The 286292-nt window shown below is 49.9% G+C and overlaps 4 protein-coding genes across 4 annotated transcripts; 1 reads left to right on the plus strand and 3 right to left on the minus strand.

Moving 5' to 3' along the window:
- The first annotated feature begins 29661 nt into the window (after positions 1-29661).
- Positions 29662-90564, plus strand: DRD2 (dopamine receptor D2). The gene is made up of 8 exons (XM_028105889.2): positions 29662-29786; positions 77358-77673; positions 82366-82475; positions 83496-83632; positions 84781-84971; positions 85868-85954; positions 87523-87850; positions 89358-90564. The coding sequence occupies exons 2-8, from the start codon at positions 77389-77391 to the stop codon at positions 89549-89551; spliced, it is 1332 nt and encodes a 443-aa protein (XP_027961690.1). The 5' UTR covers positions 29662-29786; positions 77358-77388; the 3' UTR covers positions 89552-90564.
- A 6747-nt stretch (positions 90565-97311) lies between these two features.
- On the minus strand, positions 97312-105717 carry ANKK1 (ankyrin repeat and kinase domain containing 1). The gene is given in 12 exon segments (XM_028105729.1): positions 97312-97448; positions 97451-98054; positions 98056-98618; positions 99568-99604; positions 100202-100320; positions 101007-101162; positions 101477-101526; positions 101766-101917; positions 103043-103077; positions 103080-103248; positions 103250-103337; positions 105698-105717. Coding segments are annotated over 12 exon segments (2130 nt in total).
- An 18969-nt stretch (positions 105718-124686) lies between these two features.
- TTC12 (tetratricopeptide repeat domain 12) lies at positions 124687-167206 on the minus strand. The gene is made up of 22 exons (XM_028106054.2): positions 167188-167206; positions 165615-165687; positions 158313-158473; positions 157716-157737; positions 157013-157090; positions 156063-156184; positions 151905-151964; positions 147580-147651; positions 143500-143560; positions 142667-142855; positions 141492-141561; positions 140579-140667; positions 138659-138827; positions 133944-134036; positions 132857-132917; positions 131932-132069; positions 131339-131437; positions 130807-130875; positions 128376-128477; positions 126982-127081; positions 125855-126080; positions 124687-124830 (listed from the first exon to the last, which is right to left on the minus strand). Exons 2-22 carry the CDS (start codon positions 165670-165672, stop codon positions 124758-124760), a joined length of 2112 nt encoding a protein of 703 aa, XP_027961855.1. The 5' UTR covers positions 165673-165687; positions 167188-167206; the 3' UTR covers positions 124687-124757.
- Positions 167207-187519: 20313 nt separating this feature from the next.
- Positions 187520-254216, minus strand: NCAM1 (neural cell adhesion molecule 1). The gene is made up of 23 exons (XM_088017521.1): positions 254177-254216; positions 251117-251191; positions 249236-249454; positions 248048-248191; positions 247559-247696; positions 245730-245847; positions 245083-245249; positions 238368-238510; positions 232238-232267; positions 227943-228093; positions 227390-227574; positions 226927-227023; positions 226440-226610; positions 224607-224738; positions 223478-223492; positions 219170-219217; positions 217482-217523; positions 205923-206047; positions 203023-203203; positions 192840-193047; positions 191799-191915; positions 190008-190802; positions 187520-188519 (listed from the first exon to the last, which is right to left on the minus strand). Exons 1-23 carry the CDS (start codon positions 254214-254216, stop codon positions 188399-188401), a joined length of 3462 nt encoding a protein of 1153 aa, XP_087873647.1. The 3' UTR covers positions 187520-188398.
- Positions 254217-286292: the final 32076 nt, after the last annotated feature.

Genomic DNA, 286292 nt, shown 5'->3' on the forward strand with positions numbered 1-286292 from the left:
TGTACCCTACCCAAGACCATGTGCTCACTGAAGGGTGGGATCAGGCCCTCAGTATCTGACAGAGTGCCTGACTCATGGGAGATGCTCAGAAGTGTTGAAAAAACACGGACAAAAATGTTGACAAAAGAGTAAAAATAGGAGAAGGAGATGAGAAACGTCTTTGCCTGGCCTTCCCATGGCCATTCCCCCCAGCCCTGGCGTCTCCACGAGCACAGAGTACCTTGCTTCTGATCAGATTTCATGCTGTTAATGGGGCGAGGCCATTGTAAGTTCTAGTTTGTGGCCGGACCAACTTGAGGGGCCGTGGTAGGCTTCTTTCTCTTTGGGACAGCGCTGAGACTGGTGTCCTTTGAATTCTGCCCTGGGTCAGTCCTGCCCATCTGCTCTGCCCTGAGCACCGCCTGATGAAGGATATTGGAGATAATTAGCTGGCTAGCGTGTACCCTGTCAGTGTGTCATCTGTAGGGCAGCTTTGTTGACCCCCCCACCCCAAGGCTAAGTGAGAATCCCCCATCCTCCCGAACCCATGCTTTCATAGAATTCTTTCACCCTAAGCCACAATATTGGAATTACCCAAAATACTTTTCTCTGTATGAGCTCCGTTGTCTCCCCATGACCTAACACAGTCCTTGGCATTCGAGGAATGTTTGTTGAATGACTAAAGGAAGGAATGATGAGGGAATGGATGAATGCAGGTCTTCTTACCCAAGATCGAGCGGCAGAATAACCCAGGAATGTTTTGCAAAACACAGGAACCCAGACCCAACACCCCCTCCATGTCCCTCTAACCCCAGCCTTCACTAACTCGGATTCAGTTCGCCTGTCTATCATTTGCCTTGGCACGCTTTGCAAAAACTCTCCAGGTGATTCCTAGGTGCAGCTCTGGTTCAGAAAAATGAGCAACTGAATGAATCAGTGAATGCATGCACGAGACATCTGAGCTAATAGGAAGAGTTTTAGTTGGGACCAAGAAACAGAAGCAGCAAAGACAGGAGCATTCTCTATGGTTCAGGAAATTGGTGGATATCGTCTTGGGCTAGGCTTGTCCCCTTTCACTTGAGTGGCAAAATAAACAGCACTTGCTGGGGGAGCAGGAGACAGCGTTTACCTCCTTCCCGTGCCTCCTCTCCTCTTTCAAGGAGAAGCCACCAGTTGCAGGGGAATAGGAGTCTGGACTTTTCAGGGTCTAATTTGCAGGTGGCCACAGCTGCTGCCTTATCATTAGCACATATATTCGATCAGAAATGGGGGTCATGGTAAGGAGGAGGAAATGAGGAACGGGGGGGGAGGAATGAGCCGATTGGGAATTTAACCATAAATCCCCCGTGCACAGCTCCAATCAGCAGGACCTTGGAGCCTGTGAGACCTTGAAAGTATTTAACCTGTGGTCCCCGGGGACTCCGGGGAGTGACAGAGAAAGTCAGGGATGACGGAGAGGAAAGAGACGCAGTGAGCCTGGGGAAGGCGGCGGGAAGTCACCTTTTTTATTTATTTATTTTTTTAATTTTATTTATTTATTTTGACAGAGAGAGACACAGGGAGAGAGGGAACACAAGCAGGGGGAGTGGGAGAGGGAGAAGCAGACTCCCCGCTGAACAGGGAGCCGATGCGGGGCTTGATCCCAGGACCCTGGGACCATGACCTGAGCCTAAGGCAGATGCTTCACCACTGAGCCACTCAGGCGCCCCAGGAAATCACCTCTTTTATCTCGTCAGCCGCTCCGAAAGGAGGCCCAGCACCTGCTGGGCAGGCACAGGCGGCCTCTCCTTGGCGTGCAGGGCCCTCCGCAGCCAGCTGGGGACATGGAGTGATGCTGACCCCACGTCCGGGGAACTGCAGCCCGCCAACAGCTGGGCTTACAGTGACTTAGAAGAATCAGCAGAAAGAGACAAGCATACAAACAACAACAAAACTTCAGAAGTGGACCCAAGGCCATCAGCACCCAGGGGTCCTCTCTGCAAGGATGGACATGTTCTACACTCGAGGTGCGAGCAGCCAAGGAACTGAAGTTTACATTTTGTTTCCTGTGAATGAACTGAAATGCAAACAGGCACAAGAGCGAGTGGCTGCCTTACGGGATGGCGCAGATTTGTGCAGTGGGGCCCCGGGCGGGGAGGGAGGAGCACGGTTGCCCTGCGGTGAGGTGGGAAACACGGTCACAGCTCCACACGACGTGGGCACGGATGTCAAGTCCCCGTTGGGTGGGGTGCAGCACTTTAAAAAACACTTTCCCTCGCAGTGAGAGCCAGGTTCTCGGAGCTTCTTGGGCTCATGGGCTGATACAGCCCTTGTTCTCGGGGCCCCTCCAGTACCGCGAGGGGAAGCTACCACTGAATCCTGCTGCACTCAGGGGAGAAATGGTTCTGTCCCTCCGTTGCCACAGTTCTCAAACCCCTTTCCAGACAGGAGATTCTAAAAGAACAGTCTATCCCGCCAGGCAGAGGGCAAAGCTGGGCTAGAACTCAGGGCTGCCCAGCCCTGGAGGCCCCTCCCCCCCGGACACTCAGCCCCGGGAAGCCACCTCTCACACTGGGAATTCAGACTTCCCTGGGTCAGATTCCCTTCCTCACTTGCTGAGTGGTGTTGAAAAAAAAAAATCCCTTAGTTTCTGAGCCTTATCTGCAAAACGAGGGGGTCAAATTCCCTGAGATGCCCAAGGTTTTGTTTGTTTGTTTTTTGTTTTTGTTTTGTTTTTGTTTTTTTCTGGCTCAGAAACACTTGTTCTAAGGCACTGAACATCCGGCCCACTTGACACCAGTTGAAGTCAAACGGGCCATGGAATGGCTTCTCTCTCAGCCCTATTTCCCCTCCACATTAGCTGTTTTATTTATTAGTATTACCATTACTATCAGAACAGCTTCTGTTCTCTGCTGCTCAGTCTGGATCACCTGCAGGAAAACAGAATCTCCCACAATCTGGCCCTGAAACCCGTGGGGTCCCCATAGCGAGAAGCGCTTGATTTCACCTCTCTGCCCTTCGCCACCACTTCCTTGCTTTATTATTCTTCCCTCTTCTTCCACCCCCACTGTCCTCACTTCCTCTCTCTTGACTTTGTCCTCTCTCCCCTCCCTGGTCCTGCCCGGGGCTCTACCCCGCCACCACCTCTGCCTTCCCTTACTCAAGTCCTGGGAGCCCGGGCTGAGCTGGCTTTGTGCTTTCTCCCAGCCCCAGGCTGAGCCACCCTCGGCGGGTGGGGGGAGCAGGGTCTGTCTGGAAAGGCCAGCAGCACCAGCTTCCTTCTCCACATGCAGCGAGAGTTCTGAAAGCAGCTCCTGTTGCTCACAAAAAAACAAAAAAGGAAGGGAAAAAACCTTCCAGCCGTGACGGATTGAGCATCTGTGTCCTCCCCAAATGTACCTGTTGAAACTCTGTCACCCAATGAGATGGTAGGAAGTGGGGCTTTGGGAGGTGATTAGATGAGATGTGGTCACGGGTGGGTGGGGCTCTCATGAGTGGGATCAGTGCCTTTACAAGAATCACAGAGAACTTGCTTCCCCTCCCTCTCTGCCCCGCGGGGACATGGGGAGAAGTCGGCCGTCTGCAACCCAGAAGGGAGCTGGCGCCAGAACCTGACCAGACTGACACCATGATCTTGGACCTGTGGCCTCCAGCACTGTGCAGAGGAAGTTTCTGTTGTTGACAAGCCACCCTCTAGGGTGGGAATCAAAGTGAGGGAGGTTATCCCCTGTCCTCCAGCTCAGAGAGGGGGCCTGCTCCCCAAACTCAGGGAGCCTCACCTTACAGACAGAGGCAGGCAAAGGAGGGGTACAGACTTGGGGCGCAGCCAGCAACCTCATCAGGGGAGCTCTGAAATTGTCCGCCTGTGATTCTAGGCTTCACAGTCTGGCCGCCTCTCTGTCCGGACGGCTGCCCCTTGGCCTGGAGACCTGTGAACCTGCATTTCCCCTGGGCCTCTATTCTCCTTCCCCTGCACTGGGACAGTGAGCGAAAAAGCCCTGGCTTACAGAGACTGTGCTCTCCCCGAGTTTGGGGATTGGCTGCTAGCTGGACTCAGTCACGCCTGCTTGCCGCCCCAGCCCCTGCCACCCTCCCTCTGCGAGGAAGAGGAACGAGGAATGCTGCTCCACAGAGATAAGACCTGGGACTCTGCTTGCCTTTGGGGCAAAGGCTCCCCTTTCAAGTCCTATTCCTCTCTGTCAGGGGGAGCTGAGAAGCAGGGGAGGGGAAGACGACCTTGAACATGTTTCTCTAAGTCTGCAGGGCCAGTCTCGGGGGTGAAACAAACCCTCAGTGTGGGTTCCTGGCTGGTGCCACCACTCACCAGCCTTGTATTCCCACCAAGCCTCATTGTTTTCATCTGTAAAATGGGAATGGAACACCTCCTTCACTGGGGGGGTTATGAGGGTTGAAGAGATACTGGATGGGCTTTTTTCTTAGACAGTGGGCAGGTGGTCTGGTCAGCCCGGAGGCTGCAGAAGGGCCTGATGACCTCTTGAAGTTACTGCCTTGCCTGGGAATCTCTAACTCTAGAAACACTGAAGTGAGTCTGGAGATGACCGTGCAATTGGCCGAGGTAGGTGAGGCTTAACAGCTCATTACCGGGCCCTCAAGCAATTCTGAGACAGCCGAGGGAAGGTGCCAGTAACGGCCATCTCTTCAGCATCTGGAGCGAGATGCTTCTCAGGCATCATGCATCAATTTTCTAGCAGGCGCCCGCTGATTTGGTTTTCATGGTGGTGTGGTGCGAAACGGCTGATGCTGATGTACTGGGGGGAGGAGAACAAAGGGAGCATTGTCACATTTGAGTAATGTCGACACTCAGCCAGGAACAAAGGCGCTTGTTATGCAATAGACATAATGGGAAGGGCCAACCCAGGGCAGCAGCCTTGAATTGCACAGCCACGGAGCAATGATCTTGCCAAGGGAGCTAAAGCCAGACTAAGTTCGGCTTCCAGTAATGGAAAGGGAAGTAATGGGAGGGAAGTGGCTATGCCAACAGAAGCTGGCCAACCTTCGAGAAGAGGATTGTGTCCAGTGACCACCCAGTGGGGCCACTGTGGCTATCACACAGGCCTGAAGGTGATAGGGGTTGGGACACAGGGCTGTCAAGGAAAGGTGGGGGACAGGCCAGCAATGGGGTGTTCAGGAAGCCAGGTGCGATCAAGACCAAGGCCAGTGGGGAAGCCAGGAGAGTCAGAGCTCCCAGCACCAGAGGCAGGAGGCAGCCCGCGGACTCCAATCCCGCAGCAGAAGTCGTCCGTCCCCTCCTCTGTCACATCTGCAGAGTTAGTCGGATTGTAGGGTGGTGGGGGACTGGGGGCAAGGCAGAAGCTGACTCATGTTAAGGGCAGAGTTGTTACAAATCCCCTGAGATGGGGACATTGTCATGGAGGACAGGAAAGACCATCCACCATCCTGTGAGGAGGGCTTTATGTGAAGAAGGGTGACTTCCCGTGTTCTGCTTCAATCAAGGAAAGAGTTGAGCAAAGCAGTAAAATTGCAACAGTGTGGCAAGCAGTCGGGGAGGGGTTTCCAGGTTCATGAGGCTAGCTTTCTGTCTGGGAAGCTTGGGAGTAGCTTGTCCTGTAGGTCAGGGGAGGCACAGAATATCTGTCTGAGCCTCGGGTTCTCCAGACTTCTGAGACACCAGTGCATCCGTCCCCTGCTGCCTCAGCCCTCCGACCAGACTCAGCCTGTATGGTAGAGGTGCACCACTTAGCAGCCTTGCAACTTCTCAGAGCAGAGCATGCTCATCTAAATACCCCCAGGACTGACCTGCGTGCACACGAGGCTTATCATCAATGACATTGTGACTATCATGATTTTGCCTCCTTTTTCACTCTGCTTTTGTCTGAAACAGCCAGCCTTCTTTCCCTCTTTCTGTCTCTGTCTGTCTGTCTGTCTCTCTCTCTCTCTCTCTCACACACACACACACACACACACACACTACAGTCGGAACCTAGCCCTGGACGACATACCTGACCTTGGTCCCCAAATCCTGATGTCTTCATTGGCAGAGTGCACACACGAGCCATTTGCATGAGTGGATCAAGACCAGTTATTACCAGGACTCTGTTATGGTGTGTTCTGCCCTTGGCTTCCTGCCATCTGAGCTGCCTAAGGGCTGCATGCCTCAGCTGCCTGCAGGCAGGATAAAAGAGGAGACAGAAGGAGGTTCTGGACTTGCGGAGCAGAGAGCAGGGTGGGCAGAAGCAGGTTTCTGCCTCCTTCCGTCTCCAGAAGAGACTAGGGGAATACTGCAGGCATGGTGACAATGGTCTCCACCACTGAGCACCTGCTATGAGTGGCTAGGTGCACAGGGTAATAAGGACATGGTCACGCCTGAGCGTCTGTAGCATGTGTTTTATAGATACCACTGCACTGACTTCTCTCATCAAACCCAGGACGTAAATATCGTTCTGACTTTACAAAAGACAAAATAGGACAAGGCATCTGCCCAGCCTCACAGGCAGCGGGACAGCTAGAATTTCCAGACTCAAGACTATTCTAGTTCTAGAATCTTCCTACCTGCTTACCCACCTACTGTTCCTTGTTCACAGCTCCCCTGAGACCTGGATTTTCAATGAACAAATCCCAGTTTCTTCACCAGACCTGAACCCCAGCTCAGTGTCCATTGCCAGTGTTGTCAGCTGGTGGGAGGAGCTGACGAGCCCATTTCGTCCCCTCAGCTTACCTTCCTGGGCTGGCTGTCGGGTGCTCCCTTGCTTTGACCACCTGACCTTGGGGGAAACAGTCTCGGCCTGGCCTGGGTGCCCACCCTGCCTCTCCTAATGGCTGGGGTTGCAGGAGGGTGTCTGGAGGGTAAGAGTCTCAGCAGAGGGGTGACTTCTTTCATTTAAAAAAAAAACATGTCTTTATTATAAAAGCAAAAATACTCTTTATAATACAGGTTTTGTTGAAACACAGTATAGGTCAGAGGCTAGGAGTAGGGGAAAGCAAGATAGCTTATAAGAGTCTCCAAGGTAGAACTTCCAAGCCAATGTATAGGGATGTGGGGTGTGTGTGTGCGTGTGCGTGCACGTGCATGTGTGTACGCACACGTATGTGCATGTCTGTGCGTGCGTGTATGTGTGTGCATGCATGTGCATGTGTATGTATGTGTGTGTCTGTGCATGTGTGCAAGTGTGTATGTGTGCATGCTTGTGCACATGTGTATGTATGCGTGCATGTGTGCATGTATGTGCGTGTGTGCATGTGCACGCACGCATGTGCGTGTGTTCATGTGTGTGCATGCGTGTGTGCATGCGTGTGGTCCACGTGCCACTGTGACTGTGGTGATCACTGTATCTGATGCTCTTTGATCTTCTCCGTGGGATTACCAAGTCATTGGACTTCTTGTAAGGGAATTGACTGTTCTTAGTTCTAAGAGAACATTTTTGTAATGTGCTGTTTTTCCTCCTCACGTAAAAAATTTCAACCATATGACCAAGTTGAAAGGATTTTACAGTGAACATCCACTAGCTTCACACCTGGAGTCTTCCTCTCATTAACATTTTACCATATTTGTTTTATTATCTTCCCACCTTCCCGCTTTCTTCCGTGTCCCTATATGACTACCGTGTTCTTTTAAAGTTTCTGTGCTCTGATAAATCTTGTTCCCCAATATTTTACATTTTTTGTCCCTTTTGGGAATGGGACTTTTATTTCCACTTCTCACTGATTTTGTTGAGTACAAAGAAAAGAAATGGATTTTTTTGTATTTGTCTTGTATCTAGTCTTCATATCAAGTTATCAATTATAGACGTTTTTTATTTTTTAAAAACTGAGTTCCTTGGGCCTTTTAGCTATAAAAGCACAGCAATTTCAAATAAGTTGTGTCTCTTCTAGTTTTTATGTGGGTTATTTAATTTGGGGGGCATTAGCTGATTCTCCCAAATAATATTTAATAATCTTGATGATAGCCCTGCCTTGTTCCTGAGTTTAATGGAAATAGCTTAGAATTTCACTGTTTAATGTGAAGTTCACTATTGTTTTAGATATTCTTATAATATAGAAGATAATACATAAAATGTGTGACATATATGTAAATAATAAAGCATAATAATACAATGAATACCTCTGAACCCATCACCTACTTAAGAACTACAACGTGACCAGTTTTGTTTGCCCCTCTAGCTAGCCTATCTCCTCCTAGCCCAGCTCCAAAAAGATAACTGCTAAGTTGCCATTGCTTTTAGGAAAATATTCATTTACCTTTAATGAATTTCTTTATTCCTATTTTACTTAGCATTTTAATTAGGAATAGATGTGAATATTTATCAAATGTTTTCTCAGAATCTGTTGTTATAACATCTTATTTTTTCTCTTCTGATTAGTTGAAGCTATACATTAATAGATTTCTTGATGCCAAACCAAATATATTAATATTTCTGGAATAGTCCCTACTTGGTTGTGAAGTACTGAGTCTTTTCATACCATTGAGAGGTTTTAGTTGCTATTATTGCATTTATAACATTTATATCTTTTTCATAAGTGAAATTAGTTAATATTTTAATGTCATATTTTGCTATTAAGTTCAAATAGGTTTATTAGTCTTAAAATAAGTTAGAAACTTTCCATTTTTTCAATGGTCTGGAATATTTAAAATAACATAAAATTGATCAATGTCTTAAAGGTTAGATAAAACTTGCCTGTTAGATAAACACATCTGAACCTAGAATTGTTTCTAATGTTACATCTTTAGTTGTCTTTTATTTGACTAGAAAAATCATCCATTTCCTTTAGAGTTTGTAATTTATCAAGCCTTGCTTTGTCCCAAATACATGATGAATTTTTGCAAATGTTCCGCTGTGGAAAAATAATATATATTTTCTGTATATGGAGGTATTAAATCAAGTCTGTTGCTTGTTTTATTCGTTATTTTATAGATATACTGTGTCACTTTAGGAAAGCATCCTCTCTGAGAGCCCTGAGCCGTCTCACGTCCACCTGACTAGCTGCCCTCACGGGGGGAGAAGGCTCAGGCCCAGGGACCAGGACCGCAACCCCCAGCAGGAGGGAGACCCCGGAGATCTGCCCCTGGAGCAGCAGCGGGGAGAGGGGTTCACCTCCTAGGGCCAGGAAAGGCATCACAGCAAGGTTTGGGGACAGTAAAAGAGCTCAGCGTAAGAAACGGATACGGTTTCATTAGCGGGAATGACAGCGAGGAAGATGTACTGGTCCGCGCGGCTGCCACAAGGCAGAACAGCCCCGAACGTGCCTTCCTGGTGCAGGAGCTGGAGGGCGCACGGCGTCTGATGCTGTTGAGGAGAAGAACGTGCAGAGCCAAAGCTCTCTGGCCCCGGTGGGCTCCAGGGCAAGGCGGTCTATACGCAGCAGACCCTAACCATTCTAGCAGCCACCCACAGGGTAGGATCCCGTACGGGATTACAGCAGGATTGCCGGAATTACCAGTGGGAGCAGGGACAGAAGGAGGGATAGGGAATGTTCCCGAGGTTGGGGCCCGCAGCGCCAGCCCCACCGCAGGCCCGGTTCCCACCTGCCCCAGGCGGAGACCCTGCGGGCGCCGACCACAGTGGTCCAGCCCGCCTGTGCAGGGAGAGGGGATAGAGGGGCTGACAGCCAGGGGCGGGGTAGACCCGTGACACAGCACTGACGTCAGAGGCCACCATTCCACAGGGCCCCCTGGCCAAGACAGAGAGGACAGCCGTGAAGAAGGTAAGGAAAACCGAGGAGAGCAGACCCAAGGTCAGCAGCCACGGCAGCATCCGCACCCCTGCAGAAAACTCTAAGCCACAGGACCGCAAGGAGACAAAAGCAGCTCATCTACCAGCTGAGAATCCATCCGCTCCCTTCCGAGGCTGAGCGGGGCAGGCTGAGTCATTGCCCACCTCCCATGGCTACCATACATCGAGTGTAGTCAAATAAGAAGAAACGAATATGAAATTTCAGCAGTAAGCAATGAACAAAAGATTGGCGGCGAAGACCTTAGGTGCTTTCCTTTTCCCCGTTGACGGATCACTAGAACTATTGGCAATATCTACGCAGCTTGGAGTTTTAATTATTCTTACCCGAAGGCCTCTCTTTTTGGTAATAGCATACGTATTTTATTTGTCGTTTTTCTTTTAAGCCTGGTTTTTCGCAATACATCTTTAAAGGTTTTAACATTGTTTTACATCTGGTTAAGGTTTTTAAAGAACACTTTTCATTTGTAATAAAAGTTTATAAGTTGATTTTTTTCCAAAAAGTCAACAAACCCCAAGCACCTGTTAATAAGGGTCTTAAATAATAATGTATTTTTATTTTATTTTTTCCACATATTACATGACAAGATTTGTTAAATACTGATTTTAAGAAATGACAGTTCTGTTGCTGAAGCAAAATAACTTTTCTTACCATGGATGCCCTTATAGAAATGCCATTACGTAGCAGGACCAAGTGGCGATCAGCAATACTTCTCCTAGGGGAATTAACTGGATCCCCACCTAGCTTTCTTGCCTGGAGGCAATCACCTTCAGACACCCACTTACATCCTCAGTTATCGTTTGAGAAACTATTTACTGACCATCTACGATGAGTCAGGGACTGGAGTAAGCATGGGACTACAACTCTCTGACTTCATAGAGCTTCTGACTAGAGAGGGAGACAAAAATTAGTCAGTCAGTCAATCCATCAATTAAAATAAACTGTGATACAGGCAGAAGCACCCAATCCTCTGGAGGAAATTATATATGAGCATAGACTTGAAAAGGGAGGTAGGATTAAACCAGGAAGCAGCTCAAAATTTCTTAGCCAGAGAAGAGAAGAAGCTGGTAGAGCACTTTGGGAGGCCTTAAATAATAATTTAAAAAGTAAGTATTCTCTCTATTTCTATTCAGTCAAGGGGTTCTTCCTTCAAATTATAAATGAGTATTGCATTTTATCAGAAGATTATTTCCATATCTGTTGTGATTGTCACGTGAGTTTTTTTCTTATTCTATTAATAAGGTAAATTATGTTGATTTTTTTGAAGGTTGAATCAGCCTTGTATTTTTGTATTAAACTCTACTTATTCATGATATATATCTTTCTGTCAATTGTTGAATTTTGTTTCTAAAATTTTGAAAATGTTTGCACTTATATTCAAGAGTGAGATTTGTTTACAATATTCCTTTCTTTTAATATTTCTGTCAGGTTTGGATATCAAGGTTATGTGTGAGTTGGGAAGTGTTCCATTTTTTTATTCCTCATGATTGTATAAAAATTCAAGTGTTTCTTCCATAAATTGTTGGTAAACCAACTGATAAACCATCTGGATGGGAAGTTTTACATGTAGAAATTTTCTTTTTTTAAGACTAATTCATTTTTTTTTCATTCTTACGTCGAACTATTCAGCTTTTCTTCATAATTTATTTAATTGAATTCTATTGATGGATAAGTTAATGGCTTTCAGTTTTCAATGTTACAAGGAATGCTGCAATGAACACATTTATACAAATATTTTGCAAATACATATAATATATTTTTATAAGATAAATTCTTACAAGAGGAATTGCTAGATCGCAAAACATGAACATTTTTAGCTATGTTTGTTTTGATATCAGATCCTCTCCTGAAGAGGCAGCATCGGGGAGAGAAATGCCCTCCATGTTAGTTATTTATTGTGGGTAACAAATTACCCTAAGACTTGATGGCTAAAAATAATAAACACTTATTACCCTCACAGTTTCTGTGAGTCAGAAATTTGGGAATGGCTTAGTTGGGTGGTCCTGACTTGGTATTTCTCATGAGACGGTCATCAACACGTCAGCCTAGGCTGTGTCATCTGAAGGCTTGTCTGAGTGTGGAAGGTCCGCTTCCATGATGGTGCATTCACGTGGCTGGCAAGTTGGTGCCAGTGCCTGATAGAGGGCCTCAGTTTCTCCCCCGATGTGGACTCTCCATAGGCTGTTTGAATATTGTCATAACATGGCAGTTGAGTTCCCCAGATGAGGCAAAGAGAGACAGACAGAGAAGGAAGCGGCACTGCATTTTGAACCAACTTTGGAAATCACACACCATCTGCCACAGTCTATTCTTTAGAAGCAAGTCACTGATTGATTCTCGCCCACATTGAAGGGAAAGGGAATTAGACTCCACCTTTTGGAGGAATGAGTGCCAAAGAAATTGTGAGCCTATTTTAAAACCATTAGAGCCTCTCTCCGTAAGCCTAGTTTCAGTGGATTGATCTCCTAGGCATGAGCCTTCAAAAAAAATGTTTCTAAGGCGAAGTTCTCAGCCTGTTGAAGTCATGGAGGCAAATGGAATCAGCAGGTGAGAGTGCAGAACTGGGGCTACAAGTTGTCAGGCACCTGCTGCCCTTAGTGTCCAGTGTCCTTAGTGTCCTGGCTACTATCCAGGCTCAAGATTTATGTCTTCATTATGTAAATGGAGCGATTATGCCATTAGGGGCTCTGGTAAGCTAATTACTGAACAAGAAATCAATGCTGAAGTCAAGATGAATGGATCCCAAGGCTCCCAACACTCTGACTGTAATTGCAATATTGAGGAGCTCATTTCCACAAAGCATGCCGGAGAGCTTGGAGGGAAGAGGGCCCTTCTCACAGTGATGGATTCATTGAAACCCTGCCCACACTTCCTTCTCTCATGGATGCTAGGGGCTGGAAACAATCCTTAGCCACCCCTTTCCCATCCCGTGGCCACCCTTTGCACTTACCCAATCAGCCTGTAATAGCTCAGCCTCCAGGAAGTGGCCATGTGGATTATTACGGCAGGAGGGGCTTCAGCCAGAGCATCAGCTCAGTTGGATGTGACATTTGCATTAGGAGGAATGAGGCAGGGCGAGAGGGTTTCACTGGGGCCCCTTGCTTCCCAACTCTCCTCTTCACATGAGATGTCTGATTGTCCCTGACAAGGAACGAGACTGGACAGAGAGGTCCCCTGACCCGAAAGGCCCCCGGAGGCACAAGAGCGCCTACTCTCCTCACTGTCCACCCTTGGCCCTCCCCCACTCCCACATCACAGGGCTCTGGACTCTGTCTTTCTTGTTTTATGTGGCTATTTTCCCCTTAATTCCAAATTGCCTCGTCTTGCCTTCAGCTTTTATCTAGTGCTGCTACAAGAAATAGCCATGTGTACTCTTGTTCTGCAATTATTATAAAAATACTGTTGAGGACCATGACTGGTACATCTGCAACAGGATGAGGGAGATTTGTGTGGTGTCCCAGAATTGTGGCTAAGGTCCAAACCAAAGCAGGGGATGAGAGGCACTAAGGAACTTGCATTCCAAAGACAGCTGAACAGGAGCAGAGCCAATGCATCCCAGCAATAGGACAAGTGGCTTGTGGCCACAGGTTTAGGAACAAGCCTGCCACCTTCAGCCCACCCCCCATCCTGACCCCTGTTCCTGCACTCTTGCTTATATAGGGAGAGGACCGCGCATGTGTGGGGGGTGGCATTAGAACCACCCACCTCACGTGGTCCATGGGGAAAGGCAATTCCCTTTTCTCGCCATTGGAAGACACGCTATCACAGAGACCCTCAGTTACTCCTGGGCTAGAAATTTTTATAAGAGGACTCTATGGAGGTGGCCCATGCCAGCAGAAGGAGAAGGGTCTCTAGATGCCTTTACGAGGAAGGACTTGAGCTACCCCCATCCCACCTCCCCTCGTCCCTTGGAGAATATAGAGGAAGTCCACAGCATTTCCTGTGGTTACACTAAAGGAATGTAAAATGAGGAGGGCCAGGAGCTGTGAGCTGCCCAGATAATTGTCATAACAAGTGAGGAGAGCCTTCATCCCGAAAGGGTTGAGGGCCATAGTCTCCGTTTAAGGAGGACTTTGGCACTTCCTCCCTGAGGGGGTCCTTGTGTGAGAGGAGACCCAGGTTGAGTTAAGCATTAATCCAAATCACCACCTGCCGTCCACACGGAGACGGCCACTTCAGAAGGGTCCGCTAGCCTCACATGGGACCAGCACCAGGCCGAGATGGGAGACGCCTTTAGGCCACCACTGGCCCTCCGCCATCCCCCCTGCCTGCCCCTAAGCAAAGAAAGCTAGACACAGAAGAGGGAGGAGGAGGGGCAGCAGTGTAGGAAGAGCCCATGCTTGCTCCTTCCACCTTGGGGTCCCGAGAGCCTCAGTCTGTCTGGGGCTTGGGGGGAATGGGGGAGGAAGAGCTTCGAACCAGATATGGATTTGGAGTCTTAAACTGACTCGACTGAGTTTTTAATGACTGAAAGTGACAGGAACATTCGCTTTCTGCCCAAAATATCATTAAGTGATGGGGAAAAGGGATTCGACAGAACACAGCAGAGAGCAGTGACTGGAAAAAATTAACTTTCTTGTTTATACCCTACTGAGTTGAGACTTTTCAATAACCCACTGCACATCATTCCAGTCAGCGCTCCCTAAATAAAGCCTTGTGCAGGGAAATTATTCTCAGAACTTTTGGTAAGGCTATCCAGGGCATAAGGAAATGAGTGCACACACACACACTCACACACACACACACACACACTATGGTGTAAAGGTAAACTAGGAAGGTCTTTGGAGGGAGCAATTTAGCAGTGTATCATAAACCTTGAAAAGTGCATACCTTTGACCCAGCTGTTTTATTCTTAGGGATATATTTATTTCTTGTTCAACGGATTTTTATGGAGTACCAGTTATGTGCTGGGCACTGTTCCGGGTACATTGATCAAGACAGACTGGATCCCAATCTTTATGGACATTACAAGTTGGTGAAAGGGGGAGAGAGGGAAACAGGTCTGATTCCTGCTCTAGCAGACTGAAGCCACGTGGTGGTGGCCAGTGCACAAGGGACACCCGACCCAGTCCATGGTGGCGATTGGACGAGCGTCCAAGAAAGCTCATCTAAAGCAGCAATGTCTGCAAGATGATTAGGGGTTAGCTAGGCGCAGCGTTGCAGGTGGAAGAAGAATGTTCTAGGCTGTAGGAAAGCACAAGAGGCAGAGAGAGCATGGTGTGCTGAAGGAACCCAAAGAAGTTCAGTTTGGCCAGAAAGAGAAGCAGGAATGAGGGGTTGATGAGCAGGGAGGCTGGAAAGGGAGGAGAGGGACCCTAGGGAAATAATAATACACAGACTCACCGAAGCATAAGCTACAGTTATGAGATCTGAAGCTCAGATGTCAGACTCCAATAGCACAGAACACTGCACAGCCAGAAAAGCATGCTGTGGAAGAATATTTATTGGCACAAACAGCTGTTCTTCAAACAAAAAAATCAGGATATAAATAGTATGTGTCGTATGCTCTTATTTTTATTTTAAAAATTATCCAAAGATTCTGGGAAAAGTATGTATCAACAGGTGCTGAGATTGTGGGTGAATTTCATTCTTCCCTTTTTGCTCAGTTCTAGTTCCTACAGCAGCTGATCTCTGTGCAGGAACTGCTTGCGTGGTAAAGAAGGTTATAAGATATAAAATCACTGAAAACATTTAGTGCCGGGAAAGTCCTAGCCTCCTTGTTAGGTATGAAGAGATTATTCAAAAATTGAGTTGGGGAAGTTGGAGTAAATGCACCTGAAATGGGGTATCAATTTTAACACTTAGGGGCTTCAACTAACTCTGCAGCCTCATTCAGACTGTCCACCCAGATGCACGAGGCCATTCCCAGCTCCAGGCAGCACTGGCCTCTCACCGGTGTCTCTAGTTCTTGCTCCACCTCCCTCTCGGTCTTTGTATCGTAGTTCTCTAGTTTCATTTCAGATACTTCTTTTTATTTTTTACAATAGCTTTATCGAGGTATCATCGATATAAGCAAACACTGCCCACATTTTATGTATGTAATTCAATGAGTTTGGACAGACGCATACACCCATGAAACCATCCATCACAGTCAAGGTAACAGACATACCCATCACCTCCAAAAGTTTCCTTGTGCCTCCTTGTGGTCTCTCTCTGTGTGTGTATGTAGTAATAATACTTAACAGAAGATCTACCCTCTTAGTAACATGTTTTTTCTCTTAATAAAATTTTAAGTGCACAATACAGAATTGTAAGCTTTAGACAGATATCATACAGCATATCTCTAGAGCTTACTCACCTTGTATAACCGAAACTTTATACCCATTGGAGGATTTGCAACCAGTTAAGCTCATAACTTTACACTAACGTTTATTCAAGGCCTTATGAATTTCAGTGAGTCACACAGCTTTGTCTAGGAAACAGGCATCTTCTGCTGGTCCTACGAAGGTAGCCCACTCTGGGACATGAACACAGACGTATCTAGCATTGTGAATATCTACCAGTGTCTTAAGGAGCCTTGTACAGTTGAGGGCAGAGAAGCTTGTGATGTCCTTTCTCCCCTTTGATAACAATCCATATGTTAGTTACGATGTTTCTTTTTTGCCCTAGATGCTTGTAATCTACAACCATTTCGTGCTCAATTATTAGAGCCAAAGAGTTACCATTCAGAGTCAGCTCTTGGAGTTCAACCTGACCCTTGGACAAGATGCTTCCCCAGCTATGGGGCCCCTCTGCCTAAAGCAGACCCTCTCCTTTCTGTCCCTTGAAAGCAGGATGCTGGATCTTCTCCATTCTTGTGTTCATGCTGGTCCATTCCCCAAGAATTTCTTCTCTGTACTGCTTTTGGTCTATATCCAAATGCTACTGATCTGTCACAGCCCAGCTCAGATGTCCTGTGTGAAGGCCTCCCCTGCGCCACACTTCACATGTAGACAGACTTTATGTGCTTCATGGAAAGAGCACGGATTCTGCCCGCCCCCCGCCCCCCGCCCTGAAGCCCTAAGATCCAATCGTGACTTCACTACCTACTGGTTGACTGATCTTGGGAAATTTACCTAACCTTTAAGAAATTCAGTGGTTTTTTTTCCAATGAGATGTTGTAAGGATTATAAAATATTATAATTTAAGTCCCTTAAATTACCAAACACTACATGTATTTAACAAGCAGTTATGAAGCACCAACCAGGCAAGTGATGTTAAATTAGACATTACCCGCATGCTAGTTTTGTGATAACACTCAATTATCAGTAACAGTCTTCCAGGAACTCAGCAAGTAACATTCTCCTTTGTGCTTCTTATGTTTCACTTGTGAATATCTTGTTAATTCTTTCATATTTTGTAAGTTAATTCTTTTGTATTACCAAACGTTTATCAAATTCCTGCCACAAGCCCGGGGGCGATGAAATGATGCACAGGAACCTGTCCTCCGGTTGGCTGTCATCGTCTGGTTTCTATGCCATATGCCCCGAGAGCCCACCCCCGCCTTTTCCTGCTTGTGTCCCCGATGTCCAGCTACAGAATGAGTAGCACTCAGTATTTGCTATTAAAAAATGGTGATCCTGGGACAACCACTTGTCCCAGGGGATCAGGGGAGTAGTGGGAGCAAGCCAGGCCACAATAAGAAGAAGCAAGAACAAGAGGTGGGTCCTGGGGACAGTGACAAGAGACCTTCTTTCGAGAATCTTGAGGAAAGTACAACTGAGAAGGGCAATCACTAGAAGAGGACACAGGGATTGGAGGGTTTGTGCTGTAGATGGGAGCGACTTAAGCATGTTTAAACATCAATGAACAGGTTTGGAAGGAAGGAAGCAGATTAAGATACAGGGGACTGGTTCAGTCCAGTATTGCTGCAATCAGCAAAAATAAACAACCCCAACCTTACGGTGAGAATAAACATTTATTTGACTCACTCACGTGTCTGTGGGTTGGCTCTGCACCATGCTGTAGCTCTGCATATTCGGGTCTGCTCCACGTGCCTCCCAGCGTCCTCGGGCCCGTGAGCTGGCCAAAGCATGTCCTTCTCATGCTGCTGACAGAGGCTGAAGAAGGAGGAAACACGCACGATCTCTTAACGCCTTGGCTCAGAGCAGGCACATTAGCACTTCTGCCCACAGTCGCGCGGCAATCAGTCTCACCATCGATGGGCAGGGCACGAATACTCCGCCCACAGTGCCCCATGGCAGAGAGGGCGCCAGAAAGAATTGTGAGCCAGTCATAGAGATCTGTGCATGCCTTGGAGAGTATGGACATAAGGGATAAGTGGGTAACCTGAGGACTAAGGATGGCAAGAGAATAAAATCTTGGCAATAGAGCAGTGCAGATGAGAAACGGTGGAGTCCAGGCTAGACCGAGAAGGGGGACAGGAGAGTGGAGGTTGACAGGGTGAGTGTGCCAGCAGCAAGAGGTGCCGGCAGGGCTGAGGCTGGGAAGGGGCAGCGCAGCTGAGGAACAGATACAGAGATGAGAAGGCCAAGTCCGAGTGGATGCTTGCGGTGGAGCTGTGCAAGCTGCTGACCAGACCCTGGCCGTGACCGTGAGGGCTAAGGTTGAGAGGAGGTGACTGACACCAACTGCAGCTGAGGCATCCAAGCCCCGGGAGGCAGATGATGAGAGTACCCAGCATCACCGCAGAAATGGGGACCGAGGGGGCTGCGAGGCAGGATGTCGCCTGGTCCTGGAGAAGACAGGGGGACGGCAGGGTAGGGGCACGGGCTCCCGGAGGACAGGCAGTGTCAGGGAGCACAGAGAATGCCATCCCCACCTCCCAACAGAGCCATTTCTGGGTTGTGGAAGAAATAGAAAAAAAAATTTTTAAAGATTTTATTTATTTATTTGACAGAGAAAGAGACAGCTAGAGAGGGAACACAAGCAGGGGGAGTGGGAGAGGGAGAAGCAGGCTTCCCGCCGAGCAGGGAGCCCGATGCGGGGCTCGATCCCAGGACCCTGGGACCATGACCTGAGCCGAAGGCAGTCGCTTAACCGACTGAGCCACCCAGGAGCCCCAGAAATAGCAATTCTTGATGGAGAAGACTGCAGGGAAAGCAGCATTTGGGGAAAGAGCCAAATTTCCATTAAGCTGGGGGAAAAAAAAGCCATTTAGACGGCAGGTCCAAGGGAACAGGAAAGTTTGTTTACCGACGTGGGTTCTACAGCAAACCACAGGGATCACTTTGCCACAGAGGAAGCCCAAGATAGGGGACAGGGGACACCTGTGCAAGGCAAAGGTAGCGTGGATGTGAGGCATGGCTGGCCTGCTGGGGACAGCAGGTGCCACGTGTTTCTGGAAAGAGGGCATCCAAAGCCAGTAGAATTTGTTCCTAGGACTCTCACCTGGGGGGAAAACAATAGATATCCCTGAAGGATGGGCAGCCCTACCTCATTATAAAAGCACAAGGCCCTTAAGAAATGCTTAATAAAATGAATAAATGTTAAGAAACCCCCAAAACAAACAAACAGCAACCCAGTACTGGATCCATGAGCCACCTTCTCCCCTATTAGAAAGGGCAGTGGATCTAATCTTCTGGTGCAAGCGAGGAAAAGGGTCCACAGCTTTGCTATACCACAGAGGCTGACCTCTATTGCTTTTAAAGCTTGGGAATTCTCTGCCCAGAAACTTCAAAACCTTTGGCTTATGGGTTTTGATTTCTATTAACCTTATAGGGCACACCTTGATTATTAATTAAATCACACATTTTTATTTACCAGGTCATCCTCTCCAATTAAGATGATAATTAGCTCCCATGTTCTACCAGGCATTTACCAGGTTCTCTACAAAAAGGAACTTAATGAAACAATCAGGACATGTAATCACAGCAACAAGGTGGGGGAGCCCCAGGGGAGGATTTGAGATGTCTGACAGCAGACTGGAAAGGAATGGGACTTCAGGGTAAACACAGACAGCTCTGACTGCCACAGATCCAATGGCACTTGAAGGAGAGTGTGGGCTAGCTGGGAGTTTTCTTTTTTTTTTAAATTTTTTATTGTTATGTTAATCACCATACATTACATCATCAGTTTTGGATGTAGTGTTCCATGATTCATTGTTTGTGCATAACACCCAGTGCTCCACGCAGAACGTGCCCTCTTTAATACCCGTCACCAGGCTAACCCATCCCCCCACCCCCCTCACCTCTAGATCCCTGTTTGTTTTTCAGAGTCCATCATCTCTCATGGTTTGTCTCCTCCTCCGACTTACTCCCCTTCATTCTTCCCCTCCTGCTCTCTTCTTTTTCATTTTTCTTAACATATGTTGCATTATTTGTTTCAGAAGTACAGATCTGTGATTCAACAGTCTTGCACAATGCACAGCACTCACCATAGCACATACCCTCCCCTATGTCTATCACCCAGCCACCCCATCCCTCCCACCCCCCACCACTCCAGCAACCCTCAGTTTGTTTCCTGAGATTAAGAATTCCTCATATCAGTGAGGTCATATGATACATGTCTTTCTCTGATTGACTTATTTCACTCTAGCTGGGAGTTTTCTAAGACTTGGAGCAAACTGGGCACTTTTTACCTTGGCAGGTCGTAGAAACAGGGAGCTGGTGCGTGCACCCGGGTGGGCACTCCTGCTTGAGGGCATGATGGCCAACAAGAGCAGCAACTCCCACGACTAGTCCTATTTGTCTGGTGCTTACTGTGTAGAAGGCGCTGTGCCAGGCACACCACACACATTATGCCAACTCATGCTTCCTGATGCCATGGAGGTAAGTAAGCATCCTGCTCAGCTAGACTTTACCGACAGTGCAGCTGGGGCCCAACGAGGTGTGGTGACTTGTCTAAGGTCACAGGGCCAGTCAGGAGCAGAGCTGAGACTTGAATCCCTGAGAAGAGGCGTGCTCCTCCACGGGGTTCTGGCTACAAAGACACGTGCCACAAAAATGGCCCGGATCAAGGGCCGCAGCTCCGTGGTACCTGTGCTGCCTGTCGCTCTCTCCAGTTCTCCCCACATCTCTAACTTCTCATGATACTCTCTCCCACTGAGCGCAGGTGTGGCTTCATCCTCCTCACTGTGCGTTCCAGGCAGCCACAAAGTCGATCCAAACTGGTACGTGAGGTGAGGCCTCTTTGCCTTCCCTGGTGTAGACGCTTGGTGAGGACATACTTGACCAAGTTCTGGGCCTGGGGTTTGAAGGAACCCGCTGTGGATTCTGGTTGTCTCTCTTCTGGCGCTTCCAGAGACCGTTTTGCCATCTGGGAGACCTGAGTGTCCTGAGGAGGAAATGAAATGCCAACGTGTGAACCACGCAGGTGGTTCAGGGCGGGTCCCCGGGAGGTGTTTGCTTCCTTCTTTCCCAAATGCTGACTGGCACATTTAGACTTGGATCGGGGGCAAGGGTGGGTTTTTCAAAGTCTTAGAAAACTCCCTGGTGGAGAAAGTCAATGACAGAGTAGCCTGGATCCCAAGGAATACCTGAGGAATCTCAGAGTCTAGCGGCAAGGGTCTCCAGCGACAAGAGTGACGGGTGTGTTGAAGAGCAGCCCGGTCAGGTTTGGAGAGGCCCCATGGAAGAGAGAGGCAAGGGAGCCAATCCTGGAAGCCACCGGGAGCCCAGGGCCAGGGAGACCCTGGAGACATATCCAAGCCTGTACCGGCCAAGGTGACCCGAGGTGAGCCTTCAATAACCCTGGGTTGAAGCCTGTGTGCTCGACAAACAGGATGTGTCTTGCTTGGCCTTTTCATTATTTTCCATTTGGTCTGTGTTTGGTTTTCTTCCAGTTTTTTAAAGTTGCAAAATACCAACTATTCTATGTTGATCTGAGGGGGGAGGGGGACTGTCCACACCAAAAAGGAAGGTAGTGTGTGGGGGGGGTGTTAGAGTGGCCTGGATGCCAAGAGTCCTGAGGGTGATGAGCATCTTGGGGGAGTTTGGCGGTGAGCCATGGAGCTGGAGAAGCCAGAGAGGGGATGTCTCAGGTGTGGAGGTGAGGTGATTGGGAAAGAGTCAGTGGTAGACTCCAAGGGTTTCTCCTGCCTTGGATTTCACACTTGGCTTGGGAGGTTAATGCAGCCAAAGAAAGGAAGCTGGGAGGAGTCCCCTGGCACGAGCCAGAAGGTACGATACCTTGGGCTGCAGATTATTGTAGGCTGGTGTGGGAACCTGAAGACCCCCCTTGAGGCCAACCTCATCTCAGCTCAGGGCATCCCATCTGAGACCTTTTAGGGAGGTCTAGGCCAGTCACATGTCAGGGTCCTTGCTGTGGTCAACAAAAACAGATCCTGGCGAGCTTAAGCAAGTTAGGAAGTTGAGTAGAGGAGCATGGTGGGCTCGCAGAACAAAGACCTCAGCATAGAAGATGGGCAGCCACCAAGGCAGCTGTGACGATGAAGGAGACATGGGGTCCTTTAGCAGGAACTGTCTGTCTAAGGCAACCAAACAGCCACTGCAGGGCACACCAGCCCCCCCACCAAGGACTCCTAGAGATCTTTCACTGTAGAGTCAGGGCTCCAGGGTCGAAGTGGAAATGAGAGCATCCAATTGGCTGAACCCAGGTCACATGTTCATGCCCTGCCTGCCAGGGGATGGGAAGAGGAGAGAACTCTCCTGTAGCCTATGGGTGAGACCCATGGCCGGTAATCCCGTGGGAGAGTCTCTCAAAGGGGGAGTGGGATTGGATGGTGGACAGTCAAAAATAGAGCCAAATTCTTCGACTGTCTTGAAGCTGCTATCCACTTAAATTAGTTTGAACTGTTCTTTCTTTTACTGAGCTTTCCGACACCTGCAGCATTATTTGGTCCCATGGGGGTCTGCCTTTGGTTCTCATTCCTGACTATGACTGGGTTCCCTGCCCTCAAGCCTGGGTTTTTACTCTGGGTGCTCTACCGGTCTGAGTCTAGGCAGGAGATGGATAACACACTCAAATGGGGTAATTTGAGAAGAGTTTAGTAAAGAAGACTGTTAGGAAAGTGGGGCTGGGGTATAGAGAAACCAGAAAGAATAATGCAGCCTCTCAGGACTAGTGATAATGGGACTCAATTACCACTGAGGGGCCTGGAGGGGCCAAGTGAGGGAGGAGTTAGCAGGAGGGAGACAGAGATGGAGGCAGAGACAGAGACAGAGAGAAGCCAGACCGGAGCACAGGTAGTTGAACAGGACCTGGAAAGACCAGCGAGTGGGGAGGGCAGGTCTGTGGATTGGGCATTTCAGATGTGGGCACGGCCCTGGACATGAACAGGAAACGTCTGTGTATCTAGAACACAACGGGCAATTCCAATGTGTGAGGAAGATGTTTCTGCCTGAAAAAGGCATTTCTTTAAGTCCATCCCTCAGTGTGTTCCTGCAGCAGAAGGACCCCAGGTCTATAATTGTTTCTCCTCCCTCTTCCCGTGATGCTTCCCTCACTGGAGGAAGGGGCCAGGTGCTGTTTTGTCTTTCTCTAGTCTTTAGAGGCTTGCCTTGAATCACTTCTCAGCAACCCAGTCCCCCCCGCCGGCTCCCCAAATCTGTGGGTAGACCCACCTTCCATCAGATCTGTCAGATCCCAGGTGACAGACCTGGGGACCCTCTATGAGACCTCACAGAAGCACCTCCATCTTTCCCAATGGCCCCTTTCCCTTCCTCCCAGGTGGACGCCCAAACACTTGGTTTCTATGACTGTAATAATAGTCCTCCCTCTGAATAACTTACCCACTATTTATGCCTAATTACTTTGTAGCACAATAATGATATATATAACACTAAATGTGTCAGGTTAACCTTGCTCCAAGTCTTGTTTCATTACAACAACAAACTGGCTTTCTATATCCTTAGTGTGTAATCTCTGGGTCTCGGCTCCCACGTATGTAAAAGGAGGGGTATGGATTAAATTAGTGCCTCCCCACTCAGCTGGTGCTCAGAACCTCTGGTTGGTGTTTTAGAAATACAGACCCCTAACCCCTGCCCCCTAAATTCTGACCTAGTATATCAAATCTGTGTTTTTATTCTCTTTGTTTCCCAGGTCTTTCTATGGCATCCAGTTTAAGGACTGACCTTCAGGAAACTCTGGAGCAGATCATCTCCGTGACCCTTTCCCAAACTCATATTCATTCATTGATCATTTACTTCAGGGGGGTTGCTAGCAGAGACGAGGCTGGGACAGAGGCAAGGGAAAGATATGGCAGACTTCGAATCCAACTTTAACAGAATTAGAATTCATCTCAAAGACAACAGAAAGACTTTGGGGGGTTTTAAGCAGGGGCGACACGATCAGATCTATGTGTTAGAAACAACACCTTTGTGCGATGTGGAAAATGGGCTGGAGGTGGGAGTCCGGGAGAAGACTTTGGTCATAATCTGCCTGAGAGGATGATGGTGACCTGGATTGGAGTGGGAGCAGCCTTGGTGGAGAGTGGACAGATCTGGGTGCCATTTGGAAAGGGGGACGGACACAGGACTCTGGTTTCTTTCTTCCTTTGGATCTGGGATGTAGGGATGATTGCTGCGTGGTTCCACAAGCCTTTGTCCTTTGCTAAGCTAGAGGATCCCTCACCATGTGGTTCTTGGTTGGCTCGATGACAGGCAGATGCCCCAGATTTAGACTCAAGAGCCAGTGACTCAGAGAGGCAGGGAGAGGGGAGCATCTTCTAGAGGCTGCCCCAGTAGCCACAACTTTCAGTTTCCAGAAGCAGCATAACAGAGTGCCAGGGGGACGCCGGTGTGTGCTGCCGGCCCCCGTGGCCCGGCCACCTGGTGCGCTGTGTTTTACCTGCAATAACTGAGCTCTTACTGGACTGCAGCGTGGGCTCGATTTCAGCTGAAGATCTAATAGCATCTAGCTCTTTTGTTCCTGTCTGTTTTACAAGCCTGGTTCTTTAATCTCCCCTGTGATTCTGTGAGCTATTACAATATTTTCACTGAATTCCTTTTTTGCTTAAACGGCCCGAATTATTTGTTTCTTCCGTCCATGTTCTCTCTGCCCGATACCCTGACTGCCTCAGAGGCTGGGAGGGCATGAGCAGCCGGGTTCGGTCCTCAGCCACAGCAAACACATGCAGGGGAGCAGCTTGTGAAGACGAGAATCCCAAACGCTGCCTGGTTGGCTTAGAGACTAAAAATACCTCGGCTCCTGATTGGCTCACCCTCAATGCAGAAAAAAAAAAATTGAGCTTTTCTTCACTATTGAGAGCTTTCCCTGAGCTGCACCACTCCATTCAAAACCTGAGCAGTGGAATGGTCCTTGCATTTGCAAACTAGTGGAAAAGTATCATCCGAATTCTATTGTCTGCTCCTGTCTTCTGGAAGGTGGGGAGCTTTAAGAACCTTCTCAGGGCTCTCTGAAATTGGTCTTCTTGACATCACAAAGCTACTAGGAGGTAAATGAGACCACTGATAAGAAAGCGCTTTAATAGCTACAGAAAAGGCAGATGAAATCCAAGGCTGTACCAATTGTGTTTCCCCAGACACAACTTCAGAAGTTCTATGTAGATGGATTGTTTTCTAAGTTCAATCACTTTCCCACCTATCTACCTGGTCATTTCCGAGATGTTTTGTTTGCTTTCACACATAGAGCAACTGCAGTAACCACTGAAACACAAGGTTTCTTTATTTTTTATTGCAGTAAAATACACACCACATGATTTACCATCTTAACCATTATTAAGCATGTAGTTCATTGGCATGATGTACATTCATGCTGTTGTGCACCCGTCCACCACCATCCGCCCACAGAACTTTTTCATCTCCCCAATCTGAAACTCCGTGCCTTTTTTTTTTTTAGATTTTTTATTTATTTATTTGACAGAGAGAGAGAGCACAAGCAAGGGGAGCAGCAGCTGGAGGGAGAGGGAGAAGCAGGCGCCCCGCTGAGCAGGGAGCCTGACTCATGACCTGAGCCGAAGGCAGATGCTTAACCATCTGAGCCACCCAGGCACCCCATAATTCTGTACCCTTTAAATACAAACTCCCTATTCACCTTTCCCTCCAGCCCCTGGCAACTGCCAGTCCACTCTGACTTCTTTAGGTACCTTACATAAGTGGAATCATACAGTATTTGTCCTTTTGTGACCAGACCGTTTTACTTAGCATTATGCCCTCAGGTTTCATGCATCTACATGTGACAGGATTGTGCTTACTCCTTTTGCCATGTGTCTGAGAATGATAAGGTGGCAGTCCTTCTGGGCCAGAGGAGGTGTGGGGCAAAAAGAAATAAACACACCCTTTTGATACTTTATGATTTCTCTCCAAGTGCTGAAAACCTGCACTTTGCAGCCAGGTTATTCCATTGTACGTACAGGTCACCTTTGGTTATCCACTCACCGTTCAATGGACACTTGGGTGGCTTCTACCTTTTGGCTCTTGTGAATAATGCTACTATGAATATGGGTGTGCAAATATGTGTATGTTTTTATGACCTCTTCCTGTCAGGCAATTAAATAAGTTTATAATATGGGTATTTACACTTTAATTTATCTGTTTTGTAATTCTGAAGAATTATAGACTTTCTTAAAGTGAGACCACCTGTATTCTTTACTGTTTCAAAATAGGAGGATGCAAAGAATATCTACAAATGTCCATTTCACATGGATGTAGACAAACCCAGTATAGTCTTCGAGTGAGGACATCATCCTCTAAGGGTGAATACATAGGCAGAGGTCAACACTATCAGGTAACTCCCTCTGCTCTCTTGCCTTGGTCAGAGACAGTACCCTGAACCTCTGTCCTTTTAAGAGGATCGTCTCCTCCCCACCCCTTCCTCGGGCGCCCTAACCTCCCTCACTGGATCACTCAGATGTGGGACTGTGGCTCTCTCAGCAGCATGGGTGACCAACACTCCTGTCCCTCTCTAACATTTTCGGCACTTGGAGAGAAATAATAAAGTATAAAAAGGGTGTGTTTATTTTCTTTTTGCCCAATACCTCCTCTGACCCAGAAGGACTGCCACCTTATTGTTCTCAGAGTTATTTGCAAATGGGTTAAAAATTAAATGACAAAAGAGGGGAGAAGGAGAGAAGAAGAAATTACCAGAGCTTGAAAAAAAAAAAAGAAAAAGAAAGAAAACAGGGGTTCAATTTTCATCTGCGAACTAGGCTAGGAAATCTAGAATTGGAACACCACACAGAGAGTGTCTGCATTTCTTTCAGTGCTTCTCTAGCTCAGTTTTCTGTAAGAGGGGAAAATGGGCAACATGGATCGAGCACCGGGATGTATTGGTTGTCATTTCTCCTTAATCTTCATGCTAACACTGCAATATGGATCTCCAACCCATTTTACAGCTGAGCAAACTGAGGCTCAGAGATATTCAGAGCTTTCCCAAGATATAGGAGTTTGGACATGAACAAAGTTCCATGTGACTCCAGTTCTGTTCTGCTTCTGACTCCCCCCCCTCCTCCATGATGACATTTCCCTTGCTTTCTGTGGAAAACTTCTCAGAAGGGGGGCTGCTGTGCCAGTCTGTGGGTGCATCAGAGTTTGACAGAGGCCAGCAAGGGACTCTCCTTCCAAGCTCTAGCCAGGCTTCATTTTCTATCTCAGGGATAGCTCTTAGAACACAGGGGAAAGTTCTAGATCTTCCTCATTCTCTGTTGGCTCAGTCCTTTGTTTTCTCATTACCGTGGGCCAGCAAAACCAGCCCCTGTCTCAACCCATCTTCTATCCCTAACACCCATTAGTAACCATGGGCTTAGCACTTTCAACAATAAAAAGGTACAAATAAAGAATTTAGGTAGCACATCAGGAAGAACTTCCTGACCGAGGTTCAGGAACATATATATGAGAACGTCAAAAAGGCTCCCGTGTCGCCTTTTCCAGGAAAGCTATACAGAAAAGGGCCATCCTGCCCCTGCCTGGCCTACTTGGACTGGTTACAGTTCTGCCTGGAGGCAGGGGAGGTGGCGAATGACCTCCAGAGGGCTCTGGCAGCCTGGGAAGCGGGAACCTACAGGAAACTGCCTGCCGCTTGGCCGCCGATGCTCCCTGTCATCAATCACTCAGTGCATCTGTTTGCTGTGCCACTTGTTTAAAGAGCGAGGCGTTTGCTAATTGAAAACTAAAAGATCCATCCGTCTCACTCACAGCCAGCGTGAAATCCACTCAGCCATGCAAGACTGGAGTAAAAAGTAGGAGCAGGGAGCTACGGTGCCCTTGGGTTGGTGCATCCCGTGGAGGTCATGTTGCTCCCCTTTTGCCTCCTGAGGGAACAAGGCTATCTCCCCCACCCACCACCCCAGACCAGCCAGAGTGTGCCCAGATTACAGTTCGTCTAACACTTCCTCATCTATCATCTGCAATGCTGTCCAAAAGAATGGTCTTCTTAGCCCCAATGTAAAGATGGAAAAAATGAGGCTCAGATAGTAAGCTACTTGTTAGCCAAGGTCACACAACTGCTATGTGACAGAGGCAGGACACCAATTCAGGTCCTCTGACTAGTCGGGAGAGGGGTGGTTGTCTACTGGGTGGCTGTCCCTGGATGGATAGAGAGGTGCTGAGCTAGAAGGCACCACATCCTTCCTTAAGTGGATTAAACCTGAAAAATAATGACCTAGGAGTAGCCGAGAGGAAACACTGAGATTTCAAGGATATCTGCAATGTTTCATTGCTTTAAAAGCAAATAGAGCAAAATGTTGGGATTTCTGATTGCTAGAATATCTCCCTAGCAAGCCTGCATGAATGGGAGCCAGGCCAGATCCACAAGATAGTGCCAAAGGCAGGGAGCAGGGGAAGAGGCACGAGGTGCCCACTTACAGCTTCTCCCCTTCCCCAGTTGCCTCCAGAGATGGCTGTATTTGGGAAAAATGCTGGTGTGCACCTCGCAGATGGAAGAGTGGCCCAGCTCTGGATCTCTGTGGAATCTGGAAGGGCACTCCAATTCTCTGGGCCTCAGTTCCCCCTTCTAGAGCGATGAGGGTGGGGGGTTAGAGGAGTGCTCAGGCCCTTCTGTGATTGTGTGGGTCACTGAAAGAAATACAAGCTTAATCTTTGTGGCTCAGAGTGGCTTGCCTCCAGCGGGGGATGGACTGACTCCCTGCTATGCACAGTCCGTTCTTTATCCATGCTGTTCCCTCTGCCTGGAATGCGGTGCTGCCTTCTCCCCCCTGGGAACGGGTATTGCTTCTTCAATGCCAGTCCCCATGAGGTCTCCCTTGCTTGTGCCCCCTGGCACCTGGTTAAGTCACGGGTGCTGTGGTGCTGTGCTATGTTTCCTGGAGGTCTCCACTGCATGAGAGCACGGACCTGGTTTTATTCCTCTCTGTGAACCTGGAATCTGAGACAGAGCTTGGCAAACTGGAGGACAGTCAAAAACTGATTGCTGAAGACTCCACCTCCCTTTGTAGTCAAGGGCGAGCTGGAACCCCAGAGGTTCCCTTTTGAATTTCCACTCCAGGTCAACTCCAAGCAGGCTTTCCCCTGAAAGAGTCAAGCAACAGAACTGACCCCAGGGGTTCCCAAGACCAGAGGTCTGTAAACGGACCCTGACCGCTCCTCCTTACACAACTCCCTGGATGGGCGGCGCCTCCCCCAATCATTATCCTCTGACTTCTCAGAGGGAAATGACAAGCAGATGATGAGGATGCTTGGTCACCCGCAGCCCTGAATATACAAGGTCTCACTTTGGGGGTATGGGGCGAGCGCAATGGGCAGTGGACCACTCAGTTCCCGCCTAGGCTCCCATCGGCATCAAAGCCGGGGCTGACTCCATCCCCTGCCCGCCCGCTGCTCCCCGCAGACCCAGGCGCACGGAGCCCGCACCCCCCGCCCCACCCCGCGCGCAGTGTGGCGGGGCGGGGCTTGTCCCAGGGGCGGGGCCCCAGGGCGCCCCCGTGGCCAGGCGGCCCCGCCCCCTCCCTCCGGCGCCCTGGTGTTCCGGCGCTGCCAAGCTGTCCAGCCTCAGTGCCGGAACCGGCCGCCTCCCGCGCGCACCGCGCCGCCTCCGCGCCTTGTCCCTGCACTGCACGCCGGCCCCGCGCCCGGCTCCGCCCCGCCCCGCCGCGGCCGGTCCACTGCTCCCCGCGGGCCGGAGCCGGCCAAGCGCCTGCCCGCCGGGGCTCTGAACCGCGCGGCGGGGCTGGGAGTCAGGGACCCGCTGAGGAGAGCGGCGGCCCGGACGGCTGCCAGAGGGGCGGCCGCGCGTGGATGCGGCGGGAGCCGGAAGCCTCGAGCAGCCGGCGCCGTCTCTGCCCCCGGGCGCCCTATGGCTTGAAGGTAAGCGCGCGCAGGATGGAGCGACAGGCGGCCGGGACCCAGGCAGGTCGCAGGGAGAGGAGGAGGGAGCTCGGAGGGCGGCGCGACTGGGACCAGAAGTTTGTCCGGCCGCTCTGGTGCCGTCTGCCTGGGACCGACCCGCTCGCGGTCAGGCTCTCCACAGACTCTCCGACGGGCCGCTTGCCCTGGGGCGACAGGAACACAGCGCTGTCATTCCCTCTCCCTCCCTCTCGGCATCCCTCGCGCTGCCGGGGCGGGATTCCTCGCTCCGGGCATGGACGGGCGGTGCCGGGGCAGCCTCCCCGTGGAGCGCGGAGAGCCAGCCCTGCCGAGCCGAGGCTTCGCAGGGCGACCGGTTCCCGACGATCTCCGGAGGGCACTTTCTGCCCGGCACCCAAGTCCGGGACCCCAGGGCGCGCGTCCAGAGTCTCCGATCTCCTCGGAGGGAGAAGGGTTGTTCTTGGCAAGTCTGCATTTGCGCGACCTGACTTTTCAGTTTCAGAAGCCAAGGATGGGGGAGAGGCCGATTCTGCCTCTACTCTCCCACTAGCTGATGTGCCGCTGTCCTTGGTTCTGAATTTACGTTCTCCTTCGCCATCTCTCCGTTTGCGATCCTGTAGAGGAGGGAGGCTGGGGTTTTGGACCCATCTCGACCTGGGAATGGGGGTGACGGTTGGGGCAGTAGCAGAGGGTGACTGTTCGACTCTGGAGTGGACCAAGAGCCTCGATAGGGTCGTGTGCGGAGAAAAGAGACAGCTCTAAGAGCCAGACGGAGCGCGTCCCCATCCCTGTCTGCACAGGCGGCCTGTGTGTGGTTCCTTTTGAAGAACAGAGGTAAGAGAGTGCGTGTGCGTCTACACAACAGGCTTCGCCATGGACACAAGTCACAGCACTGAAGCTCCATAGGGACAGGCCCTTGTTCTCAGCCACGGGGAAGCTATCTGAGCAAGTAACCCTGCCCCATCTGGCACCCCACTACTTTTTGTGCTGGGGGCTCCTGAGGTTGGCGAAGTGCAAGGCACTTTGAGGATCCCTCCCCAGTTCCTTCGGCAGATCCTATCATTTCTGGATTTTGACCAGGATGTTAATCTCTCAGGCTAATCCTGGCTCCTTCCCAGGAGCTAGGTGATCAGTGATTCTTCCCCTTGGGATGCAAATATTCAGCCTATCCCTGATTCATCCTGCAGCATTAGGACCACTTGAAAGGGAATTCATTCTTCTCATGTTTCCCCCTGTTGCTGCTATTTAATGAGGGAGGGCAGAGGGAGGCCTTGGTGAATGTGACCAGTTGCAAGAGAACTAGTGGGCTGGTTTGCTGGGTCCCTGCCTTTGACTTCTTTGCTTCATGTTCAAGATTCCTGGCATATCCAATAGGGACCGGGGGCTGGGGGAGGGGATTTGATGCTATCTCTGAAATTGGACATCTGGCAGGGAAGACATCAGAGAGGGTTAGACCTAGATCTGAGAGAGGGCCATGGTAACCCCAGCCTTGGTCTCTTGAAAAACATTCTGAGTTCCTTCTACCTTTTCTGCACAGCCTGGGGATGAAAGGTGCTAGGAAAATGGGAGATTCTGATTTGTTATATAGGTCCGGGGCAGCATTTCTTTAACCATTGTTTTCTGTTTTAATGAACTCCCTGCCTCTGAATCACCTGGGAAGCTGGTTAAAAATGGATATTTTTTTTGTTCTTCTCTGAAGGACTGCTGAATGAGAATCTCAAGCTGAGACCCAGGAATGTATATTTTAACAACATTTCTGGGTGATTCATATGTACGCAGGTTAAGAAATCATCTCTCATAAAAGTTCATACTTCTTTGACTAGAGGGAGCGTGATTCAGGTCTTTATAATCAACTCTTTTTCCTCCTGCTGTTTATCATGTTAAGTTCTTCAGGTGTGGAACTGTTGATGGAGGGTCGACCCCTGGATTCAATCCCTTTGCCGAAATAAAGTATGCAGCCCTATCTCCTCTCCCCCAAGATCCTCCTGGTGTTTTCTTATTTCTAAAACAGATTTTTGACCTCTAAGAATCATCAATATGGCTTTAGGTTGACCTGTGTAAATAGTAACTGCCCTCCTCTGGGGACCAACCTCTTACCCTCCCCTTCTGGGGGAATTATTGTCTTTCATTATGTATGTGCTGTGGTCTGCTAACCCAACTGCTCTTGAAATGCCAAGGAGTGATTAGTTCAGCTTAGTAGCACGTCATGTTCCCCAAGGCTGGTAGCTATTCGTGCTCTGCTGGCGGTGACATATTGACTGTATTGATTTGGTTCTTGTGTTCTATAAGCTAGCAAGCTTGTAGGGGTGACTAAGGCCAGTAACAATGCTTATGGGCTAGTCAGTTTTCTACCTTTACCCACAAGGTTGGATTATCTCTATCTAGAACGTGCAGTGATGTAGGAGAATTTGAACTTGAGAGAAACCCTCTGTTCCTACCAGGGGAAACAAAGGGAGCTCAGGGTCTCATAAAAAATGTGGCCTCATATTCACCTGAGATTGACGTGCTGAAGCTAGACTGGTCTGAGGTCACTGTTCTCTGGGTAAACATGTGTAAGGGGAAAGACGTGTGGACTTGGCCTGGAGAGAGCTGTCTTCATCGTCCCTGCAAATGAAAGTTGTATTTTGGTGTTGAGGAAGAAGCATGGCTGTGAAAATAACACGGAGTTTGTGAGGGGTTTGGTGGTGCTGTGGGGGGGAGAATAATGAGACTTCCTTGAGCCAACCCTGTCCCTTCTAGTGACTCATGTTTTCTGATCTGCCAACCCTCATTTCTCCCTCCCTTGTGGCTCCATACCTGTGATTCTCCAGCAGTGAAGGTGTTTCAGCCACTCAGAAAGGAGAGGAGAATCAACATTGAGGTTTTATAATTTCAGAACCCCAAACCTATATTTCCCAGAGCCAGGTTGCATATCATGGATCACAGTAACCTAAGATTTGAGGTCTTGAGAAGAACTTAGCATGGCTACCTAGTCAGTCCCATTTCCCCCAGGACATCATTACCAAGACATTAAATCCTTAGATTATTTGGTCTCCAGAGGTCATTCTGGATGCTCCACACCCCTAAACAGGGCAGCTTTTCTCTTAGTCCAGAAATATGGTGCTCTCTCTCTTGTTACCAAAGTGCTCCCCAAAAGGCGTGGTGTAAGCTTTCTAGTCCCAAGCCACTGGGAGTGGTCTTGGCAACCAAAGCTTCTCCATCCTGCTAGGAGATCTGCTTAGCAGGAGAGCATCCTGCATCTAGGAAATGCTTGGAAGCCACAGGCAACTTAAAGGGCACAGCTTGGTCAGCTCCTCGGTGGGTACCTTTACCTGTATTTGACCTCTCTCAGCTGAACCTAGCACCATATTTCCCCTCCCTTGCCCCCAGTAGGGCCTCTTATGGCCCTGGGACGACTCTAAGATTTGGCTTTGGGATTATGCATAAGCTCTCCAGCTCTCCAGGATACTAAATGGAGCCACCCAGAGTGTGCAAGTTGCTTATTTACCAGTTCTGGGTGGTCGGCTGATATTCTCTCCAACCTTTTAAATTACTCCAATAGTGTTAGAATCCAACGTTAATACACCCCTGCCTCTCAAGTGTCCCTATCACCATTGTAATTCAAGATTGCTTTCTTATTTTTTTAAACAATAGGATTGTATTATTTAAATGCATAGGTGTGGAAAATAGCTTGATTATAGTGTCAGTCCATGTGGGTGGAGGAGTAAAACTACAAGATTCAGCCACTTGGTTTGTTCTAGTTTGGGTCCAGAGAAAAGAGAGAAACTTGCCCTTCTGGACTGTACATTTCCCCTCTTCTTGTGCTTTTCACTTCAACCGATAAATGGGTTAAATCAACACCCTTGGCAGTTGGGATGTCCCCTGGGGTGGAGGGGTGGCAGCCTCCTCTCTCCCTAGGAGACATGGGAATGCTTCTCTGTGGAGGAGCAGAGCCTCCCACTGGCTCCAGTGTACAGGGGGGAGCCAGAGATGACAGCACTGAGGCCTGGGGACCCCCCTTCCCCTGGGTGGAAGAGGCTGTGTTGCTGCAATGCCCCAGACTCGGACCTGGAGGCCACCGGGGCCGGGGGCATCTGAGAGTGTGGGAGGCAGTGTATGGGGATGGGAGCTGAGAAGAAGTCATCTCTTTGGGGGCCCCCGGAAAAGGTAGATGTTAACACGTATGTCTAAGACATTAGCTTGGTGCAGTTTGGGCAATTTGCTGTAATCTGATGGCACCTGCAGGGATGTTCACGGTTTCCAAGAGGAGACAGGGGAATTCTTGGCTGTCTACAGTGATGGGTAGGGGAAGGAGGGAGGACCCTTGGCTCTCCCTGGAGCACTCTGAGTGATGTCAGCCTGCTCCCAGACAGAGGATGAGACGTGAAGTCAAGCAGACTCAGCCCCCAGGGGCCCATCAATAGGCCCATCCCCAGCTTGGGCAGCCGGTCATCCCAGGGTGCTTCGGCTCGGCACAGAGCAAGCCATGGCCCCAAGGACAGGTGCCATGGCCCCGAGGACACTCCCCTGCAGACGTCTGTGAGCCAAAGTGAGTTCCGGGGCCCATCCATCCGTCACTGGGCTCCTTCAGAACGTGCCTGCCCTGCTCATTTCCACCCCCGCCTTGTTGTCATTGTTTGAATTCTAAGTGGCTCAGCAGGGGAAAGGCATTAGAAATGAAATTATTTTCATTACACACTGTATAATTGCCTTCTCTCCTTCCTGTTACCCCAGGCAGCAACATCACTAGCAATTCCTGGGAACCCTTGGTCTGGGAAAGTGGCTTACTCTCAAGCTTCCTTAGAAGGGCTGCTTTCGACAAGTGGTCCTGCTCACCAGTCCCTCCACTGCTGGCCTGATCATCCTAACAGCTAACATTTATTGTGCACTTGCTGTGTGCAGGGTACTGTGCTGAGTGCTTGATGTGTGTTTTTTATATCGACTTTCAATCTTGCAACCGTGCAATGAAACAGGCACTGTTGTTATCCCTCTTTTCCCAGAGGAGGAAGTGTGGGTGTGGAGAGGTAAGTGGCTTGCACAAGGTCACAGGGCCAGTATGCAGGGCGGTGACTCCAAGCCAGACTGTTCGATGCTAAAGCAATCGCCCTCTCTGACCTAGGTAATAGAAGAATAAGAAAGGGAGGAGAATCGGGCTAACAAGGCACTTTCTTTGATAAACTGAAGTGACAGCGAGCTTTACACATGAGACCAGAAAAGGAGGAAATAGCAGAGGGAGAGGAATGAGTGGAATAACTTCTTGGGGTTCTTAAAGTTGAGGACCGTCTAAGAAGCTGTTCTGTGGGGCGCCTGGGTGGCTCAGTCAGTTGGGCATCTGCCTTCGGCTTGAGTTATGATCCTGGGGTCTTGGGATCAAGCCCTGCATTGGGATCCCTGCTCGGCAGGGAGCCTGCTTCTCCCTCTCCCTCTGCTTGCAGCTCCCCCTGCTTGTGCTCTCTCTCTATATCAAATAAATAAATAAAATCTTAAAAAAAAGAAGTTGTTCTGTGCCTGGGTCATACTCCTCCGGGTACAGTGCACTGGGAATGAACCTCAGCAAGCAAGGGGAACAGAGGAGAGGGGGCAGGAGCAGAAGGAGGCAGAGTCACCTGAGTCTTCTTGTTCGATTAAGGGAGGGCAGGAGAAGGTGTGGACTCTTGGAAGTGCTGGCTTCCCCATCTCTTTGCGGTGAACTGAACTGTTGCAAAGGAGGCAACTCAGACTTCTGCCTACCCGGTGGTCTTTGGTGTTGCTTTCTCACCGCCATGGGATGAAAACTTGTCACATCTCCAGGACTAAGCTTCTTGATTTCGGGGCGAGCAGGGAGGAGGGGGATGGCCTGGGATCTTGCATGGATATGGGAGTAACTCATGAGTGCTGCCATAAGGACTAGCTGCTTGGTGCTTTTCTGCTGGACAGAGGCAGTAAAGGTCTGGGTGTCCCTGGGCAGGGCACTTAACCTGCACATCGGTTTCTTTGGGTACAAAAAAACCCCCAACTTTTATCTGCTGCCTGCTATCTTGGAATTCCTAAGATTCAACAGCACTTAAGACTCTACTAAAATGACCAGATAACGGGGCTCACCTCCCAATAAGCTAAAAGACTTCTTGCCTCCGTCGGTGAACCTCACCATGAATTTTATGAATGCCAATTACCAGCATTTGGTACCTTCCTTAAGCCCTTAAAACACAACATAGTTAAGCCTGAGGGTTCAGGAGCGAGCCTGCTAGGATTTGAATCCCAACTGCGATACTTACTAGCTGTGTTACCTTAGGCAAGTTGGCTGACCTCTGTCGCCTGGGGTTCTCATCTGTAAGTGGGGATGTGAATACTGAGATCGTTGGGTTGCAGTGATTACTTGTGGGAATAGATACAAGACATTTTAGAGTCCTTGCAAAAATAAGCACTCCATAAATCTTAACTGTAATAATTGTTATTGTTATTATTAAGGAACTTGAGGGGAAGCATTTGTAGCTGCTTTCCTTTTGCATTCACTCAGCACCTGATTTTACATCTCTGAAATTAAGCACGTTTTTAAAGCTTTCACAGAATTCAAGCTTACATTTCTTTCTTATGCTCTCCACTTACCTGCGCCATAATCTTTGGCACTCCCCAGCCAGAAGCTCTTGCTCATCTTCAGCAAGAGGAGCTCGAGTTGCTGGTCCATACGTTATGCGGTGCTCACCACAAGCGTAGCCACCCTCTCGTCATCATGCAACTCTATGACAATATCATTGACCATAATCCTTATACTGTACCCTTTATCCCCATGACTTATTCATTCCATTACTGGAAGCCTGTAACTCCTACTCCCCTTCATCCATTCTGCCCATCCCTCTACCCCCCACTCCTCTGGCACCCATCAGTTTTTTCAGTTGGAGCCTTCTTGATTGGCATTGAAACACGGTATGGTGCATTTTGGCATAGGCCACTTTTTATTGAAAATCAAAAATAAGGAGAAAATAGCAGTTCATAAGGACAAGGAGACTTTCCTTTCTTCTGCCCTGGTTGAGAAGACCAAAGAATCTCACTTTAAGATCCTCAAAGCTGCTACAAATACATGCTGCCCATCTTTGGGGGTCATTAACGACAGAGGCAAGTGCCACCCATATTTTGGATGAAGGATGGTCTTGCCTGAGAAAGAGACGTAACATTATAGCATCTGGTCCTAGGACTCTCCAATCCTGAAAGCTACTCCTTCCTTTGGCTTTTTTCCTTTTCTTTGAATCCTTCACTTGAGAGCACTCTTTCCTAACTGATGCATCTATTTCTGGCCAATTCAGAAGGTTTACTCTTTAGGGAAGATAGAAGATTTCCAAGGCTATGGCAGATATTCCATTCCTTGGTCATCTTCCTCAGAAGAGGAGGTGGGGGGTAGAGGGATGGGCAGAATAGATGAAAGGGGAGTGGGACATACAGGCTTCCAGTCATTCCTTCCTTGGACTCTGATATGCTCTTATGTTCATTTATGGCAGGATCAACAAGAGAATTGTATTGACAAGCAGAAACTAGCATCTGGGGTCCCAAGCAGAGGATGTCAGGCCCCCCAGAGAAACAAAGATAGTTCCATACACATCTTTCCTTGGAGAGCGTATATCACCAAAGGCCTGGATTGCTCTGGATGATCAATGGCACAAAGTCTGCCTTTTGGCCAGTCTCCTCCAGTGAGCTGGAGGGAGGTGGTAGGAGGTGAGGACTGCTTTCCATAGATTGATGCTGCCCTCCATACATTCTGGATCCTTCCTTAGTTACATTCTGTGGCAGCCAACCTCCAAGATGGCCCTCAGTACTCCCTGCCTCCTGATATTCATGTTCTCATGTAATCTCTTCCTACAGTAAATAGGGAAGACCTGTGTACCACCTGGAAAATGCCTAAGTGACTTGAAGCCCAGCAAGAGTGTCTGGCAGGGTCAGCGGTCAGCAACATGCTTCCTACCTTCTCTCTTTCACCCTCAACCAGCATTCTTTGATTACCTGCAGCCACGAGTACATTACACTTTGCCTGGAAATTGTTCACAGTTGTTGCAGGGCCCGGAGGTCGGGGGTTATTGCATATTGGAAACTGCTTTGGTCAGACACTCACAGAGAGAAGAAGGTGCTAGATGAGCTGTCAAGGAAACATTTGCAGATGTGTTGGTCTGGGTCTGCCTGGGGACCTGAAGACAAGCAGGGTGCAATAGTCTTTGGGGTCTGTGTTTGGAGCTCTGGATGGTTTGCTTTGAAGCTGGGATTTAGGGTTTGGGGAATAGGGCTGATCCTTAACTTAAAAGGGACAGATAAGCATAATTTACCTGACACCCTTTGAAAGCAGTGACAATTTGAATCAACCTTTCCCAAAATCATTTCTTGAAAAATGAGATACCCACCCCTGCCCATCTAGCTATTCAGTATAACAAAGTGATTCAGAGGATGAACTAGGAAGCCAGACTGATCGAGGCTCAGACCTGTGTTCTGCCAGTAACCAGCTATGTGACCTCAATCAGGTTACTAGAACCCTTTGAGATTCAGGTTTTTCTTCCATGAAACAGGGGTGACCATGGCACTTACTTCATAGGGTTGGTGGGAAGTAAATAAATTGTGCATATAAAGTGCTTAGCCTGGTACCTGACACATGGTAAGCTCTCCATAAATATTCACTTCATTGTTCTCATTATAATTAGTAGGAGGCATTGAAATGTCCACAGGATCCTTCCTAGTCTATGTTCCAAATTTCATCTCTCTTCTGGAGGGAAGAAGGACATCATTGCAAGAAGAGGAAACCAGACAAGGTGGGACCTGACTCCTAGAGTGTTATTGTGGGAAGAACCCAATGTCCTACAGCAAGAGAGAATGGCAGAGCCCCAAGTCCCCTTGTGCCACACCCTATTGTCACCAACTTCAGTTCAGAGCATGCAGTAGTCAAGGAATCCAAAAAAATCCAAGGACTGAAGACTGGAGTTTGAGCTGGGGACAGTACAGGGTGAGGCCAGAGGCATAGCAAGGGCCAGACTGTGAGCTCTGAAGCCTTGTGAAAACTCTATCCTGAGGGCAAGAAGAAGCCATTATGAAAGGTTGGGTTTTAAGCTGGAGAATAACTCAATTGATTTCATCTGCATTAAAAAAAAAAAATCACAGAGGCTGCCCTGTGGGAGAGTTGGTGCTACAGAAGTAAGATTGAAAGAAGGGCAGGGCAGCTAGCAGCATTTTTGGTTGTCCAGGATAGTGATGCTGGAGGCCTGGACAGAGGTGGGGCAGGGGAGCTAGAAAGACAGGAGTGATTTGAAAAGTTATTTAAAATTCAACAGAACTTTGTGATTGATGGGCTATGGAGGATGAGGGGAAGGGAGAAGCCAAGGATGATTTAAGCACCATGAACAAGGCAATTAAGGATATTGGTATAAAGTGTCTGAATATTGGGCCAGAAATCTGAGCCCGGTAGAGAGCGCTGTGGATATTGGTGGGTGGACACGAGGGACTGGAAGCAGCGACCCATTGGTGTTGATGAGGTCAGAGACCTGGTATACTTGGAGGAATTGAGTGTACAAACTGGAATACAGAGGCAGTTGTGATCACAGAGAGGGGTAACTCGGTTTCTGATAAGAATAGGAGCAGAGCAGGTCCTGGTTGATGACTAGGTCCAGGGTGCAACCATGGGAACAGGTGACCAAAGGGGATGGTGTCCTTGGATATGAGGGCATCAAGGAGGTGAGAGGCCAAGGTTCCCGACGCGGGTTCCACCCAAGTCAATGGCAGGACTGGGGCTGGAGTGCAGGCTAGGGAGCTAGGTGCCAGAGTCGTCGTGAAGTTGGGAAGTGGCCAGGAATCTATGGATGGCCCTGACAGGGACAGATGGAGCGGTTATAGATGGGGGCACGTACCACGAAGGAACAGGGTCTTCATGGGAGGGCAGAGGGAGGCTCAGGAGACAGGGAAGGCTGCATGGGCGGTGCCGTCAGTGGAGGCGGACACAGGACACATCTTTCCAGTCTCCCCACACTGGTGTTCCCTTCGGCTCCCTCACTAGCTCCGAACTCACTAGATGACATTCCTCTCCTCTTCTATAGAGAATAGAAGAGAAGGAGGAGAAGAAAAGAGAACAGGGTGGTGAGTGGGTGTAAAGCTGTGGGTGAGAAATGGAAGAGGGGGCGGTTACAAAGAAGAGAAAAGCAAATGGATCTGTTGACATTTGTCAGTCCTCTGTGCTCACTGTACTGTATCCAACCTTTGAGGATGTTTTCTCTGCCTGACTGCTCCAGCCCTTGGCCTTAGAGGCTAACTTCCAGCCGTCAGCCTTTAAAACTGAGCACAGACATTACCTCTTCCAGGGAGCCTTCCCTGGTTTGCCCCCTCCAAGGTCCCACCAGCCTGGGCTAGGGACCCTTCCTCTATATTTCCATAACATGAAGTGTAAGATTTATCATGCCATATTGTAATGTTTATAATTGCTTGTTGACTACTCTGTTTGCCCACTCGATGGTAAATTCCTTGCAGGGGGAGAGGAATGAAGTCCTTACCCCTCCAGGCTTGGGCACCAGCCCATTGCACTGCGCATGGTGGGACTGTGATCAGGGGAATCCCTTGCCCCCCAGTACACAGTAATAACACAGGAGCTGTCTTCTGCTCATCCTGGAAATTCCCTGTATTATAAGTCAGGCTAGAAAGTTTCTCCAGCTCAGTTGGTTAAGCGTCTGCCTTTGGCTCAGGTCATGATCCTGGAGTCCTGGGATCGAGTCCCGTATTGGGCTCCCTGCTTGGAGGGGAGTCTGCTTCTCTCTCTGACCCTTCCGCCTCTTGTGCTTCTTCTCTCTCACTGTCTCTCTCTCAAGTAAATAAATAAAATCTTTAAAAAGAGAGAGAGAGAAGAAAGTTTCTCCAGTAATTGACGTAGACTGGAGAGATCCCAGCATGTCAAGGCTGTAAAGAACCTTAGGGACCCAGACTAACACTTGATGCATGGATGAGAAATCTGTGCGCAGAGAGGTAAGCGGTGCGTCCAGAGTCGCGTCCAGAGTCTCGTGGCTGTTTCGCAGCAGACCACGCACAGACCGAGGGCCTGACAATGACCTTGCCAGTGTCCCACCACACCGAGCCAGTGCCCCACACCGTACCCAACTGCTGGGCCTCTGGTAGCCTCATTGAAAGTTCCCTCAATTTCACCCTTTTTCTTTTCTTCCCATTTCTGGGTCCCAAAAGGCTGATTTGGTGATCCTTAGCACTCAGGTCTCCTCTTCCGCCTGAGAAAAAGAGGTAGGTGAAATGTAAAGCAGGTACTTATATATTTGGCACTTATATGTTTTGGTACTTAACATATTGTGAGGGGCTCGCAGCTTTGAGTGATGGAGCTGCAGAGCCATTAACGTCCTCCTTTATCACTGAGAAGCAGACTGTAGGCAGGTGGGAGCTCAGTGTATCAAATGACATGCAAAAGCCCTTAGAACACAATGTTATTGTCATTTATAATAACGGAATAGGGTGGACCAATGACCCCTTGGTCACTGAACAGCCAGGAGGGGCAGGAGAAGGGGTGGTTCCCATGCTCTGTACGGGGCACACGCTTGGCAGGTTGTAAACTCTCAATAGGTCATTGTTGCATGTGTGGATATATGCAGGAATGAACGAATGAATACTGTCCTCTTGCAGGCTGAGATGTGCTCAAAAACTGAAACATCACATTCTGAAGGAACTGGAGAAAAACAAGGCAGGCAGCTTGGAGAAACCAATGTCCACTGCCTTTCTTTGTAAGCACTTTTGCTTGGGTCCCAAATGCGATAAGAAAAGCGCACAGTGTAGGATGATTGCAAGCCTGCGTGGGTTCCTTGGGCCCTGGGCGGGGAGAAGGTCTCTAGAGGGAGGCAGAAGTGGGGCAGACCTCTGCAGCGTTCACAGCCACGTGCCTTGAACACTGTAGGGCTCAGGGGGCCTGGGGAATGTATTCATTTCCTCAGTAACAAAATACTACAAACGGGGCATCTCAAACAACAGAAACTTATTCTCTTGTAGTTCTGGAGGCTGGAAGTCTGAAATCAAGGTGCCCGCAAGGCCATGTTCCCTCTGCTGGCTCCAGGCTCTCCCTGGCCTCTTCCAGCTTCTCATGGCTCCTGATGTCCCCTGGCTCCAGTCTCCGCCTCTGTCTTCACATCATCCGTGTCACTCTGTGTCCTTGCCTCTTCGCATAAGGATACCAGCTATTGGATTTAGGGCCCCCTTAATCTGATAGAATCCCATTGATATGCTTAACTAGTTACCTTTGCTAAGACCCTGTTTCCAAATAAGGCCAGAATCTGAGGTGCTGGGTGGACATGAATTTGGGGGGACACTGTTAAGCCCACTGTAGGGAGCTTCCTCACTTGCTGGTTCCTGGTCCATGGAGACATTCTTTTGCCTCTTCCTTTTTTTTTTTTTAAGAATTTATTTATTTATTTGGGAGAGAGAGAGAGTGTGTGAGTGCGCACACGAGAGAGAGTACAAGCAGGGGGAGAGGGAGAAGCAGACGCCCCACCGAGCAGGGAGCCCAATGGGGGGCTCAATCCCAGGACCCTGGGACCATGACCTGAGCCGAAGGCAGAGCTTAACCGACTGAGCCACCCAGGTGCCCCATTTCCCTTCCAGTTACCCACTGTTGGGACAGCTGCCTGCTTACCTAACTGAAGCCTCATCTCCCGAGTTAGAAGGCAAGTAAGGACAAGAAAGAAAGCAATTAGTACGGCGGAGACTTTGGGATTAATTGGGATTCACCGGCCTCCTGGCACAGTGGGTAGTAAAGGGGGAGGTACGGGGAGTTTGGAGGAAGAGAAGGGAGGAAGAGGTTCCCTTCAGAGTTCCAGAAAGGGAGGCCCCTGCAGCCCTGGGCTCAGGACCAGGAGGGTGGTGGCTGGGTACAAATGCCAAGTGCCTTGTATAATCATAAGGAACTCAGGGATTTGGAGTTGTTCCCTCAACATTTGTCCTGCATTTACTAAATGCCTCCTATGTGCTAATGCTCTCATTTCACAAGTGAGAATAATGAGGATCTAGAAGGCCAAGCAAGTTCTTCAAGGTTTCTTGGGGGCAGAGCAGGACCAAAATCCAAGTCTTTTCACTCTCTGAGTATACTTCCCACAAAGTAATGTCCTTCTCTCATTATACCCCCATCTGCCATGGGAGTCCCTGATCTCCCCCAGCGAATGGAAATAAAGTCAGCAACCCCTGCATCTGGCCTGGGTTTGAATCCTGCCCAGAGTGTGTCCCCAGAAGCTGCCTGATGTAGTGGGGGTGGAAGCCCCTGAGTTCAGCTTTGCTGGGGGTGGAGGAAGGGAGCTGTGGGAGCTCCCTGCAGCGATGGAGAGCTGGGATCTCCCAGACAGAGGCTGGTGGAGACCCGCTCTGCAGTACCAGCCAGAGCTTCCCCGGGAATCCCATCATTAGGTTTGCCCAGCTGGTCAGTCCTTACAGACATGGAGATGATGATGGTGCCAGGGAGCTTTCTGGGCCCTTTGTTAAGGATTACATGTCTGCAAATATGGAAACTGAGGCCTTGCAGACTTACCTTCTTGCGATGAATTTACCTTCCTGGCTTCCTTAGAAGCCAGGGTGACAACATTTGGAACTGCTGTAGCTTCTCCCAGTGGGACTGGACCCCCATAGCCTGCTCTTCTGGGCCTCCTAATCTGGATATCGGTCGGGAATGATCTGGTTTGCTCTAGATGCTCAGTAACTATATAAGTCCTGAGAGAAAAGTGAATCCCCTCACTGTGACAGGTTGGGGTGGGGGTCAGGGAAGGAGGTATGGAGGATTTCGAAAGATCTGCTCTCAGCCCAGCTTTGGGACTTAGAGACTCAATGTGGGGTTTGGTTTGGGGCCTACACCAGCTCCTTGGGCACCCAGCATGTCAGGTCCTTCCAGCGTCTCTGGCTTCTGTCTGCCCTCTGTGGCATGGCCCCAGTCTGTCTCCATGGTAATGTCGTTGCCCCAGGAGGCCATGGTCCCGGTAAGGGAGAGGGGACAGGGGAAGGGCAGGGGCACATGGAGCCAGCAGTATCCACGTGCCTATTCTGAGCAGCAGGGCTCCAAAAGGCCGGGGAGAACGCCCCCACAAAGGCTGGCAGCAAGGAGGGGCTGGGGCTAGGGCCCCTAGACATTCTTTGGTCTGGAAAAGGAGCCAGGAACTCTGTCCCCAGAATCACTGTCCTCAGGGACTGCTGGACGCTGGGGATCTTCTTAGGTGGAAACCACAGACAGTCCAGCCTGGGGCAGTGCCCAGGTGCTCTGTGGCCCAGGGAAACCCACCCAGCTGGGGGTCCTCACGGTGCTCTCCTCTCTGCCCTGTGCATCCCTGTTTCACTGGACAGAGGACCTCTCTCCTCCTACTCAGGTGTCTGCCTGGGGCAGCTGACTCGGCTTTGTGGGGGTGGGGAGGCCCCAGTGCCAGCTGGGTGTGGAGGGTCCTCAGCCAACAGCACCAGTTGCTTCCGATGAGCTGGAATACCAGTCTGTCTTTGCACACTCAGAGTTGAGTGGCTCTCTCTCCCCATTGGGATAGTCTATCATAATAATAATCCTGAATGAAGACGGTTAATTTGAGCTGCCTCGAAGCCGGGTCTCTGAGTTTCAGTTCCCACCAGACACAGAGACCCAGGAAAACCAAATAGAACGGACACCAAAAGCCAAGAAATAAAAGGCTGAGCCAGAGTCCAGTGCATGTCTGCCAGAGCATGGCACTGCTCCTTGGAGCCCGCTGCCCAGTTTCCTGGAGATTTGGCCATCTGCCAATTTGCTGGGTTTTCTTTTTTTCTCAGTAAACTAGACCCACACAGGCCTTTACGTGGCCCCAGAGAGTCAGGAGTCTTGAGTTCTGGTCTCAGTTCCATCCCCTTGTTAAGGAAAAACATTATTCTGCCATTTGTTAGAATAGTAAGGAAGTAACCAATGAGCAGGATGAGGGGTAAGTGGATGGAAAATTATAAGAGGAGACATCAAGGGTGCGGGGGTTCTTGCTAAACCAAGTTAGTAGGATTCTTGTTGAGGGCAGGCCAGGGGGTCAGGTATCAGGGGCAGGGGATTTTCTCTGACTCTGCAGAATTCCTGCTCAAACTGGTCAAGGCAAGTCCAAGACAAACCCCAGGATGAGGTCTCGTGGAAAGAAGGACTCACAGGAGCCAGGCCACAGTTTTGTCAAGCCAGCGGGTGGCCCAGGGGTATGTAACCTCTCCCACCTTCCGGTTCCTATTTCTGTAATATGGGGTTGGGTTGGATGAAGCCCCTTCCGGTGTGGACAGACCGTGGCCACCACCCGCTTCTCTAATTCTACCTCCTTCACCCAGAACTGCTTTTGATAGCCACAAACATTGCCTTCAAACATATCTACTATTCATGTGTTCATTTTACAATCGGATGCTTTTGCCTACAGTGGTATTTGATTCACTCAAGTGTATAATATCGACCATTTTAAAATACTGACAACACCTAGTGGCTCATACGTATCATCTTTAATGCTCATGACAGATATAAAAGGTAGGAATTATTGTTCCCATTTTACAGATGAGAAAACCGAGGATCAGAGATGTTAGGAAAACATACGCAAGGCCACAGAGGTGGTAAGAGCGGAAGCTGGTATTTGAGCCCAGCTGTGTCTGGTACAACTACCCCTTCACTGCTGCTCAGCACCGTGAAGTTCTCCCACAGGCCAGGTTCATTGCCTTCCCTTTCATCACAGGTATTAATGAGACAAAATTCAACTGAGTACACTTTATGTGCCTTTAATTTTTTAAAGATTTTATTTATGTATTGAATGCGAGAGAGAGAGAGCATGTGCGCAAGTGGGAGGAGGGACAGAGACAGATGGAGAGAGAGAATCTCAAGCAGACTCCACGCTGAGTGTGGAGCCCGATGCGGGGCTTGATCTCACGACCCTGAGATCATGGCCTGAGGCGAAGTCAGCAGTCAGCCGCTTAACTGATGGAGCCACCCAGGTGCCCCTCAACTGAGTACATCTCAAAGATCTTACTGATTTTATTCAATGATTCATGCATGGGGCAGCATCCCATTGAGCAGATAGAAAGGGGCTCCAAGGAGTCATACAAGACAAAAGACTTTCATAAGCAGAAGGGAGTGGGACGAGGAGGTTTTACTATCGAAAAGTGGATTGGTCGTGGCAAGGTCACTTTCGTGTAGGGGATGGCAAGGGTCTATCAGGCAGATACCTCACTAGGGCTAGGGAGGTGATCCCTGATTGAGTGGTTTAGGATTCCATTTCTGAGAGAAGCCAAAACTGCAACTGAGTCTAGCTTTCATGACACGGGGCTTAGCATCAGTGATTCTTCTGGGGCCTACTGTCTTGCTTTTAACACAGTGCATGCCACCATTTGTTATAATGACTTCCTCTTTTTCTCCTCCCACCGCACCCCATCCCCCAATCCCCAGCTTGTTCCCATTTTACAGCTTGCGAAGTCAATTAGGGCATCTTCCTGTCCTTAGTGTTGAAGTACACAGGAGACCCCAAACATCTGTGGGGGAATATAAATGAAGAGTGAATGTAGGAATGTATATGCCCAAAATTTGGAACTTGGGAAAATCGGAGACTATATATATTGTCTACAGTGCTATGCACAATAATGGGCCTTCAGTAAATGCTAATTCATATGCACGTGGACATACACACAGATACACACACAGGAATAATCAGTGCTTATTTGTGGTGGTATACACACAGCACAGATTGTAATGGATCAGCACTTTTTTTTTTTTTTTTGCGGATCACACCTGATACATGCCCTTTCAAATAAGTTAGTGCATGAATTTTGGCTGACACATTTGGAGGATGCAGTAAATGTGCATGCCAGCGCAAGGGTGATCCCTTCAGCTTCCCCAGCAAAAACCATAAAGGGCCATGTTTCCATATTAGCAAACATCAAGGAGCAGTAAACAAAACCTTTTTCTCGTTTTTCCTGGTGATAGCTGTAGGTCCACACGTGGCCTTCAGTGTCACCCACATGGCCAGAGGTCACAGACGCAGGAAGGACAGCAAGACATGGAATGAGGGAGTCTGTGAGAGAGGCATGTATCAAAATCCAAGTGCTGGAAAATCATTTTGTAATTAAAAAAAAATAATGCTACTTGTGTGTTTTACAGGGATATGTGTGTTTATGCATAAAAATTGCTAAATACTTGGGTTAATCATCATTTAACCAGCTGAGCTGGGGCTCCGGGGCCCGTTGTTTTTCTAATTGCAGGTCTGGGCTGTATCCAGCTACCTGGGAGTCCCCCGGGGAGGCTAAGAAAGTCGTGTTCTGCCCTTTTAATCCCTTTCAGACAGTCTCAAGTTCCTCACTGTCAGGCCCTGCTGCCACTCCCGGGCCGAGGGGGCTTAGGGCTTCGGTGCCCCTCCTCTGCCGAGGCTGGTCCTGGCCCGCACACCCCGGCTCGGTGAGCAGCCCCGAACACGAGGTTGGGTTCAGCTTCCAGGACTGGGCCAGGAATTGGCCCTGGCTCTCCTGAGCGGGACCAAGGGGACAAAGCCCATTAGCCGCTTGGAACTGCTCGCTTCAGAGGCACCAGGAGCAGCCTCAAACCAGCAGCCACTGGGCCAGCAGGTAATTTCCAAATTAGGTGTTTGTGAGGCCTGGCTCTCAGGGTGCAGACAGAGCTCAGAGGCTGCGGGGTGCTGGCAGAAGCTGCAGAAAGCAGACAAATCTAAGTCTTACAGGGCAAGTGGTTTCATTCATAGTCAACACTCCAAGCATCCCTCCCCTTCCTTGTCATTACAATGCAAATGGAGCTTTTGTCCCATGGAAGTCCCCCTGTTGTTGTGGTCCTGGTGCTGGGGGTGGCGGTGGTGGTGGGGGGATTCCAGAGTGGCCTTGGGGACCCAGTTAGTGAGTCTGGAGGAGGGGCATGAGGCCTTGGAGCCTGGGAAGCCAGAGCCTGCTGAGATCTGGTTCTATTGCACCTTCAACTCGGTGGCAGTGGAAATACTTTCAATCCTGTAGATTAATCCTCAACGTTTCCTGCCTAGAAACGTACAGAAACACCCCGTCCACCGAGAAGCCTTACACAGGAGAACAAGCTCGTTGCTTTTATTGGTGAGATTGCCCCTTCTTTCTGTTGCCTGGTAGCCTTTTATGATCTAATGAATGTTCATGAAATAAAGCAACCCACTGTGTTAGGCGCAGGACCTTCCATCACCCAGACCCACTGAGGGAAGAGATCCCTTCACTTTGCTGACGGTGCCGCCGGGCCCCGCAGAGGTGGAGCAACTGGTCCCAGCACGTGGCATGGTCGGGATGCAAAAGCAGCTCCCTCTGGCCTTTCCCACAGCTCCCTGGTACTCTTTGCTGCTCCCACTCACATACCAGCTTTGGGGGAAGGAGCGTGTTAGCTTTAGATCACCCCACAGGGCATGCTTTGCACACAGTAGGCACAGATGCTTATTTGTTAGATAAAATGAGTGCGTTCATTTTTAGAATTTTTATAAAACTAGTTACCCCCATCCTACTTAGTTTTGGAGACTGGGGCAAGTTACTGACAGTCTCAGTTTCCTCATGGGGGGATCTTGGATGATGGTCCCCTCCAGAGCTGGTTGGATCACAGGAGGTCAGCCTCCCGGCCCAGTGGCTCCTATGGAGGCCGTTGCCTCTCAGGTGATGCCTGCGAAGGCCCACAGTGAGCCCCGTGTTTTGTCCATTCTTTTTTTGAGGAGGGGGAGGTGAATTCTATGTGGAGCCGGCATTAATTTCCTTTTTTTTTTATCATGGTAAGAAACACATAACAAAGAATTTACCATCTTAACCATTTTTTTTCCTTTTTCTAAAATTTAAATTCAATTGATTAACATATAATGAATGTATTACTGGTTTCAGAGGTAAAGGTCAGTGATTCATCGGTCTTATATAACATGCAGCGCTCATTACATCATGTGCCCCCCTTAATGCCCATCAGCCAGTTACCCCAGCCCCCCAACGCCCCTCCCCTCCAGTGACCCTCAGTTTGTTTCCTAGAATTAAGAGTCTCTTATGGTTTGTCTCCCTCTCTGGTTTCATCTTGTTTTATTTTTTCCTCTCTTCCCCTATGATCCTCTGTTTTGTTCCTTAAATTCCACATACCAGTGAGATCATATGATAATTATCTTTCTCTGATTTATTTTGTTTAGCATAATACCCTCTAGTTCCATCCATGTTGTTGCAAATGGCAAGATTTCATTTTTTGATGGCTGCGTAATATTCCATTGTGTATATATATATATATACCACATCTTCTTTATTCATTCATCTGTCGATGGACATCTGGTGTCTTTCCATAGTTTGGCTATTGTGGACATTGCTGCTATGAACACTGGGGTGCAGGTGCCCCTTAGGATCACTATATTTGTATCTTTGGGGTAAATACCCAGTAGTGCAATTTCTGGGTCATAGGATAGCTCTATTTTCAACTTTTTAAGGAACATCCATACTGTTTTCCAGAATGTCTGTACCAGCTTGCATTCCCACCAGCAGTGTAAGAGGGTTCCCCTTTCTCTGCATCCTCACCAACATCTATCATTTCCTGACTTGTTAATTTTAGTTGTTCTGACTGGTGTGAGGTAGTATCTCATTGTGGTTAACCATTTTTTTTTTAAGTAGGCTCCATGACCAGCATGGAGCCCAATGTGGGGTTTGAACTCACAACCCTGAGATTAAGACCTGAGCTGAGATCAAGAGTCAGTCGCTCAACCGAGCCACCCAGGCGCCCCCCTTAACCATTTTTTAAGTGTACAGTTCAGTAGTGTGAAGTATAGTCACAGTGTTGTGTGACACATTCCAGAAGTTTCTCCTTTTGCAACACTGAAACTGTATACTGATTAAACCCTAATTTTCCGCTTCCCCACCTGCACCCCAACCCCCAGCCCTGGCTGCCACTGTCCCACTTCCTGTTTCTGTGAGTCTGACCACTTGATACACCTCGTATGAGTGAATCATACAGTGCTTTTCTTTTGGGGACTGGCTTATTTCATTTCACATAGTGTCCTCAGGGTTCATCCATGTTGTAGCAGGTGTAGAATTTCCTGCCTTTTTTTTTTAAGGCTAAATTATATTCCACTGTGTGCATAGGTCACATATTAAAAAATCCATTCACCCATGTGATGGACACCTGAGGGGCTTCCACCTCTTAGCTATTGTGAATAATGTTGCTATTAACATGAGTGCGCAAATGCCTCCAAGATCTGCTTTTCATTCTTTTGGATATAGACCCAGAAGTTGGACTGATGGATCATATGGTGGTTCTATTCTTACGTTTTTGAGGAACCTCCATATTTTTCCATGGTGGGTCCATCCTTTCACATTCCCAACAGTAGTGCACAGGGTTCCAATTGCTCCAAGTCCTTGTCAACACTTGTTACTTTCTGTTTTTAAAATAGTGGCTGTCCTCATGGTGTGAGGTGATATCTCATTGTGGTTTTGATTTGTAATTCTTTTTTTTTTTAAAGATTTTTTATTTATTTATTTGAGAGAGAGAGAATGAGAGATAGAGAGCACGAGAGGGAAGAGGGTCAGAGGGAGAAGCAGACTCCCCGCCGAGCAGGGAGCCCGATGCGGGACTCGATCCCGGGACTCCAGGATCATGACCTGAGCCGAAGGCAGTCGCTTAACCAACTGAGCCACCCAGGCGCCCTGTAATTCTTTTTTTTAAAAGATTTTATTTATTTATTTGACACAGAGAGACAGAGAGAGAGCACAAGCGGTGGGGAGGGGGGGCAGAGGGAAAGGGAGAAGCAGGCTCCTCCCTGAGCAGGGAGCCCGATGTGGGGCTCAATCCCAGGACCCCGAGATCATGACCTGAGCCGAAGGCAGACGCTTAACCTACTGAACCACCTAGGCGCCCTTGATCTGCATTTCTAATGACTAGTGACCGTTGAGCCTCTTTCCATAGGTTCATTCATTCTTAGTGTTGCTGAACAAGGGGGCTACAAGCAGCTAATAAACAGGGCAGATATTGTGGGCTTCCTACAGAACTTGGCCTGGGTCCAAGGAGTCCTGATTTTTTTTTTCAAGGACATTGAGTAGACAGTGAAGCTCTTCTGCTCTCCATTCCAGCCAGGATGAGGTACAGAGGATGCGCTGATCTGCTCCTGATCAAGCCCACTAGGGTCTGATAGGAGAGAGGGCAGCCATAAGTAACAGAGGGAAATGCCAGGGCTTTGGAGTGAGACACATTCAAATCCCAAGTCTAGCTTCTAGGTGTGACTTGGAACAGATTGCTTAACCTTTCTGAACCCTCATTTCTTCATCAGTAAAATAGAGTATTGTGAGAAATCCATACGGTTGTGTGCTGGTAAATATGTTAACAACCCCAGGTCTCCAAGGAAAAAATAATGCTCTGTTTGGTAGCATTTGCCAATTTCATTATATAAATACTGCAACTGAGGCTGTTTTCTAGCTGCCAACCCGACGTTGAATGCAGTCAGGAGTAGAGGTCTCGGTTCCAGCAGATCACTGACCCATGTGTAGACGCCCTGCCCAGTGTTGGGGAAGTGTCAGCTTCTGTGGTAATGTTACTCCCCTTCCTCTCCTCGCCCCACCAAAGCGACTCTGGGTGACCTAGGTAATAAGGAAGGGTTACTCAATTCTCCATGTTTATTCAATAAATATATATGGAGCTTCTATTCTACACAAAACCCTGACTTGGGAACAGAGTATAAAGGCCTAGAAGAACAGGGAGGGGATTTTTTAAAGCATGTGACCTAGAGGCTTGCCTTTTGAGGCTTCAACTTGGTTAAGTGACCCTCTCCTGTGCTGTTAGCTCTATAGTGTGACATTTTAAGCACCTCTGTACCTGTCTCTCCCACTGAGCTCTAATCTCCAGAAAGATGATGACTATGTCCTATTTTGGTGTCCACATTTCAAGCCTTGGAAGGTATTTAGTAAATATTTGTAAAATGATGTCATGAGCTTGAAATCTACCTGTGGAGGCAAAAGTAACATATCTGAAATATTCAGAAAAGAATATAATAGTCGATTGTAATTATAAAACTCCTCATTTGATAAGAATCCTACAGCTTAAAGCATTTTCAGTTGAAAGCTAGCCTTTATTGAGTGCTTCTATTATGCCAGGCATCAAAATCATCACTCACCACAGTATCTCATTTAATCTTTGCAACAACCCAGTGGGGTAGGTGCTGTTATTAACATCATCCCCTTTCAAATAGGAATAGAATGAACAAGAGCAATTAAGTAGATTTCCCAGTATCTTTCCTTGTTGATATTCTATGTGCAGAGCCAGGACGCGAACCTACGACTTGATCCTTACGGTCCCATGAAGTAGAGAAAGCAGTTGTTATTCACACTTTATAGGTGAGAAAACTGGCTTTAGAGAGAGAATGAGAAGTTAAGTGATGCCCAAAGTCACACAGCTAACAGGACCCAGCACCAGAATTAAGACCCAGGCCTCCTAATTCCTAATATAGTAAGTAGCATCATCAGGTAAGGGGTGAGGTACTACACACAACAAAGGCTCGTTCAGAGAAGGGCAGCTACTGGAATGCTGCGTGGTCAGGGGAGCCTTCCAGAAGAAGCGTGGCTTGACTTGAACGCTGAGGAGCCAGGGTTGACCTGGATCAGCACATGTCATACCTTCTACCCCATCCTCCAACACACACACACACACACACACACACACACACACACACTCACACTCACACCAGTGGCCCTGCCCCCTGCTCCCCTTTGGACAATCTCACCTCATCTTATGGAGACCCCAGGAGAGGTGCTTGGCAGCTGCTGCCACTTCTCTTGTTGATTTGTGAAGTTATTTACCTAAAGGATCCACTGGCCCCTAGGCTGCCCAGGGGGCATTGGCAATTCCCATGGTCTGAGTCTCGGAGAGGTTGTCAGACTTCCCATTATTGGAAAGTGCCGCTCTCCCACATAGAGTCTGGAGTCAGCCGTCTAGCGCACCGAGGGCCGTGGTGCAGCCACGGCAGCCAAGCCTGAGCTGTGACTCACCATTAGAGGAGGAAGCGTGTAGGCTGTCCTCTGGGCGGGCTGGTCTGGCGGCGAGCCGGATGCAGGGAGAAGCCAGGAGCCAGCGGAGTTCCCTCAGCCTCTTGACCTGTCCCCCTATGGCTGACTTTTCCTGGGAGGGTTTATTTTTTGAGTCAGGTACACTGTGAAAGTAATAATTTTCGAAAGGTTAAAAAACATCTTTTTCAAACCCTATGTGTCAAAGATATTATTTAAGTCATTAGTGAGGGAACCAGAGAGTTGACAAAGTCAGGTTCAAAAGAGGATATGAGAAACAGATGTCAGTGGAAGGAAAAAGCAGCTAGAATAAGATGGCCAAACTTGAGACAAAGCTTATGAATGTCTTACAGGGCAAGGAAGTCAGAAAGTTTGGGATTATCTTCCCTACTGGGTGGACGTCATTGTATATTATCAATTTTTTCTCTGTAGCGTCTCTCACAGGGCTGGGTCCCTTATGGGTAGTAAACAGTAAATAAAGTACTCTCCCCTAGAGAGTCAGATGAGCCCTAGGTGGCTTTGTGCCTTATTTCCAGGGTTTGATATATTTTCTGAGCAGCTCAAACGAATCCAGCTGGTCCTGTGCTATGGGGGTTTTGCCATTTGCTGAGGATGCCTGGTCCAATTATGCATTCCAGAGCTGGGGAATTAACCATAGGAGGAGTTCAGGGACCCATTGGACCCATTGTGAGAACGTGAGCTCAAAACCCCATTGACCATGTGACATCCACAGGTCCCTGCCAGCCCTGTTGGGGGCTAGGGTGATGGAATCATGTCAGGTCAGGGCCGGTGTCCGCTAATCCCTGAAAAGTCTGATTGTTTCTCATTCTCCCGTGCATAGTCATCCTGGTAAAAGGCTGCCGATCCTTTTGGGGAAGGCTGGGAGAAAGATGAACCGTATAAAATTTTGGCAGTGTAGCAAGGTTCTTCCTCAAGGGGACCCAGCTTCCCCTTCCTTCAAGGCGTCTGGGTCTGTAAATTGGTTCACGTCTTGGAACTGAGAGTGGGGTTATGAATCTCCATTCTGGTGATTCAAGTTTGACTTCTATTCCCCTCCCTAGAACAACTCTGCCATTCGCACAGCTCAGGGAGCAATCTAGTTGATGCTTGTCTATTTCACTTCTAGGGACACCGTGACCAGCTAGCTGATGCTAAGGTCTCTGTGCAGCCCACTGTTCTGACTGCCGCTTTGACTCTGCTGTCCATTAGGGCCTGGAGATGGGGTGTGGGGAAAGAGCCATGAGAACGTGTTGAGACGTGAGTTCTGATCCTGCCTCAGCCGCTAACTGGATGATTGACCTTGGGAAAATGAACAAGCCTCTCTGGGCCTGGTTTTTCAACTCTTAAATAAGAGGGCGTAATAACCTCCCCCCCCCCCCCCGCCCCGTCCCACTTGGTCAGAGGGCTATTGTGGGATCTTTGAAAACCGCAACATGCCTTTATTTTTTTTTTTTAAGATTTTATTTATTTATTTGAGAGAGAGAGCATGAGAGAGGGGAGGGTCAGAGGGAGAAGCAGACACCCTGCCGAGCAGGGAGCCTGATGCGGGACTCGATCCCGGGACTCCAGGATCATGACCTGAGCCGAAGGCAGTTGATTAACCAACTGAGCCACCCAGGCGCCCCGCAACATGTCTTTAAACCGGTGGCCTTTTGTTTAGCTTTGGTGTCTTAGATGATGTGAGGGTAGGATGCAAGCTGGGTCTGAACCATCGGGGTGCTTTGGTTCAAACAGTGATGCATTAGTTGCCCACATTTTAAAATAAGGGGACTTCAAATAAAAGTTCAGATTTTAGTCTTGTTTTGAAACACTGGAAGTTATGGGACATTCTCTTATGGCCACTATAGACTGAGGGGCCTCCTTTAAGTGGGACATGTTCTCCCCAGTATACCAGCCCCGCCCAGCCCATCACCCACAAGCGCTGCATTAATTGAGGGTGCCCCCAGGGGCCAGGAGGGGTTAGAGGCTGGGGCATAGACTCACATGTGAAAATGCAAACAATTCACTAACCGTGGAGTGTGAAAAGTGCTACCAAGGGGACAGGTGCCAGTCTGTGAGGTAGCCAGGAGCACAGCTGGTTGTCCCTGCACTGGGATGTGCCTCTGCTCAAAAACATGGAGCCCAGATTCCTCCCTGGGCTCTCAGCCATCGCGCTCCGACTGTGGGGTGACTTTTCACTTCTCCCCTAGCCTCTCCGGCTTCAGTTTTTGGAAGACCCATCTGGCTTGTCTGAGTATATTCACTTGCCAGACATTATGGTTCGTTCTGCTTTTTCTTCAGCTACTGCTCCAGCTTCCGATCTCAACCTAGCCTCCCGGGATGTCCCCCCTGCAGACACCATCTGGGTGAGGACAGGTCCCTGTCACAGTGTCACTCTGCCAGAGCAGATTGATTCATTCGGCCAGTTTCCCTGAGCACTTACTACGGGCGTGCGCTCGGCGGGAGAAACATGACGCTTTTCTATCACTGTGCCCTGGGCCTCTTGGCGGGACACCTGCAGTTCACAGCTCATTTGCATAGCCCAGGTGCCCACACCCGGTGCATGTGGAACGCTTCCTGTCTCACCTGTCCACCTTCCCTGGGGATCGCCGACGCTCCTATAGTGAACACTAGCTAAGGACGTCGTCTTGTCCGGCTCTGTGGGAGCGCCGAGGGAAGAGGTCCCACGAGCTCCTGCAGTCAGGGAGGGCTTCTTCTAGGAGGTAGGCTTTGCCGCACGAAGGGTCAGTAGGATTTGGTTAGCTGGGAATGAGGGCAGTTGGGGAAATGGTGACATTCAAAGATGAGGGACTAGAGAGGATCAGGCAGAGTGAAAAGGCGGAGGAACGGCTGCAGGGCAGATCAGCTCCAGCTGGAGTACAGCCTCTCCACAGTAGAGGGGCGGGGGTCATTTAGGAAGGCCGGAGGGAAGGGGTAAAGGGTGTAGACTTCATCCTTCAGGGAAGTCACTGAAAAGAGTTCTGGGCAAGGCCACGACAGGAGCCTAGGCTTTGGGAGGTGGGCTTGGAAGGCAGGAGCAGACTGGTCAGGGAGGGGCAGAGGGGAGGGTGGGAGGAGAGAAGCCTGGATTCCAGGCCTGTGGGGCTGTCTCATGGCCCAGGCCAAGCTCGGCACACCTCCTCTGCATGGCCTGGGAGAGCTCCTCAGCCTCTGGTCAGCCCTCATCACGTCAGGAGAACCCGAATGAAGTCTGAGCCCGGGGCCTCTTTGGGAAGCGGGACTGGAGGAAGACACAGGGCAGGCGGCTTTGCCTTTGCCCTTGGGTGAGGACAGTTAGCAACACCAGCCCCCTCCGGCTCTGCCGGCACCCAGTTCCTTCTCTCTTGTCTGGGGCTGGGACTCGAGGTATGATTAATGTTGCTGCCTAGAGAGCATCACGTTGCAATTACAGAGACACCAGCTCCTTCCGAGGGGAAAATGTTGTGGCAGGGACTCCTGGGCTTATTAGAGTGGGGAGCAGCTCTGAGGGGGTGCCAGGAGTCCCTGTGTTTCCAAGAATAGCCAGGGAGTTCCCCCGGAGCGTGGGGCATGGTTTCCAGCCTCAGCTCTTCAGGGTTGGGGTGGGGGCTGGAAACTCAATCACGAGCCAGGTGCCTCCCCAGGCTGGGCTGCCCCAGATTGAAGCTAGACCTCTTCCCCATGGCTCTGGGCTTCCCTTGGGGGCTGGGTGCACAGCTGGCCTCATCAGGGTTTGGAAAGGGTGTCAGAAGGAGTCTCAGTCTTCCTATCTCAAAGCTCGTTAGCTCTGGTGACTCACCCACCAACCGTGCCTCCTGGCGCCGTCTCACAGAGTGACAATGACTTCCCATCCTGAAGGTCCTCTGAGCATGTACTCTGTTGCTAGGCCCCACCTCCAGAGACCCCTCGGGATCCCTCTGTGGGGTCTTACCTTCGTCATGGCCGTAGCCGACTGCTTTAACTTGCAGTAGCCCTAGCAGACAGTTGTCCCCAGCCTGACTGGGGAGGATTCTTGGAGCGGTACGAGCACCCTCCTTCCACCCCTGACCCCCTCAGCACCGGTAGGGCTGGAGATTGCATCATTGGCGCGGGGGGGGGGGGGCGGGGCAAAGCCTTGTGGGTCCCCTAGTGTAACCACACGTATTCATTAGACCCCCTGTTGGAGGTCACCCAGCCGTGAATGTGGGGCAGAGCTCTTTCCCTGCACTTCCCTGTGTCTGTGCATCTTGTCGTGGGTCACACTCAACCCCGGAGCTCCGCCTATGTCCCCGTTGCCCACGGAGCCCTCCTGCCCTTGCTCGGAAGCCAGGCGAGGGCGACGTTGCCGGCGGCCTGGCCCCGCGTGCTCGGAGTGCTGGGACGAGGCACGCCGTCGTTTCTCGGCCTTTTTCCTCGGAGGGTGGGAAGCGTGGAGGCATGGTGAGGTTTTCTTCCTCTTGTTCTCACAGCGACGTACCTCCCCCGACGCCAGGCATTCTATGCAACAGGGATGTGCCAGGAATCATGAATGCCATAGGCAAGCCGAGGGCGCAGGCCCCAGAAAGGCGCAGGGGTGGGAGGGGATTTTATGGTTTTAAAAAACAGCATCCCGGAGCCTGGGTGGCTGCCACGTGGCTGCAGTGAAGACGGCGGGGAGCAGAACGCGGCCGAGTGAGGCAGTGGGTCTCCCACCCTCTCAGCTCACGCCTCGGCCCAGGCCCCAGGTTTGTGGCGGCTGCTATCTTTGGAGGTTGGAACAGGCCTGGGACGGGTTTGGACGTCCAGGGGCTACGAAATGCTGCAGGCTCCCTTGGCATGTGCCCGAGGGCTCCTTGTGCAGAGCCGTATTTGCTCAGACTTTGAGCCTTGGTTTCTTGGGCCAGACCCAGCCCTGCTCCAGTCATAGCTACAGTGGAGAGCAGAGGTGGCCAGTTAGGGCTTCTGTAACACCAGCCCAATCCGCACGGAGCAGGCAGGGCAGCGGATGGGGACGTGTGCGTGGTTCCCTGCGAACTCCTTCCACTTTGGAAACAGAGAAAATGCCTGACCTCGGGTGGCAGAGTCATGGTCATTACCCCAGACCCCAGGTTCCTAAATGGTACCTGGGTAACTCCACCTCCCGGCAGGGCTCCTTCCAGACTGATGGGGCATTACCAGCGGGGGAGGCCAGGGGCACCTGCCTTGGAGATGGCAGGAAGGGCGAGGGCTGTGGAAAACCAGAGAGGGGTTTGCACCCCAGATCTGCCATCGACTAGCTGTGTGGTCTCGGAGCTTTTCAGCGGAACTACAGGTGGGAACCGGCGGTCCTTTCTTCGAGGACAAGCAGCACAATGTCTGCACATGTTAGCATGATAGGCGTGACAGGTTCTTCCTGTTTTCACAACTCCTTGCTTCGACCTGCATTGTACAATGGGGCCACTGTGCTGTCGCGAGGCTTGGCAGTGGTGTGGGTAAAAAGTCGAAGGGTGTCATGTGTGTGGGGGCCTCGCAGCCCCGTGGGAAGAAGGAGTGGCTCTGCGAGTGGACACACCCAGGTCTCGTGGTCCCCACGCCCATAGCCCCACTAAGACAGGAACTGCCCTCAGCCTCACCTGCTCCATCTGCAGGGAAAGCTCACTGTGTAACACTTACCTTCTACGGTTGTGTTCAGAATTAGCAAAAAGCTATGTGAAGTTTACAACAGTGTCCAGTATGCAGCGAATGGTCAGTAAGCAGTAGTTACTATTACTATTACTGTTTAGATTATTGTTGGGGCTGTAAATAAGAGCAGTTTTCGCTAACACCGGCAGACGCCCTGTGTCCGACCCTCCGTGCCAGGGCTGTAGGGACTGGTCTCCGCAGAAATGACTGCGAGAGCAACCTGGATGGCGAGGGTATCTGGGTCATAGGGGTGGGACCCGTGGACGGCAGGCTCAGGGAGCAGCTCTGGGCACTGCAGTCAGATCTGTCAGCAAGGACCCTTAGGGGTGAGTGGGTCATCACCCACTCAGGTGGGACCCCAGACCCTGCACTTGCTGCCCATGCAGGAAGCTGAGTCGGTGTGTCCCAGCAGGACTGATGCAGACCCCCACGCACTGCCAGGCAGCCGCAGGAGGAAGAGAGGAGATCACACAGAGAGGAAGACTTGCTGGCCCTGGACAGTGTGCGGATCCCTGGAACCCACAATGCACCAGAGCCGTGGCTGCAGGTGCTTCCCCGGCCAGCTCTTCCAGCACCTCTGTACCCAGCACTGGTTCTGGGGACTGGCGGTGCTTGGCTGGAGTCCTGCGTCCGCCACCTACGAGCTGGGCCCCTCTCTAGCCCTCAGAGAAATGGGGATGCTGTGAGAATTAAGGAGGACACCCACGTAAGGAGTGTCGCTATGCCCGGGACGTGGTGGGTGACTAAAATGACCAGCAGATATTAATCTGCCTTTCCTTCTACACCTCCGGCCCCTTACTCCAGAAGCTTCACACGTACCCGATGCTCTGCCTGTGCTCCGTACCTGGATGAATGGCCAGGGGAGCCTCCCCTTTGCCTGGGAGGAGGAGTTCCAGCATCCTCACCTGCAGAGGGAAGCCGTGGCCCAGCCCCTTCTCTTAGACACCTGCGTACCGGAGGTGCCTCCCACCTGACCACTCCGGATGCCTATGTTCACTGGAGATAATTTTAGACTTACAGAAGATGTGCCGAAGTAGTTGAGAGAGTCCTGTCTGCCCTTCCCCTAGCTTCCCCTGGTGCTAACTTCTTAGCTAACCAGAGTACAACTATCAAAACTTAGAAAGTAGTGTTGCTTCGGTACTGTTAACAAATAAACAGGATTGAGTTGCGTTTTGCCAGTTCTTCTGCGAATGTCCGTTTTTGGTCCAGGATCTAGGATCCTGTGTTGCATTTAGTTGTCCTGTGTCCTTGGTCTCCTCCGATCTGGGACACTTCCTTAGTCTTTCCTTGTCTTTCACGACCTGGAGACTTTGGAAGACTACTGGTCTTTGTATTTGTAGAATGTGTGGCATCTGTTCTCAACATGGGAGGTGGAGGGCAGTACAGGGTAGTACAGCCTTGCTTTCAAACGTTTCCACTTTCTTATGTTTCTCTAGATGGCCAGAGCCTTTGCCTCTGCCCAAAATTCTGCCCAATGGGGTGAAAGATCCCATTCAGCTACAAAAGTGGTGGGTGGCTCACGTGTTTAGTGGGTCACATTAGCTACGTCACCTCCACTTTGCACAATGTGTCCTCTTTCTGACTCACTGTCCAGCTTGTGCTCACATCTGAGCCTCAGCTGTGAAGCCAGTTGCTCCATCTAGCTGGTAGACTGCCCAAGAGCGAGGGGGTGCCCCCTCGCTCAATGCCGTATCCCCAGTTCCTGACCGGCACCGTATCTGCAAGGGGCTTGGCGAGCGTGCTGAATGACAGAGCAATCCCCATCAGCCTCCGTTTACAGATGTCCCGTGGAGTTCGAAGGGCAGCCATGCAGGTTATGGAAGTCCAAGGCATATCATTTTCTCAGGGGCCATGTAGGGAGACTAAAAAGAGACACACAAAGCTAACATACTGGCCAGACCATACAGCGGAGACTTTCTTGTCCAGCATGGTTGAGTGACCAGTTGAACTAACTCATTAAAGAGAGGACTCATTTTAAAAATAATACTTCAGGCATTTAATTTCCTTAGAACATTTGTGTGCATCCATTTACTGAACCTTTTGTGTGTATCTTGGGTCTTTTCTTTGAGTAGAGTCCACCGATGGGAGTCTGGCCCCAGTTATTTGCAGAAGTCTTGCCATAACGTTTTATCTACAACCTCCAGGTTTTTCACTTTTACTTTTTAAAGCAGAGCAGAGATGAAAACTTGTTTCATAAGCTTACAGATTTTCAGAATTTTTAGAGTTCTAATTTACATAGAACTAAGCAGGATTTTTTTTCTAGTGATTTTTCTTTATCAAAAAATTTCCCCAATGCATTCCACTCAGGCATTATGCAATCACTATTTTGATTTTTTTTAAAGATTTTATTTATTTGTTTGAGAGAGAGAGGGTGAGAGAGAGAGAGAGAGAGAGAGAAAGAGAAAGAGAGCACAAGCAGGGGGAGCAGGAGAGGGAGCAGACTCCCCGCTGAGCAGGGAGCAGGACATGGGGCTCCATCCTAGGAAGTCAGGATCATGACCTGAGCTGAAGGCAGCCTCCCAGTCGACTGAGCCACCCAGGCGCCCCATTGATTTTGTATTCATATTTCGTTGTTTATGAAACGGTGGACGAGATGAATGGCAATTAGAAGAACAGCTAGCAGGAGCCGGTCTGGCAGCAGATCTAACTCCCTGGTGGGCACACGGCTCTGCAGGTGTGCCGGGAGAGGTGGTGGAGCCTGGCTCCCTGGGGAGAGCGTGCCGCGTGCTGTGGCCATCGGCGACGGCCCTTCCTGAGAAGAGGGTTGGAGAGTGATGGTTCATGCTTCATGCCAGCGGAGTGGAGGACACCGGAGAGCTTTTCAAGTGCCTGATCTTTCACCGCCCCCTAGTTGTTATTTGTTAAGCTCCCACACAACGGCCTGGCAAGTATTAGCGGCTGGAGGAGCAAACAAGGAGTAAGACGCAGACCTTTGCCATGAAAGAGCACAGAGCAGGGGAAGAGACAGACATACCAGAAGCACCAAGAGGAGCAGACTGTGTGCCCTGAGACTGAAGGGGAATAAACAAGTTAGGAGGACATCATGGAAGACTTCTTGGAGGAGGTGGCCCCAGAGATGCTAAGTGAGAAAGGGATTTGGAAGAAGCAGAGACCACTGAGCATCATGCTCTCAAAGGGCTCAAGATGCTGTTCTCTGAAATGGAAGCTGAGGGGACCAGAGGCGGCGGGGTCCACCTGTTTATTGTCACCACCATTCTTTCTGGAGGGGACAGGATCCTTGGGCCTCCCCTCCATCAAGTCAACCCTGGAATATTTGTTAGAATAATAGATAAGGAAGGAGGGTGGGGAGCTGGTGTTCCCGCAGGGAGTCCGGCATCTCGCCGAGTAAGAAAGGCAGCCAAGACCAGCAGGCCACCTGTCCCCAGCAGCTCTGCCTCTCAGGCTGGTACATGCAAAAAATTGCAGACTTCGATTTATCTCATGCCAGGAGGATGGGATGTTTTGTTTCAACCTGTGGTGAGCACTCCGGTTGTTGAAGAGATTAGAACTTCCTGGGCCACAAATATAATTAGAGGATCAATCAAAGAAAGGCTAGAGCGAAGGCAAACTTTGGGGAGAGAGGTTTGTTTTTACTGTGTCACTTTGAACATCAGCTGACAGAAAGGCCGCCAAGGGAGGCTGCGCTTCAGCAACAGTAGGACAGGGGCCTCCAGAGAGAGGGCCGAAGTCTCCAGGCACGGCTGGGGAGGGTTAGAAAAAAACTCTGCTTTGCTCAAAAGTTACCTGTGTTTCCAGAGGCCTCCCCAACCTCCGAGTGCCCATCTTCCTGCCACCACCAGCCTTGATGGTGAGCATCAAGTAAGAAGATACTAGAGCACTGTTCAGACAGCCTTTGTAGTTCAGCAGTATGATAGCAGCTTTGCTACCCTGGGTACTGTTATAAAACAGGGCACTCAAACTTAAAGATATTCTGGGCCCCGGCAGTAAATATAAATTGAGAGAAACCAGCTGAGCGCAGGGCTGTAAGGATTAGTGGAGACTGTGGCAAACTTGAGGACACTGTGTCCCAGCCAGCTGAGGCTGGACGTAGCAACAGGAGGAAGGGGCCTCTGCCAAAGGCTTGGAGCTTTGCCCCTTGCGTGCTGGGGCACCTAGGGAGAACATAGGGCGTGGGAAGCCCAGGGTGGAGGTGTAGCTCCTTCTTCCTTTTCTTGCATTCTTGGAGTACAAACACAGCCCCTTCTCCATAAGCTGGACCCTCCTCTGATTGGGGAGGGCCTCTGCCTGTTTCACTCAGTGTGTACCCGTGTAAAGGGGGCTGCCTCTACTTGACCCCAGGCTGCTATTGCCTTGCAAGAATGCTAACCCAGTATTTCCAAAATCTTGTGATTCTTTTTATAAGAGAAGCTAGAGGTCTATTTTAATATAAAATCTCCAAATTTTCAATATTGGCCGTAAACTTGGATTTTCCAACAATGTCCTCTATATGAGCCCAACGAAACGAATCTGCAAGCTCCCTGTGGCCCATAGGCGGCCAGTTTGCAACTTCTGGTAGAAAAGCAATTAGCTCACTAGTGCTGCGTCTCTGTGGCCAGGCCGGTGGGGACTTCAGTGGCAGGCAGCCTTGCCAGCAAGGATTTTACCAGCCTGCCCTTGTCAGCCTCCGTTTTCCCCATGCGACAAGATGCATCACTTCCATGTTCTGACCCGCCCCACGTTGTTCCTGGCTTGGGGCTTCTGGCGTGTCACTCATTGTAGGAAGGTAGCCAAGTCTGTTTCTCAGACACACACCGGCTTGTACTTCTCGGAGGGTGACTGTGTGTGAGAGAGCTCGGGATTGGGGAGTGGGGGCGCCGAGGTGCCTTGGCATCGGGCGGGTTATCTGCACGAACCTGGCAGCTGGAGCTGATCCTCGCGAGGAGCTCCCCCGCCCTCCTGCCTCAGTCATCACAGCTCCCCGTCAGCCTGTGCCTCGGGGAGCTGTCACAGCCTCGTTACTCCTAATTCATCTTCACTTAGTGCATCAAAAGGCTGATGTATCAAATTGGGTGGGCGCACAGGAAGTCTGATTAGCGACATTATGTTGTTTGCCACGACGGGCTCTGAAAACTTAGCTCATTTGTGTCCCAGGAGTCTCAGGCTAAGACTGAAGAGTTTATGTTCTGCCTCTGAAATTCTCAGGATTGGCAGGCAGGGGGGCAGCTCCCGCCAGAGGTGTTTCCTTAGTGACACTCCCAACAGCCACCTTCTCCGGTGGTTCTCTCCTCCCGTCCGCCCCCCATAGGTGGGTCTCTGGGTCCGAGTTATCCAGAGACGGCCTGGGATGAGTGGGTCCCTGGGCCCAGCCATCCTCCTCCGCCGAGCAGCAATCCTGCTGGAGCCGAGCAGTCCTGACTGCTCTTGGCGCCCTCACTGCCCCCGTCAGGCTGCGGAGCCACACACCCGGGGGCTCAGCCCTTTCCCCAGGTTCCGGGAGAAGAAGGAGACAGGACACCTCCCACGAACACTGTTTCAGGAAGCAGCAGCTCATAAAGAAACCTAGCAGGTGCTGGGCTGCTCCCTGCACGTGGTGACCATCCACGAGCTCGTAACCCTCGGTGCGCATGGCCTCACCCATGTCCCGAGGAATGCGTGTGTCAGGCTTGGCAGGCAGCCCTTGTAAGGACCGATCGCATGTGTACATCTCTGTGGAGGTTAGGGGTGGGACAGATGTGCGTACGCAACTAGTTGGATGATGTCACGGGGGACTTAGAGATACCCGGGGGCCCCCAGAATCGCCCTCCTTGAGCTGACTTCATGTCTGCTGATGACATGATAGTGACCACGGGGGAAGCTGATACCTGCCCTCCTTGAGTCGGGTCCATGAGCCAGGCAGAGAGCCTGGAGAGCCCTGTAAAGCTAGGGGAGGGGCCCGTCTAGAGACCTTGACCACCATCTTGATAATGAAAGCAACTGGCCCTGGGAACTTGGGTGGGTCCCTTTCACGTTTCCGCATCTTAGTTTTTTATTCTGTAAAGTGAAGAGATTAGATTGAAGATTTCTTCCAGGTGTGAAATTCAATTCTCTACATTTTCTCAGGCCAGCTGTCAAGAGAATAGGAACAATAGCGTCGTCTCTGAGCCAGAGATGATGCTAAGGGCTTGATGTACCTCATTTAACCTTCAAAGTAACCCCACAAGGAAACTAGTCTCACCCTATTTAGAGATGTTCACAGCAGCATGGCCGTATCAATGCCCACCCGCACACAGATGCTCATTAACACCAATTAAGCTGGTTGCATTCCCAGGAGGTGCTAAGGACATACACAGGATTAAAACACCTTCTGCCTGTCAGGTCTCACGGACACATGAGAGAGATGGGGCGGACACAGAGCAAGGTAGGTACCAAAGAACACATGCAAACAGCAATTGGGCGGTAGCAAGCACCAAGGCTTTTTAATGAGAATGTAGGTATGATCAATTTCCAGATGGCCAGAGAAAGAGGTCTCCATGGAAGTGACCATAACTAACTAACTATTTTTATGGGACGTTAGAGTTTGCAAGACACTTTGAAACATACCATTTTATTTGGTTCTTCTACCTCTCGCTGAAATTAGGGACGTCTGTTCTTGTTATTAAATTATTGTTAATTATTAAATTGAGGATCAGAGAAGTGGCTCAGTAGAGGGAACTAGATTATCCTTCTGCAGGTCAGACATCTGCACAGTTAGACGAGATGATCCAGGGTTGATGGTTGCTTGATACCTCAGAGAGTCTGCCAGGTCTCACTGCGTGCCTGGCCCACCCCCACCTTCAGGAACAGAGGCATCTTGTAGCTGGGGTAGCCTTAGAGTTGACCAGGAAGGCCACAGGCCAAGTCGGGCTTCTCTTTCTCAAAGATTCAGAGGGAAGGGTCGAGGTTGCGGTAAAACCACATGGCGCAGGCTGAGAAGACTTTACACAAAGTCACCTGCCAGGCACCCACAACATCTCAGGGCTGGTTGGTGGGAACTTCATGTGGTATAGCTGTAGTCTCTCTGAATTGTTCAGAGGGTTAGGGGCCACAGAGAAATTGGGGTCTCTTTCCCCCAGCAACCCTCATCACAGCTCCCGTGTGTTGCCTGGACCCTGTCACAGAGCTCAGCCCCAGCTCTTTGGTGGCCACAGCATCCATTTTCATTCTATTAGCTGCCATTTGTTGGGCATGTACCCCTTACTGGCCCCTTCATATCCATTTTCTAAGCTAATTTCCCAGCCACTCCAGTGAGGAGGGAGATTTGTCTCCGTTTTACAGATGAGAAGACCGAGGCTCAGAGTAATTGCACTGTCAAGGCCATACTGCTAGCAAGCATTGGGGGTAAGATTGAAAGCCAGATCTGTCTGTCTGTCTAATTAAAAATAAAAAACTAACAGGCTGCATTGACTCCTCTTCTTCAATTCCTGGGATGGAAGGAAGCTATTCCTCTTTGTATTCTGGTCATTGCTACTTGGAGAAGCTTCAAATGCTGGAGACAGGGATGGGATGGGGGAAGGGTGTGCAGTGCTGGTGGGCACAGAGCAGGCTATCAGGACTCTCTGCCCATCGCTGTGGCTGCCCTTCCTACCTGCTTCTGTCGTGTGGGAGAGGGAGTCAGGGGCTCTGTCCATGACCGCAGCCTGTCCTGGACTGGCCTGAAGGGGTGAGCCCAGAGGCAGCCCCTGGGCAGACCCCTGTTCTCAGCCACACTCTCTGCTGCTCTTACCTGGGATCCAGCACATCCCATCCTCCTCGGAGCTCACTTGGGCTGAGCAGCCTGATGCCCTGGAGACTCCCAAAGTTTCATTTTCTGGAAAACATCAGTAGTCTGAGGGCACTCAGGACTCTGAGGAAAGTTGCGTGCAGCCTGGACTGCCACTTCCCTCTTGATAAGGCTGTGAGCCCTTCCTCTGGGGCCCTGCAGACACCAGTCAGAGACCTAACGGCTTGCTGGGGTGAGAGCCTAGACATGCCCTTGAAGGAACCCTGTCTGCAGGTTCTGCGAGCAGATGGATCTGTGTCCCTAAGCCGCTTGGGTGAACTCCGGCCAGATCCCCCCCTCTGTTCCTCTTTCTTCATCTGAGATGCGGAAATCATGTCTCATCTCATAGGGCTGTGGTGCGGACGAAGGGAAATGATCTAGGCTCAGTGCTTCACACGGTGACAAGCACGGAGTAGGAGCTCGGGAGCTGTTCCATTTGTCCCTTACTATGTCCTGTCCTGCCAACTGAGCCACCATCCTCTGGGAAAGGGAGGACCCAAGGCTGGTATGTCCCCCAGCTTCCACCACGACCAGCAGATGGCCGATCTTGAGTCATCCGTAACCCCCTTACACTCATTTCAAAGAGATCCCAGACATCATCTAGTTTCATCTGTAACTATTTCACTGTGTATCCCGACGTGATCAGGATGCTACAAAAATGAACCGGAAAACTGCTGCCGTGCCTAAAAATCGTTCCCAGGGAATCCTTAATAGTGTCCAAATCCACTCTTCAGATTTTCAATGGTCTCGTGAAATGTCAGGGATCTTTAAAAAGTTGGTTTCTTTGAATCAGGACTCAAGTAAGTTTCCACATTATAATCGGCCGATTTGGCTTTCTTGTTTCTTTTATTATATTTTTCCACAATCTGGATCTTGCTGATTGCATCCAGGCCGTGAAGTTTTACCTTCAGTTGGTCTTTGCGGTATAGACACCAGATAGGTATTTGGGCAGGAGTCATCAAGTTAGATCTTGCTGCCCCTGCTCCCCCACCCCGCATTTAGGAAAGGGTTCCTTTCTCCTTCCTGGAAAAGAAATGTCCCCATAGTCCGCAGTGCCAGCCTGCTGGAGTGGAAGGATTGGGGGTGTCGTGGGACCCCAGTGTTCCCAGCAGCAGTTTGGTGGATGCCGGCTGCTATTTGGACTCACCCACTCTTTGTTTTCATGAACGGGGTGTCTTTTCATAAAGCGAAGCAATTTTCTGCCAAATAGCAAGGACTGTTTTTCCTCCTTTCAGAGCAATAAGGTTCAGGATTTGTCTCCCTCTTGGCTTTCAAGAGCATGTTTTCTCAATTCTTTCCTGAAATTAAAGTAAAGGTCAAGGAGACTGGTCTGAGACCCGCCCTCCCTCCTCTCCTGGCTCCTGCTGGTGAGTCTGGCTAAGTGGACCTGCCTCCTGGGCTCCGTGCCCCGGGCCCTCAGGGCAAACCCAGCTCAACTTCCCAATTCTTGTCATCCTTGGGGGGGGGGGGCGTGATTGCAAAGGGAGGGAAAGAGAAAGAAAGGGGGAAAAAACAGTGTCAGCCTGTGGGCTCCTTTCTGAATTTAGATCTGAGCAATTTCTAGAGGCTTCCTTCTCCCCACTGTGTTCCCTTCCTCGGGGAGGGGGCCCCAGGCCCCACGCCCTCCACCCTGCTTCCCACCTGCCAATTTCCTGCTCGGCACGTGAGCTGCCCCAGTGATCTGCCCCTTCCCTCGCAGGGCGCAGGGCGTTGAGCTGCGAGGATTTTTAATCAAAAGGCAGCTCACACACGCAGAGAACAGTACCTTCACCACCCTGCTTAGCATTCCCGGAGCCTTCTCTCCCCACCCCCTCCCCACACTGAGTCACTCCCAGCTAACAGTTAATTAATTTGTGACACTTTGACAGTTTGTGAGGAGACATTTTTACGGAGCCTTCAAAATGCACAGGGACGGGGCTGTCAGGCAGATGCCCTTCTTGCTTTCCTTGGGTCTCCAGACCCTGCCTCACCATATCGTAGACCTCGGGAGGAGGGCAGGCGGGGGTGCCCAGGCCCAGGCCTGAGCCAACCTGGGAGAGGTCTCAAGGCCCCACAGCCCTCCTCTGTGCCAGTCTCTCGGGGCACTCCACACTCCCAAGGACCCCTGGACAGACCCCAGGTACCTGGCCATCTTGGGAAGAGGGAGAAACACAGAGGGTGTCCAGGATGACAGCATGAGGGGTGGGGAGGCCCCAGTCAAGCTCCACTCTGGTCTCTTTCTGCTCCTGGAGAAATTCCCACGCAGGGCCCGCCTTCACAACAGGAGAGCCGTGAGTGCTTCAGCCTCTCCCTGGGACCCACCCTGTCCCAGCGACACTCGGGGGCTCCCCGTGGATGCTTTATGGCTGCTGGCTGGTGCCGCGTGAGAAATGGCTCCAGCCGCGCTGGCCTGCTGGGACATCACTCCCGCCGTGGGGTGCTCATCTAGACACTGCGAACCCCTGGGCCCCCCAGGCCTTCTGAGAGCCCAGAAGCCATCCCCACCGGCTCTCGGCATCCCTTCCCACAGAATTCATCTTGTCTTTCCACCTCCCCCCACACCTACACTCACTCACCACACACGTGTGTTCTCTCTTTCAACGGCTTGTAACCCCGCGTGCCCACTGGAAAATTGCCTGAGTGGACCCCAACCAGCTGGGTATCCAACCCCATGACCCAGACCCAGGGGGCCAGAGAGAGATCTCGGGGCAGGCGACTGGTACCCCTCGAGAAGGATCCAGGCTCGGAGAAACAACAACCAGGGCAGAAAAAGACCCTGGGCCTGGCTCCTCCCCACTTGAGTGGTGTACCGGCTCCCATGGATGCCTCCCACACATTTACTTACCATGGCCACCACCATGCTGGAAAGTGAGAAGACCAAAAAGAAAAAACAAGATAAGTGTCATCCTTACACCGGTGTAGCTCCCAGGTTGGCCAGAAGAACAGACACTAAACAAATCATTAGACAAGTGACTTAATTACACCTGTGATGAGGGCCACCAAGGAGCCCAGGTGCCGTGAGCCTAGTACGGCAGAGGATGGCTCTGGACTGGAGCCTCGGGGAGGCTTCCCTGGAGAAGGGCTTGTCCTGGAGCGTGACAAGGAGGACGAGGTCAGCCGGGACGACGGGATCTTGAACCTACCTGGAAGGGCTGGGCCTGGTTAGGAGTTGGGACACGGGAACCCAGGAGGGGGGAGCAGGTGGCACCTATGCTGGTAGCTTTTCGGAAGGAAGGACAGGAAGTTGAGCGAGCACCCGAGGGCAGCTTCTCTCTGCCGTGAGGTAGGAGGCAAGGGGCTGCCTGGCCAGGTTTAGCTCCAGGCTCAGAGCAGGTGCCTGGGATACCGCCCTCAGGGTGGGCCACTGATGGTTCTTAGGACCGCACCCACTCTCCTGGCTCCTGTTGGGTGGTACCAGACACAGCCAGCGAACAAGAATGGAAGAGAGTCATCCAGGCGGTTTCACACTTTCTAAGGAAACCTGGATCATTCTCCCCACAGATAATAGCGCCAGACCCCGCAGCGGGCTGGTTGCTTGGCCCGTGCTTTGCTCCCTCTCTGTCCCTGCAGGATTCCGGGTTGGACTAAGGAGGTTTGCCAGATCTGGAAAGGGCACAGAGTGGGCGGTGTCGGTATGTGGCCTCCCCTCCTTCCCAGGCCTCTGGAGGGCTGGTTTCCCCACTAGCCTAGGTCTCTTTAAATAGTACACACCTGATTCCCCACAGCTGCCCTGAGGCTCTGGGTGGAGAAAAGCAGGAGCAAGGGCAGGAATCCAGGAGGGAAGAGGTACCCCACCCCATGGCCAAACCCTAGAACCTGTAGGTACAGGACGGTACCTGGGCCCTCCCCCACCCCCGGGCAAAAGCATCAGTGTTTCTTCCCTTAAGAATGACTGCTGGCACCGGAGCCAGACCCAGGGCCTCACTGCCCAGCTCCCCCTTCGTGTCTGGGCCTGGGAGGCCAGGGAAGATTCAGGGGCGAGGAGAGGGTGAGCCCGGAGGTGGCAGCATCCACCCCTCCTTCCCCTTGCCTGGCCATCATCCACCACACTGGCCTTCCCAAGGTCTGAGCCAGGAAGACCCTCCTTGCCGGGCTGAGGGCTCTGGGAACCCGAGGCCCCAGTTCCCTTGCTCTCCTGCCCACACTGACCTCCTGGGCCCAGGAAGCAAGGTCATTAGTTAAAGACTTCTGGTTTCCCCTTGTTGTAGGAAGGACTGGGGGCTCCATCCTCTCCCTCTTCGATCCAGATCCCACTCTTCCTGGGGCCACAGGAGGCACAGGGGAGGTGCCCACCCCTGAGTCTGGACCCCATGAGAGGAGCCCGGGGGCTTGGATACCTGGGTCTTGGGGAGAGCCCCTTACCCACTCCCTCCCTACTCCCCTCCAATCCCCCCCCCCCCAGGCTTCCTACAAGCTGCTTTTGAGATGCAAATACCAAGTACTCTCCTCCCCACCCCTCCTTTTCCATGGAAATGCTTCAAATTTCAGAAAAGAGGGAAAATGATGTGTTTAAGACAGCGGTGTCTCACCAGCCATAGAGCCTGATAAGAGATTGTTAAATTTTAATTAGACAATTTGATTCCTTCAACTGCCAAACTTTCCGGGGAGGCAGCACAGCGGGAAGCAGGCTGCTGGAGTTTATAGTGCGCCAAGGGTTCCTCCTGCCCTACCTCTGGGCCCTGAGCCCCCAGGTTTTGCAGGTGGACGGAATCAAACTAGAGAGAGGACAGAACCCTTCCCTCCGTCCCGCCCCCCCCCCCCCCCCCAATCAGCCAGCTTTCCTCCAGGGTCCCAGGCTGTCCTAATGGATTGACCCTTCTGGCCCCACCCCACCAGGCTGGGGACCAAGGGCAAATGTAGCCTTCACGTTTGGGGTGTCAGCCTCAAACTGTGGAATTTTAAAGGAGTTTTTTTTTTCTTCCAACATACTCGTGAGAGGCTGTTTGTGTCTGCAGCTGTGGGGGGAGGTGGGAGAGTTGCCTGCCTCCTTTCAACAGCCTCCACCTTCCCCTCCTCCCCTCCCCTGCCCCAACGCAGGCTGGCCAACTGTGTGAGTTGGCCAGGGCAGCCTCCGTGGGCCAGCTCAGCCCCAGCTCCCTGTCTGGGCTCTCACTGCCTTCCTCAACTGGACAGCTAGCTCCTTGTCAACTGAGGGCACAAACAGGAAATGTTCGCATGCGGAAAGCCCAAAGGATAAGTGGTGGAGGCCCGGAGGCTGGAAAAGCCAGCTCCACCATCCATGCCCACTGACAAGCCCGCACACCTCATTCACCCCAGACACCGCGCTGGGAAGCTCTGCGGTATGGGCTCTGAGGAATGCAACCATCAGAGTGGAGCGGAGCTAGGCTGGATGTTCAGGAGAACTCGATGCAAGGGGAACAGACTGCCGGAGTGGATGATTCTGGAAGGTCTTTCAGTCGATGGTTGCCCTTCTGAGCTGAGTACTGGAGACAGGTGAGGGTCAGGGGATCTCTGGCGCTTAGATGGCTTGAGGCTTGTGGGGACCCCACACCCCGGAGCTCCCCAAGCTCCTAGCTCCCTCCTCTTTCCCATGCACCAGGGCAGCTGAGAAAGAAAACCCTAGGAGGCCCCAGAGCATAGCGGGACCTCCTCTGCCAGCAGTCTGCTGGGGAGGGTGGCGTGGGGAGCAGCAATGCCCCACTTCCCTGCACAGGGAAAAGGAGGGTGATACTTTGGGGGACTGGCAGCCGCTCCTCCTGCTGGTGTCTCTGTCAGCTCCGGCTGCCTTAACAAAGTACCCTAGATGGGGGAGCTTCGACCCCAGAAATTAATTTCCTCACAGTCCTGGAGGCTGGCAGTCTGAGATCAAGGGGCCAGCATGGTTGGGTTCTGGTGAGAGCTCGCTTCCAGGCTTGTAGATGGCTGCCTTCTCACGGTGTGTTCGCACGGCGCGAGGAGGGGGAGACTCCGGTGTCTCTTCCTCTAAGGGTGCTCATCTCGTCCCGAGGACCCTATCCTCCTGTCATCTAGACCTCAGATCCGAATACCATCACCTTGGGGGTTATGACTTCCCCAAGGCCCACACTGAGAGGCACACATTTCATTCCTTACCAACAGGGTTAGATTGTCCATCCCTGTTCCAGGAGACAGGACTAAGTAGCTAAGCAATGGCAGTGACCATGTATGTATTTGGCGCTCACTAAATGCTCCTTGATGGGGACTGATTTGGAGCTTTTACACGTGAGATGGTAGCCACCTGGAGGAGAATGGAGGTGGCATCTGGAGGCTGGTGAGCAAGGTGACCATATTTTTATAACCCCAAATCAAGATTCTTGTTCTGATGACAGAAAGTTTTAAAAATAATATGAGATTTATTTATCTGAAATTTCCTGTAGGAATAATTCGCCTTGGGTCATACATGTAGCCATCTCTTTTTTAAAAAGGAACACGAAATTTGGACCATCCTGGCAAATCCACGGTGCCGATTGCTATCGAGCTTGGCTTTTGCTAGCTCCGGGAGGCACACAGTGGGCCCTGACCTCACCTGGCTTCTCTGGGGCCAGGACCAGGCCAGAATACCTGGAGCTCCCCCCTCCCCACAATGAGCAGAAGCTCTGACAGGGACAGAGAGGCTCAAGGGTTAGGGCAAGAGCCCCTGGGGTGAGAAAGACCACAGCCTGGCTCTTCCTTTGTGCCTTCTTCTGGGACATCCCCTGGAGCCCTGGGCAGAAGGAAAAGAAGGGCTGCGGCTGGGCCTGGGGCAGGTCCCGAGTGGGGACTGATGGGTTTTCTCAGGTGTCCCGAGAAAGCGCCAAAAGAGGAGTGGCCGGGAGGACACGGTATTTTAACCATTCTAAGATGCACACCTCCCCCACCTCCACATACACACATTTCAATGACTCTGAAATCAGAATGCATTTTACAGTGGACCCCATCTTAGAGCTGTATTGCAGTTGGATAGCATTTTTTTCTTTCCTACTGGTGCATTAAACAATGGTTCATCTTACATTCAACTCTATTTTGGAGCCTAGGAAATATGGCAATTGGTATTACATGGCTCAGGCATAAACTTTGCCTTTATTGTCCTTTACTCCCTCCCAGGGGTTGTCTGCTGCGTCTCGGATCCCTTCTCCCCTCACCTAGACCCCCACTTTCCAAGGACGAGCCGTAGGAGGTGGCATGGTATAACAGCGGGACCCCAGGGCAACCCCTGACCCCAATGGACTGCATTTGGACAGTCCAGTCACTTCACCTCCAGGAGCCTCAGCCTCGTGGTCTGAGTGACTGTTTCTTTTAATTGTTTTGCTTGGTTTGATTTGTAAAGTTCACAATCCTTGAGAGTTTACCTGGGCCGGCCACACATGCATCATTTTACTTTATCCTCACGACAGTAATTGCTATCCCCATTTTGCAGGTGGGAAAACCGAGGCTCAAGGAAGCCAAATAGTCTGGCCCGGACGCCGGAGCTAGTAACGGTGGAGTTGGGATTGGAACCTGGGTTGTTTGGTTCTCAGCCCTATCTTACACTAGTATCTCTCATGCTAGAGTACCTCCTCGGTGGGGCAAGATTTGCTGATGTCTAAATTTCCCGCTCTGCTTGGTGTTGCATGGGAGCTAGCCAGACGGCCCCCGCTTGTGAGTGATGTCGGCCCCAGGTAGGAAGGGTGCTGAGGACACGGTAGGGACTGGGGCTAGCTCTGGGGGTTGGAAGACAATCCTGCACCGAGATATTAATAGGGTCTACAGGCATTTAGGTTTTCCCATTCTTTCTGTAACATTAATCTATTACATTTGTATCAGAACAAAAAAAGGAACTATCTAGAATAAATACTGAATTAGAAAATTAAATGCATGAGGCCTTTCCAGCCTTGGATGAAGGGACTCACTCTTGTCCTGCAGAGAAGCCAGCACGCTGAGGGATGAGTGCTCACCCCCTAACCTGCCCTGACCAGCAACGCTCACATTTGCTATCTTACTTGTACCCATGATTTTAAGTCCTGGCGGAAGCTCTTCCCCCTACAGGAAGCCCTCCATGAGCACCCCAGCCGTGCCCCTGTGCACACCGTCTCTGATTTCTGAGCACGCACTCTAGCGGCCCAGTGGTGGAGTGGGCACCGGACCCCTGCAGGACCAACACACTCCCTCGCCAACTGTTGGGCCTGCCGACAGCTGACAGTTTGAGATGCGCCTACCCTCTTGGCAGGTGCCCACTTGAAGAGAGACGCCTCTCTCAAGGTCACACCCTTTCCCTGGGCTAGCCCACGCCCTGTGACATTATGAGAGGGGACACTGCTGTAGGTTCCCTGAGGGGGTCACCTGAGGCCTTTGAGGGGACTGCAAAGTAGCCCAGCTTGTCCTCGGCCCAGCCCTGCTTCCTGCCCTTCTCTGCAAGCCTCCATCCTGAGGACATTCCCCAGTAAATTCCCTGCGTGCTAACTTCCTCCTCAGTCTTATTTTTGGGGATCCAACATGCAACACCGCGGTTCTCTTGGGCTGTCTTTCTCTTTTGTCTCTTGTCCATCTGGTGGCCTATCTTTGTAGCTCTTCCAGGGCAGAGGGCTTTCCTTCCCAGCTGGACTCACAGAGCCTCTGACTCAGTTCAGCAAACAACTTACTATCTGCAGATCCCAGAGAACAAGGCATGAGCAAGATGTGGTGTAACCTTAAGATGCTTAAATCCAGTGGGTGGGGGGGGGGTGGAACAGGTACACAGAGGAGGTGTGTTCCAGAACAGAACTCAGGAACAATGCTGTGGGACCCCACCACGGAGGGAGGGAGGTGGTCCAGCCTAGAGTACTTGAGATCGGGTTCCGGGGAAGGAGGCTTCTGCGCAAGCCTTGCTTTGAAGGACAGGTAGGGGCTAGGCAAGCAAGGGGAGGGGAAGGGATGTTTTCCAAAGACTTTTCTCATTCGTAGAATTGCAATAATATTTACAAGCCTTGGAGGTGGTTTTGAGGATAAATGAGATAATATATATACCATCCAATATGTATGTATCGGAGCAAACTCTCAAATCCTCTGCGGGTGTATGAAGTGACATCATAGGCAGGCTCGGGATTGTGAGTCTGGTTGGGTGTCGAGAAGGGGTGGAGTGGGCCAGACAGGGAGCCGCAGAGTCTCCATCAGAGGCCACTGGCCCCGTGGAGAGGAAGTGCAGGGGGAGGCAGAGAGAACGTTCAGGAGCCTCCATGTCTCCAGGCCCCCGACAGTGCTTGGCACATGGCTTTATGGCTCCAGGCTTGATAGATGCTGACTGAGAACATGAAGGACCAGGAGCAGCCCCTGTTGCGTGATCCATACGTGCATGTAGCTCTTCCGCTGTGTGTGTTCGCAGAGGGCAGCATCGCTGTGACGCCGAGCTTCACCACCTTAGAGCTGGAAGATTTGTTGCATGGGGGTCATTTCATGCCACCTCACGTGGAGTTAGGTGTTTTGCCCTCCCCAGAGACTCCAGACTGGTGGTGCTGGGCAAGACATCATCCATGTTCCTGCTGAGAGCCGGCAGAGCAGGTGTGTCAGACGAGGATAGGGGTGGAAGGTGGGCAGACCCTTCTCCAGAGTCCCCTCTGACCTGTTGTGGCTGGTGCGCTCGCCTCCCTGATTTGGACATGGTACCACGTTCATCCCACATGGCATAAACTAGTGGATTTCCAATCCCTTTGGGTAGCAAAGCCCCCAGAAATCATGGTGCTTTCTGTGGAATGCCTTGAAATACTGATAAGCTGCATTCCATCATGTAAACTGGGAACACTTTTGTTAGTAGAAAAGCCAGCTATATTATATGTGCATTATGTTCCAATCACAACCAAAACACAGGCTGTCAAGCCCATCAATGCCCGATGCAGCTCAAGTCTGCCGCTCAGGCTCTCTGCTTCCCATTCTCGGTGAGCCGCACCTCCTGCCTTCCAGAGCCCAAGGCAGAAACGCAGTCTTCCTCTACACCTTCTCCCTGCCATGTGCCCCGGCCCCTCTCCCATCCCACATCTACGCAATGAGCAAATTCCATGAAATTGACTTGCAAGTTAGCTACTGATTCTGAACACCTCCCTGTTCTCATTGCTGCCACCTTCGTTTAGACAACCACCCTCTCTTCCCTGAATTACTGCCACAGCCTGGCTCCCTCCAAAGTCCCCCTACACTGCAGCAGCCACTTTTCTAAAACACCAGCCCAATGGTCTTTCCTCTGCACCCATCCTCTCAGGAGCTCCGAAGCTTATGAGATCCAATCTGGCCCATGAATGGCCCTCCAGTTTCATTCCCAAACCCCCATGCCCTACGTTTTTAGCCAAACAGAATTGTTTGTTGTCTGGTGCTGTGTTGTATTCTCTCTAGCTGCAAGGTCTCCCAAATTCTGTTGCCTGGCTAATTCCTCCTTTTACTGCATCTCACATGACACCTCCTTCAGGAAGTCCTCAGGGTTCTCTGGCAGAAGCTCATCGTCTCTTCCTTGGGTTCTTACAGCCTCCCAGCTGCTGTCTTGCCACCCGCTTGGCCACACCCTTCCATCCTCTATACAGCGGTTAGAACCTTCTCTCTGGGAGCCATATCCGATCATGTGATCCCCACTGCCCTCAGAGTCAAATCTAGCATCACTTGTAAAGCTGTCTAGGATCTTGCTGTGGCAGGCTCCCCAGTTCAGCTCATGCCGAGTCCGTCTGGGCTTCAGCTATCCCGAATGAATCTCCTCTAGCCTTCCACTGGGCACCTGCTCTCTCGCTCTGTCATTGGCTTATGCTGCTGCTTGTGTCGAGACCTTTCCCTGGGCTCCCAGCTCTTCCCGTGGCTAATTCCTATGCACCTTTGGGTGTCTGTCGAACGTCACTTTCTCTGGAAAGTCTTCTTTCCATCCTTAATCTAGGTTATGTGTCTCTCCTGCATTCCATTTCCTAGTGCCCACTGCTTAGAGAATAAACTGCTTGATTCATCGGCTGTTGTGCTGGAGAACCATGCATATTTTGTTCCTGCCCATGTTTTTAGCACTACATACAACAATGCTCACTACATATTTATAGACTCAAGAATGAATGAATGCATATTCCTGTTCCTGCCTGTAGAAGCTGGAACTCCTCGCTACATTATCTCAAGTGTGTGGTGCATGGGATGTGCTTACTAAGTGTTTGTTGAATAAATAAATCAATGAATGATAGGCTCTTTTCAAGCTCATTTATTTTATTATCCTTTAAAAAACCCATACTTGCTCATTTGTTTTGCCATCTGCAAGGACTTGCCAGCAGAAGAGTGGCACGGGCTCCAACATTTTAAGAAAATTGTTAGATACAGAACTGAAAATCCCGAGGCTGGAAAGTGCTACAAACTGCCAGGGTGGTTGGCTTTAGCTCCAGAGCTTTCTGTGGGAGGCAGCATGCTTGGGGAGGTCCTCCTGCTCACTCCCTGTGTCTATTTTTCCTGGCCAGAGCCTGGCCGCCCAGTGGCCCCACTGCCCCGATGGATCCACTGAACCTGTCCTGGTACGATGACGATCTGGAGAGCCGGAACTGGAGCCGGCCCTTCAACGGGTCCGAAGGCAAGCCCGGCAAGCCCCACAACAACTACTACGCCATGCTGCTCACCCTGCTCATCTTTGTCATTGTCTTCGGCAACGTGCTGGTGTGCATGGCCGTGTCCCGCGAGAAGGCGCTGCAGACCACCACCAACTACCTGATCGTCAGCCTGGCAGTGGCCGACCTCCTGGTGGCCACGCTCGTCATGCCGTGGGTCGTCTACCTGGAGGTAGGTCTGCACCCTGGCCTTGAAGGCGTGGCTCCTCCCTGGTTCCCACCAACAATTTGCCCGGTGCCTTCTCCACGGGTCTGGCCTCTTCCTCCACTCGGGGCTCAGTTTTTCTCCTGATAAAATGGGCTGCTTTTTCCTTGACAATCCCAACTCCCAGTTGGAGAGTGCTTACTAAGGGCCACACCTCGTGCCCCATCCTCTGTACTCGGCGTTTCCCCATGTGGCCCTCAGAGCAGCCCTGCGAAGTCACCGCAACACAAACACCCTTTCACAGGTGGTGAGCCAGGTGGTCGGAGAAATCACGCAGCTGGTGGGTCCCAGCTGGAACTCTGGCCCCAGGTTGGCTCATTAGATCATGCTGGAAATGGGAGTCCATTGAGGAGAATCCTCAAGGAAGGGGGATGTTCATGCTTTCAGGCCGGAAGCTTCCTGTTCTCTCTTCCCCCTTCAAAAGCAGGGGCAGCTGCTCGGTGTGCTCTTTATCCCTCCCCTCTCCCCCAGTTTGGTCTAGTGCCTGTGTCTGGGACCCCCAGGCAGGGGTGTCTGTGGGCTGTGCCGCAGGCCCTTTGCTCAGGAATGTCCCCGAGGGCTCGTCCGAATAGAGAGCAGGCAGCCCCCGCTGTGGTCCAGGCACTGCGCCAGGCATTTTGCAGACATGGACTCCACACCCATGCTAATCCTGGAGTTGATACTATTCTCGGTTTACAGAAGAGGAAACAGAAGCTTTAAGAAGTTGCCTGTCTTGACAGGTTGCACAGCAAGGGAAGAACGACTAACGGAGGAGTCCCTAAGGGTGGAGGCCCCTCCCGGTGGACACTTTCCAGAGCTAACAGGCAGACGTGGGAGGGTCTGAGGGGTTGGGTCCTGGATCCTGCCCCTTTCTCGGCCAAGGACTCTGGGGTCTGGGAACGGACCAGCCCTTCAGGGAAGAGCCAAGGCTAAGGTCACTCAGATCGCTGGGCAGGTACCTTCCTGCCTGGGCAAGCGAGGGCCTTACCCGTACCACGGAGGCAAGTCCCTGGCTGGGAGGGAAGTTTCTTCCGTTTTTAAAGGAAAACATGAAATTTTGTAGGCTTGAGCAGAGGAGACATCTAGAAGAAGCTGAAGTGGGGAGGGGAGGCTGGTCCAGAGTGGCCCCTCTCCCTGTCTCCCCACCTGGGGGGGGGGGGCGGTCCCTGTGCCTCCTCCCCCTGGTGCTCAGGATTATCACTCCCCTGGGTTCCTTTAGCACAGCCCAAACGGGCTGAAACGTTCAAAATGGATGTTAAGGAAGAACCCAAAGGAAACAGACATAAAATCTACAGATGTCACAGGCCAGGGGTCTGCTTCCTCCATGACTCACACATCTGTGAGGGCCACCAGACTCTGTCCATCCATGTCCTGTCTGACGGCCTCTCCCTGAGGAACCCTTCTTAATCCTAATGCCGGTTCCCTTCCTGCTCGCTCTCAAAGGAGGGTCCCAGGCCTCAGACCATCAGGGAAACATGAGGAGTGAGCAGCAGAGCGAACAACCTCTCTGTGCCTCACTTTCCTTATCCATATAAAGGAGATCATCGTAGTATCTGCCTCGTGGCATTGCTGGAGAGGCTAATGAGTTGATATGTGTAAAGTGCTTACAGTGGCAGGGCTCACATAATGAACAGTACGTAAAACCGTGATGATGGTGATGAAGATGAAGATGATGGTAGTACACATGCAGCACTTACCCTCGTAGAGAGGGCCCTCCCTGCGCCCAGGCAGCCAGGCCCCCTCTATCCAAAGGGAGGCGAGCTCGGCCTGCAGCTCTGCGTGTGGCTTCTGGGCTTCCTCCCCAAACACTCTAGTTTGGGGCCAGATCTGTACACGGGCTGTCCTGGGGCTCTGGGGCATTTGTTAGTCCTTTGGACAGGTATTTCCAACATAGCTGTTCACCATTATTTTGGAGGGGAGGCTCAGCGTTTTGGGGGACAGGGTGGAGAACGGTGTCTCAGAGGGAGTGCTCTAACTTTCCTATTGTGTCCCTTCAAAACAAGAGCTGGACCATGAGCCCTACTACAGGACGTCGTCTCAGCCATTTATTTTCCCTAGAGACTGTCCTGACTCCTCTCTAACAGACACTCTTGTTGTCCAGAGTTTTCCACCCTGTCCCCTTTCCAGCGATATGAGTGCCTCTGATGGCAGAGCATGTCTAGTGTGGGACTGGATGTGCATTATTAGTTCCTCGGCTCAGCATATGGAAAGCATGCTGGTTTGCAGTTGAGAGGACCAGGTTCAATTCCCAACTCCACCACTTTCCATGTGGAGACGGGCCTGAGAGAGGAGAGCCAGGGTCACTTGTCTGCATTTCGGCCTCACTGCCCTGTGAGGTGAGGGTTTGCTGTGTGCATTTTCCAGGTGGGCAGATGAGATTGAGAAGGGGACAGGCCAAGGTCACCTTTATTCACTCATTCGGCAGGTACCGAGCCCGGCCTTGTCCTACGGCATCCTCGGGGCTTGCCTGCCATCAGCGAAGACCTGATAGGACCGTTGTCGTGCAGTCTGATGGTGGTGACAACGGAGCAGTCCCCACGGGGGATGTGGAGCATGATGGGGGGCATGTGGGGACAAGGAAGTCTTGCAGGAAGCAGTGATGCTTCCGGAAGGATTATCCAGGGGACGGAGCAAGGCACTTGCACTCCAGGCCAAGAAAAAAGTAGGCAAAGCGGCAGAGCAGGAGGGCGTGTCACTGGCTGCAGGTCTGGAGGGGTAGTAGCTGTATCACTGGACTCAGAGGTTTGCTGCCCCCATGGGTAGAGATGACACATCTCAGTGCCTGACACAGCACCTGCTTAACGCGGGCCAGTTATGATTAGGGTTTTGCTGAGCCAGCTCATGGCTCAGCTTCATATGAGCAATGAGGTCAAGAAGTGGTGTCCAAAGGTGCCGACACACGGCCTTGGAGTTGCACTAGCAAACCTGGGGGCCAGTCCTTCCTCTGCCACTCAATCCCTGGGTCATCTCGGGCAGGTCCACGTTCCTCTCTGACTCCAAGCGTGTCCCCCTCTTGCAACGATAATCTCTCCTTTCACGCTTTATGTGCATTTAGTCGTTTTTACGTAAGTATCCCCTCTTTCAACAAGCTAGATGGCCCTTCCTAAGACAGGTCACGAAGAGCATAGGTTGTGCTACCCGAAGAACTCGCGTCAACCCCAGCCCTGCTGCACACTTGCTGAGTGTGAGCTGCAGTTCCCTCACCCGTGAGCGGGTATAGCAACCCTGTCTTGTGCGAGCGTGAGATGCCCACATGCCCACAGTAGGTGGAGGTGGCTGCTGACAATTTCTCTTGAGTCTTTGAGTCAGCTGCCCCCAGGACTGTGGAGGAAAGTCCTCCCTTCTGTGCTCCTAGAAAGCCCTTTGGGGTGTAGGGACGGAGAGCTCCCTAAAGGCAGGGACTATGCCAGTACTGTTCACCACTGTACCCCAGAGTCTAGGACAGAGCCTGGCATGTAGTATATTGCTCGTAAGTGTCTATGGGAATGAGAGAAGGAGGGAAGAGGGCCCTGGTATCTCAGACCTAGATCCCCAGGGACATAGAAGCAGCTCTGAAGTACTAGTCTAGGGGGGCTTCAAGGCGGAGAGGGTGGACCAGGTGTGCCTGGGGCCCTCCCAGCAGTGCCCTAAAGGTCGATTCTATTTACACCTGGAAGTTCCCCACCCCCATCCAGACCTGCCATCTTGGGGAGCCCTGTACTACCATGTGTGTGTGTGGGGGTGCCCTGGTGTGGGCCGCATGACCCCAGAGAAGGCGTCTCCCTATCTTCTGGGACAAGCTGTTGTGTCTTCACGTCCGACAACAGTGGCCACCGCTCCTGTCACCGAGCTTAAGCGCCAACATTTGGTTTCATGCTTGGGAGCAGAAAAGAAAGGGCAGCGCAGAGAATGAGCACGTCATCATCAGCCCTGTGGCCGAGCTGTGTGGGCACAGTGGGTACTGCCCTGCCCCAGGCCCCTGGGGGTGGCTTTCCGGCTCCTTTTGCTCCTGTTGGTACAAACTGCCAAAGTTGCCCGGGCCAGCCTGCTGTGTGAGTGTGCATGCCTGTGTGTGTAAACAGGAGGTATGGGAGTGTGTGTGTGTAGGGGGATATGAGTGTGTGCGGGGGGAGAGGGACGCAGGGTGCTCTTGCCAGGAGCGGGCCTCCTCATTCCCATCACATAAGGATATGTGGGTACAGCACCCGTCCTTGCCCGCGCCTGGTGTTCCCACGGCTCGAGCCCTGGTTTTCCATTCTTCATTCTCCAGGTCTGACAAAGAGCAGCACTGTCCTTTCTTCCGGAGCCATCGTCCTCACCAGCCTTGGGCAAGTCACTGCCCATTTCTGAGGTTCAGTTTCCCCATTGGTGGAATGGGATTGCAAGCTGATCGCAGATCATCTGTTTTACAGATGAAGGCTCAAAGTTGAGGCACTCGGTAGAAAGTTGCTCATCTTTCATCTAGCCCGGTTCTTGGCACAAAGGGGACTTATGTGTCTAAGAGGAGAGGGGACCAGGGGCAAGGGCCTCAGACTCCCCCTTGCTGCCCCGCTTCTCCCCCCAGACCCCAGCCAGAGACTCACAAGACCCCTGCAGCTGCCCTCTGAGTCTGCAGTCCAATCTGCCCCAGGAGAGTCAAGCTATGGGGCCTAAGCTCATCTCCCCCTCTGCTGCCCACCCATTCTGGTGCTTTGTCCCCAGGTGGTGGGCGAGTGGAAATTCAGCAGGATTCACTGTGACATCTTCGTCACTCTGGACGTCATGATGTGCACGGCAAGCATCCTGAACCTGTGTGCCATCAGCATCGACAGGTGAGCCCAGCCAGGGCGGAAGAGAGGACCCAGGCCAGTCACACATTGGGCTTCCCCAGTTCTCCCGCAGGGGCAGGCTCTGTCTATGAGGCTGTATGGCTGGCCGTGTGCCCGTGGGTCCATGTGTTTGTGTGTGTGTGCCTGCGTGTGTGTGTGCACATGCAAATGCAGATGTGCAGGTGCATGTGTGTCTGGCTGGGGGGTACAGGCCGCCATCCTACAGATGGTGATGCTCCCAAGGATGCCCAGACAGTGACTGGTAAAGAGGAGAAAGCTCTCAGTTCTGACTGCAGCCCTAGGTCTATCATTTCCCACTCTACTTGGGCAGAGTGTGCAAGTCCTCACGACCCTGCTTTGTCCAGAAATCAAGGATGATGACACCCGTCCAGGCGGGGCTGCAGCGTCTGGCTGTGCATTTCATGTCCAGCACAGGCACGAGCCCGAGGGGGCCCAGGCTGTGCTCACCTTGCCAAGCTGTACCCTTGGAGCCTTTCACTGATTTGCACACGCAGACCATGTGGGGTCCCAGAGGCCCTGTCCCTACTCCTCTCAAGGGGTTCTCCAAGATGAGATGAGCTACTCTGTGAGAAGCAGAGTACAAGTGATTGTAAACAATTACTACTGTGCTTATTTTCTGCCAAATGGGGCTTAACTCTTGCTCTGAGGGGCCTGGCTCCCAGTCCATCAGCAGACACTTCCACCTTCTGTGAGCCCAGCACAGGTGCAATTTCAAAGGTGCGAAGACCCAGACCCTGGCCCCTCAAACCCCCGAAATCCAAGCAGGGAGACTGGAGTAATAGATAAGAAGGCCCAGGAGAAAATGGTAGCCAGTCAGCCCCGAAGCTCTTGATTGGGCCTCACCAACGCTGGAGGAGTGACTTAAAGTAGACAGGCGGGCTTCGTGGAGGTGACAACCGTCATTCCCCAGGGTGCAGGGTGTCTCTGGTGTGTACCTGCTGTGGAATGAGGGGGCCCTGGGCCTGCACGCAGACTCAGGGACCCCGCCCCGCGGCCTCGCAGGTACACAGCGGTGGCCATGCCCATGCTATACAACACCCGCTACAGCTCCAAGCGCCGTGTCACCGTCATGATCGCCGTCGTCTGGGTCCTGTCCTTCACCATCTCTTGCCCGCTGCTCTTCGGGCTCAACAACACAGGTGAGGCCTGCCTCGGTCTGCCTGGGGCCCCAGTGCCCCCCCCCCCCCGCCCCCGGCGCGGGACCCCGAGGGAGCAGAGCCCCTGGCGCAGACCCAGAGACTGAGGCCGGGCTGGGTCTCTGAATTGTACGTGGATGGGCCAGAGAGGGATGGTAGCTCGGGCACGACGTGGTTGGGGGAGGGGTGGGGGTAGCGAGTCAAGAGGCTGTCTGGCCATTTTCAACTTTGTTTATTAAATTGAAGCAAGCCAGACGGCCGCCCAAACCGCATGTGTATGCGTGCATGTGTGTGTGTGTGTGCACACGTCAGGGGTGATTACTGGGCCCCTTCCCCCGCCCCGCCCCCCCCCACCCCCCGAGATGGTATCTGTGTAAGGAGGCTGCCGCCCAAGGGCTGGCCAAGCCCAGCACCGACCTGAGTCACCTGGAGCAGGGAAGGTAGGGGCGTGGAGGAGCTAGGGCGGCGGGCCCGTCCCGTGCATCTGAGGGGGTCGAGGTATTGGGCCTGCCTGCCAGCGCAGGCCTAGTGCTTTCTCTCACCGGGGAGGCCCCAGGGATGCAGGTGCACGTCTGCAGGCCATTACGGGGCAGGACACAGTGAAGCCTGGCCATCCAACTCTTGTGAGAATTCCAAGAAGCGGGAATAGGGCTTGATAGGCTCAGCCCTTCCGGAAAGGCCCTGAGATAGAGGACAGACATCGGCTAGACCAGGAAGGGAACTCGGAAGCACACTGGAGCCCAGCTGAGTTCAGCATACAGGACCGGGTTACCCCGTTCCTAAAACTGAAAGGTGGCCGACTTCCCCCAAGTAGACAGGAAGGGCTAAAAGAAGGGTTTACTCTTTTAAAAAGAGTTCCCTTCTGTTATGTTTTTCCAAACACTCAGGCTCCACTTGGGTGTTCATGGATGGCAAAACTATAAAGAAATAAGGAGGGAATATTAATGGAAAAGCTTGGAAGCAGCTTAGCGTTTTGCTCGAGGTTGTATTTTTCAATCTCTGCCTACGCCGCGTGTTGGTGTCCGTCTAGCTCTTCCAGGCGACCTCAGACACCCAGGCATACTCTCTGTCCCATTGCTGCACTCAGTCCCGCAGGGAGAGAAAGGCCCCCGGGCCGCTGACGCCGGGTCCTCCGGCTTTCCTTCCCCCAGACCAGAACGAGTGCATAATCGCCAACCCCGCCTTCGTGGTGTACTCCTCCATCGTGTCCTTCTACGTGCCCTTCATCGTCACCCTGCTGGTCTACATCAAGATCTACATCGTCCTCCGGAGGCGCCGCAAGCGGGTCAACACGAAGAGGAGCAGCCGGGCTTTCAGGGCCAACCTGAAGACCCCGCTCAAGGTCCCCAGATCCTCCCTCCCCTCCAGTGCCCCCCTCCACTGTTACCCAGGGGGCTGGCCCGTGCTCAGCTGGGGGCGGGGGACGCGGGGCCGGAGGGGCTCCCGGCACCTGGGCAGGGCCGAGTCCGAAGGCTGGGACCTCCGTGGAGCGACAGAGTCTCCAGGAGCCGGAGGCCGGGCAGAGCCGCCTGGGAGGAGAAGTCTTTGCTTGGAGATCTCTGTCTGAATGCACCTTCTGCCTCGGCTCCCCTCCTTTTCCCATCACTTGTCCTTTCCTCACTGTGGCCCCTCCCTCCTTGCCATTGCTCTGTGCTTCCCTCCCTCTCCTGTACCTTCCGCGCTCCCTGTCCTCCCCTCCGTGCACACCTCCTCCCTCCTCCCCGGCTCTTTCCTTCATTCCACCTCCTCCCTTCCACCTTTCTTTCATTCCCTCCCCACTCCTTATGTCTTGTGAATTCTCCCCTCTGCTCAGCCCTCCCTGAGGAAGACAGTGTGGGGGCATGGAAGGAGCCAGAGTTTGGGGGTTTGACGTATCAGGTTCAAGGCCTGGCATGCCCTCCTTTTTGCTGAATGACCTTGGGCAAGTTGCTTAACTTCTCTGAGCCTCAGTCTTCTCATCTGTTAAATGGGTATCATAGTGCCAGCCTCTCAGCGTGGTCTTGAGGATTCAGTGTGAGAGAGATACGAGTAAGCCTAGCATGTGCCCATAAAATCAGGGCCTGTTTGTCCCTCGTCCTGCCCGCCATTTCTCCTTGTAGTACCACCCTTCGCTCTTGCCTTCTCAGGCCGTCCTACTCTGCCCTTCTGGGAGCCCCTGTGCCCGGCCTGACTACCCCACATTGGGTGTCTGTTCACAGCCCCTGCCCACCATGACCAGTGTACTGGCTCACTCCACAGGGCAACTGCACTCACCCCGAGGACATGAAACTCTGCACCGTTATCATGAAGTCCAATGGGAGTTTCCCAGTGAACAGGCGGAGAGCGGTAAGTGCTCAGGTCAGGGACCCAGAGCCAGGTCTTTCCGCCCCGAGGAAAACCCACCTGCCATGACTCTCAGAGACCTCAGCGGCCGGTCAAAGGGAGGAGCACCTCCCAGGCTCCCCCACGTCGCTTCCGCAGAGGCCAGACTCACCACGCACACCTCACAGGCAGGCATGCAGCGAGACGGCTCGGCTCTTGCAGGCACCGATAGGCACCCTCAGCACAAGCAGGTGGTTGGGAGAGAGGACTTGGCCATAACATAATAAAAATAGGAAGCTATTACCATTCACTCAACACCCACCGTCTTCCTAGTATCTCGTCAAATCCTCACAGCGACCCTGAGAGGTAGGTCTTATTAGGCTTATTGATTTTAATTTGACAGAGGAGGAACCAGAGGCTCACAGAGGGGAGGTAACTCACCCAAGGCCAAGCACTTAGTTAGTGAGATAGTGCATATTTGAGCCCAAACCTGTGTGACTCCGACATCCCCACACACCTCCGCTGTTCTTCTCACTTGCCTGTGCTACCTTCCTACGGGCAGGTTCTGGGCTGGAGGCCGGGCCTGGGGGGCGGGTGGTGGAGGGGGACAGCGCAGAGCAGCCTTGGGGCTGGTGGAGAAGTGCAGCCTGTGCGTGGAGCCCAGAGATGCAGAAGCACAGCAGACCCCAGGCTCTGCGCAGTGATGATGGTGGCACCAGGGTCCAAGCAGCAGGTGTCCCATCCCCAGTGGGGCCAGGGAGCCCACACAGGGCCACACACGAAGTCCAGGTCAGGTGTCCTCAGGAAGCAGGGCCCCCACCGTTCACCTGCAGGGCAAGGGCAGGATGCCAGGAAGTCATTTTATGAGATGGGTGCCCAGCAGGGACTCAGGATTGGGGCTGGGACAGCAGCACCGATAAACCACCCAGGTGCAGGGCGAGGCGACACTTCAGAAGTTCAGACTGAGGCCCCAAGGCAGGGAAGAACCTGGAAGATGAGTGGACCCCCAGCAGGGCCTCCAAGTCAGCCCAGCAGGGAGGATGGGGGTCCCAGAGGTTAGCCCTTTGGCCCCCGCATCCGTCTACGGGGAACACGTGGAGCCCACGTGTGAGTGCTGGGGCAGGTGTCTTGGGCCAGCCTGGCAGGAGGAACAGGGCTGCCCTCTGTGCGCTTAGAACATGAACTCCCAGAGGCGGTCACTGAGCATCAACCGGGACCCTATTCCCCGCAGCCAGCTCGGGTGCCTGGCACTTGGCTGGTACTCAGTACGTGCTGCTCAGTCAATAAGAGAGAAGTGTTGGGGTAGTAAGCTCCCACAAATGGTTGTGGGGTTATTGAGGCTCCATAAGGATTGCTCTGGGACAGGGGCTGGGGAGGACTCTGCAGGCAGGGACTGCTGTAGGTCCTGGGTCCTATACCAAAACCCTTCCTGCCTCACAGTGATTATCCTCATTGCCTCTCCGGCAGAGTGACCCTGGGGTGTTTGTAGAAGGATAGGAGGATAGGGAAGGGTCGGGGGGGCCAGGTAAGGCTGGGTGGCAAATGCCTGAGAACGTGCCTGGCTTCACCTGGAGTTCTCTGCCTCTGTGCAGGAGGCTGCCCGCCGAGCCCAGGAACTGGAGATGGAGATGCTGTCCAGCACCAGCCCCCCCGAGAGGACCCGGTACAGTCCCATACCACCCAGCCACCACCAGCTGACCCTCCCCGACCCGTCCCACCATGCCCTCCACAGCACTGCCGACAGCCCCGCCAAACCAGAGAAGAATGGGCATGCCAAAGACCACCCCAAGATTGCCAAGATCTTTGAGATCCAGTCCATGCCCAACGGCAAAACCCGGACCTCTCTCAAGACCATGAGCCGCAGGAAGCTCTCCCAGCAGAAGGAGAAGAAAGCCACCCAGATGCTCGCCATTGTTCTCGGTGAGTCAGGCCAGCCCAGCTCTGTCCAGCCATTCCTGAGGAAAGGACCCATCATTGTGGGTCTCATTACCTGCCGTCCCCTTCCTAACCATGGCTGGCAGGCCATGGGACCGGCCCTTGCTCAGGTGCAGGCCACAGCCAATGACGTACCCCATTAAGTAGATTCTATAATTATGCTCATTTTACAGACGGGAAAACTGAGGTTTGGAGTGGGTATATGACGTGACCAAGGAAGACCTATGATTTAAACTCAGGGAGTCTGACTTCAGAGTCTGTGAGCTTGACCAGTCTACCGTAGTGACCCCCAGAACCTCAAGATCCTAGGCAAGTCACTTTCTCTCTCTGGAGTCCCCTCAGCAAGAGATTACCTCTCAGGGTTGTGGTGGTAGCCTGACGATCTGACCCAGACTGTCAGCCAGGCAAGGCTCTTGAATAAAAGTCTCCTAGAAAACCAGATGATGAGTCAAAACACAAGGCCAGACTGATGTGGGTGGTGGGGAACAGGAGGGGCTGGTCTGACTCTGCCCCCCCCCCCCCGTCGCACCCAGGGTAGCACAGGACACCCTTTCACACTCACCTTCCCCTTGGACATCCAGACAATCCTGTGACACAAGGGGTACGGGTATTATGGCCCTGCTTTTGTGAACGCGTGCACAGGGTCCCAGCAGGTTAAGGGACTGACCCTTGATCGTGTGCCTGGGGGTGACAGAGGATGGTTGGAGTCCATGGGGTCTCACTGCAGTGCTGGGGACTCTCAGGGAGCCTGAGGGGCATGGTGTGCTCACGATGCCTCCACACCGAGGCTCCCACCGGAGCAGCAGGCCTTGGGTCAATCAGACAAAGCCGGTGGGCAGGACGTCAGTCTGGGTCAGAGCATCCCAAAAGCAGGAATTAGCAAGAGGTGTCCCCAAGGGCTGGGGGATGGCATAGCAAGAGCCGGGCCATTGGGGGACCTTGCTAGACTGGAGTTTGTCACTCATGAGCAGGGTGGCCTTGCGTACATCACAGAGCCTCTGGGACCCTCAGTGCCCTGTCTACCCCACAGGGATGCCGGAGCCTAAGCGAGAGGGTATCTAACTCTCCCTTTTGTCCCTCGGGCTCAAACCGGGCATCCCCCACTGCAATGACCAAATGCTCCACTTCCAGCTGCTGAGGAAGACTTGTTCTCAAAAATGGCCAGAAAGTAGAGTAAATATTTCCATTTTGACTGACTTGTGTCTGAATGTTAACCTCATGGTTTGTTTTCAAGCCCATTATCCTTCCCTGTGGGCTAGGTGTTATTATACCCATTTGACAGATGAGGAAGGTAAGGCCGAGGGAAGTAAAGTGACCTTCACCGCAAACGGTGTCAGTGACAGCTCTAGAATCTGAGACCGGGACTCCTCCTGCAGTGCTCCTGGGCCAGGGCCTGCGGCACCCGATCTGGGCACCCACTGAGTGGGGGCCTTCCCCGCCCAGCCTCCCCCGGGGCCCCAGGGGCCAGCCTGACTGCTGCCCTCTCCCCCAGGCGTGTTCATCATCTGCTGGCTGCCCTTCTTCATCACCCACATCCTGAACATACACTGTGACTGCAACATCCCGCCCGTCTTGTACAGCGCCTTCACGTGGCTGGGCTATGTCAACAGCGCCGTGAACCCCATCATCTACACCACCTTCAACATTGAGTTCCGCAAGGCCTTCATGAAGATCCTGCACTGCTGACCTGTGGCCCACCTGCACGGCAGCCCGCTTCCCACCTCCCTGCCCAGGGAGCCGTGGGCAGGGGGCGACCGGGAGGACTAGGCCTTCTCTCTGCCCCGGCAGGCCCTGCAGTGTTAGCTTGGCTCCATGCCCCTCCGTGCTCGCACACCCTCACTCTGCCAGGGTAGTGCTCGGGAGCCAGGCACCGTGCCAGCCCTCGGGCTGGACCCCTGGCTCAGGGGCAGCTCAGAGAGCCCCCCTCCCACCTCGAGGCCCTTTCGCCTTGGCACCAAAGACGCGGCCGCCTTCTCTGACCTTTCTCTGGGGTCCTGGGGTCACCAGGGCCGGAGGCAGGGCTCAGAGACCGTGCTTTCTGTTGGGTTCGGCTTGGTCCTCACAGGCCGATGCCGGGGTGGGCAGTGGGGAGGGATGGACAGGTCACACCCCACAAGGCCATGCCCGGGAAGCCAGAGCTCCTGCCAAGGCCCCAGGCAACTGCAGTCCTGGGAGACCCATGTAAATACCAGACCACAGGGTGAACCCCAGAGGAGCCCAAGCCAAAAATCTTCACTCGCTCCCTGTCCTGCCCGACAGGAACCTCCATTTCCACAGGAGTGGCTCCTGCCTGGCCCCGCTCCAGCACCCACATGGTTTCCATACTTGCTGAGGGCAGGAACCCGGGTCTTGAAGGACCCCAGGAACATCTGTGGGGAGAGGAACCTCCCCCAAGCCCACTCTGCTGCCTCCTGACAGACTCGGCACATCCATTCTCGTAGCAACTGTTGGGCCAGGCTGGGAGCAGGCAGGGAAGGCGGGCTTGTGACATCTGGGGCCTGGGTTGGGGTGCTGGAGTTTCTCTGGGGGGCTGCCTCCTGCCACACTCTGCCACAAACCCTCTCTCCTTTCCCTTTTGCCTCTTCTCTCTCCTGTTCCCTTTCCCTTCCACTGTCTCCGCCTTAGAGGAACCCGTGGCGAGGGGGCTGCCGAATACCCCTTGGCCTGGGCTGGCCCTGCCCTGAGGGAGGAGGGGAGGCTGCAGCTTGGGGGAGCCGCTGGGCCCCAGACTCTGTAACATCACTACACATGCTCCAAACTAATAAAACTCTGATAAGAGTCACATGCGAGGCCCCTCGCCCGCCTCCGTACTCCACGGCAGGTGTAGCCGAAGCCCCCGTGTGTGTGCCGGGATCAGAATCGGGGAGGCCTTCTGCAGCCCCCTCCAGAAAAGGGTGACACTGACCACGGCCACTAGGCTGGACACTGGGGGGAAGGAGGAAAGGAGCTGCCCCAAGGAGGACCAAGGAGGAGCTGTGTGTGCCGGTGTTTCCCCCTCGTCCCGGCCCTCGCCTGCTGAGTAGAAAAGAACGCTCTCAGCCCTGCTCCTGGGTGGGCCGGAGCCTCAACTGCCAACCAAGAAGGGAGCGGAGAAAGTTCCCAGTGGGAATCCTGCAGCACACCCAGGGCTCCCCTGATCCCTCTGTTGGGAAAACAGGTGGTCCCCACTTCCCACCTCCGCCTCTCCTCTGAGGATCCTGAGCCCGAGTGGCCCGTCAGGGCAGAGAAGGCTCCACAGAAAAGGTGGCCTTCCAGGTGCCGGCTGTGTCTGGGTCTGCCTCTTGCCCTGACTTCTGTCTCACAGCAGGATCCCCTTCCTCTGGAGCAGGCTGCGGAGGCACGGAGGCCCCGAGCGACATGGCCCAGGGGGTCCTCCCTTCTCTCTCGGCCTCCATCACCGTCATAGCTCCAAGCTTTCTGGGGCCACAAATTGGCACTGCCCTGAAAACAGAAATTTGGCTTTCCAAAAAATGAAATATAAATCATCCCGGTGAAGGAGGAATATTCTTACTACCTTGAGAATAACAGCGATGATGACAAACAAGGTGCTAGCACCCACGGGCTCAGGCTCTGGGGAGCTGTCAGGGCATAATTTGCATGCTAAATACAATATTTTTAGCACCAAAGTTTGGAGCACTTAACTTGCCCTGAACACTTAATTATGGACTTTGATCTTCTCCCTGAACCTGCACGTAGTGCTAAGCCCCAGGAGAGGCTCCTGTCCCCAGGAGCACCCAGATCCTACAGGCTGGGCAAGACAGGCCCCTGGTCCATCTCAGGGGGCATCCGTATAACTCAGTGACCACTTCCTGGGGAAGGTGGCGGACCCTCATGGGGAGCGAGAAAACCCCAAGGACTTCTCGGCTGCTGATGCCCACCCCACAGCCAATGCACACACAGGCACGCACACAGACACACGCCACACACGCAGCCGACGGAAGATTTTGCCTTGGATGGAAGCTTAAAAGCTCATCTCATTGTTAGAAATCTTATGAGGTCACACAGGTTTCTCAGCTGTGGGAATTGGAAGAGATGACAGAGAGGAGAGAAAAAGAGAGGATGGAAGGAGGAAAGAAGGAAGGAAGGAAGGAAGGAAGGGAGGGAGGGAGGGAGGGAGGGAGGGAGGAAGGGAGGAAGGAAGGACGGCAGGCAGGCAGAGAGGGAGGGGAGAGGGGAGGCAGGCCCGGTGCAGCTGGTGAAGGGCGCTGCCTTGGGAAGGGCGCTGCCTTGGGAAGGGCGCTGAGGGCAGGGGAGAGGAAGGGGGCAGGCAGGGGCGGGAGGCGGGACGGGGAAAGTTGCCCACAGCTGTCATGAAGCTTCAATGCCAGACAGCAGAGTGACAGCTAGAGTGGGCAGGGGGAGGGCCGGCTCCACCCCCTCCCCCCCAGCTCTTCAGGGGCCCGGGAACTCTGCGGTGGGAGGGGGCGGCCCAGGCTCCGCTCTCTCCCACGAGGCCCTGACGGTGGCTACCGTGCTCTGGTTTCGCTCCCCTGCCTTCCCGTGCTTTCTGCCTCGTGCCCATCCTTCTCCCAAGAATGACTTTTAATTGACAAATGATCTGCCTTCACAGCCGGTGGCGTCTAACAGCTGTCTCCACCTCCCCCCTCCCCCGCCCCGGCCCTGCACCGCCCCCCAGCCCCGAGTCAGGCACAGCGGGGCGCTTCGTGTATGTCCGCTCAGATGGCCCCTGGACTGCAAGTCTTCAAACTTCAGGCCCTTCCTCGTCCTCTAGCGGCTTCTGGAGGAGTCCCAGCGGGCCGTGGCTGGGGAGACGTCCTGGACACGGGCAGGCGAGCGGTGCAGGAGACACTGCGTTTCCCCCACCCATCCACCCCTGGGGTCCTCAGTGGCTATTTCTTGAGCGACCATTGTGCTCCAGGCCCTGAGCAAAGCGCTAGGAGTTAAAACAGGGACAGGGTGGACCTGACCCCCTGTATTTGCAGAGTTCCCGGCCCAGTGGGTGACAGGCGTTAATCCAACAATCACACAGCCGCTCCGTAAGTCTCACATTCCCTGCGGCAGGGCCTGGCTGGGTGTGGGGATGCCAGCCGCGCAGGTGACGACAACGCCGTGGCACGCCTTGGCCAGGAATTGGTGAGGGCGGGCAGGCTGGTGGCACAGAGGACGGCCTCAGTGGCCAGGCAGGAGGCCCCCAAAGGAAGTGACCGCCTGTCTTACTCCCCCGGGGGTCTCAGAACAGGGGTGGTCAGTCAGCTGCAAGCAGGGACACTGAGGACTGGCCTGCTTTGGGGAGGCAGTGGGTCCACCATCTGGGGTCCCTTCCCACGCCATCCCTGTCCCAGCGCCTGCGTGGCCCAGCCTCACTGGCCTCCTGGGCCCCAGGACCTAGGCGACATCTGTGGCCATTTGTTCCCATCCTATGCCTCACCCCACGGGATCCTGTCTCCCGTGTGACCCCAGCATCCGTCCACAAGGTCCCCTGTTAGAGAGGAAGCCTGTCTCACGGGGAGGCCGGTTGCCTGGATGGCGGGCGGGCCTCTGAACCCAGGGTTCCAAACCTACATCTTGCATTGCCCACTCTGCCCGTTTCCTGACCAGCCCCAAGCACAGCTGGAGGAGGCGAGTGTGGAGAGAAGGTTTTTACCAAGGGGGGCAGAGAGAGAAAGAAAAAAGCGTTTGGGACCGGTCCTGGGGTCCCTTGAGTGCCTGCGAATAGCCTGATAGCTGTTCGGGCTGCAGAGCAAGTGGGTGGGGGAGGGGGATGTGCAGAGAGCGGAGTAGTTTTTAGAGAGGCTTTAGTAGCTGCAGATCAGAGTCTGGTCATCCTCCTGGCAGCCAGATGCCCCTGCCTCTGCTTCTGGGGAGTCCGGGGGGGGGGGGCAGGAAGCTGCCAGAGAGCACAGAGCATCTCCAGGTCCATGCTTGCGGCTTCCTCCCACCTCCGCCCCCGGCTCCTTCCTGAGACCTGGGGATGTGCGAGAGGCCAGAGAGAGGGAGGTAGCCTCCCTGGTGCCTTGGGGGCGTGGGAGCCAGATGCTGCAGCTGAGGTGAAGGATGGGGGTCAGGCCAAGGGAGGGGGCAGTCCCGCTTGGGGCAGGGGAGGGGCAGGGGACTTTGGCGCACAAAGCTAAGACAGCACACCTGGATTTTTCTGAGCGGGCCCAACAACACTGTCCCCCCGGCTGTGTGAGAGTAGAGTCTTCCCCCACCAGAGTATCTCTTTTTTTTCACCCTACACACAGCCGAAGGGTCTTTGGGGCGCACAGCTCATTCTGATTTTATCCCTACTCTGCTGAGACAGTGACAGTAGCTCCCCACTGCCCCTTCCATTGGCATGTCCAAGGTCCAAGCTCCGGAACCAGGATGGGCATCAGGGTCCCCCTACCCCATCTGTTCTTGGGCTGCCTGCACCCGAGCCTGCTTGCTCATCCACATTCCCCGGCCTCTGGTGCCCCTGGCTCCCTCCACCTAGTCCAGGCGCTGCCCCCTCTCTGCTGTGTCCTTGTCCTCCTTCCACACGCACATCTTCCAGAAAGCCCTTCCTGATGGACCCGCTGCGCCTGGTAACTGACGGGATGAGGGACAGGGCAGGGAGCTTAGAGAGCTTAGAGCCTGTGCGGTCTACCAGGTGCATGCGGAGGCTACTTCAGCTTATCGAAGCAAATATTTTGTGCCTCGGCTGCACTGGCCACATGTCAAGCGCTCAGTAACACATGGGGCCAGTGGCATCCTACTGAACAGCTGCAGGTAGAGTGGGTTTCCACCCTCCCAGGACGCGCTGTTGGACAGCACTGGTCTAGAATGACTACCGGGTGAGGAGTTCAGGCGCCTTCAACTAAAATGAGGGAGAGAGGGTGATGAACAGACTCGTGGAGGGGGAGGGAATGTTCAGTTTGGGACACTTTGAGTTTAAGGGGGTCTTTAAATAGGACCTCCAAGTAGAGATGCCCAGTAGGAAATTAGGGAGTTCTTATCTTCGACCACCCCAAACTCCCCGAAACAGGGTTTGAAATTCAACTGGAGACCCTCTCCTTGGGAATTTCAAGGGCCTCACTGAAATCCAATTTTGAATATCCCTCAGAAATCTCTAGAAGGCAGCTGTGATATAATGGGACTCAGGGTAGACGCTGGGGCTGGCTCGGGTCAGCTTGAAAGGGAGAAGAAGGTGCTGGTAGGCAATGTGAGGGTTGTTGGCCAGAGCTGGCCTGAAACCATTACCTCCGTTACCTATTGGAGGAAGGGGGTAGAGAAAGCAGGGGTCCGGGCATCTCAGCCTGGACCCTGGGATCATCAGGTTGGTGAGTTGAAATGATTCCCAGGGACAGCCCTGACCCCATTCCGTGGGATCCTTGCCCCTTACAGGACAACAGGTGCAAAAGCATCATTTATCTTTTCTAGCTCCTTTCTGCAAGGTCTTTCCTCAAATTCTTTCCAAGAGGAGACCCCAGACACTATTGTCCCCAGGTACCTCACTCCTGGCCATTCCCATGGATTGATCAGAGCTCACTCGGCTTTGAACTTGTAGCCCCACACTCCCTCTCTGGCTCGTGCGGAAGAATCCTAGACTGGGAGCCAGTGTGCAAGGACTGCAAACGGCGCGGAGCCCTCTCCCCTCCCCCCTTCCTGCTCTAGCACGTTCTGGGGAAGGCAGAACTTCCAGGGGTATCTTCAACTACAAGTCTTGCCTGAGGCCCAGTCTCAGGAAGAACAAGGAGAATGGACTGTGCAGGGAGTACGCGGGATGGAAAATCTGCTGGTGTCGCCTGCGGTGGTCTTCAGGAGTCCGCACTCATCAGAGGAAAAGCCAGCCACCCCGGGCTGCCGGACAGTGACTTCTATCTTGGGGGTGCTAAGGAAGGGCAACAGGGAGAAACTACGGGACACCCCCTTGTGGGTGTTCTCAGCCCTGGCTGCTCTCCAGCTCAACCTGGGCGAATCTGGTTTAACTGGTCAAGGGTAGGGGCCGCGTTTAAAAAGCCCTTCCACCCCCGCACACCTCACCCCGGAGGTTCTGATGGGTGGGCTTCACTTACGGCCACTGTGCTAGGGCACAGCCCAGCTCAGTGCTGCCCCAGGGCTCTCTGTGGTGGCCACAGGCTGTGGTGTGACAGGGAGAAGCATCCAGGGCTCGGGAGCCCAGAGACCACAGGATGGGAGACACAACACTGCCAGCATGTAGGTGGGATAAGACGTTCCCTCGGCTCTGCCTCACCCCTCCGGACAGGAGGCCCCGCTCCCAGCCCAGCAGGGCCACACGCAGAGGTGAGCCTGCCAAGTGGCTGGGGGTGGGAGCTGGCCAGTAGTTGGGGCAGAAGGTTCCTTTGCTCTGACAGTTAAAGAGTCGGAGGGGCTGCTCCAGCAGAGCAGAGATGGAGAAGAGCAGGCTAGGACTCTAGGGCACCCATTCTGCCCCCGCTCAGACCCCCACCTCCCACAGACCCGAGGTCGGCCATTCCCGGCAGAGCCAGGGAGGAAGCAGAAGCTGGTTGGTGTGAGCAACCCCAGCCCTGCCCCAACCTGCCCCACAGCCTGTAGGATGGGCCAGGCCGGCAGATGGGTGGCCAGGGTGTGGCCCCAGGGGAGAGCGCTCTGAGCTGCAGCGGCTGGGAGGGAAGGCCTTGTCCTGTGAAGCTCCACACTGAGCCCGGATAAGCCATCCCTCAGCATCACCAGCCCCCCTCACTCCCCACATCTGCCCCTGCCTTCTCCTGCTGCACAAACTCACACACACACACACACACACACACACACACACACACACACACACACCACGTCCCACAGGAACACCACTGGCCCCACAGGTCAGCCCATCTCCAAAGGGGAGGCTCAGATTCACCCTTTTATTGATTTCAGGGTTTGAAACCTGGCCATATAACTAGACACAGTGAAGAGGCGGCAGAGGAGGTGAGAGACGGAGGATCACTCGTGGGCACCTGGAGCACCCCCTTCCTACCCCCCAGACCATGTGGGAGACCCAGGCACTAGAGCCAGGGCCACCAGGAAGGTGTGAGACCACACCTTCTGTGTGGCCACGCAGGGCTGGCTGGGCTTTCCACCGCAGGCAGAAATTTCCTCTCAACTTTTAGCTCCTGCCCCTTTTGAAAAGCGCGTGCCTGGCTGTCCTGGCCTTGCTTGTGATCAGGGCCAAGCCATGCAGGGACCAGCTGGGAGGGAGCAGCTCCCTCTGCCTTCAGAGAGGGCTCCCAGGATGCAAGGGTCCCCGCGGGCTCAGGGGCAAGTGGCAGAAGGTGGCAGGGGTCTTGGGAAGGAAGAAGGAATTCACTTTGGGGGCTTGAGTCGTGGTGCAGGAGGAGGAAGATGCAGCACCCCACCCCCCACCCCCAGCTACCACCTCAGTGCCCCTTCCCCCTTCCCTCCAGGGGGGGAACCACATTCGGTTTCCTCTCGAGGTCCAAGGGGCAGGGGGCAAGGCCCTGCCAGGAGCCCAACCTCACTTCCTGCCAGGGAAGGAGGCCCCAGGTTGTTTATATTTCAGTCTGGGCTCCAGGCTCGGCATCCCCCGGCAGGGCCAGCGAGGAGGGCTCCTTGCCCTCTAGGAAGGCGATCATGTTCTGCTTTTGGCTCCGGAGGGCCAGCTGCAGGGGTGTGCAGCCCACCCCTCCTGGAGGGCCAGCTGGGCACCAGGTTTGACCAGCACTTGGAGGATGGCCATGCTGCCCTTGAGGGCGGCCATGTAGGTGGGCATCCAGCCCACCCTGTTGCAGGCATGGACATCTGCGTGGTGCTCCAGGAGGTTGATGACGCTCAGGAAGGCGCCCCTCTGGACGGCCAGGTGGAGGGGCGTCCAGCCCGCCTGCTCGGCAGCACTGGGGTCAGCACTACACTGCAGCGGCGCTAACTCCACGGCCTCCTCCCCATGGCAGGTGGCGAGGTGCAGGGGGGTCCACTTCATGCCTCCAGGAGCCCCGAAGTCTGCATGGCTCTCTGCCAGCAGGTGGATGACCTCCAAGTGGCCCTTGAAGGCTGCAAGATGTAGGGGGGTCCAGCCCTACTGGGTCGGCAGCTCGAGGCTGACCCCGTACCTGAGCAGCATCTTGCAGATCAGGTACTTTCCCCTGGCGGCTGCCATGTGCAGTGGGCTGTAGCCACTCTGGTCAAGGGCATCAGGAGCCGCCCCGCTCCTCAGTAGGTGTTGGATGGCCCTCACTTTGCCTTGCTCCACCTCCAGGTGCAGAGGCCTCCTCAGGTTTCTCTGCTGAGCATCCAAACTCAGGCCCCTGGCCTGTCAGCAGCTTGACCAGGCTGACGTGGCCAAAGTAGGCGGCCACATGCAGAGGGGTCTTGCCGTCAGCCTCATGCAGGTTGGGGTCAGCTTGGCGGGAGACCAGAAGCTGTGCCACATTCTCAAAGTTGTTCTTTGTGGCCAGGTGGAGCGGGGTCCACCCCTTGTGCTCCCGGACATCCATGTGGGCCCCGTGGTCCAGGAGCAGGTGGGCGGTGCGGTCATCCCCGTTCTGGGCTGCGAAGTGCAGCAGGGCCCAGCCATCCTTGTCTGTGAGGTTGGCGTCTGCCCCGTGCCCCAGGAGCAGGGTGCAGAGGTCGGGGTGCTGGTCCTGGGCGGCGATGAGGAGAGGCGTGTAGCCGCAGGCGGTCTGGCAGTCCACATTGACCTCGTGGGCCAGCAGCAGCCTCACAGGCTCCACGAGGCTCTGTACCACCAGGAAGTGGAGGGGAGTGACTTTGTTCTCATAGACGTGCAGCTCCTCGTCGCTCAGGACTGGGGTCTTGCTGTCCTAGAGCTGCAGGACCCCCTTCAAGCAGTCCCCTGAGTCTGCTGGGAGGGAGATGCGGTTGGAAAAAGGACCTCTGACCTGTCCACAGGTCATCTCGTCCGGCCCCCTGCCTCCTGGAAGTGCCATCCAGGAGCAGAGACTCTGGGAGGGAGGGCAGTCTTTCCTGCTATCAGAGATCTCTGCACAGCCACCCTCCTCCCGGAGAAAGGACTCTCTGGCAGCCCCTCCTGTGAGGATGGGGCGGAAAGAGGCCTGGGAGCAAACCCTGACTGCACCCTTCACACTGCCGGACCTTCGCCAATTCCCTGCCCTCCCTGAGCCTCCAGATCCTGATCCATAAAGGGGCCACAAACAATGCCCACTTCATCTACTGTTGCGAGGACAGCTTAGGTAGACAAGCGCATTCAGGGGAATGTTTGGCACAAAGGAAGTCAATGCCAGCCAAAAATAGGCTCCATGATCTGAACTTTGGCCACTAAGGCTTCCTCCTGCTCTACCCAGAGTATATCCCGATTAAAAACAACAATTTCCAAAACAAACTACAACAACAAAAATCCCTGCCCAGGCCAACCCTCCCTGCCTCCCCACCTCCCCCTCGGCCGCCCCCCCAGATTCTGATTTAATCGTCTAGGTGGCCCAGGCATCAGGGCAGCTTTCATCCCCCAGGTCAAAACACAGCCAGGCTTGCAAGCCAAAGCTCCAAGACCCCCCCCCCCCGCCCCCCGAGCCAGAGAAGGAGGAGTCTGGCCTACTATGAACACAAGCCTAAAGGGGGAAGCAGAGCCTGACCTCCGAGGGCATGTGCATTTCTGGAACCTGGGGCCGGTGTCAGGAAAGCGACCCACTAACTCCTGATTTGGGACAAGCTGGGCAGAGGGTTGGGGTGGGGGGGTGAGTGGGCAGGGATGAGGGGGAAAGGGTGTGGTTGGATTCCACTTTCTCCTTCCTGTGAATTCTCTGGTTCTAGCTGTGGCTCTGTGGACTCACCGTGGTCTGTTAGCTCTTGACTGACCTTGTCGCTGACCTGGGCAGAGGGAATCAGAAGACAGGGGGGCAGATTAGACCAGCGGGGCATTCTGGCCTGTACTGTCCTCCACTCCTTCCCCTCTCTCCAGCACCTGGAGGGAAGCCCCTCCCATGCCATTCAGACCACCCGCTGTGTCTGCAGGCAAGTCCTGAGCAGGGAAGACCCTGCCCGAAAGAGGTGGTCTGGGACCTTGACTGCCCCTCGGACCACAGGAGGGAGTGCAGGGTGGCTGGCCCTGTGGTTCAGCCAGGGGCCCCTGGCTAGCCCACGGCTGGTTCCCATGTTAGGGGGTGAGGACACTGAGGACACTGATGCCCCCAGGCAGGACTCTGATTAATCCCCCACACTCGAGAGAGATGGCGTGTCCTTCTCAGGGGCTCTGAGCCACGGCCACGACTGTGCAAATTAGGAACGGCTGTCCCCAAGTAGGCTGCTGGTGTGGCCAGCAGTGTGCGCTGGGCTGGCTCTCAGTCCCCATCTGCTCCCTCAGCCAGGGGGGCCTTGTGAAGGACACGCCCATGCATCATGCATGCATTCCCCCCCCCCCCCGCCCCCGCGGACTTATCGGAGGCACCCCCCCTCCCCAGCACTCACCTCCCCAGGCCGGTGCAGAGACAGCTTGCAGGACACCTTCCTGGCCAGAGCCTCACTCTCTGGGTCGGCCACAGGACTCTGGAGCAGGGATAGCAGCATGTCTGTCTCAACTGTGATGTCTGCTCCATGAAGGAGAGAGACAAAAAGAGAAGCAACAGGCTGGCCAGCAGTCCGTTCCCCATTTTAGATATGTGAACATTCCCTGTGTCCCCCACACCCCAAAATCCATTCCCGGACTCAGATACATCCATACATGTGCATCGGGAGGGAGGAAAGCTGGATCCCGGCCGGCTGTGGCTCAGTGGGCCCACATTTAGCAGGTCCCTGGCCCTCTGAGGGTCAGTCCTTTTCCATAAATGCGGGGGCAGGACTAGACGGGTGATCTCTGAGTGCTCACAGTTACACATGTGTGCGTTTCCACAGTCGCTAAAGGGGGTCCATTCATGCCTGTGATCTCACAGTCTGCGAACATGTTACAAATGAAGATGCTGTGGCCCCGGATGGAGCCGGCATAACCGGAGAACTCAGAAGCAGGAGAGCCAGGCCCCGACCCTTCAGTATGGGTTTTCGGCTCGGCCTCCCACGGGGGTGCAGAGAGGAGCCTCCGTCCTCAGTGCCCCCTCTCCCACTGCCCTCCTCCAGCACTCTGACGCAGACCCTGCTCCAGCACCACACGGAGCGCTCAGGAGTGGCCCAGGCCCCAGCCACCCCCTCCCCTGCCCCCTGGAACCTCGGCCCAGGCTCCCACGCGCTCCAGCCCCGCCCAGCTCCCCAGGCCCTTGAGCAGGGCAGGCCTGACGAGAACCTGGAAAGCAGGGCCTCTTCTTGGGGACCTGATCCCAACAGCACCTCATCAGGTTCACCATCTGCTGGGCCTTGCCTGGCCACTCGTCCGAGACAGGCTGCGGGGAGGGCCGCATGCGTGCAGCCACTCAGGCGACAATAGTCACCATGCTGAAGCCTGTGAGGGGAGGTCCAGGCTGTGTGCATGCTGGGAGGCAGGGCCAGAGCAGCAGGCTGGGCAGGGTGGTGGGCGGCCCTGAGGATCCCCACAGGGGTGCACACAGCAGGGGCCACATGAATGCATGGTGAATAAACAGCTAGGTTACAGGCTGAGATTCCAGCAGGGGAGGGAGTAAGGAAGGTAGGGACGGGAATCCTTAAAGCGTATGCTGCTCCCCAACCCAAAGCTGCCACTTAATCCTGTCGCTGCAAGCCTCAGCCTCTCACAGGCCTTCCAGGACCCCACCCGAGGCTGCCACCACCATCTGCTACCTGATTACAGTTTCTTCTGAGTGAGGAGCTCCCAGATGATGATGCTGAAGCTGCAGACAGGACAAAGTGCTCCCTGAGTCACTTTCTCGGATACCCATTGTCACCCCACCCGGGAGGCCCCATGGACCACACCCTCCCAGGCAAAGCCTCTCCAGCCAGAGTGCCCCTCCATGCTCCCTCCTCCCCGTCCTGGCGTGCCCTTGGGCCTTGGGGGGGGTCAGGCAAGGTGGTGATAAGCAGCACCTCCGCCAACCCCGGGAACGTGGCACGGAGCCCAGCCACTTCTCACTTGTACACGTCATACTTGGGCCCCAGGGCCTTGTTACTTTCCAAGAACATCTCAGGGGGAATGTAGCTGAAGGTGCCCCGCAGAGCTGACCTCTCGATGTACTGCATCTGGGTCGACTGTTCCATCCACTTGGACAGGCCAAAGTCTGAAATCTGGGAGGACGCCACAGGCCAGAATAAGGGAGCAATAGTCTTGTCTCCAGAAAACTGCCTTGATCCCTCACAGTCCTGCAGCCTCACCTTTCTGGGACAGTGTAGTGGTTAAGAGCCCGGGCCTCTCCCATGCGACCTGCATGACCTCAGACACATTACTGATCTCCTCAGAACCTCAACTTCCTCATCTATAAACTGGAAATAATATGAACACTTAGCTCATAGTGCTTTTATGAACACGAAATGGGCAAATATGCAAAAAGCATCTAGAACTGCTCCTGGCACATAGTAAGTACTTAGGAGGTGTTGCCATTATCCAGAGGGGCTGTGGATAAAGTCGCTATCTTTGATGAGCTTCTGTTCGTCCACTTCCAAGGGCCCTGAAGTGTATACACTATGTACATTTATCTCCCACTTCGCTTCTATCCACGGATTCATTCATATGCCAACTGAGTTGGGTGCTGAGGATCAGGCAGCAGATAAGAAAGATGAGACGCCCCCCCCATACCCACTACTCTCCCAAGAGCTTACTCAAATAGGGGGTAGAGTCATTAATGAAATAGTTTCATAAAGGACTCTAGACTTACGATTGGGGTTAGCAATATGAAGAGACAGAGACACCATGAGGGTATACAACAGGGGCCTGTTGGGATAGCCAGGGAAAACCTCCCCGAGGAGGTAATGTTTAAGCAGAGAGCTGAAACATGAGCATGACTTGCTAGATAAAGAAGGCAGTAGGGGAACACTGTTCCTGGCATTCGGGCCAGAATGTGCAAAGGTCCTGGAGCAAAAGAGGGTGGCACATTTCAGGAACTGAAGGCCACCATCTCATTTACACTCATCCCCACCCAAAGCAAACAAGGGAAAGGCTAGGGAATATTCTACCCACAGGAGAAACAGAAGACTGAGGTCCTAAGAGAGTTATTGCAGGCATCCTGATACCCAGATTCATGCACCGAACCCCACTGCTCCTCTGTCTTTGTTTAGATGTAAACCCTGCCTTCAGTATTTGTCCAATTCCCAGGAGCTGAGCTACTTAAAACTCTGAGCAGGCCAGGCAGACAGGCTCACCTGCAGGAGAGTCTGGAGTGGAAAGGGGGCCGAGAGGTCGACTGGGGCCTTTACCTTGACATGCATGTTGCTGTCTAGGAGAATGTTGCTGGCTTGAGGTCCAGGTGGAGCAGGGGTGGCTTAATGCTGTGGAGAAAGTTCATGGCCAGGATGGTCTCATGGATGATGCACAACTTGAGCTGCCAGGAGAGGGTGGGTGTGGGCAGCATCTTCTCCAGGGAGCCATTGGCCATGAACTCCATCACAATGCCCAGGGGCTGCCTTGCACACCCTGTAGATGGACACGATGTGCAGAAATTTTATCTTCTCCATTTTAGCTGCTTCTTCAATGAGGCAATCCACATCGTAGCTGCAGAGATGTGGGGCATTGAGGGATGGAAGGAGATGACCCATTAATTCCAAGAGCAACTAGCAGAACAACAAACGAGGCTTAGTGCCAGGCTCTGGAGACCCAGAAAAGCCTCAGGGCCTTGCAAGGTAGTGCAGGAGGAAGGAGAGTCCTAGAAGGAGGCCCAGCAAGATGCCGGGATGGCCGGCAGTGACAGGGACAGGAAGGGAAGGAATTTGCAAGCTCAGGAGCAAGTCCATTCTACAGAGGCGGCCACGAAAAGCCTCCCATTTGTTCTGCCACTTGCCCATATGTTTGTCTCTCCCAGTAGATCACAAACCCCTGGAGGACCAACATCACGCCTCACGCTTCTGTTTTAAAGGCTCGTCTATGGCCATTTGGGTTATGAAAGTAATACAGATCCTTGTAGGAAGTCAAGGGAATACGGGGAGCTATAAAGAAGAAAATTAAATCATCAGCAATCCAACCTTCCAGAGCTGGCCTCTGTTCATGTTTTAGTATGTTCTTTTACACATACACGTGCAAGGGATCTCTCTCCTTTGCTCTCTCGGTTTCGCTCCTTCCTCCCCCTCCCCCCTCTGCCTTCTGATCACACGGTGTGGGCTGCTTTGCGATCTGCTTTTCCAGTTAAGGGTGGCACGGGGCATCCTCACACGCTATTCTCCCGAAGCAAGGTCTGCAATGGCTGCGCCGTACTCCGTTTTATGGATGGACTGCAATTACTCCTCTGGCTTCCCCCCCAGCGCATTGCCAGGCACGGCACAATACATCTTTGTTGAAGGGAACAGACGTCAAGACTTAAGGGAGGGCCTTACAGAATAGGCATTTGCTGACTCTCTCCCGCTCATTTCACCGTTTGTGCCCACAGAACGGTCGATATGCAAATTGTCGAAATTGTTTGGGGTTGGCGGGGATGAGGATTAAGGAGCAACGACATTTTTAAAAGCTCAGCATTTACAAAGCTGCGTGGGCACTGCAGTGGGAGGCTGCCGGAATGTGTGCGCAGGGCGGCCCCGGGAAGTCGGCCGGGGACTGCTGACCTCCAGAAAAAAAGCACCTGATCTCCCTCACATCCCGACAGGGTGGCTCCCAGGCTCCCCCTGCTCTCGCCTCTACCTCTACACTGTTCCAGAGACCTCCCCTCCACCTCGGCCGTACCTCTTAATCTGTCTCCTCTTGTGCTTTCCAATCCCCAGGAGCTGGGATCCCTGTGGTGGAGGGGCAAAGCCAGGGATCGGCCCTGATTTCAAATCCCAGTTTTACCACTCATGTTCTGCATGACCCTGGGCAAGTAAACTCACGGGGCCTCAGTTTCTTCACTGTAAAATGGGAACGCCAGTAGCTTGCCCGGGACAGCCAGACTTCTTGCCCCCATGCGCTGTGCCTGCGGCTCATCCACCCACCAGCCCCCGTCATTGGGTGTCTGGTCGCGGTCCTGGACGTGGCGTGTCTGAAGCAGAACTCTGGGTTCTCCCCCCACCACACCCGCTCCTCCCTCTGCCTTCCTCTCAGCGAACGGGCCTCCCTCCTCCCTGTGCTCGAAGATCTGATGTCCTCCTTGGTTCTTCCTCTCCTTCCCATGACCAGTCCTTCGGCGCATTCTGTCAGCTCTACCCTCGAAGTAGAGCAACAGTCTGACCACTTCTCACCACCTCTACCGAGGGCCATCTTGACCCAAGCCTCCTAATCGGTTTCCCTGCTTCTCTCTTCCCCTCCGCCATCCATTCTCAACCCAGCAGCCAGAGTGATACTCGTAAAATGTCCGTCAGAGGTATGTCATTGCTCTGCTCAACACCCTCCACTGGCTTTCTTCTCATTCACAGTAAAAGCCAAAGTTCTCACAGTGGTCTACAAAGCTCGCCATGATCTTGCCCTGGGCATGGCTTGTGACCCTCCCCAACTCTGCTCCTGCCGTAAGGGCCTGTCGCTGGTCCTCCACCATGTCAAGCACATTCCCACCTCGAGACCTTTGCACTTGCTGTTCCCTCTGCTCTAAGAGAGCCACCTGGCTTGCTACTTGTTTGTTTCAAATCTCTATTCAAATGGTGGTTAGTGATTTCAAGTCTTTATTAAATAGCAGCCCTACCCCAACTCTGGCAGCCCTGTCTCCCCGCTCCCCATACACAGAGAGCGGACGAGCTAATATTTCTAGATCAACTGTTTTCTTGGAAGATCAGAGGATTCAACTCTCTTTAGGTATTTTCATCAAGAAAATGTCAGGTGGTTTAAGTGCGACAGATAAAAACGATTTATTTATATATTATTTACTGACTTATTTTCTGTCTTCCTCTAGATTTCTTCCTTCCTTAGACTCTAAACTCCATGAGGTAGGGACTTTGTTTTGCTTACTTAGTGCTTACGATGAACGAATGTCATCCATGCCCTAGCTGCAATTACGACCTATAATAAATGACTCACAAATTTTCATATTGTTAGCTCAGACCTTCACCTGAAATCTATTTGACAATTCTTTTTGGCTGTTTAAAAGGGACCTTACACTCAACCTGCACAAAACTGAGCTCTTCTTCTCCCAACCTGTGCGTCCTTTCATGTTCCCTTTATTAATTGTCAACAACATCATTCAACAGACACCAACTACGTGCCGGGCTCCGGAGAGAGCCGTGAATGGGCACAGACTCAGCTCTCGTGGAATAGACATTCTAGTGAGCCTTTGTTCCTCTGGGCAAGCCAGCCATCATGTTAACCTTGATACTCCTCTTCCTCATCACCCCCCGCCCCCACAGACAACCCAGCACCAAGTCAAGGGGATGTTTACTTCCTAAATACTGTATAATTCATTCCTCTCTCTCTATCACTACATGCCAGGCTGGACTGCGATCATCTCTTGCCTGAACAATGACAACCCCTAACTGGACCAGAAGTCACTCTACCCTTCCAATCCATCCTCCACCCTGCAGATTCGATCAACTCCTTTTTGTTACACACCCCCAAGCTGGCTGCAAACTCTTCAGTGGCTTTCCGTGGCTCCCTCTCCCTCAGCTCCAGGTCCAACAGCCTTCCCCCACCCCATTCACTTACGATGCCCCTCCTGCCACAGGCCCTTTGCACTTTCTGAAGCCTCTGACGAGAGGCTCTGCCCCCCCAGGCTGTAAGCTCCAGGAGAACAGGGCTCTATCTGTTGCACTCATCATCATATCTCAGGGTCCAGCACAGAGCCCAATGCCTGGCATTCATCAAGTGAAGAAATGAGTGAAGACGTGTAAAGAGTATCCAGTGAAAACACATAAAGCTCCTAGTGTAGTTACTCCACACTATGGACTTTGCCTACTGTCCGTACTTTACAGATACAATCTTGTTTAAACCCACAACAACCATTATGAGAGCAGTCTCTTCCTGTTTACAGATGAGGGGACTATACTTGAAGACAGTAAGTAGTCAACGGCCACATAGCTAGTAAGTGGTGGGTGAGATTCAGAGCCAGGTCTGTTAGGTTCCGATGGAAAATTGTTGGGCACAGGAGGAGTACGGGGGTGGCCCTTTAAGACTATGGGGGGAAATAGGGGAATAGAATCGCCCTTCCTGGAAGAGTATAGATGGGCTGGAACCTGCACCCTGAGTAGGATATGGACCCCAAAGTCATTGTCACAGGGAGACCCATAGCTTGCTTTGGCTGGAGCAGGGCAGGGCATGACAGAACTGATGGTCCCTTGGGCAGCTCTGCTTACCCCCTGACAAGTCTCAGACTCTTCCACCGGGAAGCTTGGAGGATGATGGAGGACATGATTGTCAGGGAGGTCGAGAGCTCCACTGGGTGGGTGAAAATGGAGGTTGGAAGGTGAACAGCCCACTGGCCTTGAGACTGTTTGCTTCAGGCCCAGATTTCTGCCCTTCAGCACCAACTTCTGAGGCCACTGGAGGAAGCACCAGGGTCAAATGGCCTGAATCCATTGAAGAAATTCCCCTCGGCCCAATGAGAACAAGAAACCAGAAGCCGCCTGGCATCTGCAGAGACCATCAAAGGAATGCTGAAGCATCACCCTTGTAGGAGGAGACACCCAGGGCTCAAGGCAGGCTGCCAGGATCCCAAATAGAACTCCTCTGTGAGTTTCATTCAGGGGTGGAAGTCGAGGGACATGCAGGAGCCGGTGTGTTATGGCTGACCAACTGTTGAAACAGCCAAGCAGTGGGTTCAAGCACTCTTGAGACTTCTGAAGAATCTGGCAAAATAAATATGTGTACATATTCACAGCAACCGGAGTCATTAGACTGGCTTGGGCTGCTCCCTTTACCTCACTCCTGGGGGCCAGGACGAAAGCCTAGCCATGGGTGGATAAGCCCTGAGAGTAAGGTCAGAGAAGCAAAGAACTCCTAGGTCCCTCATCAAGTGGGTTGAGGCTTAGGGATTTGGGAAGGAACAAAGTAGACCTGGGAGCTACTGATTTCTTTCTGGGGGTCTGAGTGCAGAAGTTCCTGGGGCGGGCCTGGCTGCCAAGTCTGCAGCCAGTGGGTGGAGAGGACACAGCTGGAGAGGAAGACTTCACCTTCAGCTAACTGTTTCTTCCCGTGAAGGGGAATGAATGAGGTGGGTACAGTCTGACCACGACACAAACCCACCGGAAGGAGCAAGAAGTATGTTCTAGCCATAGGAATTTTGCCTCCAGATGCTGAGTCCCTCCTGTTGACTTCTATCACTGTATTTTATTTTGGCAGATGGGGGATGGAAATTTTCTGGACTTGGATTTCTGCACATTGATTTAATATCCTGGACTTGGAATTATTATATGAAGTGTGTGTGTGTGTGTGTGTGTGTGTAGACTAAAATTTTCAGGCTGCCACCCCCAGACCAGGGAGCCGATAGAGCAGTTCTGCAACACTCTGGACGATGCTGAAATCCAACAAGAGCCTCTCCCCAAACTGGAATGGCAAGCTCTCTGCATAGAGGGAAGTTCCCCAGCCTGTCCCCATTCTCCACCCTGCAAACACGTCACGGGACAGCTGGACAAGCTCCAGCAGGCTCCAAACTCCACTACCCTGTGTACCGAGGTGAGGGCCAGGTAGATCAAGATGAAGGAATGTGTACAGGGAATCAGAACATCTGCCCCGGGAGCAGAGAGGAAGGGTTGGGATGCAGCAGGAGGAGCAGGGCTTAAATGCAAGAGCCTATGAGTCAGTGAGACCTGCCTTCAAACCCGGGCTTTTCCCCCACCACTTACTGGGCCTTGGTCAACACTACCAAATCTCTGTTTCTCCATCTGTAAAATGGGATGGTAATATAATACCCACTTCAAAAGACTGCTGTAAGGATTAACTTTTAAAAATACACTTAAATGCACACCTTTAGGCAAAAACAGAACAAAACAAATAAAAACAAACAAAAACAAAAGAACCAACCCAAACTTTACACATTATCCAAAAATTAATACAAAATGAATTGTGGACTTACTTACATATGAAATGTAACAGTATAACATCTTCAGAAAAAAAAAAATAGATGAAAATCTTCTGGACCTAGGGCTAGGCAGAAAGTTCTTAGGCTGAACACCAAAAGTGCCATCCATGAAGGAAATGTGGATAAATTGGATTTTTTTTAAAAGATTTTATTTATTTATTTGACAGAGAGAAAGACAGCGAGAGAGGGAACACAAGCAGGGAGAGTGGGAGAGGGAGAAGCAGGCTTCCCTCCCGCCTAGCAGGGAACCCAATGCGGGGCTCGATCCCAGGACCCTGGGATCATGACCTGAGCCGAAGGCAGACGCTTAACGAACTGAGCCACCCAGGCGCCCCAGTTGGAGTTTTTTCAACATTAAAAACTTTCCCTATGAAAGATGCCGTGAAGAGGAGGAAAAGTCGGGGTATGGATGGAGAGAATATTTACAAACCAGACATGACCAGTAGTCATTTTCTAGAATATGTAAAGAACTCTCCAAGCTCAACAGTAATAAAATAACAAGCTATAGAATTAAAAAATGGAAGAAAGACATGAACAAACATTTCACTGAAGAGGATACAAAGGTGGCAAATTAGTGCATGAAAATATGTGAGCATTAAGGAAATGCCAATTGAAACCACAATGAGATATCACTGCACACCTATGAGATTGGCTAAAAAAAAATTTTTAAGTGACACCATCAAAAAAAAAAAAAAAAAAGGGATGCCACCAAATGCTGGTGAGGATGCAGAGAAACTGGATCATTCATATTTTGGAGATGGGAATGTAAAATGGTATAGCTACTTTAGAAAACATTTTGGCATTTTCTTATAAAACTAAACATACAATTAGCCTACAACCTAGCAATTGCACTCTTGGGCATCGATCCCAGAGAAATGAAAACGTGTTCACACAAAAACCTTAACATGAGTATTCATAGCAACTTCATTTGCATAGCTAGAACCTGGAAACAGCCTGGATGTCCTTCTGCAGGTGAATGGTAAGCTGTGGTATATGTATTGCTCAAGTGGAGGGGGGAGGCTAGAAGGGGCGCTGGACCACTCTACGTCAATTACAGGAAGAATCACCAACTACAGACCCCAACAGAAGGAGCATCAACAGGAAAGAATCATCCATTACAGGCCCCACCAGGGAAAAGATGGACACTGCATCTCCTAAAAGAAATCGACCATCCCTGCAGCTTAGCGGTTGAGAGATCTTCATCACCCTGCCTTGCTTTTCTCCAGTGGATTTTCATTCAAAACAACCCCTCCCAACTTCGTCATAAAATAATGTTTCTCTCCTTTGTTTTTTGGACTTGCCTGTAGTTTGGCCATAGTTTGCATGTCTTGAGTTGTGATTCTCTGCTATTCTCAAATAAACCCATTTTTTGCTGTTTGTAAAATAACTGACTTTTATGTTTAAGGCGAACAGTGAACTATGGAACACTACTCAGCAATCAAAAGCATGCAATTATCGATGCACATAACAACTTGGATGAAGCTCCAAGAAATTCTATGGAGTGAACAAAGCCAGTCTCCAAAGGTCACATATTGTATGAGTCCACTTATACTGCATTCTTTTTTTTTTAATTAAGATTTTATTTATTTATTTGACAGAGAGAGAGAGAGAGAGAGAGCACACAAGCAGCGGGATTGGCAGGCAGAGGGACAAGCAGAGTCCCCACTGAGCAGGGAGTCTGATGTAGGGCTCCATCCCAGGACCCTGAAATCATGACCTGAGCCTAAGGCAGCCACTTACCAACTGAGCCCCCCAGGCGCCCCACTTATATTGCATTCTTAGCAGGACAAGTTTATAGAGCTCAAGAACGAATTAGCCATTGTCAGGGGTGGAGGGGGTTGGTTATAGCTGCCCCGGGCAGGTGTGACGAGGGAATGTGATGTGACGAGGAATCCGGTGATGAACCTGTACCATAGCTTGCCAGTGGTGGTGGTCACATGAATTTATTTACACATGTGATGTCGCTGCCTAGAACGAAACACACACACATGCTAGTGTGAGCACGTAAAACTGAGGAAGTGGGAGTCCAGTTGGCAGATGGTATCACTGTCCATTTCCCAGTTGTGATGTTATGCTGTAGTTACATAACGTGTTACCACTGGGGAAACGGCGTGAAGGGTATAGGGGATCTTGACGTTATGTGTTACACTATTGTCTGCTTATCTATAATTGTTTCAAAATAAAACGTTTTTTTTTTTTTAAAATACATGTAAAGCTCTCTTACTCCTTCTCTAATTTCCTTCTCCTCTTCCTCCTAATTTTCCTGCTCCTTCTTCCCCAACCCCCCCTTCCCCTCTGTTTCTTCTCCTCCCCCACCCTCCCTCCTTCTCCTTGTTCTTAATCCCAGGCAGTGTTGCATTCTCAGAAGCAAAATCTTCCCGTAACAGGAGAAAGGGAGTAATCCAACATTTACCACTGAAAGCCTAGACAATACCTGCCCCCCTCCGACAAGTGGTCATGTAGAAACCCTAACTAAGGAGGGAGAGAAAAGGCCCTTTAAATGTCTGTGGTTTTTTTGTGTGTTTAAATGTCTGTGGCAGGAGAGGATCACGGGAGGAGGCAGACCAGTTCTCTCGAAGACTTGTGGACCAAGAAGAAGAAGATGCTGAAAAGGGAGATGTGAAGAACTGACGCGCTATTCCCTTTAACAAAGCCTGGAGGGGAAAATACACCTCCAGATGTCAAGCTTGGGAATGGTCAGGGCTGTGTTGTTTATCTGAGGATAGCCAGCCTCCTCCTCTCTCTTGGTCCTCCCAGGGTGGGCCTGAGCCAGGAGCCTGGGGGCAGGGGGGGCCCGAAGCACTGAGTCAGCTTTCTCAGTGCACGCGCCAGGAAACCAGACGCTCATTAGCTGTGTAGGAAAACAAGAGGCTGTCTAAGACGGGGCTGATTTCATGCTCCTTGCTGTTTCTTTCTTTCTTTCTTCTATTTTCCTTACTGTTTAGTAAAGTTCTTCCTTTCTTTTATTTTTTTTTTTAGGAGTGGAGAACTGTCACACTGCTTTGGGCACACTGAGAGGAACCAAGAAAAGGGTTTGTTTGTTCCCCATCTGCTTTAGGTGGTTTGTGAAGAATACAATTTTTTTTTTAATTGTTTGGTTTTTTTGTTTTTAAATGTTTTATTTAAAATCAATTTAATTAACATATAGTGCATTGTTAGTTTCAGGGGTAGAGTTAAGTGATTCATCTGTTGCATATAACACCCAGTGCTCATTACATCACGTGCCCTCCTTCATGCTCATCACCCACTGACCCCAGCCCCCCACTCCTTTCCCCACCAGGAACCCTCAGTTTGTTCCCTAGAGTTAAGAGTCTCTCATGGTTTGTCTCCCTCTCTGGTTTTGTCTTATTTTATTTTTCCTTCCCTTCCCCTGTGTTCCTCTGTTTTGTTTCTGAAATTCCACGTATGAGTGAAATCATATGATAATTGCCTTTCTCTGACTAATTCCACTTAACATAATACCCTCTAGTTCCATCCATGTCATTGCAAATGGCAAGATTTCATTCTTTTTGATGGCTGAGTAATATTCCACCTTATGTATGTGCATATATATAATACTATATCTATATACACCACATCTTCTTTATCCATTCATCTGTCGATGGACATCTAGGCTCTTTCTATAGTTTGGCTACTGTTGATAGTGCTTCTATAAACATTGGGGTGTGTGTGTCCCTTCGGATCACTGTGTTTGTATCCTTTGGATAAATACCTATTAGCGCAATTGCTGGGTCATAAGCTAGCTCTATTTTTAACTTTTTGAGGAAACTCCATACTGTTTTCCAGAGCGGCTGCACCAGTTTGCATTCCCACCAACACTGTAAGAGGAAGAACACAATTTTTAAAAGTAAAAATAAGCCCACCCCAATTCAAATAGACTAGCAGAACATGAGCTCCTGGACAGGAATCATGGTGTATTTTGTTCACTGTTGTCTCCTTAGCACTGGTCATGTAGTCAGGACCTGGGGGGGATGGATGGATGGATGGATGGATGGGTGGTTGGGTGGATGGATGGATGGATGGATGGATGGATGGATGGATGGATGGTTGGTTGGGTGGGTGGATGGATGGATGGATGGATGGATGGATGGATGGATGGATGGTTGGGTGGGTGGATGGATGGATGGATGGATGGATGGATGGATGGATGGATGGTTGGGTGGATGGATGGATGGATGGATGGATGGATGGATGGATGGATGGATGGATGGTTGGGTGGGTGGATGGATGGATGGATGGATGGATGGATGGATGGATGGATGGTTGGGTGGGTGGATGGATGGATGGATGGATGGATGGATGGATGGATGGATGGTTGGGTGGATGGATGGATGGATGGATGGATGGATGGATGGATGGATGGTTGGTTGGGTGGGTGGATGGATGGATGGATGGATGGATGGATGGTTGGGTGGGTGGATGGATGGATGGATGGATGGATGGATGGATGGATGGATGGTTGGGTGGATGGATGGATGGATGGATGGATGGATGGATGGATGGATGGATGGATGGTTGGGTGGGTGGATGGATGGATGGATGGATGGATGGATGGATGGATGGATGGTTGGGTGGGTGGATGGATGGATGGATGGATGGATGGATGGATGGATGGTTGGGTGGATGGATGGATGGATGGATGGATGGATGGATGGATGGATGGATGGTTGGATGGGTGGTTGGGTGGATGGGTGGATGTATGGTAGGATGGGTGGGTGGATGGATGGATGGTTGGATGGGTGGGTGGGTGGGTGGTTGGAAAGGCTGACTTGTGGCAGTTCCTCCTACCTCTCTTTACGGGCTTCTCTAGTCCCAGTGAGTTCCTCCGTCCCTTACCGTTTCCATGTCTGCCCACAGCCTACGGCCAGGCTGCTGAGAGTTGCAGGCAGTTGAACTTCTGGAATCAAGTGTTGTGACTGCCCAAGGACTCCTTTTCCCTGGCAGGAACCCCTCAGACATTCCCATCACTGTTGCCATCTTCTTATCAGATTCCTTATGATCATTTATTGTGCTTTGTGCATGTTTTTATAAATACGGTGTTTTTCTAGCAAAAGGGCTTTTCTGATGAAAGAGAAGAAATTGATGGTGAGGCTTGAGGGACCAAAGCAATAATCAGACTTGTCATTTACTGAGTCTTCACTTTGTGCCCACTCCATCCACAGTGATTAGCCCATATTATCTCCTTTAATCAATCCCCTGAGCTAAGAACTATTATTATTCCCGTTTTTACAGGCTTAGAGGAGCTAAGTAACTTGCCTATGGTCACGCAGTTGGTAATTAGATGCCCCAGGACTTGAATGTGCCTTGCCCCTGTGCAAGGCAAATGCTCTTAACACCACTAAGATGGCCTTAAGAGCTTTGATAAGATCAAACAAGGGCCCTCAGATTTGAGGCTCACCCAGGTGTGGTGTTGGGATCATGGGCCTGGAAGCCAGGTTTGAGCAATGGGGACCCCCTGCAGTGGAAATCAGCAGAGGGTGCTCTGTGACACTCCCATCCTCTATCAACGCCTCAGGCCAGTGTGAGGGTGGGTGGGCCCTCACTGAAGACAGAGCTTTGACTAACATCATAGCATCAGGACGTTGCCTGAAGCTAAAAGATATCTTTGGAAGCTGTGCTGGTAGAAAGGTCGGCATTAACTCAATTTCTGCTTCTGGAGAAACTTACAGGTTATTTAGTCGCAGTGGAAATGAATCTTCGCCTCTGCTTTTTTTGGCTAGAAAGAAGGCAATGTGTCCCTAGGACTGTTGAAAGACTTTTGCACCAGTAAGAGTGGACTACATATGTGCTGGAAAATTTGCATCTGAGTATGGGAACTTGGCACTTTGGGTGTCACAGATGGGATCTCAGGCCAAGAAAGGGGAGCCCTTTGGCTTTCATCCAACCCTGAGCTATCCTCTCTCTCCTGGAAGAGTTATCCAGGAATGTCCCAGAAGAAAAGGAGTGATGGGTGCTCCTGGGAGCACCCAGTCAGGAGCAATTTGGAATGGAGGCCACCCCCTTTCCAGGCCTCCAGTGGTGGTGGTGGTGGTGTGGAGTGTCGGGGCTGGCTTTTCATAGAAACAAAGACTGGTTTGGACAACAGCCTATGGATATTTCCAGATGGTGACACTGAATGATGATGATGTGGGAGCAGGTGGCTGAAGGAGGTTGAATCTTTTATGCCTTGAAACACAAGGGTAAAAGATGCCCAACTACTTGGCCTTGTGAGGGAGAAAGTGGTCTGGAAGCAGAGACTATAGATAAGGGACTAACGGAGCTGTCTGCAGGGCAGCCCGGACAAGGAAAGGAGGGAATCAGTGCACATTTTCCTGCTCCAGCCTTCGGTGTAGTCTGAGTGTCCTTCATTTCTCCCCGTCTCCTCTCCCTGCTCAAGCCCATGCCCATCCCCGCCATGTCCTCCTTCCAGCTTAGGAAGCAGGCATCTCAGATAGCACCCCTTCTAGGGGGAGTCTCTGACCCCTGTGGCCCTTGCTGGACGAAAAGCCCTAGCTCTGTACTGCAAACATCGCAGTAGCCCCAATGGTATGTGATTTTGTGTGTCCACCCCCTTTCTCTTGAGCAGACCCCCCTTGAGAGAAGAAACTGTGTGTGTCTGTCGTCTGTGTGTGCCCAGCACTTATCCCGGTGCCTGGCACGCGGTGGGCACTTTCCAATAGAAGCTGCTATTCATGTAGTATTTTAGCCTAAACCATTGCCACCAGTGGGAGGTGGGCGGGGGGCGGGGGGAGTATGGGGGAGTTTAAAACCAGACTTCACCCCAAGCTGGCCCTGGTGCTAGTCCCCGAATGCCTTCCCCTGCTAAACGTTAGCATTCAAACAAGTATTTTTTGAGCACCTGTCACGCACCCTGGCACTTTTCTAGACACTTGGTCACATCAGTGTTCGGAACTAACAAAAACCTGGAGTTCACATTTTGGTGGGAAGAGAGGTGGAGTGCAGGCAGTGAACAGTGTGTCCTTATGAGCAAATGCTAGAGCATGTTAGAATGATATGTGTCTGTTAAACTGTGGAAAGAAAGGAAGTAGGAGAAAGGGCAGAACCACTCAACCTTTAAAGTGATGTTTTCAGGGTTAGTAGAACTTAAGCAGGATGAAAGGGACCAGGGGACAGACAAAGGCTCCTTCGGTAACAGTGACAAACTGGCTGAAGTAAAAGGGGGATTTACTATCTCACTTAACTGAGAAGTCCGTGTTAGCCTTGGACACAGCAGGATCTGGGGGCTCAAACAATGATGTCAGGGCTCTCAACTCTTGGTTCTGCTTTCTTCTGTTGACTCCGTTATCTGAGAAGCCCATGTCAAGGATGATAAAATCACCAACACAGCTCCAAACTCACCTCCTATTCCCCTGAGCAGGATTGGCGAAAGAAGAGCTTCTTTCCTTTGCTCTGGCACAGGTCCGGGCTGAGCTCTGACTGACCCTCCTCGGGTCCCATGACCACCTCTGGACCAATTAGTATGATGAAAGGGATGGACAGTGCTGTGATTGGCAGGTCCTGGATTCTATGTTCCCCGGACCCAGGGTTAGAATCAAGCTCCACCTGAATCAGGTGGTTAAGCATGGCAGGGAGTGGTTCCCCAGGAAAAATCGAGGAGTCATTACCAGAACAGACGGAATGGGTACTGGGCAAGCGAATACCAATTGTCCAGTCTTCAGAGCAATGGCAATTCAGAGGCTGGGACCCAGAGAGGTCAGCTGATGAATCCAAGGTCATAAACCTGGCTTGGTTTCAGAGTGCTGATTTCAGAGTGCCTTCAGAAAGAAGCCAATGGGGGTCACTTTTCTTAGCTTCTTACTGCTGAACCAGTGACATCTCCCAGCCACCCCTGAAGATAGTGGTTTTCTTTTCTCAATAACTTTGGTTATAGCAGCACATAGTCCAGCTATTTAGAAAGTCCCTATTTCAAAAATGCTATTTCTACTTCAATTCCTGACCTGAATTTTATATGCTTCTACTAGTTCTGAGAAGCTGGGGGGGAAAAAAAAAGGCACACATTCCTTTATTGCTTTTTTTAATGATCCAGAGCCTCAGCTGTGTGGCCCAAGCAGGACCCGAGACTGATAGCACTTTAAGGGAGGAGGGTATCCCCAGCAAACATCCAGGGGAAAGAAGAGAACAGGTCTAGCTGTAGCTGTCAGACGTTATTCAGTGGTGCTCAGGGAGCAGGGCCAGGGTGGCGGGAGGAGGTCATCCCCTTCTGCTGATTGGGTCAACAGGGCACACCAAATTTCTCCAGATCTATTTCCAAACTGACCTTGGGGGTAAAAGTCACGGCTGAGTCAGGAGTCAGGTAGAAAGAGACCTAGAAATACAGACCACGTGGGAGAAGGTCTGCTTCATCAGATATGATCCCTCCCTTTATAAACTGCTCTAGGACTGATCCCAGAGCAACGGACGTCTGCAGACTTCTAAACGCTTCCCTTTGCTTGAAGGACACAAGGCACCCCCCCCCCCAATACCTCGACTTTAGAGTGATAATCCCTGTAATCCAAGGGCTGGGGTTTGGAGAACCTCTGCCCTCAGCGGATGTTTCTCTAATTCCTGATGCCAGGGGCCAAGACCATATTAGGGCCAGGAGGAGCGTTCTGCTGTGTCTGATTTTTTTTTTTCACCCTGATGATGCTCTGCTATAATTATAATAGGAATGTTGAAGAGATTTATCTAGTTCACTCAAAGGCATTTTATACTATCTAGCACAGTGCTTGGCACATAATAGGTGCTGATAAATATTTATTGAATGAATGAGGAGATTTTCAGGATCAAGATGCCATTTAAATGACCTTGGCTGAGGAGCAGCTTAAGGGAAGGCCAGGCTCTGGGCTCCCCACCATCTGAGGGTGGACAGCAGTAGGGGCCCTGGCCTGTGCCCGCCACCGTCCCACGCCTCCGGTAATGTGTGGCGCCAGATCGGCTGTGAAGGTAATCCTTTGCAGTGGGGAGACTTAAGCTGTTATCTAACTGACCGATGATGGATTAGAGGGGCTTTCAGATAAAACCTTAAAGGGGTTAGGGTTTTGCTTTCCCTTTCACGCTCAGGGAGTGAGTGAGGACTGGCCACCTCCCTGCGCTGCAGCCTGGCCAGAAAGTTAACAAGAGGAGAGACAGGGCTGGCCAGTGGGCAGCAAGGTTCAAGGCAAAGGCCAGATTTGGGGCCTGGTTCAGCCGTGACTTCCTTGGGAAATTCTGGACAAGACATGGGGTCTCTGAGCTTCTCTTGCGTGGCCTCAGACGAGAAAAAATGGCTGCCTGAAAGGGGCGTCATAGGCATGAAGTGAGAGCAGGGGCCTGAAAGCCCTTGTCCTTCCCTGTGGGAGGGGGCAGAAGGGACAGACCACAGGCCAAAGGTGTTGCTGGAAACCTCAGGACTATGCAGGTGGGACCTTGAACGAGGCCTTTCGTCCAGATTTGCTCAGAGAAAGCGTAGCGGGGACTGTCATGTTCCACATCCTAGGGATGCCATGAGGGACAATTGTGGTCACTGCACATTCTTCTCTGAGGAGCAGGGGACCCAGGGGCTTGCCGTGACCGAAGGGAAGCCACCGTCACTGTGATGACTCATCCACGTGCTCCCGAGGACAGGGCCAAGCACCAACTCCAGGGCGTGCCCTCCTTAGAGTGAGGTTAATAAACACCTTCTGTATACACCTCCTTCTCTTTGGCTTGTCCACAAAACTTCTCACAGCAATCTTCCGGGTCTTCCAACTAGAATTTAAATTCTAGTGGTAGAGGCAAAAAACATGAAGACACAGAAAACAATTCCGCCGGAATGAAGTATTTAAAAGTGCAGCACAGCCACGCAAGACTGAGAGAAAGGCAGGCGGCGTGGGCTGCGCCCAGTAGGGCGCGGTCCCGTGCCCGGAGGGACCCCGTGCAATCCTGGGCCAGCCGCTCGGTCCCTAAACGTTCTCATCAGTAAAGGGAGAATCATACGAACACTCACATTGTTCGGCAGGATCTGAAACCTAGGGAGTACTTAATAAAAAGCACCTGCCATTTTTATGATGTCGGGGCTTCGAGAATGGGTAGGATTTGAAGAGAGGGAAGGAGGTGTTTTCAGTGAGGAGGGGGCAGAAGCAAGACAATGGGAATGAGCAGAATGTACGCAAATACTGGGGAGCTGGCCCAAGGGAACAGAGTACGTGGTGGGGAGCCACTGTCAACAGCGCGCCTCAGGCTGCGTGAGGTGCTGAGCCCCACTGCGAACCACAGGATCAGCTAGCTGAGGTGGGGCCAGAATATGACCCTAAACCCTGGCCGGCTTTAAGGCTCAGCGAGATCACACCGAATGGACCATGTGTGATTTTACCAATATTATTTTTTTTAAAGATTTTATTTATTTGTCAGAGAGAGAGACAGCACAAGTGGGGGGAGCTGCAGGCAGAGGGAGAAGCAGGCTCCCTGCTGAACAGGGAGCCCCATGCGGGGCTTGATCCCAGGACCCTGGGATCATGACCTGAGCCCACGCAGGCGCTTAACCCACTGAGCCACCCAGGCGCCCCTATCAATATTATTTGTAGGGAAAAATACTTTGGGGGTATTAATAGGTATACGTGTTTTAAATTATACTGAAAACCTATGAATCATAGCTCTTACATGCAGTGTAAGGAGTGCTTATAAATCTTAACAGTAGTTCATGTAAAATCATAGGAGTGCTTTATCAGCAAAACTTCAGAAAAGTAAAAAAGTGCTATGTTCTTACCATTCCCCCACCTATATGCACACCCCCTGTTACACACCCCCCCCACACGAACACACACACCAGCAGGGGGGGTTGCCGTTGATCCTGTGGGCAGTTGTGTGAAGGTGGCTGAAATAGGGTTTAAGAGGATTATTTGGGCTGCAGTGTGCAGGGGGCTCAGAAGACAGAGCGGGGACAAGGGACTCAGCAAGGAGGCTATTCCAGCGGGCCTGTCTTTTTCTGTCTCCCTTCCCCCAGAAACTGAGGATGCAGGGCAGAGTTCCCATCGAATGCTCATCTCCATCCCCCGGGCTCTCCCGTGCCTGCCTCCACCCTCACCTCGATTCCCGCCGGCCATCCTCACCGGCGCTTCTGCAGGCCAGTCTACACCCCGGGTCACACTTCTCTATCCTCCACTTTTGGGCAGAGTCACATACCAACTCTCTGACCCTGACAAGAATCCGCATATTTAAGAACTCTGGAAAAGAGCACATAAGGACGGCCAGGCAGGGGGTGCCTGTGGAAGCAGCCGACTCAGTATAGTGACTGCAACCGTAGCTACCGTTTCCCGTGGGCTTGCTGTGTGCCCAGCCCAATGCTGAGAGCCTTCCAGAAATCATCTCCTTCAATCCTGACCTCAAACCTACCCCCACCTTCTATGGATAAGGCGATGGAGGGTCTCGGCAACACACTCACGGTGTGAAGTTAGAACAGGTGGAGCTGGGCCCTGAGCCCAGGCTTCCAGACCCGGAACGGGCACTCCGGCTTCCGTGCCTTCTGCTTCCAAGAGCCTCCTGTGAGCACCCGCCCTTCTCTGCACCCGTGGCTCAGAGGTTCTCACGCAGCGGGGACAACTCGGCCTTTGGGAGTCTTGATTTCCTTATTTGTAAATGATGCGGCGTGGGCTAGACACGTGAATTGTATTTAGCTAGTGAACTCAGATGGGTTCCAATAAAGCAGATGTTGGACTCGATGGTCCCTGAGTTATTTTCCGCTTGAACATTCTAGAAATCTTTGGCCTCATTAACCCATTTCAGTATTTCTCACTATTTTGTGGGCCTAAGTCCTCACTGCATGTGAGCCAATGCATTTTAAGTGGAGACTCCTTTGTCTGCGGCAGAGCAAGCCGACCACGGGTGCGTGCACGTGGGTGGAGCTGCGGCTCAAGCGGGGGGAGGGCCCTCCACGAGCAGCTGCAGCGGCGGAAGATTAAGAGTGCAAACGGGGGGCGCCTGGGTGGCTCAGTCGTTGGGCGTCTGCCTCTGACTCAGGTCATGATCCCAGGGTCCTGGGATCGGGCCCTGCATCTGGCTCCCTGCTCCACGGGAAGCCTGCCTCTCCCTCCCCACTCCCCCTGCTTGTGTTCCCTCTCTCTTGCTGTGTCTCTCTCTGTCAAATAAATAAATAAATAAATCTTAAAAAAAAAAAAAAAAGCACGCGAACGGGAAGTTGGAGATAGCCCTGTGACAGGCAGCGACGCTCAGGCTGAGCTGAACTGGCACATCTGGCAGGCAGCCATGCTCACACCGAGCAGCGCCTCTCAACCCACCGGCGACCGGGCTCAGCCCGGAACTGGGCAGACCCGAGGCTGGGGTGGCCGGGAGTAGATGGGCAGTCCCTGCTGTTGCTGCTAGCATCCAAGGGCCCCTCTCTACCCCTGCCTGAGAAATCCGATCCTGGCCCCAGGCAAAATCTCCCCCTGGGAGAACCCATTCATGTTGCTGTTTTGAATCTGAGATCAAATTAGACGTCTTCGTTTAAAAAAAAAAAAAGTCATCGAGCTGGTTTCAGATCCCAGAAGCCCAGTCAGGGCAAGGCAGCCACAGGAACACCGGGAGCTGGCTGTCGGGGGCGGGGGGTGACAGTCAGCTCTTGCTCACTCTCCTTTTCCAGGGCACTCAGGGCGGGGGCGCTGAAGCCCCTGCCGGTATCTTGATGAATGAGCACAGTCCTTGGAATCAATGGGTTTTCCTGATTCTAAACTGAGGACAAACAGCCAGTGACAGGGAGCATCTGCATGGCAAGGGGGCTTGGAGGCCCTTCCTGTGTCAGGGCTCCCAGCCCGCTGCATGCCGGGCCCTGCTCATGTAAGTGCCGCCGGGCCCTGGGCTCACGCAGGGCCTGGTCACACGTTCCTGGCAATCAGCACTGTCACACCACCAGTGAGCGCTGCTCAGAACCCCACTGGGCCCAGGCCATCAGACTTTGATGCCTGGGTAGTAGATGGGCAGGTCTCAGGGGACCCTCGTGTTTGCCACCAGGCACGGGAGAGAGGGAAAGGCAAACGTAACAGCCGGATAACTGCTTGCCTTCACTGAGATGGGGGTACGTATGAGATGAGTGGATTTTGGGGAGGGTGGGAGGAGGCAGATGGTGAGTTCATGGTCATTTCTAACCTAGAAATAATAGTCACCATGAAGTAAATGCCTTCTGTTTTCCAGTCACTGATGCCAAGCTCTTCATGTATGTTATATTCAAATCCAAGAATTCTGCAAGTAGGAACTGTGGCTCCCACTTTATAGAGAGGAAACTGAGGCTCAGAGAAACTAGACTTTCCTCCAAGCCATGCCCCCTAGTGGAGGAACGTTTACAGGAGTGAAATTCTGGCTCCCCTACTTGCCAGCTCTGTGATCCTGGGAAGGAAGTACTTACCGTCATTTATATCTTAGTTCTTTACCCATCACAGGGTCTTTGTGAGGCTTCTGTGGGGCAGGGTCCTGAGGCACCTGTTACAGTGCCTGTCATAGAGTGAATGCTCCGTGCCCGGGCAACATTCACTCTCTCTCTGTGGCCTCCAGGTCACTGGCTTATGAGGACCAAGAGCCTCTCGAATGGGGAAAGGAGTTGTAAATGTTTTTGAATTGTAAATGTTTTCTTCACCTCCAGTGACTCTCTCCTCTTACAGGGCCCTCTGAAGAGCCCCTATTTTGAAGGAGTTTCGAGAACAGGATGAACGTCATCTGGCTCTCCGAGCCAAGAAGTTCTTGGTAACAGATCCTCAGCAAAGTGCTTACAAAGCCATGTCTTGCCCCTTCCTCTTATTTCCTCCCAGCATTTAACCTCAGTCCTGCCTCGCTGACCCCTGGAACCATGGCCAGCACACTGTCCAGGATGGCTGTTTCCCATTGCCCCCTGAAACCTCTGTGGTGGTGTCAGGGTGCTCATTAGTTCCATATTGGTCCCATTCTCTTTAGGATAGACAACCCCAACCCCTTTGCCCGTGGCTTTCCCAGAATAAGCTGTGGCACAGGGAGTGGGAAGGATGGTGCTAGCAGCTCCTGGTACAAGATGAACCCCTTCTCCGACACCGAATTCATGTTTCCAGGCCACCTGGGAGCCCGAGACGAGAGCACGCGTCAGCTGTGACAAGACCAGGGAGGGTTGGCTGGCGCTGGGGATGGACGCCAGTGTGTAAACCGTCCCTCTCCAGCCCGAGGGGAGAGGCGGGGGCTCCTCAGGTGCAGCCGGACCCTCCTCTAAAGCCGGGAAGATTACTGCTCTCGGCAGGCACTCGGAAGCAGAGATAAGAATATAATTTGACGTTCCCCACTCTTTGGGGAAGAGATTACACGTTTCATAGCCATTTTCAAGAGCCAGGGAGGAGGAGTGCAGCCAAAGAGTGGGAGGAGGAGGGACCCGAACCTCAAATCAGAGGAGCTGAGCCTGCTGGTTTTGTACACAGGCGGCCTTTTACATTTTTGAAGCTCCACTGAATTCTCTCTGGAAACAGCACATTCTGTGGCCTCTCATTTTCTTCTCTGCGCTCTGTTTAGCATCAAGCCAACTCCTTTTGCCATTTAGTAGCCTCTCGAAGTGGGTCTGTTGGCCTCCTGGGCCGAGTGGGAAGGTCCTGACCTCTCTGATGTGGCCTGTCACTTGCCAGCCGCCCAGGGACTGTGCTAGGCACCATCATGAAGTGCTCCAGTGAGCTCCCTCCAGCCCCACACGGCGCACCGGTCCCAGCACAAGGGTCTCAGGGCTACTGATTTCCTTTCGGCCCCTCAAAGTGCCCATTATTTGTCTTAGTTTCAGGAGCCAAGATCTTAAATCACGCCGAGGGCTACCGCACTTGTGAGGAACCATTTCTTTGGGCGTACTGAATAAAAACTCTGAGGAGGGGGAGAATTTCCTTTTGTACATGGTCCAGAAAATGTCCAGCTCTGATTCCTTAAGGGACATGGGCTTTACCCTTGCTCAGGCCCCTCAAATTTAACCCAACCGATGTCACCCTCAACCCCTTCGACCTCAAGATGGTGCCTGGTGATGTTTGTGTGGCACTTTATAATTCCTTGGGTGCTGGGAAGTTCATAGAGGCCTCACAGCAATATAGGTGACTGGTTGGACAGGTATGCTTCTAGCTTTTCCCAGAAGGAGGAATCAAAGCTCAGAGAGGTTAAGCGACTTGCCTGGAGTCACGCAGCTGCCGGGTAGCGGGGCAGGACCGGAAGTCTTTGGAACTCTGGTCTGACACTCTTGGCATTCACTATAGCATGAGGGTCCTGCCACCCACCCTAAAAAGGTCATGTGACTGTGCTGAGCCATGGGAGAAGAGTGTCACTTGTTGGACTTGTCACTTAGGGACCTGGGGTCCAGAAGTGCCAGTGGCAAGGGAGCTGTGTGTTTGGGGGATGGGGGGAGCGCAGGGTGGGTTGGGAAATAAATACGTCGATGTTTATGTGAGGTCAGGGTGGAGACAGGTGCCCCTGCTTTGGCACTTCAAGCAGAAAACCATCTAACACGTGGAATAGATGTTTATAAATCCCTCGATGGGCTGGACGAGGGCACCAGGTAGCGCTTCCCTGGATCGTCGAGAACTCCCTGTCAGGGGAGCCACCACCTAATGACCACTCAACCACTCAACCACCTACCACTGAGCACATGCACAGTGGCAGGCCAGGCCCAAGAAGCTGCCAACACTGTGCCTGGGCCGGAACTTGGACACAGATCCTGCTGTCGAAAAACTTGATGTTTCCAGCTTTTGCCAGCAGAAAACAGCCACAGGGGCAGGAAGGGCATTCAGCTGGCAGAATCTAGTTCCTGTCTAGAACCACTGCTTACAAGGGAATCTGGGAAATGTGGCTTTCTGTTTGCTGGCGTCCAGTCCCTGCAGGGCAGGAAGGGACGGTACAAGAAAGAGCGGTGGATGCCGAGCGGTTTCCAACACAGTGGCCAGCCTGACGCCCACTCTCCCATTACCGGTGAAAACCAGAGGCAAGCATCTGAAAACAACATTCATCTCTGGAGTGGACATTCGAAAGTCTTTATTAGCACAGGGACCCCCCATAGCACACAGTCCTGTGTTTGTGAAAATGCACAGACGCTACGTGTCTTAATCAGCGACATACTTCATCGTCGAGTTGAGAATCTCTAGCCCGTGCAGCTCCCGCAGCTGAGCAGCAAATCTGCCAGAGTCAGAACACAAAGGTGAGCACATCAGTGCCATGGGGCCCGGAGCCACCCCCTCTCAGGGAGAAGCTGGCTGGCAAGACGGAAAGGGAGTAGCTGCTGCCCTCGGAGCCCTAGCGATCAAAGCAGGGAAGGTGCTCAGGGAGGTCCACAAAGCACGGGAAATGCTGTGAGTGGCTGATCTGATGGGATCCTGCACTCAGGGACTCCCAGTAAACTGCTACTCTGAGCTCATCCTAGCTAATGTGCCTTGCTTTCTGGAGAAGAAAGATTTTATCCAGGCCTTCCATTTGGACAATCAGACAGAACGTGAAAGGGCCTCAGATGTCATCCAAGCCAACCCTCTCATTCTCCAGAGGAGGAATCGGAGGGGTTAGTCCTTACAAGGAGGAGCCAGGCAGGCCAGTGCTGCTCCCTGTCCATGGAAGGCACCCCCTTCTATGCTGGAGCCCTGTCCCTCAGACACAGGGGGGCGGCTTCTGGGAGCTTGAACGACTAGGTGTTTCAGCAGATCAGAAGCCAGCCAGAGCAGAACAGAAGCTAAAAAAGAAGCGATGTACACAGCTAAAGCCCAGATCTCTCGCCCTGGCTTGCCAGGTGGTCTGGAACACGCCATTCTATCCCTGGCTTCAGTTTTCTCCAGCACAAGAACGTTACCCTCCCTGGACATTCTCCCATATGCTCAGGCCCCAGGTGAAAAAGTAAAGCAGGGGGGATGTGTGGGAAGAGGGGTGAGGAGCTGGAGGGATGGCAGCGACAGTGAGCACACGGAACGGATCCCCGTCAGAGGGGCATCTCCCTACTCCGGCTGGAGCTGGACCTCCCCAGTGCCCTCAGGGAAGCGGCTACTGGGCCCAACACCTGTCTGCGCACAAAGCACCAGGGCTCATGGGGCTCTCCCTGGAGTGCTGGGTGGCACGGAGGCCCAGCTGCCGCACGGTGCCTTCTGGAGTGTGACTGACACAGGCCCAGCCCACCCCGCCCCACCCACCCCCACCCCAGCCAGGAGCCGTTGCGTACCTGGGCTCAGCCGTGCACAGCTTCCCCAGAGCGATCCCCGCGTTCAGCTGCACGGCTGTCTTCTGCGCATCACCCCCCGCATGCCTCAACAGCACCTGCACGATGTCTGTCTTTAACAGGGAGGGTGCAGCGTGGGGCACCTCCATGCAGTTCCCCAGGCAGAGGGCGGCATTGCCCACCACGATCTCATCCTCGGAGCCCAGCAGCTTCATCAGAATGCCGAACTCTAGGAGGAGGGGAGAGAACAAGCATCTGTCCCTCCGAATCCCAAACAGGAGGCTAGCCACGGACGCGAGGGGCACAGGGAGTGTCCGTGGACACTGAGCGTCCCCAGAAGCTCTGGGGATCGTCACTCAGCAAGTATCTGCTGAGCACTGTGAACCTCCTCAGGCCTCCTGTGTCTCTGAGGTCTCAGGAGCCCAGAGCAGTGCCCAGGGTGACACGGCTGTCGTGTGAATGAATGCTATGTGTCGGACAGGTCTGTCTTCCCTAAAGTCCCCGGTCTTTACCCCTACACTCCAGAGAGAGTGCCCCAAGGAGGAGCCACAGGCCGGCTCCCTATAGTTGCAGGGCAAGGAGCAGGACCCAGAAGAAGGGCCCGCTCAGTCTACTTCCCATGCATTCCAGAGCAGGTGTGAGGGCAAACGTTAGCAAGCTGTCTCGCTGGGAACCCCCGCCACAGATGCCGGCAGCCACTTTTAGATACTAGACTGACACTGGCTCCGACGCTGCTGTCTTCCCAGTTTACTACAGGTTGAAGGCGTCCCCCCACACACCCCTTGAAGGGCGAGAACCCGTGTTAGACCAGCCTAAGCAGAATACTTCAGAAACAATTTCCATTTACTTGGGGGGGGGGGGCTGGCTCCCCGCATCAACCCTGTTATCTCTGAGCCATATTACAGCAGTTTCCAGCATGGGCAATGCTATGCATGTGCAGCCGAAGGCTCATTAAACGTTTCTAGAACAGGGTGAAACAGCAGTCTCACTCGGTAAATACAGCGGAAGTCTAGGGAGAGGTCAAGAGCACGATGTCAGTCTCTCCCTGCTCCCCATCCCAGTTCCTTTGCAGCTTCCGGGATGGCTGAACCTCTGGGATGTAGGCTCCCCTTAAGGAAACGAGCACTTACTTTTATCCAGTCTTATCACTTCTTCTCGCGCTTCATGAAAGCTATTCGTGCAGACAGCTAGTGTCTTTATGGCATATCGTGATGCAGTCTGGCCCCCTGTCTGGGTTTCAGAATGAAATCAGAAAAAGAAAGTCAGTCCTAGGATTGTTCTGGGCCAGAAACCAGCGAGCAGCTGTGCCCCTGCCTGTGTGGCTTCTGGACCTTCTGAAACACTGCTCCCCTGAGAATGGCCCGCACTTCCCGGGGAGCAGGCCAGGTCCCTGTCAGGGTGGTGTCATTCACGTCCCCAGTAACACAGCCCACAGCCTGGTAGGAATTCTGACAGGGCTACGGGCCTGTCATGCACACCTGGGTAATTGCCTGTAGAAGGCTTTAGGAGTGAGTGGCTGAGGAGGGAAGGATGCTGTCGGCTGGCAGATCTACCAAAAACGACGGGAAGAGTACCCCACTCGCGACCCCCTGTCATTTCACCATTGGAGAATGGGGGCTGACTTGCTACGGCTGTCAGGCTGACAGGCCTGCATGGAGAACATCACAAATCTAGATCATTTTAAGAGGTGATAACTGTCAAATCATAACCCACAAAATCACCCAGTGCAGGGGCTTGCAGATGCGCATGTGCATCTTCCATGCATAATGCACATGTGTGTGCATGCGATCAGCAGGCTCCAGTGGGTGTGCGAGAGCCACATGAAGTCTGAAGTCTGACCCACCATCTCACCCCCTCAGTGTTGCCCTGCCCCAGCAGCAGTGCCCTGATGGAGCACGCTTCCTGGCCCTGCTTAGCCTGGGGTTTGATGAGAAGGTCTGCCATGGGGTCATCACACCAACATGGGGGGGTGAAGCGCGCTGGGCATGGGCAGCTCGGGCACGGGCCACAGATGGCAGCCTGATTCCTCACCTGGTCCTCTCAGGGAGGCTACTCAACTGTTGCACTGACTTGCTCAGACCACGGGAGCATCCTTGTGTCCCATGGTAAGGCTGCACCCTCCGGGTCCCATAAAGGGACAGTCAGCACTCTCTAGGCAGCTGGGGAAAGCACGGCGAGCAGAAGGTGAGCAAAGTAAGGGGCCCGTGGGACCCTGTGGAAAGCCACTCCGACTGTCTTTTTCAGGGAAAGAAGCCGTTCACTTTGAAGTGAGGCTTGCCTGGCGAGTCAGTTTTATGGCTGCTTCTCGTGAACAACTCACTTATTTGTGCAACAATCTTACGATGATGTTCAGAGCGCCGTCTGGGGTGAGAGGTGGAAGGAATCTTCAGTCAAGAAGTGTTAACATTGGGCAGGGGTGCGATGGTGGCCCCTAACTGAACACAGCCCTCCTTAATTCTGTCCCCTGGATGATCTATGACGCTCCTGGGAGTTCAAGTGCGTGCACCCGAGCAGCTCACTCTACCTTCAGGAACTTAATCATCTCCTTCACCACTCCAGCTCTCAGGGCCTCCTCCACAATCTTCCGGGAGGAAGCAAGGGTGCGGCTGAGGACACCAGCAGCTCTCTGAGTGAAGGGGAAAGGAAAGATGATGAACCGTTCTCTTCAGAAACGCTGATGACCTTGAAAAGTCAGCAAGTAGCTTGGGGAGGCAAAAACAATCATTAGCATGGGGAGCAACACCTGCACCTTCATTTTACAAATGTGGAGTGGCCCTGGGACCAGCCGGGAAGCAGCGTTCATTTTATAGCTGCAGGGCAGGTGACTCCAAGGGCTGGAAACATGGCCCCTTGGCACACAGAGGCCCGGCTCACATCAGTTCGACACATAATCGACCAGTTCAGCTCTGGCAAAGAAAGTCCTGGACACCCCACAGAGCTCCCCAGGCCCTTTACCAGGTGGTAGACTTCTTGGATTGACCTCGGGGTCTCATAGCTTTTCCTCCCTCCTTCCCTCCCTCCCTCCCTCCTTTCTTTCTTTTTTAAATAGCTAACTGTTACTGTCTTATGGATAGAACACTATCTTGAACCTTTCCGAGGACACAAATGATAGTTACTAATTTTTTCTTCTGTTTCCTGTATCATTTCTATTTCTTTTGAGTTGATTTTTCTGTTAATCTTGGTTTTTCTGTTTCTGTGTGTGGCTTTCCTGAAATGTCTGGTGACCCTGGCTGCCCATTTCTGGGCACATTTATGAAAAAGCAGGACAAATGTATTTGGGCATGCTGTGTTCATAGGGAGTTAGTTGACTGACAGGTGGAAAGGAGGCACTTCCAAATCCTAGAAGGCAAGACATTTTTCTCTGGCCTTTCAATTCCACGAGAGAAAGCAAACTGAAACTTCCCACCTGAGGATAGCTGCCTGGCTGCCAAAGCATGAGGCCCCGTCTCTCATTCGTGCCCCGAGTGGTCCCGGTGTTCTGGAGTCTCCAACTTCTCCACGGCCTACCGGGCAGACCCACATCCCCTACATCTGTAGACTGCACTGTTTCTTCGGCCCTGCCTCAGGAGTTATGCCTTTGCAGCTATTCTCCATCTTCCAGAAAAGGGTTAAAATGATTAAAAAACCAACTGGTGACTCCTGCCTGTCTGTTTTGTCAATGTGTGTTTGAAACTTTGTTGTTGCTGTTCCCTAATGCTTTCGGTCTGATTTTAATGAGGTTCTCCCTAGGGAGAAGGGATAAATGTGTATATTACCATATTATCAGTCTGGTTTCCCTCAGCTGCTCCCTGCAGGTGCTAGAATGTTGCTGGAGTTGACACTACAGATCTCTTTTGAGGCCCAGGAGAGTGGAAGAGCACGGATTTCTTTTGAGGCCCAGGAGAGTGGGAAGAGCACCCTACCGAAGGACCAGCGTCCCCTGGTGAAGTGCTGCTGTGCCCCACGGGCAGGTCAGCATTGGACTCAGGCAGAGGCAGAGCCCCGGGAAGATCTGGCCAGGAGAGTACTTGAACACTTAGCTTGGCACTACCCTCAGCTTCGCTCTGGTCAAAACCATTCAGAAAAACCCAAGTACCTGAGAATAGTGGTGCTCACCACTTTTGGGGCCAGGGATCTTTGTTTTGAGGATCTGATGAGAGCCATGATGCCTTTCCCATGAAAATGCACACACATTCAAAATTGTCTATACAATTTTAGGGGCTTCTGGGGAACCTAGAGGCCTACCACACATTCCTGGAGTTCACATTAAAAACCTCCATCCTCTCATGTCTGAATTGACTTCAAGGAATTTATAGGCATACTAGCCCCAAACAGGATTCATCAGATCTGCTCAGAACCTTTATTATGATCCTGAACCCAGTCCCCAGTCTGTGCTCCTTGAAGGGAGGGTTTCCCAGACCTGCTGGATGTCCCCTAGTTGTTTCTCTAAGCACTAGGGCCCTAACCTAATAGGTGGAAAAGTTGGGGTGATTACTTATGTGAGTAAAGAACACATCCTAGAACGGCAGCAAATAGTCTGATGAATCATACTGATGTTCTCCCGATGCTCTGTGTTAACCATAGGTCTTTCTTGGCTTTCTTATCCAAATGTTAGAAACAGAAATGAGAAAGCCATCCCGGCATATATCTCTAAGGGGACAAAAACCATTATGCATAAACAACCTCAAGGATCATGGGCTTCAAAATACACGCCTGGCTTTCTTGACTACAGAAAAAAAGAGATTCTAAATAAAATCTTGTGGCCTGTCCAATTTGCACCAGGATATCTTGGAATAGGGCAAATCAGATAAGTTACACTGTATAAGTTGGTAAGTTGCAAACTATACAGAAAAGGGATTCTTAACTTGGGCCCATGGACTCTAGGGGGTCCACAGATGGGCACTGGGTGGGGGCGTCACTGAATCCCCAGGAACAACAAAGGAAGTGGTTTCTGGATTTTCCTGGGAGACACTTACTGTCAGGATCCCTCCATCTTGGCTGTTCAGTAGAAACATGCACCTCCTGCTCACCTCCAAGGCCCAAACCTGCCATGACAGGGAGAGAGGAGGAGGTCTGAATGGCCTGTCAATGTGGATCCACTATGGAGATTCTTCTGAGCAAACAAAACTGACCTCTGGCTCCTCAGCAGGGCCACACTCTGTCCATATTTCCCTCACAACCCCTTCTTCTATTCACTCTTACAAACTCCCATGGCTGTCTCCCTAACTACAGGGCAATACCTTGAGATCAGAGACCACATTTTTTTGACTTTGTAAATGCAGAACCTGGCACCATGCTCAACACAGTCATTTTTCTGGATGAACACCTGAGTGACTCATCTATTTCTCAGAGGAACAAAGTGACAGAGCATCTGTCCAGCACTCCCCATTCCTGCCGCCAGGGTTTGAGTCCCTGTGCTCTTCTCTTTGTGAGAATGAGAGCAGTTCTAGCAATGGCACAGGCTTGGGGTGTCCCAGGGCTCCCGGCAGGGAGGAGAGAACACCGCACCTCATAGGCGATGGGGGACTGAAGACACAAGTTCATCACAAGTCCCAGGAGTGTGTACAAGACCTCTCTGAACAGGTCCACATCCTCCGCACATCTGGCCTTTGGAAACAAAGCAAAGTAATCAATGACCTTTCTGCCCTGCAGCTTTTCATGGCCATCTCTTCCCCTTGCCAATGGCCCCAGCATTACTTACACTCCCTAAATTTTCAATGTCATGAACCTAGCGGATGTTGGAAGATCAGAGACCAGTTCCATGGATTGGTGTTAGTGTAGGAGACTGGCAAAGAGTCTCCGGTGCTGTGCCATGGAACTCTGGTTCAGCCTGGTCCTGTGTTTAGACTGGAGAGTGAGCTGCTAACGTGGGTAGTCAAGCCAACTCCACCAGAAAATCCTTCAAACCTCTCCAGGGGGGCTGAGGCTTCACCTGGAGGGCGCTGTAAGGCTGGCCACCCATAAAATCCATATTATAGAAGGGATAAGCCACTGGCGCCAGTACCCTCAAACAGAAGTTTTGGAAGAGCCAGATAATCAACAAGAAGCCAATGCTCCCAAAGCAGGGAAAAGACTAATTCCGACTAGAAAAGTTACAATACCATGAGGCCCAAACAGGCCTCCCGGAACTCTTCAGAAGCAGACATCTGTCTTCGGACGGCAGCCTCAGCACTGAGGTTTCCCATGAGGGCAATGCACTGGCAGAAAGCTGTGGGGTTGGTTACCATGGGGTCTCTCTTCTAAAAGCGAGTCAAGAGAAAAAAAGTCTGCAGAGAGCAGGCAAACGATGCTGGGGCAATCTCTAGGGGCGTCCCTCACTCTCGAAAATGCCTGGGAACCAGAGAGTATAATGTCACCCAGGGGCGTCAACAGGCTCACGCTGACACCAGGATGGAGGCACACAGAGGGGGAGACCCAAAAGCACCTTAGCCTGGAATAGGGGGACCTAGGGCTTCATCCTGGGGACGCCACCAAGCAGCTGGGAGAATGTGGGCAAGTCTCTCTTCTCAAAGCTCCCATTTCCACATGTGTGGAATACGGGAGTGTGGATATGCTCTCAGATCCCGAGACTTCTCTGGCCCCTTTGGGATAGGTCCCCATCATAGCATGCTCTCCTAGAAGAACCCCACCCTGCTAAGTCCTGTGTCACAGGCTCAAGTTACCACTTGCCCTCCTGGCGGGGCTGACTGCCATTGAGAGAACAGGGCAGCCCCGCAGTCCTTATGACGGGTATTAGGGTCAGAAGGGGACAGACAGGGACAGACCCCCTCTCTCCACCTTCGCCTAAGACGCACAGTCCACATCCACCTTTGTCTCCCCCATACCGGCCCCATCCATACGCCACCTCCACCTGTCCCGACTGCAGTTGTTTTAATAACCGAGAATTGTGTAAATTCCAGCTGTGAGTAAATGATTAATCAACCTGAGAGACGACAGGAGCACTGGAGTGTAAACTGTGTTTAAATGGCTCTGCTCACGTGCCTGAGAATACCTGTCACGGGTGATAAAAGTGAGGGGCTTGCTCACCAGAACACCTGTGAGCGCCAGGAGCACACCTGGAAGGTTGGCCTGGAACCAGACTTGGAATCTGTTGAGAAAATATTCCCACGATTTATTTCTGCAATGCACAAACTAGAACATAAACACAGTGTCTTGGACAATGGACCAGACTGTCACAAACTCTGGGCCCATGTCATCTGCAGCATGCACAGATGATTTATTCTGAACCACCCCCTCCCCCGACCCCCAAATGTCACTGGGTATGTAACGTGGCTTTAATTTCTCTAAGTCAGGAGAATTGCCTTTGATGCTAAACAACAGATCTCAGATGGCAGCTTTCTCAAAGCAGAAGTTGCTGGAAGCCCTAGATTTCTGCCAAGCTGACTTACCGCCACCCCTGCCCTCCCCTTGCTCTGAGCCTGTGTGCCCTGCAAACAGGAAACACGGTGCAAGCATGTTTCTGGAACACAGTTGTGGGGAAGGCCCAGAGGCACACACGTCTGCACCTACGAGGGAGGCTCCTACCTGTTCCCAGCCCATGCCAACGGCCTATGAGCACAAACAGCTCTGTCTTATTATATGGCCATTTCTAAGCAAGACACCCTAAAGTTTGTGAGGAAATTTAAAAAACAGACAGAAGATGTACTTAAAAAAACCCTCAAGAATTACGAAAATCTAAGACGCTTGCTGTTTTCCCCAGCAGCTAAGTGGAGATGGGGGGGGGGTTACCCACAATGCCACTGGTAACCCAAGGGGAGGCTACCTTCCACTGTGCCATCTCTCAGTCATTCAACACACACTTGCTGGGCAGTTCCTATTAGGCACTGATGAAGGGAAAGAAGCTTCTCCACTAGATAGTAGGCTTGTTTACTGTGAGAGGTACTGTTTGAAGTATGCCACTGCTTCCAAACCCATCGAGGACTGGGTCCCCCTGCACGCAGAGGGACAGGAGTGGCCAACTCCAGCCCCCTGCTTGGAAGGCATCAGCCCTCCTACTCAGTGAATCTTGTGATGCTCAGTTGGCCAAGCCTCCTTGCATACTGCACATTTTTAAAGATCAGACAGTTTAACAAAGGTTGAAGAACAAATGTCAATTTCTGGAAATAAAAATTACCTTTCTTCCAGAGCCAAGTCTGTGAGCAGTCCCATAGCTGAGTTGGCCTCCTTATCTGAGAAATCAAGAAATGACACCAAGGCTTCCAACAATCTGCAAAAATCCATAAGAACCTCAGAGCAGGCTGTCCTCCAGCTGAGAGCATCCCCAACAAGGAGACCTTGCAAAGAGACCAGGAAGGAGTCTGCGTGGGGGTCAAAGAAGCCGAAAGGGTGGCCTCGCTATGTCCTCCTAGGAAGCCCAGATCCCTGCCCTCCCCAAAGACAGAGACAATCTCCTACGGGAATGGCTCTGCCACTTAACGTCAACTCCCAGAGGGTTGAACAGTTTTAACCAAAGTTCATTGACTATCAGATGTCAACTGGGGAGGAATCTTGAGTGCCTCTGCCATGTGACTCTGGCTCAGCCAAGTTCAATCACATAAGTGACATTTAAGTGGCATGCTTACTAACCTGCTGATGACTAAAGTGGGAGGGAGGGCCCCCTAATCAGGTGGGGGATGGAATAAGGATTCAAAAAGATTTTGACAGGCTGCTGAATATGTCAGATGAAATTTAATAGGGTTAAATTCAAAGTCCTCCGCTTAGAGCTGGAAATTCTATATAAGTGATAAAATTGGGAGACCTGGTTTATGCCCGGTTCATACAGAAAAGATGTAAGGGCTCTCAGACAACTGCAAACCGAGTCTGAGCAAACGGTCCGCCGCAGCTGCCCGAAGGAGCTAATGCAATCTTAGGCTGCCCTAACAGACTGACTAGCACCACTGGGAGTCCTCGGTCTGTCCAACCAGGCCTAAGCACCTACAGTGTGCTGAGTGCTATGCTTAGTACAGGAGAGCAGTGCTGGGCTCCTGGTGGCCTACAGTGACCCACGTGTGTTCACTCGAGCGGGTGGTACTGGAGGTGGGGAATCCGACTGGGGAAGAACTGGAATGGGCCAGACAGTAAAGAGGGAGGGATTCGCTGGGGCAGGGGCAGAGGGAGACACCCCGCTGGGAAGACAGAGGCCCTCACGAAGGCCTAGAAGGGCAGGTCACAGATGTCCGAGGAGAGCCAGAAGGAAGGGAGTCCAGATGCTGAGGAGGGAGAAGTGACAATACACCATCTTCCTACAGGATTCTGGCTTATGCAACTGGGTGGATGAAGTGCCGCCTATGAAGGCAGGAAGTTCAGGCAGAGGGTCTGGTTGGAAGAACTACTGGCAGTTTCAGGTAGTAATGCTTGTGATGTTGAGATGGACATGTCCAGCGGCAGAGGGAAGGCTCCGCGCACTCAGAGGACTTACACATGATAATTAAGGCCATGAATGAAAAGAGTGCCAGGAGTAAGACCCCTGACTTGGAAGGGCGACAGCATGAGGGGAGCTTGTGCAGGAAGCCGAGAAGGATGCGCCTGGGTGTAGGAGGAGGCCCAAGAGGGGCAGTGGTCTGACAGCCACACTGCGGGGTTTCACGAACCATGCTAGTGAGCCACAGGACCCAAAGCCATTGGGCAGTTAACAATAGAGGCAGGAAAGGGACTATCAGATTGGGGTTTTAGGAATGGACTCCAGTCACCCACATCGATGCTACTGGATTTATTCGGCAGCTTGTTCTAGGAGGGATGTGAAAGTCAAATCATCTGAAGAATGGTCAAGGAAACCAGGATGCTTAACCTGGAAAAGATCAGTGTCTTCAGATGCCACAGGCACCGGAAAGTGGGGGATTTGATGCATTCTGTAGGCCTTCAACAGACTGAACCAAGGCCTCCGCGTAGGGAGCATGGGATGGGGCAGGCAGTTTGTGCCTGGTGCAAGGAGATAGCTTTCTATCAGTCAGAGCTTTCCTGGAACAGGAGGAGCTGCCCTGGGAGGTGAGATCTGCATCTCTTCATCGGCTGGGAAAAGACTCCCAGTCTATTAGCTGTTACAGCGCCCATCCTAATCAAATGGAGAAAAGTATAATGGGCAATGCCGGAATCTCCCCTGGAGGGCATCATGCACAGGCCATAGTGGGTTACCCCACAGGGGACACGGGCATTGGGTGGGGCAGGACGGGACTGTTTCTGTGGTACTGGGTAACCCCAAGCTGCTGCAAATCCCCAGTTCCTCAGAGGTGTGCTCTAGCGTTCCTGCTGTCAGAAATCATGTATTTTGCTGTTGGTTCAGATTCTTCCTTCGCCAATTAAATCTGTTTTCTTCAGTCTTGAGGATGAATGCTAATGAACCTGAAATGTACAGAAGAGGAGGTGGCAGTCTTAGATCATCTTGGTTTTTGTCAGGGCGCCTGGGTGGCTCAGTCGTTAAGCGTCTGCCTTCAGCTCACGTCATGGTCCCAGGGTCCTGGGATCGAGCCCCGTATCGGGCTCCCTGCTCGGCGGGAAGCCTGCTTCTCCCTCTCCCACTCCCCCTGCTTGTGTTCCCTCTCTCGCTGTGTCTCTCTCTGTCAAATAAATAATAAAATCTTTAAAAAAAAAAAAGATCATCTTGGTTTTTGTCTTCGGAGACATGAACAACTAGGCTTCCTCTCCAGGTGAAGAAACATACATCCTAACTGTTTCATTACTGTGGCAGGCGCTGTTTGCTGACTAATCCCACAGATATCCCGCTATCCCCCTTCTGTCCTGCCTGACTCTACTAGAGAAGCTGGAACCACTTTTCCCACCGGGGTGGCATGTGACACAATCCTGAGCAAACAGAAATAAGCAGTAGCTTCTCTTGATAAAAGGGATAGATCTAGCTGCTGGTAACCTGTCTTAATGAGGGACGTGATACTTGGAGCTGCAGCAGCCTCGTGAGACCATGAGGGAGAGATCAAGGGAAGGACAGAGGCCTTGACCCTGATATCTTTAAGCCACTGAACTGGCTGTGGCCATCTGTAGTCTTTTCTGTTATGTGAGATAAACAAGACCAGCTTCTCCTGATCAGGTATCCTATAAAATGCAGCAGGAAACATGTGACTGGCATGCATGTATCACTTCTGTTAAGCTTCATCATGAGTCTGTGATACAGATGAGACACCGGAGCTTGTCAAAGTTAAGCAGCTTTCCTGGGCCACGTACATAGAAGGAGGCAAGCAGAGGATTTGAGCTCATGACTGCTTGCATTGAAAAATCCAGCACTTTCCACAAAGTGACACTGGCCCTCACTCAGTTCCTGTCAGTACTCGTTTGCCCCTTCGACTTCTCACAGGGGGGGAAAGCATTTTAAGAGAAAAGTGATGTGTGTGCCTCTCCGGGAGGTCGTGGGACGTGTGTGCAGCCTCATCCTGTGCCGAACCATCTCTCTTCACTTCAGAGAACACATGCTCCCTCTTTTTGGTTTAATCTGAGATGGACACTAATGAGAAGAGTGGGCACGAAGGTAATCAGCGGAGGTGTCTCTGACAGGCTGGAGACAAGGCAGGACTGCGGGAGGTGCTCAGAAATGCCACTCTCCAAAACAATGGACATTTTCAAATGAAAACTCAAGCAAGTCAAAGACAGCTGGGGGGCAGGGGGACAAGGAAGAGGCTTGGGACAACCACACTGCTTTTACTCAGAGAGGCCAAAACCAAATGAAAAACCATGAGGGAGGCATCGAGGAAGTGACTGCAGTCATCTGAAATGTGAAATGTGCTTTTGAGGATTTAACTCTAACAATCCATCTGCTGGTGTAGGCTGAGCTTTGGGGAGATGCCAAGCCCCTGCTTGGGAGCCACGGGGGCCGCGGCAGGGCTGACAGCGGGAGGGCCACAGCGAGGCTCAGCAAGCCCCTGTCCTGAGCACGACGGACCTCCCCCGGATAGGCCCCGGAGGTCTCCGCTCGGTCCAGGAAAGACCTACCAGGATTCCGGATTTGGCTGCTTCTCTTACTGGGAACAGAAGCAGAAGCAGGCCTTCAGGGCCTGGGAGACAGTGGGGTGAGATTCCCTGGTGATGTGCTGCAGATTCTCCAGCCCCATCTGTGAAATGGGCTCATAACACTTACCTTGCCTCCTTCCCAGGCTGAGAGGAGATATAGTGAGAAGAATCGGAAGCCAACTTCTGTTTTTAGATTGTGTATGAAACACGTATAAAGCCCGCTGTGATCCTTGCTTGACTTCTACCGGGTGGAGCTACACGGAATTGCCAACACGCAACTCTTTTGATATAAAAAATGGTAATGTCACACGTAGAAACTAGTACTATTTCAACTGAAAAGCACTGGAAGGCATCATTGGGGTTCAGTAAATTTTTTATCAAGTCTACTTAGGGGAGAGGCACATTCTGTTTCCACGGCTGTAAGCCTTGGAAAGACCGACGTGCAAGAGTGTTCCAGATGCGTTTATTTACTTATGCTCTACCTTGCTCCAGAAGGGCTTGAAGAACATGCCAACTCAGACAGTGTCACCGCGAACAGGAATGAAAGAAGAAAAGTGCTGGCAGAAAGAGGGCAGAACGGGACAGAAGCTAAAGGGGCAGACCTAGTTCAGAGCTGGATTCCCAATCTGGGTTTGAAGGGCTGCCATTTACACCACCTGCAGTATCTGTGAAAGGGAAACTGGTCAGAGAAGTGAAAGTGCCTGGGGGTACTAAGTTCAGACAGGAGCTTGTCCTGGAGGTCCTCCCGAGGGAGTGCTCCTTCCTTTCTGGTTTGACCCTTAACGAAGTCTGATGGTCCCTCTCCTGCTGGAGGTGTGGGAAGGGGACAGGCAAGTGTTAACCTGGCAGGTGACAGTCTGAGAAGCCCCAGGGAAGCTCCCGCCAGCAGAGTCCTACCGGGTCCCGTCAAGGTGGCTGATGATCAGGCCCCGTCCGTGGTCTGCCTGGGCGAGCTGCAGTAGCAGGGCCAGGCTCTGCTGGCGGACGGTCAGAACCCTGGCGGCCAGCAAGGAGGGCAGCAGCCGGCCCATGTCGGGGTGCTGGAGTAGCAGGCGCTGGTTTTCCTCTGCAAGACAGGGGACGAGCACCTCGTGCACATAACAGTGGTTACACCACTCGCCTCTCCCACCATGCCACTGGGAAATCCAGGTCTCCCCCTCGTTTGAGAGGCAGGGTAATAAAGTGTCAGAGCATGAGCTCTAGAACCAGGCTGCTGGGTCCCGGTGACCAGGGGCATGATCGTGGCTGAGTCATGGACTCCCGTGCCCCTCAGCTTCCTCCTGGGTGAAATGAGGAAGGTGGCTGATGTGGCCGAGGGGTTAGCAGGGCTCAGGGAGTGAATACGAGCCAGTGCTTAGAACAGGGCTGGCTCACATGTGGGCGCCACGTAGTGTTATTCTTATGCTGCAAAAAGGAGCTCACTGGAAACAATCCAAATAGCACAGGAGTATAAAGCTGACCGTGAAAGTCCCCTCCTCTTGTGGCCCCTCCAGGTAAGCTCATTCCTTAAAGCAGCCCCCCCCGCCCCCGACCTCTCTTGTGAATACTGTTAAAAATATGATCCACCCTACCCTGTCTCAGCTTCTCTCTCCCACTCAACAGCGTACAGGGACATAGTTCCGTGTCTGTAACTTTATAAGCATCCCTGTGTCCTTTTAAAAATCTTCTTTATATTCATTGAGTTGGATATACCTGGATTTCATGGATCTGACAAAGCGTGCGCATCAGAGGCTCTGTGTGACCATGTTTGTTCTGATGTTAAAGAAAAACGTGACCCCAAGGTTCACTGAAACCGAAGTCGGCGCAGGCTGAGGAGATCAGGGCTGCGGGGAGAGGGCTATGTCTGGTTCACCCGAGTAAAAGCTCGGTCACCAAGCCCTCCCTCCCTCCCCCTCGTGTGTGTGGGGGGTACGAGATCACCACCCGGGGCCAGTGCAGAATCCCACAGGGCAGTGGGGCGCCCTGATAACGGCACTCGTCTGAGCCTGATTCCCTTCAGGAAGGGGTCCCCCTCATTCTCTAGTCCTCTGCAACTTAAGATGATTCCCTCACTCTACTAAACCAAGGGAAAAAGTCGTACCATCTCATATTCAGCCTGTTATAGTTTACGAATTGCCTCCACAAGCTCTATGGCCGGCTTCCCACAACAGCCCTGTGACAAGGAGACCCAGATACCACTATCCCCATTTTCGGTGTTTTCCGTCCATGGTTGGGTCTTTCCCTATGAAAACTTGACTTTTTTAAAATGAGGGAAATACTTAGAATTTATATTTACATTTACTACTTTACAAAAGGGGTAAGAGAGATTGTGCAAAAACTTAACGAACCCCAGAAAATGCTAATATGTAGAAAGGTAAATAAATGTGAACAAGGCCGATAAGCGTCGTGTAGCATTTACTGTCCCAGTATTACACTGATTGGTGTCATAAATAAGACGTCAGCAGGGACCATCATAAGTCTCCTGACACTGAAACGGGTACTGCGGTCAGCAAAAAGGAAGGATACGTTTAGGTGGACAGGACAGGAACAGCTCTGTCCACTGCACTGCCATCTCGGGCGCAGACGTCATGCGTCTGCAAAGTGCCCAGGTGATGAGATGGCTCGTTCGGCCGACAGTGACTTTGTCCACCATCAGGGCAGCTGTGAGGGCGGTACAGATGTGGCCGCAGCGCAGGCCTCGCTTCTGACCCCCATGCTCTCTGGGGGAAGGTCCGGACATCACCTCCCTCGGGCCTGGCCCATTGGGGAGACAATCCTGCCCGTGCACACATACCCACAGACCATGAACGAGGTTTACCGGCGATGACCCACACTTACCGTTCCCCGTGCACACTGCTTGCCAGAGCCTGAGGACAGACACGCACACTATCTCTTCCACTGCATCTTTTCCTGCCGTGGAAAAGCACCTAGAATGGATGAAGGACAGCAACATTAAAACTGGAAAGTAGTCCCGATCTTTTTGGCTGGCTTTAGCCCACCTCCAGACTCCTCCAGGGCAGGTTGAAGCAAGCAATGTTTTAATGCAGAGCCGCAGGTCACCAGGACCCGTGGGCTGGTCAGCACTGAACCAAGAGCTCCAGGACAGGGGTGCAGGCCGAGGAGTCGGGGCTGCATGGAGGGAGGCTGCTGAGCCAGGGCCACGGGCGACGGCCACACAGTGACCAATAAACTGTGGTGGGCCAGCAGCCTACTGAGGGCTCATGGGCCCCCATACACACCCAAACATGTGCTGGTGACCCCAACCCACGTCAGTGTCCTCCTAGGCCTGAGGAGCTGCACCCAAACCATTGAAATACGAAACAAAATAAAAATTAATTTAGCAAACCACCTCCTTCCATATGGGTCTTTCTTCAGATAAAATTACAAATGAGATCAGCCAGGATCCAGCGGATCTCATTTCTTGATGTGATCAGCAAATTCCAAGAGAGGAAAAGAACAAATGCAATCTTGCCCAAACTGGTGGGAAACCAGAAAAAAGGGTCACTTCTCTGACTCTACAGTGTCTGGAGGGACCCCAGGAAGCGTGGCTGACCTCTTCCCTCTCTGTGGTTAACTGTGGCCGATCTCAAACTAGCGGAGGCGCAAAGCCCCGCCCCTTGCCAGGGCCACCACTGCAGACTGAGGGACAGGCCCAGCCAGTGAAGCCGCTGCCTGTGTGACCAGGGATCTTTCAGGGGGATTGGTTGTTCTTCCTTGCTCTACTGCTGGCTGTCTTTACAAACACCCCTACCTTCTTAGGACCTTATTCTCGCTGATGAGACTGAATCCATTGTGTGTTCTGAATAAAGTTCGTTCTGTGCCTGGAATGAATTCATAAAAAACTGCATCAGATGCCTGAATGGTCTGGGGCTGATGTCTGGCCATAACAGAGCCAGCTGATGATGAGAAACCCACTACGGAATGTCAAGGTCACCAAATTAACAGATTGGGCAGAAACAAATACCTTTACGTTCTGAAACCTACAGCTGTCATCGGCCACTTGTAGACCCAGGGAGAGGGACATCCTGTTCTGAGAAGGGGAGCTGGGCCCGGGGGCCCTGTCGGTTATCTGACAACGCATCACTCTGTCATCTTTAGAGAGTCTCCAGGAGCTGTTCAACCTCCGGGAAGAACGAGCATATCCATCTGTTCTTAAATATTTATTTTGAAGCTGGTTCTAGGCTCTAGAGAGGAACCTATACTCTCCAAGAACTAGTGAAGGGGTATTTGAGCGACCCCCCTCCTACACTAGAGGGAGGTCAGAGATCCCATCTCTGCACACACAGCATCCTGTCACTGAGTACAGAGTGGTTGAAGCTCTGAGATCAACGTTTACAAGAACTGGTAAAAAGAGAATGGTCTCACCAGCAGGAGAGCTGATGTTTGCTCTGGAACGACTTAACATGTCCTAAGAAGCCGTTACATGTAACTGGGGTGAACCCTGCTGTTTATCTTACATAATTCTGTCTTCCGTTCCTCCGTGGTTGGGGGGAGCTGTGTCAGGGTGGGATATGGTGTTGGGGGCATCCAGGGGGTATGCAGGGAAACCCAGAAGGTGTGCAGGTATGTGGACGATGTGTGGAGCATGCGTGAGGAGTGATTATGTGTGGTGTGTGCATATGTGAGGTATATACATGTGGTGTGAGTATGTGCCATGGGTGTATGGTGTGTGTATGTGTGTTTTGTGTTGTATTGTGTTTGGGGCGTCTACTGCATATGTGCTGAGTGCACGCACGCTCTGAGGGGAGGATGGAGCCTGGGCGGGGGTATATTTCTTATGTGGCCTCTTCAGTCCTGACATTATAGCAGATCTTCAGTATGTGTGGAAGGAAGGGACACAGGGATTCTCTGCCTCCTCGGGACTGACCTCTACACTGTCCCTTTACACTGACTATATTCATGAGATCATACGCATCTCGGGCTTACAATCCTGCATCATTTCAGTCAGGATTTCAATCCCCCCTGCATAGAACAAGGGGGTCTGATCGGGCTTGCAAAGCGTCTCCAGGAGATTCTTGACTGTCACAGCTGTGTTCTTTCCCGAGTCCAGTGATCTGTGGGCTTCCTTCTCTTGAAGGTCTGCTTTCTCCCGGAGATTTACTTGATTCAGGTAATCTAAAAAACAAGAAGGAAGGGGCGCCTGGGTGGCTCAGTTGGTCAAGCGACTGCCTTCGGCTCAGGTCATGATCCCAGGGTCCTGGGATCGAGCCCCGCATCGGGCTCCCTGCTCGGCGGGAAGCCTGCTTCTGCCTCTCCCACTCCCCCTGCTTGTGTTCCCTCTCTCGCTGTCTCTCTCTCTGTCAAATAAATAAATAAAATCTTTAAAAAAAAAACAAAAACAAGAAGGAAAAGAAAAGAGAAACAAAACCCTAACGGTCAACATCATGACACAAAGAGTCACCTTTGTTGAGGATGGGAGGCTGAGAGGCGTGAAGCATTACAATCATTCAAACTTGCCTTCAGCAGGGAAAATTTTAGTCTATGCCCAGGATTTTAAACCATCTTCGGGATTCAAGGACAATATTATGCCCTGCCCAGAAGGCTCTAAGGGACGACGGTGTAGAAAGGAGGAAGGCAGAGGTCTGAGTGGGAGAACAGAGAGGAAAGAGGAGCGGGCAGCCTGCTAACAGAGAGAGTTTGATGTGGCTTTGAGGCCAAGTGCAGAGAAGGTATGGGAGGCCAAGTGCAGAGAAGGTATGTCCCGGAGCACAAAGCGAAAGTGGAATTCAAACGAAGGACACCAGCAGGAACATCCTCACCTTTCACCTGGGTCTGAAGCTGGGGGTTTATTTCTAAGATCTTCTGATAACACTCTCTAGCCTGGAAAAAAGAAACAAGACCTTGAAGAGTGGTCAGGTGGTGAAGGTGATTATAGGAAAGACACCAGGCACCACAGGGCTGGGCTTCATTATTTCCTCCCAGCCTCCTCCCGATCCCAGCGTAGGAGGCAGGCAGGGGGAATGCAGCATGCATTTGACATTTTGTTCAGGCTTCTCTGGTTCTGTGGGGCAAGAGGCATTATTTCAGAACTTATTTTTAAAAAATAGTGTTGTCAGATCCAGCCTGTGATGGAAAAATATCCAGTCCTAAATTCTCGTGGATCATGCCTGGCTGATATAGGAATAATCAGAAGGTGATTGCAAAATTTAGATATGATATTTGCACTGAGAGAGAACAGGAGGCTACTTGTCAGATATGCCCACAAGGAGTCGGGAAATAAATGAAGCTGGAGACACTGTTGACAGAGACTTTTGGGAACAGGAAAAGCGAAGTGCCTATGTAAATACACAGGGCTGCAAAGAGAGCCTATAAGGGGTCCATTCACTGGCCTTGTAAGAAAACTTGAGAGCGAGGGCCTCTCCATGAGGAAAGTGCTGGAAAGATTCTGAAAAAAAGAAAGATTCTAGCTTGTGGGGCATGTTACTGGGTTTTGAGCAGTACTGTCCTCAGGGGTATCAAGAACTCTGCCCAGTCACTGAGAAAAAAAAGCGCAGAAAAAAATGGCTCTCAGCTGTCCTGAAAGCTCAAGGCTCATCCAAAAGATTAGGATTAAAAAATGAATGGAAGAAAAAAACATCACATAAAAGAGACTAGTGTTGCGGGACAGAGGTATACACATCAAACATGGTAACTGCTATAGACTGTTTGTGTCCCCCCCCTCCCCCAAATTCCTATGGTGGAACCTAACCCCCAATGTGATATACTTGGAAGTGGGGCTTTTGGGAGGTGATTAGGTCATCAGGGTGGAGCGCTCATGAGTGAGATTTGTGTCCTTATCAAAGAGACCCCAGGGACCTCTCTTAACCCTTCTGGCTATCTATGACCCAGGAGGCAGTTCTCACCACACACCAATCTGCTTGGACTTTTCAGCCTCCAGAACTGTGAGAACTAAATGTTTGCTGTTTAAGCCACCTGGTCTCTGGTAGCTCTTAGAGCAGCTCAAAAAGATGAGGGCAGTGAACCTTTTGAACCCTAGATCTAGTCTATCGGCAATTCCTATTGGCTTCACGGTCAGTATATATCCAGAATCCCATCATTTCTCACCACCTCCCTCAACACCAACTTGGTTCAAGTCATCATTACACCTCACTTGGAAAGTCTGTTGCAATAGCCTTCTAACTAGTTCTCTGTTCTTTGTCTACTATGTCAAGATATATTCTCAATGTAGCAGTGATCCTTTAAAATATGAGTCACATCATTTTACTCCTTCACTCAAAACCCTCCAATGGCTCCCAGTTCATTCAAAGTAAAAGCCGAAGAACTTCCAAAAGCCTGTAAGGCTGTAGGGAATCAGTCCCTTACCATACCGCCATTGTCTGCCTGACCTCATCACCTACCATTCTTCTCTAGCTGACCCTCTGACTGGATGGCTCCTCCATTATACAGCCACATGGCTTGCTCATTTCACTCCCTCCCTTCCTGCAGAGAGGCCTTCCCTGACCACTCCTTATAAAACTAATCTTACCTTCGCTGCTTCCTGATTTCGTTTTCTCAATAACACTTATCACTAACCAACATACTACACATCTACTTATATGGTTCATCTCCCGGCCACTGCTATTCCAAGAACGTAACTTGCATTAAGTCAAGGATTTTGTCTTGTTTGCTACTGTATTCTTATTGTCTAGGGTAGTGCCAGAAACATAGAAAGTATGCATACATATTCGCTGAGTGAATTAACTACCTGAATGAATGAATGAGTGAATAGAATTTGGTGGTGAGGGGAGGGTTAACATTTTCTTTTTTCACTTTTCTATTATTTGACCTTAGTACAATAGGCCTGTATTACTTTTAGAATTAAAATCCAATGAAGAAAATAATTTTTTAATGTATAATAGGAGGCAATTTCTTTTTTAAAATATAGTATCTTATAAGTGGAAAGACATCCTATGTTCATGGATTCGAAAGCTTAATATTATTAAGATGGCAATACTCCCCAAACTGACCTACAGATTTAGTGTAATCCCCATCAAAATTCCATCTGGTTTCTTTGCAGAAATTGACAAGCTGATCCTAAAATTTGTATGGTAATTCAAGGGACCTAGAATAAGTAAAACAATCTTGAAACGGTAGGGCAAAGTTAGAAGACTCACACTTCCCAATTTCAAAATTTACTACAAAGCTACAGGAATCAGGACAATGTGGTATAGGCATAAGAATAGCATATATATCAATGGAATAAAACTGAGAGTCTAGGAATAAACCCATGCATTTATGATCAATTGATTTTTGACAAAGGTGCCAAAATTATTCAATGGGAGACAGAATAGTCATTTTAACAAACGGTGCTGGGAACACTGGATATCTACATACAAAAGAATGAAATTACATCCCTTCCTCACACCATATGCAAAAACTAACTCAAAGAGGTTCAGAGATCTAAATATAAGAGCTAAAGCCATAAAGCAGAACAAAATACAGAAGTAAATCTTGGATTAGGCAATGGTTTCTTGATATGACACCAAAAGTATAAGCAATCAAAGGAAAAAATAAATAATTTAGGCTTCATCAAAATTAAAAATTTTTTGTGCTACAAAGAACACAGTCAAAGAAGTGAAAGGGCAACACAGATAGTGAAAAAAAAATATTTGAAAATCACTTGTCTGATAAGGGACTTGCATCCAGAACATATAAAGTGCTGTTTACTTAATATAAAAATGCAAATAACCTAATAAAAAATAGGCAAAGGATCTGAGGAGACGTTTCTCCAAAGAAGATATACAAACAGCCAACAAGCCACAAGAAAACAGACTCAACATCATTAGCCATCAAGGAAATGCAAATCAAAACAATGAGTTATGCTTCACAGCCACGAGGATGGTTGTAATCAAGAGGAGATAAGAAGCATTGCCCAGGATGTGGAGAAACTGAAACCATATACGGTGGGTGGGCATGTAAAAATGGTTCAGCCACTGGGGAAAACACTTTGGCAGTTCCTCCAAAGTTAAACATACAGTTACCATAGGACTCAGCAGTTCCACTCCTGGGTATATACTCAAGAGGACTGTACACATATGTCCACACAAGAACTTGTACGTGGATGTTCGTAATAGCCCTAATGTTCGTCAACTGAGGAAGGGATAAATAAAATGTAGAATATCGATACAATGAAATATTATTCAGCAATAAAAGGAATGAAGTACTGATAGATGCTACAACATGGATGAGCCCTAAAAACATTATGCTAAGTGAAAGGGACCAGCCATGAAAGACTATATCTTGTATAATACTATTTATAGGACGAGTCTAGAATACACAAATGCATAGAGACAGAAGTAGATCAGCGGGTGCCTCGGGTTGAGGTGGGGATGGAGGGAAGCAGTGTACTACCAATGGGTATAGGGCTTTCGGGGAGGTGACAAAAACGTTCTAAAGCTGTGTGTGATGATGGTTGCACGTCTCTGTGAATACAGGAAAACCCACTGAACTGTACACTTTCCACAGATGAACTGTTTGGTATGTGAAAGGTATCTCTTAACAAAGCTGCTGTTAACAATATATAATATCTCAGTGTGTAAATGTATCTGCATGGTTCCTTTTGGGTGGTGAGATTATAAGTGAATTTTGTGTTCATCTCTCTGCAGATGCTCCTCCTGGGGCCAACAGAACACTGCTGGAAGATACTGCAGAAGGGATTCCCAGAGCAGGTGGGACTGTCCCGGACGATACTCAACGCTCTCAACGTCCTTCCCAACTCAAAGATCTGAAGAGTTACCTTGGAAAATCCTAAAAGGTGGATTAGTTCCTAATCACCTTTGGAGGAACATGGTCCTTCTCCGAGGCGATCTGAAGCATCGTTCTGTGATCACACATTCCCTTCCATTCCTCTCAGAACTTACCACACTGTAGTTCTTCAGGGCCAGGTGAGCTTTTCCCATGTGGAAATATGCTTTTGTGCATTTTTCATCACACTGCATAAAAGAGAATGACTGATCAGATGTTTCAGAAGGTTTGAAGTCATTAGCCACTCCCCTAACTGCCCAGCTAATAGAGGGAAGGCAGAACTCGTGTTCTCAGGACAGCTACCAGGGTTGACAGTTAAAACTTTTCTGTGCATCTGTAGCCAAACTAACTGAAGCCTGCAAGGGGCTCTCTATCAAATTAATTAATGATACTTGCCAGTTTTCATTTCCATTTAATGAGACTCAATCAGGAGACAAACCAGAAACCCTTAGTTGAGAAGAGCTCTTGACCTCACCCAAACATTAGAATCACCGGGGATGCTTACCAAAACCTAGAAGGCCACGCTGAACCCCATACCAATTAAAACTTATACTCTGGGGTAGGGCCCAGGCATGAATAATTTTGTAAGATCCCCAGGAGACATGAGCACTCAGCCAAGCTTAAGGACCATTGGTTTATTAGAAGAGAGGAACATCTACTCTGGGTAAAGAGCTGAGGTCAATGTGACATCTTAGTGGGCCTCGCAAGTTCCTTCCCCGCAATAAACCGCACCATATATCCCGGGAACTTACATTCCTGTCACTGAAGATCAGGAGGGATGCCCCCATCAGAAGGCAGGATCAAAACTTATGTGAGGCTACAGCCTTTGCACAGGGGGCCCTGCATGTGCCTGCCGCTAATTATTACCACTCCAGAGAGACCGGCTGACTTCGCACAGTGATGCCAACTACAACTTCTAACATCCAGTTAATTAATCGAACCCTTTTATGTGTGAGGCATTGTGCCAGGGATGCCCTCCAAGGGTCTAGAGTGCAAGCTTAAGAGTCTAAAAAGTCCTGGGTGAATTCCTGGCTTGCTTCTCACCAGAAGTGGGACGTTGGCCAGAACAGCGGCAATCCAGAGTAAAGGGGAAGACTGAAAGAAAAGACAGACGGTGATAGAAGAGGCAGCGATGACTGTCCTACATGGAGAGGACTTACAGGTGCATCTTCGTGAGCATCATTTCCCGACATGCTGCTAAGTGAATGACGGGAATGACAATGGTACCTTATCCTTGCCATGCGGTTCGTACAAATGATCTCATATAAGCCTTAGAACAACTCCATGAAGTCGATGCCATTATTATCCCCACTGCACAGATGAGGAAACTAGGGGCTGGAGTGGCAGAGCTGGGATCTAAAATCTGGCCATCTGACTCCAGGCCCCAAAGGCTACAAACTATACAAATTCTCCTTCAGAAAAGTGCTATTGCAGTCGAGGAGAGGAAAATCCACTGTGAAGCAGCATGGTTTAACAAAGGGCGTGCAGACTACAGGTTTGGGCTGGGTCTCCAAGGATATGGAGAGGTGAAGAGAGAAGGAAGGAGGGAGAATGGGCTGAGCAAGGTCCGGGGATGGGAGAGGACAGGGGGCTTCTGGCCAGGCCAAGGGGCAGGAGCGGGGCAGGGGAGGGTCAGCCTGGAAGGGGCAAGCAAGACAGTGGTTCCATGAGGAGGTCTTGGATTCCAGGCTGGGGGAGGTGAATGAACAGCATGGGGTGCAAGGAAGTTGCTCTGGAGGCAGTACGCAGAACCGACTAGAGGCGGGAAAGGCAGGGACAAGTGAGGGAAGTGAAGCAGTCCTGGAGAATGAGGGGCTAGCCTCTGTCCAGTGGTGGACCCAGGAGAGGAGACAGGAGCCCTGAGGGAGAAGCGGCAGAGAGAAGAAAGGCAGGGAGCCGGGGAGTGAGCCCTGGAGAATCCACAAACAATGAGGTCGAGGGGGCAGGAAAGGAATGGTCCAAAGGAAAGAAAATGCCAGTGCAGTGGCCCATGAAAGCCAAATGTCCCCTGGCCCTTCGCTGGCAGAGCATCAGGGTTACACCGGGGGGCAGAACAAGCGGGGGGCCTCAGAGTCCCCTGTGCACTGGGACTCCGCCCGCCTTGGATGCTGACACAGAGGGCCAGATGGATGTCTCACTGCCCAGCCCGTCTCCTTTGATCATGTGTCAGTGCTCACCAGGATTTTCTCAGGTGAACCCCAGATCCCCCTAAAAGGAGTCCTGTTTTCAGAGAAAGATGGATTTTGTCGTGCAGAAAGAGTTCTGCCAGGAAAGAAAGACTCTGATCCTAATTGAAAGCAGCTTCACTGCCTTATCTTCCCTGACAAGGAACATCAGTCTCGAACTATCATTACATGAGCTTGTCTCTACCCATTCAAAAGTGTCAAAAATATTAAATTGGCATGAAAGTACCAAGACTATTAATAACGGAATACCACTGACATGCATTATTGATATGTTACTTTTAAAGAGAGTGAAACTTTTACGGTTCTGACACAGAGCCAGCCATTGTTAGTTTTGAGAGCTCCTTATACATTTTCCCCTATCCCTCCAAGTGGTTACCCAAGCTTCTTCAATGGGGAGCCTCGCGGGGCATTCCTCAAGACTGGCTGCTGAGGGTCAGAGTTTTTTAATGTCAGCTTTGTTGGGCCTGCTCTGCTTTGGTCTCCCTGCTAATTATTACATTGTGCTTCATTTAATATCCGGCAGTAGGCCAGCATGTCATCCTGAGTCAGCATGAAGACGGTGTGACTGGTCCTTTTCAGATCAGAACAGATACTCCTGGAAGCCCCACAGAAGGGAACCAGATCCACACCCAGGGATTGTGGGGTTTCAGGTTCTGGTGGAGAAGCTGTACAGAGGAGAGGATTCAGAGTACTGGCTTAGGTTGGACCAATGTCAGCTATGTGATCCTGCACAGGTTACTTAATTAATCTCTGAGGCTTGGTTTCCTTATCCAGAAAAATAAGGATAACAGTGGTATTGAGGAGAACAGACCAGAAAGTTGTAATGCTCACGGCCAGCACGCAGCAAACCGTGGCTTGTGCTGTTATTGTTGGAAAACGTCCTTGCCTCTCCTCTTACGGAATAGTAGAGAAAATAGCATGATCACATAAAGCGACAAAGCAGGTTGAGGGACCTATGCTGGGGCTGTGAAGAACCTGATGTCATCAGCTGTGGGCAGTTCTTGTAACTTTAAGACTGTAACGATGTGATGGGACAGGATTTGTGGACATTCTGTTATCTTCTAAGGGATAAAGAAATCACGCACCCCCCCACATCCGTTTTGGAGGATCCCTAGTGTTTTATAAACCATTATTAGCAAAGGTGAGTTCCTAATTCACCCCAGTTTCCCTTGCTTACCCTCTCAGTAAGAAATAAGGGAGGAAGTGTAGCCAATATGCTGCTGTCAAAGCGTGCTCTTACTCTGGGCCATGTTCATTATGCTGGGGTGGGGTGCTATGCTGGAGGGATCTGGGCCATAGGATAAATGCGGCATGTTCTCCTGGCACTTCAGTTTTACTTGATCATAAGTTATTGAAAATAACATGGTGATATTAAGAGATCAATTCCATGGAGTGCAATACAAAACTTGCAAGGATTTTTCAGATAAAACACATTTCTAACAAGAAATGTCATGCTCTCTGCTTCTAGACCCTGCAGGGGCTCACATTTGCTCCATCAGCAGCCCTTCGGTGAGGAAGTCTGAGAAACACTGCCTTGGTTCTCTTCAGTGAGAGCCCCTGTGACAGAGCGCCTTCGCAGAAAGGGAGAGGAAGACTTATTTAAATATTTAATCATCCGAAATAATGTCTCTAAGAAGCGATCATGACATTTCTCTTTTAAAAACTCTGTACTATTTTTCCACCAACGGCCCTTACTTCTCCTCACTTTAAGTGATCTCTCTCGGCAGATTTCAGAGGAAACGCCGTGCACAGCATTAGGAGATCTGCCCGAGACCTGACTGGTCGTCTCCGGGCTGAACGACAGGAATTCTGATTATTCCTCCACGAATATGCCAAATTACTAGGGTTGGAAGAAAAGCACAAACTGATGGGGAAAGACCGCACCACTGCAGAAACCTGGTCCTGTGGCTGGTTCTAGAAACAGAGGGAGGCACTGCCACTGCCACAGGAAGCAGAGTGGCTGGTGACCACAACAGTAAAGGATGAGCCTTGCAATATAAACCTTGAAAACGCAACATGAAAGGCCACTTCTCTGGAGTACGGACTACGAGCTTGGTGCTTCACACGCATCACCGTGACCCCTAAAACAATCTATGGATCCCACGTTATAGATAAGGAAGGTCAGGGCCTGACTGCAGAGCTCAGAGCCTGGCCCACCACGAAACACCGTCTGCTCTCCTGCGTTCACTTCAGGACCCAGACGCCCAGCCTGGCGAGCCCAACTCCAACACGTGGAAAAGGCTCTCTCTTCTTACCTTCAGAGCCCACTCACAATCCACGACTGCCTTCTGGTAGTCCCTGAGTTTCAGATAAGCCTGCAATGACATAAAGGGCTGTATTCATATGTAATTCTGCGGCACGCAGTCCTCAGGTAACAGTGTAACCAACAGGAATGTTACAGAACCCCAGGGCTAGCAACCATGGACAGCCAGTACCACTGCTAGGACAGAAGGGGCAGGACGAGCCACTGACAAAAGGGAGAGGACAGCTTTGAGAAGGCACTGCCAAGCTGGGGCTGAGGCCTTCAGGAGAGCTGCAGGTGGGAGAATAAATACCCCCACTCTCACTTTCCTCCTTCCTTCTGATCTCACCGGCTGAGCCCAAATGCAATCTAGGAAGCCGGGAAGTCAGGGGACCGGTCCACAGAGGTCAGTCCCCAGAAGGCAGGGCAGAGAAGGATCTGGAAAGGCAAAAGAAAATACCTAGCACACTAAACCCATCCACAAAGGAAGAGGCGGCTTCTAGAGTCTACCCCACTGCGGATGTTCCAGAAGGAAATCAAATGATAAAGGAAATAAAAAAAGATAACAGTAAACGTTGGAGAGAGTAGGAAAATGAGAGCTCGCAGACACGGCTGGTGGGAATGTACAATGGTGCAGCCACTTTGGTAGACAGTCTGGCAGTTCTTCAAAGGGTTAAACAGAGTTGCCATATGATCCAGCCACTCCTCGGTGCACACATATGTGCACATAAACACTTGCGTACAAATGCTCATAGCCGCATTATTCATAATAGCCAAAAAGCAGAAATAGCTCAAATGTCCATCAACTGATAAATGGATAAATAAAATGTGGTCCATCCGTACAATGGTGTATTATTTGGCCATAAAAAAGAATGAAGCACTGATACATCCTACAACACGGATGAGCCTTGAAAGAATTTACAAGAAAGAAGCCAGACACAAAAGGAAAAATATTGCACGACTTCATTTATATGAAATGTCCAGGACAGGCAAACATATGGAGACAGAAAGTTGATTCGTGGTGGCCTAAGGCTGAGGGAAGGGGTGGACGGGAGACTGGGGCAGGGGGACCACTTAAAGGGTATGGGGTTTCTCTTTGGGATTATGAAAATGTTCTAGAACTGGTTATGGCGATGGTTGCACAGCTTTGTGAATATACTAAAAACCAATGAATTGTTTACTTTAAATGGGCAAAATGCATGTTATGTCAATTATATCTCAATAAAGCTTTTACTCAAAAAAGATAAAGTTCTGCTTCTTTCCTCGTAAGCGCAGCAAGAAAGAAGTGATGTAGGTGATGGGCTGACATTTAAGGGTCAGACCATCCCTATGATCCATCGGTGCCAAAAGCCCTGGGGGCCTCTTTTGGGATTCCCCTAGAATGGGGGAAAATCTTGACAATCAAGAATTGATTCAGAATGCTGGGATCCACTCAATGTACACTGAAGAACTCGTGGCACAGAGAGTAATGGAGGGCTGTCTACCAGCAAGCAGAGTGGCTACTCCACCTCTAAGTGAATTACTGATCACAACAGGTGGTCAATACATCCCTTATCAAGTTGAACTAAATAGACTTTAAGCACTCTTCTCTTGGAAAGTTCCCGGGAAGCAGCAATGATCACTCTGGTGTGAAAAAGGAAAACCAGGCACCTGGAGGATAAGAGGTTTTCCCAGAGTCCCCATCAGTCACCCCAACTAGAGCCGATACATGCGTAGGTTTGCCCCTGATCAAAACTGTCTCGGGGCACTGTGACATTCTTAGCCAAAATTCTGCTGAGATATTTACATGGTCAAGCCAATCATGGGGTCAGTGTTGTAACTCCTGGGGGAATCTAAGCATTCATCCCAACGGAGGAGCAAGTGGGCACTAGCCGGCTAACCAAGTCCAAGTCCTTCCAAGAAAGGAAGCTGCCCTGTGGTGCTTTCATTAACTCAGGTTTTGTACTAATTAAAGAGGATGACGCTTTGAACTGTCTGTTCCATAAAGCCCCATCCTTTCCCCCCAGGGTTTGGGGTTTCATTCAAAAGTCAGAGGATGTGAGGAGGAGACTAGCATCCTTTCAGACAAACAAATGAAGCCACAATTCCATCACATTGTTACTCAGGAGACATACAGACTCTGAAAATGCATACGTGGGCTTCAACAATTTGTCTACACAGCCTTTTACTTTACTTTTTCTTTTCTTTCTTCCTTTTGGTTTTTCTTTTTCTTTTTTTTTTTTTTTAAGCTTGGATTCAACACCCTATAAATTCCCTGTTCTCTTTTGCTTTTCCACATTTTAAAAAGAACTACTTTTCCAAATGGCAATTAAACTCCTGATTTATCTCAATTACACCAGCAATCTATTGATCATAACATTAACTCCAGGAGAAAAACAGAGTGATGAAAGGGTAGGTTTTTTTCTCTAGCAAGCAGCAACACTCAATTCACAGGGTCCTTATTAAGTGTTTTCTAACACTGCACGCAAACAGGGGAAGCATTTTAAAAATAGTCAAGGGTGATTTGGTGGTTCATAACACCAGGCAGCACATTTTGTATTTATTTGTCTCTGAATAAGCTTTCTCTTCAGGAAGGCTGGGAAGAATTACTTCCTCAAAGCTTTTCATTACATTTGCTTATTTTTATCCACACCCATTCTTAATGTGATTCTCCAGAACCTAATCAAAGTGCTGCTGAAACTTGCCGCTTACAGTAAGTATGTAACTAATTTAGATGGATCGGGGTACAAACCATCTGAATTAGATGGAAGTCTGAATTACATAACATTTTAAAAGCAATTCAATTTTACTACTTTCAAATAACTTCAAAGTAACAAGACTGAAAAAGCATCAGTAGGTAAATGTTTTGGAGACCAAATCTGGTGAAAAGTAAAAAGGAATTATAATTATTATATTAATTGCTTGCATTTGAATGTTCCTTTCAAAGTGTCAACAGAAACTTAATTCCCTTAAATGGACTGACTGTTCCTCCAGTGTTATGTAACTTAAGAGGATTTATTAAACATCTATTATAAATAAAGCATTGGTGGGGGGGAGTATATGGAAAAGTTTATAATCTCGTTAGGGTGATGAAATGCACACCGTTAGGCCAACCTCTGGCCATTTTATTTATCAAATTCACTCCCTTATATCAATTTTCCTCCAGAAATGGGGCTAAGTGGTACCTCAACTCTAGTCTGATTTACCCAAACTGCTGAACCACTGAGGTTACACTGTGCTTGGACTTATTTATCATTAAATCGCCATCACTCCCCAGACTTTGTGGCCTCCAAACGTCCTGTTTCTTGCTTTCGACGTTCTTCCTCAACCTCTCACGGCAAGACATTCTTGATCCTGAGTTACAGAAATTGGAGCTGATGAGAGTTCCTCCTGTCAATGACACAGTGTCAAGTGCAGCCCACACAGGTCCTGCTGATGTCTCCTGACCATTGGATAATCATGCCCACGGATCCGCCACTTCCTCAGGTCTAAGCTACAGGGAGCTCTGCCACACACAGGCTCAAGTGCTTTTAAAGACAAGGCCACACGTGATGTTTTTGTTTCAACTGAGAACTACCAACCTTGTCCCTTCATTAATAGATGATAAACATCTGAGTGATGGTTTTTACCTGGTGTCCCACGAAACGGAGCTCATCTGTGATATAAAACGGAGGCATAAGGGAGTTCAGAAACTCAACATTTCTGAGAAATCGGGTCCAGGCCCATCAGCTATCCAGCCGACTCAGGTCACAGAATCTTACTCCAACCGGGACCGATCCAATGAGTAAGAAGTAACCCTGAGGAGTTCAGGCTACCGGCAAAAGGGGGCTGGCCAAACCCAGCGATGGCAGGATCGGTTCTCATAGGTTGTTTCACTCAGTCGCTTTACCCTCAGTGGTATGTGGGAGCTGACTTACACTGCGCAGGGGACTGGTTATGTGTAGCTCTTCCCAAGTCCTCCTCCTGTCATCGAAAGTTGGTGGCTTGAAATTGGACCATGGTGAGAGCATTGACACCATGGAAAGTGGCAAATGGCCCCTAGACATCAGCTTCCCCCACCCCCCCGCCAGAGTCGGCTGCTAAACACCAACGGGCACACCACTGCTACCATCTGGTCTCATCTTTGGTTTCACAAGTTCCATGGCTGCTGTCCCCTATGAAAACGCCATGGACACAGTGTTGGCCCACTGACCTGGGCCCGGTTGGTGTAGAGCACCTTCATGTCCTTCAGCTTGTCCAGACCCTCACTGTAGCACACGATGGCCGCTTCGTAGTCCCCTCTGGCAAAGGCTTCATTCCCCTTTTCTTTCAGGGCTGGGAGAACAGAAGTCACACAGGTGAGCTCTCCCCACACACTGGAAAATTCTCTCACTTTATTCCCCTGACTTTGCAGTTCCACTTTGGAGGTCATAGCCTCCATCAGTCCAAAGGAAACCTGTCACTTACTTCTCTGCAGACATTTCACGATCAGCCTCCTTAAGGGCTTTTTCTCCAAACCCATCCCAAGTCGCCCAAATAGCTTCTCAGAAAAAGTAAATGTTTCTGGAGCAAAACTCAGAACCTCTCCAAGCGTGCCACAAAGACCAAGTCTACATACTGAACGTCTCAGAGGGCCAAACGGGTCACTTTCTAGCACACGTTGGGAGCGGTCAGACCTGCAGCACGCCCACCACTGGGGGCGCGCAAGTGCCGGACGCATCCTGCGCATGCGCCGCACCCGCCACGCGCACAAGCCCGTGTCTCTCCCTTCGTCTCTCCTCTCCCTTCTCTCGTTTGTTCTCTCGTTTCGTTTTTCGTTTTCACTTTTTCGTCTGTGCCTCAGGCCTGCCCACGGTACCTCCCCCTTCCGTCCCTCCCTCCTGTCCGAGCATCGCTCAGGACGCTCAGTCGGATTGCTCAGTCCATCCATACGCTTTAGAAAGCGGCCTGGCGGCGGCGGCTCACCGAGCGCTCCGTCTTGCTCCCAGGCCGCGACAGCGGGGACACGGACAGACACCACTGCTTGGCCAGGTTCCGCTGCCTCGAGCCCGTTACGAACCCCCTGACTGGGAATCTCGCTGTCCTCAAGTATCAGCAGGCACACTCACGATCTTTCTAGCACAAATCATCCCAGCTCTTGGAAAAGTGAAGACTGACAATTACCATCTGCTAAGACTTTGTTTTCCTTTCTTCTCCTGGCACGTTCTTTTGCATCCAACTCCATAGATGCCAAGAAGGCTTCTGACAGCAGAGTAATTTCAAGTATTTAGGAGAAAAATCCAAATACTATAATCAGCTCTTTAGTTCAAATTCAGAAGAAAGCTTCTTTAGAGCTTTAGAGCCACACATCTCATGCATACATATGTAGGCGCGCGCGCGCGCACACACACACACACACACACACACACACACATTCTGAAGCAACTAAATGACATTTTCTTAATTTGACATGAAACGGTAATCTGTGTGATGTATTATTATACATGATGGCTACGTCTGTGCTTCAAATTTGAATTATGTCTTTTAAAAGAGTTTTTCTTTAAAGGCACACTTTTTTGTTCCGTTTAGCATAATGAGCTTCTGAGCTGGGCAACAGAGAAGCCACCTAGATCCCTTGAGCAGCTAAGAGTAAAGTGGATACAGAATTACTGAATTCAGTTTACAAACAACTGGCCAGGAGAAAATAGAGGAAAGCCTTTGAGTGCTGTCCCCTCTGACTAGTAAGAGAATTGGCTGATCTATAGGTTTCTGTTCATGGTGGTTTGTCAGCCCAGAGGCTATAATCTAAGGGTCTGGAAGCTACAATCAATAAACACAGATCCTAAATAAATAATACACATTAGGGGAAGAGAGATGCTGTCCTTACCTGAGTTTATCTCATCTGCATTCTGCAGGGCACAGGTTATCATGAAAGCAAAAAAAAAAAAAAAACAAAAAAACAAAAAAACAAAAAACAAATTTCAAAAAACACTCTCTGATTTATAAGTGTACGAACCAAGAAGGAAGATCCATTACAAGTGGGGAGTATGGTCATTTCCTCTGACCATCAATACTGAAGGACCCAAAATTCACAGGGCTTGCTTTAAATCAGGAGATATGATTATAGGTACAGTTGTTATGGGGTGAGCAGGTCAAGGGACCCCAACTATGGCTGTATGAGTTGGAAATCTGAGGCAGAACATATTACCTTTACAGTACAGCTTAAATATTGGTCACAAACTCAGGGGTTGGGGAGGCCAAATTTTCATTAAAATAAACCCATTGTTTACAGATGACACAGAAAGACAAAGAAAAAAAAATCAGAGTTTATACTTCTTTTTGGAAAATAAATCTAGTGAATCTAAAAAACAAAAGACTATTTCAGCCTCCCCAGACAGTGTGAGATTAAACTACCACTTCCTCTGCTTCAAGGCAGCCCTCTCCTCTGGATCTACTTATAGAACTCTGTAATAGAAAAAGAAACCTCCGTAGGAGCTCGTGGAGGACTGATCATGGTCTTGTTCAGGGTGGTCCGGCATCTGTCCTCTTGGACTTCCTCTGTAAGCAGTAGTCTCTCCTCTGTCTCCAGGATAGCTCTCTGTTGGACAAGCGGGTCATCAGAATTCATCTCCTGGATTAAGCTGGCTGGAGGAGAAATCAAATGTGAATCATCAAACGAGGTTTTCAAAAGGAAAGACTCCACTTACTAGAAAGAACGGTGTAGAACATTCATGGAGAAGAACTTTTGTTTCTCTGGCTTTGTTGAGATATGATTGACATACAACATTGTGTAAGTTAAAGGCACACAAGTGTGATGATTTGATTCACATGTCTATTGTGAAGTGAACCCACAATGAAGTGAGTTAGCTCATCCATCTCCTCATGTAATCACAATATTTGTGTATGTGGTGAGAATATTTAAGATCTCTTATTAACTTTCAAGTATAAAATACAATATTTTGTAAAGATTTATTTATTTATTTTAGAGAGCGAGCGATTATGGGGGGGGGGAGAGAGAGAATCTTAAGCAGACTGAGCGCGGACTGTGAAGCCTGACACAGGTCTCGATCTCATGACCCTGAGATCACAACCTGACCCCAGATCAAGAGCTGGATGCTTAAGTGAATGCACCACCCAGGTGCCCCAGTATAAAATACAGTATTGACTATAGTCACCATGTTGTACATTAGATCCCCTGAACTTACTTATTTTATAACTGAAGTTCATATGCTTTGACCAACATCTCCCCATTTCTTTGTTTTCCCTCCAGTTTCATTGAGAGGTAACTGACACATCACTGTCTTAAGTTTTAGGCATACTGCGTGATCGTTTGAGTTACATGTGTTGTGAAATGATTACAATAGGTTCAGCTAACATCCACCTTTTCTTAGAGATAGGATTAAAAGAAAAAAAGGGGAAAAAGTCCTCCCCTTGTGATGAGAACTCTCAGGGTTTACTTTTTTGACAACTTTCCTGTCTATCCTACAGCAGAATCAGCTGTGGTCACTGGGTTCTGCATCACGTCCCCGGGACTTACTTATCTTGTGGCGACCTTGGTGCCTTTTGGCCGCCCCCCTCCCATTGCCCCTGCCCCACCTTCAGCCTCTGGGAACCACCCAAGTCTGATGTCTTTATGAGTTTTTTTAGATTCTACATATAAATGAGATCATATAAGTATTTGTCTCCTCTGACTTATTTCACTTAGCACAATGCTTTCGAGGTCCATCCATGTTGTCACAAATGGTAGGATTTCCCCATTGTTTATGAATGAATGATATTCCATTGTTTATATGCACCACAATTTCATTACGTGTTCATTCACAGATGGACACTTCAGTGTTTCCACGTCTCGGCTACTGTAAATAATACTGCTATGACCCTGGGGGTGCAGATATCCTTTTCCAGATAGTGTTTCCATTTCCTTTGGATATACTCCCAGAAGTGGAATTACTGGATTGTAGGGTAGCTCTATTTTTAATTTTTGGAGGAACCTCCATACGGTTTTCCACATGGCTACACCCATTTGCATTCCCCCCCACCATGCACAGGGCTCCCTCTTCCCTACACCCTCTCCAGCATCTTTTGTCTCTTCTCTTTCTGATGATGGCCAGGCTGAAAGGCACACGGTGATGTCTCAGTGTGGTTTTAACTTGCATTTCCCTAATGACTAATGATGTTGAACATCTTTTCATGTACTGTGGGCTTTTCATATTATTTTCTTTGGAGAACTGTCTATTTGGGTCCTTCATCCATTTTTTACTCAGGTAACCTGGTGTTTTTTGTTTTGTTTTGTTTCTTTGTATTGAGTTGTATGAGTTCTTCATATATTTTGGATATTAACCCTTTATCAGATACATGGTTTGCAAAGAGTTTTTCCCATTCCTTAGATTATCTCTTCCCTTTTTAAAGATTTTATTTATTTATTTGAGAGAGAAAGAGAGTGCGAGTGAGAGAGAGAGAGCACGAGAGTGGGGTGAGGGACAGAGGGAGAAGCAGACTCCCCGCTGAGCAGGGAGCCTGACGTGGGATTCGATCCTGGGACTTTGAGATCATGACCTGAGCTGAAGGCCGATGGTCAACCGACTGAACCACCCAGGCACCCCCCCTTCCCTATTCTTAAAGAAGGTTCTGAATGGAAAGCAAAAGCTAAAGCTATTAGAACCAATGAGAAAAAAAAAATTAAAAACAGGATTTGTTTTGCCTGGCAGAAGCTGCAGGAGAATTTTACTGTGGCCTTCAAATCACAGTTTCAAGCTACTTATTTAATCCAACAACAATTTATGGAGAGCTTATTACGAGTTAGATATTATGCAGAATGCTATAGATAACAAGGATGAATAAAAGAGACACTGATTTTTGAAGAGCTTCCAATCCTGTGTAGGAGAGAAACAGGTACACTTAGGCCGCCCAGAGGTCACCGAACAGCCCTTCAAGCGATCCTGCCCTCAGTTCACTGCCCGCTCAGCTGAGATCCCATGATCCATCCTGTCTACGCGCTGAACCCTCTTGCCCTCCCACCCCACCTGCCACACAGAACTCCAACTCCAAACCCAACTCCCCACTTCTCCAGGCCTTTAGGACAGATGTGGAGGACTGATAAAGACAGATGGACACCAGGGAGAACTGGTCCTAACTCAACTGGCTGGTCGATGGTACCCAGCAATCCTGTTAGCCTCGTATGCTTCAGACACCAAATCTAATGCGTGTTTTTCCCCCACACCACCCTGCAATTCTGAGACCCCCTGGGTGTCCCACAATTCAACGCAATTCTGACACCATTGCCCTGAGATAGTGTCAGATCCCACAAGTTAAGGGCTGAGTCCTGTGAGACTGCCCACTCCCCACCCCCCAACTCACATGCTAGTCCAGGCTGTCTGTGCTTCTGACCTCATGGCTAAATCAGAGGGTCCTACAACCTCCTCCTCCTCTGGTTTGATTAATTTGCTAGAGTGGCTCACAGAACTCAGAGAAACATTTTACTTAGGAGATCATCAGTGTATTATAAGAGGATATAACTCAGGAAGAGCCAAATGGAAGGGATGTATAGGGCGTGGTATGTGGGAAGGGGGCACGGAGATTCCAGGCTCTCTGAGCGCACCCCTCTGCCAAAATCTACAACTTGGAAGCTCTCTGATCCTGGTCCTTTTGCGGTTTTAGGGAAGCATCATTACATAGGTCTGATTTAAAAAAATTATTGGCCATTGGCGATCAATTCAACTTCCGGCCCCTCTCCCTTTCCCAGGGGGTTGAAACTTTATCACAGGGTTGGTTCCCTGGCAACCAGGCCCAATCTTCAGGTTCCAAAAGTCACTCATCAACATAAGCGCAGGTGTGATTGAAAGGGGTATGTTATGAATATAAAGATGCCTTTATCTGTCTGATCACTTAGAAGTTCCAAGGGTTTGGGGAGCTCTTTGCCAGGCACAGGGACAAAGAACAAGTATTTATTTCTTACTATAAATCACAGCATTACACCCAAACAAGTCATCCTATCCTTCTCCCACGGACTTTAAAAAACTGCCTCCAACCAAAGGAGCCCTTGTGCACTGTCAGTGGGAATGCAAATTGGTACAGCTACTGTGGAAAACAGTTTAGAGGTTCTTCAAAAAATTAAAACCAGAATTACCATATGATCCAGTAATTCTACTACTGGGTATTTCCCCAAAGAAAACAAGAACTAATTTGAAAAGATATATGCAGCCTTGTGTTTCTTGCAGCCTTATCTACAATAGCCAGATATGGACTATCACTCAGCCACAAAAAAAGAATGAGATCTCGCCATCTGCAACAGCGTGATGGAGCTGGAGTGTACAACGCTAAGCGAAACCTGTCAGAGAAAGACAAATACCATATGACTTGGTTCATGTGGAATTCAAGAAACAAACGGAACAAAGAAAAAAGGAGACAAACAAAAAACCAGACTCTCAAGGACACACGACGAACTGGTGGTCGCCCTCCTACTTCCCTGGCCATTGCTTTTGGTCTCCTTCGCTTGTTCCTGCTCTCCCTGTCCTGCCTACCTTCTCGACTGTGTGAGTCCCAAGGTTGTGCCTGAGCCGTCTGTTCTTTTTCGGGACCATTCCCCAGGTAGTCCTGTTCTCTCCCATGGTTCTAAATGCCATTTATATGCCAGGGCCTCCTAAATGGACATCCCCAGCCCTATTCTCTCCTAGGCTCGGACTCGCAAAGCCAACTGCCCTCTGAACGTCTTCACTGCGATGTCTTGCTCGCCAATCCTGCCCTGCCCGTCTTCTTTCCCCTGAGACTGTTCCTCCCCCAAACGTCCCCTCTCGCAGCAGATGGTCCAACCACTGCCAAGTTTGGGCATTCGACCCCAAACTTTCAGGACTCATTCTTGAGTCTTCGTTCTCCCTCTGTCCTCGCAGCCATCAAACTCTCAAGCTTGCCAAGTAAATCCTAAATATATCTCAAGTCCGTTTACTCGTGCCCATTTCTGCTGCTACAGCAGCAGACCCAGCCTGTCTCTTTTCCCTGGAGCGCCGGAACCGCCTGCTGACGGGGCTGCCAGCATCTGTTCTCCTATCCCCTCCATGTCCTCGTCCCGACATCCATGCCGTGGTCAGAGCGACTTTTCTAAGGTAGAAATCTGATCACGTCCCTGCGCTGAGTCAACCCTCCAACTGCTCGCAGGGTAGACATGAATTCCCCACTGTGGCTTCCAAGGTCCTCCCTGATCCAGCCTTTCTTGACTCACATGGGACCCTTCTCTCCGTGATCTCTTCTCTGCAGCCGTACAGAGCTTTCTATGCTTCCAGGTTCTTAAAAGCACCATGTTCTCGAACTCCTGGCTTTCCTACCTACTTTCTCCCCACTTAGAATCTTCCCTTGCCCTCCCCCCAGTGCCCAACTCTTACTCACACTTCAGATTTTTTGCTTAAATCTCCTATTTCAGGGAAGCCTTAAACAACTCCTGTAAAGGACTGTAGTGTGGTCCCCACCCCATTCACACGCTGATGCCCCCCGCAGTGTGACTGTCCTGGCAGAGAGCCTTTAAAGGCATAATTAAGGTTAAATGAGGTCATCAGGATGGGGCCCTAAACCAACTGGACCGTCCGTGGTCCTTGTAAGAAGAGCAAGAGACCCCAGGGATGTGTACACGCAGAGCAAAGACCCCGTGGGGACACAGTGGGAAGGCAGCAGGCCTCCAAGCCAAGAGGAAAGGCCTCGGGAGAAATCAAACCTGCCCACGCCCGGATCCTGCACTTCCAGAACCGTGGAAAGGAAATTTCTGCTGCTTAGTGGTATGTTGTTACAGCAACCCAACCAGACCAACACAACTTGTAACCTGAGTGAGTGTCTCCTGCACTTTGCAAATCTCTCTTCGTATCACATGTCACACTGGAGGCTGGTTGTTCTGTATCTGTCCTCTGCACTGGGCTGTAGACACCAGGAGGAAACCTAAGTCTTGGTTATTGTTACTGCAGTCTCCAGAGCCTAGCACAACTAGATACACGGCAAGAGCCCAGGAAATGAGTACCTAGAACCTATACACGGGGCTACACAAATTTAAACTAATTATAAATGAAATGCCATGAGAAACTCAGTTCCTGGGTAGCACCAGCCACCTTTCAAAGGCTCACGGCTGCGTGCAGTTACCGGTGGTCACAGCGGCCAGTGTAGCCTGTAGGGCATTTCCAGCACCACAGAGAGTTCTATGGGCCAGTACTGGTATAAATGGCACCCAAAGGAACTCTGAGCCTGAATGAAAGTGAGCCAGGTAAAGAAAGATGGGGAGGCAGAGGGAACAACAAAGGCAGCGTGCAGAGCGTGAACCATCGGGAGACGTGTGGGCAACGAGAAGCAGTCTGCTGCGGTTTGCTGAGTGTGAGGTAGGGAGAGGCGAGGGGTAAGGACAAGGTCAGGGGAGGACTTAAGTCCTGAGGAGAGCTTGAAGTTTATTGTGGCTGCAGAGAGGATCCAAGCAGAGAAATGTCTGGGTCAGATTTGCATTTTAGATACATTACTCTGTGGGGAGCGTAAGCCTGGAGGCAGGAACAACAATCAGGGGGTTGTTGAAATTGTCTGGGTCGGAGAACCAGAACAAAGGGAGGGGCGGGGAGGACAGAGCCCGAGAAAGAGCTAAACTTGACGGCTGATTGAATGTAGGCTGAGAGCTGGCAGGAGTCCAGGGTGACTTGGAAACTTCCAGCCCGTGGTACCACCCCCAAGACTAGCCTGAAGGGGAAGGCAGGAGAAGCAGGCTTTACTGGGGAGGAAGACAGGGTGGAGCAATGATCAACTGGCTTTTGGACCCACGGAGTCTGCGGTGTCCGTGGGGTACAACGGAGAGTACAGCGGCCAGAGTCTGGGGCTCTGCAGAGAAGGCTGGGCGGCCAACAGGGATGTGGGGGTGGTGAGTAAACAGGCTGTAGGAAACATCACGTGCCTGGACTACACCCCCTGAAGAGGAAGGTGAGCGGCAGGCTGGCCAAGGCCGGAAGTCCGCAGAACAACATTCAGGGATGGGCGGGGGTCGGGGGGGTGGGGCTGTGGATGGACACAGGGAACAGGTTGTGGATGTGTCTTGTATCAAGTGACCCCAACTATTTTTAAAACGATTTTAATTCTTTGGACCCATACAGCCTGCTGCAAGGAGCAATTTCAACATATTTCTATTTGATGTGTAAGGTTGGTTTGATTGTTGGTTTGTTTGTTTCCATCACCACACAAGCTCCCTGAAGTCTGAATAGGAAAGCAGCTGCTTTGGAATCTCTTGAATGCGATTTGTGTGATCAGAGGATGTCCTCTGAGATCCCACCTGTCTGAGCTGGGGAAGGAGGGGTCTTCCTGCCTAGAAGCGGAGAGACAGGATCATGACAACCATGAACCGTCCATGTAATTAGACCCTGAGGGAAAGCCATTTGATTTTGCCTTTGCAGCTCCAAATCAGAAATGGCTCTGCCCTAAGACGAGGGATTCCACGCTGATCAGCGAGGTTCCTAAATGATCTCGAAGGGAACAGCTAGGCTCTTTTGACCTGAATTCTACATGGAAGGGGATAAAATATGGAGGAGAGCTGTCAGCCTCAATTCCAACCACAATGTTAACAGCTTCCCCGATACCAATTAGCAGCCACAAAATACCACCCCAGGCTCTAATATTACTTGCTTCTCAATACCCTTTCTGCTTAATTTCAATTACATTTTCTCTTAGAGTCATAAACCTATCAGGCAGCCCAGGAACTAACTTAGAGTGATCATTTCTCTCCAGTCACTCCACCTCGCAAGCGTAGAATTTAATTTGTTTATGATTTACTGGTACTTACTGATTTCATCCACATTTTTAAGAAATTTCTGCAAATCTTTCTCGTGATCGTCAGCCATTGTCAACCAGAATACCTGGGGGAGGCAGCATAAGTGATGAAAATTAGTAATAATAAAACACTAAGCAGAATGTGTCAGGCTCATTAGCCTTCTAAAACTAAGAGCCAAGTGATTATTTTTAAGATGGATTTGTGTTCGTAAATGTCACGAATAACAGCAGGGTGATCTATTTCACTCTGACTGCTATTAAGGCCAAGGGATACTCATTATTTGTGGTGATGCTTCTGGCAGGCTGTCAGCCCTCCCTCCACTGGGAGAACTGCTCTGCAAAATGTTCCTCCAAAGCCAACATCCACCGCTGTGATTCAGGGACCTGGAGTAAAGGAGGCCAGGAGGACAGAAGCTGACAGGCTGGCAGGAATGGAGGAGGGCACCAACGCTTGACTTTGATCATGATAGGCCCGCCCAGCCAGAAGCCTGGATCTGGCTGTGTGACTGGTCACCAGGAGCCGGAGAATTTGCATTTAACTGTTCAAACTTGTTTAAAATATAAGCCTCTGGCTTGTTTCTGAGGAGTGAAGAGGAGCTAAACATTGACTGAAGGGATCAGAACTTGATGAAACTGTGCACCGGCCTCTCTTCTCCTCTCCAGGCACTTTAGGTTTATTACTTCTCAGTGGTTTGTGAGTAATCAGGCCTCACGGTATACCCAGGGGTTCCCGAAGTTCACCCACAGGCCATAAAAAACCATGCGAAAACTCATTAAATATACAGACTCCTCAGCTTTAGCGCCAAAGCTTCTCGGTCAACCTGCCAGGGGGCCCGGGAAGGGACAGTTTTAAAACTCTCTTGGGGGTTATTCTGATTGACGGCTAGGTTTAGTCGTAGTGCAGTCGTGTAAGCACCTCTAACTGGAAATTTGAACTCTGCCACAAACAAGGTGGGAGTTATTGGACTCTGAGACTCTACCAGTTACAACAAGCTGTGTGACCTCAGCTAAAGTCACCAACCTCTCTGCGCCTAACTCATTCTATGGAAATGGTAATACGAACCGAACCGAGAGGGCTCCCTGGGGGTTAACTGAAAGCACCAGGCACGCAGTGTGGTAAATGCGAGGCACCCTTATCTACAAAACGGGGGTGGGAACGTGTGGCTTAACTAAATGAGCGATAGGGTACCTTCCAGCTCTAACATATTAAGGCTCCCGCGGAACTGAGGCCCAGTGAAGCGAGCTGACTTGCCCAAGTTTGCCGGCGCAGAAGGAAGGCTCAGCACTGGCCCGGGCAGGCGCAGGGGTATAAGGAGGCGCGCCCCGCGCCGAACCCACCGCGAGACAAGGGACCAGCTCGCCTGGACTCCCCGCCCCGCCCGGCGCAGAGGGGCGGGGCCGACGGCACCGTTGCCCGGCAACCACTCCGCAGCGTCCACCGGTTCCCGTGCCCAAAGCGGAGGACCCAGCCCGCGGCCGATACCGTCCCATCTGGTGGGGCGCACACCAGCGTCCTCTCCTCCGCGCTAACGGCCAGATCAGGACCACATCCCAGGGCAGACCCCGGGCCTCCCCGCCACACTGACCTGACACGCCCAGGGCCGGACAGGAAATGGCGGCTGTGGGCGGGCAGTGACTGACCGGGGACGTGACCAATGGTGGGGCGTGGCCAAGGATCGGGGCGGGGCTAGGGCTGGGAGTGGGCGGGGCCCCGGCCCCGAAGCTCAGGTTCTGGAGCTGGCGCGCCGCCGCTAGTTCTTGGCGGAGCTGGGGCCCGGGCCAAGGATGGGGAGCAGAAGCTCAGAGTGACCCGCGCTGGTCCCTGAGTCAGCACCAGGTTTTCGCCTCTTTCTAATAAGGAGGGGGTATCACTCCCATTAGGTTACTATCCCTGTCCCAAAAAGGGGACAACCTTCAGTGTCCTTGGGAGAGACAGGCTTGGGTATGAATCCGGTTTTGCTTATTGGTAAATGTGAGATCTTCGGAGAGTTATGTAACCCTCTGATCTTCAGTTTCCTCATTTATAAACTGAAGTAATGGCACATAAGGTTTATGGTTAAAGTGCCAGGCATCTAGTCAGTAGGAACACGTGGTGGTTTTTATCCAGGGAATCATAAGATTTGGAGCAGAATGAGACGGTGGACACGTGCACACTTTGAATACAGGCACACAGTTTTAAAGAGATTACAGTCTGTTTTTTTAAAACATAAGTTCAGCGTTGTGTGCTGGGTTAAAAGGGGAGAAAAGCAGGTTTGGGGGAAAGTTCCGACTTGAGCTTAAGCTGATGTTCAGAAACACTTGGGACTTCTTGGCAAATTAGTGAGTGTGTTTCAGAAGCCTGTTTGGTTGGGGCTGAGGAGCCCCTGGGGTTAAAACTTACCAGGAGGGGAGAGGGGTCCAGGCATGGCTGGCTAGATCCAACATTGGTTGAGTACAGTCTGTGGACTCTGTCCTATGGGCTAGAGCTAGAGAAGAGGGGGCTGCTTGACTGAGATCTCCAGAATGGTACACATCACTCCTGCCTGGGGACACCCCGACTGGAGTAGAGCACGAAGGGGCCACGTCGTTCTCTTGGCAGCTGAGCAGGGGCAGCTGCAGTCGGGTCCTTCAGCATATATGTCAGCTGCAGCAGGAGGCAGTGGGACCTGGGGGACCCAGGAGTATAGGCACAGCAGCTGTCCCCAGGGACTGAGATCGCTCCTGAGAAGTAGAGTGGAGGTGTCTGGCAGAGCAGGGTGGCTTGCACCAGCCACACCCTGGAAATTCTCCGAAAGACCCGGGTTATTTACAGTGACCACAGTGACCTGTGGGAACGGATGGAGACAAGAACCAGTGACAGGTTACCGCTATTAGTATCACCCTGTTTTCCCCTCAGGCTGAGAGCTCTTGAGCACACACAGGCATAGTCTCCAACCTCAGGCTCCTTTTGTCACTTTGCGGCTGACATTCTTAATTCCAAGTCACTTCTATTCCACTGCTCTTCATCACACTCCTGTCCTGGACTCCAGAGGGGGCCTGCCCACCACATTCATGTGTCAGTTGTGGGCGGTCTACTGTGTGCCAGCTGCTGTGGAAAGCCCCCCGGGTGCACTTGACAAATGACAAATATTTATCACGTGTTGAATGATCAGGGGCTCTAGAACCAGTCTGCATGTGCTCAAATCTCAGCTCTTCACTTCTTAGCATCTGTTAAAATACTGTTAAGCACCTCCCATGCACATTTACTGAGCTAGGTGCTGGAGAGCTTTCTCTCTTCCCTACTTCTATGACTAGCTGTGTGACCTTGGCAAGGTACTTAATCTCTCCATGTCATAGTTTCCTCACCTGAAAAAAATGAGGATGTTAAGTAGTATCAATCTTCCAGGACTGCTGTGAGAGGCACATGAGTTAATACAGGAGGAGTGTCTAGACAATGCATGCAGCATCAGGAAATGTTATTAACTGTTATTACTACTGCTATGATTTATATGCATTAGACCAGAGGTTCAGAACCTGGACCATGCATAAGAATTACCTGGGGATCTTGTTAAGTTGCAGATTTGGATTCAGCGGGACTGGGTTCTGAGATTTTGCAGTGATGCCTCTCTGTGGACTGTGGGCCACACGGATTAGCACATGAATAATCTTTTCTTTATGTTAGAAGTTATTTTTATAGTTGGGAGTTATTTTTTTTTTCTCCTTGGAGTCCTATTTCCATTTGACAACCCCCCCCCACATACTCAGAATACTACCCTAATACAGGATATTTTTATGTTTGAATGTCTTTTACTGATCACCCCATCCTAATTCTCTGCCACAGAAATATCAACAAGCATTGTTGGAGTGTTTGCTTTACCCACAAGTCAGGGACACAGCCCCTGTCCTCAGTGAATTCACAGTCCAGTGAGGAAGGTAGATGCATAAACACATTATTACAGAGCGGGGTGATAGGCACAGTGAAGGTCTAGTGCTTACGGAGGAAGGACGAGGAGGAAAGGGAAATGAAAGCCCCGTAGGCATAGGAATTTACATGGTCCATGTGGAAGCTGAGCATGTGTGCAATGCTCTAGGCAGAGCAAACATTTAGAAGCAGGAAGCATTGTGCCATGGGTGAGAAAACAAAAGTTTAAGGCAAGAGTGGTGAGGGATGAGCCAGAGAAATGGGTATGGCACAGGATCTCAAGGAGGGAAGCCATAGGAAGAGTGGGAGGCAAGGAGGAGCCCAGGCAAGAGCCGGGCAAAGTACCCGGGCAGGAGAGATGTCAAGGAGAGGGTGAGTGCCTACATGGATCTCTATGGAGCCAAGACCTTGCTCCAAGCCCCAGCCCTCTGATCCAACTGGGTAACTGGACTGTGGATCTCTTGGGAGTAGGAATTTTGTTTTATTTTGTCTTAATGTTCCCAGCATCCTGGCACTTAGTTGGAGCTAAATTTAGATTTGCCGAATAAGTGAGTTAATTTCTTGCTCTGTGTGGAGGAAGATTGGGGAAAGGCTCCAATCTAAGTTATTCCGGATTGGGGAAGGGATGAGTACTTAGTTTCTCTGCATCAGCCTTCCCAGAGAGGTCCATTTTGGAGGACAAACATTGTTACAGTAACAAAATATGTTTTAGGGTAAATCTACTTGACAGATTGATCACTTTAAAATGTCAGAGGTCTTATTAAGTCCTGGGTACTCACTGGGCTGTCTGCAAAGATTCCGGTATTCCTTCTCCCAGGCACATGGTAGGATCTCACTTCCCTGTGACCAGGTGATTTGCCTTGTTCAGTGCTGTGTGGGAAGAAATGAAGGGGGCAGAAGCCTTTAAGAGCCAGTGTGTGACTCACAATATATAGGCAACCCTTTCCCTGCCCCAGCAACCAGGTAGTGGAGGCTGTATCTGCTTGAGTCTGAGTGAGGAGACGTGGACCAGAGATGTCTATCTACCTCTGATGGACATGTAGCATGAGTGAGCAATATACCTTTTTTGTTTTAATCCACACAAATTGTGGACTTGTTTGTTAGGCAGCATGAGACAGACTTTCATGTCTAATACAACCACTCAGACTCTTGCAGTTCACTTGCTACAGTGACAAAATCTAGGGACCGTGGACATGAGCGTGCATAGATTATAATCGTTGTGACTTATGTTTTAAGCGTCAGTATCTGCATTTTCATACACGTCCAAACATGCAGAGGAGAAGAGATGTTTAAATTATGTGTGAGTCACATTTCAAATTTATTCCTCCTAGAGAACCTTCATGAATCACACTTTCCCAATGGCTACTTCCACCCACCCTAAGTCCCTTGTGTGGTACACAAGTTTTACTTTTTCTTTATGTCCTCATAAAAATTGGAGAACATTTGGCCACCTTCCACCATATAGTGTATCAGAGACTTGGAGATTATTATAAGTTGTCTCTTTTCTCTGCTTTTCCTTTTGTGTAAATGATTCTAGCTTTTTGCTTTTTTTCATCAATCATACTTTGTAAGCTCAGGAGAGATAAGAAAAAAATTCCCCCTCCCCCCAAGGACAGCCTCATGTGGAATAAAGGGATCATGCGTTTGCCTGCTGGAAGTATAGGGTGCAGACAAGGTCAGCCCGGAGCCAGGAGCTGCACTGTGAAGGTGTCCTGTTGGACAGAACCCCTCATGTAGATGCTGGGACCACAGTTCCTTTGGTAGCTTTGGCCTCAGGTTTTAGCAGGGGAGGAAGCTGATGGAATTCGGCACTGTTTCTTCCCTCCCTGAAGGGAATTCAGAAATCACATTTGATATTTCCCCCCCTCCACATATGTCCTTTCATTAAAAAGAAAAGACTAGCTAACGTGTTTGCTCCTTGGTCTTACCCTTTTCTCTTTCAGTGCCTACCTGAATATGGATGAAGAAATGACTTCAAGATCTAGTCACAGATTTCGTCTGTGTGTCCACAGAGGGCGAGAGTCTTGCCTGGGGTGTCTGTGTGTAATTAACGATGCCACAGTTATTAACAACAACAGCAATGGCAACCGCGTGACCGTGACCGGCCTCACTCAGTGGCTGTGCGCCAGGCGTCGCGTTCAATCCTTTCCTTGCATCGGCGAACTTCAGTCTCTCAACAGCCTGGCAAGGTCTTACTTACTCCCATTTCACAGATAAGGAAATGCAGCCAGGGAGGTGGGACTCACCAGAACGCAAGTCAAGATGTGAACCCTGGTCTGAGTGGCCCCCAGCTCCCTCTCCCCATCTCACCACACTGCCCCAAGGATCACCCTTTCCGGAGAGCTCTGTCTTCAACTGCTGAGGTCCGCGGCCCTCCTGGGAGCCTCAGGCCCTAGCTCTGCCTCCTGGATGTTCCTTCACACCTCCCTACAGGAGGCTCTGTCTGCTCCACAGGCTGGTCCAACCATCCAGACGTGAGGGGGGCATCTCACCTACAGCCAGAGGGCCGTGTCGCCTACTCCAGCAAAAACAGGGTGAGTCCTCTGCCTGGAAAGGGAAGGGGCGTCAGGCACTTAGCACCGGGTGGAACCCGGGGCCTCCCCGCTCCGCCTAGTGTGAAACAGCACTGCCACCGTGTGGGCAGACTGGCTATGCTGGGGCAACCACGGAGGCTGAGAAAGTCAGGGACCCGGCCACTTAACCCAGCGGCCAGGCATTTAGTTAATGTTTGCCGAGCACCTCCTATGTGTCATGGACTTGGCTAGGTCCTTCTATTAATGCTGCCGCTGCTGAGTTTCCTTCTCTGGATGGCGAATTAAATGATGGCGACCATCAAGGCTCTAGTGAATGTTTGCGTTTATTCCTCATTTACGCGGGGCGCTTCCGTCTGGGTGTGATTCGTGCCCCTCGGAAATTATAAAGAGACGTCAGCTTTGGGCAGTGGGATTTCCTTTGCCTCCAAGGTTTTGGGGACAAGAGGGCACACGGAGAAATGTAGGACTTAGGGTCACTTACTGTCCTAATACAGGCTCCATCTCAATTGTTAGGAAAGAGCGGAGATAGGTATTTCTACCACGTGCCTTTGCTTCTCTTCGTATTAACAGGTAGATAGTGTACTAAAACTCTATCCTAGAAACTTAGAAAATAGAGAAAAACAGAAAATTATGCCTGCCCTCTTTATGCTGACGTTATCACTACTAGTATTTTGATGTATTTCCTCTCTGCCTTTTTTTCTGCATTTTTTTGCAATGACGTAACCACGCTTATATTTGATTTTTTGTTTTACTTTATTGTACAGCATGGCATCATCGTAATGATAATAGTTGATCCATTTCGAGCACCATGATGTCCCAGGCTCTTTACTAGAGTCTTTGAATGTCATCTTATGAAGCCATATAGCAATCTTAGGAGACGGTATTATTATCCCTCTTTTAATAGACAAGACAACTGAGGCTCGGAGGGGGTCCCTACATCTCTTGCTTCTCATAAGTCTGTGCCAGACCGCTGCATTGTTTGAGTAATGCTCATTTAATACCTGCATTGCCTTCCATGTGTCCATGCGCTGTGCTGCACCTGACTCCTTGCCCTCCTTTTAGATCTTTAGTTGCTGCTAATCTTTTTTTTTTTTTTTTTGCTGATGTAAATATTCTTCCACAAGCCTCTCTAAAAAGAACTTTTTATATATCTAGGATTAATTTCTTAGGGTGGCTTTTCAGAAGTGGGTTTCTCAATCAAAAGTTTGAACTTTTTATGGCTGTGGATATTTTTGAATTGCCTTTCAGTGGGGTTGCACACATTTGTACACATTAGCCCTGTAACCAGAAGTGTATAGAAATGCGAATCGCACAGCATTCTCACCAGCACTCTGAGTGTTGCTTTTTTTTTTTTTTCACTCTAAAAGATGATGGGGGCATCTGGCTGGCTCAGGGAGTAGAGTGTAGGACTCTTGATCTCAGGTCAGAAGTTTGAGCCCCACGTTGGAGTAAAAGTTCACTGGGAAGAAAGAAAAGATGATAAATGGTCTGATAAAGAAATCTGTGAAACGTGGATTGTTTTGAATGTCTTTCATCATTTTACTTCTCACCACTGTGCTGGCACTTCCTGTTTCCTTTGCATTCTGAGAACATCTCTACTATCTTGGATCCTTATAGATCAGAGGTTCTTAACCTGGGGTCCAGGGACTCTCCCAGGGGGTGTGTGGATAACATTGAGAGAGTCTGTGAACTTGTTTGGGAAAAAAAAGTCTTTATTTTTATAAACTTGTCACTGAGGTAGCGCTCCTTCCATCCCATCATGAATGCAGGCAACAAACCGTAGTAGTGTCAACGGGAGCTGCGATATTGTTTATACTCAGCAACACTTGGAAATTACAGTGGTTACTAGACATGCGACTTAGAACGTGTGTTTGGATGTGTTGATAAACAAACACATTTATTACCACATCACACATTTGTTTATAAAATATTTTGATAATTACATTTCAATATCATTGTTTTCCTTTGTAATCCTATGGGTTTTTTTTTTAAATAAATACATTAAATTGTAAAATGCTATTCTGAGAAGAGATCCAGAGGCTTCACTTGACTACTGGTGGGGTCATAGCAAAAATAAAGTTGAAAATTCCTGTCCTACAAATTTTCATTATAGAAGAATTCCAAATAATTACATACTACAGCTCCAGGGAGAAGTCAGTTTCTCTCCCCTGCGTGTTCATTGGACTCAGTGATTCACTTCTCAAGAACAGCATATAGAAAGGGAAATAGTCACTTCACAGTTGAGAAACCGTCAGACACCTCCTTATCCAAGTGACCAAGTTCAACCTAACCAGTGACAAGTCATGTTGATATCTGCATCCATGATATGATACAATGACAAGGGCAAGGGCACTTCGTCTCCGTGACATTCTCTCCTCTCAGTCCATAACCCAGATCTAGCCATGAGCAAACACCAGACAACCCAGATTCAGGGATATTCTCCCGAATACCCAATCAGTATTCTTCAAAAGGGTCAAGGTCATGGAAACCAAGGAAAGACTGACTAGAGGAGCCTCAGGAGACAGACTAAATGCAACATGCCCTTCTCAGCCACTTGCACTGCTGAGGCGGACAAGGTGTGAGATGGTCGTGGTACATCTCATGCCAACAAGCAACGAGGTACTAAAAAACCATGGGGTCGGGTGCGAAAGATACAGAAGCCAGCTTGAATGGGTTCTCACTGAGTGTCCAGACAAAGGACAATTTGAGCATCAAGATAAATAATGAGAGTAACAACCCACTGAATGAAATAGAAAACGATTAGTTTACACAGTTACAAATAAAGGATAACTCAATAAAGAGTTTGCTAGGCATGGGATATTTACAAATTTAAAAACCTCCCCGTATACAAAGCCCTCAATTAATGATGTTTACTACAACAATGGACAAATGCTTATTAACTACAAAGGGGAAAAGAGGAACTTTACAGTGGAGAGGCTTGGCAGACATCACCTTAATTAAGTGATCAGAGTGGACGTCCTCAGATACAGTGGAATGGAAATTGTATGCCACCTTACGGGATGTGGTGAGAAAAACCCATTACCACCTCTGTGATATCCCTAATCAAAGAGGCATTGCCTGACTTGAGTTGTAAGAAAATTTCAAACAAACCAAAATCAAGGGATATCTTACAAAAGAAATGGTCTGTACCCTTCAAAAAGATCAAGGTCATGGGGCATAATAAAGGATAAATCTTCTGGATTGAAAAAGACAAGGGTCATCATGAAGCTAAATGAAATGTGGATTCCTGGAGTAAATGGTGGGCACACAAAAATGATTTTCCTTTTGCTTTAAAGATCATTAGTGAAACAACTGGAGAAATTTGAATAAGGACCACAGATTGAATAATAGTGTTGTATCAGTGTTACTTTCTTGATTTTGACTTTGATTGTGGTTAGGTAGGGGAGGGAAGGTCCTTGATTGTATGAAATAGTAAAATACTTGCAGATGATGGGACATCGGGCCAGAAACAAATGGTTCAGTAAAAAGAATGTTCTTTGTACTGTACTCAGTGCTTTTGAGTAAGTTTATGATTATGACCGGGAGGAGCTGTGGCTATTTTTTGGCCATTTTTTTTTTCGATCCAATAGAATATGGCTATTTTTTTCCAGTCTACCCCCAATGCCCAACATAGAACCCTTGTTTCCAACCCTCGATATGCTTCTTCGTCTCTCAGAAAATGGCCCCAGACATCTGCCCTCTTGCTTAAGGCAAAAACCCCTTTGTGTCAAACGCTCCCTCTTACCCACCAGCAAGTCCTACCAAGTCTAGCTCCAAAGCAGATCTTGAACCTGTTCCCTTTCCTTTGCTGGTACTCCCTCCCACCCTGAGCCACCACCTTCGTGGGGCTGCGAAGGAGCTGTCTGTGGGAGGCTGCTACATCTGTGTATCTGCCGGTGGCAGGGGCCTGAGGCTGTGGCTGATCGGAAGAATGCTGATGGGCAGCTACCCTTGAGTGGAGTTGGGAGGAGATGTACCGGAACTCACTGAGGCCCTGGGCATTTGTCCATCAGTGCACGGACCGCACAAGGTCCGTGAGAAAGTAATGCACACGGCATTACTCTTCTTTTGGCCAACTCTGGTTGGAACCGTCCAAGGAAGGGAGTTCTGGGAAATGCTGTCCCCGGTGTAACCACGTCGACAAGGCACATCTCCATCCCTGACCACCCAACCTAAAGTGGCCATTTCATTCGATGCGCGGCGCTCATTGCTAGTTGCTCTTGTCTAATCTGTTCACTGTGGCATTCTCCGCTCCCAAGCTATCTCAGGACAGCATGGCTCTTGTCTGTCCTCAGCACGGACAATGGGGAGTGGCACGTGGTGCGGAATAAATGTCCCCCACCTTAGACTTATACAATTCCTATTTTTGGATCTGTTGCTTATAACACCCTGCTTTCCACATGCTAATTTATTTTATGAAATAAGAATTAATAAAATTCCTTTGAGTTTGAGTAAAAAACAAACAAACAAACCCTCCCACCCAAATAGACTTAAGTAAAGGGAAATACATTGGTTTGTGGAGTAGAAAAGTCCAGAGACTCTGTCAGGCATAGCTGAATCCAGGGGTCTCAAGTGCCGCTGAGATTTGTTCTGCTTCTCGTGTGTTGGTTTCAATCTTAGGCAGTCTTGCCCCCCAGGGTGGCACCTGAAGACTTCCCTTCTCCTTCTCATGGGTTCAGTGAGAATAGAGCTGCTTTTTGCCAGTAGTTTCGATAAAAGTCCTGGGAGTAGAAGGGGAATTCCCCTCCCAAAGATGGACGTGCCGTTGAGAACAGAAAGGAAGATGGATACTTGCTGGGCAGATACGTTTGTTCACTACAGCTTTATTGTAAGGATTAAGGGTTGAGATTTGGAAGTTTCTGGCACATAGTAAGCCCTCGATTAATGATAGTTGCTACAATAATATTGTCATGTAACTATCATTACTGCGTGAAAGCATTTTGTACACCGCAGGGTACCAAACGAATGTTAGATATCATTATCTCCTTTGGAGCTCGGAGCAGATTAGACAACCCAATTCAGGAACAGAGAAGGGGAGAAGCTCTCCTTTCCCAGGTTCTGGTTGGAGGTCCCCGGCTTTCGGTCGGAGGGAAGGCGTGGTCCTCCTGTAGTTCTCAGGGTGGCCACTTGGTGGCAGCCTTAACCCGTTTTGTGCCCTTCCTTCCAGGTCGCCTACCGCTCGCCGGAGCTTTCCCAGGAGCCTCAGGGTCTGCGCGCCTCCTCAAACCTTCTGCCTGAGCCGCTCCCTCGCGCGGGGAGACGGGCGGCGGGTCACCCGTGGACAGAAGCATACCGAGGACCTCACTGGTGTGTCAGGGCTGCACGGTGGAGGCAGGGAGGTTTGCACAAGTCTGGGGCACCTCCACCAGAAATTTGCAGGACTGGTAAGAGGCTGGGTGTGTATTTAGGGAACAGCCTGGGCACGGGATTCCCGCGGACATTTGTCACATTCCGGCCGCCCAGCACTTGTGGAACATCCTGGCTCCTATTGGAGGACGTTCCAGCCTTAGTCCCACCTCCTCATGCTGACACCTGAGAACTGCCCTCCCCAGGTGTCTTTGCAGCTGCCCACCGGGCACAGGTGAGAACCAGGCCCCTCCAACCCGACTCACGGGTGTGAGACTTCACTCTGCAGATGAGAGCACCCCGAGGAGAGAGGTTCTGCCTGGAACCCATTTTTTGTCTGACAAGGATAGTGGCAGAAGTACTGGCTTTCTTTTGGAGGTGGGGGTGAGGTGGGTAGGTGGTAACAGGTGGGAAGGTCAAGCGCCTGACCCAGACGTGGCATTGCTGGGGGAGAGTGGGCAGCAGTGGCTTGCTCAGCAGACCAGCTCTGCAATGCTCTTATAGGCATTGCTTTTGGAAGCCTGGTCTACAGCCTGGTTCTCCACACTTCCCAGGATGGTGTGAACTACCCAATATCTTTTTGGCAAAATCCTGTTTGGGTTTTAATCCATCAGAATCAGAATCTTTGGTGGCTTGCAGCAAAGAACCTTGACTAATGCAAGTACTCACCCTGTTTTAATCACATGCCCAGCACTAGGGCTCTTTTCAATTTCAAACAATTCTAAGAGGTAGGAATTCTCACTTTATAGATGAGGCAAAGATACTCAGAGAGGTTCAGTACTTTGCCCGTGGTCCCACAGCTTGCATGTACCAGTGCCTCTGGAGTTCGCGACCTTTCCAATGTGCTGGACACTGTGCCATCAGCGTAGGGACATTATCTGTACCCCACCACCCAACTCAGTGCCAGACCATTATTCGGTGCTCAATAAATAATTGACCGTTAATAAATCCTGAATAAGTGAGTCAGTTAAATGCCACAATCTTTCGTTCTCAGAGTGGGGTTGAGCTTGATGCGTCTCTGGTGAAGGTGCGGGGGCAAGCTCTGGTCAAATGTAGGGGAAATTCGTCTTTTACAGTCTCACCTCTCTCTTTAGAGCCCTGTCCCCTCCTCAGTGTCCCATGTCCTGCTTGCTGCCCCGGCCCCAGCCCCTTGGCTCTGTCTGTGACATACTTATGTGTCTGTCTGTCCCCGGAAGATGAATTCAAACGATGGCCTTGATCATGTTGACAGTTTGCTTCCTCTGCAGTCCTTGCTCCAGACCTGGGTGGGTGCTCAGAGTCATTGCTCTCAAAGTGTCAAGAATCTGAACAAAATCACCAAGGCATACGCTGCATTTGTCTCCTCTCTCCATGCCTGTGGGTGGCCGCCCACCTGGCCCTCTTGGATGTGACACGGGATCGGAAATCTAATCCCCCCAGGGCAGGGCAGGCTCACACGTTCCCCACTCTGGATCCCTTATGACTGGGTTCAAATTCTGGTTCTGCTTCTTAATAGCTGTGTGACACTAAGACCTATTTTAAGTTTAATATTTTACCTTTGCAAAAACTTTAATTAAAGGTGTTATTTAAAAAAATAGCTGTGTGACTTAGGGCATGTTAAGAAACTTCTCTGTGCTTCAGTTTTTCCATCTGTAAAACAGGGTTAATACTAATAGCTCTTTTCATAGAATTATTACAAGCACCAACAGAGTAAATATTTGTTAGGTGCTTAGAATGGGATCTGTCATGGTGTTATAGAATTGTTTTTAAAATAAATAAAACTATCAATGTCAACGTCACAAGTATTTTTGAATGTCTACACTGATACCAAGTTTATAGCCAATTTAAAACCTGTAGCCTTTTTCCTTTTTCTTCTTTCTCTCTCCCTCCCTCTCTTCCTTCCTTCCTTTCTTTTCTTTTCTTTCTTTTTCTTCCTTTCTTTCTTTTTCTTTCTCTCTCTCTCTCTCTCTCTCTTAAATGCTCTCCTCTGAGCCCGCCCCCGTCAGCATCTACTTCAGCAGTTGGATTTGCGGAGAGCACAGTTTACATCGGTCCCTCTGGCGGGACATCATCTGGGCTGCTCATCTCCTCCAACGGCTGGGCTCATTTGGGATGCTCATCTGGCTTGGGGGTGTGTGGTGAAGTGTGCCGGGCCTTGGGAAGTGCCTTGCTGACATGCAGACACTCCACTGCGTCTGCAGCTCTTCCTGTCTGCGTGGTCCTGCAGAGCCTCCCGGAGGGGGAAGCAGCGCGGCCTCAGCCCTTAGCTGGGCCGGCTGGGCCCGCCAGCCTGCATGTCAGCAGGTGCTGTCTGAGGACCACCTATGGTGGAACCCCACGCCCCAGACCTGTGTCCTCGGGATGCAGGGGCTGGGATCCAGAACATGCGGTCCATACTGTGTCCCCGGAGACGTGGAGGCCTGCGGAAGGGGGTGATGGAGGGGCTTGGCTAAGCGTGGCCTAGGTGCAGAGCTGCCGCTGACTTCCCAGCCTGGGCCGCAGGGTGGGCTGGTGGCTGCCGGGAGTGACCGTCTCCTCCTCGGCTACAGACCTGCTCTCTTTCCTCCTTCAGCAGGAGCATGACAGGACTTGCAGGCGGGATCCTGGGCTCCAAATCGCGGGTCCCTGGGGAAGTTTCATCCCATGCCCCTGAGAGATCTTTGCACTTTTGTTCCTCAGGCTCGCCACCACTTTCCAACAGGCTACTGACAGCCATCGTGGTGGGAAGTGCTCTAAACAGACAGTCCCTTGTGGGTCATCTTGTTCTGAGCTGGAGTTCATAGCCAAGTGCCTGGGCTTACCTGCTCAGGAAGAGGACACAGCACAGCACTGTTCCCTGGAAAGCCAGACCCCTAGACTTGGGGACCCGCAGACCCTTCGCAGATCATACCGCGCTGTTCTCCTGCCTCTTGCCTGCTCTTCCCAGCCTCCCAGCCCATAGATTTGCCCTCTTAGAGAAAACGTCAAGGAAGGAGTTTCCCTGCTTTTTTGCTGGGTCAGCCTTGTCCATCAGGTAACTGTGGTTTTGAGTAGCAGGCATGGGGTATCATGTTTCTGCCTTTCAGGGTCCCTAATCTGAGTCGTCCCAGGCTGCCTCCATCACAGAGCTGCCACTCACTGGCCGGACACCGTCACAGCCTAGAGGAAGGAAAGGGGTGCGGTGGTGCCCGATCAGGGGCTAGGGCAGGCAGCAGCTGAGGGTCCCCAGCAGGCAGACCCTCTCTGGCCACATGCAAACCCTGCAACTGAGCTACATGTATGAAACTCTGTTAAAGCCACCAGAAGCTGTGCATTCACTTTAAAAAAATAGGTAAAAAGTGTTTCACAATTCCAGGCACTGCAGGGAAAGGAAATATGGTTTGTGTGAGTTCTGGGACGTGGGAGAGAAGACAGACGACTTTGGGCGGTAGAACAGCAGGGGCTGGAGCAGAGTCTGACTTGGAGGAGTGCCAAGACTGAGCTGGAACTATAAGCAAGGAGTGGGACAGTGGCCAAGATGGCGTTGGTGAACCTCGCTAAGGACTCTGCGTTTGGTCCTGAGGGTAGTTAGGAGCTCCTGAAGATCTTCTTCGGGAAGATCGGGGAAAGAGGGGGTTGGCATGATGAAAGTCACCTCTGGTCCAACTCATTCTGTGTGGAGTGAGGCCAATGGATTAGAGGCCACCAGATCACCAGATAAAAGCCAGCGAGACCTCCTGCCTTATCCAGCTGTGGCCACCTGATCTCGGCCTGCGTGAGACCAGAGTTGCTGGGGTAGAGGTTAATGTGTGAGATTCATATGACCATGTTGGGAGCAACTCTCATCACTCAGAGGCATCCTACCCTGCTTGCGCCAAGCACTAGGGGTGAGGCTGGGGCTCTGGTCACACGAGGCGGTCCTCACGGGTGACCTCATTGCAGTGTTTCTGAATACCCCGTGGGAGGAAGCAGGGATGGAGGGTCTGCTGAGCCATGGGGGGCCCTCACTGGAGTGGCGGTGAGCAGGCGAACACCCGGCTGGCAAGGGTCCTAGGTCATCTTTTTGTAGCTACAAGTTAAAATCTATCCTCTAGGCTCTTGAACAGTAACCCTGTGTGCCAGGCAGCGGGATGGGGAGAGGCGAATTCTGTTAGGGTGTCACTGCCTCTCCTACCCTGATCCCCTGAAGAGAGGTTGCAAGTGGCATAGCAGGATTTTCCCATGATTCTCCTTGACAGAGAGCTGCCTGTGAATTTCTTTTCTGGGTTCCTTGCTTCGTTCCCTCCTCTTCTCAATCCATATTCATTTCCTTGGTGATCTCACCAAGTGCCAGAGTTTTAAATACCGAGCCCCATGCTGACAGCTCCTATATGTGTCTATGGACTGGACCTCTTGAACTTTGGCCTGTTCCAAATCTCCTCTAGGGTGTTCACAGGCATCTCAGGCTTAAAGTGTCCAGAACCAAATGCTGCACCATCCTCCATCTGCTTCTCCTTCACTCTTTTTAGAAAGTAAATGGCAGGTCCGTCCTTTTAATTGCTTAGGCCCCAAATCTGGAAGTCACCCTTGATGCCTTCCTCAAACCCCAACATCCGATCCATTATCCAGTCTTGCTGGCTTCCCCTTCTGGAGCTTGCTGGAAGCTGGCCATTGCCCACGCTCGGCTGGAACCAGCTTGCTACAAGCACACTGTCTTGTCCCATCTAGGTTTTGGCTTCTTAATTGGTATCCTCACTTCCTCTTTTGCCCTTCCTGTAGTCTGTTCTCCATCCAGCAGCCAGAACGATCATTTCAATAATCAAGTCACGTCAGGCTTCTGCACCAAATTTCCCCCTGGCTTTCCATCTCACTTGAAGGAAAGAGCCAAAATTCTAGCAGTCGTCTGCAGACCGTCTGTGATCTAGCTCACGGGTACCTCTGCCCCATCCCTTCCATTGTTCTCCGCTCCAGCCACACTGGCCTCCTTGCTGTTCCCCCAACACACCGAGCAGTCCCCACCTGAGGATCTTTGCACTTGCTGTTCCCGCTACCTGAGATATCTTTGTTCAGCTATTCCCATGGTTCAGTCCCTTACTTTTTTCAGGTCACTGCTCAAATGTCACCTTTTCAGAGAGGAGTACCCTGACCACCTCCTTACCTGGATTTGTTATCTGTGGCACTTACCACTCTCTGTTTACCCATGACAGACTAAATCATGCTGTGGTAACAGATCCTAAGGTCAAGTCGCTTGTAAAATAAAGGGCTATCCAGGGGTCTGCTGGAGCCAGCCTTTACTGGATTGAGAGAATTGTTACGTTTTCAGGAAATCTACGAGCCAGTTGTTATTAAAAGTTAAATTCCGTAAACCTACAATCAACAACATTGTGTTTATTTTTTTAAAAATTATATTAATTTATTTGACAGAGAGAGACACAGTGAGAGAGGGAGCACAAGCTGTGGGAGTGGGAGAGGGAGAAGCAGGCTCCCTGCCGAGCCAGGAGCCTGATGCGGGACTTGATCCCAGGACCCCGGGACCATGACCCGAGCCGAGGGCAGACACTCAACCAACTGAGCCACCCAGGCGCCCCAATTGTTTTTAAAGTGAAAGCAATAAATACCCAAAATGTATCATTTCTCAATTATTTTACTACACTTTACTGTTATGATGTATATCGATAGCTTATTGTTAGTATTGCTCCATATGGCTATTTTCTCTGAGCTTGAGGATCTTTATGTCTCTTTTATCCTTACAGGGGAAATATGCTATATGATGATGTGCATCTCTCCCTAAACCCTTGGTCAGTGAGGACATGCTGAAATCAGCCATGTGGGGAATGTTTACACACCCCTGAAAGCAGTCAATGCCACAAATAAGTTGTTGTTGGTTTGTTTGTTTGTTTTGGTGTTTGTCTAGACTTGTGAGTGATGCGGAAATATTTATGATGTAGATTAAGCTTACAAATGTGCCCTGTGTGCAGCCATCCCTCTCTGGCTAGCACAAAACACTGAGGCCATATTCTTGTATTCGAAACTCACACCCAAGTCAGCGGAGGGTAGTCACACCACCCATGAGCAAGTGAAGGTCCAACACATGGATCTCTGGTGCTCCACTTCCATCTGATCTGTTGGCACCCACGAATGTATCAACCAATGTTCTTGTTGGAACTCTACTCACACATTAATTGTAACCACAGGTTGATTCTAGACAAGAGTGCAGCAAAAATTTACTAAAGCATTCTGTATCATAGGGATACATGGAATTTCAATACAGAGTAAGGTGTATCGTTTGTAAACTGCATTCTTTGTCTCAGTAAAGTTTATAATAAACACACACATTGTATGTCTATGCATCCCCTCATCTTCTGCCCTTGGAAGGCCGGTTATTAAACATTCACCAGAGATCGCCACTGGGGTTATCCCTCACACATGCTCCACATCCATCATGGGTCATCTGTGCACACCTCTCACGCTGGGCCCAGGTGGTGGTCTTTCTACCACCTGCAGCTTTGCTGGTTGCTGTGGCGAGGGAAGAGGGCCACCAAGGCTCTGCTGAGAAGTGACGCACACTGCCCTGCTCATATTCCATTGACACAGCCACACCTACTTTACGTGACCAGAGAAGTACAAACCTATCATGTGCCTGGAAGGAGGGAAAGGAGAACTGGAATACTGGTTAGTAGCCCCACTGATACTACAACAGACTAGGAACTTACGTGCTTCCTGTCTGCTGCACCCCACACATAAACTAATGTCCGTGGCTGTATCCTGAGCATCTTGGAGGCACTCTGTGAATACTTACTGAGCGAATCTCTGAGGAGGCTAGCCTGAAGGAGGAAGGCTCTGAAAGTAAGCCCCCATGTGTCATTAGAGAGGGTCATCATTTCAGGATGTTTCAGTTTTTGTTGATGGCTCTTTACCTTGCCATATGCAGCTGGATGTTGGTGGCCCAGGAAATCACATAGATACATGGGGCTCTGGGTCCTTAAAACAGGCTCTAGGGCCAATGAAGGGCCAACTCCTGGGAATGGATGCAGACACCACCCCAGAGGAAGGCACCGCCCCAGGCTGGGGCTAGAGAGGGGCATGTAGGACATAAAAGAAGGAGGTGCCTCAGATGCGTGCAGGTGCAGGACTGGCCCTGAGACAGGGCCTCCTTACATCTGGCTCCCTAGCAGTCTCACTCACCTGCCTCACCCTAGTGCTGGCCCTGGGACCTGCTCCGCTCCAGGGACTTCCAATTCCACAGTTTAATAGGTAATTTCAACTCTCGGCTCTTCCCAACACAGCTGGACGGCAGCCCATGCAAGAGAATTCTGAGTTGGGTGAAATTTTCTTCCACTCTGCCTAGCTCAGAGACTTCAATAAACTCCAAGGGCTGAGCAGTACGGCAAAGAAAGAAGGAGAGACATCATTATTCTGGAATAGGCCTCATGCGCCTACCTCCATGTTGAAACCTTGGAGCTCAAGTTTAGATTGTTATTCCAATTGGCTTTGATGCTTTCACACCCCTGGGGTGCCACCAGCATTACCTCCCATTTGTTGAGCACCTACTATGTGCCAAGACAGTCCTATAATCTGCTTTCATATACATTGCTTCCCTCATTAGCCAGTGCCTCAGCTCTATGAGCTTGGTATCTCCTGTTTGTCAAAAGAGGAAACTGAGTCTTGGGGAGATTAAGGAACTCTTCCAGAGTGAACAAGGAAGTGGCAGAACAGGACTTGAATCTTGAAATCTTTCTGAATCTGATGGCTGGCCATTCTAAAATGGGGATTCCTCTATCAACCTGAGGGGGAACATTGGAAAACCATCCTTCAGGCAACGTGAACTCAAGACACTGGGTTTAACTGACCTTGTTCACAAGGTCAAAACAAAACCATTGGCATTTCCACATATGATTCACATGGCAGACTCACACCGAGTCGAAATAAATCCCAGTTTGACCATAATGGCTCTTTTTTCTTTCAATTTTTATTGAACACAAGTATTCTGACAGAATGCAAAGTCAAAATTCTCAGTTAGTACTCAGTATTTACACCAGTGAGAATGGAAACAAAGGTGGTATCGATGTTTCACTCGGTAAAAAGTTTATAACAAGAGAGAAGGCCCCCGAAGTACGGAATGCTGGGTAGGGATGTTCATGGAGGTCTGAAAACCACCATCCAGACAGACAGCCTCGAGTGACAGCCTGGGACGCGGAAGGGCTCCATAGAAAAGTGTGAAAACAGTCCCACTTCAGAAGCTGCACTATGCACACCACGGCCCCCCAGGACTCAAGAGCCCCCAAGTGCGGCACCGGGAGTGCCCCCTCCCGCAGAACGTGGCCGTGCCGCTAGTTATGTGAATACATATGTATGGCACATACACATATAGACACATACACATTGGAAACTGGTAGAGTTGATCCCGCCTTCAAAAAATTAAAAAAGGAAAACTATAAGCTTTTATCTCTTAACATAAAAGATAGAACATCTTGAAAATAAAGTGACTCTCTCTTTGATTTTAGAGAAAGCATTGCTCTGGTGTTGTTTTTTTGTTTTTTTTGTTTTGTTTTGTTTTGTTTATGCTTTTTTTTAATTAAAAAAAATTTTTTTTTTTTTTAAAGAAAGGAAAGCTCATGCGTGCAGAGACAAATCTATGTATAATGAGAGAGAGGCAGACCAAAAGGTGGGGAGAGTCTTGAGTGCCAATTAACAGCGGAGCCAGGGTTCTGGGTGGGTGGGGGGGGGGGCGTCAGCTGCCCTGGGCCAGGTTACTTGAGGGTCGGCTATACCTCTTTCTCTTCCGAACCATCAGAATCCAAGTTGTCGTGCCTGGCCACAACCACTTGGCGTAAGATGCACAGTCTCGATGAGGGACAGCGTGGGCCTGGCTTAGGGAGTCAACGCCATTAACATCAGAAGATGAGCGACTGCTTCCACAGGCAGCCCAGCCGTGGGCAGGACCCTGCTGGGCCTCTGTCTCAGACACCCAGGAGCTCCCATTCTGCTGTGTGCTCAAAGAACTGTCTGCACATTACTTGGGCCTGAGGGCCTGTGCATTTGAACCAGACATTTGTGCAAAGACCCAAGAATCAAAGGGGTCAGAGCTGGGTACACTGGATCCTCCATTTCCATCCCCAGGAGCTGAGAAAATGCAAAATAACCCCACATTTAGCAAATGACAAGACCATTATTTTTCACAGTTTGAAATTATAATCTTAGCGTATCGCCACTGATCAGACTGCAGAAGTGTCAGAACGTGGGGGGGTGTGACCCACGGAACGGACTCAGGGGCAGTCTCGCCACCCTGACCTCTTGCTGTTTTGTATCTTGGGAAAGGAACGCAGCGAGGGCTGAATTTCTGTTTCCTTAGCCTTATCGTCGACATCATCATCATCATTATCACTTTCATTTTCTTTGTTTAAAGGCTTCAATTCCTTTTAAGAGTTATGTTTGTTTCCTGAATATTTTTTTTCTGAACTATCTGCTATACCTTCCACAACCAAACTATGTTGAAGTTTTATTTCAATACTATGACAAAAACACGTTTCACACTAAAATATTCACGCATCCACAGTGCACAAGCTTGCAGTTTCTAAAGTAGAATGAGAAAAAAAAGCAAAATTTCTATACAAAGGGCTGGCTTTTCCCTTCTCCCCCCTCCCATCCCCCTTAAAGTTTCTGTATTTCCCCCCCCCACTTGGTTTCCAATCCAGGAAAGTTGTGTTTATGACTCCAGACAGCAGGTTGGTTTTTTTTTCTCTTTTGTTTCTATAAATGCTGCCTAAGTGAACAGAAGGCCGATGTTACTTGACTTCAACAGATTTCCAAAAAAAGACACTAATTCCCTGAAGCACAAGTGCTCTTCCGCTCAAATCTAGATTCTGGGCTCAAAAAGAAATTGTATGTATATATTTTATTTGGCTTTCTACAAAAAGGGGATGTTTGGGGTAAAAATGTGTGTTCACCAAGACCAGCCCCAACTATACAATCTTCTCTGCTTCATTCAACAAAGCCTAAGGAGTCCTTCAAAACGAAGGCTGTGGACGCCTGGGGGGCGGGGGCAGATCCTTTTTCACAGATACAGGCAGGTGGTGGCTAATCAGAAAGTGGTCTAACCCCCAAGGAAATACAAAAAGAACTGAGAACCAAAAAAAAAAAAAGCAAAACCACTCCAGAACGAGATGGATTTTCACCTGAGTTGCACACAGGCAAAAATTTCAAATCAGAAAGGAGGTGGGGTGGGGGGTGGGGAGAGCCACTGTAAACAATCATATTTTGTAAAGTTGTCCTGTGCGAAAGCAAGCCTGTGATGACCCTACCCGCCTCTAGGCAGTATTTGTAACTTAAAAAAAAAAAAGAAAAAGGCAGCTATTTTACATGGACGTTTAAACACAACCAAAGTCAAACATTTGTCAACTTGTAAACATTGGAAAACAAAGTTGGCAGAAAGGAGGAAAAAAAAAAAGAATGAGAAAGGAAAGGAGAGAAAAAGAAATCAGAATATTGCAAACTGAGATCTACCCCCAGAAGCTGCAATTTGGCATTCTTCCTACAAAACAAGAGTCTACGTGGGAATTGAATTCAGCTAGCAAGGGGGACACACTTTGCATACTTAACAAATACAAAGTGAACAGAAATTATAACTTATTTATGGGGCTTTACAGAGTTCAAACCCGACTCAAAGTATAAAAATAAACTTGGACTTTGTTCATTCGTTAGTCTTAGTGCCTGGAAGTATTTCTCTGAAACTGGTCTGTGCCAACTGGGCAACACCAAGTGTGGTCTTCCTGAACCTAGAATTTTTTTTTTTTTCTGAGCTTCCTAGATTCTTAATTTGGGGTCCTTTTGTTTGATTCTTTAAATGGTTTCAGGGAACAGAGTGTCCTAGTTTGGCTGTGGGTTTAACCTTTTTGTCTCATTTTCTTACAAGTGAGTGCGCGCAGCAAAGGAACCCTTTCTATAAACCTACAAAAAGGAGATCCCATGTTTATCTGTTTAGTTTTTTTTTTTTAAAGGCAAAAGACACTAGAGGAATGAGATTGTGTGTGTGCGTGTGTGTGCGTGTGTGAGATATTGGGAATGCTCTGGTGAAGCTATGGTGTCACTTTTTACTTTGATCTGCTCATTTCTTGTCACCCATCATGCTTTGCTCTCGTTCTCCTTTGTTTGTGTGGCATCGTTGGGGACCGTCTTGACTTCGGCTGGCGCTGGCTTCGTTTCTGTCTCCTGGCACTCCGACTTTGCTTCTACTGGGCCCTTCCTGCAGAGAATTGGGAAAACAGCACTGAGACCATAATCGCAGTAACTCACCCTTCCACCGGGGCTCCAGCTCAGAGCAATGGTCTCCACCCTTAGCTGCATGCTGGAATCACCTGGGGGCTCTAAAAATCACCAATTCCTGGGCCAGCGCCCCAGGAATCCTGATTTAATTGGTCGGGGCACGATGACTTTTAACAGCACCCAAGTGACTCTAAAAAGGAGCCGAAGTGGAGAGCTGCTGAATCAGAGGAATGAGACCTTCCCCATTCCGGCCCTCACCCATTGCTGGGGGCCCAGAGGTCCAGTCCTTCCCTGGGGCAGTGGAAGGGGGCAGCAGAGGTGGCCTTCTGCTCACCCCGACCAACCACTGACCCGCTGCAGTAGCACCCACTCAGCTTGGTATAAATGACGATGCTGTGCTGGGTTCCCCAGTACCCACTCCAGGGGTCCCTCTGCAAACCCCCTTGCTCTGGCCTCTCGTCACTCTCAGCACACTCTGTGCTCTATGTTTAGGGTGGGAAAATGCTCTTTGCTACTGAGGCAGTGTTCCACGGCATGAGAGGCTAGAGAGGGCTGTCATGCTACATGTGGGGGCGGGGTGGGGGGAGTCGGGGGGCTGCTGAGTGGGCAGGACTAGTGGAGTCCTATTTCTTCAGATTCAGGGCTCCCGGGGAGGGTCCCATTTCGGCTGAGGGCAGCACGACCGCTCATCTGGGGGACAGGAGCCTCTATAAAAACCTAGGTCTGACTCTGCCTTCTTCAGTCCCAGGAGTGAAAGTCTGGTCTAAGGACACACTGGGGCAAGTAGCCTCAGACCCCGGCTGCAGCTGCATTTTGGCATCACGGTTAAGACATCTTTAAGCTTAAGGACCTTCCCTTGAACTTGGAGACCCAACAGTCATTCGGTGCCTGTGAGGTCTGAGTCTTCCCAGACATTCCCAGGAGAAGCAAGAGTAGCTAGTGGTCGTGGGGGAGTTGTGGCATCCGGGCTGGAGTGGGACAGGGCCTTCTGGACCACATCCTCTCCCCACACGGGCCTTGGGGCCTGCCTCTTTTCTTCCCGCAGAACAGTGCTGTTCGGGGGCGGACTCAGCCTGGCCCTGGCTAACACTCTGTCTGTGGGCCCTGGGGTGGCCGATAAGGGCACCTTGGTCTCCTTAGCTCGCTTCCCAACCTACGCTCATCAGTGGCCTGATGGCAAGGCCGCCCCCCTCCTCCTCCCAGGGGAAAAGAGAAACCACTGCTAGGATGATAAGGATAAGACATAATTAACATGGCCTAATTAGCGAGCAGGAGGCTGCTGCCTGGGCCCTGCCCGCCTGCCCCCCTCCTCTCTCTCTCTGCCTCATCCCAGCCCCTTGCTTGAGAGTTCCCATAGAGAAGCCCGGGATTAGGCTGAAGACACGTCTCACAAACAGGACACAGCACAGCACTAATGCACACCACCACGGGAAAAAACCCGACCACAGCAGACAAAGAGAGGCCGTACTCGGTCTTTGCTGGTGCAGGCGGAACAGAGATGTCTGCAGTGGAAGGAGCAAGCTCAGGGGCTTGGCCACTGGCCCCAGCAGCAGGAGCAGGAGAGCCCAGGGCTGCAAAAACATCCTTTGCAAGGTCAATATCTGGGGTCTTGAAGTTCCCTTCGTCCATTTTAAAGTCCTCGCCCTGGGCAGGGTTTGTGGCGCTGACGGAGGCAGCCTCGCTCTTCGGGCTAGTGAGGCCCGTGGCTGCCTCGGTCGGGCTCTTCACGGCGCCGGGCTGGGTGGGCTCGGGGTCCGGGCCTTTGGTGCTGGGAGCCTCCTGCTTGGCCTGGGGGGCTTCCGAGGCAGGGGTGGCCGCTGCTGCCATGGCGGGGCCTGGCGCGGGGGCCGGCTTGCTGGCCGGAGGGGCCTTGGAGGCCTCCCCTACGCTGGCAGGGGCGCTCGGGCTGAGCACAGCCCCCTGGTTAGCCAGGACACTAGAAGACAGATTGCTGGCAGCGGGGGCTGAGGTCGGGGTGTCACTCAGGTCAACGAGGGGGGCGACCTTGGGGGCTGAAGCGGGGGGTGGGGAGGAGGTGGCGACGCCGGGCCCCTTGGAAGGGGTGGCCTGGCCGACGGGCACAGAGTTTGAGTCGGGTGTGGCCGTGGCCGGGGGGGCAATACTGGAGGTCAGGGTGGTGGTCTCACTGGTGGGGCTGTTCTGAGCAGTGGCAAAGGTTTCGGTGACAGTGTCAGAGTTAGCGGTGACGGTGGTGACAGAAGGCAGCATGTCCTCGACAGTGGCTGTGGTGTCGGCAGGCAGCCTGCGGGGAGGACAGGAAGTAGAAGAGAACAGACAATGAAGCTCAGACGAGACAGAGAAGCAGGGGAAGGGCTGCAGCGGAGGAGGGGGGCGCGGGCAGGCGGGCAGGGACGCAGAGGCACGGACAGGCCCACAGAGAGACGAGGACGGCGGGGGTGGGGGAGCACAGACCCAGGCGGGCAGAAGAGCAGACAGGAGACACAGAGCAGGTGGCAGTCGAAAGGGACCTGCGGGCCCTGCCGCCCCGCCGACGCCCCTCCAACTCTCTGCACTAGGCTGCCTTTCCCTACAGCCCTGTCGCGGCCTGAGCCCCGCCTGCACCCCAACTCAGGAGGGGCAGGCTTCCGTCCGGCGTCCGCCGCTGCCGGTGCCCTAGGCCCCCCGAGGAACAGGCTCCACGGGCAGTGATGGGGAAAGTCGGGAGGAAGGCAATGAGGGCTCCAAACGGCCCCGAGGAGCCACACGGGCTCTCCAGCCCGATTCCGTGCTGCCATTCAGCTCCGCTCCCTTCAAACCCAGAGCACTCAGGACAGCCAGCAGTCGTCACAGGCTCAGCTGGGCCTGGTTCCTGCAGGCCTCTGGGAACAGGAGGGCGGGGGAGCTTCACAGACCCTCACCTTCCCTCACCCTTCTGGGAAGAATGCAGAAAGCCCTAGAGTTCTTGAAAATCCTGAGCAGAACCTGCTAAGCCTCTCAAAGCTCAGCGTCTCTCAACGAAGTTTTGCCCCCTTCGGCTGTTTCCAGGATGTGTGTGTGACTCAGGAACGGGGGTCTAGAGGTCCCTCTCATCCCAGGAGCCCTTTCTGAGCACCTACAGGCCCTTAACAGAACCCAGAATGCCTTCTCTCTAGGGAGGGGGGGGGGGTCAGGCATTTCTGGCCAAGGGCTCCAGCATCTGGCCTGCTGGTTTGGCTGGGAGGCATGGGAGGTGTGGGTAGGGTGACGAGGTGGATGTGGGACTCTGCTGACGAGGTACGGCCCCTCCCTGCCCACGTACTCGGGCTCTGTCAGCGGTGTGGTCTCATTGGGCTCTGTGTGTTTCCCTCCATCGTGGTTTGGGGTCCGCTCCTCCTCAGTCCGCACCTCCACGATGGGCTCCTTGGACTCATCTTTCCTGTGGAGAGAGTGGCTGGTTCAATCCTGGGCTGCTGGGGCAGAGAGGGGGCTCCTGGAGAAGCCAGCTACAGCTAGTGGCACCTGGGCCCGGCCCAAAGTTGGTAGGGGTTGGGGGTGCAGCTCAAGCCGGGCCTAAGTGCCTGAGCCTCAGCTCCCACTCGTGCTAGCTATGTGACCCTGAGCACCCAACTTGCTCACCCTTGCTTCCATCTCCTCATCTGTAAAACAGGGTAAATAAGTCTCTGCCTTGCCGAGCTGTTTCACGTTAACTGAGATAATGAGTGTGAAGTGCTCAGCACAGTGCCTGGCACAGAGAAGTGCTCAGATAATCTGTATTTACGTACAGAGCCTGACACATGGTGGTGCTAACAGCTTACCCCTTGCTCTGTTCCTTCTTGCCTTGAGTCTGCGAAGGCTCCTGCTAATTGGCTCAGGATCTGTTTCTCCAGAGATGCTGGAGGGGACAGCATCTGGAACTTCAGCTCCGAAAGGACAGGAAGTTTTACCTGTTCTGTGCGGGGGTGTAACCTAGTGCGAGGAGTAGTGCTTTGCCCTACAGTAGCTGCTCAATAAATATTTCCTGGGAGATGTATGACTGACTGACTGACTGAATGAATGAATGAATACATAAATGAATGACAGCAAGGCAAGTAGGTCTCTGAAATGCTATGGCAGGTTTCTTCTGGTTCAGCTCTGAAAATTCCCCAAATTTTCATTTATGCAGGGATTTTCAAACTTCTCTGAAATTCTAATATGTTAGATGTGAGGTTGGGCCCAAGAGTTGGCTTTGCAAACACGTACCCCCAAAGACTATGCTCTGAGAAACATTTCTCCGATGAGATGGCTTCGTTGCTGGCCCCCTGCCCCACCCAGCCCGGGGCAGAGCCCAGACCCCAGCGGTGGCAAGTGTGTCTGTACTCACGAGAAGGCGGCTTTGCCTTCCTCCATGTCCTTGCCCTTGGCTCCGGGCCCAGCCTTTCCGCACAGGTTGACGGCGATGCACATGAGCAGGCCACACTTGTTCAGGAAGTAGCAGGTGATGTCCACCACCACCAGGAGCAGGACGAAGATGACAATGAGGATGCCCACGATGGCCCCAGTGCTCAGGCCTGATGTAGGGCTGCCGTTGGCTTGAGTGGGAAGGAGAGAGAGACATGGCCGGCGGTTACTGCACTGCCTTGCAGACTCCTGCACCCTGCGCAGAGCAACAGCCCCTCCGGTGGGGGAGAGCCTACAGGACACAGTCATGGCATTTGTGTCAAGAGGGGCACCTTCCGTGGGGCCTTTCTATACCCTGGTATTGAGATGACAGAGTCTCTTTGTATCTTTGAGAGGGCGGTTTGCAGCTGTATCTCACAGACCAGCGGACAAGGGCATGAGGCACCCACAAGTCAGGATGCAGGTGGGGACTGGGAGCTGTCTCCATCCTGGTGCTCAGTCTCTGAGCCTCCCCCAACCCATCCTTAGCTGATCTCCCTGTGAGCCCGGCAGCAGGCAGGCAGGAGATGGTCACCGGTTTCAGGCTGGACTGTGGCTCCTGGGAGTGGTCATGGGCAGGGTCCCAACTGGGCAGCAGGGGGTTCCCAGGGCTTCCTGTGGGCTTGTGCTGACATCCGGCACGATGGTATGCCCAGAATGCTACCCCACGTCCTCTCCTCTCTAGAACCAGCTCCAGAGGATCCCAACACTGGACAATGGACATGGTTTATCTGTCATTGCACCCAGGGAGCCGAAGGAAGCCCATTTACTCTGGACACGTGGAGGTCGGCCCAGCCCCGGTAGGCAAGGTGAAAAATTGGGGTATACTCACCATCTGGGAGCTGAGGCACGCCTGGACCAGACTTCAGGAAACCCAGCAGACTCACCCAGAGATGCACGTCCACACGGACAGACACACTCACACTTAGGGCAAATACCCTCTGTGCCCACGACAGACAGACCCACATTCTCACACCCGAGCAGTACCCAGCAGTACCCAGCACCCCCGTTCTGGCTGCGCTCACTCTGGATGACTTGGCCTCTGTGTCCTCCCCTGCTGTCCATCTACAAACCCCCTGAGCCCCGGGGGACTGATGGTCTCACAGCTCCCCAGGCCCCCCTGTGATGGTGGAGAGTTGCCTGAGGTGGCCCCCTGACTGGTGAGTCCCCCCAGTGTCTGGGAGATACGTGGTTATGCTCTGGGAAGCCAGGACCCAGCAGGGCTCTGCCCACAAGTCAGTGTGGAAACCATGACCCCAGACTGAAACATGAGCACGTCTGCTTCGTTTTTATTCTGGAAGGACGGAGTACCAGACTGGCAGCCCCACCCCACCCCTGGACCTTGTCTGAGGCTTCCTGTGCCGGCAGGACCCACTGGGATCACCCAGGTGTGCCCCCTAGAGGCAGTCACTGGGATCACCCAGGTCGGCCCCCTAGAGGCAGTCACTGTGGCCAAAGCTATGTGGGTCTCACTGAGCCTTTGCTGTGCACCAGGCCAGGCCCGCTGGGCTGCCAGCCATGTACCACACCAGATAATGGAGGAACGTGTAGTCCAAGGTGACAGGTGCTACAGAAGGGTCATGTTCTTCCTTTTCCATGCAGTCTGTGTTCCTGGGGGCACGCGTCTGTCTGCCCAGGGGTTTCTGCTCAGGCCCCATGGCGCTTCTTCAGCAGTGATCCTACCCCACTGGTCTTTGTTTCAAAGTTTAATTCAGGTACACGCCACCAGCCCAGCACGCCAGAGATGACTGCTTGCTCACAGCTTAATGCGTCGTACCCGTGGCACAGATGGGCCTTAGTTGGAGAAGTTTCTCAAATTCTTGAATATTTGTGGCTTCTTTGGGACCTTGGTCTTGCTTCCCAGCTTTTTCTCCTTGGGCTCGCTGGCTGGTCCCATCCAACCCACACTGAAAACCCTAGGCTACCCCCAGGAAGGCATCAAGATGGACCAAGGGCTCTGAACTCAGAGGGCCCAGCTCTGGCCATGCCATCTCCGGACTTTGGCGGCAGGAAACGGCCGGCCGGCCGGCCCCCAAACTCCGCTAGAGCGGGTCTTTACCCTAGCAGCTCACGGAAGCAGAATAAAGCATCCATTCTTCTCTCGCACGTCCTTACACGTTCCACCCCAGTAAGCACAGAGGCATGCAAGCCTTCCTGATCTTCAGAGTCCCAAAGCTGCTTCCCTGAGCAGGGAGGGGATATCAGCCTTGGGCTTTCTCTCGAGCCCATGACACTGGGCGGGAAGCCACTGCTGCCTGCTGACGTCAGTGCCCCACAGGTGCTGAGTGCCTGCTTCCTGAAGAAGGAGCCTAAAGTATTTGTGTGAGGGGACGATGTTTGTGTTTTCGGGCTCAGTGGTACAAACTGTACATTCTGAGGTATACACATAAATATGGTTTTAGGGGACAAATGCTATCTCTAAAGAGGATGACAAACCACTGCCAAGTGGCTCTGTGTTTGAGGTGGCGGTTGTCCAGCTTATGCTCTGGGCTCATCAGACCCAGCTGGAGGGCTGCCTTGGTTCTGAAGGCCAGCACCGTGTGCATGCACAGGGGAAGGGCCAGGAGGGTACAAAGACCCCTGTGACGTGAGACAGAAAGGGAAGTGGTCTTCCCTTCTAGCGGAGATAAAATTCAGACTCTTCCTCTTGGCCTGAAGGCCCTACACGGGCTGTAGACGGTCCCACTCTTCTGACTGTTGTGACTTATGGCACCGGCCCTCCCCCCCCGCCCCTCCCCCCACCTTGTGCTCCGGCCAGAGCCTTCACGCCACCTGCTGAACACACCCAGCCCATTCCTGCCTCAAGCCCTTGCTGACTCCTTGCCTGCAACACTCCAGCCCCATAACTTCCTGGGTGGCTCTTTGCCGTCCCACAGGCCTTGGCTCAAAGGTCACTTTGTCAGAGAGCCCTCTCCCTCTGTCCTCCGATCTCTTATCTAGTGAGGCACTTCTGCCCACTATCTACCACATTACCTGCTTTCTTCTCTTTTTACCTCTAGCTGACGTTTTCTGTTCATTTACATGGTTTTTATTTGGTTGTCCCTTCTGGAAGGTTCTACCAGGTACTCTACCTGTCTTGTGTCTCCCCAGCATCTAGGACAACCTAACTGATAGGAAATGTTCAAAGAATATTTGTCAAAAAAAAAATGAGTGGGTGTTGAGTCTGGAGATGAGAAGGCCACCTCCAGAGATTTACAGGTGGGCTGTGAAATGGAAGAAGTAGTCTTGTTCGGTACCACTGCTGGGTGGAAACTGGATGGAAACTATAGGATCTGGGGTAGATTTCCGCTCCCCCCCCCCAAGAAAGAACTAACAGAGCGTGAGCTGCTTTGGCAGGCAAGGCCCCTGTGGCTGGAGGTGGTCAAGCAGAGGCTGGATGGCCCCTTGGCAGTGGTTCCGTAATGCTCTGGAAGAGGTCCCCACGTGGGGCAGGGCCTGGGGTGACGGTGTCTCCACACCCCCCTTAACCACAAGAGCCTGCCATCCCACATCACCATCCAGCAGCACCCCGTGCAACATACTTTTTCTTGGAAGCCTACAACACTCAGTAGGCCCTGTTTTTATTAACTGATTCTTGTGATTTTATTTTTATGTGGAAAATAAATACTTTTTAGTGTAATGTCTGTCCACCTGCAGCAGAATTCCTGGGGTGCTGTAAATTTAGACTCTGGGGCTCCCCAATTCTACGGAATCAGAATCTCTGGGGGTGAGGCTCAGGAATCAGGATTTGGAGGAATAGCCCGGGTGATCCTCATACACAGCAGAGTTTGAGGAGCTTCCGGGTCCTCTCGTGTCTGCCCTACAATGAGTAACAGCTGCTCTATGACTCGCTGCCCAAGGAGGAGCTGTGCGGTCTAACCGCATGGCCTTGACCTAGCATACTGAACGGATGGAGAGAAAGCGAAGACTGTCCCCAAAGGAAAAAGGGCCACCCAGTTCACCACTAAGAGTCTTGACTTCCAGAGGGAGTAAGGCGCTCCTCAAGCTAGAGAAAGAGTGTGCATAGCTTTTACAAAAAAACCCACCCAAAACCAAAGACCAAAACAAAGCAAAAAAACTGAAAATAAGGGAAACACCAGGAAATGGATGAAAGTATATCAAAGTCAAGCCAACACCCACTAGCTCTCGGGGGATGTTACAGGGCTGTAGCCCAGGAGAGCCACAAGGACAAAGGGTAGCCCCTGTACCTTAGGTAACAGTTTATAAAAGGGAAACCTAACCTTCCAGGGGTCTATCTTTGCCTGACCTTGCCACTGGCCTGGTCCCAGTTCCACCCACAGACCCACATGCAAAGAGAGTTTCTTGGGAGCAGCTCCTCCATAACCTCCAGGGTCAGAGCCGCCCCAACGGTGATGCTACGAACATGGGGCTGTCCATCTTCTGCGGTTCCTGGCATGGGAGGGGTTGACCCTGAGTAGGGACCTGGCTGCCCCAAGACGGAGACCTACATACATCTTTCTTAAATGCCTCAAAGCGAGAATCCGGGTTTCACATTTTACAGACACTAGACAGGCCTGAGTCACTGTGTCACCGGCTCTTCGTGCAGCAGAGTGACCCCTTCCACCGAGCTGGGGCTCTGGTTCACTCATAACCCCATACCCGTCTGCTTGCTCCTTCCCAGAAGCCGCTGTTAAACAGACGGCTGGTCTCAAGGGCTTCCGGGAAGTGTCCTACTAAGTGTGATTATAAGCAGAACAGGATTTGCCAATGAGAGCTTTCTCTCACATTCTATCACAAGGTCGCTCTGCGCAGCCTCTGCTATGGGGTTCTAATGGGAGCAGGGAAATCAGGAGCCCTAGCTACAGTGTTGTATGTCTGGTGGCCCACAGTGCACCTCTGACCCTGAAGTGACCACCTCCTGGGTCTGCAAAGGGACTGTCCCCTCCCCCTGCCTGCTGGGGACCAGGAGCATCCAAGGAGGCAATGACCCACAAGAGTTCTCAGGGCAGCTAAGCAAAGTGCGTAGCTCCTCATCAGGAAAGGAAAGCATTTCCTTTGCTAGAACTCTAAGCAGCAGGCTACAAGTTTGGGGTGCAATTTGTAGAGTAATCAGAGTTGTTCAGGTACACGTGAGGTGGAAGGGAAGAGCTTTTGACATTTTGTAGGACACACAACTATTCAATAAAATCAAAACACGCTGGTGAGTTCACGTGGACTGTTATTTCCTTTAATAATGCAAAGGTGTAAACTTCATCAAGGCCTTGCTGATTATCTACACAACAGTGTTAGCATTCTTATTAGTAACAAACGTGATCCAAACCTGCCGTATCAGTATTTCAGAAGTGAGCAGAGGAACCCCGCGGCATGTGGAGCGTGGCAGCACTGGATGGGGCCCGGCGGCGGGGGCAGCTGAGCGAGGGGGCAAGTGCTTCCTCCCGCGGGGGCCTCAAAGGGCTGCTACCTTGGGGACCGCTGGTGGGGCCAGGGGCCACAGCCGTCACTGAGAACGGTGTCCGGGGGGAGTGAGTGTGCCCCAACACTGTCTCTCGAAAGGCATCCCGTTACAAACCAGGGCCTGCCAGCATTGACCCCAAAGTAGCTTTGGCTGAGGCCCTCCTTGCCTGGGGTGTGCGGGGGGTGGGGGCGTGGGAAGACAGGCCGTGTCAGGCCTCTCTACGCTTTGGGCTAGATCTCCAAAGAGCCCCTTCAGAAGCACTGACACTGGTCGTCCCCTGTGGGTGGGAATGGGACCAGGCTGGGGCAGACCTCCGCGACGGGCCCTTTTGGGTGAACACGGGACTTCTGCCCAAGATGCTATCAAGAGCACGCCAGGAGCCAGGAGGACGGTGACGGGCCACTCGAGTGAGGACAGACCCCTCCTTCCCTCGCCCTCCCCAGAGCTCTTGCTAACTGACCTGGGGTTCTTACGCCAGGCCCGGAGGCACCACGGGTCTCTCCTCGATGCTCCGCCTTGTGCCTAAGAACCACGCCTGCTTGTCTTATGCTGGTGTGAAGGCAGGGCAGGGGCCCCAGGGGAAGAGGTTTGAGGTGGGGCTGGGGGGTAGGCAGGGCTGGGGCGAGGGGCGCTACCTGCCTGAGCTGCTGGGCAAAGTGTGGCCTCCAGTGTCTGAGCATGAGCCTCTAAATGGTGAGCGCTGGGGGGCACGGGCCCGCTGACACGGGCTCACTGGGATCCCCAAAGGGAAAGACTAGTCCTCAAACATTAATTAAAAAAAAAAAAACAACAAAAAAAAACCAAGAACAAAGAGAACTAAAAAATAAACAAAAAGAACAAATCAAACTTCTGTGGGATGTTTAGAGATGAGATATGTAGAATGATGTGACCACAATGGAGGGAGGGAGGTTTTATTCAGTAGAAGGTCCATCCCCAAGTGCGCACAGATGGTACTGAGCAGGATTCAGCTGAGTCTCTGTGCGAGACCTTAGCGAGCCTCTCTCCTGGGCACGTGGAGGGGCGTGCCCCCCAACAGCAGAGGGGACTAGCTGGTGGTCACCAGAATTTTTTAAATGTCACTAAAGCCACTGACCACTATGGGGGGTTGGGGAATTTGGGAAGTAAGACAGGCTGACCGAGTCGCAGTGTGTGGACGCTCTGGGCTGGGCAGTCCAGGAATGACCTGTCCCCATCCTTCTGCTCTGGTGAGAGTGTGTGTGGGGGTGGGGAGTGCGTGACTGTGCCTGGCTCGAGGTGGATACCTCCAACTTGGGGACTGACGTGTATGCGAGACCGTCAGACCACAACCCCCAAGACACGAGGCTCTGTGCTGATTTGCGGCTCACTGCTGGGCAGCCACTCCAACTGGGGGGACACCCATCTTATAAAGCTGACGGGTACTGGGTGCATCATAGGCTGGCCCTGTTGGGGCTGCTCATACTAATACCAGGACCAAAGCGCCTCCCAGAACATCTGAGCAGCCCCAGATAATGCCTAACAAGTCCAATTTCTTCCACTGTATGGGTAAAATGGGGTGAATGACTCTGCCCATCGTGTTAGCAAAATGCTCGGGTGCATCCCAGTGGTCTGGCTCTCTTACCACGGGCACGTCAGTGCAAGCGAAGCCAACTACTTTTTGAAGGGCAGAGGAGGAGCATGGGGTTAGAATGGGGTGGGGAGCATGTGGTGATTCGAAGAATCTGATGCAAGCTTCAGGAGGTACTTAGACATTTTCCTCTGCTACATCATTTTCAGGGAAGAACAGCAACAACAAAATGCAACAGGTAGCAGATGTGCAGAAACTTCTCTGTAAACCTAGCATAATGCTTTTTAAAAAGACAGTGTTTAAAGAAAAGTGCTCCCAAATATTTTCTCATACTGCCATTAGAAAGGGGCAAACATCCTCGTGAAGCAGCACAAGCGGACCTGTGAATGGTAAAATGTCTGGAGGTCCAGCTTTTCCCAATCACCAAACCTTCCTCTTCCACACAGAGTGCTTGGTGGCATGGCTGTGGCGGTCCTGACAGGTTCTTCCAAAGGGGGCACTGATCATTCTCAGAGGAACTGGGCATTAAGCAAACTTAATTTTGTGTGTGTGTGTGTGTGTGTGTGTGTGTGTGTGTGTGTGTGTGTGTGTGTTCAAGTTCCTAACAGAGCAAAAGCAGAGTCACTGCAGAGAGAAGCAATGAGACAAAGGTGTAGGACGCAGAGCAGCCTCCCAAGGTCGCTGCAGGTCCAAGCAATGGGCGCCCAGAGGGAATGTGGTTGTTTAAAAACAAATGTGGCAGTGGGGATGTCCCAGTGACGGACGTCCAAGGTGAGATGTGTGACGGCAGACACAGGAAGGGGAGGGGGGAGAAGGAAAGAGAAGGTAGAGACAGAAACAGAGAAAAAAAATAGATAAAAAGAAAAAAATTAGGTCAAATATAGAAAACGCAAGAATCAAAGGTTAATTCAACTTAGTAAATTAAACTGACAAAGGTTAGAGAAGAGTTCAGTACGGTATTATTCCCGTAAGGCCAGTTCCGAAGCTCAGCAAGGCCAGAAGCAGCACAGCAGGGTGAATTCGGGGGTTAGGGGTCAGCGAGCAAATGAAATCCAAGTGAGAGAACAGAGCCTCTGCAGTCAAATACAAGAGTGTGATTAGGAGAGTGTTACCTTTGACTAAGGTCAGGCCTCTTGGGAACAGTCAACGAGCCTATCCACAGCCTCCTAGCCTCTAGAGCTTTCTACACGTAGCAGGAGAGATGCACCAGGAGCATCTCAGTGATAGGTCGGACTCCTCCTCCTTGGGCGCCACAACCCCCCCGACGCTGTTCAAGACAAGCTAGTCTGTGCGCCTCCCCTCCTGCCACCCTGCTGACCACAGAACCCCATCATGAACGCACATCTTGAAATTCGCAGGTTTTGTACACAGGTCCCAACACCATGGTCGGGAGAGTCCAACCAAGCACAGAGCCACCTCCTCCTCAAATGCATGTGGTAGAGCCACCGAGCCCTTGTGGGTGAGGCGAGCCGTCCCTTCAACCCTCTCCGGCTTCCCTGGGCACCTGCAGGCTTGATGAGAAGGACTCTGACATCTCTGCCGGGCAGGACCGTGGAGGACAAGGTCTCCTATTTCTAGATCTGACTCACAGGGTCCCCAACTGCTCCAACCCCACAGGCTGATGCTGGGAGCAGCACTCAGCACGTGACTGCAGCATGTCCAAGCGACCTGCCTATGTTGCTTAGGCCAGGCAACAGGTGCCGTCGGAACTTTCTCTCCCTGGAAAGGGGTGACACAAGCCTCTCACTCCCCCACCTCCTACGTGTCCCATAAAGGCTGAGCAGAGCCAGACACACTCCAGACTGTTGATTTCAGTGAAAAACGGGCCAAAGAACACAAAGGGAGAAGGGGCATGGATGGCAGGGCTACCTCTGGACATGGTGCTAAGCGGTGGCGAGAACACTTGCAGCCACGCCCAGGTGCCTTGCCTTCACTGCTGCCCATGTGCACTAAGGGGCCTCCCTGACAATGCAGAGGGTAGGACCAATGGCCGTGTTTCCTCTGTGGTTTAAGACCCACCTGCCAGCTCCCTGGAGGCCCCCACATGTCTGTCAAGACACACACAGTCATGCACACTCAACCATCGGGAACCACATACCGGTCTCACTTTGTTTTCACTAACCGACTCGCGCACATGCAGGCCCGTGTCCTAGGCAGCCATACCCTTTCTGGTCTCCGTCCCTCTGGGAGGCGCTATTGTGACAACTGAGCAGAGTGCCCAGACAAGTATCAGAGACAGGACAGGCATGACGGGGCCACACCAAGGCAGCTGGGAGACTGGAACATCTTCCTACCATGCTTGAACACAGCACAGAGTTTATGGGGCCCCCTTTCAACAGGCTGCAGCTATATGGTGTATGTCCCTCTCTCCTGCCTGTGGCTGGCACTCGGCTGATCTGGAAAAGCAGAGAGTGGTACTGAAGATCTCTTTCTGCTCTGAAGGTTTGGTCAATGAGGAGACTAACCATCAGCGGCAAGGGGGCTGGGCCAGCAAGCAGAACTCTCCCTTTGTTCCCACACTTGAGTTGGTCCTGGATCCCTAGAGACAGGTCTGCGTCTCCTAGGAGAAGCGCCCCCGACGCGGTCTCCCGCAGACTGGACTGCCTTTCACGGATGGGGTTTGTCAGCATCCCCTTTCTCCACTCTCCCTGTTTCAAGTGATTCAATTTAATCTTTGTTGCAGTGGAGAGGCCCTTGGAAGATAGGATTTTCACCTAAGCGGGCACCGTCTCTTCCCCACAGAGAAGAGATCTGGACCATGATTGTGCAGTAAGCAAGCATCAAATAGAAAGTGCTTCAAAACAATTAGGTGGTCCTTGTATGAAATGGCAGAGGGTAGATAAGGTCTCAACAAAAGATCCTTACTCAACCAGCCACCAAGGCTTGGCTGGAGCTGGGTTTTTCCCATCTGAGGGCTCCCACAGACTGGCGTAGCAACAGTCCTTTGGGGCTGAATGACACAGGACCGTTGCCCCAGGATGCTTGGCCAAGCTTTCCTGGGGGTCCAGTACATCTCAACCCACTGCACAGATAGGTACAAAGCAAAACTAAGCTTTGCATGGGCAACCAATCATGAGGATGGCTGGAAGCAAGCAAGTTGTCAGGGGCTGTTCAAGCACATTAGGAGGTGCAGCACTGTGCATTAATTCGAAGCGGGAAACTCACAGAAAGCAGAGGCAGTCATACCTGGGATGGCTGTGGGTTGGGCCGAGGTCCTGAACACAAAATGAGCCGCCTTGGACTTGCCCTGCTGGTTCTCAGCCACCACGTAGACCTCATACTCAGCATTCCATTCCAGGGACTTGAGCATGACATGGTCACTGCCAGACGGGAGCCGGATCTCTGGTTTCCACTCAGAGGAGAGCTTCTGGGAGAAACCGGCAGGAAGGACACAAGACACCAGGATAGTTTAGATGAAAATGCTGGTGAGATCGGCTAACGGGAAGAGCTTCAGGGAGTTACTACTATTGGTGCAAAATAATACAAATAAGAACTGATGATAGGACAGGGTGTTCATTCTTTACCAGCCTGAAAACCCCTAAGGATGATGCAGGTCAGGAGGTCAACCTCGCATTTTGCAAGCACGGTGGCAGGTAGCATAGGGCCCACCCTCCAATGTCCTGTCCCATCGCCATCAGGGCACCCAGGGACCCAAGCACATTCTGGAATGCTTGGGCACATGGATGCCCCAGAAGAGCCATACAACGAATTCCCTTCTTGCCCTATTTCAGGATATTGCTCACACTTAGCTGTGGGACTCACCGCCTTGACACGGGAACACTGCATAGATTCGTTTTGTTAACAATAAAAACTACCATTTGTTGAACACCTACCATGCGCCCAGCCCCATACTAGAGGCTTTCCACAATTTTCTCAGTGCCTCCCTACAAACGGCCCGTGAAGGGTTTTGTCAGGCTGCAAGTTCGCTTGGCTGGCCCTATGTCACCGGTGGCCCGGTTTTAATCTAAAACAATTCAAAACAAAGAAATTCAGCTGTCTATGTCTTCTCTTTCTCTGAAAGGCTCCTTTCCTTGGCAAACTCTATAAAAAAGGCAAGCAGAATATAAAGCAAATACCATGTTGCACAAAAATACTAATAACATATAGTAATAGTATTTAGCAAACACTCGGTGTTTGAAGTAGAAGAGGAGACAGGTAAGGCTGCTGAAACCTAACGTAGCCCACTGTTCTGTCCCATTGTCTTTTTAAGGCAGACCCGCCTGGCGCAGCCACAGTGGCTCTTCTGGAAAACTGGTATCTCAGGCGGCCTCATCTGGGAGGTGTCTCCAGCCCCAGCCGGCATCTTTTTTTATTTTATTTTATTATGTGTCGTGTTAGTCACCATACATTACATCATTAGTTTTTGATGTAGTGATCCACGATCCATCGTTTGCGTATGACACCCAGCGCTCCACGCAGTATGTGCCCTCCTTAGTACCCATCACTGGGCTCACCCATCCCCCCTCCCTCCCTCCCCTCTAGAACCCTCAGTTTGTTTCTCAGAGTCCGTCATCTCTCATGGTTCGTCTCTCCCTCCGATGTCCCCCCCTTCATTTTTCCCTTCCTTCTCCTAATGTCCTCCATGCTCTTAGCAGTGATTATGGTAGTTATGGGGCAGGGGAGGGGGGGCTCCATATGAGGGGCACTTTTCAGGTTCTTTGCTTATATTATAACTGATCTTCACAATAACTCAAGAAGCTATTTTATTCCCACTTTCCTGATGGAGAAATGGAGGTTTTTGGAAGACCGGGTGACCTATTCAGGTCACACACTGGTTAAGTGGTAGAGCCGAACCTGGATCCCACATCTGTCTGGGCCACATCAGCCTAACAAGGGACGAGACGGCCCACCCGACCACACTGTCCACTTCCCGTGGGCTGTGCTGGGCCATCACTCAATCCTGGTACCCTGTTCCACAGTGAGGAAGCCACAGAGACCTCTCCTAGAGCAGCGTCTACAGGTTGGGACTTAGGGAAGTCCACAGAGGCACCTCCTCTGATGTCAGCCTCATGCCTGGCTTCGCAATTAACTGGGGAAGGGCTGAGTGGAATGACAGGTCTGCCCACCCACTGGGGAGTGTGTCTGGGAGGGCTCTGTGCTGTAGTGACTCTCCATTAAGCCTAACCAGGCAAGGCTTCACACACCACTTCAGTGGGGCCTGATCAAAAGAGAAGGAGTAAGTCAACTTCCTTGAAAAATCCTTCCTACTTGAGGAAAGACAACTGCTCTCTGGCTCATTATTTCCTATGGTAAGAAATCTGAGCAAGAGGCTATTCCCAGTGCTCAGACACTGCCTCTAGATCTCTTAGCAATTGATTGTGGTTGGCAGTGGCCAAGTATCATTCTAAAACCAAAGAAAGTGAGAGTGATTCTCATTTTGGGGCCTGGGGATGAAAAGCAGATGACAGAAATCTTAGGTGGTGAGCAAACCAGGAAGAAAGGGTTCAGGGCCAAGCTCACTGTGAGCAGCGTTAGACCAGCTCAGGGAGGGTCTGAGGGGCAGGTGGGAACGACCATGGTTTGGGATGGTAAGGCAGCCTAAAGCAGGGGCGAAGAGCCCAGTGTCTTCAGACAGACCTGGGTTCAAACTCTGCCCACCCAGCCGTGAGGGATCACGCACTATTGACTGAATACGTTACTTCCTCTGTGAAGGGCAGATAATCCTAAGGCCAACTTCACAGGATTCTCATGGGGAAACAAAGTACATGATCGCAGTGCCTGGCCCATAATACACACTTGATCAAACATACTGATTATGAGATATCAATATATTATTTGCAAAAAGTACCGGGTAATGGCAAAACCACTTTGTAGAAACGTTCAACCAGTAGAGTGATTGATCATGATAGGAATTTGCTGCCACCACAATCATTTTAGAGGTTTCAAAATGGTCCCGGTGTGGACACGGCCTGATGGCTGTAGGTCAAGCTTGGGGTTGAAAACTCTGACCGGGGCCCCCGAGCCATCTGCAAGACCCAGAACGATTCTGCCCTGCCTGGGCTTTGCACATTGTTGCCCCAACAAGGTGGGTGTCAGGGTGGCAGAAGTGGGGGTGAGGATGGGGCGGAAGCCCCGGAGCCACTCACCGCTCGGTACTTGACCAGGTAGTGCCTGATGGGGGAGCCGCCGTCATCCTGCTTGATCAGGTTCACCTTAATAGAGTTTCCGTCCTCTCCCATCTGTCCTTCGAGCTTAGGTGCGCTGGGCTCCCCTGAAACAGCCAGTTAATTCATGTTACATCTTTGCCCACAAAAGGAAAATCTAATCCATCAGCATGGGATGTAGTGATGGGGTGGGGCTGGGCTTTTTTCTTGCTTTCTCAGAAATTCAAATGGTTAAAAAACAATAAATATAAAACTTTGGGTTCCAGTTAGATGCGTCAGACTTAGCCCCAAACTAAGTGCTTTTTGGGAATGTTCTGGGAAACCCTCCCTAATAGCACAGTACTTTTACCATTTTAGAAACAGAATTTTATTTTTTTTAAATGTCTCTCACTAGTGCTTGCATTTCCTTTTTGCCTGCTCTTACAACTGCAGATTTAACTTTGATGAGCCTCATACATTTTGAGGAACAGCCTGAAATACGGGAAAATGTGTGTAAGTGTTTAAGGAGAAAACTTACACCCGTAAAATAATTCTTCAAAACAGCCAGTTTCTTCCCTGGATATATGATTCATCCTGGGGGCATGGGGGACCACATGCCTAGTAGGGGTGGAATGACACTGCATTCTTGTGATCCGCTTTCCATGAATTAAATTCTGTTATTCAGCTTCATTTAAAAACGTGACAACTTTCCAGTTGTGCTTAAATAAAGCACAAGATGCCAGGGGCAAGTCTCCTGTAAGCATCCTGCATTTATGGCTCAACTACCTGAGTGATAATCCTCCGTATGTTGTTTAAAGTGACAGTCATTAAAGTCTTTTTGTTTGCGAGAAGAGAGAGAAAAAAACGTCTTTAGGGTTTCTCAACAGAGAAAAGTCGATGTCTCTATTTGCAGTATATGCTTGGCTTGTGATTCCAAGGGAGAGAAGGAAGACGGTCTTATACGGGACAAACTACCAGGGCTGGGATGGTTCTTCCGTGAGGAAGACGCTGAGTTACTTCAGGAGAAACTATGTCATTAGTGGATACTGGAAGCAATGAGGTGAGAGAATGTTTGAGAGAAGCTGAAATGAAGATTTAATGCACTTAGGGATCCTGCACTTCCTCCAAGGACATATCTGTATGTCTAGTTCATGGCCTCGGACAGAAACGTGGGGGAAGCCTATACAACAGTTACCCCCTAGGTGGGTTCTCCTGGCTTGTTAGCTGGAGGACAGAATCACAGACATGTGACCGAAAACCCAGAAAGTTTTGTCACTAGGTTTCGGAACTCATCATCCCAAAGTGTACCGTTGGCCATGTGTGACAAGGCTGCTGGCAAAGCAATCCAGCCCACCCTCCTCATTCAGCTCCTTTGGGCACCTCACAAAGGCTGCTGGTCCTGCTCTCTCTTTGAGACAAGAGGGAACCAGAGAGGGAGAGCTAATGGACAGCCCTTGCTACTCGGTCTGGGCCTGCAGCACACACACCACCTGGAGCTTGTTAGAAACGCAGATTCTGTTTTAACAAGATCCCAAGGTGATCCGTGTGCACATTTAAGGTCGAGAAGCCATGGTGAAGGGGACGCATGGAAGCTGCAACAGGGAGGATGCATCATCTTAATGTCTGAGAGAGAAAGTATTTAGGAAAAGTTGTGCTTGTGGTTTGTTTTCCCCAATCAGTGATTAAGGAAAAAGAAAAACAAGAATTAAAATAGACAAGAACAGGTTTTAGGCAAAGACTTGTCCTGTTTCCGTGCTGCTCTCTAGCCACTGGCCTCAACTCTTCAGTGGAGAACATTGAGGAATTCGGTTTAGATGATGTCAAGGCGGACACACTTTTTAAATTCTTTTGGACTGTTCTCAGTCTTAGACAGAAGTTTAGTAATATCTTATATCATTGTAAACATCCTGTGCTACGAAGAAACTCAAACCAAGTGGAGGCTACGTCAGAACCAGGCAGGTTCTGCAGAAACTGCAGAGTCACCAGTGCTGAACAAATGGCATCACAAGGCACAGCAGAACTTTCCAATCCTCATCTCTGAAGCAGGGTGACCAACTCATCCTGGCTGGCCTGGGCCTTTCCAGGGGTTAGCACTGCAAGTCCTGCACTCCAGAAAACCCTTAGTCCCAGGCATACTGGGATGGCTGGTGGCCCGAGACTGAATGGGGATGGGCACCAGGGATGACTTCCGTATTCAGAATTGTGACAGTGACCCTGTGACAGTCTATCTGCCTTAAGAAGGAGGAAAGGAGGTGGCATCGGTGGCCCTTCCAGCACACTCACCAGGCAATGACCCAGTCCTTCCCCCAAGGCTTTTGCTTTGGGGGGAATATCTACTTAGAAGAGGTGCTCCCTTTCATGTTTGTGGGGGTCCCTGTAAAACTGAATGCTTAGACAGGCCTCTGCCTCACTATCAACAGAGGCAGAATAGGGGCCCTGGGCTAAGTGTTCTCCAGGGCCCCCTGTCGTTCTGCCAGCGCTGTGACCCAATGACAGTCACTGCATTAGGATGAACTATCCAAGAACACCTTGGCTATTTTCACAACACTGTGAAAGACAGACGCAAAATAAGGATGTCCTGCCAATTTCAGGGCGATGTACCCCAAGATCAGTAATTCCACATCTCTAGGGCACAGGGTTGTCCATTTAGATAGAATAGAATAGAATCGGAATAGAATCGGAATCATAGAGAAATCACTAAAAACTATATCACGGTTAGAACACAGTTCTAACACTGACCAAAGTTGGAACGCTATCCGTTGCTAACATTTTATCAGAGTGATGACATTATTCTGACATGTATGTCAGAATTCTACTTTCTCGTAGAATTTAGAGCATATCATGTAATATTTAGGTGTATCACTTCAAGTGCTTTAACTATAATTTACTCAACAAACGTTTACCGAGGATCTACCTTCTAGATACCAGGTAGTCACTTAGGCATTGGCGTCTCAAAGGTAAACAAGACAAGGTTTTGTTTGCCAAATGAAAAAAAAAAAGCCTAGTTATGATCAATTCGTTTAAAAAAATGGTGGGGCCCTTGTACAGAAACGTAACCCTTCCTATGACAGTGTTTCTTCAGGAAGATTATCATCACCCAGCATCAGAGGGATTCTCATCCACTTTGTAAGGATGGAACTTGCTGTAGTCACATAAAGGTGTAGAAAGAGCAATATTTGTTTAATGAATTGTCTTAGCCATCTTCAAATGTTCACCATTTGTCAGTTTTTCTAAAGATTACAGATAGGCTAAAGAAACTGCTTCTTGAGCTCTCGGCAAGCAGGCGGCTCCAGCCACGCCTGACCAGGGAGGGGCTGATGCTGGAGAAATGGGGCCTTGGCATTCAGGAGGCTCACTGCTTTACTGAACACATTAGGAGAGGAAATTATTTAGAGGGTCCCAATGTGCACTCTGTTCTGAAATGGCTGCTCTGATTGAAATCATTATGGGTAATTTCAGTAAAACCAATATTGTAATTATTTGTAAATGTTGGTTTGCAATTCAGCAGCAATCGGCAGGTTGTTCCAAGAAAACCCCTGGGGTTAATTACACCTTCTGAATTTAGCTTCAGCCATGAGTCAAACTCCACTCCCCGCCCCCCCCCCCGGATATTTTATGTAAAGACTAAAAAAACCCAACATCACCTTAAAAATAAACCTTGCCGATAACAAATATAAAATATTAGGCAGCTCTGGTATTTGCTAGAAGAATGTAAATCATGTGTGCAAGAAAGTAAGAAGGTACCATAGAGACCGCAAACAGTCAGAAATGTTACAGACAGGTCCTATAAATTCCCCTTAGAAATCGTAATTGAAATGTGTATTTCTGGCCTTGTGGATTGTAGGTTCTTTGTAATTTTCGCGCTCTTGTGCCCTAAAATTGGAGTCAGCTTCATGTCCTTTCCTTCGTCAGCAAAAGCCCTGGGGTCAGAAAGCTTACTGCAGGATATCTGAATTCCACAATGAAAATTATAGCAAACCCAGGGCGTTTGGACGGTATTTGTGAATTTTAGAAGGAAAACAATATTCTACTTCTCACTCAAAAATGCCCAATAACCAAGATTATTCTATCTTCTGACTCAAGAGCTGAGGTAGGCCTGACCCACACTCCTTCCTCATCCACTTTGCTGTCTCCGCCCACAGGGGTCTGCACAGAGTTTTGGGCATCTGAGTACAAACAGTAAGGGATGGAGGCCTTGCATTAGACTCTCTCCCTTTTTCTATCAAATGGGATTGTCTGGCATCACAAATACTGTTACTTTTGTGTATCCTAACTCCTGTTCCCTTTGGTGAATTACTTCTTGCAAGCCATTTGAAAAGAATTTGAAATGTACATATGCCTTTTTGTTACTTGTTTAGAAGAGCCCAAAATGTATGATTTGGCTGTTCTAATATGAAGCCCATTAGATCTTTCCAACTCAGGAACGTTGGAAATTACATCAAGAGGTTGGAAGTTTCGTCCTTAGCGGATGGGCAAATTACCTAAGGGAATCAGGATGTGCAGTTATTAGCCTGCTAATTGTCCTTTCTGAGAAGGACAAGCTCTTTGCCGAACAGATGAATCCAATGTCCCTTGGACCCCCTAACTCCCTGTGATGCCCCCTCTGATGGCCTACCTGGCTATTCTAGGGGTGCTGAGGGGGCTTTTTGACAGTCCCAGCGAGTGGCCGACAGTGCCTGGATGGGTTTCAATTTGTCCTAAGCCTTGGTCCCCCAAAGCAGGCCTTGGGAGTCAAATGTTCCTGTTCTCCTGAACTCTTTCCTCTTTGTTGTTAAGAATTTGCTTGTGCTGGCATGACCTGACTCTTTGCTCTCCTGGTCATGGGCTCCAGGGAACGCTGGGGGACACGAGTGGACACGGCTCTTACAGAACGGACGTTTCGCTCTGAGACCATGGTCATGGGGGCATCTGGCCTACACGTCCCTTTTGAATCGGGTTCCTCGGGGATTAAGAATGTGAGTGTGTGAGCTGGGGGGTGGGTGGGGAGTCCGATGGCAGCATGGGGCATGAATGAAACAGCAACAAATGAACTTTGACAGACTGAACCACAGAGATACCAAGTCCCTTCTCGTGGGTGTCATGAAAACACCAACAGCTTAATTGATCAATTATCTTTGTTTCATCATCCTAAAAAGAAAATATGACCACGAAGGTATGGCTTGTGGTTATGGGGCTGATCCAGGCTGAGGAAGTTAGGACCGAAATAACCTCCAACAATTCACTTGGCTCCCGCCTCCGAGGCCGCAAGGGGGTTTGTGCACATCTTCAACACTAATTCACGGATGTTAGATTATTCATAAAGAAGTACGAGGCTCCTGAGAGGTTTCGGCCCTCACACTGCTAAGCCCTAGGGAACTGTGCCCTTTCCAGAGCCCCCAGCCTCTGCACCCAGGATTCAGGCCGATACGCATCACTGCCTCCCTCTGCAGACCCTTCACGCTAGCTCTCTACCACCAGTGCAGGGAATCCTTCGGAATAAAGGCAATTAGAGCAGAGCCCCTGGTGACAAGTCTGTGTCGACCTGCCAGAGACCCGTGGCAATCCAGACACACAGCTGTAAAAAAATAAAGGAGGGAGTGGAAGGGGTGGTTAGTGATGTTTTCAATCTAAGAAGGAAGAGTGGGTGTTAAGGAGTTTAGTTCATCAGAATCAGCATGTCCTAGTAGGAGAGGCAGTGTCAGTAGCTAAAGAAAAGAAGATCATTATGAATGGGTGGGGGGTGGGGGGTGGGGAGGTCCATGCTCAGACATGCTGCACACTGACAGAGGGGCGCAGGGGGCTTCTCATCGCACACATGCTGGGAGTGGGGAGGGTGAGGAGGCCCGTTTACACAGAGTCCTCACGGCTGATGGAGTCACTGGAGGAAGAAGCCGGGCTGTGACCAGGTGCCAGGATATTAAAAATAGACTTCGGCATGGGAGTATCTTAGCTCGGCACAGCAAGCCCACTCCTGGGAGAGAGTCCCTGCTCATCTAAACCTTCCTCAGTTAGGCCCCACTCGCCCTAAAGCCTTACTCATGTCCAGAGAAAGGAGGCAATCATGTTCTTAACTAAAGTTTACTTCTCTCCCCCATAAATTTTATTTGCTCTGACCGCTCCATTCCCTTAAATTTTATTATTAAAGGCCATTTCCTGCTGCTTGCTGTTCATTTGAATAAGGAGTCCTCTGCTCGTCCCTTTGCAAATGGCCAAAGAGCATCTGTCACAGAAGGGAAATGTGGTTTGGTGAGGGGGTAATCATGCTTTCGAATTCCACAGGCACTTCAGTGATTTTTTTTTTTTAGCACTGGCCACATTTTTACCAATACCCAAGGCCATTGCTAAGGTGTATTTCTAGGGCAACTGCAGGAAACATCTTCAAACATTTCTTGCTTTGCTTAAAATGTCTGGAAGAGATTGCTCTTCAGAGGTATGGATCAGTTTCAACCTTGTTCGTGTGGTGCTTTGCTTCATCCTGAATTATAGCAAGGCACAGAAATGACCCAACTTGTTTTTAAGAAAGAAACCGACGGGTTTCAACTCCACATCTGCTCATACTTCAGATCTCGGGGGGGAAGATCCAGGTTTTTCCCTAGTGCATTAGCCTCGGAGCCATCACCTCAAAAGAACGCGGTCCCCCCTCAGGGGAATAATGAAACCACAGTATTTTGGGTGAGACTTGGGAGTTTAGAAAATCTTAGGCTCCCAAAATTGTCTGCCCTAAGGCACACAGATTAGGTTGCCTTTTAAAGGCAGATCAAAGTTCTCAGCACATCTGATACTCCCCTGCTTTGGGGACACCCCGACTTCATTTCATGCAGTGTAAACACCAAACATCTTTTTGGAAATGGCAGACGGCTCTGACCCCAGACCTCATCCAGGACTCTGGTTGTAAATAGGACTCAATAGGAGCACAGTGGCCACGCCAAGAAAGCTGACGTCCTTGGAGGTGGTCAGTGTGCAGGGCGAGTGAGAGGGTAGCATCCGCAGGGCTCACACGTGTGGGGGGCAAAAAACGAAAGGACAGACAGGAACAGAGAACATGCATGCGAGACAGCTGTGGATGGTTTTGTCCATGTGGATGTCGCCCAGTCAGTTCCTCAGAGACGTGAGGCCAAATGGGGACCCCTCGCATGCACGGGCACACTGGGTGGTTATTCGTGTTAGTCTGGCTTTTGTGATCAATGCAGCCGGTCTGTGTCTCAGGTTGTGATCTGACGTAACAGTCTTCAGTTAGAAGAGAACAGAATGCAGATGACTCCCAGGGCAGGTTTTGAATAGGTGTTTGATTTTACAGTGGGAAAGCTGTGAGCAGAGGCTTCCTTTTCTCTTTATGGTAAGTGAGAAATGTTTTCCCAAGGTTGTGACAGTCACAATATTAACTAATTATTTTGTCACCACTCTGAGCTTAATTAGGCTATATTTTATTTCCTTTGCTGTAAGGGTCAATCCTGTGCTTCTTGATTACAAAGGGATCTCCAGTCATGGTAACTGCTAACTTCTGCTTTGATTTCCTGCCCCCCTCCCTGTCCAGGGGGAGGGTCACTCTTAAACAGTGACACATCAACAATCCAAACTGCTTTAATTCCAAATTCTTAAATCTCTGGTTTCAGTAAGTCCTCAATTTGCATGAATTTTACAAAGCACTCTCCTTGGTTTTGAGCAAACAGAACCACGGCAATTGATACATTTCTCTCTGTAGCATTTCAGTGTTGCAAACAGATACATTTCACATTTTCACAGACATGACTCATTTTAGAGCAACTGTGGTTTTCAGGACTACTGGATAAAGTTAAACAACGTCGCAAAGGTAATTTGCAAAACTGTTTTCTGGGAAATAATTTTTATGAACTATCTGGTAAAAATTCAAGTTTGCAAACTGCGCTGTGGCAAATGTGGTTTTACTATACATGGCAGTTTGCAGGGCCGAGTTTCTTGAAGCAAAATGTTAAACCAAAGCCTCTCATGGTATCAAATCGTCATGTCAAGGCTGCAAAGAATAATGAATTCTAGAGGTGAACTGAGAACGAGAGGAAATCTCTCAAATGGCTTCACTTGGGAAATCTGAGACAGGAAGAAATGAGTGGGCCCTAGGGGCCAGGCTGTGGTCCCAGGTTTATTTCCCTAATCAGAACAAAGAGTTTTACCTTCTGTTCACCAGCGTGGACGACATCATCAGCACCATGCAAGCCACATGACAAAGTCACATGATACGCACGCACATGATTGGTTGAAAGGAAAGTGGAGGAGGTCACATGGAAAATACAAAAAAATTAAAAACTGATGTAAACAATGGGCAGGGAGAAAAAATCAACAACAAAATCACAGACTAAATAAAAGGAGAAATCAAATTAAATTAGCAGCATATATAGGAAACATTGGGAGGACAGTCAAACTGCCCGGAAACAGAAGGATAATAAATCATAAAGAGCACTTGGTTAATGACACCAATAAGCATTAGATACAGCTGCAACACTGCATATTAATACATCAAGGAGCATGTACACTTGTTTGGAAATAGAGAGGTGTTTCTGTCAGGACCCGGATGTCAAAGTCAATCCAGGAGACTGTTGAAGGAAAAGAAAAAAAGCAAGTTATTATTCGCAGATTCCAAAAATGTCTCGGCATCCTCGGGAAACAAGGGCAATGAGAGAGAACATGGGTCATGCAGGAAAAGTCCCAAGACTGTTTGCCCTGTAGGAACAAAATATTACATTACATCGAGAAAAGCCATTTCCTGTTTCCTGTGGTGCATGAGACGGGGCATGGGCTGAGTAAGGTTTGGGGGCTGCAGACCAGAGAAGGCAGTCCTGGCAAGTCCTTTCTCACTTCCCTGTTCATCTACCCACATTATCCCGGAGCCCCCATTGAGATACCCCAATTGAGACAACCTACAAAGGCAGAGGCCAGTGCAGAAGGGAACAGGTTTCCTTCTGGTGGTCGAGACAATGGCTCTGTCAACACCGAAGAATGAAACTAAACCCCTGGCCCCTTGAGCTAAGATGCTGACATTGAACAAGTGCTTGGACATTTGTGGATACATATCTCTCTAAACTTGTGGCTGTACTGATAAGATATGGATTTGACCTTGACAATTAAAGGCAAATGGTTTTCTTATTTGGCTTTATCTACATTCTTTTTTGTCCTATGTTGTCTTTATGGTCTAATCTGTTACTGAATGACTTGCCTGTCAAAAGGCATTTAGGGTTTCCTGCCTTAACTTGCACGGACCAGGGGAAGTTCAGGCTATTGCTGGTTGAAACTAAGAGAAGAAGGGCAAAGAGAGGAGATAGATGTACCTTTCCGTCCAAAGCACACCACTGTTTAAAAGTAATGCAGGAGAACTGCTTTAGCCCAGTTACACAACCCTTGCCACTGTGAGCTGATAGAACCTGTCTGTCTTATCGTCCCACACTGCACAGGCTCTGGCACGTTCCAACCAATGGTGCCCTGCAGGGATTATACACAACTGATCGGTTTCTCTTTTGATCTTATCTAGGGTACCTTCATTCATTCATGAATTCATGATTAAAAATGGATCAACACACACTAGCAAAAATAGGAGACGTTATTTGTTTTCAATCCTATTGACTGGCTGATGATTGATGGATTTTTCTGCGCTTCTAGCTACTCTGCTGTTCCACTGCATTCACACATGCTACCTTTTGCCTTATTGTATACAATTATGCTCATGCTAAATACAGGTTGCTGCCCAATTGTGACCGTCTTTCCTTATATCCCAGGACCTATAATTTGGGTCAGTAGTCAAGTGCGTGCAAAAAAAAAAAAAAAAAGACAAACTTTCTTCTCTTTTGATGTCACTACTGGGCATCTTATCCGTGGACAGAAATGTCTGATATTTAAAAATTAAACATAGGTCAGGAAGGAACACCCAATTCTTCCTTGAGGAAAACTCTGGATTCTAGGTTTCAGGGAAGACCAGTCTACCATGAGACATGTTAATATGGCCCGAGCTGTGCAAATGCATTATGTAGCCTTCTCCGACTATGCCTCGCACACACACCACCCCAAGCTGGAAGGCACAGGAGCATGGCTGTTTGAAGAAAAATGGGTTAATTGCATTCCTTTCCCAAATGCAAAACCAAACCAAACCAAACCAAACCAAACAAAAAAAACAAAACAAAAAAAACAGAAAAAACAAAAAAAACAAAAACCAAACACCAAAAACCAAAACCACAAACCCATCCTCTGAGTGAAACCCATGCGAGCACAGTTCATTGTCACCCGCTCTGCTCTGCTGACAAAACGAAACCTCAAAAGCATCAGGAATTAAAATTCACTGCAGCGCACACACACACAGAACCCCAAGAAAGCAGACCCTCAGCTTTATCTACATTCTTTTTTGTCCTATGTTGTCTTTATGGTCTAATCTGTTACTGAATGACTTGCCTGTCAAAAGGCATTTAGGGTTTCCTGCCTTAACTTGCACGGACCAGGGGAAGTTCAGGCTATTGCTGGTTGAAACTAAGAGAAGAAGGGCAAAGAGAGGAGATGGATGCAGTAGAAAAAAGAACCATTTCATGCAGCACGCAGAACCAGGAACCTCTTCTTCTCTGTTCAATTATGTATCAGAAACCTCGGCCCAGGGAGGGGAGTAGGAGCTGGATTCCACACACCTGCTTTCTGCCTTCTCCCACCGACTACTGCTCTGTGGATACAAGTCATTTTTTTCTGTGACTCAGAAATATTATAAAACCTAACCCGCCACATGGCTGTGGACACCACTATAAACACACACACACACGTGCCTGTGCTCGGGGGCTCCTAGTTGACTTGGGACTTCAGGCCTAACCCACAAGCTCACCTCATTAGAGCGTTATAAAGGCTAGTTTGGAACAGGTCACTGTTGTGATGAAGTGTAACGTTTTCCACAAGTCTGGTCCCGCCTCTACCCTCTGCAGATGGATTCCAGAACTCTGATCTGGACTCTCGAGCACACAGACTTGAGCAGGCCCAGCTACACTTTCTGGGGCCGCCATTTTCCCCAGCGCTGGGGAGGAGGCCTGCGAGGAACCCTTTCCTTTCCAGCGGTGCTCTGTATACTCCTCATGCCCCCTTGGCCCTGCTGCGAGGCCCCACAAAGCAGGGCAAGCTGTCAGAAACGAGCGGCGGCTTCCCTCTCCGCTGCACCCTCCACCTCTCCCCAAGCAGCATTCTCTCTGTTCCTTCCCTTGCTTGAGTCTTGGCTCCTTGTGTGTACGGGTATGCGTGCGCATGCTTCAGAGGGGAGGGACAACAAAAGCTCGGAGGAGATGCTGTTCTTTTGTTTCCTTAGTGTTTCTCTAATCCTATTCTGTTTTTTTCACACGAAGGGAAATTTGGAAAACTCTCTTCATGCAGAGTATTCTTCAAATAATCATCCCAGCCCTTTTGGTGGGGCTGGGTCTGTTCTCTTGGCCACACAGACAGCATGCTTAGGAAACCACACCCGGAGAAGAGCCTCCATGCATTCACAACTGTTACTTTTAACACAAGGGACAACGACGGGCAGCACTGTGACCCAGAAGCCGGCTCTGCAACGAGCAGCAATCTGGCCAAGAGCCGCCATAACTCTATACTCACTAGCCGGGTCTGTGGTTGTGAGGGCGGGAAGAGGCCAGGTTGCTATGGAAACATGAAGGGCAGGCAGGGCACAGCAAGGTGAGGGAGAGAATGGAGATATAAAATACATTCAGAAGCAAAGACGTGAACGTGTTTATACAGGAGTGTGTATGTGTGCACACACAGGTACAGTATGTGGACGCAGATAAATGTAGATTATAAAGAAGAGAAAGAGTTGGTGAAGGGGATATTCTCTCACCGCCTTTTCCCCTCATTTATCAACAGAAATATGGATATTTTAAGGAAATTATCAGAGATTTTGCTGACAAGTTACTCTCACTTGGCAAGAAATGACATAACCCTCATTTATTCTTACCACAAATTCCAGCTACTACGTGTGGGGCACTGTGTTTTGTGATTTTCATACTTAGCCTTTCATTTTCACGGATACCTACAAGAGAGGTAGACTCTGTCCCTCATCAGACAGATAAAGACTCTGTGGCTCAGGAGGTGGAGGGGCTCATTCAAGGCCACAGAGCTGGACACCGAAGGAGCAGACATGGGATTCGAACCCAAGGCTGTCTCTGGTTCCCAAGCCTGGATGCCCGATGATACAGCCCCGGCCTGGAAAGTACCAGCTAGGGTGCTGGGCCTGTTGCTAAGCCAGAGAGAGCGAGAGGATAGGGGGCTTCTGAGCCCAGGGCTGGGGTCCTCTCCAGAGGCTATGCGCAGAGCATAGAGCCCAGCAGCTCCTGGGCCCGGTGGGCGGCGCCACCCTGCCGGCCCCCTGAGCACCTGCGGGCCTGACACCTCAGGCCTCACGCGGCTGCCGTCTCCCTTTGCTCTCCCCACCCCCCAAGAGCTGGGTTCAAAACCCCAGAGTTGCAGGCACAGCACTCCCTCCTGAGTCCCCAGAGGAACAGAAGCACAAGGCAGCCAAGTGAAGTAAGACCGTAAATGAGAGAGGCTCAGTCAGGAATAAAGAGGCTGGAGACCAACCAGGCGTCATCGCTGCCAGGCTTAGTGGTCCTCCTTCGGGGTGGGCAGACACAGCTTGCTAAGCTTTACAGGGGGGTGGGGGAGGAAGAGGGCGATTACTCATCCTATTTCATGGAAGAGAAAGACAAGGCTCACTTGTGAAGGGTTAAATAATTGCCGAAGCGCCTACTGCCAGGCACATCTGCAAGCAGACACTGTTTATTTTCCCGCAAATATTTACGAGACAAGTATGCATTTACGGAGAAAGCAAGAGCTACAGGCCTCCCTATCTAATTTCAATGTCTGAATCCAACTGCGCCAATTAAAATGAAGGGTGAAAACACAACACCCCAAACCATTTCTTATGACCCTGCAGAATAGATATTTTTCTTGGCAAATTCCTTTGGTTTCTCCAAATGTCAGCTCGGGTCCAGCCCACGAAGAATCCCGCGGACAGCGCTGGGCCGCGCCAGCCTCGGGAAGCCTGACTGCCGGATTTTCTGTCCAGAGCCACGCCTGTCACTTGCCTACTCTTTGGGGGTAGTGCGGTCTCCCATGAATCTGGGAGGCCCTGCGCCCATCTCTCTTCTCATTTGCTTCTCTAAAACCTGGTGCTGCTTTCTGCCAACAGAGTTGAATCATCACCTGGTGAAGGAGATAACATTATGCAGACCCACTGTGGCTGGTGGAAAGCAACCTGCAGAGAGATGGATGAAGAAAATGATACTCACTATCTGGAGGAGACAATGGAACAGGGGTGGAAGAGCTAGCAGGAGCCACTGAGGAAAGAAAAATGAAAGTGAAAAAAAAAAAAAGGGAAGAAAGAAACCTCATTGAGGCACACAGACACTGAATGAAAAAACAGAAGAGCTGACCCGGAGGTGTCAGCGGCTGAAGCTGAAGCTGGTTACAGTGAAGAGGAAGAATGCCGTGCGTGAAGGCAGGCGGACTGCGGACCAGCACAGAGCTGGGCTCTCTGACTTCAAACCGGGAGCCCGTGTGCCTGCCGAGGCCCGCAGTCAGGTCAGGGACTGGGCCAGGAGCAGCTACAGAGACCTCCAACCCTGCCCGAAACAAAGAGCCCATTCAGCAGGACCAGCTGCCTTCACAGGATCAGATGTCAGGAGAAAAGGGAAACTGGACCCCAGGTTACGGTGAATGTGGGAAAATGGAGGCTTTGGCTCTTCATGTGACAGATATCTGTATGTGCTTCTAGACAGGACTATGTCTACACTCAGGGCACATACTTAGAGCAAAGCCTGTATGCCTCACTCTCTAATCTTAACGTCCCAAAGAAACAGAAATGACTGTCCCATTTGACGTTTACTGCTGGGTGAGATCCAGGATTGCTGGGCATCTAGATGATACTATAACCACGGTTGCCCTTCAAAACCCTATAGCAGGTGATTCTCCGGAGGCTGCCGTGAGTGTGGAGACCAACGCAAATAACACTGAGCGTTTGTCTCGTGCTCTCTTGGAGGAAGGGAAAGCTGAAGAGACTGGGACTGAATAAAGTAACACTAACCCAACTTTCTGCTTGGAGGACCATTAGAAATGGTGCATCTGAGACATTCTGGACACTGAATAGATCTTTAGTTTTTCGCTGGCAAATATTCAGAGGTTGTCCCATCAATAATCACAAAACAAAGTCTCCTTTGAGAGCGAGATGAAAATCTGGAAGAACGTCACCATATCTCCAACATTGCTTTGGCATACTCATAGTTTGGTCTTCCTTTTCTCTTCCAGGTGAAGCATCAAGCATCTCATTAAACCACATGAGTAGAGTGTCACTGGAATCAGAGCAAAGTGCCCACTGAACTCATTGTGAGCTCATCGTGACTTGATGGTCTGGTAAATTCAGGGGAAAGTGTATCTCTTTCTCTTGTACTTTTTTGGCTTGAATTGTTTGCATCACTGTCCATATTATTCTGGCAAAGGGACAGAGTTTTATGTGTTTTAAACACAGTATATTAGAATTATATTAGATATATCAGAAACATAATATATTACACTTGCAACGTGCCATCTAGGGGGCAAGATGTGAAGACAAAAACCTCAAGATGCCTCTTTGGAAAAGTAGACACTCCTTCATGATCTTTATCCCCTGAAAGAAATTGTCTATTTTGCTTCATGGTTCAGAAGCAAATAAAGAGGTGACATTCGGGCAATGAAATTCTGAAGGTACGTGGCTCAATCATGGAGGAAAGGATGCATAGTCAACTGTCACATCATGTCTTTAGGGCCTCAGCAGCTCTGATAGGGAAGCAGCCCCTCCCAAGGCAAACAGAGCTTGTGAGCTTTCCGCCTAAAAGCTTCATGACAACACGCAGACATGTGGCCTAAAAATACATGAAACAGGGACATTTTTCCAGGCTGGAGTTCTATTTATTTGTTTGGAGTCATCGCTTCCTCGTTACCTTCACACACATTTATGAGCTGCACACAAAGGAATCTTCAAACAGGTGAGCCAGGCTTTCCGATATGGCAGCTCAGAAGCGGGACTCTGGGATATGTGTGGCTTTGGCTAGTTTCACCCGCTCATCCCTGCTTTGACACGGTCATGCCTCTGCATGTGGCTCAGTCTATTAAGGAACCAAGAAAGCAACCCCATTATTGCCACATCTCAAGGAATTTCAAGTGATAAACTATGCAAGATGCACCGGCTCTCACCTACTGCCTCCTAACTGGGGCGGGGGGTGGGAGGTAGGGGGTGAGGGGTGGGGGTGGGGGCTGCCTGGCAGCAATGACTCTCTATTCAGTATGACAGCTTATTGAGCCTGTACCTTCTCCCCCTTGGGGTGAGGGTGCCCCTAGGGCCTAACTCCAGTGTCACGGGATCAGGCTGTGAATCTGCACCCCAGCATCATAGGCGGGAAAGCATGGTCAGTGGGCGAGACGAGCCAATGTCAGAGACTAAAACCAACCTGGGCTCGGCTAAGTGGATGGCTGATTTTATTTACCGGATTTCAGACAACCTTTGTGCCTTCTGAGGACAGGGAGTGAGAACTCAGAGATGTCCTTCCTAAAACATGCCCTAACTTCCTAGTAGCAGTGAGTGAGTGGTGGCATGGTAGTGGTAGATGCTGGAGTCATCCTCCTAGCTGGATCCTTCTTCAGGATGGGTCTAGATACCCCCCTGGGCTAGGTCCTCACTTCGGCCCCTCTAGGAAGGTCACAAAGGTACAGGAAAGACCATAATGACCAACTCTCGTGAGAGTATGATGTTCTGTGTATTTCCCTGGCTCTTAACCCGCTCAAGTTCTTGACAAAGGCACTCAGTGATAAGGCTCTGTCACAATTTTCCTTATTTAGAAGAAGTTTGATTTTTTAATCCTTTAGGCCGTAACTTTATTAGATGATTGAGAAAACTGACTTTGCATGTCATTCGCATGACCTACTAGCAATGGACAGCTGAAGGCTCCATTTTCCAGAGGGGTTCTTGGAATCCTGGTGCAGGGAACAACAAGGTCCTGAAGGTCTCTCTTTTTTTAAATTAACCATTGAGTTTTAAAACACAGCATCTGCTTAAGAAATTCTCACCTTTGTAAGGGCTGAACTGACAATGAGTGAAAACCACAGATGGGCTTTGAAGTCGAAGACCCAGTTACTCTGATTCAGTCCTCAGACCCCAGGTCCTGGTTAGAAACTCAAAAGGAAGCCTCATATCAGCCTTCCCCTCTGTCATGTAACTAAGCCACCGTCCCTGTACTGATAAATTCCAGAAGCATGGAAACCAAAGCTCAGATTAAGGATCCAGGAGGAAGGTGCTCTCAGGGTCAGAGGTGCTCCTTCTGAGTTCACTCGGGGCAGAGCTGCCGCCCAGAGCAGACAGCTGTCAGTCTTGACCTGACAACGCCAATCCCCAATCCCCAATCCTGACTCCTTCCAGAACCGGTTCATTCAGGAACCAAGTCTGCTGAGATCATGGATTTAGCACTTGCTCAAAATCTCAGAACGCCTACACGGAGCTACTTAGTTTCTGCTGTTGCTGCAATATTTCTGAATAAATTTTAAAAAGATAAGCTTCCCTGAGTGCCTTTCAGGAGCTGGGAGCTTTTTATGAAAAGAGTGTGCAGTTTCCTGAATACCTTTTCTTCCGAGTCTCTCTGGGTAATACTCCCCTTCACTATTCTGAGCTCAGCCGAGGAAGCGAGAGGCAGGGCTTGGTGGGAGTGATGCTTGGGGGCATCTTGCAGGCCAGATCAGACCTGTTTGGGTCCCCCCGGAGCAGCGGGCCAGGCTCCTGTGACCCTTGCTCTTTATATTTGCTATTTACAGCTTACATGTCCTTCCCATGGAGAATCTCCCCTGTCTTATGCTTGACGGTGAAGTTACTCAGTGGCCAGTCAGTCTTTCCCAAACATGGACATGCACTTTTCAAGAACCTAGTGCTGAAGAACAGAACTGACCGGAAGTGGGGATTTAACTGCCCAGCAGCTGCCCGTAGGATGTACCTGTGACTCAGAACCAAAGCTCATGCTATTCTTTACAATTGCAGCTGCTGCTTAGGCCTCCCAGAGCCCTCCAGCCACCATAGACAGAAAAGGGAAGGGGCTATGAGCTCAATTCTTTTATCTCCTAAAAGCAAATGTGAAAATCCCTTCAGCTGCTTTTTCCCGGGAAGGGATTTTGAATCCCTGATGAGGCTGTTGTGGTCATTTTCTGGCATCCGGGCAGAAGGTGAGCTGGTGCCGTCGTGTGTTACTTGGAGACCCCCTGCAGACTCCCACCGTGCTTGGCTGGGCGGGCATCAGCATTGCCATGGGGTAATCGTCACACACAGAAATTAATAAATAAACACAACTTCAAAGGACACAAAAGTTGCATGCTCTAGAACAGGACGCGTGTTAGCCTCTTGGAGTAAAAACCTACAGACATTAACAAGAGCACAACTAGACTAAGGTCAGTGTGGTTAGGGCCCGGACAGTATCATCTACTTCAGCCTAGGGGACAAAAAAGGGACCGGAACTAAATTAAGAACTAGGACTAGCGATGTTAACACTATTGAAACAGATAATGAGGTATGAAGAGGCACTTACGTGGAAGAGAGCTGTCTGCATTTCCCATGGATGGAACACAGACGAAAAGAAAAGACAAGAGACAGACCCAAGGGAAAAAAAAAAGATGTAAAAGAAATGAATAGGCTCTGCAAAGCACATGGAGCTGGAAATTCAAATTATCAAGTTATTTCAAATCCAGAAAGAAGCAATTCCTGTAGAAGGAAGATGAGGTGGGCCTTCTGTTTCTGGAAGAGGTAGGGGGGTTGCTTTGCAGGCCTCTGGTTTCGAAGAGAAGGAAGTGAGGGATGGCCCTGCATGCTTGTTAAGCCCAGGAATCAGAGAGGACCCAGGGAGCTCTGTGACCGCTCAAGGAGTCTGCGTCTACTGCACCTGCTCCAGCTGGGTGGGCGCATGGTCCTCCCAGGGCAGCGCTCTGGGTCTGTGGAGGGTGTTCCTGGAGCAGGGCTGGCCCAGAGCTATTGGTGGGTTGGGAGGGAAAGCATGGCAGGCCTGGTGTAAGGAAAGAGGGCATGATGGAGGAAAGCAGATGCCATCCCGAGTGCATCAGGAAGAAGCGCCTCTCTCGAAAGACGCCACAAGGGAGGGAGACCCTGACGTGTGCTCATGGCGGGAGGGAAGGGGAACAGGAGGTGGAGGCCTCAGCCCTCCTTCCTCTTTTGCATTGTTGGGGTCTTGCTACTGCGCGGACATCCCATAGCAGTCTTCTCTCTTCTATAACGTAATATCTCTGCTGCCTCAAAAACCCCATGACTAATTACACGAAGCATCATTGTCTTTTCCCTCTTCCTTCAAGTCACGGGGTGCTTTAGGGCCTTTGTGACCTGCGTCAAAAAGCAAAATCTGCCAAATCCCTCCATGACATGCTGCTGCGTTGTCCCTGCCCGGCTCCCCTTCACGAGGAGCCAGTGTTTTCCTCCCTGGCTGCCATGCTAACAAGTGGGGCCAGCTACTGCGACAGTGTCACCAAGCTCTTTGGGAAAGACCGCAATAAGGGCTGGGTATCAGCCATCACGGAGGGCCAAGGGGCTAGGAGGTGTGACCTCCCTGAGCAGAGCAATCTGAAAGACAAAAAGCTGTCATCTGAACAAAGGACGGGGCAGCTCGGGGTCCCCCCCAGGAGAAGAGGGTGGGTGTGGGGTGTACTTACGGACTGGCTGCGTCTTGAACTCAGAGGCCGTGCTGATCTCACCCAGACCCTTGCCGTTGAGGGCCGCTAGTCGCACGGCGTACGTAGTTTCGGGCTTCAGGCCCACGATGGTGACGATGCCCTCCATGTTGGCTGTTGTGAGAAGACAAGAAGGATCACCGAGGACGGAAAGCCTATTGGTAAAATGGCGTAGCCGCTGTGGAAGGCAACACGGCGGGTCCTCAAAAACTTAAACCTAGCGTTACCATGTGATCTAGCAGTTCCACGTCTGGCTATATACACAAAAGCACTGAAAACACAAACTGGAACAGATTCCTCTGCACCCAGGTTCACTGGAGCATTGCTCACAACAGCCAAAGGGGCAAATGGCCCGCCTGTCCATCAGCGGGTGGGTGGATCCCCCAGGACGGGGTGCTGATGCAGTGGAGAATCAGTCAGCCTTAGCAAGGAACGAGGCTCTGACAGGGGTTACAATGTAGATGAACCCGGAGGACATCAGCCAAGTGCAATAAGCCAGACACAAAAGGACAATGACTGTACGATTCCACTCTTCCGAAGCAGCTGGGAGAGTCAACTACCCAGAGAAAGGAAGTAGAATGGTGGTTGCCGGGGCTAGCGGGAGGTGGGATGGGGAGTTAGTGTTTAATGGGCGCTGAGTTTAGGATCACGAGAAAGTTCTGGAGATGGACGGTGGTGATGGTTGCACAATAATGTGAATGTACTTAATGCCGTTCAACTGCATACTTAAAAATGGCTAAAATAGGAAATTTCATATTCTACATATTTTGCTACAACAAAAATAGAACTAGAAAGTTAATTATACTTAAATTTAAAAATATATTTAAAAAGGTGGAGGAAATCCAGCTGTAGCAATGACAAAAAGAAAAAAAAATGCCAGTTGGGACAGATTGTGACATGGGATCAACTCGCCATAAGTTGGTGGGAGGTTTCAGAGGGAAGTTAGGGAGGTAAAGAGATTATTTTCTCCTGGCTCCAATCCCGACGGCACAGAAGTTCCTCCCAGGCCGCCCCGCCCCCACCCCCAAAAGCTGAAAGAGTGATGGAAGCTTTCTGGTGAAACAAATTCTCGGTAAAACCGGGTTGGGATGTGGCTGCTCCTGTTACTACAGACAGGACCGGGATTAAAACTCCCTACAGAAACAAAGCATGCCTCACTGATGTATCCTGATCAAATCCCAAATGGAGAGTCAGACACGGCTATATATTCGATCCTCGGGGCAAAATGGTCGGAGCTTAGAATCTTCAAACTGCAGGCATCCGAGGGTTATCTTCTAAACTTTTAGTTTGAAACTATATCACAGGATGGATTTAAGAGCAGACTTTTCTCTAGGGCAATTTGTTATTTGGTTAATACTGTAATTACATGACAGTCCCTGAGTATGCCACGCAGGACTGAGGGGGTGATGGCAGAGAACCCACAGTGCAGGGCACCCACAGGTGCAGGGCAGGGCTGGATGGGACTCCTCTGGTTGTGCTCAGCACCTAAGCAGGGCTTCTGCTTGGAATGTGGTTGAGATGGCCTCATCCATCTTGGCGTGGTCCCGAGAAGCAGGTTCTGAGGTACCAGGGGACAGAAGGCCAACAATTCTAGAGGAGCTGCAGCCTGCCCTCATTCTAGAGGGACGGGGACGATGCTGCAGCACAGGAAGGTGAACGGACGGCAGGTGTTGGCCTGTGGCACCCCTCAACAGATGAGAGTGGTGGGCCACACCACCCCAGTGGGCTGTCAGAGTGCCAGGACCTGGGCTGAGCGTCTGCCCAACACCAAGCAACCCATCCTTCTAAAGGAAACGCTGACTCTCCCCCACTTACCTTCTTTGGCATCATACCACTTGAAATGCCACACTTCCTCACCCACTGCTCTCCACTCAGCCTTGTATTTGAGGATGGGCACCCCACCGGTGGCCTCTGGTTCATCAAACTGCACCTGGGCTGTGCTAGAGTATGGCTCCACCTGGTCGATGGATGGTGAAGATGGGGTGTCTGTGGGGAGGGCACATACGGAGACCCAGGTGAGCCCAGTCAGGTCCAGGACATAACTCTCAGCCACAAAGCATGTCTCTCATTTCTGCTTATTCTTGGGAATATTGTCACCTCTACCCTATACTCCAGCCCACCTCACCGTATGATTCTCTCCCCACATGCCCTGTACGCACACCCTCGAGCCTCCACAGGCTCCCTGCTTCCTGACCCTCTGTCTTTGGCTACCCTGGCCCTCTCTTCACTTTCCCTGATGTCACCAAATGGCACAGAATAGGCCAGGAAGGGTCAGGGTAGGGCAGCCATGAGGGGGGCTCACCTGCTTGGACAAGGATGAACTCCAAAGACTCCTGTCCAATGCGGTTCACTGCAGTACAGTTGTAATTTCCGAAATCATTTTCAGAGTCTGGGGTCACCTTTGGAAAGAAGGAACTCGTGGGTTCTAAGTGTCCCATGGAATGGCCACCGACTCATATCTTTATTTATTGGACGAATTTGTAAAGGAAAGAACCAGGAAAGCATGAACCATTAGCTCCAGCCCAGCCTTAAGCCAGAGAGAATTGCCAAGGGGCCAGTGAGAGAGGCACACTTGGCCTCCTGGGCCGTGACCTGGCTCCAGGGAGAGAGTAGGGGCAGGGCTGAGGCTCAGTTTCTTCTGAGGCCGATGGTTCCCCTGGTCAGGATGCCAGAGAAGCAAGAGAGAAGATTTTAGCTGCATATAGGAGCCTATCCAGAGTCAGACTGTACCTCCTCCCCCCTCCCCTGACTCCACCATGACCTACCTCTAGATAGCTGGCGGAGGGGGTGTTGTAGATCTTGATATTGCTGTAGTTGGAGCTTGGCAGCAGCTGACCATCTCGAAACCACGAGATGGTAGCACTGGGGTAGGCAAATACCTCGCACGTGATGTTCACCTGGTTCCCCTCCCAAGTGTACACAGCCACGGGGCCCTGCAGCTTGGGGGCATCTGCAAGGAACAGCAATGCCAATCAGGAAGACCAGCACCACAGAGGAGCCCCGCACACCCCGTCTCCTAGCCCTGGGAGGGCGGGCGTGCCCTAAGCAGAGCCAGTGCCCTGGCGTAGGAAAGGTCAGGCCGGTTCCGCGGTCCTGTGAGCTGCACAGGAAGATGGAAGGGCTTGTGAGCCTGTAAGAAGCCTGGGCCAGTGTGAGGGCATGACCTGGGGACAAAGCTCTGGAACGGCCTCGGGCCACCTCCACATGGAGCGTGAGCAGAGCTACGGGGATGCAGCTCGGGTCCTGGCTGCTCTTGTCCCTTTTCAGCCTGACCCTGCACGGTCCCCCTCCCCTCGATCTTCCACAGCTGCTGCTCACATTGCACTTCCAGGTACATGGACTGGGAGTCCTGGCCGATGGTGTTGCTGGCGGTGCAGATGTATTCTCCGGCGTCTGTGTACTGGATGCTCTTCAGGGTCAGGGACGACACTCGGGCGTGGCTTCGCACCACCATGTGCCCATCCAGAGTCTGCCGGGAGGGAAGAGAGAGCGTGAGAGCCCGCGGCAGGGCTGGGGGTGGGAGACCAGGCCATCTCTTGTCTGGGACCAGTCTCACATCCTCTCCCCAAGCTGTGCCCATGTGCCTTACTTAAGGTCCCAACTAGTGTGGGAGGCTCTGGGGAGCACCACAGGGACTTGAGTGTCTCCAAAATAGAAAACGGGACCCAGTTTATGTGAAGCAGCCTAGACCCCATGCCAAGATCGGTTTGGGGCAAGGACAGCCAAGGTCCCCCAAGATGACTTTGTTTGGCACATCTAAGATGGAAGCAAAAGGCCTGGCCGGCAGATATTGCATCAGTGACAGCTTTGCCTCATGAGATTCTGGGAAACCTGCACCCTAAGCTTTCCTTCCAGGAGTCTGCCCATCTGTCAGTTCCATGGTGCGTGCATGCATAATGGGAAATCTGAATGTGCCAAGTGCAAGAAATTATACAAGAAACCTGTATTTCTGCAGATGCCTCGCTTTCCTGAAGGCTTAAAAGTGAAATAATTTCATTCAAGAGAAAGTCCAACAACTTGATGATCAGGAGCTGTTGAGCTGGAAGTGAGGGTCCCTGGGTCCCCTCTCCAGGGATGGTGGCACAGAGCCCCAGGCAGCCACCACCAGATTCTGCATTCTAGCCCTTGATACAATAATTCACTTCCTGAGTCTCTGGAATTCCAACGACTGGTCAAAAGGGGACTAAGCCTATGGTCCCTAGGCAGTGGGTCCTGGAATATTTCCAAGGGGCTCCTGCCTTGACACTCGAAGTGAAATGGTTGCTGGCCTAGATAAAGTCTGGGCATGCTGCCCAAGTTCAGATCCTCAAGGAAGTTGGTAATCTGCAGAATGAGTCTCGTTCCTTGTAGGCTGGGCCACACTCTTATCTCCAGCATATGATATTCTGTGGAGATGGACAGGTGAGTGCTCTGCATATAGCATCTGTCGTCCCAAGGGGTCGGGCCTTTAAAGAATGAAAGAACACCTGTTTCATTGAGGTTCTTGTGATGTGCTGGTTTGGAAGCCTGAAACCCAGAACTGTAATGTCACACACAGCCGGTTTGGGCAGATCAAAAGCAAGGTCCCATGGGCCTTGTGGGGCCGTCTCCATGGAGACCTGTCCCAAGAAGTCCCTCTGACCATGACTAGTGGAATTAATTCATCTCAGACATTTAAGCCCCATTGAGGTTCATATCTGGAAACTGGAACACCACTGCTGGCAAGGAGGCAGAGAGCCGAGCAAAATCATCACTGCCTAAGGGCCACTCCACTCTCAGAGGAGTGCCCGATGCCCATGGCTCTCAACTCCCATCTGACCTGTAAGTCTGCAAGGCTGACTGGTTGAGGAGATGCCACACATTAGTGAGAGATGACAACAGACAGGTGTGGAACACTTGATTAGAATGCCTTGAGACATCCAAGGGTCCCTGGATCTTCGGACTCCCTTTTCTCGTGGGCTGACTGGGTTGTCCCAATACGTCCCAGTGGCAACTTCCATGAGTCATCCAAAAATAAACCCATTAAACTAGTGGCATCGAGAGCATCCCTGCAAGTATCTCTAAAGGGTTGACCTTACCTGTTTGTCACTCCTGTCTGCCCCAAACACAACAGGATAAAGGCAGAAAGGGTTCGAGGTCCACCCCCTGCCCTTCTGGTTATCTCAGTGAGAACACAGGCTCAGCCCACAGTGACACCAGCCGACGGCTGAACTAGGACTGTTTGTCATACAGATGGAGCTTGTCCTGGGCTCAACACCCACAAACATGGAAAACTGACCAGATCTTTGGGACGTCAAGAGAACATGTCCACAATGGAAGCAGTACTACAGCAAAAGATGCAAAGAGAGGCATGTAGGCAAGAGGAGGACAGTCACAAATAGCAACAAAGCAGGGCACGGACAGTCTACGTGGAATATTCTAGAAAATGGTTGAAGGGAAGCTTGGGAAGTGGTTTCACTGACAGCCACACTTTTCTCCCCTTCTACGTGGTCTAAATTTCTCTATGCGGAAAATTTTCTCATTTAATTGTGTCAGCAGACCAGGAGACGGTCCTCTACAGAGAATTCTCATTTTGCAGCGGCTCACGACAGGACTGATGGTGGGAATTTGTCCGATGCCCAGTTCTCCCTCCAAGGGGAAGCACAGAGTCTCCCGTGCAATTAGACTGTCTCCCTCTGACACGTTTTACTCTGGCACCAGGCAAAGTCAGGGCGTGCCACCGACAAGCCATCCAGACAGGGGTCGTGCTGATAGTTCAGGCCTGCAGAGGAAGCAGATGGTCTCCGGGCAAGAATGGAAGGGGAGCTGGGACAAGAAGACCCTGTTCTGCAAAAACAGCATGCAGTGCAACTACAGTTATTCTTCTCATCAAAATTTTTTGCGTTCCTTCTTCCAGGTAGAAGTGTGAATTTTCTGAGCTTACAGAACGAAACTGGCCATAGCCCAAGCCTTCTTTGGAGCTCATCTGGACTTAACGGTTTTCATCTCTGAGAGACAAACAGGAAGGAATGGAACTTCTGAGCCCCAGGGGCGGCACTCACTTGAAAGTCAATTATATCCAGAGTGAGATACTCAAGATAAGGGTACTTCTGGAAACCGGAAGTGAGTTGTCTGCTTTCTTGGGAGTAAACCTATTACTTCCACTTATAACAGTAATTCTCTTAACATCCCTTAATGCTCCCTGAGAAATCTCCCCTCCCCCTCCAGCCAGGTTTAAATCAGAATGACAGGGGGAGAAGCCGAAGGCCAAATAGAATGAGATCTGTAGTTGCTCAAAAGTGGCTGATAATGAACGCTTCTTCTCTCCCTTCCCCAATCCCGAATGGGTCCGTGACTTTGGGGCAATGCAACACCCACAGCCTGGGACAGCACTAAGCAATTTCTGTGCCGTAGGAGGGAGGGATTTCAGCAAGATGGGCGCTTGATTACAGTCCCCATGACAAGGAAGAAGGTAGGATACAAAGTGAGCTTATCAGACACTGTGTGATCACGACACAGTGTGCTCATGTGCAGAAACTAGGATCCGTGCCTGGGGACAGGCAGTCAACTCCTCAATATTAAACAGCATTAATTATTTATAGCCACGACCTGAACACAGGAGTTATGTGTTCTGAATAATTATCATTTCTGGAAGACTAAGGGGATAGGGTTACCTGATTAAAATACAGTGTATAGGATTGCCACAGTCTACATTTACACTATTACAATATCAAAATTTCCTCTGGAGAAGAGACAAAAGCTAGTTTTTTTAAAAAAAAATATTTATGGGTTTGATCCTTGAACCTCCTCTAAAGCATACTGGTTTTTATTTCACTATCTGTCAGTTAATCACACAAATCAGTGAAAAAAACAATAAGCATGATTGTAATTAGGGTCTTGGGTGTGTAACATTAAAGTCTTAAGATTAATATTGAGCTTCAGTTTTCAAACAAAGTCCCACATTACCCAAGCTGAAGCGAGCAGTCAGAGAAAGCTCAAAGGATAAATGCTACTGACTTCTAAAAAACATAAAACCGCTTGTGCCAAATCATGCTAATCTCATAAATTTAATGCTCTATCAAAGTGACATATGTGTGTTTAGCAATTTGGGCAAACCAAGGAGAGATGTCGTCTGCATTGCTTTGACATGAAATGGGATGTGATGTGACCATTTACCAAGACCAATCATTATAAAATAAGCGAGCAACAAGATGAGTTGAGCTGGAAAGGGTTGAGTGGGTTTTTAGACCACCAACTCCATGACTTTATGACCCAAAGCCACAACAACCAGGTGAGAGTCCAAAAAAAAAAAAAAAAAAAAAAAAAATCTCGTCATTGCAAAAAGCCTGGCCTGGGAATTGGAGCGATTTATTTCTGTAAGTATAATTACCTGGATGTGATTTTACCAGCACCAGCAAGAGAATAAGATCCAATTTTAAGAAGTAATAAGGATTTGTTCATCCACTCCCAACACAGCTTGCTTGCTCATCCTAAAATGCCACTATTTCTAAGTAACGTCTACCACTATCGACCTATTCTTTAATCTAACTCTATGACTAATTAGTTTAGCATGTCTGGTTATTGAACTGGAATGGTGAGTTAAGCTAGAATGCTTTCAGAAACTAAAGACTGGCTAGTGGTCAGGTAAGCTATACCTCTTGCTTCTCTGGTCGAGTCCACGAAGCCTGGAGAGAACAAGATATAAAACACAACAAGAAAGCAGTAAAATTTTACAACATGTTGCTTCAGAGAATTGATGTATCCCACTGCATTCCGTGCACATGCAGCTGCTCTTTAACTCAGAACTTTGTCCACGGCCCACTTTCAATGGTGTGTTTATTACCCAATTTAATTTAGGAGTTAGCTTATGTTCCGCTTTTCCCCCCCTTCCACACATTAAGATGTATCATTCAAAGGAGAAGGCTTTCCTAATCTTTGGTAGGCATACACATGGACACCAGCAGACGTGTTCGACTGCTCCTGTTCTAAAACGTCTTGAGCGTTTTTCATTGTATTTCGTGACGCAACTAATACAAACCCCACAATCTAGAGACACTTAGAGGGTAGGTTTCCTCCTTTGGATTCTATCAGACAGCTTATCGCAAAACTACTAATGCCATTTGGTGTTCATGCATTTTTCTAATTCGTGGCATGCATCCTATTAAAAATCAAGTTTATATCTTAAAAAAAAAAGGAACTAAGAAAGGAGCAGAGAGGTACATTAAGAATGGTAAGCATGAAGTCCTTAAAGTTGTGGGTCAGGAAATTTCAGGCCAGCAATTTCTGCTGCTGCAGGCTCCAGTCAGTTCTTTAAGAGGAATGCCCAGACGGCACGCGGGCTCAAGTGTGCACCACCGTCATCCAACAAAGCATTCACAAAGGACGGAGTCAACTCAGAAGCATGGAGGCTTGGTTATTTTCCGCCCACATCTAGATATTTTACTTATCCGGCACTTGGGAATCTGCAATGCTTACGGTTTTTCTGTTTTCATACTGGGATTCAAAAACATCATACCTGCATTGTTCTTTTTATTAGATGGCATGAGTGCCTGGTTGTCCCTGATGTTCAGATGGAGAAAGGAAAGAACAGATGCCAGAGACACAGCAATGCAATCCAGGAAATGCAAATGAGTCCACAAACATTTAGTAAGAGTCCACTAAATGCAAAGAGCTTTTGTGAGAAACGAGGAGGGAGATGTTGGATGTCACGTGATGTCGGAATGAAGAAAAAAGTAAGAACAGAGGAACGAACATGCAGAGACCAAAGTGACAGGGGGCCAACATGTCAAATGTGGTTGCCAAGTCCACATCACCGAGAAGCTTGTCTGTCACATGCCAGGGCTGCATGAATCAAGATTGTTTTTTAAGGGCTATATCATATGGAGTTGTTTGTTTTTCAGATCTGATTCTTCTTGTGTCTCTCCCAGATCACTACGGTTTTGTGGCTTTTAGAATAAGTAGTTGCTAGTAACAAGATGCTTCCAGTAGCCTGACCTCCTGCCTGGGTGCCTGGTAGAATATGCCTCGGCCCTGATAATTTGGTGATGGTGTGGCTCACTTTAAGACAATCTGATATACACACACAGAAAACACATTAGGATAGGATTAGTCATGCTCCAGAAATTTTAAGTTCCAGGTTTATTTACATTTTATCATCTCACATACAAGTCTGTAGGAATATGTAAATAAACTAGAGTGAAGCATCCCTACTGTTATCCTAAAGTATTACCTGCTCTACCTTTGCCCACACGCAGAATATGCCAGACTCTAAATGCTCAACGGGGTACCTTTTCCAGTATTTATACATGGGCACCTAGGTTGTATGAAAGAGGAATTCTTCCTGCTGACAGAAAGATCCAGTTTCCAGCGAATTCAGAATTTCAAAGGTCTCTCTTATTTGTGGGATTTGTGCGATACTCTATCAGCTAAAGACTCAAGGCTCATGAAATTCCATTTTTTTTCCTATCTCCTCTGATCTCAATTCTTTGCCCCTCTTCTTTTCCTCAAATATTAAAGTTTCCTATGAATTTCTGTACCAGTCATTTCAAAGGCATGTTCAAATAAGAGGTTTAAATAAGCACACAGAGAATGTGTTCTGCTAGCAACAGATTGTGCAAATTATCCTCCAAAGGTCTTGCTCAGTATGTAAATGGCACCTGGAAGTTAGCCCCACTCACTCACATACCTGGCAATATTTAAAATGAATCTAGGTAGGATGAGCAACAAAATGATGTGGACGTGCAAATTTTCTTTGCATCTGCATTATCACAGTGACCTCCAGACACATTGATCAAACTGACCCACTATGATGTTCAAATATGGTTTGTTTTCTTTTTGGTCAACATAATAGAGACTAATGAATGGATTAACTTTCAGACAGATGATCTACCCTAACGGTCTTAATAACCCAAATTTAGCTTAGCTGTTATTGGTTGTTGAGCAAAACTGACTGACTCAACCAGCTGAAGCTTAGCAGATTGATGGTAATCAGTCTCGAAGGAGCAGCTGGACTACACCTAAAGACACAATCAGATAGGGTGTGACAATGAGGCTCAGTGAACTGGCTTTTGCTTGATTCCCCCCCCACCCCCCCCGCTTCTTTTTTTAATGAAGAGGAACATTAGGATCCATTAGAAAGTTACTAACTCTGTGCCTATGGTTGAAAGCCTTTTCTCTCTTCTCTTAAGAAGGGTAATACCAGACAAATGCTAGACTTAACTAAACAATGAAGCAAAAGACCAAGCTGCTTTAATTAGCTTATTCTGTAACCAACTTTATTAAAGAAATCATTGAATCTTCCGCAAAAGTCATCAAAATCATGAGGAGCACCATGGCATTAGGTGCTCTACCTTCCGAACCAGTGACCCAGAGGGAAGCTGTGAGAGCGTTCTAAGGGCTCTGCACTTGACCTTGTCCCAGTCAACATTTTTATCAGAGGCTCGGACAAAGATGTTTCATGTAAATGTTCATGCGAGGTTGGAGCAACAGCTAATACAGATGCTGGACCACAGCTGCCTGGGGAAGGCTACTGAACTTTCTGCCTTTGGCCTTTGTGAAGTGGGGTCACCACTCACTGTTAGACCTCATTACTTTAAAAACACATAAACAAAACATGGGGGTCCATGTGGCTTGAAATGCCCTAGACCTACAGACCTCTAAGGACAGCTGTGAGGAAAGCCAGACTTGCCTGGTTAGAAAGATGGACTGAAATGTTTCTCAAGCCAGAAAGAGTTTGTGTATGTGGCATTTTTAGTCATCAAGGTGATTAGAGGTGGCTGCTGGCATTTAGAGGGAAGGGGACTGGTGGTGCTAAAAATCCTGCAACGCACAGGACCATCCCAGGAAGGAAGGCCCTTCCCAAACTGCCATAGTGACCCCACTGAGGAACATCGGGTTGCAACAAACAAAACACAGTTTTTAGCAGAAATAAATATAAAGTTCTGCATTTTTGGTGAAGCAATCAATTGCATAAGAACAGAATAAGGGGATATGTGGCTTCAGCGTAGTTCACAAAAAAAAGAGCTGAGCATTTTAGTTGACCACAAGCTCAATATGAGGCAAGAGAATGAGGAAATTGCTGCAGGGCTAATACTTTAGCTGCCTGATGGTGTCCAGAACAAGGGAGCAGTTCACTGCATGGAAATCTGCACTAGCTACACTGTCTCCACAGAACTTTAGGGGAGCGCCAGGGGGCTGAAGCTCTCTAGGACGGGACCACCAGGAAGCACCAGGGGTTGAACGGACGCATGAAGACTGGAGACTAGTGGAAAATCCAAGAGCTCTCACCCAGAGGACTGAGGGGCAGAGGTGGGAAGACTGAACAGTGGGAGGGGCAAGGAAGCAGACCTTCCTGATCCCCAGTGTTGGCCAGATGCCTGTAGAGGACAGACACCATCACCCTTCAGGGAGGGACCACGAGCCTTTCTGGCAGATAAGCTGCAAAGTGAGTGCCAGGTGAGACTGCACAACCTCAAATGGGACCTTCCTTCCTGACTTCTAGGATCCCAGCATTTTGTGCTAATTCTCAGGACCCTTCCTGAGCTTAACAGGTAGAAACAATCGTCGTTTTTATCTGCTTCACGTATTATCCTGATTTTTAAAAGAAAATTGTTTTCTTTCACTCCTACAATACGGTGCCTCTAATCATCTTAATCCCTGATTATATATAACGCACCTTCAGATGGTGGAGAACACGAGGGGCTGCCAGATGAAAGTGAAATTGATTATCCAGCCTCCAGCTGGCATGCATAGGCCCTCTGTTCTCTTAATTATGAGCTCTCCACGGTATAAGATGGATATCAAGCCTCTCTGATGTTAATATAAAACTAATAGAAATGGAAACTTTTCTATGTAGGGTTTCATTTAGGCAAATATGTTAATATGGTGTCATGTCACTGGCTGGTTTGGAGGACTAGTTCTAACAATGGATTCACGCATGTTCCAGTAGTGTCACTTTGAGTAAACTCGAAGGCAGTCCGTAGTAAAAGAAACCAAATACAACCTATGTGGCTGGGCTTAGATAATTATCTCAGATTGAGACAAACGATCTACACTGATCATTGAATTATACACACCTACTTGGTCGGAGATGGTCTCTGCTGGATACCTTTTGTCTCAACATTTAGTAAGTATGAGTGTGGACTAGTGCCTGGTTATTTGTTCTCATTCTGTAAAAATGAATTCACAGATACAGGCCAGAAGTGCCCACCTATAAAAGAACTTAGGGTAAGGCACAAATCTTAATAACCCTTCTGGTCTAGCTTAGCTATGGAGGTATTCCTAGAAAAGACATCGAATTTAAAAACATCATTCATCTAGGATATATATAATTTCTGTCCTTCACTGTAGGTCATTGATATACACTGGGTCATTCTGGACAAATCACAAGCCTGATGTAGAAAAACTGGCCGAGCAGCAGCCCTGCGGTTTAAGCCCTGAAATGTACATTCAATCCATGTAACACACACGATGGGAGCTGAAATCTGAGCTTGGGGTTTATTTCCAATGTTGATAAAGAAACTATCCAAGTAAACACCATATTTCTTAATCCAGTTGGTTTTCACAATATCGAACAGCATATGTGAGTTTCAAAAATACTTAGCAGTTCCTTGAGTTTTTGTTAAGTTGAATTCAACTGTGGAGTTAAACTTGCAAAAAATAATGGGCTTTTTGGAACAGCAATTTCTATTCCTTTTGATTTAGTTTTGTTTTTTATTTGTGGGGCAGAAATCAGATCCTCAAATGTAAATCCCAAATGCAGCTCTGCTGTGTCACCCTGTTTCTTTTTGACTTTATTTGAGTTTACCCTCTGGGGGATTTCCTTTAGGCAGGCAGAAGAGTGAAGATCTATCATTTTTGACATTGTGGTCAATAAGTAATCCATTATAAATGCTCTTTAAAGTTAAGGCCATTACTCCTAAATAGCTTTGGACAACTAATATGAAGCGTATTACTATAGGCTATATGAGATGAGATTGGAGAAGTGCCATAAGAGGGTTTAAGTTGCTTTAAAACCAAGCTGCTTCTTCCTCCTGCTTTTGGCCCACTCAGTAGCAAAGGGCTGCCTGATGTGGGGTTACCTCAATCTGTATATACTGTCAATAATAATAACAACTTCCTGGTGGCCTATAAATCTACATGCTTTAAAACTAAATCTTCCCAGTCATTTCAAATTGCCAGGAAGGTTGCTACCATGGATCGCTGAGAGCTAAGAATGTATTGGAGAACCCAGTGTAATCATCGTCATGTAGAAACTGCTAATTATTTTTGCCTTCAGAACAAAATGATATCCAAATGTGACCGAAAATACAGGCAGACACAAAGGCAACCAAGCTTTTGTGCATACAGCGCATGTACAGCATGAGTGTACAAAACACGAGGAGAAGAATTAATAGGGCTCATTCTGATCCCTGCTATTTCTGGGACACATTCCCTTCGGTACTCTTGATATGATAGCTGGACCACCAGGCTCTTGGCTTCTCCTTGCTCCTCATAGCTCCGTAATCCTGGGTTTGAAAAGCACCACCTGCTTCCTCCCCAGAACATCTAACTTGACCATGCCCAGGAACCTCACACCCCTGCAGATCTATGCAGGAAACTGTGGCCCTGACACACACTGATCAGGCCACAGCCAGGCAGTCTGGAGGATGGAGGCCGTGGGACCTGGCATGGCCTTTGGGGCCTGCATCCCATCTTCCGGCTCCCCGAAGAGAATGGGGCCCTGGACAGACATGACCTGCTTTGAGCTTGCATCCCATGGCCCGGAAACTCTTGGTGACATCATACCTTTTCTTCACTGCTGATGTTCCGGGTAGAAGTCCTCCAGGTGATAGTGGGAATGGGGTCTCCTGAGGCTTCGCAGGTCAGAGTGACTTGTTCTTCTAGTTCCATGGCAGTCTGGTTCTCTACGTAAGTGATTTTGGGTTTCGCTGAAAAGACATGTTCATGAGTTTATCTGATTGGTTTAGCTTTTTGGGTTTAAATTATACCATGCACCCACTCAACACAGGTTATGTACTTACTGAGTATAAGACCCTATTCTAGGTGTTGCAGGACCTACAGAACTGAACAGGCATGTGACAACATCAATGTGAGACCATTAACAACAAGATCCCCTAGAGAAAGAGCGTCCAAAGAAGAGGGTGGAGAAGGCATGGGGCAGAGGAAGAGCACTTGTCTGGTTGGAGCTTTCATGAAGAGGAAGTTTTTGGGCTGGGCCATGACATCTTTAGTACGTGGAACTTTGGGATAGAGTCATTCTCAGTGTAGAAAACTGCTTAACTGTGAGCAATGAAGCAAGGACACGTGAGGAGGGCAGTGTGATGGGGGCCCGTGTTTGTGCATCACAGCAGGGGGAGGTGGTGCTGGGCCCAGGCGCCGGGTCATGGCTGCCTGGTTACAGTGCTTGCTTTGAATGATCTCCGGGCGCCGATGGAAGCCCACTGGCGGTGTTTGATCCCAGCAATGCAATGATCATTTGTACTTCAAGAAGGTTAATCCGGGAAAAACTCAAGATTGAGAACGGAGAAAACCTTGAGGTGGGAAAACCAATTTTGACAACTCTGACAGTGCCCCAGGTGTGGCGGAACAGAGTCCCGAACCAGGTGGTCCTGGAGGGCGGGATGGGGGGCAGACAGGGAAGGGCAGCTCTGAGAGAGGTGCTCACGAAGGCTTCACGGAAGTGCCAAGTGAACAGAGGGCGAAGGAGCCATGGCAAGAATCAAAAGGGAATGAGAAGGAGTGCAAGTGACTGTGAGCTTCTCACTGACTGGGAGAGTTGTGTTAGTACTGAGCCAAGCAGGGAAATGGGGCAAGGGACGGGCTGCAGACTGCGGAGTGGGCTGGGATAGGAAGGAGAGATGGGTTCATTTTCCAAATGTTCTGGGTAATGCGAGAGAAAGCAAGCATTTGGAATTGGAGTTAAATATTAAAACATTAGAGAAAATTGACTTTTCCTGATTTAAAACAATTACACTCTGAAATTGCGAAATCTTCCATAGAAGAGAAAAGAACGCTGCACAAATGCAACTTATTTCACTAATGGGGGAAAAGACGAGGCTAGATAAACAAACAAAAAATAAATAAATCAAATTTATGGGATAATTTTTGAAAGAAGTGCAAATTCATACGCTGCTCCTGAGTAGGTTAATAAATGACTGCCCAAATACTTCCTACAAGTTGACGCCCCCGATTCTGCTTTAATGGCAAGTGCTTTAAAGGCTGTGCATTTTCTGTAGCAAATACCTGCTTCTATATAAAATTATCCATATAGGCTAAATATTCTGCTACAGTTAATCTGTACTAAACGCTTGCCTGGCAAATTCTTTTTTGATGGCAAGCACCCAGTCATGTCTCAATCCAATGGGGCCAAATGCTCACAGATTGGAACTGATGGAGTTCACTTGAGTGAGGTTTTTCCACAGGAAGGTTTTGTGTCGATCTTGATAAATAAGACTTTCAAGGTGGTTACAGCTCCTACTGAATGGACTAACTGCTAAGTGCGGCTGGACAGGAGGTTTGAGAAAGATAAAATAAAAGTTGAATTTCTACACTGTTAAAATCACAGATTGAAAAGTGTAAAAAAGGGGTGCCTGGGTGGCTCAGTCAGTTAGGCATCTGCCTTCAGCTCAGGTCATGATCTCAGGGTCCTGGGATCCAGCCCCACATTGGGCTCCTTGCTCAGTGGGGAGCCTGCTTCTCCCTCTGCCCCTCACCCTGCTTGTGTTCTCTCTCTAAAATAAATAAAATCTTCAAAAAAGTATAAAAAAATAAAATAAAATTCAGCCAAACAACTGAATTCACTGAACTGAACAGCTGTTTTGAGGTCTGGAGGCAGTTATAGAAAGGCTGAATTTTTGGCCTCTTGAAACCTAGATGGATATGGTGACCTAGACAGTGTTTGCTGGCCTTGTCATGACCCCTAGCACTTTGTCCCAGCACCAAAAGGTTAATAGAAGACAAAGAAGGGATAGTTAATGTCTATTAATATCTGGTTTGGTGGCTCCATTTCCCAGAGGGTTACAAAGGGTGCACAGCACAAATCTTTAGAAAAAAGCAAACTATATTCTTCCTAAAAACACTATTAACAACAGCTAATTTTGTATGGTCTACAGAGGGCTGTTGGAAGGCAGGCAAGCTTCTCACTAATGACCTAACCTCTCTGCATTACAGAAGCAGCAAGGCTATTGTCAGAACTCATTGAAGGCTCAAGATATTGCCTTGGTGTTAGGATATCAATATAATTTATTGTCCAAATCAGGGCACTCTTGAGAGTGAAAAGCAATGCTCTAAATAATTACCCCGGGACAATGGGCATCATCAGGCAAACAGGGACAGCTGCAAGGTCACTTCCCTCTGCACACCAGCATCTAGAGGAACATCTCCAGGTTTTGTCTTCAGATGGTACTTACACCATCTTAATTAACATCTGTTGTGGGCCCTTGACTTTGGATTCTTGTTCTATTTTCCACCTGCTGCCATGGGACTTACTGCCTCGGGTCGTTCCATTGCACTTCTCCCCACGGACCCTCCTGTGAGCACAGATGTCCTTGGGAGTTTTCCCAGCACAACGGCTCTCCTCTTCCGGCGTGCCCATGACTCTGCACCCTGCCACTGAGAGGTGGTCTCGTCTATTCCCACCCCAACCCAGGCTCCTGCCTCCCCAGCTCACGGAGGGCGCTGGGGCCCTGCTCCTCTGTGCTGAGAGGCTGGACATGACCAGGTGCACCTTCCTTCAGGCTTTACACGGTGCTGTAACTCACAAAGGCTGCTTTGGTCCTCAGGGCTCAGATAAGCAAGCCCACTGGTGAACTTGCCTTAGTCCACAGCAGCACGAGACCTCAAGAGCATTTGTGTGAGCATAATAGGAATACGCGGAGACAAAAATACTTTTTCAGAAGGGCCCATGGGGGAGAAAAGCAATGGAAATTCACTGCCAAATTTAAAGAAAGGTAGGATATAAGTACTTAGTAAAAAGAGCTTCTGGCTGATAACTAGGGCAATGCATGCTAGAACGTGTCCCTTTCTTAGGGAAAAGTGATGTTGGTAAGGTACAATTACGGTAGTCTCTAATTTAGATGTGCCCTGTACCTACTAACTGCCTTCCCATCTGGAATCCCAGGAGCTCTGAGCCCTAGTCTACCATCCGAGCTATTGGTTTCTGTGCTCTTCTGCCTCACTGCCACCACTGGGGAACTCGCTTCCCCCCGCGTGCCGCTCCTCATGGCAAGCCACGGGGAACGGGACGGACAGAGAGTAAAAGAAAGAGGGAGCCCTACCTCGCTGGCCCCTCCCCACCTGGTGTCCTGGCCTTACTACCAAACTCCTAAACCAAGAGAGGCCAGAGGAGGAGGGACAGGAGGTTAAGAATGTGAGATGGAGAGGAAAAGCAGTGTGTACAAGAGGGACCAGGTTACTCCAAGGCGGCTACGTGAACCCTCCCCCGGAGATCACGGGGGGCACTCATGTTCGAGATGGGGGCTGGATTAGACAGCGTCCCTAGGAGTCTGCGGCTTACCTGCCTGTCTCTGCAGGAGTCTGGCCACCTCTCCTCTATTTGCTCTTCTGGACTAGCATCTATTCTCCTACCTGCGGTCTTGGGGAAGAAACTCTATGTGTGTGTGGGGGGGTGGTGCAGGAGGGCATGCCTGGTGAGGGAGGTGGGTGGAAAGACAAAGCCTGTCTTGCCACAGTTCCTGCATCCTACATTCATTCCCTGCCTCGTTAGCTCCTCCCCTAGACCCGATCCAGCTCTTCACTCTCTACCGGCCCCATGTGGCTCCTGACTCACTACCCACGCCTCCTTCCTGGGGCAGCCACCCGCACCAGAGACGCCTGGAAAAGAATCTAAGATCTGTTCCTGACAAGCCAAGTGAGAACTGAGTGTATCTCTACTGAGAAACCATGTGATCCATGGTGGCAAAGGGAGGGCACGCTAACTTCGGTGTTCCCAGCCATCCCATCTGTAATTCAGATGTAGTCTGTGTTCAGTGGGGCTTCATGGAGTAGTAACTCCCCTTTGCTAGCTCAGGGAAAGGGACTTCCAAGCCCACTGTGTGAGTTTGAACCCTGGCTCCTTGGGTAGGGCACCCAATTCTCTGGGCTCAGTTTCCTCTTTTGTGAAATAGGAAAAAGAATGAACTCTACCTCACAGTGTTGTGCTGCGGATTAAAAGTCAGTTACACACAGTACTTCACATGGTGCTTGACACATTTTAAGAGCTCGCTTCGTTTCGGGTATTATTATTACTTTATGGGGCTAATATGTAAGAATTTCCCAAGACAAGTGATGGTTACACATTTCCAGACTCATCTCCTTGCCATTTGCACTGTGCTTCATTAACATAAAACAAATGGCTCTGCTCTCACTTAGGCAAACTCTAGCACCTGCGATCTGCCAGACACTGTCCTCGAAGCTGGGGGTACACGGTCCCTGTCTGCAAGGAGCTCACAGTCAGCGTAACACGCGGTCTTCCTGCCTCTGCGTCTGTGCCTGGGTGGCCTGGGGTCCTCGCCTGCGCCCACCCTTCTGCATCTGTGAAGTCCTGCTTGGGAAACAGCACACCGTTTGTGAAGACCTCTCTGCCTTCTGTCCCGCATGACCACAGGTCTTCTTTTCCTCTAAAACACTGTGCCCATTACCATTATGAAGTCCTTACAATGGGCCATCACTAAAAATTTCAGCCTTGGTCACCCATGTTAGCCCGTGAGCCCAAGGATCAGGACAGAGCGTGTATTTTTCATCCTCATCACTTTGACAATGGCTGGGCCCACAGAAGGCACTCAAATATTGCTGGCTGACACTCTCTATTATAATTTATATGCTTCTATGTTCATCTCCCTCCTCATGTTTCTTAGAGTTAAAGGACCGCGTCCTACTCATATCTCAGATGCCCTTCGGTCCAGCAACACTGGTGCTTAATCACTATCTGTTAAATGAAGGAATACGTTAACAATGCACCTATCTTTATAATATGGAAGAACTTGAAATCTGAGTGATTCAAATCTGGGGAAGAGAATTAGAGAAAAAACTATCAAGAATATTTCCCAAGGCCATTAGCTTTCACTCTCCAGTATATCCAGTTGATATGAACCAAACTAATAACCTGTTTCTAAACCCAGCTGTCATTAATGGAGAAATAAGATTCATCTATGATTAGCAGGTCCAACTGCACACAAGCTCTTGATCTTCCAAAGATCTATGATCAGGCCCCACAAGCAGGTCTCAAGCAGGTTTCCCAGGCACACACTATAGTGACTTGGAACCATGTGAACCAGAGCTGCCCCTTGGTGCTCCGAGCTGAGCATGGAGCCTGATAAGGGGCTCTATCTCACGACCCTGAGATCATGACCTGAGCCAAAATCAAGAGTTGGATGCTTAACTTATTGAGCCACCCAGGCGTCCCATGTCTTTTTAAAAAAAACATGAGCAGGAAATGTTGAAAGCCAATAGGTTAAGCATTTGTCTGCCACAAATTCTCTTTTCAAGGTCAGGTCAAAATACATTTCAGTTCCAAATGAATGGAAGTTAACCGATTTTATCGAGATGGAGTGAGTAGAGACTAGGGGCTCTTCTCATGACTTTGGCGGCACTGTTTCACATGGGCCACGGAAGGAAGCAAGGGAGACACAGAAAGTCAGCCGGTTGGTCACTAATGTCTACCACGGGCCTTCCCGAGTCTGGCGCTGTTTGGAGTGGCAGAGATAAAGCAGGAGAGAGACAGAACAGCCAGCACTCCGCTATCTTGGTGTTTACACGCTTCGTGGAGGTCAGAGACCACAATCCCCGAGCAGATATGGAAATGAGGCCAGTACAGGCAGGACAAGTGTGGTGAAGAAGATACAGTCAGATCAATGGAAGCGCTCAGCGGAGGTGGGTGGGTGGTGGTGGTGCATTAGCCAGGGGAGTACAGGAAGGACTCATTGAGAAGGTGGGTCGAGTTGAGGTCTGAATGGTGCAGGAGAAGGCGGCTCAGAGCAGATGTGGGGGAATGACATTCCAAGCAGGAGAAGTATCAAGTGCAATGTCCCGAAGACAAGGAACAAGCTCAGTGTTGGCTGAGCCACAGAAGGGGGGCCTGAGGGGTTGGAGAGTTTTCAGTGTCGAGCAAAGTGGACAAAAGACGAGGCTGGAAAGGAAGGCAGGGGCTAGCTCAGGTTAGGGCTCACGGGCCAGGGCAGGCAGTCTGGATTTTATTCTGGTTGCAACAGGAAGCCATGGGAGGATTTTAAACAGAGGACTGGTGCTTGAGGTCATTCTGGCTACTGTGAGGAGGGGCAGAAGGGGACCACGGGGTGGAGACCGTGTCACTGACCAGGAGAGGAGGCGGACAGCGTGGACTTGGGCGTAGGGGGTGGAGATGGCAGACGTCGTTGCACCTGGAACAGATTCCAAGGCAGAGAGGACAGGGTCCCGCTGGAGGACGGGGTCCTGCTGGTGGATGGAGTGTGCGGGGTAAGAGGAACTGTGGCAAGACAATGACCTTGACCCCCACCGTCCTTACCAAAGACTTTGAGGTGGATGGACGCATCCTGCTCTCCAGCCTTATTCTCGGCAATGCACACGTACTCAGCCTCGTCGTTCTTATCCACCTTCCTGATGGTCAGCTCAGAACTGTCATCGCTGAAGACATACTTCTCGTCTTCCTCATTCTCTATCTGTTCCCCATCCCTACACAGTGCAGAAATGCCAAGTGCCGTGATTTTGACCACAGAAGCAAGATGTTCATTTTTAACCCATTTCCACAGAATGCAGACTGAGCCCATGGGAAAGACTCGGTCTTCACAGAAAGTCAACACCCCAAATTGTACTTCTACAAACACAAATTTGCTTCCTCTACTCAAACCTCTGTTTCTCTCCCAGGGCTATAAACTGCCTACAAACATTCCAGAGAGGGCCTCCAAGGTCACGCCCTCTGGTTCTGCCCCATTGGAAGGGGTCCAATGCACAAGGCGAGAGAAGCTTATAGAAAGGAATACACAGAATCTACAAAATCTACAGATTCCTTCTGTAGGAATCTACAGAAAGGCTGCACCCAGAGCTGATCTTCCCAAGCAGCCCATACGCATGCAATGGACATGCCAACACAGAGCAGGCTCCATGCTCCCTTCTCCACAAGTCCATGATAAAAGGCATGAGCCAGTTTCTTACTTTGTCCAGCTCATGGTGGGCTCTGGGAAGCCTTTGGCATCGCACACCAGGGTGATGGACTGGCCGAGGTTGGCGGTGGCATTCACGATGCTCTGCCTGGCCTGGACAGTGGGCGGCACTGAAGGAAAATAAGAGCTGTCAGGGGGGTTTGTGAAAACCTAGAGGAACCCAGTAGCCTGGAGAGGAGGCACTTCCAGGGGACCTCAGGTCAGAGGGTCACAGCCACGAGGTCAAGAGTTCTAGGCAGCATTTGCAATGACGTGGATGGAACTGGAGGGTGTTATGCTGAGTGAAATAAGTCAATCAGAGAAAGACATGTATCATATGACCTCACTGATATGAGGAATTCTTAATCTCAGGAAACAAACTGAGGGTTGCTGGAGTGGTGGGGGGTGGGAGGGATGGGGTGGCTGGGTGATAGACATTGGGGAGGGTATGTGCTACGGTGAGCGCTGTGAATTGTGCAAGACTGCTGAATCACAGATCTGTACTTCTGAAACAAATAATGCAATATATGTTAAGAAAAGAAAAGAAGAAGAAGATAGCAGGAGGGGAAGAATGAAGGGGAGTAAGTCGGAGGGGGAGACGAACCAATAGAGACGATGGACACTGAAAAACAAACTGAGGGTTCTAGAGGGGAGGTGGGTAGGGGGATGGGTTAGCCTGGTGACGGGCATTAAAGAGGGCACATTCTGCGTGGAGCACTGGGTGTTATGCACAAACAATGAATCGTGGAACACTACATCAAAAACTAATGATGTAATGTATGGTGATTAACATAACAATAAAAATTATAAAAAAAAAGAGTTCTAGGCAGCTGCAGAGTTAGTATAAGGGATCTAAATTCCAATGTGTCCTAAATAATTACTCCAAACTGAGTAAGTCACCCATAAACACGCATCAGTGTTTTTCAACAATACAAAATATCATTATATGTAATACATAATATTGTTTTTTAATAACATAGCTTTAAAAGCTACATTAATAGGTCTTATTCCTTTTAAAATAGGATTCAGCTTATAGTAGCTATTTACCATGATGTATTTTTTCAATTAATGCATATTAATCTTATAACTACCGTGGTAAGTAGAACTTGACGTCCAAAAGGGGGCTCTTGATTCTGGAAAAAGTTGAAAATGCCTGTTCTCGGTGGTTAGATGGTTAATACCAATTCGAAATGCACCAGCTCACCGAGTGACATTTCTCTGGGACTGTCATAAACAGCCCTGTGCAAAAACAGTTTTTACCAAAGGAATGAGAGGGGGAGAATTTGGCAAAAAATATGTATCAATAGCCAAAACAATTCAACCACGATTGACTTATTTTCTTAGCACTGACATTATAATTTCCTGTAAACATCTTGTAAATGTCAGATTGATTCCACGGGTGTGTTTATGTGACACATTGCAGATTAAGATTAATAAACCCGTGGCCCTGATTCTGACTATTCTGAGGACTGAATTGATTATAATATCTTCTTTGAACATTGAACCAAGGGACTAATCTCACAATTATGGTAACCTCAGGGACAAGGAAGGATGAATAAGAATTTATTAGAAAGCACGGAGAAAAGTTTCTAGTGCTGTAAGACAATGAAGGGCATTCAAGAATTGCACTAGAAGTCCCCCCGAGTTGAGGGAGACCCAAAAGGCAAGTGTATTAAGAAAAAACAAAACAAGCCAGAGGCTCTACTGGGAAGGGGGGATTCACTTGAGATAGATGCGTGAGTCAGGATGGGATTTATTTAACAGACCAAAGAGGAAGTTACGGAGGATTTGGGGGAACCAGGTGGTACTAATGGAGAGAGCAGGAAGAACGGATCTCCTCACCGTTCACAATGACCTGAATGTCCTTGAAGTTGATCTCCCCCCGTGCCAGGATCCTGCCCTCGCAGCGATAAGTGCCCTCATCTGTTTTCTTGATGTCCCGGATCTGCAGGTAGTTGTTGGACAGGACTATGAATCGGACTAGAAGAGACAAGAGGCAGGTTCATCCAAGGGTCAGTCAGAGAATTCTGGTATCTGCAGGGAGGTTGCAGGTGGCTTTACACTGAAATCAAGACATGGGGCCCTGGCACTGACAGACAGCCAAGGGCAAAAGTCTACTGGAAATTTATCTTTTTCTTTGGAGACAAGGTCAAGTGCCTGAATGTACAAGCTCTGGACATTCACGCATTCGGGACCGGGAACGTGCACAGGGCCGTGGGACACTGGGATCTGAGGTTGGGTTGAAATGCCTCGGAGGCTGGCTGAGGTGGAAACCCTAATGGACCCTGTGGCTTGGGGGTTAGGGCAGCCGCCAGGGAATTCAGGCCTCACCATCTTTCGTCAGGATGACATCTCGGCCTTTGTGCTTCCAGATGATGGTGGGGGGGAGGGAGCTGACCACATCACACACGATCACAGCATCTTCCCCCTCCCTGAACTCTTGCGGGGTTGGTGCATTCTTGAACATGAGCTTCTCTGGAAAATGAGCAAGAGAAGAATAAGGGAAAACAGCTGGTTGCCCCACACAGACCCCTTTTCGTGAGAGCCATACTGCTTGGATTCAAGCTGTGGGCAGCTCTCAACCCATATCTTCAGTGGCCCAAGAGAGGGTCCCAGCCCATCCTTGGCCAAGATGCCCGGCAAAGCAGCTGGTGTAAGTAGGGGAATGTGGCATCAATGTTTGACAGTCAATGTCTATTCACTGAGTGCTAAATTTATCGTACTTTGTGTGGGAAAGGATCTATGGAGGTAAAGGAGTCTCTTTACCAGTGTCCCTTGCCATGTGGGATGGTGCCAATGAAGCACAAAGCAAGGTGGAATGAACTGGTACAACACCTAGTCTACAACGATTGGTCATCAGTCTCCCACTCTGTGTGACACCCCAAACCCAGCTTTCCTAGAGCAGAGAACATTTTGAAGAACACAACAGAAGAAAAGCAGGCTTAATGGGATTAAGTGCTATGGCAATCAATACTGTTCCATTAGCTGTCACCCACCATTACACTGGCCAACGAGACAGATGCATGATAACAAGGTAATGAGATGCCACCTCCAGCCTGGATTTCACTGACAATGGGAACTGCCTGCTCTGAGTGGCCCAGAGTGTTCAGATAATAATCCTCCACACCCCACCGAGCCTTCGGACTCCATTAGCAGCAGGGGAGAGTGAAATAAGAGGGGACACTTGAATTATACGATAGCCAGCCAGCGCCTGGAGAAGGGAAGGGGCACCCTTAGCAGCCCTCTGGGAACTGTGTGATTTGAATTTAGAGAATGGAGGCCAAAGGGGGGCAGGTGGGACCCACGTGACCCAGGGTTGTGAGTTCTGAGTTGGCCCAGGATCATTTAAGAACACACTGGAGTTCTTAGCTCAGTTCAGAAAAGACTCGGGGAGTGGGAAGGAGGAAGGCCTCAGGGAGCCCTCGGCGGCCATCCCACTCTGCCTGCTACCCACGCGTCTTCCTAGCCAAAGGAGAGGACGGGGAGTGGGGAAGAAGATAAGATGGAGGAGGTGCTTACGGAAGATCTTCACGTTGACCGTGGCCTCTGACTCACTGCCACCCTCGTCAGTGACCACACACTTGTAGATGCCGGCGTCGTCAATGTTGGCATTGTAGATGGTGAGCGTGGAGGAAGAGTCGTCGTTCCACACCACGGAGATCCGCTGCTGGTTTGGGGTGAGCTTCTCTCCATTGGGGGAGAACCAGGAGATGTCTTTATCTTTGGCATCTCCCGCCACTGAAGAGGAAGAGATAATTTTCAAACCGTGGGAGTTAAAAAGACAGAGTCCCCTCCAGGGTGACCGGGGGTACTCAGCAGCAGCTACCGAACAAGAGGTCATCGGGCCCGACGACCAGGGAGGGAGAGCACTGATGCGGAGGCCGTGACACCGCCTTCCCCTGGCTTCTGTGCTTCATCGTTTTGCACAAAACACCACTCACAGTGACGGGAAAGAACTCGACAACCCCTCGTGAGTATGCCTATCCTTAGTGAGGGACGAGGAGAGGTATTCGTTGAGGACCTACTGTGTGCCGGGCTCTAAGCGAGGAGCTCCAGCCTCACAGAAGAGGGGGCAGAGGGGATTCATGTCTAGGATCTGAGCTCAAGGGCCTGGCGAGTCTGAGCCAACTGGTCAGCCTGTTCTTGAGGGCTCAGACTGTGGTCTCCAGTGACGAGGAGGAGACACCAGCTCGTCTAGGAGTGTGGATCCCAACCAATTTTATTCTAGCGTCTATCTGCCGGCCCAAACTGGCTCGACTGTCATTTCAGCACCCCGTCTCAGACAGACAAATTCATCTCCTTCAATCCTGCAAAGAAGACAGCCAGAATCACCCATGCGTCCTTTCCCCGGGGCACCGAGGAGGGGCAGATGCCGCTGCTAAGGGGTCTCAGACACTGCGCGGGAACAAGGGCTTTCGGCTCTGGTGGCCACGGCGGCGCCCTGCCTCTCTGCACGGTGCCCCTCCCCGGGCCACACCACCCAGCCCTGCACAGATGCTTAGTATGGAAATGAAGCCGTCTTCCTTTCAGGGCCCATCATGTTTTCAATAAATATCGCTATTTGCAAGATGTGCTGTGGGCTCCACGGCTGTGTCTCCAGATCATTTAAATTGCTGTAATGAAGGCAAAGCTGGAGTGAACACATCCGGCGGCCACAAGGCACCTCATCCAACGCAAATCATGACCGCATTTTAAAGGCCCCTCCCTGCCAAAAGCTGCTTGCTAAATGTCACGGTTTACACCTGGCTCAGCTCAACTTCCCTGGTTCTTCCATGATCTGAATCCCAGTCCTGTCACATACGGAGAATCCAAAGCCTAATCGGAAGCTTCTCCTCCACAGGACGCTTCCTGATGTTATCTGAGCTGTGGAAATGGGGCAAATTTTCTAAACAAAAGGGCACCAGATCTGACAAACCCCAGTGCTCTGGTGGGGGGCAATGAGACAGAATATCAGTATTCACAACCCAGGACCCACATTTTCACGGCACAAGAGACACCGGTGCTCAATTTCCTTTCAGACAAGTTTCAGACCTTCCTGGATTTCCGTGTCCTAGGAGATTCTAAGAAATAAGCCTTGCGCCGACCCCCTGAAGCATGGTTTCTGAGGCAGCACTGTTCTCCCGCGTCACGCACAGAACTCCGGCTGGGTACAGAGCAGGGGACCCGGGGTGATTCGCTATTTTGGGAATTGCGCTAACTTTCCTCAGGAAATCCCTAGACCTCCTCCATCACCATGCAGAAGCCCAGATGACACATCTCACTGTGCTGGGGAAGCCCTTTGCGAGGGGAAGGAAGAGGCCTGAGAGCTTCGCTGGCCCTCCGGCCCCGCACACCCGGGCCAACTGGCTACTGCTCTGCTGGCGGCCTTTCCTTAAATGCATTGAGGCACAGGGCACTTGCCTTGGCATAAGAAGAACTTGGATTCTCCGACGCTGATTTCTCCTTGGCTGGGGACGATATCCACCTGCAGAGAAACTGAAAAAGACAACGTCCGGTTGAAACACACATTAGGATTTTTTTGAAAGGGAACGCAGAGCTTCCATTCAAAAACGGGGTTTCCCTGCTCACATTAGGAAAGAGTGAAGGGAGGATGTGGTCTGGGTCGAGAGCCTGTCACCACCAAAGAATCCATGGTTCCCGTGCCAAAGCGAGGAATGGACACGGTCTGGATCCTTTCCTGTGGAAAGGCTATCCCCTATCGGAGAGCCCGGGGTCCTCTGGGAGATCTGGGGTGACCCCTTCCCCACTCTACATGTTTCTGACCTCTTGAGAAGGCCATGGTCCTGCTCCAGACAGCAGCACCTCTGGGATTCACAGAAATAACAGATCAGTTACTTCTGGAAATCAGCCTAAAGTGTCCCCATGGCTGTGTGACGAGGGACCTCTCCAGTTTCCCATGTCTCATTGCTTCATGACTGTGGAGGATTCACTGTGATGATCCAGTTGGATCTGGAAGCAGGGGATGCCAAATGCTCAACTTGCCTCGTGACTAGGGGACCCACACCCCTCTTTCCATAAGAGGAGACAGCATGCAGCATCATCACTCCAACCAGTCAGGTGCCCTCCTGGCAAGCTGTAGGGGGATCTGTGCTGTACGGATTCCCCGTATCTCCTGGCTACTTGTGCTAATTTCTATTTGACGATCCCCATGCTCTGTCATTCCTCTCCACTGATAAGACAAAATACATTGCACGGGATCCCACAGACTGCCGTATTCCTTCGGTTCCTTGTATATCTGCTCGGAGCAGATAACTGTTCCTCATGAAAATATAGTTTTAGGGTAGGGAAAAAACTGCTTTTATCCATTTGGATTCAACTTCCTTCTGCCTCCCCTCCTCTTAGGTAAAGTAAATCGGAAAGCTAAAAGCTAATGGACATTTGGTTCAACGCACGTAGCTTCTTCAAGCGGATATGGATATGGAGGAGGGGCTGGGACTCAACAGGCCCGGTAATAGAGACTCAGTGAGCCCTTCCTCGATCGGCCATTTTCTCTGCACCGCAGAACAGAGGGCCTGCTGGTTGCCATGGAGACGGACTTGCAGGCAGAGCCGCTGCAGGTCTCAGTCTGTGCTCCCGTGATGAAGGGACCGCGGTACACGCAGCAGAGCAGAGGGATCAAAGGGCCTGCAAGGGGCTGGCAAGGGGAGTGCGGGGCGCACCGGGCCACTGGGGGCGCGGCCTTGCTTGCCACCTACAACAGACAAAGCCGACCCGGGAGAAGCAGCAGAGGTAGGGGAGAGGTGGGTAGCCTGGTAGAGAAAGGAACTGCAAAAGGAAGGAGGGAGGGCGCAGAGTGAGGAATCAGGCACAGAGTTCAGGCCAGGGGAGGATGCTGAGTGCTCCACCGTGAGAACAAGAGGGGGGAACTCAGACGTCCAAATGCTGGTTTGGAAGAAATACTGTAGTAATCCGGGGGCAGCCAGCCACTCCCTCACTGGGTTTACTGCCGATGACTCATCCCCGGCCCAGGACTGAATTCTCACAGAGAGCAATGAAAGGGCATCCCCTACCTTTCCCGAAATGCTACGCGGCACACGGCGCTGCGAGGGCACCTAACCCTGTGCAGGTGTCTCTAGCTGTGATGTCTCTTTCGCTTTCCTCTGGCCAGAGGTAGGTGCACTCAGCTCCAAACTGAGGGAGCCAGAAGGAGTCTCAACCAGCACCATGTTGCACCTGCTTATTTTCTGGGTGACAAAGAGAGATAAAGTGACTTCGCTAGGGTCACCTCTATTTAGGGCCAGGGTGGTGGTGGCCGTAGAGCCCAGGCCACCTGGCTCCCAAGGAAGTGTTCTTTCCACAGTGCTGCCTCTGTGGGTAGAGGACAAAAAGTTTCCATTCGTTCGGTTTGACGAACAGTCTGGAGAATGTGAGGAACGACCCTCAGATGCACCATCCCCTAACAGAACAGAGCTGATAAGGCCTTTAGTATTTTGGGGGCACGGGGTCTGATGGAGAGGGCCGCAGGCCAGCGCCATCCATCGTAAGGCCAACCAAGACCCTTCCATTCTGTCCACGGCTTGCATTCCACAGAACGATGGGCCCATGAGAGCCCAGGAGCTGTGCCTGTGCCATCCGTCACCTACGTAATGGTCCTTTCTGGAGTTTACTGGGGCATTCTTTAGAGAATTAGAGGCATATTTCTGCCTGAAAGGTTCACTGGCCCATATGCTGAACATTAGCTGCCAGCTTCAACATATGGATCCTGTTATTCTCACAGAGCCCTTACTGCTTTGAGAAGGATATTCTTATCCCAAGTGAAAAAACAGTCTTCATCTTTTCAGCTCTTTTCAAACAGAACATGACTCTCCGGGGGCCAGAGAACACAGCTAGGCTCAAGAGTTTCATACCCAAATGTGGCCAGTATCCTTCTCTGCACCATGGAGAGCAATCAGAAACAAGAATTTCAAAGGAATTCCCAGCTTAGGCAGATCCCACGCACACATTCATCATCACAGAAGTTTTTTAAAGAAGACATATCCACTTAGACTCCCGGCACACATGGAAAAGATAGTATGATTCCTCCTTCAAAGCACCAGAGTCAAAGCTGGGCCAGAGGAACCCCAGACTCTGAAAGTCAACACTTGGCTGTCTTCGACCGTAGCACAATGGCTGATTATTCTTCCCCAGATGCTGAACCTTGAATTCTTAGGTTTAATAATGGTACGTGGAAATCCTGCTCTACTCTCCAAACTCCGTCCCTCGGCTTCGTGGTGCCCCATCCTCCTACTCTATTAGACCTTTCACTGTTTGCAATAAAAATTCCTACCTCAACTTTTGCCTTTCTCCAGTTGCACATATAAGTGAAATTTCCTAACCAGGCATAACTCATACCTTTAAAGAAACCTAGGAAAACCCTTCTCCCAGAGAAAGTATCTCAACTCTTGCTTTGCACAAATGCTCGGCAAGAAGGCCATGCATTATCCTTCTCCATCCTAGATGCGTCCAGAGATACAGGCTTACACGCATGGGGGTTTGGATCCGAAGGGCCATCATCCCCCATGGCCCCCTACAGCTAGATCACACATTCTGGTTTACAAAACATACTCCGTTCCTTCGTCTGATGCTCACAACCGTTTGGAGACATAAGAAGGCCTACCTTATTGTCTCCATCCTATACAAGAGAATATTAATGCTCAGAGAAGCAAAATAACTAGCCAAGGGCGACTCAGCTAATGAGCAGTTAAGATTCAAAGTCATCTGATTCTAAGACTCCAGCTATTCCCTCTATACCCCGAAACTACCACTCACCTTTGGCTGGCCATCTCATAGGCTCATTATGACCTAGTATTTAGCATTTGCTCTCTTGCCAACTCACGGGCTAGAAAGAGCAGAGCGTACAAATATCTTATAGTCCAATTGCTGCCTTCGTTTCTACCCTGGCTAATTCTAACTGGCCTCCTCACCCACAGATGATCATAGCATTATAACTCCTATTTCACAGATAGGGAGGTGGAGGCTCGGTCCCATAAGCAGTAGAAATGGTGGAGTCCAGACTCCAACCCAGGCTGGATAGAGTCGAAAGCTCCAGATATTTCTCCTATACTCTTCGATCACTTATGAGCAGAGAGGTAAAGGGTTCTCTTAAGAACAGAATGATCCCCCTGCTCCCGTCCTCATCTGACTTTAAAAGTAAAATAAACTTGGGGGAGATTTGTACATTTTCAAATGTGTTTTCTGTTTAAATGTTTTTTTAAAAATCAATGTTATGTCCAAAAAGAGGCGAACTTGTTTAGCAAACAGCTTCAGATGTAGAGAGAAGTTTGGGGACTCTCAACTTTCTAGCAGAGGCAAGAGAATTTCCTTTAGTTGCTAAAGGAAAGTGAATTCGGATTTCAGTTCATAAAACATGCTAAGGCACTTATCAGGAGAGGTGGAAGTCTTACCAAAGCAAAGCAACAGAGACAAATTATTCTGATTTCAAGAAGGAGACCACAGATTTCGCTTGAGTCAGCAACTTCTTGCTGTAGTTCGATTTTTACTGGTTTTCTTTTCAGATTCTAATGTGCTTGACCAGGGAGGAGCTGACAGCAGAATGTAAACCCAGGTCTCTCCCGTGGCTAATCGAAAATATTTTCTTGTTAAATGGTGATAAAGATGCTGATCGCTGAGGAAGATGGACTGCAGGTACGCAGCAGGCCCAGAACCAAGGTAAGAAGATGCCCCGGTCACCAATTTAAGAGAAGAGTGAAGAGCAGAGGATTAATATGATCAGTGACTATGCACCAGGTAAGGGAATTTTCTAGAACCTATGTAATAACAGCTAAGAATTTTTGAAAAAGGTATCAAAGTGTCACTATGAATTTATCTTGTTAGCTATTGTTCTAGAAATGAACCTTGACTATCACCATACTTAACCACTTCCATGGAGAGTTGTTTTTTATTTTTCAACTGTAACTAATGCTAAATCTCTTTCATGTGACCATACCTATTGGAAATCCAGACATCTGGACAAGGAGTGTAACAACTGAGGGGACCCCACTTGCTTCTGGCAGTTTGTCCTCCTTATTAGCAAAGTGCTTGAGGGCAACTCACTATTAAACCAACCAAACTCAATGAAAGTAAAGCCAAAACCAAGATGGCAGTACTGGAGAATGGCTGAGGCCCAGGACTCTGGACCACTCTGCTGAGTGTGAATCTCAGCTGTGCCACCTACTAACTGCGTGATCTTGCCATGTATTTTAACCTCTTGGTGCCTCTGTTTTCTTATCTGTAAAATGGGGACAAACAGAACCCTCTTCATAGGGCTGTTGGAAAGACAAAATGAATTCATATATGTGAAGCACTTAGAATAGCATCTGGCACATAATAAACATTTTATGCTTGCTGTGTATTATTATTCTTAATAAATCTTTATTTACAACCCTTCCCGAAGAAATTATTTTGATCACGGTTTTTGAGGGAAGCAATGTTTCTCTATATGGTTTAAGATAAAGTAACCTTCTCGAATGAGCCAATTGGTCAGGGGGCCCAATTCCACTCTCTACACTAATTTAGGAAATTCTACTTGCCAGTCACAACTTTATTGGTATACAAGATGACGGAATTCAATCAAAGGCAAAAAACAGTTAAGGCAGGAGCTCTAGACAAACCACTTCACCTTGGCCTGTTTTCTCATCTGTAAAATGGAGATGATGGTAAGACTGCCTCTGTGTGGCTGGACTGTCATGATAATTAAATGTCAGGAGAGAGCCATAGTTAAGAAATCAGGGTCTGGAGTCAGAGAGGCCTGGGCCCAAACCCCGGCTCGGACACCAAGGAACTCGAGAATCTCTGAGCCAGTGTGCCACATTTATAAATGAACACAACAACCCTATTTATCTCATAGGCATTGTTGAGATGATTTAGAAAAGTAATGTATGAGAAGTACCAAATACCAGCTTAGGCTCTGGTTTTTTAAATGGTGGTACATATATGGCAGCATTTTGAACTCACACACACACACACCCTGCAAACAAACAAAATTCCCCATAATGCTTGCCGTGAGAATAAGATAACAGGGACCTCTTATAGACTACTTGTAGACACATACACCTCTTACAGCATGTGTGTGTGTGTTTATATCTATGTGTATGTATGGTACATCCGCTGTGAGCCTAGATAAACGTGTGTATGTGTAGAATAATGCAACTAATCAGATTGCTATTGTGGCAGAAAGCAGCTAGACATAGGTAAATTCATCTCATTTTGGGAGAGAAAAACAAACAATTAGTAATGATGAAGGAGTCTCGCCTATACTTGACACGTGAGACCTGTAATTCTGGCTTGAGGTACTGCTGATAGCAGCTGGCAGAGGAAGAAAATGAGGTAGACTGTTTCACTTTCAAATATTAATCCAAAAGTTAAATGTCATTTTAAAGGAACTGTAAAATACGTGTTCTCAGAGATTTTGGCTCCAGGGTCTGTATAATGTCATCACAAAGGCAGACCATATTCTAACTAACACTGGAAGCATCTTCATTGCTTAAAGCTGGCTCATAGCAGCAACTGAAACCATCTAGAAGCCATGCTTAGGGCTGCTCAGTTGGGGCCTCATCTATGGAAGTGCTGAGAATTCTAATTCCCATCTAAACCTAAACATCAGAAGTCTTCTAGATAGGGTTCCCAGGCCAACTAAGTTTATAACCAAACCCTTCGGAAGTACCCACAGGAGCTGGACCCCTGGCATCCCCCAGGATGCCAGCCAGCCTAGTGAGTGAAGGAAGCCCTTCAGAAAGCTGTGGTCTTTCCTGGTTGAGAACGCCAGCACACAGCAGGTGGGTCAGAGCAGAATTCAAGACTGGAAGAGGAAGGAAAGATGAGGTGGTGGAAGGTTCATTCTCCCTTAGAATTCATTCACCCTTAGAATGGAGAAGCCAAAGCTCCCTGTGTCAAGATAAAGCCATATGTGTACGTTGCAGACGTATGCAGACCCTGTTAAACCAAATTCACTTGAAGGAGATGTGGGGTGCATATAACAGACAGGTTTCCAAAGTCTTTCATTTTAATAAAACCTCCCAAACTGGGTAATGTTTCCTTACAAAACCCATGCAATGAAGAGTCCCGGTGAAAATTCTCTTTACCATCCTCAAGTCCCATGGCTCTTCCAAAGTGATGAGGGGGAGGTGTGGAGAAGGTCAATATGGCTGTAGAATTCTTCAGTTTTCCATGTCATATGATACTATCATAGATCTTACAGTAAGGAATAAAAAGTCCTGAGCATCACTGCACAACCAAAGCCTCCATGATTAATCTGATATCCCATTACCGGGGACATTCTGTCCTATGGAATTCTGGTAGCCAAACAGCAAAATCACTTGCCAGAAGCAGGAGGCTCTATTTCTTAGCATCATACACGATATGAGCTGCTGGAAACCAGGACTAATTGGGTGCCGTCTCTGTTTCATGGGACTGGCTTCATGTCAGAACAGAGCCAAGGCATGTAACGGTTTCAGTTCTCTTGGCCTCCCCAGTTCCCTGGGTCAAATTAGCATTTTTGTTAGGTCTGATCAAATGGTTTACTTTTATAGAAAGAAAGAAGTCAGCAGTTTTAAGCCATCACTGTTGTCCCCACATACCACCTAGCAGCTAGAAGACTTGACTCATGTCACACCACGATGTCCTATACTCCTGGTTAGAGGACAAGAAGATGGACATGTTGGTTTAATCTGCTCAGAAGTAACAGATTCATGATGGTGCCCAGGCCCTCACTCCCACCACCAATCCCCAACCCCAAGAAAGCCCACAGTTCTTCCTGGGAGCTCTCCGGAGCGTTCTTTAATGGGTAGTGGGAAGAAATGACTCAGTGGGATACTGAGCAGGCCAAGATGGACCCAGACAATTTCCACACCACACCCACAGATCAGACACAGGGGAGAAGCCTGCCTGGCTCTGATAAAAAGATGCTTGTTTATTTTTTGTTTGCTTATTTTAGAAGAAGGTCATAAAGGAAGGAGATGCATTGAAGAGTTTACTATATACGTTTTTTTCTCCAAAGCAGCAAAAAGTCAAAAGTATACTCATAGAGTCTCAAAAGGGCCAGATTCCAGATAAGGAGTGAAATCCTTTCTGAGTGGGCATTAGCCTGGTCTCACCCAGTCCATAAGGGGTGGAGGCGGGAATGTTCCATGGCCCCTCGCATTGGGGAGCACACAGCTGAAGGCAGGCGTGTGTGCCAAGAGGTGGCAAATGCGGGTCTAGTTACACTGTGACTTCTCAGTCTTCTACAACATTGGATTCATGGCCAGGACGGTAGAGCTGTTAGTAACAAAGGAGGGTAGAGCCAGAGAGGACCGGATGCATCATCTGCAACCCCTTCCTTTTACAGATGGGACACTCCGGGAGTGGCTGCCCAGGGTCCCTGCTGCGGACCTGCGGTGTTGGCCCCACGTGCTGACTCCCACCCCAAGGCACTTTTTGCTTTTGTGTCTTATTTCCTCTGTGTGTCCTCAGTAGCTATTTTACCTGTTTTGCCCTAGTCTCACCTCTGTCCCAAAAGAGCAGGCGTCATCAAGTGAGAGAATTGCTCTATTAAAGTGCAGTTAAGAAAGCCGGGCAAACGGCAGGTGCTCTGCCAGTTCTGTCCCAAGCCAATTAAAACGCCTGCTTACCTCCAACACCGCGGTCACTTTTTCACAAAAGCTCAGCTTCCCCACTTCCTTTTCTGGCTGCCCTTCCTATTGTTGGCCTTTTTTCAGGCTAGCACTTTACATGAAGCTGACTTACTGAAGTGCTGGGCAAGGACGCAAATAGGTTTTTGGAACTCAGCTGAGGTTCTCCAGATGAACAACATAAAATCTATCAATCTGCCTCGAGAACCCCGGCCTTCTTAATAAATTGCTGCATGCTATCTGATTGTGTCCAGGATGCTCCGACAATGTTTTCTTAGGTCTGTTCTCCCGAAATGCTGCCTTCACAAAATGACTCACCTAACTTCTTTTCTTCCAGCTGTAAAAAGGTACTTTGATAAAAGGAGAATTGTTTCTCTCTCGCCCAATACTTTTGCCAACAAGGCAAGAAGTTGGAATTATATGTTCTAGTATTTGTCCAGCTGTTGTTTGCAGATGTTGTATTCTTTACACCCAGAAAATAGAAATTTAGAGAATGCTAGCGTGCAACTTCATCCTGAGAATTTCAAATCCTGCCCGTGTCTTTCAAAAATGTCCTTATGTGTTTGTAGCTTTAAGCACATCTGGGCTATTGAAGATACAAAGGCTTATAATCTCTCAAACAACCAATGCAAAGAGTTGTTAAATTTGGTTTTGGTCATGTGAAAAATTCACACTCTCAAGGATATATATAAATATATAGTAATTATTATGTGCCAGTCACCCTACTAAGCACTTTATTGAATTCGTGTAAGCCTCATAACAATCCTACGAGATAGGGAATTTTATTATCCTCTGGGACAAACAAAGAAGCCGGGGAGCTGAGAGGGTAAGTCACTGGCCCAAGGTCACAAAGCCAGTAAGAGGTAGAGCCAAGAGCTGAACCCATGCAGATCTGGCTCCATGATCCTTGATCTTAAGTATGTATTACTTAGTCTCAATTAAAGTCAACTTTCATGGAAAAGGAGCTGATTTTGTGCTGGATGAGCTAAGCACATAAGTAGAGAAAAATACTATCGACTCCAGACATACTCCACTCAGACCCTGGGATACAGTGATTCCGAAGGGGGGCTGGAAACAGGTTCCTTGAGTTCTGGGCCCACCAGCCACACCAGCCTCCCTATTCTAGCCCTACCTTCATCCCCAGACTGAATTCTCTCTGCCCTCCCACCCCCTCCCCCATGGGCCCGGCCTTCATGCCCGCCTGTAGCTCTCCTCTGCTGTCACTAAGTGCTCCGCGTTGGTGGTGGCCACCAACAGGATCAGGCCAGAGGCTGTGAGTTGGATCTTCCCATCTATAGGTTACTCCTGATCCCCCAATTTGGAGTCTGGATAAGCCATATCATCCCTTACTAAAATGTTAATATTAAAATTGTTCTTTGGTGATATACAAATCGTGGCTGATTCTTTGCTCCTCTGTAGGGTGTGCATCTGAAATGGATTATTCATGGATCTGGTCATCTGGCAGTCTCTCAAAGAATCATTCCCCTTAAGAGGCCATCTGTAGAGCATCCATAGTAAAGAGATTCCTATGGGAGGCCACAATCTTTTCTATTCGGTGGAGAACCCTTTCCCCACTCCCTCAGCCACCATCACCCCCAACCAGATGGTGCCTGACCTGTTAGATGACACATAGAACCGCATTACACAATATTTTAAAAGGGAGAGAACAGAAGAAAACTGAGCCATTTAAGTAATAATAATTTTACAAATAGTATATCCATAAATCTGGAAAATAATCATGTTGTTTTCCTGAGTTAGGAACAAATGAGAAAGCGCTCACTGGCACCACTATATAGGGTAAGAGCTGAAATGCCCTTTCCAACTCTATGGCTTGTCAGGAACTGAGAGCTGAGAGCAGCCACAGCCCGGGAGAGGGGAGGGGAGGGGGGAGGAGTAGGGGCTGCAGGAGATGGTGGCCATGTGGTAGTCCCGGCACATCTGAAGTACATCTCCATTCTGAGACTGTGGTATTCTATCTGCCAACCTTATGTTCCATCCAACCATAGAATTACCCATAATATTATTTTCTGAGTCTCAGTTAAAAGTCCTTTGGCTACACTTACACCTCCTTCTTGTCTCTGCACAACGTGATTTCAGGGACCCAGAAGAGCCCCAGAAGCTTTCCTCCAGCCCCAGGCTGCTTATCGACCTTTCTTCCTTCATTCTTGGTACTTCTGCCTTATGATTTGTATGCCTAATAACAGTAAGGGCCTCTGGTTGTACTCTAGGTTGCTATCAGTCTTTTCAAGTTATAATGAATCAAAGATTTGGGTAGAGTTTGTTAGGAGGGCTGGGGAGACTGGGAAAAAAACAACCCAATGCGTAATGTTACACTCATCTCGATAGCTGGGACCTGCTCCATGTGCTAATAATGCTCCTTTTTTTTTTCTTCCCCCAGAATACAGCTGCAACCCTAAAGAACTGCTAAGAAGTCATAAAGTTAAATGTGGAATGAGATTCTTATGACAGCCTTTATAGTTTTTTTGTTTGGGTTTTGTTTTTGTAGTGAGATTTTATTTAAGCAACCACTATGAAATTTTTTCATTATTCACTTAGGCTCCTTCCCTCCCCCAATCCAAACCCAACTGTCCTTGATGATCTCACTTTCCTTTATCCAACAGGCAGGAGAACCTCTCAATCCCAGTCTTTGGAATCAAAGACAGAAACATTAAAGAGGGTCCCCCCGCCATGACACCATGTCATCATGGACTTTGATGTTCAAGGACCAAAATAAGTGGGATCCCAAGGAGCCAATTCAAAGGTCAGGGGCAAACACCAGGCTCACTCATGAAAAACAAACACAACCAAACTCATCTGTTGGTGGCAGAATCTTCTTTTAGGAAGGATTTCACGGAGGCAATGCTTCTTAACTTCTTTGTCAAGGTGACAAACTCTAGTTATGAGCAACTTTAAAACCAAGTAACTAAACTTTCTTACACTTAGATCCTTATCTCAAAAAGAAGGAAAACCTACCAAGAGACACATTCTCTCTTTAAGGGAGGTTTCTGGAAAACCTCCTGTGAACTCCAGGAGACCAGACCCCCTTTCCTGGCAATGGGAGTTCACGGGGGCCACAGTGATGCTGCCTGACACTTCCAGCATCAAGTCTACATAAGGGACTTGGGCGGGACACAGGGGAGGAAACACACACACACACACACACACACACACACACACACACACACACTCCTTCACCCTGTCTCCCTGGACAGTGAATTCTCCTCCAGGAACTAACTTCTGAACTTTCAAAATGGTGTAAGGTCACAGTGCTCAAGAACTGAGGACACTGGTCAGTGAATTTTCCTTCTTTAGAAATAGAATCACCCCCAACAGTAGCTAAACTTGGGAGAGCAGTAACTAGCTTCTATTCCAAACTGCACTGATAGCTACAAAACCCAGAAGTCCTAAGACTACTGGCGACCTGACCTGGTCATCTTTAAGTGAGTGCAGCTCCCATGGGATAAGGTTGTTTCATGTTAAATTTCAGGCCCCTTCTATCCCCATAAGAAACCCCACCCCCCAAACCACACTGCACAGCCATCCCAATGCAGCCAGCTGGGGCCACAGGTCAGTCATGAGTCACGCATCTGTCTGCTAGCAGGCTGACTATGTCGTCCTAGGGGTAACTCAGCAGGACTCTTTGAAGCACGGATTGTAACGGGATGGGCCACTCACGTTACTCAGGCTGGGATCTCCCCAACAGGCCTGTCTTTTGTCTAAGAGAGTCCCTGCTCTTATTCCCCTTTGGTCACCTCCCTCTCCGCCCCACTCACTGCAATCTCAGGGTCAGCCTTCCTACATACTTCCATAAGACAGACAGACATACTCCTACTCTCCCAACAAAAATAGCAACAAACTTCACCCAAGAGGAAAAAGAACTGACACATATGAATATATACCCCCTGGTCAAGCATTGGACCTTATTTTGTAACAAGGCAAGCTGCCTTTATTTCTATAAACAAGTCATAGCTGTCAGCCTCACTAGTTGGCCTTTAAAGATGGCAGTATCTTATAGAAAGCTATTAAACAGTGACAGCCTGACAACCAAGTCTACTAACAGGCTGCAATTGGTTGAGTAAATGCCTAGAGAGGAAAGAGTGCATGATCCCAGGAGTGCTCCTTAACTCCCTTGGGGGCAGCGGATCTGCCTCCAAATTTCATCCAGCTCTCTGAAGGTGTAAGCCATGACTCTCTTTTCCACTTTTCCGTTGAGGGGTCTGCACCTAGATTTGCATTTCATGGAGCATTTCTCATGGAGTCCATTCAGGCAAGATGACACATTTTGGATCACCTACCTAGATATTTCCAACGCACATGCACCCTAAGACCCCCCAGTCTGAACAATGGCCGTCTCAAACATCACTGGACTGTAAGTTATGTGCCTGCTTCCTAGGTAAGGAGAGGTGATGATAAAACGCAAGCTTTCCCCTGAAACTTCTCAGTAGGTTATAAAGCTGAAAAACAAAAACAAAAACAAAAACAACCCAAAACACCCCAAACACAAACTACCACATCAAAAACTTCTTGACCTCTCTGAGCTGTCTTTCCCCCGACCTCTTGGAGCAAGGCTGTTAAATGACCAAAAATGAGTTCCAGTCTTAGGCTGGCCCTTCTCTTGGACCAAGATTCTTCCATAATGTCACAAAAGAGAATGGCCCTGAGACCAAAACTGCAGTCTAGAAGGAAAGTGCATCAGGGTAAAGAGAAGGTACTAAGTGGATGGTACATTTCTGCAGTATGAAAGCTCCCTATATACTAATTCTGTGGCTTCTCACAGCCTTCCAGAAACCACCAACTGTGACATCAGCTTCACACCCAAGCTATGTGTGAACAGCCTCTTCCCTCCTGTTGGGGGCCGTACACTGAGGCTATTGCTGGGACCTTCCACGAGACCTCGACTATCTAGGGGCAAAGTTGGCTCAGACTTGACTGATTGGAGTGTAGTCTCCAAAAAAGTGACACTTGCAGATTCTTTCTTCCATGGAAAATCAACCAGGACCATGGGAGGACTGATCTGGGGGCTATTTCCTGGTCTTCACTGTCAAGGATCACCTATGGCCTTTATGGCTTCCATGGCCATAACAGGAAGGGTATCGGGGCTGAAGAGGTATGAAGACCAGTCCCTGCTCTGTGCCTCCATGGCAATTAGCTGCACCTCCATCACAGCATCTCAGTGTCACAGGGTAATGTATTAACACCTGTTTAGTGACTGACCTCTGTAAAGATGAGTCTGTGCATCCCCGATGCTCAGCACAGTGCTCTGCACGTAGTCTGCTCTTAAAGTTTTGTCCTGAATTAACCAGAATATCCTGTTTTGACTCTTCTTTTCTGAGGTTCACTCTAGCGCAATGGTGGGACTGTGCATGGGATGTAGGGGTCCAAGCCCTGGAACCATAGGTCAACTTGGGTAAGAAGTATCTGGAGAGCTTATGAAAGCAGATTTCCTTGCTGTACCCTTGGAGACTCTGATTCAGTACCTCTGCAATGGGGGTCCCGGGACTCTAATTTTGAAATGCTCCTCCGGTGGTTCCGACATGCAGCCAAGTCAGGGATCCCTGGCCTAGCTGGGGTAATGGATGCACTGCAAACAGTATCAAACTCATTGAAACGCTTCCAGCCCTTGGCCCAAGGTTTTTATTTTTACCTTCGTTCTTATGTTGCCCTGGTACTTTGCCCCTCGTGGCATGAAGTGATGGGAGTACAGCTCTGCAGAAACTCCTATTTCATGTACTGGTGTTCAGGTCTGTGACACGAGCGCATCAGCAAAGTCTAACCCAAACACATGTACACATCGTGTTTTGTTAAAAGCAGATACGCCCTGAATTAACCAATGGGTAAGACACGAATGCACAGGAAGTTACAACTAGGTACCACTGCCCCCAGCACACCTTCCAGCATCCCTGGCCCGTCCCACTCAGGGGAACTCATGTGCTACAAATGGAAAGTCTTGGCAAGTGTCAGCTGGTCAGTTCAACAATCTTTCTCTTGCTTTGTTCAGTGGGTCAGCCTGCCATGATCCCTGTGCAAGCCTCATTTAAAGCTCCCACAGATAAATGTGCTGGTCACTAGGTGGTCGTGGTGTAAGAAATCTATCCTGGACCCTCAGCTCAGATCCTCATTAACTGTAACAGGAAGGAAAGGCAATGGCAAGCAGGAGGCACGACACACTCCCCTCGTCAAATGAGACTTCACGGCTCTGAAACAAAAAGCCTTCGGAAATCGTGAATTAGCCATAAATCATAAAATAAGATGAATTACCGCTATATCTAGTATCTTCACAATGGCAGTTAGAAAGGACACCAAGCACTAAATGTGAGTCCTTTAGCCCAGAAGGTTTTCTGGTCAGTGGTACAAGAACTACCTGCCTCTCACCTTTATTCTGTTTTACTGATACAATTCAAACTTCCGCATTAAGCAGGACTCTCCATCCCCTGCTGAAGCTGATAAAAGAAAACTTCCAATTGTTTCAAATAATTCGTAGCTAAATTCATCTTGCTTTGAAGGCTACAGAGTCCCAAGGACAAATGTTCCTCTCATATGTAAACATTATTTATTCTTAATATCTCTATGCTTGCTCATTGATTTTCCCCCTCCCCACAACACTGTAAATGAAAAAGCCCTCGCTGTAAAGGAAAAAGCCATTTGGTGATTCATTAGTTCTTCCCTGAGTGTAGGAATTCGTAACTACTACATGCCCACAGGTGCCTTTCCATCTAAGTTATAGATCTTTCTGACCATTCAGTGTGGATCTCTATGTCTTATACACTCCCTACAAATTGCCTACAGGTAGGAAATAGAGAAGAAAGTATAAGAAATACATTTTCCTATAAATTCTTTTGTCTCCTCTATTTAAAACTATCAAGATAAATGCAAGTTACCTAGACAACTGTGTGAGCACAGGTCGCTGTCCTGAGGACTCGGATCCACAGGACCCCGAAGAATGTGCTGTACACCATATGGGGACCTTACCTGTTTTTCAAATGGCTGATGCACATCAGTGCCAACACACAACTTCTGGCTGGCTAAATAATTTGTAGCTGTAAGTGTCTTGGTCTTAAATTTAGAAATCAGTAACATTATTTAAGGGATGACCTAAGTAATAAATTGGAGGAAAAGAGGGAAGAAGAGAATCACACCAAGTGGCTAGACATAAGCTACCAAGAGCGAGGTCAGGTAGCGTCTGTAATTTCACAGCATCTCCTACTTGGCTTTATACCCAGCAGGTTCCAATAAATGCTCTCCACCGCCTGACAGCAACCTTCCTTTCATGTATGTTTCATCTCCCGGTAAACTACATGGTTAAAAAAATGTAATTTAAAATTGTTTTCAATGGAAATGCATGGGTCAGTTCCTAAGAGTGAGGTTGTGAGGTGCCGGAGAAAGAGGATCCTGCACCCACATGGCAGGAGACCCGGATTCTGGTGCTAATCGCCTCATTTGCGCAGTGGTACTGGTGTCCCAGCAATGAAATTAGGATAAAAGCAGAGGCAGAGGGTGGCCGAGTGGGAAAATCAGATGAAAAGGAACCAGAAAACCAGGCTTTTGTTCAGGCCTTGCCCCTAGGATACACCCACAGGATCTGAGGCAAGTCCTTTTCCCTGGCCAGGGCCCACTTTATTCATTCAGAAAGGAAGGGGCTGGACTGATTTTTAAGGTCCATTCTACCTTTATAGTTACATGACTGGGGTCAACTTGGCAATTCATCAAAAGGGTTCCCGATCTTCCCATCTTCCTGCCAAGGCTGGCTTGTCCCAGTCCTGCCAGGTGGGGTGGGGTGGCCTCAACCTGCAGGCAAAACCCCCCTTAGATCTGAGCCAATCCTCATGGACGCTGGCAGCTCATCCGAAGTCCCAGACCCCCTGGGCAGGAGGTGTAAATTGTTGCTAGAGTTAGCCTGGGGTCCTGGAGTGCCTGGAAGGTGCTGACCTCTCGCCAGCCCTCTCCCACGCTGGGGCCCTGGTCCCTAGATTAAGTTACTGGCTCACGTCCTGGTCCAGACCAGACAGATGACCCAGCACACAGTGCTGTCACCCAGTGGGTGGGGACTCCGCCCCCTGTCCAAACTCCTGAGGCTGCTGTCCCCATTGCCGGACACTCCCAGGCCCTTCTCCCATCAGAGATGGCAGTGCTGTCTGCACCACAGAGTGGTGGTGAGGAGCAAGGGAACGGCATGCAAAATGCCTACTATATACTCAGCGCTCTACAAATGATAATCACCATTGCTTATGATCCTAATCCAAGGCAGAAAAAAAGCAAGTGCCTGATAGCTGTTCATTAACTGTGGGAGAGCCCAGAAAAGCAGCGTCAGAGCCAGCCCAACGGGTGATCCCCTTCCTGCTCCTCTCACTGGCAGGCATGGGGAGCTCAGGAAGCGGAGCCTGGTGTGCTTCTCCAAGGCATCTGCATTTGTCCCCGGACGTACTGCTATCTGGTAGGAGAGTGAGTTAGAGAAAGAAAGAACAAGACAGACTATTCTTCTCTCAAGGCTTTCACTCCCCTTGGGGTGTAGTCAGAAAGTTTGATGTTTCTTCAAGTGTTAAGCAATCCCTATGGACTTAAGAGAAGAGATATGAATAACTCCAAGGACAGTAAGCTGTGTTTTGCCAAATAACATCATTACAACAGGGCTATAAGGAAACCAGGGAGCTAGAAAGAAACCGCTGGCTCCATTTATCTTTGTTTCTTCTTCTTCTTGGCTTTATGCAGTCGCAAGCCACTTCAACATGTGTGTTCTGGATATACCCCTGGGGCCCATTTCAGGGAATACTTTTTGAAGTGAAAGTGGCTAAGTGGTCTCATTCAAGGAATTTTTAAGCTCTGGAGGCTAGTTTGTCAAAAATGGAGTGGACTCCCTCATCTGATCTCAGGTGGCCACCTGTCACGGTAACCAAGGGAGAGAATCAGAGGGGCTGGACCAGCCAAGTTGCTGCCAGGACCCTGCTTCTGAGGCCCAGTCCTGTCTCTGGCAAGGAGAGGGAAGGCCCTCTGATTAGAATTACATGGTAAGGAAGCCCTCTCCTAAGGAAATTCTGCCATATCACTATAGGCCTATTCACACTCAAGGCAGGTACTCGGGCCTCAGAACCCACGCCTGCCAACGCCAGCCAGTCTCAATCCCACCAAACAGAGCCCATGTGGGATGTTGTTCAGACTTAGGCAGCGGGTGAGCGGGCAGCTCAGGGCTGTGAGGCTGACAGTGCCCAAGACGCTGCCCGGGGCTCTCCAACACCGCACACGCTCACAGCACATCTCGCAAATCCCTCCAAGCTGATTCTCTCAGCCTGGGCGGTAGGAACTCGTCTCTACAGCATTCGTGAGACGAATGGGAAAATGGCAAAGAAGTGCCGACAGAGGAATCGCAGGGCTATTCCAGACCATGGACATTTTTATCCATGTTTGAAACTATACCAAGAAGTAAAGAGAAACTGCAACATGAATGAGGCCCCCATTCCAGACACAACACTCACATCAGCATCCAAGTGCTCAACTTTGGGCCAGACGCTTTACAAACCAGCACTGAGCCTGCATACTCCCTGATCGAGGGACTGAACCTCTACGGGAGCCTACTGCTAACCCTCTGTACCGATGAGGACGCTGAGGCTGAGACAGGCTAACTGGCCCAACATCACACAGCTGATAGATGGGGAGCTGGGATTTGAGAACTCAGGGCTGTTCTGCTCCCAAGTGCATTCTCTTTCACCATGATGCTTCCAGTGATGTAGAAGAGAGAAGGGGTAGAAAGGAGAAAGCAAACTTAAAGTGCTACAGAAAGTCTGTCCCTTGGAATGTGCATTCACACAACATGCCCACACATCCCAAAGATCCGTGTTTTCCTTAAACATCCTCTGCCCAAAGCTAGGTGCCCAGACATTAGGCTCTTTGAAAGATCATTCCAGAGAATGCCTTGTAATTCTTTTGGTACCAAATCTCATGCTAAGAAAAACTCTACCCTATCGCATTTACCTCTAAAGATTTATTTTCTTCCATTAGCTAATGTTTCCCAACAAAGGAATTTTGGGGATGGCCAAGTGTCTCAACCAAATATGCTTTCTCCTGCTTTTCAACCCCAAAGTGCTTAATACACCCTTTTTGTTGGGATAGCTCTTAACTGCAGGATGAGACTGTAAGCTGCTGCTTCTTATTCTCTCCATCCTCCAAGTACTCGGCCGTGCCTGTGCCCAGCAGATGTTCAGTGCAGGTCAGATGAGGTGAGGAGCATGCAGAATGTTCAGTACAGCCCCAGCCATGGCCAGTGGTCCGCACACAGGAAGAGAGGGCAGAGCCCGGCTGTGATCACAGATACTGCTGCTCCGTGCTGCCAGGAAATTTGGGGTCCTGTCCTGCGCACTGACCTCTGGGAAGTCACATAACCTCTAGGTCCCTGGTTTTTTCGGTTATAAGATCATAGAGATTGAATGTGAACATTCTTCCAGTTGGATTCCTCCCTACCTACTTTCTCCTGTTTTCCAAGATGCTGCTTAAGGACACACTGTCACAAAAGCCACGTGCCTCTGCATTTTAAGAGACACAATTTGAAAGTAAAGGAAATCTCAGCATCTCATACTTTAGGAGGTTTCAGACATCCTCATGTTTCTAGAAATTTCCATGTGGTTTGTTGGAAGCTCATTCCAGAATCTTACTGGTGATTGTCTATACTCCATATCCCCTGAGGGATGGAAGAGAAGAAATGACCCCAGTGTTGATAGAAAAGCCACACAAAGACTGTCTGGCAGTGTTCTTATTAAGCAAAGCAGACAGAGCAAAAGATGGCTAAATCATAGGTCTGCCTCTCCCTCACCACCGTGCCGCCGAGCGCCACACAATAGGCCTTTGGAAGCAGCCGGCTTGTCAGCATCATTCCCTTGCACAGTGGGTGAGCTGAGGCAAAGATAATTTTCCAGGCTGTTTGGCTATCAACAGACACCGAATTGCTTAGCTGAGCAGACGTGATCCCCTTCAACTTGTTGCAAAATTCTTAAACAAACCTTGAAAATGGAAATGTGTTCTCATTTTACCTCCTAGCTAAAGGCTGCTGAATTCTTAGGAATCAGGTGCAGAGGGCTACACACATAAACATATGCTCTCATAGAAAACAAGACCAGGCTTTCAAGCCATTAAAAATGGGTAATTATATGTCATTAAAAAAATATATGACTGCCCTTGCCGCCTGCCCAGTGGCAGGCTGGTAGATATTTATCAGATGGCTCTTGGTGGCAGGAGAGCCCTAATCTGCAGCAGCTGCCGATTCCTGTGGTGTAAATACTCCCACTCTGAAATTTCAAGCTACCATTGCAATGTTTCTGAAGGTGAGCTTGGAAGAGATGCATGTGATGGGCTCTCGAAGGCCAGCGGGACAGCTTCAGCACACTGCTGGCTTGCCTGGCATTCAAACCCTGATCCTGGGCTACAAAAGTGGGTCACTGAGAGCTGCTTCTCCCAGCCCAGCACGAGCAGGCAGCTAGGGCCCCTCAGCTCCTGGGGCATCAGCCATCCTGGCACACTGAGATCTCACCAGTATCTTCCATGTGCTCATCACGCTCTAGGTTCTTCCCCCAGCTTCTTCACTCTTCAGAAACCCAGCAAACATGTTCTGTCCTGAGGCCAAGCAGAGAGCTATCTGCCTCTTACTCAGAAAGGAATGAGCCTTCTTTCTTTTTTACGGAACTCTCCCTCCTGATTCCGGTAGGCAGGCTTGCTTTGGTTATCCTCCATCTGCCAAAAGGCAGGCCGTTTGTCAGGAACTTGCAGAAAAGCAGGTATGTTAAAAAGTTTGCTATTTGGCTCCCAGAATGAGGGCGGCTTCATCAGAACTGCATGGGAATGAGGCAGGACCGGCAGGGATGTCCAGGCAGGGGACTCATTGCCCGGGATTCGTGGTCCTGAGAGCGAAATCCACATCAGAGCTCCACGTCCCGTCTAAGGGCAAGAAGCGAGGCCCGGCACTGGAGAGAAGGCCCTCACCCTGGTTCAGCCAACGCGCTGGTTCACGACGTGTGCGCTGTGACCTGAGGGTGGCCTTGTCCTAGTTATTTTACTCCCCTTCCAGTTTCCTCTGCATCTGGCTCCTTTTCTCTGTCTCCCTGTCTCTCCTCTGCTCGTAGGTTCTCCTCGTTCCCTTTTCTCTTCTAAGGGGGAGGCACAGAGAGCACAGGATGAACAAGAGAGAAGGGCATTCATAATGCAAGGACTGTGTTTGCATTTACTTCATCTGTACCGTCTAGCTCATGCTTGTTTCTTGGATTTTCAATCCCACACAGTCTTTAAGGAACTTCTTTTCAGAGCTCAACTCTCTATTTATATAGTCACTTTTCTAAAATAGCAGCCCCCTCCCCCCCCCGTGGATTCGCTGTCACTGCTGCTGTAGGCATCCCTTTTGAGGGCAGCAGGGGAGGACCCACAGGAGATAGACTATGACAGTTAACAAGCAAGAGAGACAGAAATAAAAGAGAAAAATCGGAAGTGGAGAGGTAGGCAGGGCAGTTTGCCCTTCGCTCCTTTCCAAGCTGAGCCTGGCCACGGTAGACCAGCATCTCCCCCGGCCAGCCTGGGTCCACCTCCTGACACCAGCTCCTTCATTCCCCATCGCCCTGACTTGCACTCCACCTGCTCTCCTCAGGCTTGTGTTCCATGACAAACTCTAGGGAAAATGGGAGGCTCCTTCTCCCAGAGGACTTTTAACGGTGGCTTTTTTTTTTTTTTTTTAATCCTGTCTTACTTCCTGGTACAATTCCAGGCCACGTAGGGTAGTTCCAGGCAAGACAGAGGCCTTCCAGCCACCACCACCACTACCCACGTGGGCAGCGACTCACACCCGGGCCTACTCCACTCGTGGGCGTGGTACACACCTGTGCCATGAACATTCCAACTGGAGGCATTTAACGATGCGATTCGTGAATCTCCACCAGCCAGGAAAACATATCCCAGGAAAAGCCTGAGATAACATTTTGTGATCTTGCCAATGACCCCCTACCACACTGTCAGATAAGAAAGTCCATCGAGAAGTTTGGAGAAGGGGAAACAGGGCCAATAAACTCCAACCTCCCAAAAGGCAAGTTTACCATTCCTGGTGAATCCAGCACAGCATTTTCATGCCCTGCTGTATGCCAATTTTTCATCAAGGAAAAGAACCCTCATAAGGGGTTGATGGACAAGCTTTCCTCAACAGGCTGGAAAATAAATGGTGTATTTTTTTAATGGTACAATAGAAACATTTGAAAGGCATTTGTTGTATCTGCCTTCAGGAATCTGTTAAGTTAAATCTGGCCCCATCCCAATGACCACAGAGAAAAACCACATAAATTAAACATATAAAAAACAAACATTGGGGCGATTTACAGATGTCTCATATCTTACAATATAACTCAGAAAGAAAATTCATCTTTGCAAAAGCCCATAACACCTCCCTTGAAAACCGTGAAGAGTTGTGTGTTTATCTTTCCCAGACCAGTGGGTGTTCTCAGGGGTGGGGTAGGGATGTGACCTCAGAATATACCAGATGTTTCTTTAAGATGTCAGAGAACTGGACAGTGGTCAAATAGGGCTTCACCTACTCTCCTGTAAAGTTGAACAATTCAGTCCATTGTGGATGAAACAGCTTCGACGAGCTGTAGGATATCTACCATTCTTTCTGACCTTCAGCCACTTCCTTGTATCAACTCTCCAGCATAATCAAAGCAGAAGCCAACTTAGAGTCATGTTAGGAATCTTCACTATACACCTTTGCTATTAAAAGGCTACCAGGCACTCTCCCTAGACCTAAACCTCTCACGGGCCGGTCCTGTCTCTGTTCTCTGCCTTCTAGCACCAGCTGCAGCCCCATTCCTGGCACAGGGCCGGGACTGTACACAGTTGATGAAGGCACTTGAGTGAATCCACCGTGATCTCTGGTTCCCAGCTCTGCATTCTTGCCATGGGAGTCCCTGATGATCAGATCCTCTTCTACTAGGATGTGTTGTATCTTATCAGAAACGTCAGCGTCTGGTGGGAGGTTGACCAACCACCCACGTTCTCATCGTGCTCCTGTCTTTAGCCGCCACCATGTCCTCTTCTACCCACTCACCGACTTCTGCATTGCCTTCAGCTCCCTTAAACAGCATCGTCACTTTCCTTATTCTTCCCCTCTTGTGTTTTCATATATGCATAATTATGTGCATGCATAAATGTGTTGGCTTTTAAAAGCAGGGACATAAGTATATGTACAGATATGTAAGGAGTATGATGTTTTTTTCACCATGGTGAATGGTATGAAAAACATAAAAACAAAGATATTCTATTATTTCTCACATGAGGACAGAGAGCAAAGCTCAAGGGTTCATCCCTTCCAGTGTCATAAATGCCTCATTAGCAAGCCCCCAACCCTGGACCTTGGGGGTATTTAGGCCTTTCCCTAGGACCTCAGGCTGGCCTAGGTCTAAAACCCAGTTACCCATGTGGTGTATTGAAATATACAACTCTTCTTGAGGAATGGGGCTTAACTGCTGAACTCCTATATCTCACTTTCTACAAGGTGAATCCATGAATGACATACACGTGACCAGCGGGACAAAGTTTCCCAACTAGGGTGGATATACACATTTCCAGTGCTTTCCAAATTGTTACAAAACGCACCCCTCATATTCCCCTCCTTGCCACCTTCCTTCAAAGAGCACACACAGCCTCCATCTCCTGGACCCAGGATTATTGTGGTGCTGCCATTCACAACACAGCAAAACTGGTAAACTCTATTAAACTTCCATCAACTCGTCGTGTTGCATTAGAGATCTCAGTCAACCTTTTGACAACAACTGTAAAATGTCTCCAGATGGTTAACACAGCACATCAAAGTTAGTATTCAAGGGCTTCAGTCAATCTGAGAAATACAGATCTCCCGTAAGAGCATGACATCACCCCACAACCTCAGCTGCCAAGGCACCTCTCGAGACTTTTGTTTCGGAGGGGTTGCAGGAGGAAGACTTTGGGATACCAACTGATGAACACACACACACACACACACACACACACACACACACACACACACTCTCTCTCTCTCTCTCTCTCTCTCTCTCTCTCTCTCTCCATCTTCTCCAGCAGATGCAGAGATTCTATTCCCTGAGGAAGGAGACACAGTTGGTGGTGGGCCTGGAGTGAGTGCAGATGTGAGCCTAGTGCTTGTGCTACAGAGCCGGGACCCCCTCCCGAATTCACCTCCCATGTTGCTCCCTTCCCCTCACTGCCATTCCTTTAGTTCTATTTCTTTACCTCAGTGGAAACAGGAATGGGACCTGGCTTCTCTATGCCACATGCGAGCGAAAAAAATATGAAGCTGAATGTGAACTACTTCACATTCCCCAAACTGCCAGCCAAGGGTGGTCAGAAGAGCTGGGTGAGGACTATTCCATGCCTCTGGGCTCAGGAGGACCACAGGCTGCAGCATGAGCTGGGGACCAGGAGGCAGGATGACATGAGACCTCCATTCCGGGAGTCACAGCCCTAGCTGTTGACAACATTTAGTAGAACAAATCAGTACTGCAGATGTGTTTTTTTTTTTCTTCTATTTTCACTAAAGCCCTACAAATTTGTCTTCAGATGCAAAGCCCATTCCTGCCCCACCTATGCTCCTTTGCATAGATATTACTAAAGGAAACCGAGGTTGCTTAGAAATAGCTGATGTTTGGTGGGGGAAATGGAGTCTGAGCTATGAGACAGAGATCTCATTAAGTGGGAAGCATGGTAATCAGTCCAGAGTACTGGGGGGTCGTGAGCTTGGAGACCCACTGCAGGGAAACTAAACCCCTGCTAGGATCTTCTCAGTTGTTCCCACTACGTTAAATGGATGGGATTGTCAGGACATCTTCAGAAGGGCAGATATATATGATTTTCAACTACTGGTGTTCTAGATCAAAGTAGACCACAATAAGAACCCCATTGTCTAGTTAAAGGCATTATGCTGCTGCACGGAGCACAGAGCATTTACATTAAACCCATCCTGACAAAGGTAACAAGCCACAGAAATTTTTTTAATTTGGGCACACTCACTGGAGCTAAGCGATACTCAGGCAAAGTGGCATTTGGTGGTGAGCTAGCCAGAGGCTGACCCCTGTGCACCTTAAGAGAGCACCCCCTCTACTCCTCACCCACAGAAGCCCACTGCCAAGAGCGGTGCCACAGCACTGCCCCTGGAGCTGGGGGGTTCCTTCCAGTGGCCCTGCAAACCCTATCTTCTCCCACGCTCTCTAGAGATAAAGGGGCTGAGGCTCTTGAAGGTTAAACCCCAGAACACAAGCCTCAAAGTAGGAAAGAATGCAGCTCAATGGTGATTTCCTTTCCCCTTAGCTTTTCTGGCAGATCATGCTGCCCCTCAAATGTGTATGTTTCAGGTCATGTGCTAACATCAGTCATGCATTTTCCACCCCTGTAACTAAGTGCTCACGAGCCTGACACATGAGTGCGGACAAACCCCTGTTATTAGAACAGTGGAGGCCATGCAGGTAGCAGCTCCCCTTTCCAGCCACCATGTGGGCAATTTACACTATCATGCAGTCCCTTCTTATTGTACTTGGAGGGCCGAGGTCCAGAGAAGCAATTCAAATTAGACCTCAGGTTTATGGAGATTCTTAACATAGTTATAAATATTCAAATCAGGGCTGGATCTTGGCAGGATTTTTCTAATTAAAATTTCATTCAAATTAAATCAGCCACATTTTGACAGACACAGGCGACAAAAAGCTTTGTGGTTTTGTGAGGGATTTTCTCTCCCCCCAACTAATCAAAAACATGGCTAATGTACTAAGAGTGGGGAAAGGACTCAGTCCTTGCTGGTGGTGGTTATGCAGGAGCGGCGGAGGGAGGCTGCGGCCAGAAGCCCCTGCTTTCCCAAGCTAACATCATTTGAGAATTGCCTATTACTTAAAAATCTAGAAGTCAATAGCCTCTCCACGGAGGCTGGAGCTGCCACAAGCAGTATTTTTAAAAAGTAAAACTTGATACCATCATGAGCAAACTACTCGACATCATTTGCATCTGAGTTCGATCCCAGATTAAGCCTTCAAAACACAGCTGCCAGCCTCAAATTTGCAAATACAGATACAAATTTCCTTTTTATAACAGTCAGACTTGTAAAAGGCAAACAAAATAGACAATGCAGCACTTAGAACATTTCCAGCTAAGAAGGGAAGAAAAAAAAAAGCCATTCCAAGATCCAAGGCAAAATACCTACTTTTCATGGTAAAACAGCTTTATTCATTTCCACTTCCTCCACCAAACACAATTTAAACTGCACATAATTTTTGCTATCAACCCCTCTCCTACAGACTGTAACAGCTAAAATGCCAGTCTGTCTCCAACATAATTAAACAAAATGTGCAATCTTCTAAAATCTGTGAATAAACAATATAAGGCAAAATAAAAGACCCAGACAAAAGAGCATACCGAGATCAATCATCAAGCACTGACACCCCCCGCCAAGGAGTACTTACAGCATCCACTGTGGCCTGGAAAATAATGACTTGAGGACAAGGGTGTTGGGGGCAGTGCAGGTGAGGACCCTTGCTAGGGGTGCAGAGGGGAGGAGCTTTATGCAGTACACAAGCCAAGATGGCACTGATGGCGGCTCCCAGAATCTACCATCAGGCTGGGAAGGCAGCTCAGGAGAAGTTCCGACAGCCCAGCCTGGACTGATGGGGATGGGACTAAGGACAAAACAGAAGTCATGGTTGAGATGTACTATGTGAGTTTGCTAATGCTACCCGGACAAAGTACCACAAAAGGAATGGCTTAAACAACACAAATCCCCTGTCTCATAGTTCTGGAGGCCACAAGGCCAAGATCAAGGTGCCGGCACGGCCATGCTCCCTCTGCAGGTGCCAGGGAAAGGTCTGTTCCAGGCCCCTCTGCTGGCACCTGGTACTTCCTCGGCTCACAGCGACACAGCTCTGGTCTTCGCTAGCATCCTCCCCTGTGCATGTCTGTCTCCGCATCTCCCCTTTGTGTAAGGACAGCTATCATGCTTGGTCTGGGAGCCGCCCTACTCCAGTAGGCTCTCATCTTAGCTAATTACATCTACAGTGACCCTATTTCCAAGAAAGGTCACATTCAGAGGCAGTGGGGACTGGGACTCCCAACAAATGAGTTATGGAAGAGACACAATCCAACCTGTAACATGTATGAAGGGTATGGTTATCTCACTGGACAGTAAGTGACTGTTAACTCCAACTCACTATCAGCTCTGGGAGGGCAAGGAGTTAGCCCTTTCTATGATGCGTGTCAAGCCACATGCCCTCCAGAACTCTGCTTGGGGAAACCGTGGTGGTGGTGGTGGTGGCAGTGGGGAGGGGTTGAGGTGCACCACCAAGCATAGTCTTTGCAACTAGAGAGACCTGGGCTCCAGTTCTGACTCTGTCACTTAAGAGCTGTGCGCTTTGGGACACACTGTTTAACCTCTCTGAACATCTGTTTCCTCCTCTGTAGAATGGAGAATACAACATCAACCTGACAGGTTTGTAGTGAGGATTACATGAGATGACATGAATAAAGCAGGCGTCCATCTTATGGCACGTGGGGCAACCAGCATCCATTCAGTCACCTCCCCTGTACTTCTCCTGCTTCTCTCTTGAACCCTGAAAGCAAGGCATCTCGAAATCAAGTCACTGTATTTTACTTTTAATTATAAAATGCAGATTTTCTAAGCACAAACACAATACAACACCAACATTAGCTCAGATTACCTGGCCCTTACAGCATAAATAATTGTTTTAATGCAATTAAGCTTTTAGCAGTGTTGGAAGACAAGCTTACTGATTTTTTTTTCCACCCAAGGGAGCTCTGATTCATGACTTTTAAAGTCTATTCAATGTATATGAAAGAAAAATGCCTTCTTTTTGCCCTTAGTTTTCTTAGTCCCTCTTTTTTATAAGCAAATAGCCCGGGAGACATTAAAAAAAAAAAAAAAACCCAAAGATGCAGCCAAAAGATGAAAAGGTAAGACAAAGCAAAATAAAACAAACAACAAGAACAAAAATCACCTTATTCTTCCTGCGCTGCCCTGCTCCTCCCCAGCAAGATTAATTCCTCAAAATGATTCTTCATGTTATTTTGGTTCTTGGATATTTTTTCAAATAGTAAGAACATAAGGTTGCATATTTATACCCTCTTAACATCTGGGCAGTGCACTTCTTTGATTTTACCCTTTAAGGTTAAATAGGTGTTAGACATCTGGTTCAACAACATTTGCAGAAATATCTCGGTGGAACAAACATGCATTACAGTTTGTGGGGTTAGAAGTGTCCTAGATGTGAAGTAAGAAGGACATCATCTGTCCTGTCTCCCCACCAATTTTCCTATGGTTTTATTTTTGCTCACTCATTGTTACACATATAGTGCACGCTGCTGTCAGAGAAAAACAGAGGATGGGCATAGCCAAAGGACAGCAATCCTGTTTTGAGAGTGGGTAGAATTTTAATAGCAGGGAGAAGTTGTTTCAAAAACAAACCCAAGAGCAAACTGCTATGAGCCTCACTGGGAAAAGTTAGGGATTTGGCGGCTGTGGAACGGGTGTGAGGTCTCGTGCCCTCTCCCTCTGCAGTTGGCCTTGAAGCACTAAGCGCATCTTTTTGACTGCAGTCTCCTCTTCCAGAAAGCACAACGCTAGCAAATAATGCCCTCCCTAGTTTCGGGCTGCTATGGGTTCCCAATGATATGTAAAATGTTCAAATGCTTTGAAACACACCACAAAAATATAAAAAACGTTCTAGGAAAAAATAGCTTTTGATCTACAAAAAAAGTAAAGGAACGAAGACACTTGGAAATCAGAGAAAGGCTCTCAGACAAAGGTTCTTATTTCATGCCTCTTGGACAAAACAATCAAACACACTAATGAAACAAGGTTGTGAGAGAGGTATTTCCCAGCCCTACTCTGAAACTGCACCGTAAAATGACCAAAACCAACGTCTTCATAGAGACGACAGTCATCTCACCAACACTCAAGAGCCTAATGAAAACAATGAATTGTGGATCACTATATCACAAACTAATGATGTATTGTGCGGTGACTGACATAAAAAAAAAAGAGCCTAAGGAAAAAAATCAAGGAACTAACGACAAGTGAAAATACGTATCATCTGTTCTCCTCTGTGAGGTAAAACTCAAAACAATGTACTTCTGAGGAGCTGCCCTGGGAGCAGGAGAAGGCAAGTTCCAGCTTTTTCCATGCTAACAGCTTTTCTCTCTGTCTTATTAATGTGGAGCCAATCTGCACTACTGATTGGACACCGGGGAGAGTTCAAGCCTAATTGTTGGACCAATAAAGGCAAGTTGAAATGATTTGCTGGCATGATAGCATGGGTAAACAGGTTTATCTAGCTGGCCATTAAACCACATAAACAATTGTCCCCAGTTTCTGTTTTGGTATATGGTTGGTATCAACTAGGTCAGTCTTGTCTTGGGCTTCCCAAGCCGGTTGTTATTTCTGCAAAGCAATCTGCAGATGAGCAAAAGACAAAAAAAGGGGGGGCATAATCTCTGCTCTCCTCTTTAATAGGCACACAAGCCCATTTACATTCTGCTTCCAAGTTCATGGAATAAAGGCCTCTTTAGTATCCCGTAATAACTCCATTTAAAAGCTTATGCTTAATCACATGGTTAACATTTTCATGTGGAATTGGTTCCCTGGCCTCCCCCCGCATCTGGATTCCCAGCTCCCCACCTCACACAGCTAAACATTTCCCATTGATTAAAAAATGCTGTTCGTGCAACTTTACTATCATCGGTGGTTAAATATAATTAACTCAGCATTTCAACAAAAGAAACTGGATCAAATTGCTCTGCAATTTTGGGTAAGAAACAGGATTTCTTCCCACTGTGTACAGACTAAACCAGGAGCAGCAGGACAGATCTGAGAAGTTAATAACACATCTAAAACAGAAGCAGGGGAAAGTACATTAATTACTAGGTAATGGATATCAACACTGCAACTAACTGCTATTACACATGCTTAAGTGACCCAGGGTGTAAACCGATCTTGGAGAACGCACGCCATCCCTCCTTTTTTCATAAGACGTGTTATGTGGGCCTGCACTGAACCCAGAGATGGGCAAGTCGTGGTGGCCACTGGTGGGGAGGCTGCCGCGACCTGGTGGGATCGTCCAGGGTCTATCTCAGAATAACAGCTGTGAGCTGGAATTCCAAACCCGCGTTTACAAAAGCAACAGAAGTGAACGGGGCAAAAGAACAAGAGACCAAATACAAATAGAAGCCAGACCACAAAGATCTGGGCTCTGAGAATGCAGACTGATGCACTGTGCGCTCAGCACCTCCGCACAAAGCGACATGTTCCAAAGAGAGTCCTCCAGGTGAATTTGAATTAATGTGTGTATTCAGCCCAACCTGGAAGAAGCCTTACTTGTCCAAATCAATTTTAAACACAGTTCTGAATTCAATTCCATTTCCTTTTAGATATGGAAAAATGGGTTCTGTGAAATTCTGGCTTCATGGTCCCACTACAATCTAACTTATCTATACCATTCTAAAGAAGTTATATAACAGGTGCCTAAAGATCTGGTTCAACTTTTCAAAAAGGGAAGAAAAACCCAAGCTGTTGGATAAAAACAACACACACACACACACACACAAACACACACACACACACACACACGGCCTAGCTATCACTCTAGATTATGAAACTACAGCCGACTGGTCACAGCAGATCAGTTCTAGGAAAGTCTGCCTATAAACCTGGCCGAGGGCCGAGAACTGAGTCCCACTCACATTCTGAGTTTGAGTCGTGTGAACCTTGGGCAGAGGCTGCTCCCCACGTGGTATGAATGCAGGGAAGACACTCTCCAGGCTGGAGAGGGACCCAGCCTCCCTGGAAGGAGCTGCCCGCAGGCTCCTGCAACCCACTAGCTTGACTCCCACACCCCCAGGGGCTGGGCTCCAGTGGCAAAGCCTGGAATGGAGGCTTTTAACTAACTGCTGAATGTTGAGGAAGGTTTTGGTGAAAACACTTAAAAAAAAAAAATCATTTACCACTGTGAAATAGTGGGTGGTAGCTGCCATGGTAACATGGAGCCCACCCTCACAAGGAGGTCTGTGGGGAAGGAGCCTGAGCCACTGTCTGACCAAAGTCAACCCCAGATCAAGGGGACTTGGGGGAGCACACTGTGGAAGGTGATTCCCCTCATGGTGCCCCAGACTGTGGAACTCCACAACGCTGCTCATAATCCACTTAGAAACACGGTATTTTGTCCAAGAATGGAAGTGAGGAAGCTTAGAAAGATAAGCCTTTTCCAGAAGTGAGGCAAATCTGAGGCCAGTGACTAACAGGGAGAGCTCAGTGTCCTGGCATCTTTCCGCGGATAGGTCTGTGTTCCTTGACAACTCCTCTGACTACAGGAGGATCAACGCTGTGCACTAAGTGTGTCCTCTTTGTTCCTCAGCATAGTTACCCATGCTGCAGCTCTCTTTAAGTGCAAGTGAAAACCAGTGTGTCAAATTCCAAAGAGTATGAAATCAAATTTGTGTTGACAGAATGACTAATGAGTGAGTGAATCCCGTAAGAAGCCATTTTGAAACCTGAAATCGGATCTAATCCAGCTGAATTTGTGTCTTACTTAAAAGTACTATAAATGATTACGTGTTTGCATTTATTTTTTGCCTTTGTGGAGATATGTATGGTGAAATTCATATACAGTAAGATAGAATTGACTTTTTTGTGTCACGATTTGCCAGAGGTAGAGCTCCAGATTTCCTTCTGTGAAAAGTTATGGGTCATGAATCTGAGGGTCTGAAAGGCTCCTGCGTTATCTAACAAAGTCAGTTTTTGTTACTTTCCTTTGGTAAAGCAGGGGTATAATAACAACCTCTATCAGTGCACCTGCTTTATAGGTGAATGGAAGTTAAGTTAAAGTGACCCACCCAAGGTCATACAGCCATTCCACTGGATTTGCAATTGGACAGCAGCTCTTCAGCTGACTCCTTGATGTAGAGATATGCAGTACCCACTGGTGGGCTCTTATTTTATTACTGTGTTTTTGTATGGCTTCTTAGGGTCCTACATCTGCAAATTCCTTCCCCATAACTTGCCCTAGCAACCAAGCTGCAAGGCGCTGAAATGAAAGCCCAGGACCATGGCTGTGATCCAGGCCCTGTGTTCTGACTCCTTCCTCCTGCTGCTGCCTTTTTGCTATTTTTCTGATCATTATCACCTCTCCCAGGGAGTAGGTGGGGAATATGAAAAGGCGTGGAAATGCATCAGTCACTTTTGCTACCTAGGAGCAACGGGAACAGAGGAGCAGGCAAGAAGCCAGCGTAGCTAATGGTGGTCTTCACACTGGAGTTGCATGAGCAACCAGGGAGGAATTCAGGCAGCTGGGACATCTCTCAAGTGGGGCAAAACCAGAGGCTACCTGTTACTCATTCAGTGGTGGATGATGAGCTCCTAAAGATGTGGGAAGATACTCCACACAGACAACAGTTTGGTCAAGGGTGAAAGACGAAGGCAACACCAATCCCAGCTCTGACCAGATGACTCAGAGGTTCAAACTTCATTCTCTAAAAAGCCGTTTTGAAAATTAACTGCTGCAAGTCTGAAAGTGGTGATTCGCAGTGCTTCCCGGTCTCCACTGTTGTAAGACAGGTAGGGAGCCTGTGGCTCAATCAAAACAGAGTAAACGATTCTATTCAGAGCCCAGAGACCACATGTGAGATTCTGATCTTGGCTCTAGAAGGACCCTTAGAAATCAATTTTCTGAACTAGTGCTTCTGAGGGCTACTGACCCTACCCAAACCCCTCTAAGAGGACAGAGGTGGTTCTGCTTCATTTTCTTCCCTTTCTCTTTTAAACAAGGTAAAAGCATCAATTACTGTTTATCATTCTAATTTAATAAATATCTAATTCAATTTATATTCTTCAGGCTCCTGACTCAGGCTTTTCTCCTCTTTTGTTATTGTGTCTCCCCACCCCATGATGGTAAAATTTAAAACTCGCTTCTCTGTTTATACTTAGAGGAAATACATAATCAGGTTACTGGCAGCTAAAAGAACAATGTTAGGAATTTTAAGAGCAATGGTAAAGAAAGGACTACCATTTGCATTTATTTGCTGGCCATGGATAAATGAAAGGTGTACTGTCGTTGTGAGGAAGTGAGTGTCCTATGTCAAGCCCTAATAATCCCAGGTGGGGACACTTTGCATGGCTGCGCTGTCCGGCTGGCCTTCCTCTGGTATCTTCTCATCTCACTCTGTGACACACGCCCACGGCACTAATCTCCCTGAGAAACCATGCTGGGCTTCTATCCAAGGACTACCTGTTATCCTGCATGGCCTTCAGGAAATAAATAAGTAAACAAGCAAATAAATAAAAATAAAACAAAGCAATAGAAGCCTTGTAAATCCCCAGACCTTTCCCAACCTGCCTATATTTCCTCTGACTTGGTTTTCCTACATAAACCTTCTGTGTCCAAACTCACAAGACCTCTGAAATGTGTTATGCTTTCCCACTGATGAGTCTGTGTTTATGCGATTATTTCCATATAACGCTCTGTCAACCTGACCCTCCTATCTTGGGGAAGTAAGGTCCCTAGTTGAGCTAAGGTGGGCTGACAATGGTAGGGGTTATTTCACAGTTGCCTTTTTTTTAGCTGTTGTCCTCCCCTCAGACAGACACGCTTGGCCCCGGTTGTCAATGAATAAGCCATGGGTCCCCTTTTGCACCATCAATTCAAGTGTAGGTGCTAAGCGCCGACTGCAAATCCAATACACCAGAGGCATCTGGTCTAATGCAATGGTATCTCCACACGAGGAGTAAGTAGTGCTGCATTCAACCTTGGGAGATACCACATTCACTCTGCGTACCCAATACTGAGGTCTACTGAGGCCACTGTCAGATCCATGAAGGACCCAGGGGGCAGTGGGGTGCTCTATGTCCCTATCCAGCAGCCACACGGCAACATACCAATGACAGGGTGTTACAGGTGTCTCTTCCCATAGCACCCCGCACTTCCCTTTGGAAATAACTCTAACATTTTTTTCTCTTACTGCCATAGACTCTAAGATGCCAAGGTCAGCAAACGTTTGCACAGCTTTGTATCCTCAGCAACTGGCATGGTGTCTGGCATATTAACAAAACTTATGACTTTAGGGCAATTGAACCCTGACATTTTCTTCCTTAAATCTTAGCCGGATATGAGCAAAACTTTCCCTTAACCCTAGATTTTTTTACTTCTCATCTCGCCTGTGGCCCACAACAGGCAGAATGCTAAAAATATGGCCCTTCTTCGGGGCGCCTGGGTGGCTCAGTTGGTTAAGCGTCTGCCTTCGGCTCAGGTCATGATCCCGGGGCCCTGGGATCAAGCCCGGCATGGGGCTCCTTGCTCAGTGGGGAGCCTGCTTCTCCCTCTCCTGCTCCCCCTGCTTGTGTTCCCTCTCTCACTGTGTCTCTCTCTGTCAAATAAATAAATAAAATCTTAAAAAAATATGGCCTTCCTACCTGGCAAGAAAGGGGTATGCTCCCGACTGGCCTCTCTGGGCCAGGACTGGACACAACCTTCCCTTCAGAATACCACCTCTCCAATGAGAGGTGTCTTGTCTCTGACAAGTTACCTCCCACAATGCTCTTGACAGATGCCAAGAGCAGAAACTCGGACCTGCACCTCTGGCTCTGAGGACCAGTTCAATAGAGAAACCCACAGAGGTCAAAACCGCAACATCCTATTTTCCTGGGGGTCAGAAAAAGGTCCTCGTGGAGACAAAAGCAGTAAGTCTGCATGGCTGACAGGCTGTGGAGCCAGGATCCGCACAAAAACAGCCGCCTGAGTGATTTTTTTTTTTTTTTTCAGAGTGTTACAGCCTTTTTGTGGTATTTACTTTACAGAAAGATAAAGATTTGCCATAGACTAAGAAAATTACATCCCTGATTCCGATCCCCCAAGAATCCCTTTGGCTTTCCTTCTGGGAGGCAGGAAGACTTCTCTCCAGCCAGGGAATGTGGGCAGAGGTGTGAGGTTGCAGAGGAGGCTGGAGACAAGTTCTCCCCAAGCTGGGGTGCTCCACCCCGGCTACATATTAAACCCCACAGGGGCGGGAAGGTATGGACACCTGGGTCCGGCCCCTGGTCGGCAGAATCCGAGTGTGCGGGGTTGGGGAGGGCCTGAGGAATGGCTCATGTTCCAGGTGATTTTCACATGCATCCGGGTTATGAGCGTCTCTCCCAGGGAGCCCCGGTGATGAGCCCAATGCCCATCTCAAATCTACATGTGGACTGTGTGTCCCTGGGAACACTGGGGTGACGTGTTGAATCATTAATAAGACAGTTTCACCGTTGCCCTGGCCTTGTGTGCTGCCAGCAGGGGAGATGTCCTGTGACTGTGACAACAAAGGGAGAACAAGGCCGAATCCAATAACATTTCTGGTGGAGACAAACACTTGGGACAGATCCATTTTTTTCTTTCCATGTCACATTATGGCTACCTCTCCACAGCCATTCATCTTGATTTTGAAAAGCCATTAAAAACCATGTTTTCCCCCAGTGTTATTTGTTCAAGGAAGAGGGATGTCATGGGCTCACTTTCTCTGTAATTTAGAAAAGAAAAAAATGAGTCTTCCATTTTCAGGCTCTGTAGGAGCTACTGGGCCAGGACAGGGCAGCGGGAAAACAGTCCACAGTTAGCGGAGAGCGCCTTAGTCTCCCTGCTTCCGTGTGAGCGCCAGCGATGGCCGCTGGTTATACACGCCCCTCCGCTCCTATCGGCAGCACGGGGCAATCCAGCCTGGGCCGGGATTTTGTGTTTTAACAAATAAATGACAAAACAAGGGGTGTACTTCAAATGACTGGAAACCAAGTAGACAAAGCGGTTGCTGTAATACCGTGTTTTGGTATTTTTAGCTCTGTTTGCAAAGGCTAAATTACAGGAGGAATCTGGACGCATTTCCTTTAGCAGTTGCCTACTAACACACCACAACCATCTCAGGCTACTCCTCCCCGAGGAACAACAACTCAAAATCACAGATCGCACCGAAAT

This window comes from Eumetopias jubatus, unplaced genomic scaffold (genome assembly GCF_037043125.1).
Source record: "Eumetopias jubatus isolate StellerSeaLion01/CBP00866 unplaced genomic scaffold, mEumJub1_p1.0 scaffold_13, whole genome shotgun sequence".
Lineage (NCBI taxonomy): Eukaryota > Metazoa > Chordata > Mammalia > Carnivora > Otariidae > Eumetopias > Eumetopias jubatus.

Coding starts and splice junctions, on each gene's coding strand:
- TTC12 (XM_028106054.2), bottom strand. CDS start 165,672: ATGGCTGACGATCACGAGAAAGATTTGCAGAAATTTCTTAAAAATGTG. Junction 156,185..157,012: donor AAACAAAGTCTTAGCAGATG/GTAATTGTCAGT, acceptor CTGTTCTCCCAG/CCCTGAAAGAAAAGGGGAAT. Junction 140,668..141,491: donor GAGAATAAGGTCCTAAGAAG/GTAGGGGTGTTT, acceptor CATCCATTCTAG/GTGCTTTTCCACGGCAGGAA.
- NCAM1 (XM_088017521.1), bottom strand. CDS start 254,216: ATGGGGGATGATGGCCCTTCGGATCCAAACCCCCATGCGT. Junction 245,848..247,558: donor CATTCAGGTCATTGTGAACG/GTGAGGAGATCC, acceptor ATTTTCCTTCAG/TGCCGCCCACTGTCCAGGCC. Junction 224,739..226,439: donor GTGGTATGATGCCAAAGAAG/GTAAGTGGGGGA, acceptor TTCTCACAACAG/CCAACATGGAGGGCATCGTC.
- DRD2 (XM_028105889.2), top strand. CDS start 77,389: ATGGATCCACTGAACCTGTCCTGGTACGATGACGATCTGGAGAGCCGG. Junction 83,633..84,780: donor CTTCGGGCTCAACAACACAG/GTGAGGCCTGCC, acceptor TCCTTCCCCCAG/ACCAGAACGAGTGCATAATC. Junction 87,851..89,357: donor GATGCTCGCCATTGTTCTCG/GTGAGTCAGGCC, acceptor CCTCTCCCCCAG/GCGTGTTCATCATCTGCTGG.